The following is a 273,699-nucleotide window of genomic DNA, read 5'->3' as shown; positions in this document are numbered from 1 at the left end:
TTTATGAAAAGCCTTTCTAAAATTTGTGTCACATTCCTTTGCTTAATAAAACATGAAAACTGACATGAGATTTTTGTCAGACTTTTGGAAAGAAAATGCATTACTCTATTGTGTGTAGATATGTCCCTGTGTATTGTTTGCATGGTCTCTCTGGTGCCTTCCATAGTCTTTATCTAATGATTATTGAATTTCTCACCCGTCTGCACTCAAAGGACAGTGCATAACTTAAAATAGGTTAAGTCAGCCATTGTATAAATAGTTAAATTGCATTTTTGGAGCTTGTAGTTATAAAAGAAATTGGTAAGATTCTCTTTTTTAAAAAAATCTACCAGCACTTAGCACTTAATATTATTGGTGGAATGACTCGATAAAGTAAATAATGAAAGCATTTGCATATTTTCCATATTTAAGTCATCCTTCCAAGCCTCCATTCAGATTATCTTTTGTGGGATCCCTGGGTGGCGCAGCGGTTTGGCGCCTGCCTTTGGCCCAGGGCGCGATCCTGGAGACCCAGGATCGAATCCCACATCGGGCTCCTGGTGCATGGAGCCTGCTTCTCCCTCTGCCTGTGTCTCTGCCTCTCTCTCTCTCTGTCTGTGACTTAAATAAATAATAAATAAAATATAAAAAAAAAAAAAATAAAAATAAATATAAAACAGATTATCTTTTGTGTATAAAATGCTGAATTGGACAGCATCAAATTGGACAGCATATCTGTAATAAGGAACTTCTAGCCAATGTGAAATATGTAGTAAATTCCTCATTATTTCTTATAGAGCATGTGTTTCAGTATATTCAATGGTTTTTTTTTTTTTAAATGCTTGTTAATGAATTTTCTGCCAGTTGGGCCTATCTGATTTTTTTTTTTTTTGAAAATAAACAATAACCTATGAGAGATACTAGCTTAGCCTGGTGATTATTAACCCTGAACTCTGGAACCAGATTTTCCTAGAATTGAATTTCAATTAATTATAATTGGCACAGTTTTGTATTAGTTGATCTTGTAATGTAGACCATATATAGTACAGCAGAATGAATTAAGATTTAATCACGGGAAGAGATATGAGTGGCTATATATTCCAACAGCCCTTCACTAACATTCCCAAATATTCTAATATATTGCAACATCACTAACTTCACAAATAAGGCCTTTGAGTTTGCTAAGACTCCTTGAAATATGATTGTGTATTTTGGAGCTGGGTAGTATATAAAGGCTTGTTAGGTCTCATTTGATGCTACCTTCCATGATAATAATAATGATTATTATGACTGATACTTGAGTTTTCAAAGTGTATTCCAGGCACAGTGCTAAATAGATAACAACAGTGATCTCATTTAATCCTCAGAAACTCCAGGGATGCCTGGGTGGCTCAGCAGTTGGTCTCTGCCTTCAGCCCAGGGCATGATCCTGGAAACCGGGGGTCGAGTCCCACATTGGGCTCCCTGTATGGAGCCTGCTTCTCTCTCTGCCTATGTCTCTGCCCCTCTCTCTCTCTCTGTGTCTCATGAATAAATACATAAAAAAATCTCTTTAAAAAATTCCTCAAGAAATCTGGAGGTGGGTACGATTATTTTCCTTTCCGAGGGTAAAGTAGCAGAGAATTAGAGACTAAAACTTATTCAAGATCACAACTGGAAAGTAGCAAAAGTCTGTTTGAGTCAAAGAGGATGCCCTGAACTACTAGGACTATTCAGAACAGATCTCATAGTGCAGTATAAATCTTGGTCAGAGAAAAAGTTGAAGTACATAAATGCAACCTAGCCATTAGGAGAACCCTCAAAATTCAAGAAGCACATAACAAATCCTCCTTGCTGTGCCTTGCTGTGTCTCCTCTTTTACTTCAGAACGACTGCTCAATAAGCAAGTCATAATACAAAGACGCTTCATGAAAAGAGGGGCATAATCGTCTATGTATCCGATTTTAAATCTTTGCCATGAATTTAATTCCTGTTTCCTGTGGACTCTGATTTGCTTTTTTTATAAGAACACTAAATCTGAGAGCAAACAGAATGATGATCATGCACAAAGTCTGTAAGATAAAAACAGGCACACCATCTTCAGCTTTTTCCTTTTTGTTCCTTCCTTTTTCCTTTTTCTTCATCTTTTATTACCTTCCAAACATCGTGCTTTTAGTTTCAATTATAATTGAAAACATAAACTAGATTTTTGTGCCATACTCTATATTTTATATGTGCAAATTATTTCATTTTTTCATAATTTTTAATATGTGCAAAGTAATTTTTTTCATTTTTCTCATAATTCTATTTTATTACATATTATAGACAATGTTAGAAACTGTTAATTTAGATCAAATTGTAACAGAGAAAAAGGATCAGAGGAACAAAGAGGGATTTCTGAAACTGTGGAAAGGATGGAGATGGCTAGATCACCTGACAAGTTCCAGATTCTCATCAAAGGATTTTTTGTAATTGTCTAAAAGAATATCTCATATAAAAGGCAAGCCAGAAAAGCTTTATACTTTTAATAATTTTGATTATGTGGCAGTAGATATCATTAGCTTATTCTGTATATCTCGGTAAAGCAATATTTATTTTCATGCTCAGAAAATGTCCTCAAACTTTTTGCTCTCGGTGCACCTGGGTGGCTCAGTGGTTGACTGTCTGCCTCTGGCTCAGGTTGTGATCCTGGGGTCCTGGGATGAAATCCCACATGACGCTCCCTATAGAGAGCCTACTTCTCCCTCTGTCTGTGTCTCTGCCTCTCTCTGTGTGCCTCTCATGAACAAATAAATAAAATCTTAAAAAAAGAAAAAAAAAACATTTTTTGCTCCCTACTTTAGCACCCTATATGTTAAATCTTCTAAAATAATTTCCAAAACTTCATGATGTTCAGAGGTAGTTGTAGAAAACTTATGGAAATAGCAAATCTTATGGCCTTTGGCCTTTCAGAACTGGAAAGTTTGCCATACTGGATTCTTATACTGCCCTATATTGAGTCTCAGTGATAGCAGCCAAGATTTTAAAGGAGAGGAAGATGGTCCTACGTGCTATCAAACATAAGGCTGTGTCCATGACCACTTCCTTTGCCACCCATTTTGCAGGTGTTACTTATTGTGGCCTTTCTATATTTAGCCTGTAATATTTTTATAATATATTGCAATTACAGCACCATAATTATTTTGACCTAAATACATTGCAAGCTCCACGTAATACCAACCATTTTAATATAACAGCACTAGGTGAATGTGGTCATGTTCACCATATCTGCTTTATACTTTTATAGGTGCTAATCTTCATATCTTTTTCTTATCACTCTTCTATTGCACTTCTCAGGTCCATTGAACATAATTCTAAAAGATGAAAACTTTCTGACCTATATTATTACATCACCCTGGTACCATGGTCCATGTGCTTCCCAAAGTAAACATGAATTATCTTGCGTAGTCGCCTTGCATTTATTGGGAGGGTTAAAGAAGATATCCAGAATCCATGATTTTTATTTTTATTTTTTTTAGAATTATACCCTCTGCCATTTAACATAAAGAACTAATTGTACTGTTTTTAAAAAAGAAATAAGGGACTTGCCTTGGCAGATTGGTATAAGCAATTATGTGTGACTCATTTCATGTGGTTATCTTGGGACTGTAGTGCTTCAAAAGTCACTTTCTCAGTTATATTTACCAATTCCCTCTTCCTTCATACCATCAATAATCTTCTACCAGACCTTCCTAAAACTATTTGGTTAAATTCATCCCTACCATTAAAACATACCTAGAGTTCAGATATCTGTTTTAACCCTAATTGAGTAGAAATTTTTACAAGATATGGATAGAATAAAATGGTTTTCTAAGTTTATGCTTTTACATGACCTCTGTTTCAAACAAGATGACTGATAAAATACAGAAGGAAAAAACACACCAATTAGACATAGAGGAATTAACAAGGCAAATATCCTCCTGAACTAGAAATAGAACTGAAATGCAAAGCAGGGAGCCAAGCTGGGGCCAAGGGTTATGACGGACACAGATAATGGTCTTGGGACTAAAGGTCAATGAAGCAGACAGACCCCAGGGTAACCTCCGAATCATGTTAAATGTGGCTAACAGTATAGGTACAGAACTGTAGTTAGTTGTGCATTTGTGATTTTATCACTCTTGTTTGTTTGTTGATTCTCACCTCCTGGCATCATGCTTCCTATAATTCCTGCCCTTTAAACTTTGTCTCACTTCTAGCCAAAGAATATGGCAAAAATAAAGAGATTTTTTGTTGTTGTTGTTAAGGCTCCATATCTGGTGATGAGTTAATCAAAAGGGAGATTATCCTGGGTAGGTATGACTTTAAAGGTATCAGATGAAAGCCCTTAACACAGAAACTGCCCCCTCCCCCAACCCAAGGGGAAAGACTCTCCTTGCAGGCTTGACAAAATAAGCAGCCATGTTGGGGAAGTCTTCATGGCAAACAACTATGGGCAGTTTCAAACCAAAAGCCCTCAAAAAGTTGAGGTCCTCAGTCATATAGCTGCAGAGAAATGAATTCTTCCAACAACTGAATGAGTTTTAGAGTATATTCTTGCCCAGTCAGAAGGCAGCCTAGCCAACACCTTGATTGTAGCCTTGAGAAACCTCTGGCCTCAGAACCTAACCAACTCATGCTCAGATTCCTTACCCACAAAACACTGAGATAATAAATGTGTTGTTTTAACCTACTGAGTTGTGGTAATGTGTTATACAGCAATAGGTAACTAATTCAGTACTCTGTACAGGAAGAGGATAAAGCCAGGTTCACTTCTTGAAACCAGGGGCTGGGCCGAAACTCCCACGCGTGTGAACAGAATCTGAATAAAAAGATTGGAAACCTGACTATCTAGAAAAAAGTAGCTATACAGATATTTGAAAACTCATAACTAGGAATTAAATCAAGTTGCCAGCTAACCCTTTCATATCCCCAATATCTGCCAGTAGCCCTTTCATATCCCCAATATCTACCTACCCACTGCAGGAGCTTTAAAATGCTGTTATTAGACTTCGTTCTGGATTGGTAGCGCAGGAGTGCCAGGTGAAGGCAGTTATAGACACTGAACCTGATTAGGCAGGAGAGGCAGACCAACAGAAAAAAATCTCTCCAGGTAAAATAAAGTGTATACTAAAATGCAAAGACACATGAAGGACCCTAATGTTAGGAAAAGGAAACAAAAACCATAAGCCTGAATTCTTTGTAAATAAAATTAATCTTATGGAATTATTTGACAAAGGCTTTAAAATAACACTTAATGAAGGAATAAATCTATTAAAAGTCAAAATAAAAAAATTCCTTTGAATTAGTAAAGCAAAAACCTATCTCAAGAAAAGTTTAAACATGAAGAAAATGGAAGTCTTAAAAATTCATTCTATGGAATAAATCCTACATATTTGTGAAGAGAAATTAGTAAATCTGAGAAATTACCTCGGGATGGAGGAGAGAAGTATGCATACACACAGGCAAGTTAAGAGACTTGGAAAATACATTAATTCAATGATACATGTAATGAGTTTCAGAAGAGAAGAAAGGAAGGAATATCAAAAGAAATAAGAATCAATAACTAAGAATTTTCAGAATTGAAGAAAGACTAGATCCTCAAATCTTAATCCTTAACTCATGTCAGGTTATTAGTAGACAGAGCAAATAGCACCTACCAGAAGAGACAATGTAATCAATGACTGAACCATGAGGAGATTTTGTAAAATTTTAAATTCTCAGGTCCCACCCTAGATCTACCAAATTAGAAACAAATACAAAAATATATATTTTAGAAAATCCCCAGTCTTCCTCCCCTAAACTCATAATTCCAGTCGAATTATGAAGAAAACATCAGCTAACCTCCAGTAGAGGACATTCTACAAAATGCCTGGCCACTATTTCTCAAAACTATGAAAGTCATGAAAGATAAAGTCTAAAAATCTATGACAGCAGAGAGGAGCCTAAGGAGACAGAATGACCAAATGTGATATATCCTGGATGGGATTCTGGAACAGAAAAAAAAAATTTAATAAAAAGTCAGAAACCCGAAAAAAGTATGGACTGTAGTTAGTAATTGTGTATCAATATTGGTTCATTAATTATTAACAAATGCACCATATTAATATTATATGTTAATAAGGGGAAGTGGATGTGGGGCCTCTCTGTACTATATTATCAAGGTTTCTATAAATCTAAAACTATTGAAAAAAATTTTTAATTATTAAAAATAACAGTTTCCGATTTTATTTTCATCATCAGCCAGATTTCAGAATTATTTGTTTCACTCCCTCATGTTATAGATGAGAAAACTGAGGCACTTTGATTATAAGCATTTGTGTAGTTGTGGTAATTTTTAGAGATAAGAGAAAGAATTTATTAAATTATGACTGTTGTAAATTGTAAATACACATTTCTTTCAAGTATCTTAGAATTAGGGGCTCACTCTGTTGAGCTTGAGCGTCACACTCTTGGTTTCAGATTGGGTCTTGATCTCAGGGTCCTGGGATGGAGCCCCCCTGGTCAGCTGCACACTCAGGGCCAAGTCCACTTGGGATTCTCTCTCTCTCTCCCTCCCTGTCTGCTTCTCCCCTGCTTGGTTTGTAGGCATTCTCTCTCTCTCATAAACTAATAAATACATACATAAATACATAAATTCTAAAAATTTTAGAATTAACTCTGATTTGGATTCTGTACTTAGAACAATAGCAAAATAATTGTAGCTTAATTACAACAAATGTTTATTTTTAAGACCCTTGAAATGGTAATGAGAAATGGAGTGGATTGCAAAGTCAGCCTGCATAAATATTAGATAGTATTAAAATTTGGGACACCTGGGTGACTCAGCAGTTAAGTGTCTGCCTTTGGTTCAGGGCGGGCGTAATCCTGGAGTCCCAGGATTGAGTCCCACCTCGGGCTCCCTGCAGGGAGCCTGCTTCTTCCTCTGCCTGTGTCTCTGCTTCTCTATGTCTATCATGAATAAATAAATAAAATCTTTAAAAATATATATAGTATTAAAATTTATTGCTGAAATATTTTTTCTGCACCGTGTCAGCACTAACATAGTGTATTTAAAGGTAACGAGAGGTTTGCATTCCTCAAAGAGTAGGAAATTCTTTCTTGCCTCCTTTCTCTTTAATGCTCACCCCTCAAGATTTCCTTAAAGCATTCTACCTTTCTTCACGTCCACTTCCTGGTAGTTTCATAGAAGAAAATCCGCTCCACACAAAACGATTACAATCTCCCTCAGCATGTGTAATCAGCATAGTGTGTGGTCAGAGCTGACTTTGCTGTTTGCTTGGTCAGCTAAAAGTCTCCGTCTATATGAATGGCCTCACTGAAGCAACCTTGGAAGCCACTTCCTAGGTGTGTGTAAACTGACATATATCACACAACTTATGAATGCCTCATTTCTCAACTTGCAAAGTGTCAATAAAACAACTACTTTCCAGAGTTGTAAAGACTAAATGAGGTAATATGTAAGAGAACTTCCTAGAGTTTCTGATACTTTATAAGTCCCCAGATGACATCTTTGGGAATACTTTACACTTTCTAAGGAAGCCCTAGCTATAGACTACTTGAGGGGAAAATGTATTCACTTCTCATTTATCTTCAGCAGTCAAATCAGTTTCTCCTAGACTGGCTAAGCCTTAACGCAGTGACCGTGGATGTAGCCAACTCTGAGGCTAGTACTGGCCTTGTAAGTTGTTGCTCCTGAAGTTCTAACGGTTACCTTTCCTCAATACATTAAGCATGGTGGGAGTGAATAGAGTTCAACAACTGCTTTTCCTTACAACTAAATTTGACTACTATTTCTGGGAAACAGCTTCCTTGTATACACTAATGAAGACTCCGGTATCAAAGTAGAATGAAAGAATAATATGATGCTGCAGGACTGCAGTTAGCTAATATGTAGCATCATTACCTCACTGTGTTAATGTCAGGTTCTGGAAATTCTCAATAAGCTGGCCTTCTGAAACATTCAGAGCCATTCCCTATATTTCCCTACAATGGTATTTTCAAAAGACACGTGTTTCAAGATAAGGCATTTTTCAAACTGCTGATTGTCAATTAAACATGTATCATCAAACTTCCACACTGTGTTATAGAATATCAAGTTGGTTCATATGCTTAGAAATCCATACATACTGAATTTTTGTGACATGTTGAGAGAGAAGTCTTGGTGAGGAGGCCCCTAAAGTTTTCACAAGCATAGTAGTTACAAAATATTTAGCTATATTCATTCATTACTTATAAAGATCTATTGAATATATTCTCTTTTAATACAAAAATGATAAAATATTTGTCTTTGCCCTCTAGCTCATAGCTTACTGAGGCAATTGAGAAGAGAAATAGGGATAGACAGAGGACCAAATCATTGCTATAGAGGAAGAAAAAAACGAGTAGAACTAACAGAGTAATGGGGGAACAGAGTCTAAAAAACATCTGAGAAGACTCTTGAGAAAATGACATTTGAGCAGAATTGCATAGCTAGTTTATTTTCAAGCTAATCATAGCTATCATTAGAATTTAATCTCCATGAGAAGAGAGACTGGCTTTTTACACAGTTATATCTTCAGGGTCTAGAACACTACCTGGTTCAAGGTATACTAAATATCTTATGTTAAATGAATAAATGAATGGCTGCTTAGCATCAGAAGCCCCTGAGTGGAAATATTTGCTCCCTAGACAGCTGAACCATATCTAATATCTGTGACAACTCCTGACACCATTGATTTTCACATAATTTCAAATACAGCTAGAGTCAAGCCAATTAAATATGTGACCTCAGTCTTGGATTTCAAATTTCCAGGGAGAGCAAGAAGAACTTTAGGAAATAGAAAGGATCTGATAATAAGAACAAATAACTTCGAAAAAATAGTCTGAAGTTAAGAAAGAGGAAAATAGGCCTTCGTCCACTAAAATTCCCTCGTAAACATGCATTTACATGGTCTGCTGGGGCTGGACCAAAATTCAACAAAAGATATATGATATGATAAAAACTTACATAAAACAACTTCTCGGATCAGTTGAACAGAAACAGAATGAAGAAAAGAGGAAAGTGATTGCAGATGTTCAGTTATCCCCTTTGAGATACAGCCTAAACTGACTACATCCATTGTAAAATCATCACTCCAGCAAAACCAAACAGTCTCCAAGCAATGGACATGTGCTGTGTAGGAGAAATTATATTATAAATATAGAGAGTTATGGAACATACTCTTCCCCATTTCCATTTTTTAAAAAATCCTAACCATCATGAAATTTAAACTCCATTGTAAAGCATTCCTGAAACCCTCTCTCCTTTCATGTACCAATAACTCTTTAGTCAGATTATTACCTTGACAATATGGTCTATAATTATTTATATACATGTCAAATTCCTATTAGAATGTGCACATAAACTATATCTTTTCATTCTTTTTTTTTAAGATTTTATTTATTTATTCATGAGAGACACAGAGAGAGAGACAGAGACATAGGCAGAGGGAGAAGCAGGCTCCCCAGGAGGAGCCTGATGTGGGTCTCAATCCTGGATCTCTGGATCACACCCTGAGCCAAAGGCAGATGCTCAACCACTGAACCACCCAGGCATCCCTCTTTTCGTTCTTATATCTGACCCCATACCTTCTAACTTCTCCTTACATACAAATAAACATAAACCTTTGGTGAGTGCTGAAAGAAGACTATAACCTGCTATATTACAGCTGGCCCTTAAACTAGGAGCACCAATACCCCAGTTATGAATAGCCTACTGTGGAATGGAAGCCTTACCTATAACACAAACAGTCAATTTAACACACATGTATTATATACTATATTCTTACAATATACAGGGTAATCTAGAGAAAAAATATTAAGAAAATCATAAGAGAAAATACATTTAAAGTACTATACTATGCTTATGGAAAAGATCCTCATAAGCAGACCTACGCAGTTCAAACCTATGTTGTTCCAGGGTCAATAGTACTTGAAATTTTCTAAAATAAAGAGAAGCCCAGAGAACAATACTAATACAGGATTTATGGATGGCAATGCAAGATATAAAAAGCAACTATGGAAAATAAACAGAAAATGAATCAAAAAGTTGTGACATAAAAAGCATAATATTAAGAATACTTACTGATACTCATTGACATATATTTTATTAAAATTAAGGAATTTATGTAAGATATTTTCTGTTTCTGAAAGCTCTAGAATCAATAGCATTTACATGTAATCAAAATGCCTTTTAATGATCATCCAAGAGCTGCTCTTTAACCCTTGTATCAGTTAAAATGCTTTCATCTAGAAACTGCATTACCCATCCAGAATGGCCTAAACAATACAATCTTCATCTCATAATGAGAAGCCTAGAGGTTGGTGGTCCCAGTTTGGTGCAGTGACTCAATGGTGCCATTAGGATTGGGGCTCTTTCGATCTTTCTGGTTTCATGATTACAATATGGATGCCATAGCTATACATCCAAGCAAGAAGCTGACACAAACAAAGGCTTTCTTCTTGAGTATTCCTCTTTTATAAGGAATATCTTTCTTAGAAGACATTTCTCAGCAGACTTCCCTTACTTTTAATTGGCCAAGACCAATTACTGACAAAAGGAGAGATGTTGCTATCACATGCTTATATGAGTTAAAAATCACCCAGTAGGAGTAGTGCATCACTGCTTTAGCAAAATGAGGATTGTGTTTACAAAGACTGAAGATCAATAATGCTTGGAAAGGAAACCACTAGTATCTGTAACAACACACAAGATAGTCTCTATAATCTTTGTGTCATACCAGAAATCTGCTAGCTTTGGTTTTTATTAATTTACTTTATTAATTAATAGCAAATACTTGAAAATTCTTTATTACATTAGTATTTAGTTTCAAATGATCTTTTCAAAACTTGGGTGAAGTGGCAGTAAGAGCTATGTTAATTTACAGGATCTGTAAATAACTGTAAATAGGAGAGAGAATCATTATATTGTAATTTACAACACCTAATCAAGTACATAATTTAAAAGAGATCACTTTAACAAAAATATCAGAACTAAGACATAAAAATGAATTTCTTACAAACTACTTTGCTTGGAGAACTGTGTACATTTCTAAAGTAGCCAATGGCCAAAAAAAGATAGAACTAATCTTGCAGACTTGCTATTAGGTCCTGTGACACAATTCTTAGGAGTATTTTCAATTATGAGAAATCTTTGTCTTTTGCGAATAAATTTGTTTTTTTTTTGTTTTTTGTTTTTTTTTTTAATATTTTATTTATATATTCATGAGAGACACAGAGAAAGAGAAAGAGGCAGAGACACAGGCAGAGGGAGAAGCAGGCTCCATGCAGGGAGCCCGATGTGGGACTCGATCCCGAGACTCCAGGATCACGCCCTGGGCTGAAGGCAGACGCTCAACCGCTGAGCCACCCAGGCGTCCCGCGAATAAATTTGTTTGTTGGAAATAAATGCCATTCTGAGCCAAGCCTGGTAAATTGAATCAAGTCAAGATGGGTATAGCCATGTCTTGGTCAAAAAGTAATATGACTAAGAAACATCTGATGAGTTTAATGTGGCCTGTTAACATGCTCTAGAAACAATTCCAAATGGGAAATTCCTAACTTTAAGAAATGGGAAGATTTGAAGTGCATCCAAAAACATAATAAAAGGACATTTTTTAGGTAGTTACTTTTGAAAATATTTTTAAAATCTGTGTATACACAGTAATCTTGAAATTAAACCAATTTTAGTAATATTAATTTCAAACATATGGTTCAATATAAAATATATATTCTTGAAAATATATCTTAGAAGTAAGATTCTCAATTACTAAAGACATTATTTTATGTGCTTAGGACATGGTTGGCATGACTCCTATTGGATCACTGAGTGATTCAGTCAATCTCAAATAAATAATAAATTGAAGAATATTTGTTTGGAAATGGCAATTTTTTAATTATAATTTTATGATTATTATCTAGTCGTAAATGTAGATTCCTATTTCATGGAGAATTTAGAAACAGCTTATAGACAAGTAGCCTACTTAAGTATATCATAGTAGAACCTTTCTTTTCTTTTAAGATTTTATTTATTTATTCATGAGCAACACAGAATGAGAGACAGAGGCAGAGACAAAGGCAGAGGGAGAAGCAGGCTCCATGCAGGAACCCAGATGCGTGACTCAATCCCAGGACTCCAGGATCATGCCCTGAGCCAAAGGCAAACGCTCAACCGCTGAGCCACCCAGGCGTCCAGAACCTTTATTTTCTACTCTGCCTACTACTGTCATAATCAAAGATGTATTCCTGAGAGAGAAGCTTCTTAATATAGAACAATTGCCCAGGCTTTTAGAAATAATACAGATTACATGGATGCAGGATCACAAATCTGACTATGGATTTAGTCTATAATATTGGTCGCAACAACTAAAACATTACAAAATAAGTAATTAAGGTAGTTGGCACAGCCCTACCAATTTGAGTGCTTTGCAATCCCCTATAGATAACTTAATTACTAAGTTAAGCAATTGGAAAACCACTAAGTGAATTAGAACTTTAGGTAGCTAATTATGTCTGACCAGTACTATTTATAGAAATTACCCTGAAGTAGCAGCATTGTAGTTTTACCTGACAGAATGGTTGGGTTTAATTTTTTTTTTTAATATTTTATTTATTTATGACAGATACAGAGAGAGAGAGGCAGAGACACAGGCAGAGGGAGAAGCAGGCTCCATGCACCGGGAGCCCGACGTGGGACTCGATCCCAGGTCTCCAGGATCACGCCCTGGGCCAAAGGCAGGCGCCAAACCGCTGCGCCACCCAGGGATCCCGGTTGGGTTTAATTTTAACAGCACCTGTAAGAAGGGAAATCAGTTCACTAAGAGAGGGATAAATCAGTATACCTGAGAGTGCCTTCTAGATGCAGCTACTCCTATCTCTAACTCAGTACGTGATCAGAACAGACAAATACAAAATAGGAAAAGATGATCAGGTGTTTTGAAAATATAACTGACATTGTACTGGTGTCAATTTTGTTTTCCTTTAACCTGATGCATTTCCTTACTTTGTTTCCCCAAAAGAATTATTTAAGCTTTTCTATTTGCATAAGCATACAACACACACACACACACACACACACACACACTACAACATCCCCTCTGGGTATCTCAGAATGATGTCTTTTTTTTAAGATTTTATTTATTTATTTGAGAGAGAGAACTATCTGGGGAAGAGGCAGATGGGGAGGGAGAGAATCTGCAGCAGATTCTGAGCTGAGTGCAGAACCCCAGAGCAGAGACTCAGGGCTCAATCCCAGGACCCTGAGGTCCTGACCAAGATTGGCCAGTTAACTGACTGAGCCACCCAAGTGCCTCAAAATGATGTATTTTTGTCACAAGGACCCTCAGTTCATGCCTTTCTTCAAATTGCTTCTCTTGATACACTATATAAATGCATAAAGAGCTGGAAACTGTACTGGATTGTGTATTCCCGAGGAATTCTGCTTTATGCTTACATTTTCCAAAGAGGATGCTTCACAAATACTTATTATTAGTTGATTTAATCTGGACTGAGAGACCAGTATCTTCTCTTAGCCACCTTCTCTATTTGTATGAGTTTGGAAAACTCACTTTTCTTTCTGAACCTTTTACCTCATTTGATTACTAAACATCTTATAGTTATTCTGCATATGCTGTGGTTAGTCCCATTTTGCATATGTATACTGTCTGCTGAAGATGAGCCATCAAGAATATGTTTTCCATTTATTCACCCCATGCTAGTTTCTGCTCAAAACATATATACACACATATGTAGACATTTATATTTCATAATCCTTTCCCTCTTGATAGAGAATATTGTAAAAATTATCTGTTGTCTTCTTAATAAACTTTAAGAATGCACAAAGTATAAAAGATTGTTATTTGTATATGAATGCATTTATTTAATGCTAATTAATTTAATGCTAATTTTACACAATATACCACTCCCCAGAGAACACCAGACAGCTTTGGAGTCATGCCCCCCTAATCATTTGTAGAATCCTAGGAGGTAGCTTGATTATAAATACCACATGCATTTTTAAAATTTTAATTCCACTATAGTTAACAGAGATGACTATAGCATATAGATAACTATTACATACAATATAGTGATTCAACACATCCATAAATTACCCAGCGCTTATCACAAGTACCCTTCTTAATTTTTTTTGAGATTTTATTTATTTATTCATGAGAGACACAGAGAGGGGTGGGGGTGGGGGGGCAGAGACACAGGCAGAGGGAGAAGCAGGCTCCATGCAGGGAGCCTGATGTGAGACTTGATCCTGGGACTCCAGGATCACGCCCCAGGCGGGAGGCAGATGCTAAACCGCTGAGCCACCCAGGGATCTCCACAAGTACCCTTCTTAATCTCTGTCACCTATTTCACCCATCCCCCCAGTTACCTCCCCTCTGGTAACCAGCAGCTTGTCTTGTTAAGAGTCTGTGTCTTGGTTTGTCTCTCTCTCTTCTTCCTTTGCTCACTTGTTTTGTTTCTTAAATTCCACATGTGAGTGGAATCATATGGTATTTACCTTTTCTGACTATTTTACTTAACATTATACTCTCCAGCTCCATATATGTTGTTTCAAATGGCAAGATTTCATTCATTTTTATGGCTGAATAAAATCCTATTATATACTCTATGTCAGAACACATATTTAGAAAAATATTTCTACAGCTGATGTCAGAGTCATTACTTCTTGTGTTCTCTTCTAGAATTTTTATGGTTTCAGGTCTTACATGTAGGTCTTTAATCCATTTTGGTTTTATTTTTATATATAGTATAAGAAAGTGATCTAGTTTCACTCTTTTGCATGTAGCTGTCCAGTTTTCCCAACACCATTTGTTGAAGAGAAATTTTCCTATTGGATATTCTTTCCTGCCTTGTCAAAGATTAATTGGCATATAATTGTGGGTTTATTTCCAGGTTTTCTATTCTGTTCCATTGACCTATGTGTCTACTTTTGTGTTAGTTCCATACTGTTTTGATTACTATAGCTTTGTAATATAATTCAAGTGATATGTCAAGTTTTTCTTTTCTTTATCTTTTCTTTTTTAAAGAAAATTTATTTATTTGAGAGATAACATGAGTGAGGAGGTAGAGACGGACAGAGGGAGAAGGATAAGCAGACTCCCCACTGAGCAAGGAGCCTGACTTGGGGTTTGATTCCAGACCCTGAGATCATGACCTGAGCTGAAGGCAATGCTTAACTGACTGAGCCAACCAGGCACCCCTGCTTTTCTTTTTCAAGATTACTTTGGCTATTTAGGGCCTTTTGTGGTTCCATACAAATTTTAATATTGTTTGTTCTAGTTCTGTGAAAAATGCTATTGGTATTTTGATAGAGAATGCATTAAATCTGTAGACCTGTAGGTTGCTTTAGGTAGTATGGACATTTTAACAATATTTGCCTTTCCAATCTGTGAGCATAGAATGTCTTTCAATTTATTTGTTTGTCTTCAATTTCTTTCATTGATGTTTTTTATTTTCCAGAGGATGGGTCTTCTACCTCTTTGATTAGATTTATTCCTAGGTATTGTATTATTTTGGTGCAATTTTAAATGGGATTTTTTTTTTTTAGTTTATCTTTATGCTGCTTCAGATTAGTGTATAGGAATGTAGCAGATTGTTGTACATTGATTTTGTATCCTGCAACTTTACTGAATTCATTAGTTCTAGTAGAGCTTTGGTGAAGTCTTTCAGATTTTGTATAGAGTATCATGTCATCTGCAAATAGTGAAAGTTTTACTTCTTCCTTACCAAGTTGGATGTCTTTCATTTCTTTTTGTTGTCTGATTGCTGTTCCAGTAGTTGAATAAAAGTGGTGAGAATGGACATCCTTGTCTTGTTTCCATACTTAGTGGGAAAGCTCTCAGTTTTTCTCCATTGAATATGATGTTCACTGGGTTTTTCATATATGGCCTTTGTTATGTAGAGGTACGTTCCCTCTAAACTCACTTTGTTGAGGGCTTTTATCATGAATGCATGTTGCACTTAAATGCTTTTTATTTCTATTGAAATGATCATATGGCTTTTATCCTTTCTCTTACTGATATGATCAATCACATTGATTGTGAATATTGAACCATCTTTGCATCCTGGAAATAAATTCCACTTGATCATGGTGAATGATTTTTTTTAATGTATCATTGGATTCTTTTTGCCAGTATTTTGTTGAGGATTTTTGCATCTATGTATATCAGATGGTCTACATATATTTTTTCTTCTTTTTTTTTTTTTGTGGTGATGGTGTCTTTATCTGGTTTTGGAATCAGGGAGATACTGGCATCATAGAATGGATTTGGATGTTTTCCTTCCTCTTCTGTTTTTTCGAATATTTTTCAAAGAATAGGTATTAACTCTTCTTTAAATGTTTGGTAGAATTCTGTAAAGCTATCTGCTCCTGGACTGTCATGTGGTAGTTTTTCTGATTCAATCTTCTTGCTGGTAATCAGTCTGTTCAAAGTTTCTATTTCTTCCTGCTTCAGTTTTGGTAGGTGCTATGTTTCTAGGAATTTATCCCTTTCTTCTGGGTTACTCAATTTGTTGGCATATAATTTTTCATAATATTATCTTACAATTGTTCGTATTTCTCTGGTGTTGGTTGTTAGATCTCCTCTTTCATTTGTGAATGTTTATTTGAGTCCTTTCTCTTTTTTACTGGATGAGTCTAGTTTGAGGTTTATAAATTTTTAAAAATCTTTTTAAAGAACCAGAACTTGGTTTTGTTGATCTGCTCTTTTTTTATTTATTTATTTATTTATTTAGTTTTGGTGGGTCTTTTGTTTTGTTTTGTTTTCATTTATTTGCTTTAGTTTCTGTATCCTTTATTTCTGTTCTGTCTTTATTGTTTCCTTCCTTCTTCTGGTTTTGGGTTTTGTTTGTTGTTCTTTTTCTAGCTCCTTTAGGTATAAGGTTAGGTTGTTTATTTGAGATTTTTCTTGCTTCTTGAGGTAGCAAGAAACTACTTGCTACCTTTTGATGCAGTTCTAGCACTGCCCACCGCATGTTAAATATATGTTAAACAAATGGGTATTTTATCAAAAGTAGTTAGTATTTAATTTTAGGCCAGTTGTTTGGGGGGAGGGTCCTGATGAAAATAAGATATCTTTAATATACAAATGGATGATAGTAATGAAACTTTTGAAATGATTTTATTTTATTTTAACTTATTCATGAAAAAGAGAGGGAAGCAGAGACAGAGGCAGAGGGAGAAGCAGGCTCTCTGTGGGTAGCCTGATGGAGGACTCGATCCCAGGACTCAGGATCACGACCTGAGTCAAAAGCAGATACTCAACTGCTAAACCACTCAGTCACCCCGAAAATTTTAAGATTATTGTTTGTTTATTTGGAAAATGAATTAATCAACTCAAATTAATTAATTAATTAATTAATTTGATTAAAATTAATCAAATTCATGAGTTACACAGAAACTCAGCAAGATCAAGGAGCTGTAAACTAACTCATGCACTGATTACTTTCCCTGATTTTAGGCCATGCCCCCAAACTCAAATGTCTATACATAACCAACTGTAGTTTTGCAGTAACAGGGTATTCATTGACTCTTAAGTCATATCTACCTTTCATAAGTACAGGTCTCCCAATCCACAGATTAAATACTTTCGAAAGCTTTATTCAGTATCACTACAGAATGGCTTAATTCCACTCTGTGAAAGGTGCTGTAACTGGGAGGAAATGAGAGCAGGATATTAATATCTGCTCTTAAACTCTTACCATTTATTGCTGTCTCTGGCACTCCATTCCAGGCAAGTTTTAATACTATAGACTGCAACTTTTGCTATACCCAGAAATCACTCAGGAAGCTTGTTAGAAACACACATTTCTGAACTCCACCTTCAGGTCTAGGGTGTGGCTCAATAATTTGCATTTTCAATTTGGTTGTGAATCTCTAATACAACAGAATCACTGCTTTGAAGGTTAGCTAGGTGCAGTGAAGTAAGAGTGAATCAGGACAGGTGTGATATGGAGTCAGGCTCTAAAACATAATGTAAATTAAATCCACATGGGTTCTGAAGGTATCTTGGAAAGATGATCATTGTCACTGAAGATGATCATCTGATCATTATTCTCCAAACTTGCCTGGTGATTGGAATCATCTGGAGACATTTGTAAAGCAGTTCATTCCTGGCTTTGTCTCCTAGAGCAGTGGTCCCCAACATCATCTGCCCCACAGAATCTCCTCGGGAATATTTAAAAATCCAGATATCCAGGCCATACCACAGACTGAATCAAAATCTCCAGGGCTCAACTGGGGCATAAGTTTGTTTTGTTTTGATTTTTTCTTGAGATACAATTAATACCTAACATTATATTAGTTTCTGGTACACAGCATGATTCAATACTTGTATATTGCAAAACTATCAGCACAGTAAGTCTAGTTAGTTAACATCCATTGCCACACATAATTACAAATTTTTTTCTTGTGATAAAAACTTTCAAGATTTGTTTGCTTAGCAACTTCCAAATATACAATGCATTGTTATTAACTATAGTCATTATACTATACCTCACAATACATCCCATGACATATTTACTTTGTAACTGGAAGTTTGTACTTTTGACCACCTTCACTCATATTGCCCACCACCTCCCACCTATCTCTGTCCCCCAAACCCTGACACCTCTGACAACCACCAGTCTGCTCTATGTTTTTTGTTTTGGGGAGTTGTTGTATTGTTTTATTTTTTAGATTCCACATATTTGTGAAAGCATACAGTATTTATCTTTTTCTGTCTGACTTATTTCACGGCCTTAAGTATTTTTTAAAGCTCCCCTGTGATTTCAGTATAAAATCAATGTTTGAGTGACTATGCTAGAGATTGATTCTGTTGGTGACCAAGAATCAGTTCTTTTAACAACAGCTCCAGGTAATTCTTATGAACACAAAGTTTGGAAGTTATTAAATTTTATATACAAGGAACTACTTAGAGTTATTTAATGAAAGAATTATCCACATTTGACTAACATAATATACAGTGAAAGAAATGGTTTCTCCTTATTTGGGATTGGTAATTCCTACATTTTTTTAGCTCAGACTGTGTACTTGTATCATTAACAACCACATTAAATATACACACACATATGCACATACATATACTGTAGATTTGTACTCTTATATTGTAAGGAGTAACATAGGTGACAAGTTATTACCTTAATAAGATTTACTGCTACTTTACTAGTGTAATGAAATATTACTTCCCTGATGGGTGATTTTTTAGGGTGTGGTGTTAAAATTGCTTTCCATGGTTTAAATCTACTCTTCATCTTCATCAAATCCTTCAAAAGACAAAGTGGAGTAACTTGTTCTCAAGAAGAAAAAGTTCCACCCTGTCTTTGAAAATGCATAACTGAGGGATCCCTGGGTGGCGCAGCGGTTTAGCGCCTGCCTTTGGCCCAGGGCGCGATCCTGGAGACCCGGGATCGAATCTCACGTCGGGCTCCCGGTGCATGGAGCCTGCTTCTCCTTCTGCCTATGTCTCTGCCTCTCTCTCTGTGTGTGTGACTATCATAAATAAATAAATAAATAAATAAATAAATAGAAAATGCATAACTGAAACACAATGTATGTTCTACTGAGTACAGCAGAACAGAGAAGTTACATCTTAAATGCCATCCAAGAGGGCAGAACATTACTTGGTAAAATATTTCAGTGATATCCTACGACATAGACACCAGCACAGCACTGTTGCTTGATTCTAGGAAATCTTAACTATGATTGAATCTTTATCATGTTCTATGATTACCTCAAAGAATCATAAGACCTTAAATCTGAACTGGACAACAGAAACCTGTCTCAGTCCAACTCTCATGTTTGAAAGAAAAGGAAACCAATGAACAAATAAATGCACTGATTTGCCTCAAGTCTCACGGGAAGTTAATACCTGATTTCCTGGGGCAGTCCGGGTGGCTCAGCAGTTTAGCGCTGCCTTCAGCCCAGGGAGTGATCCTGGAGACCTTGGATCGAGTCCCATGTCCGGCTTCCTGCATGGAGCCTGCTTCTCCCTCTGCCTGTGTCTGTCTGTCTCTCCCTCTCTCTCTGTGTGTCTCTCGTGAATAAATAAATAAAATAAAATAAAAATACCTGATTTCCTGCCTCTCAGGCCAGGATTCTTAAAGCCCCCATACTGCTTGTCTTCTCTTCCGACCCATTCATCTTTGGGCTACTCATTATTGAACACTAAACTGTAGTGTTCACCTATTAAAAAAAAAAAGAATCAAACGTAATACTGTGTTAAGTGGATGGAGTTTTGTTGTAAAGAAGAAGTTAGAAGTCTTTTGTGCCCTTCGAATAGCTTTTCTACGTTCCCGCTCCCTTGAGTCTTTTAGGGGTAAGAGCAGAGCCTGAGTCAGAAAGAAAAAGACATGAGCAACTTATTTAGCTATGTTCCAGCCTTTAATAAAGAAGGTTCATATAACACTATATGTTAACTACATTAGAATTAAAAAAATTTTAAATGATAAAACATCTCACTTTCTTTTTGACCCTGTTTCTTTGTTCCTGTTCATCTGGCTTCCGCCATAGCCTCTGTGATGTAAAATCTCATGGACAGAGTATGTGTTTGTGAGAATGTCCTTTTTTTTTAATCTAGCCAGGAATTTTCCAACTGGAATGTATTGTTTAATATCCTAGAGTTCTCTATGGGAAATTAAATTAATTTTAGTGCATTCTGTATCTTTTGGAGGACAACCTTTTATCCTAGTGCCAGAATTTGTGTTTGTGTTCATAGGTGTGTTCTCATGAATTGAAGGCCAAATAACAACACAGAATTACAGAATTCTATAGCAAGAAAAGTTTTACAGTAGTTCAAGCAAAGAAAAATAGAACAGTAAGTGATTTGTTGTAGAACACATGGTAGGACAGACTCCATGATAGATTATATTTTTGCTAAAATTGGATATTTTGTTGTTCAGATCCACTTCTTTGTGCAAAACAACTTAAAATAGTGTATTTGGTAGTGCCATACCTCTACCAGGAAATCTTACCTAAAATTTTCCTCTATCACATTATGCAATCTTGCAGAATTAATTCACCTATAAGTGAAGTAATAAAAAGGCCAGAAAGTAATTTTTATGTTCCCTCTTCCAGCAATCATTGGAAAAGATACTTTATTCCAACAGATTTCATAATCGTCTTGATACTTATCTTTAAATGAGTAAGAGTCCTATAAAGTTATCAAATGATATCTCATTAAATTATCACTTGTATATTGGTTGAGGTCAGTTTGAGTATGAGGTAATTATACAAACTAAGCAAATGATGATGGAATAAACCCTCCTGGTCAGAAGTTCAAGCTCTAGTTAGGATGTCTTTTTTTTTTTTTTTTTAAGAATTTATTTATTCATTCATGAGAGACACAGAGAGAGAGAGAGGCAGAGACACAAGGCAGAGGGAGAAGCAGGCTTCCATGCAGGGAGCCCGACGTGGGACTCGATCCCCGGACTCCAGGATCACAACCTGGGCGAAAGGCAGCGCTAAACTGCTGAGCCACCCGGGGTTGCCCGAGGTAGGATGTCTTGATCCAAATCCTATTTCTCTAGAGTCTGGATCATTTTACTAGACAAGTTACTAACCACCTGTCTCTTAATTTCCTGATATGTAAAATGATGATAATAACAATTTCTACCTCATGGGATTATTGTGCAGATTAAATTAGTGACACATGAAAAACACTTAGGATAGTGTTTGGTGCATACTAACTACTCAAAAAAATGTGGTTGTAGTAGTACTGAAGTTAAAGTATAGAAATATTTAAAACTGATTTCCCGTCTTTCTACCATTTCTACCATAAATCCAGCACTAGTGATTTAGGTTCGGTAAAATATCATTATCTGTCATGTCAAAAGTATCTGTATTTAATTTAAATTAAGGGGTAAGGAAAGTGCTGCCTTTGGAGTTATGCAAGCACGTTAGAGATGGTCAATATGCTTTAGGTTACGGAAGAAGCCTGAAGAGAACCATTAAGAAACAAATGTTCATGCTAGTTTGATTTGAATGAGACACATTCAAAAAGGTAGTTTGTTTTCATTCATTCATTTAATACATATTTAGTGAATATTAAATAAGGACTTAATGTTGGGAATTTTTTTTAAAGATTTTATTTGACAGAGAACAAAGGAGAGAGAGGGAAAATGAGCAGGGGGAGGGACAAAGGGAGAGGGAGAAGTAGACTCCTCACTGAGCCAGGAGCCCAATACAGGGCTCAACTCCATCCCAGGACCCAGATATCATGACCCAACCTGAAAGCTGATGCTTAACCAACTGAGCCACCCAGGCTCCCTTGCACTGGGATTTTATTTATTTATTTATTTTGCACTGGGATTTTAAAAACAAGAGTATTGCTTGTCTACTAACATATAAACTTATATAAACACATCCTTACATTTATCCCCAGTGTTTTGGGGACTCAAGAGGAAATGAGCTATGGGAGTGCCAGATAAGGCTCCTTGAAAAGGGTGATTTGTCATATTGGTCTTGTACGTTAGAAAGAATTTCTTTCCCATGTGAGACAAGAATGGGAAAAGTATATCAGGTATATCAGAAAAACAAGAAGGAGAGGGAGAGGGAGAGAGAGAGAGAGAGAGTGCTGTTATTTTTACTTATAAAGACCTCATTTCACCTTAATTACTCCTGAAAAGTCCCTGTCTCCACATACAGTCAAACTGGGGGGTTAGGCTTCAACATATGAGTGTAGAGGAGAGAACACAGTCTATAATAAATGGGTGAGACTTTGAAAGGAAGATAGACAGGAAGGGAAAACGATTAAAGGGATGTAAGAGAATAAAGAATAATAAAGTTGTCGCATTCTTTTGGTGTTTAACTTAGCCAAATTAGTGAGGAGGACTGAGCTGCAGCTTTAAGATTGTGAAATAAATTTAGCAGAGTTGCTATTTAATTATGAAATTATCTAGGCATTGTTTCTTAAATTTATCAGATTATAAGAATCAACTAGAATATTATTTTAAAATATAGATTTCTTTGGAGATTCTGTTTCTCTCAAAATGGGTTGGGATTCTAAAATTTTAAACAAGCCTCTTAAGATACATATCTTCCAGTTGTAAGAAACTAGAAAACAGGGAGTTAACTAGGAGCAAAAGGATTGGAAGATAATAGTGAGGACTCAGTATAAAGATAATCTAATCACATTGATTTTCATAAAGATTATTTATAGCCAAAGGACAAGTGCATTTGTTTGAATGTATCTTGATCTAAGGATTGGCAAAATGGTTGGGCTCAGGTGAAGGGCAAAGGGAATCTGAGGTGTTTATGAGTGTGCAGTTGAAATGTTGATCCATACATTACAGGCTGAATAGGGGTATAGGAGCGAAGCCAAGAAGGAAGAATAGGCTGGGTCAAGAAAGAAGGATTAAGGGGTTATTGTTCTGAAAAATAATGAGGGTTGTGTTCACTGGGAGACTTAAAAGAGCAGGAGGTTATATTAAAAGATTTCTGAGATCAAGTTTTCAGTAGTATAGTGGATTCTGAATTTGTGTAGACATGAATGCCATGGAAAATGGCAGAGCAGTTCTTTACTTCCTTCAAATCCATGATCAGTAATACTGTCAAGATGTTCTTTTTTAAATGAAAGCTGAATCATACTTCTCTGTGTCAAACACTTCCCTAACTCCCCACTGTCTAGGGTAATTCCAAAACCCTTACCATGGCACTTGAGATCCATTATTGCCTGCAAATATTACATACCATGAACAGCATGCTGCCTATATACATCCATGAAAATATTCATTCATGTTTTGCTTTTGATTATGTAGTTCCCTCTGAGAAGTCTTCATGGTAAAACAGTAAATCCATTTTTTAAAACTTCTTCACAAAGATTTTTGTAAAATATTCCTCCTTCCTATGCCCAACACACATTAGTTCATCTTTTCCTTCACTGTTCCATGTTTATACTATGCACATGATTTGTTGTTGATGTTAAGACTATAAGGTAAGGGTCAAGAACCAAATACCTATAGAGGGTGTACATTTTATATAAATGCCAGAAATAGGTAGGATGAAAGACAATGCATGCTCAGGTGCTGTGTTGTAACCAAGTATAACACCTACTAGTTAAACTGCCTTTAAAAACACTGCTGATATAACAAAAGAATCAAACAAAATACATCCAAGGCACATATCGTCCTCTTCTGCTATATGGGTCACAGCATAACTGAAACCAGAGGTCAGTGTTGAGGAGTGGCAAATATGAAAAGCAATTTAAATTTCAAGTGGAAGGCGATTATATGTATAAACAGTGTAATAACATGATTAATTCAGTATTTTAGGATAACAATACCTAGGTAATTTCCTGCTACATGTGCTCTTACCCAAAAAGGCTCAAAATAAACTAGTGACTCAGAATTATCGCCCAGCAAGGAGCTGATTCAAAGTTGATTCTTTGAATTTTGTTTAACTGGGGTGTGGTGATCTACAGCATCCAACTGTCATTATATTGGCTCTCCCTTCATATTGGCCTTTACAATGCTGATAGACCATGTGATTTTCTCCAAAGTTATAAACCTTTTTCAGTGATTTATTTATCAGTTTATAGACTGCTTGGAGTTATCTTTGAAGAGAGACTTTTAAGAGCTTGTCAATGGAAGCAGGTATTACAAGAGTCCTTTCAGCTATGTCAACAAAAGACAACTTTAATTATCTATATTTTTATCTCTACACAACCAAGATTTATCTCTTGAGCATTAGAGACACATATCTAATGTCCTCCTGGACATCTCTTAAATGACACCACTGGCATTTTAAATTTAATGTGCTCAAAAATGAACTTTGCATTTATTCCCCTCATCACCAAAAACAAAGACAAAACATTACTTTTCTTCATGATTCACTTAGCTACCCAATGCAGAACCAGAGTCATCTTGGAGAACTCCATTATTCTTCTGTTCCTTATCTAACCAAACACCAAGTCTTATCAATTTACCTTCCTAACTATTCCTCAAGTCCACCCCCAATGGCAGTTTCAGTTTGCTCAGGTAACTCACAGACTGATTTCTGCTCTTTTCCAATGTATTCTTTACACTGTCGTCAAAATAAGCTTTCTAAAATGCGAACTGTAGATTAAAGTACTTTCCCTATCTCTTCACTATTTTTATAATGAAGATATGAGCTCCTTAATTCGATCAAGAAAGTCTTGCTTAGTTTGATTCTTGACTACCAATCTGGAGTCTTTTCTACTGTTCCTTCCTTCACTCTCTAGACATTTTTTTTATTTGACAAAAAGTTGGGTAAACAAAACAGGCAATGGAAAGAGAGAACATTTTTCTAATCATAAATATAGAATTACACACTGTATTAAGTGCTAGGTAGGAAAAGTAGAGGACCCACTGAAACAATATTAGCAAGTGACATCATTTAGATTGGTTATCCAGAGACCTCAATCCTGACACTCCAACCATAGCTTTCCTGAAAAAAAGCTGTGTTCACACCTGTAAGACTCTTCCTCCTCCATTAGCTTACCACTACCTCCTGATTTAGGTCTTAGCTTATATGGTACTTCTTCGAAGAAGCCATCTCTGAGACCAGAGCCTGGGTCTTCTACTACTCTGTCCTCTGCAGTTTTCTTATCATTTGTATTATACTTGCTGTATGGCTTCCCTAGTTCAGTGATGCAGAGACTGTTTTTTTTTGTTTTTTTTTTTTTGTTTTTTTTGTTTTTTTTCACTTTAGATTCATAACTTCTAGCACCATGGCCCTTGGAGTGGGTCTTCAATAAACATTCCTTGGATCAACAAATAGAAGAAAATTAGTGCCACTGACAGAATCAAAGAAAGGTCTAGGGAACTAATGTTTGTGAAATGTTCTGCCCTTTACTACTGCCCCCAAAAGATTAAATCTTGTCACCTTTCCCTTGTCTAATTTACCAAAATATCAATCCCATTTGTATGAATTATTTGACATACGATGTTTGACAAGTGCAAGAGAGTAGAAGACCGCAAGTTGTGTAAATGGATACCTCTGAAGGAATTATTACTTGGGACTTATATCTCTATTGTAGATATAATCTTGTTCTGTCTTCAGCTCTTTTATCTACTGATAGCCATCTTCAGCCACACCCTATCCATAAGAGATGGGCAGTTTAAGTCCTTATCCGTTGTTTGATCTCACATTAACCAATCTGAAATGTGGCAATAAAAATCCACTACAAACCTGACATATTAGACAAGAAACACAGGTAACTCTGTGAAACATCATTTGTAAACTGTTGAGGCATAACTGAGACAGGTGGTAAAATTTAGAGTCTATATGATAAATGGACTAATGCGTGAGGTTGATTCTTTGAAAAATAAATGAAATTCATAATGTATTGACTTCATTTCTGAATCCAGGTGTGTCTTAAATAGGTCATTTAATGTAAATCATGTTACCTGTTGAGAACAGACTAAGCAAATTCATACAAATCAGCCAGTTTCCATGCACTTAACATCACTTCTTGGTTTACTGGGCTTGGTGGGCACTGGGCTGTGTGGTGATCTGTAGCCTTGACAATCTCCCAGACCATTGTGGAACAATGCTGTTGATGATCCTCACTCTTTTGGCCTTTCCTCCTGACCGAAAGATCCACCTCAGCTATATGATGAGGTTAGGAGGAATGACCTACCCATCCCATCTTGCCCTACTGCTCAATACATAGAAGACCTGTGATGGAGTTCACAGAGTTCTGATAATGCATGTAATTTCTTGCTAAGTAAAATGTGAGACAAAAAATGTAACAAGGTAGGGGCACCCAGGTAGCTCAGTTGGTTAAGCATCCAACTCTCATTTGTGGCTTGCCTCATGATCCAGGGTCGTGGGACTGAGCCCTGCATCTAGCTCCCAGCTCAGTTCAGAGTCTGCTTGAGTTTCTCTACCTCTTCCTTTGCCTCTCCCCCAACTCATGTTCTCTCTCTCTAAAATAAAACTTAAAAAAAAAAAATCTTTAAATAAAAAATGTGACAAGGTCAAGTTTAGCTTTGACAATGATCTGTTGAATTTTAAAATTCAAAGGTGTTATATAATACAAACTCTAACCGTTATATTAATTGCCTAAACAACTTATCTCTGTGTCTTTTTTCATGCTGTTTCCTAGAATGCCCTCAACATCATCATATTTAATATATCTAAATTCTACCCACCTTTCCTGCCTCAAATACCAACATGACCATGAAATCTCAGATTTGCCCAGCTAGAAGTGATCTCTCCCTGTATGATTAGAGCTTAACTGCTGACACTGAGTATATTCATCTGAGCTTTCCTATTGTGGAGGCCGAGAAAAATTAAGGCCATCCCACCTAAAGTTTAGCATTAGCACAAGTACAGCCATCTTAGGCCCCTGTGAATAAGAGCTGAACTTTATGGAAAAAAACTGCAGAATGTCCTCAATGTCCTCGGCAGGTAAGCCCATATCAGAAAGACAACAGAGCTCAGAATTGCCCTCCGGCAGAGAATCCCATATCAGAAAGACAACAGAGCCCACACCCATGGTAGAAAGTCCCATATTAGAATGAGAACAGAGCTCAATGCCCTTGAAAGCCCCACATCAGAATGTAAACGGAACTTGAGAAATTCTTCCACCCCTTCTGAAAATCCCCTAGACCAGCCTATAAAAAAAACAGTTGTAACCCACTTCGGGGTCCAAGTCCCTGCTCCACTGTGTCGGGTATACTTAGACCCAAGCTCGAGCTTGCTAATAAACCCTTGTGCGCTTGCATCGGTATCCGCTCCTTGGTGGTTTCTCGGATTCGCAATCTTGGGCACAACACTATGGGTTAAATTTCTTAAAGGCTTTGTACTTGGTAGGTGTTTACAAATATTTGTTGTTTGAATAAATATTAAGTTACATAATTTGGTAGAGTAGATGACCACAAGTTTTCTAGAACTTGAGTTAAATCTGTGCCTTTGGGAATGTCAGCATTCTCTCTAGCTTTCTGCTGCACTAAGGAGCTCATCTTCAAGCTTATAATTGAGAGTACTATACTTCTTTTACTCTACAGCTTTCCTCTTCTTCTTTCTCTTCACTCAAACTATTAAACAGTTCTATTTATTGAACTGGCTAAGTTTCTTCCTGCCTTGGATGATCTGTAATAGCTTTTCCCTGAGCCTGGAATTCTTTTCTCCCAGATTTTCTCTCTCTATAAGGCTGATGTTTCATCATTCAGGCCTTGATACCCCTCGCTCAGAGAAGCCTTACTCAACTGCCTAAGTTCAAGTAGCCCAGTCAATCATAGCACTGTATTTGATTTTATTTATAATACTTATTACTAAATGAATTTATATTGCTATTTATTTGTTTCTTAGGTTTTTTTTTTTCCTCCCTATAGACTGAAACACCTATGGGAGAAGAAATCTTGTTTGTTCTTCCTGCTATACAGCCAGCTCCAAGAAGAATGTTTGAAAATGCTCAATAAGTAACTGTTGAATGAATTAATGAATGAATGAATGAATTCCAAATAAAAGTGTTTTATATATACTTTTAATGAAAAGCATCAGGGCACCCAAAAGCACAAGGTTTTATTTGCTGAACTTCCACCAGGGAGGTGGCCTGGTTTAAATTCTCTACCTGGTAGGAATTTGAGTCATGACATCTGCAACACCTGATGAAGCATATTGGCAACTCCATAAAAAGAGGGTATGGCTTGGACAGTACATGTATTTCCCAGCACCTAGCACAGTTCATGACATTACATGGAACAAAGTAAGGGAAGGATTAAATATGTGTAGCTTGAATCTCAAACTGATTCTTTATCTTAGCACTTACCCAAATCTTCACAGTAATAGCTATCATTTCTGGAACAGCTACTCACTAGATAAGTACTTTATAAATTTTATCATATTAATTCCATTAAATAACCCTTTGAAAGGGAATGTCATTATCATTGTATTTTATTTTTTTTAAAGATTTATTTATTTATTTTAGAGAGAAAGGATGTGCATGAATGGGCGAGAGAGAATTTCAATTAGACTCCCTGCTTAGTGTGGAGCCTGACACGGGGCTTCGATTCCATGACTCTGAGATCATGACCTGAGCCAAAATCAAGAGTCTGACACAACTCACTGAGCTACCTAGGAGCCCCTGTCATTCCCAATTTAAAGATGAAGCAAGCAGAAAGTGATTATTTGGCATTGGATGTAGATCTAATTCCCAAATCCATAATTGTAATTTAATCAGTCACATTACCTGTTCTTATTAGACTAAAACAACTTTAAATGTACTTAACGGTCAGCTCATTTGAATACCATTGTTTCAAACTTTGCTAAATATTTACTCATTCTCCTCACAGCAAGTAACTAGTATGTAACATGAATCCATTCTTAATATCAAAACAAATCAAAAACGTTTTTGTTGTACACCTAACCTACTGTAAATTTTCTTGTAATTTAATATGTAAAATAACTATAGCTTTTGTGATTATAAAAAATAGACATAAAAAATAAAATACAGAAAATGTGGAGAAGAAAACAGCTTAAATTTTCATCTTAAATACTCATAAAATTTTACATAAATGGAATCAAATTATGTATGTTTTTTTTCTTTCACTTACACTTAATATTATGCCTCCATGATTACAAAAAAAAATAGGCACTGTCATTTATTATCTCCATTTAATGCATTGGAAAAAATAAATTAAAAAAAAACATGTAAAAGAGTAACAAATTATTTTAAAAATCTAATAGAGTGATGGGGTGTGGCTCAACTTGGTTGAGTGTCCCACTCATGGGTGGTGATATCAAGCCCCACATCAAGCTTCACACTCAGTGCAGAGTCTGCTTATGATGCTCTCCCTCTGCCCGTCACCCCACTTGTGAGAACTCTCTTTCTCTCTCAAATAAATAAATCTTAAAAATCTAACAGAGTGAAGCCTATTCTGACATCATTCTGAAGTAGTTTAACTAATCTAACACCATTAAAATTTAATTGGTTTAGGGTCACCTGGGTGGCTCAGCAATTGAGCATCTGCCTTCAGCTCGGGCATGATCTTGGAGTTCTGGGATTGAGTCCCACACCAGGCTCCATGCGTGGAGCCTGCTTCTCCCTCTTCCTGTGTCTCTGCCTCTATCTGTCACGAATAAATAAATAAAATATTTAAAAATAAATAAATAAATAAATAAATAAATAAAATCTTTTTAAAAATTTAATTGGTTTATTTGGTCAGGTTTGGTGTCATATACCTCTCTGTGGCATAAAATACACAAAACTCTTGCACATGGAGTCACATGCATATTTATTCAATACATTGCAAAGAATTGAAGCACAGTTTTGTTATTTTAGTTTTTATTTTTTGTATTTATTTGTGTTGTTTTTGTGATAATGCTCTTTCTTTTCTACTACTTTCCAATTTTTGACAATGACATTTTTCACCAATGATCAAAATATCAAAGGTACCAATGGTTCCTCTTTCCTTAATCCCAATGTCCTTTCTTTTCCATCTCATTTGCCACTGTCCAATGCTAAATCTTTAGAAGTCTGAACCTGGAATATTGCAATTCTTATATATATTTTACCCAATCCATCTCATACTGTATATTGTATCATTATCAGACAAATCTTTCTAAAATATGCAACTTTTATAGGATTAAACTTGAGTGTCTTCATCAGACATTCTGCAACTTGGGCTCAGCCTACTTTTCTCTACATGATGAGCTCTACATTCCATTCAGACTATGCAAATTTTCTTTGTTTAGTACTGCTTCTAGGAAAAATTTTCTCTATTCTAAGCCCTTAGTACCCTTTAACACTCAAATATCATCTTGCCCTGAAGGCGTCTCTAATTACCCCATCTAATCTATTTCTACTTTACATGGATATCTTCCATAGAATTCATTCATTCTGAAACTGTATTTATTGAATACCTACTATCAATAGTCTTCAGGGTACTGAGAATATATCAAGGAACAAAATGAACAAAATTCTCTGATTTTAGGAAATTTTGCTCTCCTGGATAGACAATAAATATACATAATATACAAAGAATTTGTGTAATATGGTATAATGTGATAAATGTTATTTTTAAAAAATAAGAGAAAAAGAGAGGGAATCAGGATTACCAGTGCTTTACCAATTTTTAACAAACTGGTAAGTCTTTCTTAGGGGTCAGCAAACTTTTTCTGTAGAGGGCCAAATAGTAAATATTTTAAACTTTGTGGACCATAAGGTCCCTACTGTAACTATTTAACTTCAGCCATTTTATTACAAAAGCAGCCTGTGTTTCAATAAAACTTTACTTATAAACATCAAAATTTTAATTTCATATAATTCTCATGTGTCATGGAGTATAAATTTTTTTTCGATTTATGTATTTTTCAACCAAAAATGTAAATTCCATTCTTACCTTGTAGACTGTGCAAATAGGGGCAGAGGCCAGATTTAGCCTGTGTTTTGTAGTTTGCCAATTCCTGTGTAGACCAGTGAAAGGCTAAAATTAGTAAAGACATGGGGAAGATAAGGGAATGAGCACACAGATATGTAGGAGCAGAGTACTCTAGGCAGAGGGAACAGTCATTGCAAAGTTTCTGAAAGGAGGGAATGCCTGATATATTTGAGGAACAAGCAGCAAGTAAGTTAAGGTGAGAGAGAGGGAGGTAGAGATGAGGGAGGAGAGGCAATATAGGTAAGATCGAATAGTAGGTCATTTAAGCACTTTGGTTTTTACTCTCAATGATAATTTGAGTCACTGGAAAACTTTGAGTAGAGAATGTGATTTATCTACAATCACAGATGACAACTATAGCTTCTTAGACCCAGAAGAAAGAAAGAAAGAAAGAAAGGAAGAAAGAAAGAAAGAAAGAAAGAAAGAAAGAAAGAAAGAAAGAAAGAAAGAAAGAAAGAAAAATATATATCTAGTTAAGCTGGTCACATAGGCTTAAACTCAGAGAGCCAACTTTAATTGAGGTAGTATGTTGGCAAAGATTCTGAGCCAGAAACATTCTATCAACAATTGGCAATTCCTGCTCAGATGTGCAGCTAATGGTGCCAGCACTTGTGGTTCTCATCTAGTCCAGCCTTCACATCTTCACCATAGGACACACTGAGCTTCCAACATTAGACATGACCTATTCAGCATTATTGTCTAAGTAATGGCAGGACTTCTGATTCCTAGACTAGTGAATCTTCATTTACTAATATTTTGGTCCTTCCCTGTGTCAGTTTTTACACTGAGGGCAATAATCCAAACATATCTCTCTTGGCAAAGCTGAAAAGATACTAAACTCAGAGGCTGTGTGGAGATAAGGATTACCATGTAAATTTTATTTCCTTATATCTACATATTTTTACAGTTTATAAAGCACTATTTACCTTCATTAAGCCTCAGGATGGCCCTATGAATCCTTCATAATCCCATAAAATCATCTGGGGCCCTAAGCATGGAAGAGCAGGCCCTCCAGGCATCTCCTAACCTGAACTACATTTGTGTGGGATTGCTGAGATTTCTTTCTTTTCTCTTTCTTATTTAAACAATTCCACTATAAAATTTGACTCAAAATATTACCAACTTACTAAATCATTGCTACTAAAATACTTCTTAGTTCATTTGGAGCAAAAGTAAGGAAGGACCAGAGGTTCTAAAATGTTTAAGCTTAAAACTGCCATTCTGCCATTCTTTCTGTGCATTGTGGGGGAAAAAGAGGAGGAGTTTGTGCTGAGCTACTGTGATGACTAATGAAATTTTTATTCTTTTCAATAAGAAGAGCTTTAACAATTAGGCTGTGTTAAAATGAAATGTTCATTTGTCCAAACTCTGATTCCTGGTCCATCAATACCTCTTTGTAAGAGGTACATCCCTAAAATATGCCTTTGTCTTGTATGGAATGCAACCAGAGGCGTTTAGTGCAAGGACTCTCAGTAAAGCAGCCTAAAGTGAACAATGGTGCTTCAGAAAAGCTAAAATTAAAATGTATATATATATATTTTTTTCCTGTACCATGTGATATTCACTACCTGACTAACTGATTATCTACAACAATAAGGAGTGAAACTTCATATTTTAATGTGATCATAGAGAAATGTTTAAAAATCTAAATTATATGGCAAACATATTTAACATTCTCATTATGAATGTAAGGACATCCGGAAACTACATTTTTGTTGTATATTTTTAAAGGAATTTCAGTTCAAAACTATCTGATAGCCCATGCTATCCTACAAATATTTTCAGTTTTATATTTTGATAAGAAGTGTTCACTTTCCTCCCTTATACTTCTAATGCAGCTGGAACCAGTTGCAATCTATTTGAATTACTTTCTTGTTCTTGTACTATTTCATCTCTTTCCTTTTTTTTTATTTCATCTCTTTCTACTAATATTTAACATTTAGGGAGAGCCAACAAAATGTATTAAATATGACCTTAGTCGCAGTGGGCTCACACTTCCAACATGGCAAGAAAGAACACTATATTATAAAGGATTCACACAGTGTAGAGAATGGAAACATGATAAAAATCTTGGAGATTTACCTCACCTATAAGTCGATTATGATTCTTTTCATAGCTTGAGATAATTCGAAAACGCCATCAATAGTGCCAAAGGAAGACATTTAATCAGAGATGGTATTTGTGCAAGTGAAAAGCTGTGGAGAGATTGTCAGGCTCATGGAGATGGAGGTAAGTGAGGCAGAAATGGGAGCAGTGAATAGTATTGATGGTTTTGTAAAGGATCCACAGCTCAACTCATTTCATCTTTCACTGTTATATAGTCAATCCATGGATCTACGAATGCCTGATCAATCTTTGGTCCCCATTCTACTATCTTTGTCTTCCAGCCCATCTTAGAATATCTAAAGGGATACTGGAATCACTGGGCCCCCTTTTTTTTTCTCATGGACAATGTTCATGTTCAGTTTTCCTGCTCCCAGAATGAGATCCCACTTTTTGTGCCTAGCTAACTTCTAACACATGTACACTTAAATTCAGTGAAAGTCACCTGTTCTGGAAAACTTCTCTGGTACCTGTAGTCTGAATTAAATACCCCTTATTTGAACTCTTATGGTATCTTGGATGCACTTCTGTTCTTACATGATTATATGTACTTTCAACATAAAGTCGTGTAATTTTTTTTTATTTTTCTGTGTTTCTCTTAATAGGTTATAAACTACTTCACACCAGAGAGTAATTTATTAAAATAATGTATTCAAATGTATATCACTAGTTCCAACCACAGTTCTTGGAGAAAAATAGGCACTCAATACATGCTTATTGAAATACTTGTTCTTTCTGAAGTACACAGGAGTGATTATATTGCTCATTCTATTTTTTGCCCTTTTTAGGTAATTGTTTACTGTTAGGATGTTAGGTGAAATAGAAATAAGAATCCAGGCACTATGTCTTTACAGAGTTTTAAAAAGTGATTTGGTATCATCATACAGTATGTGTTAGCAATATCATTCATAAGAGTTACAGCTAAAAAATTTGGCAGGTTAAAACTAGCCTGTCTTAGCAAAGTCTTTATAAAGTGTATGTAAAATATCATGCCAGGTACAGTTGACCTAAATAAGGAACATGTTTTATCTGTAGAGGTAATTTGCTTAGCGACATTGATAGAAAAAGTAGGGCCTACATATAATTTATATGGTCCTGAGATGCTTCTAGCATCCAAACCTGTCATTTCCTCCACCTACCTTGATGTTGAAATCAACATGCATTCTTTTAGGTTAATGTTGTGTCTATTAGGAGAGATAACACTGGAATGTTGGCAGTTCTCACTTGTTAATGCCACCAAGAACTCTTTGCAAGAATAGGAACAGAAGATAGGTTGTGCATTAAAAAGAAAAATCAACAAAACCACAAAATCTGAAGTTTGTTTCATTGCAGCACTAGCTAGAAAATATTTGAGAATTTAAGACACAGTCTCAGTTCTTTGGGAGCTTTACTTGGCCGACTATAAAATAAAGGGGTTGAAATTTTGAACTTTATAGCTCCAGGTTTCTAAGAGATACTTACCAGCTAAATGTTTATAATAATTGAAGGAATAAAGTGAAAAGTTCACACAAAAGCATTAGAGAATTTTTGGGTGGGATACTTCAATAGAGAACGAAGACAGCAAGGAGAAACATTTATGTTGGAATATGAGATATTGGGGGTTAGGGTTGGTGTCCACTGACTTCATACAGCTCACAACTTTGCACAATGCTGATACAAGAGAGAAAATGGAAAATTACAGAAAATTGAATGACCAGCACAACGGTGAAAAGCCCTAAGAGCAATTAGGATCTTGAAAGATTTCTGGAATAGTACGTCTGAACAAAGAATAACTCTAAAGGAAAGAAATGAAGGAAAAAAATGCTAATGTAGTTCAGATTTTATAAACATGTTACCTCAGCTGCCTGAGGTTTTAGCTTCATGAATCTATAACAAAGAGTTGATTTTACATTAAGTATAATAATAACAGGGCAGCCCGGGAGGCTCAGTGGTTTAACGCCACCTTCAGCCCAGGGTGTGATCCTGGAGACCTGGGATCGAGTCCCATGTCGGGCTCCCTGCATGGAGCCTGCTTCTCCCTCTGCCTGTGTCTCTGCCTCTCTCTCTCTCTCTCTCTCTCTGTGTGTGTGTGTCTCTCATGAATAAATAAATAAACTCTTTTTTAAAAAAGTATAATAATAACAATGATCAATAAATATTCTGTTGGTAGGCACTTGCTAAGTACCTTTTTTATCCTACCATTCATATTTTTTTTTAATTTTTATTTATTTATGATAGTCACAGAGAGAGAGAGAGAGAGAGAGAGAGGCAGAGACATAGGCAGAGGGAGAAGCAGGCTCCATGCACCGGGAGCCCAATGTGGGATTCAATCCCGGGTCTCCAGGATTGCGCCCTGGGCCAAAGGCCAGCGCTAAACCGCTGCGCCACCCAGGGATCCCCATTCATATTATTTTTATCAGTGTTTTACCGATGAGGAAACTGACACACAGAAAAGTGAAGTAACGTGCTCAAAATAAATGGGAAAGTGCACTTTGAGGCCAGGCACTGTGACTCCAAATCCAAGTGGAACTCTTATCTATTAAGTTCTACTACATTGATAAACATTATCTTTAAAAAGATCCAAAAGAGCTCTTTAAAATCTCAACAGTGTTTTTAAAAGTGATGGCCTTGGAATGATGTTAAGCATGTGGCAATTCACTTCATCCCCAAGGTGTCTTCCAGTTCCTGTTGCTGCAAATAAGCATCTCTCGTCCTAACATGTTGAGGGGAAAGCATCAGTGTTTGCTCTGATGACAGCTGTCATCTCCACCCATTTCCATCCATTAGGGCTACAGTGGTTCTCTTGATCTGCTTGAGATCCACAGCCTCAAAGCTCTTCCTGTTCCAGGAAGAGTGAACCAAACTAGGCCCAACTGGACAAACATGTTTCGCTCTGTAGAAAACCGGACACTACCTCAGATTGCCTCAAATATCCACCGCAACTTTTGTTAGTTTTGTAGCAATACATACTTGTTTTTCTTTTGACAAAGGATAGAAGATTAAAATATCAGGAGAAATACCAAATTATTATCAGAAATACCTAGGTATTATCAGAAATATCTCATTATTATTATCAGCTGAGAATAAAATTTCAAATAAAACATGTTTTTAAATTTACTCTTTCACCATGCCACAATTAAAATTCTATAATTTTATGCCTGTATATTTTTCGGTGCTTTCCTGTATATCATATTCACAAAATCACACAAAGAACTGAAACATTTTTTTAAAGATTTTATTTATTTATTTGAGAGAGTATGTGAGCAGGAGGAGGGGAGAAGCAGACTCCTTGCTGAGCAAGGAGCACATGCAGCTCAATCCTAGCACCCTAGGATCATGAGCTGAGCCAAAGGCACTCTGAGAGCTGAAACATTCTTACTCTTGGACAACTGTAGAAGTCTCCCAGTTCCTACTTCCATATCCATTTTGTTATGCCACACTTAAGTGGAATTTTGACAACACAAAAAGTTAAATAGTGACAGGAATTATCACATAGTCTTTGTTCGGCTACTCAAATCGTCAGATGTCAGTGTGGTATTTTAAAAAATATAGTATTCTCTCTGTCACCTGTCATCCATCACATCATTTCTTACAGTGAAATTAACTTCACACAACTTCAGGAATACCTTTTAGAAGCCATTCTTGAGAATTTTTCAGTTTAAATTTGGCTATAATCAGCTTTACATATGTCTTTGCATCACGTTACTATATATCTTATCTCACAAATTTCTATTTTACAGATAATGACCATATCTACTATTTAATATAAACCTTCCCTTAGGGGTGCCTGGGTGGCTCAGTTGATTAAGCGTCTGCCTTTGGTTCAGGTCGTGATCTCGGGGTCTTGGGATCAAGCCCTGCATTACACTCCCTGCTCTCCCCCCCTTTCTCCCTCTCCTTCTGTGTGCGCTCTCTCTCTCTCTCTCTCTTTCAAATAAATAAGTAGGATGAGAAAAAAAAAAAACAACAACTCCTAGTAATCTGGTGTCTACTTTCATTAAATACTTAAAAAATGACCTTTTCTTGGACAAGTCCCTGAACTTTTTTGTTATAGTTATTTGTTATTTGTTTCTCAACTTCATCTTAAAGGTGTAAAACACCTTTCCACTTTCTTCACAAGCAGGTATCTACTCATATTCTTCCCTGCCCAGAGTGGTGCCTGAATGTGCATCTTAGATTCAAGGACTTGCCTAAATACATGTCTTAATTATAAAGTCATAAATAGGCTACTGCTTTGGCCAACTTGGCCATTGACTATTTCAACATGACCCTAAATTGATATTCCCATAGACTTACCAGAAGAATTCTCTTAGGGAACAGGATCCTTTCCCTGATTAGTGCTTCAGGAGGATGTTTCAGAGATTAATGGAGTTCCTGTGTCCCTGCAACTTGCTTAAATTGAATAACATAGTGATGATATAAGATAGTAGGCACACCTTAAATAAGTCAATAACCCTCCCAACAGGGTCAAATGCACGCCTAGATGGAGTCAGAGTCTGTCCCTGTGGCTGGATTTAAGAGATTAGAGAAAGGACTCCTCCTCTGGGATGTTGTACTTCTGCCTAAAATCTAGCCTCTAAATTTAATTATTTTGAGCTAACCAAAAGATCTGTGTTCATCACAGTTGCCTTTAGAGTATATAGCAGTGAATGATACAGTCATCAAAATTAGCTATCTTTGTTTGCTACTCCTTTTATAATATAATAACCCAAAGTATCCTCCAACAAGTGACATAGTATAAGGGAGATAAATGAGAACTGAGATGAGAACATAGGATTTCTGGGGGTATAAAATATGATGGAAGAGAGAATGAGATAAATGAGAAATGAAAAAAATGCCATACCAATTTTTACTTTGAAACTTTGCCTAGGGCTATCTATGTTTCCTGGTGTTTCTAGAACACCTTGGAGCATAATCAAGATATGGGGGTTCTGAGCAGAACTTGAAAGTTGACCTTGCACACATGATGTGGGTCTCCAGTTAGGAAAATCCTGGATTTTCAGAAGCCATGCCAGAACAGAAACAACTTCCCTCTTTTCCCTTTGCCATAGATCTGATCCAAAGACACTGTACCATATTTTTTTCTAAATAGATTATTAAAATAAATATTTACTCTTTGAAAGCCAGTTGAGATACTGTGGGTTCTTACATACTTCACACAGCTTATATGTGTGGCCACAAATGCACCCAAATGAGTTGACAATAAGAGCATCACATAATGAAAGGAGGTTCAGCTTGAAGAAAGCTGGGCAACTTAATAAACAGTGACTTGCTACCTAGATGGTATCATAAATGTGAAAACCAAAATTGTACTTACAATACAAAGAAATAGATTCACAGTCTAGGAACTGTGTGAAATGTAACATTTCACTAGTGGTAGAGAATGACTACAGCTTCCTTGTGATTTGACAATGTATGACTTAGAAGGAGGACAGTGAATAATTTTCCTGTGGAAGGGTAGTTCACTAACTTTTATTTTTAATCTTCATTAACTTTCTGAAGTATAAGGGTAAGCATTGTTTCTAGTATTGTGTAATAAGATAGCTTAATTTGTCAATGAAGTAATGTTAGCAATTTTAGTGAGGTAAAGGATTATGGAAAAAAATATATAGTATGAGCTTGTGTGTTTGGTTTTTCCACATCTTTAAGCTACATATAAAAGGATAGAGTGGCTGATAGAGGTCTAATATACCCTTAGATAATCTCTGCTTCTACATAACTCTGGAAATTCTATGCAAGAGCATCCCTATCACTCTTCCAAGCTTACACATAGTTTTGCTCTAAGTTTAAAAGGGTTTCAGCTCACTATAGTGATATTTGAATCTCAGTTTGGTATTGCTTAAAAAGATATTCTTAGGGGCACCTGGGTGGCTCAGTTCATTAAGGTTCTGCCTTCCGCTCAGGTCATGATCTCTGGGTCCTGGGATCGAGCCCACCTGGGCTCCCTGCTTTCTCTCTCTCTCAAATAAATAAATAAAATCTAAAAAAAAAAAAAAAAAAAGAAAAGGTATTCTTATTCGCCCTGTGGAGGTGTGTGGTTATCACTCTCCCTGATTCTACTAACACTCTCCTCCACACATTTATCTTCTCTACCAACTAAATTTAAAATCAAATGAAATTTTTCTTCATAATTTTCCATTCAATATACTTATTAGTTTTCATCCTTTCTGCTTCACCTTTTAAGTGGAGCAAAAGCATCTGCTGTAGTTTACTTCGAACTACAAATTCAATAAAATGTGTTTTCCACAGTTGTAATAATTTAAATTTCTGAACTAAATTGTATCTGGGGAACAGAGAATTATAAAGCAATGAGTTGGGAGAAATAGGAAAACTGAAATGGTTTGTGAGTTCAAAGTATTTGCCTTGAAGCTATCACTGCACCTGACTGGATCCACACTCATGACAAAAGTAGTGATGGGTATCTGAGCAGTTAAACAACTTACTCATTCAGCTCTGCTCATAACTCAGCTGATTCCATTTTTAAACTTAAAGGAAATTTTTAATCATTTCTTAATAAATATTATTATTTTCCTTCCTCAGAAATCAGTTTTTTTCTTCAAAGAATACTATCACAGCTAAGGAAAAGATCAGTAAATTAATAAACAATAATTTTCAGTTTTTTAGTTTTTTCAAAAACTAATATTCAGTTTTTTCTTTCTAACATAAAGTTCAAGTTGGGTGGATTCCTCACATTCAGATATATGACAAAATGAATGCAAAATGCCAATATTTATAAATAGTATCAGAAACTATTGTCTTCTGGAATCAGTTCTGTCATAGGAACAAAGAATTAAAACCGTAATAGATCACTCAGGCAGAGTTACTCTTTCTCTCCTGCTCTAGCAGCCAGAGTGAACACATGACTGAATTATCACCGATGGAATGCAAGAAGAAAGGACCTGTCCTACCTCCAGGCCTTGCCTTATCACACTACCTGAGTGCACCTTTCGACTCTTCCTCTTTCCCTGGGGAAAACTGTGGTGGTAACCAGACTTCAATATGCAGATGAGGACAACACCTTGGAGGCTGGTAGAGCAGCTCCACTTGTCCTGGTCTCTGGGGTGAAATCAGGCAGTCAAGTCCAACTACCTTCCCTAGGCTTTCACGTGTTAAAGGAAAACTTAAAAAAAGGGAAAACTGCTCCCTGCAGTTTTAAAGGGAAACTGTAAAAGGGAAACTTCGATCTCTGTTTGCATTTTTGGACCTCTTTGCTATAGTCTTCACCATAAACTAAAACAAATGGAAACCTAATATAGATCCATTTGAGGTATTTTTTTCCTCTAAAGTAGGACATTTTATATTACTAGAAATGGGTATGACTCCAGCAATTAAAGTTGGGGAGGCTTATACTTTATGTACTTATTTATTAGTTTATGAAAAATGCTATTGGTAATAAACAAGTAAGATCCAGAATTAGAGATTAGGAAAAGACATTGTATCACTAAGAAAAAAATATTGTGTAGACAATATAGTTATTTAACTTGAGGACTTGGCTTCTTTAATGTAAAAATATATTAAAGTGATATACATAATAAGTACTATAACTGAATTGGATTTAATCAATGATATTTGAACTTTATAACGATGTTCTAAGAGTGAAACTTCTTTAAAATTGAAATATATATAGGACAAAAAAACTTTATTCTTAAATTCCCTAGGCCTTAACACCCTTCCTGCCTATTAAAACAATTGTTTTTAACTTAATTTTTGATAAACTGGGGGATCTTAGTTTTTCATCTATTATAGAACAGATTAATGAAAACATTAAAAAATATTTATAAAAATTATTGAATGCTCTGGAAACCAATGTCCATTAAATTATAGCCAGAGTTTATGAGAGGCTGAGGAGAGTTCTTGTCCACTAAGCAGGTAGGTGAGTGTTGAAAATTTGAAAAGCACAAAGTACTACTGCTACATGAGGCCAGAGAGCATTTCTTGGTGGAGCAAAACATGAGTGCAGCTAATAAGAACATCATGCTTTCTGCTCAAAGACTTAAAAAGCTTGAGAATGTCTGGGCCATGCCATCAGAGAGAGAACTCTCCTCAGAGAAAATGGACAGAGCCCTTATAGAGCAAAGAAGAGGTAGCTTGAAGGACAGAGAAGGCAAAGAAGGTGTAGCTTGAAGGAAAACTAACAAGGTCCTGATGGTCTCCCTGAGATGTGCCAGGCAGGAAATTCCCCTCTACAAGCATCTCTTTTAACTTCTTGAATCCTATCTACCCCTCAGCAACAACTTCTGAAAATAAATTATGTTACTGGAAATTATCCTTTGGCTAATACTTTTTTCTCTCAAATGTGCACTGACGTTAAAAATATATAAACCCCCTTTGGGGATGTCATAGTGGACATGCTATTCACTAGTCAGAATCCATTATCTCCTCTGTCCCTTTTCAAAGTGAATTTTATTATTATTTAAATAACTACATCTCAGCCATGTAGCTTAAGTGCTTCCTAGGAAGCTCCAAGAGTGGGCCTGGTAGTTCTAATGCTACTCACACTCCCATTTTAGTTTTTGGCTCAGAGACCAGCACTGGCAACATTGACAATATTGAGATGCTAACAGTAGGGAGTTTGTGGGAAAACTTCCTCTTCACTATTCTGGAAGAACTTCTGGAAGCTACTCTCTCTCTTACATTTGCTATGAACAAATATGCAAGTATCTTCCATTGTAACTGTTAGCCATTTTAGGATCCTGTAAGGGATTAATCTTTGAAGAAAGATGACAAGGAAGGTCACAGCAGAGACAGAAAGACCGTCTTAAAGTGCCAAATCAGGGCAGCCCCGGTGGTGCAGCGGTTTAGCGCCGCCTTCGGCCCGGGGTGTGATCCTGGAGACCCGGGATCGAGTCCCACGTCGGGCTCCCGGTGCATGGAGCCTGCTTCTCCCTCTGCCTGTGTCTCTGCCTCTCTCTCGCTCTCTCTGAATGAATAAATAAATAAATCTTTAAAAAAAAATAAAAATAAAGTGCCAAGTCAGCTAAGCTCAAAGCCTGCTTCTTTCAGTCTTCAATTCCATTAACCAATACCTTTTGCTACCATATAAACAAGCTTCCTTTAAAAAAAAAAATTATTTATTTGAGACAGAGAGAAAGAGCGTGTGCATGCAAGTAGGGGGAGGGGCAGAAAGAGAGGGAGAGAATCTCTAGCAGACTCCCCACTCAACCCTGAGCCCAAGGTGGGCCTCGATCCCAGGACCCTGAGATCATGACCTGAGCCAAAACCAAGAGTCAAACACTTAACTGACTGAGCCACGCAGGCACTCCAGCTTCATCTTTTTAAAGATTACTCCAAAATCATTGTAGGTAATATATATAGTCAAAATACTTTGGTAAGCCTGGCTGAGGTGTGCAATATGTGACCAGCAAACATTTCCAATCTAGGATACATAAAAAATGTTTTTGCAGTTGAGTCAATGTTTATTGGTTGGACTCACCAACATTGTGAACTCATTTTTCTTTAATTTTATAAAGTGACACCTGAATTTAAAAAAAACACCTACTCTTATTATTATTGTTTATCTACCTGTTGTTTTCCAGCATTCTACAGCTAGACTTCACTTCTTTTAGATAACATCTCTTCTTGGTTATAGTGATTCAAATTTATTCAAATAATACTGCCGTTCAGGGTTAGTGTATTATTTAAATTATATTACCTTGACAGCACTGCAGTACTGCATGATTTAGTCTTGGTGTGCCTGTGTTAACATTCATATAGAGAATGACTTAGCAGTCACTAATATCTGATAACACTCTGGATGTCATCCAATACCCACAATTTGTAGTAAGCACTGCCCTGGATAACATAAATTTGCTCTAGAAATTAAGGTAGAAATTAAGAATCTACCAGATTCTTAGGAGTATTCTTATTTTCTTTTTACTTTTCATATCATGTAACAACAATGCCAAAAAAATTCTAAATTAGCTAATAATGCTTTAATTCTTATCTCAATCTTTGGCTATGTCCACTGGAGGCAATTGTTTCACTGGACAGCATTCAGGTACTATATATTTAAGAAAGTTTGGAAATCAACATAATCTCAGTACTCACTGAAGATATTTTACTTGTTCATTTTTTGTTCATATGTCTATATTCACAAATAAAGCCTTACTCATAGTCAAATACTTGAAAAATATACAATTTTGTACCCTGATGATTTCAACCAACATGTATGGTATGATCTTGCCTAACTTGAGGAAGAATACAAACTGTTAATAATAATCACTTCTGCAGAAGTGTCATTGGATGTTTGATGATGGAAAAGTCATTTACTTTACAATTTAGATGATAATTTTATAAATTAATGGATTATGTTTACTTTCCTATTTTGTATTTTTCTGTATTATTCTAATAAAAAAAAGTAAGATAAAGCACAATAAGCTGCTAATGGTCCTACCAAGGTAAAAGAAAACAGAACTAAAGAAAATATATTCTCTATTTTGGTATAAGACCTTCATATATATGTTTTAAGTGTCTATAAAATATTTGAGGGATTGAATGTATTATAGTTAATATGTTCTTAGTTGATGAACCTATAAACTGCTTAAATTTTTTTCACTATTATACTTAGCACTATATTGAAGATGTTTTTACATAAAGCATTTATCTTATTTAGGATAAGTTTGAAGTATAAATTGCCAAAAGAAAATTGTTGTATTTGAAAAATTGTATGTCACTTATAACAAGGTTCCAAATTAATTTCCAAAATCATTGAATTGGTTTATGTTGCCACCAGCAATACAGTATTTTTGGAACATTTGCAAAAAAAGAAAGAAAAAAGAGGGTAGGAATAAACATTTATATCTCTTTGCCTCCTGCTCTTACAGCTACTTTTCATATTTCTTTGCTTGTTCATCGAATTGTTCATTTAACAAATATCAAATGAGTGTCAATTATATGCCATGTACTACTGATATTCACTGGTGAGAAAAAGAACAGAGATCATCCTTCTTAATTTCTTACCATAATCCTAGGAAGAAAATATTTTTATCCCCAGGTTTAAAGACAAGAGAAAAGAAGCTCAGACAGGCTAAAAATTTACTAAAGATTACACATCAATAGAAAGATCCAGAGATCAAGAATTCAAACTGGCAGACAACAAAGCCTATATTACTTTTAGTCTACCTTACCAGCTTTGAGTATTATTACCCTAGGAGTTTCTATTATTTTTGCCAATTTAATAAGCAAAGTTAATATCTTATTATGTTTATTTTCAGTTTTTTTATATCGAACACAGTTGATAATTTTTTCCTGATTGCTAATTGTATTTCTTCACATGACAAATGTTTGTTCATGTACTTTAGTCATTTGTAACTAGCTGGTGGTTTTGATGATTTTCTAACTAACTTGTAGACTATGTAGAGATCAAGATATAGAAAAAGTATTAGGTTCTTTGTAATATTTATAGTAAAGTTATGTTTTATTATTTGCTTTTAAACTTTGGTTAAAAATTCAGATTGATTCAACACATTACATTTTACCTTTATATTTATTGATGTGAAAAAATGGAGGTTATTAAAATAATAAGACAAGTAGCAATCTTATAAGGTGTGAGGAAGTTTCTTCTGTGCTGAACATTCTTGTTTTTACTGTATAATGGTAGAATCATTTTGTGATTCATGTAATAAGCCAAAGGATTATTGATAAAGAAATCTTGATTGATCATTGTTTGGAATGTAAACTAGCTTTTTATTAGAGCATTTTAATTTAAAATTACTGTTTTGATGGAATGTTTTAGAGCTATCTTAATTCAACATTTAGAAAATATAATCAAGGGCAGCTGGATGGCGCAGTCGGTTAAGTGACCGACTCTTGGTTTTGGCTCAGGTCATGATACCAGGGTCCAGAGATTAAACTGCGTTGGGCTCAGTGCTCAGTGCAGAGTTTGCTAAAGATTGTCTCTCCCTCTGTCCTGCCCATTTGCATGCTCTCTCTCTTTCTCTATCTAAATAAATAAATAAATAAATAAATAAATAAATAAATAATAAATAAATAAATAAATAAGAAACTATAATCCTTGCCCATATTTTCTGTTAATATTTTGCTTTTATCATCACTGATTAAATGTACAGTGACCCAATAAAGCTATTATATGACTCCACATGTTTTATTATCATTTAGTTGATCATAGTTATAATTTAGTCAATAGAGCTGTTTAAATTTAGTCAATAGAGCTTTGTTTACTCCTCTCAATGAGTCATATTTCCTTCATATATTTATTAATATACTTTATAAGATCACATTCACCATAATTCATATCTCTGATTAATTGCCTGAAGGTCTTTTTTTTTTAAGATTTTATTTATTTATTCATGAGAGACACAGAGAGAGAGGCAAAGACACAGGCAGAGAGAGAAGCAGGCTCCATGCAGGGAGCCCCACGTGGGACTCCATCCCGGGTCTCCAGGACCAGGCCCTGGGCCTAAGGCAGGCACTAAACCGCTGAGCCATCCAGGGATCCCTCGGTCTTTTGATGTAATATTTAAATCTGTTCTTGGAAGGATTTTCTAGAAATTAGCTTAATATTAGTTTCCAGTTTATATAAAGCACTGCAAGTACAAATAAATAAAATATTATGTAAGCTGTGTTAATGATGGTAATTTCAATGACTTTTGATATACGACATAAATAGATATGGAAATTTAAGGACTATTTTTTGTTACTGCTGCTATATACTGAACACTATATACTAAACACTAAATGCTATGCACTGGCTCAGTACTTTTCCTTTTTTAAAATATAGTTTTCACAACTCTATCATGTACCATGATAGGTCTAAATGCTAAAAATCAAGTTCTCCAAACAGTGGATTCCATCCCTGTAAGCAAGATAAAGAAAAAGTGACATTACAATTTCCGCATGTTGAGAGAAAAATCGCAACAGGGAAAATTGGTTATTTGAAATGAATGCTTAAAAGCATTGGGCCAATGAATCTTTTTCCACAGAAGACATATCTACTACTGCTAGACTGGGTAACTCAAGTCATCAGACTAGGGATCATTTGGACAGTTCTTGGATGTGAATGACTAATATTTCCCTTCATGACCTTGTCCTTCTATAATGCCATGACTTACAACCAACTGTCCTTTGATAGGTATTCTGTATCTTTAAATTTGTTAATCTTTCAACAGAATGTAACAAGCCTGAGGAAGAGTTTGTCTCTTTGACATTAAATTATATATTCCCATTTTATGTTGACTTACATAGAGAAATCTTGTTTCCACAGTGAATGGGTAAGGGAGGTAGCTTGAGATAGGCCCCAAGGCTATCTAAACTACCAGGTGCTACCAATAGCATAATAGGATTCATAAATATTTTGTTACAATGAATAAACAAGTGAATCTGGAAATAAATGGGCTTCTACTTTGATGTCCTGAAAATTTCTTCATTGTTTTATATATTGAAGAAAAATGAAATGTAAATCAATTCTTTGTAAAATTCCTTTTGGATACATTTTATTATCAATGTCAAATAAAATATTGATATCCCAAGACCTATCTGTTACTTTCTTTGTATAGGAGAATTTATTTTTGCATCTTGAATAAGAGTCTTCTGTGTTTTAATATAGTGAGGTCCCTTTGATTTCATTTAGGAAATGCTTAGTACATATTTTTTGGCTTTATCTCTTGCTTGAATAAATGACAATAAAACAGAATTTACAATTGTTAAACTCTGGCAGAGCAAAATTCCTATTCACATTTAACTACCCTGTCATAAATTTCAATATTCCAAATTCCTCAGTTTTTGTGCCCAGTCATTCTACAAATACCACCACCACCACCACCACATTTATAGTTTTCAGAGTCTTCTGCAACTATCAAGAGTGAGAAAAACAAACAATGCAATTATTCAGTTTTGATGGTGATTTTGTCTCTTGTTAACATGGTAAGTAGGAAGAAATAGAATGAGATGAGTAGAAATAATATACCTCTAGATGGCAGAAATGGGCGATTACACCCTACAGTGAATTTTCATCAGTTTAACCTTACTGATAACCCCTATAACCACATTTAGTTGTGATTTTGCTTGCTGAGAAAAAGGGCATTTAACTGGTTTTAGATCGTTGGTTGTCTGGAAAAGAAGAGGAGGAGGTAAAGAGCTCAAAAGAAGAAGTTGGAGAGGTCAGAAAGGCTGAGGGACAGTCACAAAACAAACTGGGAGATTCATCTAACTTGCCAAGTTAGCAGCTCTTACACTCTGAAAATGAATGGGAGCCTTCTAGAGAGGTCTGAAAATCAGCTAGTTTGGATGCTTACCTCTGTTTCTTTCTCTAACTAGTCCAATCGCCATCTAATTTTTATTCATCCTTTGTCAGAAGAGGGAAGGAGAAAAAAGCACAGAGAAGAGGAAGATAAACTTATGTCCCCACCAACTCACATCCTCCTTTTAGAGTCAGCAACATGTAATTTCCTGGTATTTCCCTACTAATAAAACTTACTCCTTCTGAATACCAAGCATTGTCTATGATGCTTCTACCACTGCCCCTGAGCAAGTGGGTTTCTTAACTTAGTAGGCTTTTGACAACATGCCATCACTATGATGCATATTTGGCTAGTTTTTCCTTTCATTGGAGTAGCTTTGCTACCAAACATATTCTCACTTGATTCCCTGTAAATGCATTGAAACACAGTTGGTTAGAAGATAGGTAAACTTAGAATTTGAGTAGGCCAGTAGCAATACTTTTTTTATGTAAGATGGCTATGAAATCACTATTTATGTTTGTTCATTTTGCTTAGCTGGACAGGTTTTATATTTTATTACTCTATAATTTATTCATTATCACATATATATCCTATCCTATTATATATGTGTATTATATTATATATACATTTGATTTATATTGCCTTTTCAAGATGTAAATACATCTACATTTTCCCGTCAATTAATGAATAAACAATTTGTTATCATAGGCTACATATGCCCACAGGAAACATTTGAGAAATGTTTAAAAAATGAGAAATCCAGTCTACTAGAAAGTTGCAATGTCATTCAGAAGACAATGAAAATTAACTTGAATGAAGATTAGAGTCAGAAATAAGAGTCAGTGACAGTATATTTAAATTTGTGTTTGGCCAATTGTCTTCTAAGTTTCATTCTTTACTGTACTTTTCCCACACCTACCTTTCCTTCTTTCTTTCTTTCTTTCTTTCTTTCTTTCTTTCTTTCTTTCTTTCTTTCTTCTTTCTTTTTCTTCTTTTCTTTCATTCTTTTTAAGATTTATTTATTTGAAAGAGAGAGAGAGAGCAGGGGAGGAGCAAAGGAGGAAGGAGAGAGAGAGGGAATCCCCAGCAGACTCTCCAAGGAGCGTGGAGCTAACCTAGGGCTTGATCTCACAACCCTGAGATCATGACCTGAGCTAAAATCCAGAGTCAGACGCTTAACTAATTGAGCCATCCAGGCATCCTCCACACACCATTATTTCTTAATCAAGGTAAAGCAACTAAAACATTTAAGCTCACTCAACTGTTCATAGTTGTATAGACATTAGTAATATGAATTCATAAAATACAATCAAAATAAAGTAACCTGGGCAGCCTGGGTGGCTCAGCGGTTTAGCGCTGCCTTCAGCCCAGAGTGTGATCCTGGAGACTCGGGATCGAGTCCCACATCTGGCTCCCTGCATGGAGCCTGCTTCTCCCTCTGCCTCTCTTTCTCTCTCTCTCTCTCTCCCTCTCATGAATAAATAAATAAAATCTTTTTAAAAATAAAATAAAGTAAACTTTTAAAAAAAATAACTGCTTTTAAAGTAAATTTGACCCTGTTGCTAATATATAACTTGTCAGGTGATATTTTACTGTGATCTAGATTTTCTAGTAGAAAGGGACTACCCAAAGACATGGATTGGAGTAAAGGTCAAAACATTTTCTCCTTTTCTCCTTAACACACTTATCCTCTCAATCTTCCCACACATCTCTTTAAGTGCCATCTGGTGTTTTTCAATGAGTGTGTTGGAAATTTTATTAATAAAGATTTTGTGTTCTTTGATAAGTTTCTCAAGTAAACTAAGTCATAATTTGTAAGTCCAGCTGCCTTGGAATGATTGAAGCCCTGTAAATTAGTGTCATTTTTTTTTAAAGATTTTATTTATTTATTCATGAGAGACACACAGAGAGAGAGAAGCAGGCTCCATGCAAGGAGCCCGGTGCGGGACTTGACCCTGATCTCCAGGATCACGCCCTGGGCTAAAGGCAGATGCTTGACCGCTGAGCCACCCAGGCATCCCAATTAGTGTCAGATTTAACAATCACTTACATATTTAACCAACAATCAAACTAAAATGTATGCAAAATGAAATGAGCATTATTAATATTAAACAATAATAACACAATCTTACTTTCCCCCAGGAGAGTGACCTTACTATTACTTATGATGCTAAATGAAGATAAAGTTAGATATTGCACCTTGAAAGCCTTTGCTATGAGATCATATAAAGTTGTTTTTTTCTTCTGACATAATTTTCTTCCTTTTCATTTACTATTGTATAACTCAAATAAGCAGGCATTTACTATATTTTTAGAATGTGTTTTAGTTGGGGAGGGTAGGACAGAAAGAAGACTAAGAAATCATGCTAATCTAGAGGTGATGGTAATATAACTAATGCCTTTATCACAAGCCCCATATAATGACTCTTCCTTCACATAAGCATCAAGTACTCCTTTTCTTCTACTCTCTGTGTCAGTCTCCTTAGTCTTTCTCTACTCTTAAGTACAATTATTTCAATATTCCCCCTATTCCCATGAGCCTATCTGGGTATGGTACAGAAGTTTCTAAACTTCACTTGGAAAATACTATTTAGAATTCCTTTTTTTGTTGTTGTTTCTGTACTCAGAAAGACTGGCTATTCTTCTACATCTGTGTTTTACATACTAATACTCAATCCGCATCTACTGGACAGCAATAAATAATTAAGAGAAAGGGGTGCCCGGGTGGCTCAGTTGGTTAGGCCTCCGACTCTTGATTTTGGCTGAGATCACCACCCACCCCCCCTTAGCCTGCTCCAGGGCTCTGCACATAGCAGGGAGTCAGCTTGAGATTCTCTCTCTGCCCCTCCTCCCTTCTACTCATGCTCACTCTTTCTCTCTTTCTACAATAAATAAATGAATCTTTAAAAAAAATAATGAAGAAAAGGAAGTTGAAAGTGGCAAGCTGGAAAGCATGAAACTAAAAAGCTATTGATTTAAGTTACATTTAAGGCTGCAATCATTCCACCTGATGAAAATTTTGAATAAAAATGAGATGGCAGGGAGGGAAGCAGATTAATAGAGTTTGATGAGTAGTGGGAAGCCAGAAGTGTGATTAGGGAATAAGTAAATTCAAAATGATAATTTTAAAATAAGGAATAAGTGAACCTAGTTAGAATATGGCTACAAGCAAATACAGTTAGCCCTTGAACGATACAGGTTGAACTGTACAGGTCCATTTTATGTGAGTGTTTTTCAATACATTTGTTGGAAATTTTTTTTTTTTGAGATTTGTGACAATTTGAAAAAACTTGCAAATGAAGTGTATAGTCTAGAAATACCAAAAAATTTTAAGAAAAATTAGAGATTATTGTAAGAATGCAATATATAATACAATAACATTAAAAATATATGTATTAATTGACTGTTTATGTTAATTGACTTCCCACAGGAAGGCTTCCAGTCAACAGTAGGCTATTAGTAGTTAAGTATTTGGAGAATCAAAAGTTATACATGGTGGTACCTGGGTTCCCCAGTTGGTTAAGCATCTGCCTTCAGCTCAGGTCATGATCCCAGGGTTCTGTGATCAAGCCTGCCTCAGGCTCTATGCTCAGCGAGGAGTCTGCTTCTCCCTCTCCATCTGTGCCACCTACCCCCTCCCTGCTCACTCTCACTCTTGTTCTATCTCAAATAATTAAATACAATATTTAAAAAACAAATAAACAGAAAAGTTATACATGGATTTTGACTACAAGGATCCATACCCCAACCTTGCATTGTTCAATGGTCAACTACTGACATATAAAGATATGAAAAGATGACTAACACCATAATATTCAGGAAGATAATTTTTAAAACAAAGAGATGCAACTATACAACCACCAAAATGGCAAAAATTAAAAAGACTGATGATACCAAATTCTGGTCTGACTGTGAAGCAATAGGAATTCTTTTACAGTGCTGATGAAATTATAAATTGGTACAAGCATTTTGGAAAATGGAGTACCAGTACCTATTAATGCCAGCCATTCCCCTTACAGGTATATGCTAAAATACCTATTCATGCACATGTGCACCGAAAGATACATATGGTCATGTATACAGCTATCTTTCTATATAAGTAGAAATAGGAAACAATCCAAATGTCCATCAACAGAAAAAACATATAAAAATTATACTATAGGTAATAGTTACTAAAATGAAAAGAATAAATGAAGTGAAATAAAAGAATAAATCTCATGAAATGAAGAAGTCATAACTGAGAGAGGGCCTACTGGGAGCTTCCAATGTTTTTGTAATGTTCTACTTCTTGATCATGGTGATAGCTACACAGATACTTTCTTTGTGGTAATTTGAGTTATACATGTGTATTATATTTGTGTATATACACATACACTTTTTATATGTATATTATACTTCATTAATGAAAATTTTATATGTGTATTATACTTCATTATATGTGTATTATACTTCATTAATGAAAATTTGCATCTTATATGTGTATTATACTTCATTAATGAAAATTTTCAAAAATGAAAGAAAAGGAAATGAAGAAATAAATTGATGCCAAAAACATTTCTGCCAATTTTTGTAAATAAATTATGGTAAAATGAAACAATGAATAGTAGTAAAATAAATAACTGGAAATAAAAAACTGAAATTGTCATTATTTGCACATTTTGTGATTTTCTGCATAGAAAAACCCAAAATAATCTATTAATAAATTCTAGAGATAATAACATTTAACAAAATTGCTGAGTAGCAAAATAAACATTTGATTTAGATATTTGACTTTAAGTAAATGTCACAGTATGCCAAGGTTTCTTTACAATGCATTTAATAGTTGCTCAAATATATATTGAACAAATAGATGAACCATATTATTGATAAAGTAGAGGACACTAATTTTTTTAAAGATTTCATTTATTTATTTGAGAGAGAGAGCATGAGACAGAGAGAGAGAGAGAGCATGAGCAGGGGGGAGATGGAGAAGTTCCATGCTGAACAGGGAGTCCAATACAGGACTCAGTCTCAGGACCCTGAGATCATGACCTGAGCCCAAGGCAGATGCTTAACCAACTGAGCCACCCAGGCATCCCAACTAATTTCTGAGCTAAAATTTCTAAATTTCTTTAATTTCTAAACTAGAAAAGCATGTATTCAATTGCTTAATGATCATATCAAGTTACTAAAGTTTTTAAACATGTTACTAGGACACAGCAGTGAATTTGACTATTCAAGACTGAAACATGGTTCATCAAGGGCCTGTTTCCACTCACTCTGATTCTCACTCATTGGAAACCTGACAATTTTAAAATGGCTTTAATAGCCTGGCATCCTAGTTGAGGTCTTGCATGTTTTTAAGTATTTCCTTGACAAGATGAAACAAAGTCTAGTGAAAAGCAATAGTGGAGTATAATGGATTCACAGTGCACCCTCCTTTGTGCAGTGTTTGCATTGAGGTTGATGAACCACTTCTGAAAGCATTTTCTCTTTTATCCAAATTCTTTTTTAGCTTGCAATATTATTCCCATAATAGCTAGCCATTTTTAATGGGTAATGATTATATTCTTTTAGCTTTTCTGTACCAAGCCAAATATGCAGATAACTCAGTTGCCTGAATGCAAACTCTGGTAGCTAATTATTTCTGTTAGAGAAAGAATTACTTTTGTCCCATATAGTAACTACTTAGTTACAACAATATCCTAGAGTCCTTTCAGTCCTTCCACTGTTACAGGGAGCTAAAACTCTGCCTATAGAAATAGGGGTAGGGCAGCCCAGGTGGCTCAGTGGTTTAGCTTCTGCCTTCGGCCCAGGGTGTGATCCTGGAGGCCTGGGATCGAGTCCCATGTTGGGCTCCCTGCATGGAGCCTGCTTCTTCCTCTGCCTGTGTCTCTGCCTCTGTGTGTGTGTGTGTGTGTGTGTGTGTGTGTGTGTCTCATGAATAAGTAAATAAAATCTTAAAAAAAAAATAGGGGTAAACAATCCAAAAGAGTGGATCAGAAGAATCTCCTTTCCTCTACTGAAAAACATTTATCTTAATTTGTAGTTCTTGTCATATTTGAAAAGTTGTATGTCACAAAGGAAGGGGTCTCTGGCATAATCCTGTTCCACTGATCCCAGGTCAGTAATTTTCATACTAGTTATATATCTGAAGGTGACCTTTCTTGATCCACCTTCATTGAGTCCATAGTTTAGAACACAGAGGGCTGATTATGTAACAAATATGGTGTCTCCTGTTGTGAATTAATAATTTGACTCCTCACTTTTACCAGTTTTCTGGGGGGGAAAAGCAAATTGGCTTTGAAACCTGGCAAACAGAAGAACCAATGATTTAATTCTTCTTATTAATGATAGAATAACATGATCTTGTATTAGACAGGTCCATCTAAATCTCCATGCTTCATTTACTCTCAGGCAAATCTGCTGATTCAAGTAAGACTTTAGAAAGTTTGCTGCATTGTGAAAGTCAGTGATGGCTTTTTCAGGCATGGAGAAGAAACAGGGAACCAGGAGCTTATATGCAGAATCAAAATCTAATTTGAGTTATTAATTTGCTCAGAAAGATACAATGAAGACATTGATAACCAATTTAGAGAAAATCTGTTCAGAGCTTGTATGACTCAAAAGCTATCAAAATCAAACATAACATATACAAAAGAAGTTTGTCTCCTCAGTATTTTACTGGACTCTCATGTGAAGTATCTACTGTCTTTCAACAGTACAAAACCTGAATTCTTATTTTCATTTACACATTCCATCAATGTTTAACCACTAGGGGCCAACATCTAGAAGTCACCACTATTATAATTTTGTATTTATTTTCTGAAAAAAATTATTCAATATAAATACTTGATAAAATAAAATCAGAAAACACAGACAAAAAATACAAATAATTCACCTTAAACATTTTCGATGCAAGAGAACCACAATTTAGTGTGTTTTCATTCTGTGTTGGGGATAAAGGATGGGGCACTTCTCTGGGAATAGCGGAAAGCAACCTCTGCACCAACTTCTGGTGTCACCAGTGCAGCTGTCTACAGTGGTGATTTTGGCCAACTCTCTTGTCACTATCTGCACTGCTGATTTACTTCATACTATGACTTCTCAATTCTCAAAATATTAATCACAATACATATTTTCATCTGCTAAAATACAATTATTTTCTTTGTCCATGAAGGATATATGGTTGTAAATTACATTTTTAACAATGTTTTTCCTTAATACATGATGAGCAACTAGCTAACTTTTATTCATTCATCACTCATTAAAGTGTTTACCAAGTGTCTATATATGCAGACTTTGTTCTAATTTCCAAGGCTACAGAAGTAAACAAAACAGACAGGTGTCTCAGGATTGTAACTCTATTCAAATGTATGAAAATTCTTCTGGCTATTAATATCCAAATAAAACTGAGAGTGATCTGCGTTTATTCCTTTGGGTCTAAATACTCCTCACTTTAAAATATTTGTCATTTAAATATTTAATTTAGGAAGTAGGTCTCCTTTTCATTATTGTGTGAATTCTCTTTCAATGTATTTTTTTTCAAGAAAAAGAAATTTTCTTAAATTATATATTTGATTATTGTTTCTATTTCCAGTTTTCTGACTTGATTCTTCTTCAGAAATACTTATAAATCATAAGACATAGTTCTCATTTCTTTTTCTCACAGCTACCATCATCTCTTTGATAGTTTTCATGTTTTGTACTACTTAACGTTTTTCCTGAATTCTGGAACGGTTTATCACATTTGTTGTTTCTCTTCTATGAATTATTAATTTTCCTCTTTTTTATATTGAATATAGATTTTAATTACTCTCATTAAAATTACATATTTATCTACTCTACAATTTTGCTTTACCAAATAGAGTCCCTTTGAATCTCATATAACCGTCTTCTATATATATATATAACCTATTCCTCTTTTATAGAGAAGATGCTTTTTAAAAAAAATTGCCAAACAGTTTCTAAAAATTCATCTTAGTTTCTCTGAAGTCATTTAGCAAGTCTGCATTGCTTCAGTGTTGTATGCTATTCCCTTTATCTTGCTCTAAAAAAATTGTTTTAAGTCAAAACATTTTGGTTGTTTTCTCATTTTTAGACCTGGTATTTTCTAATAGAATCATGAGTTGTTATTGAACTTCCCTACTTTCTTCTGATTAGAAGCATGTCAAATCACCTTTTATGATCTAAATCGGATGAAAGAATAGACTATAACCTATGATTGCCCTAAGGCAGAAAAATCATTTGGCATCATTTCAAATTAATAATATGTAAATACTTCTTTCATGTGAATTTAATAAGATGATTGGTACCTTAAAAGAGGTTTTATAAATCAAAACCATAATACTAATAAGAAATATTATAACCATTTCCACTTTGGTAGATGAAGAATTACACATTTCCATGTTACAACTAGAATTCTCTGCAAAGCCCTAACTACACTGTTACTACTGCTTTCTTGTTATGCTCCTCATAGACTGGCATACTTTGTAATTGTTAGTCGTAATTGTGTCACTGACCTTACTATCTTATCCAACTCTAATTGGTGGTAGAGAGTGTTAATCTGGAGAGACCTTGCTATATTCTACTGCTTGTTCTGTGTAGAGCCAGAGGAAATATGTGAAAAGCCATTAAAATGCAGAAAGTGCTCTCAACTTCTTTCTCTGGCTCCTAGCACACAATGTACCCATTTTATTTGAAGACAGTTTCTCGCCAATCAATATAGTTAGTCTACTCTAACTTGCCAGCTTATTTTTTAGACTTCACCTACTCCACTTTTTTCACTATTAATCTTCCTTGAGAATCTCATTCCTTAGAAAAACTGTGATCTCTCAACTTCTCAACCATGCTTATGACTAGAGAAGCAACAATTGGGGATTGGGAAGAAAAGAGAGGGGTATCTATGTCAAAGAAAAAAATATTCAATGACATTTGTTAAGAGGGTAAAGCAGACTCTATTTAGGACCATTGCAATAGGTATAGGAAATATTGCAGCGGTGTTTTACAGTGGAAGAGACAAAGTGGGCTCAACTCCAAAAGTACCATGGGCCAGTGGGAATTTATAACCAAGTTGCAGGGTGGGAGTCAGTGGATGGAAAATTATTAACAGGGAAACATCATGGGAAAGGGGAACTCTATCTAAACCTACTTAGCAGAATTCTTGCTGAAAACAGGCCAGGGTGATGAGACATCACCTGGATAATGATGGAAGATGAAGAACCTGGTCACATATTAAGAGTGATATCAAGGGTAAGGGGTGCTGATTAAAATGACTTAGTAGGATTCTGCTAAAATTAGATTTTACAAGGAAGTGTACCGAAGGGCCTAGGAGAAAGTTCAGAAACCTGACTAAAGTTTGGACAAGCAAAGACTCTGTCACCTATATGTTTATGCAATATAGTTTTTAAAATCTTATTTTATTATTTTATTATATAATATTACTATAGGGAATTTTAAAATATCCCCACTACCCAGAGAATACTACTGTTAAGATTTTGGTTATCCTCTCCACATCCACATAAAGAAGTGTGATAAATGAAATATTTTAATTTTTAAAGCATTTTAATAATTTATAATGAAATTTTTTCTTCATGCATTAATTAGAACAGTTTTTTCTCATAATTGCTTTAAAACCTGCATAGTATTATATTTTATGAATGTGGCAATTTATTTGATCAAGTGCCTTTTTTGGAGTGTTTAGTTTGCTTCTGAATTTCCACTTTACACATAATTCTGTGAGCATTATTTTTAGAGTTACATATGTATTCCTTTAGGATAATTTCCTAAATGTATACAAAATTAAAAAGCTCTAGATAAATACTACCAAACTGCAATTTTTTTTAAGACTGCAACATTGCTCTTACTAGCAATACTTTTAATATATTTATTTCTCAATGTCTTCATCAACTTTAGGCTTCATGTATTATAATTCTTTAAATCTTTGCCAATCTAATAGCATTCCCCCTCAAAAAAATTTGACTATTGCTTTAATTTATATTTGTCTTATTAGTTGAAAGGGTAAAACATTTCAACATTCTTGACTTTTTGTATGCTTTTCATTCTAAGAAAAGAGAAGTCAGAGAGCAGAGTCCTGAATAAAGTCCTGAGTCCTCAATGAGGTAAAAACTAAATGCTCTGTGGAGATTTGTCATGAAGAGTTCTAAACAACCCTATGCCCATTTATATTGACTCTAGAAATAATAAATAAATGGTTAGGAAATATCTCAGAGCATCCTGGTAAATTCCTCTTTAAGCTGACATATCCACAAATCTTTCTTCTCCCACTTCTGTGAGGCTGTTCCTTTACTCTGGAGAGACCTGCCTAACAACTTTGCCTGTCAAAGTTCTGTCCAGTGTTTAAGGTTTGTCTTCTATGTTACCTCGCTTATGAAACAGGTAATTCTAAATGGATGAGATCATTTTTCCCTCAATACTCAGAATATACAATTTGTGCTTACCAAGCGTTAGGCACTCTACTATGTACTAAAGGTATAAAGATTTAAAAATGTAGTATTTTTCTTCAAGGAACTCATAAACTGGGGATCAGAAAGAAATACAATTTTTCTTGGGGCATCTGGGTGGTTCAGTTGGTTAAGCATCTGACTTGATTTGGCTCAGGTCATGATCTCAGGTTCATTAGATGGTTCCCTGAATTGGGCTTCATGCTCAGCAGGGAGTCAGCTTGAGATTCACTCTCTCCCTCTCCTGCTGCCCCTCCCCTGCCTCTCTTTTAAATAAATAAATAAATCTTTAAAAAAAAAAGGAAATATAATTTTCCTCAGCTTTCTTTCTAGTCCTATATAAGGAATCATTAAAAATCACATCAATTTCCCTGGTATTTGAACTTTGTTAACATGCTCTCACAAATGTTATCAAAATGGAGCAACAATTCTGTAGAGTTAGATAGTGTTATTCTTTAATCTTGCTTCCTACATAGATGAAAACTTGAAGATCAGAAAAGATAAATGTCTAAGTGAGAATAGATCTCAGGTGCTCTTCTTCTTAGATCATGTGTTCTCTAATAAGGTGTGGGAGAGCCAAAAATTTTCCTTGAACCTCTTAGGGTCCTTGACTGGGTCTGAAAATCAAACTGATAAAGAAAGATTAACAGGAGAAAGCAGACAAATTCATTCAATATAAATTTTATGTGACATGGAAGTTCTGATAAGGAAATGAAGACCCAAAGTAATAGCTAAACCTAAGTGTTTTTATGCTAGGAGTGATGAAAAGTGCACAGCCATGGAAAGATATGATAAGACAAAGAGTATGAGCTAAGTGTAGTAAGCTGGGGGGAAACTTAGCAAGGCCTGATTATTCAGATTCTTCTTGGCATCCCCCTGTCTTGGAGATAAGATGGCTCCTTTCCACTGGGTAGAAAGAGAGCAAATCTCACATAAGGAGAGCAATTCTCTTACATTGCTTGCTAGGTAAAAGAACCTGTGAGGGGCACTTGGGTAGCTCAGTGGTTGAGCTTCTGCCTTCAGCTCAGGGCGTGATCCTGGGGTCCCGGGATCGAGTCCCACATTGGGCTCCCTATGAGAAGCCTGCTTCTCCTTCTGGCTATGTCTCTGCCTCTCTCTCTGTGTCTCCCATGAGTAAGTAAATAAAATCTTTAAAAATAAATAAATAAATAAATAAATAAATAAATAAATAAATAAATAAACAAACCCCGTGAATGTGAGAGAGATCTTCCTGCTTCTGTCTTTTTCTCAAATTCATTCTGCTTAAAATATTCAATATGCCAAGGTGTCATATTTTAGGGTAGCAAGTCCTGAACTTCATTAAACAATATCTATATTTAAAATAAACTTGGTATATTATAATGCAAAACCTCTAATGTGTACTCAAACTTACTTCTGTACTATATTTTCCAATATGTGATCTAAAAAGTGGTTCAAATAAAGTTCAAAAGAAAGCGATTTTATGGAACAAATACAACAATCTTATGAGTTAAAGTTACTAGATACTCAAGAAATATTAGTTTCATTTCATTATATCTTGCTTTGTTTTATTTATTTATTTATTTATTTATTTATTTATTTATTTATTTATGATAGTCACACAGAGAGAGAGAGAGAGAGAGAGAGGCAGAGACATAGGCAGAGGGAGAAGCAGGCTCCATGCACCGGGAGCCCGACGTGGGATTCGATACTGGGTCTCGAGGATCGCGCCCTGGGCCAAAGGCAGGCGCTAAACCTCTGCGCCACCCAGGGATCCCTCTTGCTTTGTTTTAATTCAAATTGTAAAGAAGAAAACCATGCAACCTCACTCTTAGTCATTGTGGTTGCAGTGATGAAGGAGGCATTGAAACAAGATTAGAAGTTTTTTATGGCAGGCCCTGAAATAGTTTGGAGGTATAGGATAGTTATTAAGGATCAACACCTACAAAGAAAAGGAAGGAAACAGGATGGGATCTCCAAGCAGGACTGGGCTTCATCAACCTGGCAGGAACCTCTCCTCACCTCATTAACAAATGCATTAGGGCAAATAATTTAAATCGAATTATAAGGCAAATACTGAGAAGCTAGAAGAAAAGGATGACCCCACTCCATGCTATCTGCAAGAGATACATTTTACCTATAAAAACACAGATAAAAAGGCTGGAAAAAGATACTCCAATGTAAACACTATTCATAAAGATGATGGTATAGACATATTAACATCAAAAAGAGTAGGCTGCAGAACCCAGAGTGACATCAAAGATAAAGTAAGGTATTTCATAATGATAAAATTGCCATCTAATTAGAAAGAGAACTATTACACCATTCCTTTAAACACACGAAACAAAAATGACAGAAATAAAAGGAGAACTATACAAGCCCATTCATTAACTTAGGTGGACATTTCAACACTCTTCTTTCAGTAATAGAATAAACAAATCCTGAGTAAGGAGATAAATTTGATCAACATTAGCAATCAATTTGATCTAATTAACATTTATAGAAGAATACACAACAAATGCAGAACGTGCATGGGTTTTGGCTTATACGTGGAATGTTCACTAAGATAGACAATAACTTGACCAATAAAATAAATCTAAAAAGATTTCAAAAGATTGGAATCTTAGAGAGTATATTCCCATACTCCCCCTCAAGGAATTAAATGAAAAATCAGCAGCAAGAAAATTTCTGGGAATACATCAAATATTTAGAAATTTTACAACATACTATTAGATAGCTCAAGGATCAACCAATAAGTCATAAGGAAAATTAGAAAATAATTCTGATTGAAAACAAAAATATAGTGCAACAAATTTTGTGGAGTATAGTGAAAGAAATGTTTAAAGGGAAAGTTATAGTTTTAAATGCTTATGAGGTAGAAAATTTAAAAAGTCAATGAAGACAGAGTGATGTCTGCAAACATGGCAGAGAAGGTGATTCCATGGGCCTGTCCCTCCACAAGAGGCACCGAGAAATTGAGCAAAAATTGCCAGAATCAGCTGGAAGAACTCTGAGAGATAGTCAAAGGACTCATAGCAACAAAGTAAATGTTCATCAAGAAAGGGAAGTTTTAAAATGGTAGGAAAGCTTTGTGGCATTTTTCCTTGACTCTGTTCAACTCTTTCCACAGCTTGATAGCTGTCTTGAAGATGGCAGCTCACATTTCCTGTTTGGGACCCTTACCGTTGGTTCCATAGTGATAAGAGCAGAATTTATTGCCAAAGAACAGGTTGTTCCTGCTGCCTTAGCCTACCTGAAGGATGACACAAAACACTTGACTTGTTTCACCTAACCTGGAATTCTCTCAAGGCAGAGAAGTGTCTTCAGAGAAGGCTCAAAAAATACATTGTAGTGTAAATGAAAAATGTACCACTGCTGTATGGAGCAAAAAGTTATAGCTGAGTCAAACTATAGATACACCTGGGAGAAAAAGGTGGGAAGAGAACTTCTTTGGGTAATTAAGGCACCCAAAAATACATACAGGAAATTTAGAAAGCCATGCACAGGTCCAGGGTAAGATGCATGCTCAGAAGAGATCTAAGAAGACCCTAAGCTTTTACCTCTGACTGATGTTTATGCTTAGCAGAAGCAAGAAATGAAGGCTAAGGCAGAGTTATAAATGGGCCAGAGAATCTTTGAAAGAGTGCTACAACATAGAGCCAATTTACAGGGACTAGGAGAGGTTGTTTGCCTGTTTGCTTGCTTGCTTTCCTTTTTTTCTTTTTCCCTTCCCTGCTCTTCCCTTCCTTCCTTCTTTCCTTTCTTTCCCTTCTCCCCCTCCCCCTCCCCTTCCTCCTTCTCCCCTTCCTTCTTCTTTTTGTTCTTCTTCTGGGGCTGGAGATCCAGACATTCAAGGAAATTACTATCAAAACACTAGCTGACTAAAAGCTTAAGGAACAGAAACTTCAGAGACCAAAGGGGACCCCCCCAAAAAAATCATTTACCAAACAAAATAAAACTAGTTGACACAATTAGTTCAGAAAATTCACTAAGTAAACAACTACAACCCATAGTAAGCAATAAAAATAAACGCTGAGGAGGATGAAAAATATGACTTTCTGATTTACATTATAATACTCAAACATTCAGCTTTTAACAATAAAAAAATTGTGAAGCATGCATAAAGACAAGGAAATATGAACCATCCATAGAAGAAATTAACAGAAACTGTCACTGAGGAAGCACAGAATTAAAATTACTAGAAAATACTTTAAATCAAAAGTCTTTTTCTAAAAAAATGATTTATTTATTTATTTTGAGAGAGAGAGAAGGGGAAAGAGGGAGAGAACAAGCCAGAGGGGCAGAGGGAGAGGGAGAGAGAATCTCAAGAGACTCTGTGCTGTGTGGAGCCCAACACGGGGCTTGATTTCACCCTGAGATCCAGACCTGAGCCCAAACCAAGAGTCTGATGCTTAACCAACTGTATCACCCAGACACTCCTAAATCAATAGTCTTAAAGATGCTCAAATTGCTGAAAGAAGCTGTAAGATAAATGAAACCAGGAGAATGACTGAACAAAAAAGAATATTAATAAAGATAGAAATTATAAACTGAATCAAATTATGGAGCTTACAGTACAATAACTAAAATAAAAATTGATCAATAGTAGATTTGAACATGAAGAGGAAAAGAAAAAACCAGTGAACTTAAAAATAGGCCAACTAAAATGATCTAATCTGAGGAATAAAAGAAAAGAGAATGGGAAAAAAATGCAGAGTCTAAGAGAACTGTGTGGCATCAAGCTTACCAACATACACATAATGCAGAGCCAGAGAAGAGGAGATAGAGAAAAGATCGGAAAGAGTATTTGAAGAAATAATGGCTGAAAAGTTCTCAAATTTGATAAAAGAAATGAATATACACATCCAAGAAGCTCAGCAAACTCTAAGACAGATAAATGCAGAGATCTACACTGAGATAAATTATAAACAAAGTGTCAAAGACCAAGATGAAAAAAAAATTGAAACCAGCAGGAGAAACAACTCATCATAAATAAGGAATTCTTTATAAGATTAACAGATAAATGAAACAGACTAGAAAAGTAGCAAAGAGAGCCAATAAAACCAACAGTTGGGTTTTCTAAAAGAGATCAACAAAATTAACAAAATCTAAGCTACATTTACTAATAAAAAAAGAGAGAGGATTCAAATTCTTAAAATCCAGAAATGAGGGGCACTTGGGTGGCTCAGTTGGTTAAGCATCTGCCTTCAGATCAGGTCAGAACCAGGGTCCTAGGATTCAACCCAGCATCAGGCTCCCTGCTCAGCGGGGAGGAGCCTGCTTCTCCCTCTCCCTCTGCTGTGCCCCTTGCTTGTGCCCTCTCTCTGTAGGTCCAATAAATAAATAAAATCTTAACAACAACAACAAAAAGAATGGCTAGTGTAATCTTTTTCAGAAAATAGATATGGAGATAGCATATTCCAACTCTTTTTAAAACAATGATGGCATAACCCTAATACTAAAATGTGACACAGATCCTAGAAGAAAAATTATAGACCAACTTGGCCACCTGTAAAATGAAGAGGCTGAAGTTTCACACCTGTTTGCATATGTGGGGGAGGTATTTAAATTCAAGTTAGTTACCGTTAAATATAGTGTATTTATTATACATCTGTTTGCTTTTGATAGATATTTTAAGGACTGAGGTGTTATGAATCATTCTCCTCTAATGTGAAATATTTTTTCACCAAATATCACAGGAGTGATCAATACCTGCAGTAGGTATTCTAATAGATGAGATGAGGAAAAACTTAGAAACTTAAATGCAAGTTTCTTTCTGTTGACCAGACATTACTAACATTATGTTAGAGTAGCAAGAATTCTAGGGGCATCCATTGTTGTAACTCAAACCACAGGCAGAGAACTTAAGGATTGCAATATACACTATAGCATTAATGTCTCAATAGCTTAATAGATGCTTCTTCATTCAGTGGATGCTAAAAAACAAGGTGTGCCTTGACAAGTATTCCCATAATTGAGCTCCATACATTTTAAACCCAGACGAGGCTGAGATAAGAACAGGAGTCAGATACCCAGGATATCACACCACTAAATCTTATTAGCAGAGTTCTAAAATGGAAAAATACATTTACTTAATATAGTACCTGTTATTGTCTGGTTAGTGACTTTTCTCCTTGACGAATACTTTTAAGAGTCCATTTAAAAAATTCCTACATTAAGATAAACCTAATGTCAGCAATTTTCCCCATGAAGTTATAAAAATTTGTTTTTTCTTAATGACATCTTATTAATTTTTATTACACATTTGAGTATATTTGATGAATAAAGGGGGAGTTGAGTTAATGTTTATGACTCTCATGAAGATTGCTAATATTTCTTCATTGAGTCAGCACTTAGTTAAATCCTAATTATTTTTTACTTTAAACCATTCCTTTCAGGGCACACACGCCAGTGTTCTTTATTATCTCCATTTATGAAATACATTTATAAAAATCTTTATAACATGTTTATATTTTCTTCATCCTTAACATAATGTCAGTTTTGTTAAATTAGCTAGAAATATTTCAGTCCTTTGTGATATATTTTATTTTCATATGTGGCCAAAGCAAGATATCTATTTGGAATGTCATCAAATTGCTGCTGGATTGAGAAACAAATATCTGTATCTACACTGATCTGCCCTTGAAGTCATTGGCCAGCATGAGTAAGGTGAGTCACAGACCCAAAGCACTCTAGTGAGTTTATTAAAAAATTCATACTGTATTAAAAACACACTGTAACACCTTGCCCAGATAGTGATAATAGGAGTTGACTCCTTTATAGCTAATAGATGAAATGAATATCTGCCTTGGTGTTATCCATGTAAATAATATTATTTTTTTCTTTTTCTTTCTTTCTTTCTTCTTTTTTTCTTTCTTTCTTTCTTTCTTTCTTTCTTTCTTTCTTTCTTTCTTTCTTTCTTTCTTTCAAGAGAACAGTGAAGAGGGGCAGAAGGAGAGGGAGAGAGAATCTTAAGCAGTCTCCACGCCCAGTGCAGAGCCTGATGAGGTACTTGATCTTATGACCATAAAATCGTGGTCTAAGCTGAAATCAAGAGTTGGATGCTTAACTGATGGAGTCACCCAGGTGTCCTATATAATTTTTTCTTGCATCCTGTTGACATATGAAGAAATCATTATACAATAGGCCAGTCTGCTCTTGCCACAATCCTTATTGCCACATAGCATTACTTAAGTATATGAAATCACAGTACAATAAGACAACAAATTCATAAGCTCACTTAAAATGTTTTTATGTTTACTCATCTTATGTTCATGTCCTTATGCTTTTTTACTGGTACATATCAGGCATGTCTCACATTCTCCATACACACTTCTAATTTTTTTTTTATAGCTCTGTGTATTAATTAATGACTGGTAACACATGCAAATATGCATGCATAAAATATAATGTACTATATTGTCATTTCTACATACCACTAAAAATTTTTTCCTAGTTTTATTCTTGTTTCAGTTTAAGCTGGAGATATTATACTTAGATATTCTGGGTCCCCAGTCAGGCAGTTAACTGTTTCAAATTATCCCTTTTCTCTGTCATCCCTCCTCTCAGCAAAGATTTCTCTGTCACCCGTCCCTTCAGCTGGTTGCTTGCTACACCCTTCCAAAAACATTACTTTATCATGCTGTCTTCTGCAACTTCTCCCAAACCTTCTTTATTCTCACATTCTTTTTTTTTTTTTAAATCTTATTTATCTTAGAGAGAGAAAGAGAGAGGGAGAGAGATAGCAACAGAGAACAGGAGCGAAGAGGAGAGGGAAAAGCAGGCTCCCCGCTGAGCAGGGTGCCCAACGTGGGGCTCCATCCCAGGACCCTTGGGATCATGACCTGAGCTGAAGGCAGACACTTAACCAACTGAGCCACCCAGGGACCTATTCTCTCCTTAATTCTTTTTTAGTGCTTTTTTTTTTTTTTTAATTTTATTTATTTACTCATGAGAGACACAGAGAGAGAAAGAAAGAGGCAGAGACACAGCCAGAGGGAGAAGCAGGCTCCATGCAGGGAGCCTGATGTAGGACTTGATCTCTGGTCTCTAGGATCACGCCCTGGGCTGAAGGCGGCACTAAACCGCTGAGCCACCCAGGCTGCCCTCACCTTAATTCTTAACCTCAGAATTGACCTGTTCCTTTTCCATTCCAACCCCAAGAAAGCCAAAGGGAATCTTGTTATTTATTTTTTTTTAAGATTTTATTTATTCATGAGAGACACACAGAGACATAGGCAGAAGGAGAAACAGGCTCCCTCAGGCAAACCCCAGGCAGAATTAATCCCAGGACCCCAGGATCACTACTAGAGACAAAAGCACTCAACCACTGAGCCACCTAGGTGCCCTGAGAATCTTGTTCTTAAAAAGAATCTAGATCAGGGGTCATTAAACCAGGGTCCATGGGTCAAATCCAAACTGTAGCCTGTTTTTGTATTGCACACGAGTTAGGAATGGTTTTTACATTTTTAAATAGGTGGGAAAAATCTGACGAAAATAATTCATGACATACGAAAATTGTATGAAATTCAAATTTCAATGTCCATAATCAAAGTTTTATTGGAATACAGTCATGCCCGTTCGTACATTTTGCTTATGGCTGCCTTTGCACTACAACAGCAGAGTTGAGAAGTTGCAACAGAAACCAAATGGCCTGCAAAGGCCAGAAATACTACTATTTTAGAAGAAGTTTGCCAACACCTGATCTAGATCAAATGCATGAGTGTTTCAAAAATGAGAAAAATTGTTCACAGAAATTAAAGGATTTTCTCAAGGTCATAAGAATTTATTGCTGAGCAAGGGCAGGGATTTTGATTCCTTCATTCATGATTGACTCTCTCCTCATTGTATCATATACAACTCTCATTTAAAATATATAAATAAGCTTGTTACTGAAAAACAAGGGAAAATACAACTTCTGAGATCTCTTGCATTTCCAAAATAAGTTAGTCACATAAGACACTATGTAGGATATCAACGTTTACATGACTACTGAAAGAAACAAGGATTTTCATAAATGAATAATTAATTTGGTAGCAAAAATTACATATACCGTCACTAATCAGTGTTATTTCTGGTCAAGCAGAGTTGCATTAATAATCTACTCTATAGTACTGCATTTCACACATTTTTATATAAACATCTACTCTTAGAAGAAAATGAGAACAATTATCTGGGATAATGTATTATCTTGCTTTGAAATGAAGAAAAGAAATAAGTTCTGCTTCTGAGATGTTTCCCACATGCTCTACCCTTAGTAAGATAAATAACTATTTGACTAAATAGCAGCTGCCTATCTACCCCTGGCCGAGGAGTTGATTAATAATTACCATTAGTAGTTAAAACTTTAGAACCATTCAACAGCCTTTTGATATCCTTCCCCTAATTAGCAATCTCCTTTTTCTGTCTTTGCAGGAGAGTGACTGGTGGGTCTCCTACATGCATCTACAGACCTGTGGGGACTGAGACATTAAGAGCAGGGATTGCACTAATTTTATTTCTTCTTTTCTGGACCAAGGAAAAAGAGATTTCTGTAATTATCTAACTGTGAACCCAACTTCTCTTTCTCCTTTGGTGAAAACACTGCCCCTACTACATTTAAGAAAGGGAAAGGAGTCATCTGTCCTCCTTTTCAGAGGCCATCTACACTGGCAGCTGCATCTCCTACCAGTTAGCTCTCCTCTGGGTCTCTGATCACTGTGCTCCTGGGTACCAGCTTCTTGGAAGCAGTGATGTTATTGCTGCTTTGGCTTCAGTGGAGAGTATATAGGAGAGACAACACTACTGCCTACTATCTGTCTCCTGGATTCTCCACAATACCACTAAGCCAAGCTGTGATTGCGACCTGAAGGTACAGTCCTAAGTGAAAAGATTAGGATATGGTAAGCGGTTTAGTGCCACCTTCAGCCCAGGGTGTGGTCCTGGAGACCCGGAATCAGTCCCACGTCGGGTTCCCTGCATGGAATGGAGCCTGCTTCTCCCTCTGCCTCTCTCTCTCTCTCTCTCTCTCTCTCTCATGAATAAATAAATAAATAAAATCTTAAAAAAAAAACTATATACTAAATATGACTATTGCCAGATTCCAAGAGAAAAGCTAACTACAGCATGATGTTTCCACTTGTGGATGCAAGCCAATCCATAGCCTTGTTCCCATCATAAGCTCACTCTGTTCTGCTTTATCAGACTTTCAGAGAATAAATTTTCTTATCATTTTAGGAAAATAACTACCATTATCCATACGAATGATATCTACCTTGGGCCTTTCTTTTTCTTTTCTTCATTAGAGAAGTACATAGGATTAAATGAAAATAAAACAACATTAGCTAGGGCTTTGGCAAGATACCTGATGTCGAATTGCCAAAAGTATTATCAGACCCTCTGTTAATAAGGACAAACTGAGTTTATTCACTTTAGTAAGGGAAACAGTCTTACTAGTATCTCAGGAAGAGGACATTTATAAGGTTTGGGGTCTAGCTTTGAATGGTTCAAGGCAAGGAAATGATTAAGATTGGGCAATCTTTATGAGACAACAATTTAGGATTGGTGGACACAGGGAGCTGGGGTTTTGAAGTGGTAAGTAAAGAATTGTTTTATAAATTATCTCTTGACTCAGGCCAGCAGGATGTTATCTCTAATAAAATTATTTGTGAAAATTTCTTGAAGCCAATAGTAAAATTATTTATTGGTTTAGTTTTCTCATTTCCCGAGCAAAGTACTCCCTCTCAAATAAAACAGCTAAGTCATATTGACAGACATGGTTTAAGTTCTCACTAGGATAAATTGTCTCTAGTACTTCATAGTAGCAGAAAAGGCCAGGTATGGCATTGACAGCACTGATTTTTGGGCTTGTGGTATTTCCAACAGTGTAAGCAAACATATGCACACAAACATATACATCTCTCTATCATAAGCATTAATTTTCAGAGATAATACAGCCATGATACTCAGAAAGTAAGAGAAATATCTTTCTCTTAGAGAATTTCCCTAACCACAAGGAAGATAGAAATTTACATTATTGCCTAGATGAGTTTAATTATCTACTTTAGATCAGCAGTCCAAGAGATTTCTTGGTTCATACCACAACTAGTAGAGGCATCTGGTTGTCAAAAAACAGAAACATCTCCTACTTAACACTCCTAGTAAGAATTTTGAAATTATAATTTTACTTTCTAATGGAACAGGCCAAATTTATTAATATTTAAATATTTGTCAATCAAGATGAGAGTAAATCATATAAGCTTTTATTAACTCTAAAATAAAGCCAAAGACTAAGTATGGCAGCTCCAGAGACACAATTATTTACAGATTATTTACTTTTTTTCTTATCATCTGTAAAATGACTTCAGCTGGGCTTAAAATGATCTTTAACTTTTATTTATTTATTTTTAAAGATTTTATTTATTTATTTGGAGAGAGAGAGAGAGAGAGAGCGAGAGCACACAAGCAGGCAGAGTGGCAGGCAAAGGGAGAGGGAGAAGCAGGCTCCCCACTGAGCAGAGAGCCCATCTCTGGGCTTGATCCCAGGATTCTGGGATCATGACCTGAACCGAAGGCAGATGCCCAACCGGCTGAGCCACCCAGACACCCCAGATCTTTAACTCTTAGAATTTATTGAAGAAAGAAATACTTAAACTAAATTTAATCAAATTGATACTGATCATTGCATATAATTTTAATTTCAGTAAAAAGAGAATGTTAAAACTTCAGAGTGATTTTAACAAGCAAAGCTGTTAATTCAGATTTATGTACCTAGAAGTTGTGCACTTATTATTTTCTTAATAGATAGGCACTAGGGTAGACACAGGGTTTTCTAAAAATGGGATGAGGGCAGCCCGGGTGGCTCAGTGGTTTGGCGCCACCTTTAGCCCAGGGCGTGATCCTGGAGACCCAGGACGAGTCCCACATCAGGCTCCCTGCATGGAGCCTGCTTCTCCCTCTGCCTGTGTCTCTACCTCTCTCTCTCTCTGTCTCTCATGAATAAATAAATAAAATCTTTTAAAAAATAAAAATAAAAACGAGATAAACAGTATAGTTACTTTTTTTCAGTAGCTTTCAGCCAATTAGTGAGATGCACAAACTCTGGCAGTACGATGTAATAACCAAATCATGCTTGTGTAAACATGTCTTGAGAAGCTCTACATCCATTCTATATTGGGTTTGGATAAAGTAGAGCCAGGTCATATGACAATAGTAGATTTGACCACTTATTATATGTCAAAAACATAAGAAAATGTAAATTAGTTGTATTTTATAATGGTTATTTTTAAATTTTGCTTTTATTTGGCTGTGCAAGGGGATCCCTGGGTGGCGCAGCGGTTTGGCGCCTGCCTTTGGCCCAGGGCGCGATCTTGGAGACCCGGGATCAAATCCCACATTGGGCTCTCAGTGCATGGAGCCTGCTTCTCCCTCTGCCTGTGTCTCTGCCTCTCTCTCTCTCTGTGACTATCATAAATAAATAAAAATTAAAAAAATAAAAAATAAAAAAAAATAAAAAATAAAAAAAAACCTCCTCCCACCAAAATATTTGGCTGTGCAAGAAAAATCTCGTGGAAAAAAAATCCCTTTTCTCTTATGTTTATGTATTAGTTTATTCCCACATAGCAACATAACAAAAGAAACTATCCCTTTAGGGTTTTTCTCCTGCAATTCTAGGACTGTTTGACCTTGCAGTTCACAAAGTAAATAACTCAACTATAACTTGTTAAAGTTAATTCGCTACGCTTTAATGCCTCTTGAAAGGCATTGCCTGGCTTTCTCATACTTCAGTAGTCCGGCTAAACAATACAGAGATATATTAGGATAAGCATATCTGGCTCACCTACTTTGGTGTTATTCCTTTATTCTTTTCATAATTTCTTCAAATTGGACTCTTTTTGCCTTTTTCCTTTAATTTAAACCAATAAATTTTCTTCAAAGCATTGCTTTTGCTGCACCCCATGATTTTGTTTGAGTGTTTTATTCAGTTCTTGCTATTCGCTATTTTCTAAAATGATAGAATTAGTCAATGTGTTATTTGCAAGTGTTTCTAAATTTCTACATGTTCAGAAAATTTTAATTTATTCAGTCATTAAATGCTATTTTTATTGCCTTTTCAGTCAACGTAGTCTACATGTTATATATTCATTGAAATTTTTCAAAGCTGATTTTATGAGCTTTTTGTTCAGGTATACAATTAAAAAAATTCATGTATGCTTGAGAAGGACATGAATTCTTTCAATGCTAGATGAAAATTTTGATATATATTCATTAGGTCAAGCTTTTTACTGTGTGGTTTTGTTAGGCTATTCTGTGTCTTTGATAATGTCATGTCTACTTAATCTATCAATAATTGAGAGGTATATGAAATTCTCCAATATGAAAATAGATTTGTAATGGTTTCCTCTTTCCTTCTATGTTCTGAGACTATTTAATTAGATGCATATCTGTTTGGTGATATTATATCACATTGGCAGAGTGACCATTTTCTGTTAATGTAGTAACTGTAGTAGCCCTCTCTCATGGTCCTTTCTGTCTTAAAGTCTTTGGTCTGATATTACTGTAGCCATATCTGCTTTTTCAGGATAATTTGTTTGACACATTTTCCACTTTTTAATGAGAACCTTATTGTGACTTTCTGCCCATGCTCCTCCACCATGCATTATATGTGTGTTTTGGTGGCAGTCACTGTAGTTTGTAACTTCTGACCAAGAAAAGCTACAGATGAATTTGAGGAAGAAAAGTATTCATCATCTAGATATCCCAGACTTTATGATAGATGCAGTGACTGGGAACAAGGTGGGATTCTATCTTTGGGGGGAGGGGTGTTCTCTGTGTAAAAGGAAAAGAAAAACAGATATATGAGGACCAGAAGAGATCAGGAAGAGAGAACACCGGGTATTTAAACATATTTTCTTTCACCCTCTGGCATAAAAATTCACCGTATTTCAATCTCCCCTTTAGTTAAAGGGCTACAGAAATGAATTCAGAACAATGGAAATGTGAACAGGCAGGATGTGAACCACTGCAAACTACTCTAAAATCTCCCGTGGTATCCTTCATGCTTTCTGTCTTCTCTTGCTTGCTGCCACACCTAGAAGAGTCAGTGGAGAATTCCACACAACTGAATGGAGCCTGGACCCAGAATAAACTGTATGGAGCACGATTTTCCTCCTGCTCCATTGCTCATTTCTCCTCATACCACTCCCTCCACTCTCTTAAGACCTACTTTGGATTTTTATGTGAGCAAGCAATAAATTTTTATTATTTTAGGCCACTGAGATTTGGACTTCGTTTTGACTGGCCTCAATGCAGCCTGATACCCTGCATATAGCTGCATTAATTTTCCCAATTATTGATCACTGCTTTTTTTTTTAACTGGCAAGTTTACATAAATAACATGTATTTTGATTTTTGATACATTTATATTGGTTTTTATCAATCTTTGTAATTTAATTTGTCTCACTTTTTATGTTTCTTTTTCAACTTTTACTGCTTTATTTGTATTAAAAATCTTAATTTTCTCTCTGAAAATATAAGAACATTCTCCACATCCTTTGTTCTCTCACTTCCCAGTGCTCGTGGTTGTCCAGAATTTTGTTTTTGTGTTCTTAGGGCTTTACTTTTTCTTTTCTTTAGGTCTTAATTTTTTTTTTATTATGAACTTTATCTAGTTATTTAGTCAATTTAATCAACCTATTTCTCAGAGCATTCCTGGGACTTTCTTCTCTTTTTTGGGGAGGTACTTTTTCCAAAAGCGTTTTAATGGGGATTTTTGTGAGGCAAGGCTTCTTAGTCCTTGTATACTTAAGGTTTTGACCAATGTTGTCACTTTCAAATGACAGTTTTACCAGATGTAAATTCGAGATTGAAAGTTTCTTTCAGTACTCTAAAAATATTACTCCATTGTTTTCTTTGTTTCTTATGATATGACATCTACTTCTTTTATATATTATCTGCTCTTCTCTTACAGAGATTTTTAGAATTTTTTAATATTTTAAATTTTCACTATATCTAAATATGGCTTTTCTTTATACTTTCTTTTGGTATACAACAGTATTTTTTTTTTATCTGAGATCTTTTGTTCTGAGAAATTTCTTTTCACTCTTTTAAAAAATATTTTATCTTCTCTACTTTTACTTACTTCCTCCTATCCATGATCCCTATTAAATGGATATTGATTTTTTTTTATAGGGTCCATATTTGTTAACATTTCTTTATCCTGTCTACTTTCTTCTAGAAGAATTATTCAATCTGATCTCCTAGTTTTCTTATTTATTCTTTGTCTACATCCATTCTATTTTTTAAATATTGCATTCTTTATTTTTAATATCTAATATTGCTTATCCAACATTTTTCACATCTAATATTTCTACTTGATTTTCTTAGTACATATTCTTATTTCATATCATTATCTTCCTTTATCTCTTGAGTGTTGGTTATGCCTCTTTTAAATTCTGTGTATTTAAAAACACCTGTTTCTGTTGTTATCTGTAAAAAGTTATTTTATTTAATTTTTTTAAGATTTATTTACTTGAGAGATGGTGAGAGTATGAATGGGAGAGGGACAGAGACAGAGGGAGAGAATCTCCAACAGACTCCCCACTGAGCAAAGAGTCTTACATGTGGTTCAGCTACATGACCCTGAGATCACGACCTGAGCTGAAACCAAGAGTCAGACACTTAACCAAGTGAGCCACACATACGCCCCTATTTTATTTTTTTATATACTCCTTAAACATCTCTTTGTTTTAAATGGTCAATTAATATTCCCCTGGGTATATTGGCTACTCTATCCAGCAATGCATGTTTGGAAAATATGAAATACCTAAATCTATTACAATACAGATAGGGTGAGGAGGAGGTGGAGGAAAGACTTAGGGTGAAGAGCCCAGACACCAGGAAACACAGCTGATCCATCTTCACCACCAACTCTGGGACAAGAGCCTTTACTGTCAGCTTTTCCCTGGGAAAAGCAGCACTAACAGAGGCATTCTCTTAATTGTGATACAGCACCACTTGGTAGTTGAATGGAGAGAGGTGGGACAGTTCATGAATGCTCTGGCCTCATAACTTTTCATTGCCACTTCTCCCAACCACTGGGTCTGGATCACTTGTCAGATTATACCCCTAAGAAATCCTGGACCAAATGATTGAGCCTCCGGCTCTAATTCCTGAGATGAGAAGTAAACATTTTTAACTGCCAAGGTACCATGAGGACAGTGATAGTGGCAGGCATGGTGAATAGTCGAAGCTGAAAGTCAATTGCCTTTTTCCTAAATTATCTTCCCATTACCAGCTAGAGCCTCCTTCTTTTGGGGGCCACAGTTCCTATCATCCCTTCCACATATCATTTTTAAGTAGCACACTTCAATAGTAACTTACAGTTTTTTTCTTTATTTCATAGGTTTCTGAGAATCTTTCTATTCTGATAAGGTTGATCTTGAGGAAGACAGCAATTACCTCATGTTAATGAGAATCCTGATAAGATCCAACTAACAAAAATTTTACCATATGCTTCCACTCTATCATTCTACAGTAATGCATAAACCTCTTTTTCAAAATAATGGAAAACAAGGCTTTCCAAACTAGATCAGTACTGGTCAATAACTATTCAGCGCATATTATTAGTTAGTAATGGTCTTATAGCTGGATTAAATGGTTTTTTAAATAGCTTGCTTTCTCTGATGAGGTTGAAAGTCAGGTAAAAATGGGAGGCCCAATCATCAATATGGCGATGTTTGTTTACCTGTAACAGATATCTATCCCTAGCTGTAAGAACTAGTTTCTTGGAGTACCTGGGTGGCTCAGAGGTTGAGCATCTGTCTTTGGCTCAGATCGTGATCCCAGGGTCCTGGGATTGAGTCCCGCATCAGGATCACCACAGGGAGCCTGCTTCTTCCTCTACCTATGTCTCTGCCTCTCTCTCTCTGTTCTCTCATGAATACATAAATAAATCTTTAAAAAAGAGAGAGAGAGAACTAGTTTCTTTACTCTATCACATGCAGTTACTCCTACTTTATCAATATAAGCTTCCTGAAAATGGAGTCATGAAACATGGCTAGTTTCATGATGTTAAAGTGAATCTCATCATTGCATTAATTCCTACGTTGGACAGAGAGATATAAAACCTGAAGAAAAACTGGCTGTTAAAATATTAAAAGCAGGTGGACATGAAGTATAATTTCAGGACAAGTGATTTAATGTGGATAGATGGGAAATAAGTGACTGATGAACTAACTCCTGGCTTTAATGATTTTTATTGCTTCTTTTGTACAAAGGTTTCAGGTTAAATGTTAAACTGTTAACTTGTCAAACACAGATTTTTCTTATTTTCATAACTAGTGTGTAGCTGCCAACAAGATAATCTAAGCACACTCAGTTTAGAGTGTTTAAGCTCTAAATTTTCTCTTCAGTCACACTGTCTCAATTAAATTAGCAATATCGGGACACCTGGGTGGCTCAGCAGTTGAGCATCTGCCTTTGGCTCAGGGCGTGATACAGGAGTTCCAGGGTCCCACATCGGGCTTCCTGCATGGAGCCTGCTTCTCCCTCTGCTTATGTCTCTTTCTCTCTCTGTGTCTTTCATGAATAAATAAATAAAATCTTTAAAAAGTAAATCAGCAATATCATTCTTTGAAAATAAAATAAAAACTATTGTTAAATAAAATACATTATTACTATGGATCACAATTTAAAAGATAACAAAACAACTAGTACAGATAACCACACACTCTCACAAATGGTATTTAAAATTTAATACAGGGTAAGTTTGCTGAATACAGGATCATTGTGTAGAGATATTGCTAGATTTTTCTTTCCTTCTTCCCCACTTGGATAAGGAAGCAGTGTACCTAGTGAAAAAAAACAAAACAAAACAAAACACACTTTCCTGGTTTCCTTACAAGTGTCCATTATAACAAATTTCTGGGTAGAAATATAAGCTGAATTCATACTATGTGACTTCAGGGAAAGCTGTTGAATTAGCCAATTCTCTTGGCCTAATTCTTGTGTCCGTTTCACTCTGCTGTTCTCCCATTCGTATGTATAGAACACAGAAGCATGCTTGGGATACAAAAGTCATTTTCAGATGACAAAGATAAACACCATCAATTAAGGTTAACTGGAAAGAAATATACAAAGACCCTGGATTTCTATGGACATCTCTAGGCCACCTTATCAGCTCTAGTCCTGCTCTTCTCTGGATTTTTTGTCATATTAGAAATCATTTTATTATTAGTTTAAGCCATTCTCTGGGTGTAGTTTCTATTATTCTCAACTGAACTTAATCCTTATAGATACCAATACCAATACCAATAGAGTTTATAAGCCATTTTTTTTCAGTCTTTCATACCATTTTATTTTCTCCCTTCAACCATAATAATATGATATCCAAATTTTGTCCTAATTGGAGGGTCGGTAAACACAGGCTCATCTGGCCCACTTACAGGCAAGGCAAATGCTGCTTCTTGAAATCGTCCCACCATGGAACCTCTGGTCATCCAACCCAAGTCGCCCCCTTGCCTGGCTTTATCTTCACTATACTGTGTGGCCACTTCATTGAATCTCATTCCAGACTTTAACTTTTCCATGGCTTCCATGATTTTCCCATGTTTTTCACACAGAATGTGTCTAACCTTTATTGTATTACCACCCCCTTTGGGACCCTGGGCCTTCTTGTCAGAACTGTCACTCCCGGAGGCGGCTCCCCCTGTCCCCCCTTTCCTGGAACCGCTCTTTCCCTTGGGCGGCATCTCCGAAAACTGCGACCGAACCCTCAATGGCTTCCTTTGCCGCACCTATAAGCCATTTTAAAAAGCACAACAATTAAACTCAAATTCTTTAGTTAGTAGTATAAGATACTTGGGTTGTATTTTCTAATTGGTTTGTATGGTGTTTTTTGGTTTTGTTTTAATTTCAGTATAATTAATATATGGTACTAAATTAATTTCAGGTGTCCAATTTGAAGGCCGACTGCCTCAATTAAGCACATTGACTCTGGAATCAATGTTGAACTTAACCTCTTGTATTTTCTACTTAAAGCTTTGCGACTTTGTCAGGATACCTACCCTCCATGGACCTCAGTTCTTTCTTCTATAAAATTAGTAAATATCATAGGCCTCTTATGAGGATAATAGTATTATATGTAACACAATTCCTGGCATATAGTAAGTGCTAAATTCATGCTTATTATCATTATTATCATCATCCAGAAATTATTGATTTTAGGTGGACTTATACAAATAAATAATTGATTTGATTTGTACCATTGATACAACATACAGAGTATTGTAGCTATTCAAGTAGATCTCTTAATTTTTTCCTACAACATCGTAAACTTGTTGAAGGCCAGAAGTATATCTCATATATTTTGGCATTTTCTAAAATTGTGCTAATATTGTAGCCACCGGCTATATGGGACTACTGGGCACTTGAAATGTGGCTACCAAGAATCAATATGCACTGTAAATATAAAATAAACATAGACTTAGCACCAAAAGAAAAATGTAAAATATTTTATTAGTGATTTTTATATTGATTACATCTCAAATGATTATTTGAAATATGCTTAATCAAATATACTTAAAAGTAATTTTTTTCTTTTTACTTTTTCAATCCAGCTAATAGAAAACTTAAAATTATATGTGGCTTACATAATATTTCTATTAATATAATTGCTTAAGTAGGCAGGCAACATATTCTTAAGGAATATTTAAATTGTAAATGACTAGTTTCTGTCTCCTTCCCCCCCCCTCCCCACCACTGCACTATAAACTCCTTGAAACAGAAATTATTCACTATTGAATTCCAAGAGCTTCATTACAAGGCCTGGCATATGGTAGTTCCAAGTAAACTCTTGATGGGAAGAGTGAGAAATGAATAAATAACACCTGAACTTGGCCCTCCTGTTCATAAAAATACAAAGGGGATCAAGTACCTTGTCTTTATTATAGGAACTATAACCATGTTTGGCATGCATTAAGTTATTTAGTCCTTCCAATAACTTCAAAAGATAAATCTTATTTCCTTTTTTTCTAAAAGAAAAACTTGAGGGTCACAGAAGTAAAATAATTGGTATAATGTAGCAAAAGTTGGTTTGGTTATGCTCATATTAGAATCAAAATATACTTGACTGCAAATCTCATTCTCTTTATTTCTCCGATCATTGCCTCCCACAAATGTAATTTATCATCCAAGGACTCCAATCTTTAACAAGTAAACTGAACACTGGATACATTTTTGTTTAAAAATGCCTGACCATGCTTGATTGCATATTGCATGAATTCTGCATACTGATCTGTGGTCTGGTTTGGAAAGCAAGAAAATCAACGTGCTATTTTAAAAGGGGATACTGTCATCAGGGATAAGAAGGCTAGATAAAAAGGATGCATTAGATAGTTGGTACATGAGGTAGGCCTGTTCAGAAGAGAGGGACTAATATTACAAGTACCTATTTCATACGGAGAAAAAATATAAATAAGGACTCCAAGTAGTAGCATCAAAAAAAGATCACCAAGACAGATAAAGGTAAAGAAAAGAGAAACTACTTAATCACAACCTACTGTGAGTCAGGCTCTTTGGTAGGTTCTTTTATGTGTTTTATTTAGACCTAATTACAAGTTTTTGGTTGATAAGTATTAGCACTTCCACTTAAACTGTTAGAAAACTAAGTCTCAAAGATATGAGGTGACTTGCTCAAGGTGGCAATGATTGGCAGAACCAAAGTCAGAGCTAAGATCAGTCACCGTACAGTACAGGCTTTAACCTGTCTACTTCAAAGTCTGACTTCAAAGATGGAGACTTGATTTGTAAAGCAGAAAATCAAATGGAGTAACAAATGATAACATATACAAGAAATGGTTCTGACGGATGAGAGTAAAGAGCAGCATGCAGCTGTTATAGAAATGGGCTATAATAAATATTCAATATTCAATAAATATTTTAAAATATTTTTTCCTCATTTTGCTAATGTGTAATGATTTTTAAGTCCTTAGAGTTGTATTTTTTCTTTTTTTTAAGAATTGTATTTTTTATTTCATTTTTATTTTAATCATTATTTATATTTTTTGTCTGTTAGGTTTTGTTATTATTTCCCTTCTGATTTCTTGTACTAAACATAAGATTTATTCTTTTTCTTTTTCCTCATTGATAAAAAAGCAGTTTAGGGCCATTAATTTACCTCTAACTAGAGCTTTGATCAGATTATTATTTGGATATACAACATTTTAATTGTGTTTTTCATAGTTTGTAATTTTTATAACTTTCTCTTTGATCAAATAGCTAAATAAGTTTTTCTTTCTTTCTTCCTTCCCTTTTTTTTTTTTTTTTTTTTGAGGTGGCAAGTAGTTGATCACTCTAGATTACTGCCTAGAGAGAATTTCCACACCATAGAAGAGACAATTTAAAAGCTGGGGGAGACTTCTAGCAATATCTCTAAGTTGGAGAGGAAGCCCAGAGTCTAGGAGGAGTGGAGGCAAGAAGTCTAGAATTCACCCAGGAGACAGGAGAATAGTGGCAGAGAGAGTGCTACAGATACCTGCTGAGGAATGCTGTAAGTCTTCAGGTCAGTTCTGATAAATGCCTGGGTCTAAAGATCTCAAATTAGATGAACCAAATGAACTATCCTGTGAGTACTAGTCAATCTCTTTCCCCCAACCACCCCTGTACTTGCTTAATGAATTCCAATGTTGGGGAAATAGTGTGTTACTATTAGAGAGATGGATGCTATTCATGGGCTCAAGAACATGGACTCCCCTTTATCAAGGTTAATATGACTACAGTCTGGGCTAAGTGCTCAGCCTGCCAACTACTGAGAGGTTTGAATATCACCATTCCCGCGGCGGGGGGCGGGGGGGCGGGGACCAGCTAGACCTCTGGTGGCAGATTGATGTTATTGGATCTTTTCTAATACAGAAGGGATATAAAATTGGCTTTAGATATAGGCATGGATTCTGGCTTTAATAGGCAATCTCTATCCATAGACTTTCTGCCAGCAACACCATCTGTGGATTTACAGAAAGCCTCATCCATTTGCCATGGTATCTCAACAACATCAGATAATAGCTAAGCTAACCTTTTATAGCAAAATGTAGCAATGGGCTCATATCCATGGAATTTGATAGACTTACTTTATTTCCTATTACCTAGTATTAACCTACTGGATTTGATAGAATGGCCTGCTTATGTTCAGTAATTTTACCAGTTGGGAGACAGGAAAATGGAAAGAGCAAGGAGGGCTCTATTAAACATATGTGGAGGAATATTCCCTATAAAGTCGGGATGCATTCCTACAGGATGCAATATAGGGCTGAAATTAGCAACCGGTATCTAAGTGTCATTTCCTTCTTCAGAATGCTTGAATCTGGGCTGTAGGAATATTGATAAAAATAAGTCACAAAAGGATAAATAATTTTCCCAAGGACATGCAGGAATTAAGTTGAAGCATGAGGATATGAACCAAAACTGTCTAAAATCCAGTCTCTTAACTCATTTTGTAAAAATATATTTAGTTATTCATCTATATTTATTAGTATTTATTTATATAAAAACCTATTTAACTTGTTTCAAAGGTAATCAATTATTTTTATAAAGAAACGTCCTTGTTTTTGATTAGCTGGTCAATAGTTATTTGTTCTAATTTGGCTTTAAAAATTAACGTGGCTAATTTCTAATTTGTCACGAATTAGAAATACATCTGTATAGACAAACAGCTATTTTACTTTTAGTGATACTGTGAATATGCAAAGGAAAGTGGAACCCTGACCAACTATTGCTTTTAGACCTATTTATCTGTAACTACTCTTTTTTAGAGTAGTTAAGATCTATTTGCTGAAATGTTAAGATTTTAGTAATTATTCAATTGACACATTTTACTGATGATGACTTTTTTAACAAGGGTATGTCTGACATGAAACAACCATTTATTGGACTTTGAAATTATCAAACATGTACACCAAAGTGATGGTTTGATTGTAACTAAATTAATGAATTTAAGTACCAAGAGAAAATTGATTATAGATCAACCATTTTTATTTATAGGCTATTTTTCTTAAATATTCCCTTCTGTAAGTGAAAATGTAACTGTAGTTACCTTTTTTGTAAAACAAAGTCAGCATGTTCTTTTTTTTTTCAAAGATTTATTTTTAGAGAGAGAGAGAGAGGGAGGGAGCAATCGCACAGGAGGAGGGGCAGAGGGAGAGAATCTTTGAAGCAGATTCCCCACTGAGCAATTAGCATGATGTGGGGCTCCATCGCACAACCTATGACCTGAGCTGAAACCAAGAGTCAGATGCTTAACCAGCTGAACCATCCAGGTACCCCCAAAGTCAGCGTGTTCTTAAATTTACAGCTTGTCACCTAGAACAACGCTAAGCATATAGTAGATGCTTAATATTTTTAAGTAAATAAATACATGAATAGTTCAGATTTTTTATAATGATTCTCACTATTTTCATATTTCCATAAAAATGCCTGAGGGTTGTTAACCAAAACTGGGCACTTACTTTTCAGTAGAACATTTATTATTAAGACTCATTCAGAAAGACAGCTGCTTAATTATTGTTGGCTCAATTTTTTTTAATATTACCTAAGGGCAAAAAATAGCAATATCCCAAACTAAAATATTCTTATTACCAGATCTCTTTTAAGCCAAAATTATCTCTAATTCATGTTTAGTCAAAACTCAGATACTGAAGTAAAGTGTGTGTTTCTTTTACTTCTTCAGTTTTCAAGATGTTATCAACCCACCTATAATGATGTTTTATAAGAAAGCTCTTATATGCAATATAGCCGGCATGTACTCCTCTTCTATCATCTCTAAAAAAAAATGACAGAAACAGAATTTGAAGATATCTTTTGTTTAAGAGGTTGTATCATTGGTTGTTTGCCACACATTACCTTAATATCATCATATATTTTTGAGTATAAGCATTGGTTTGGTTCCTTTGGAATCTAAAATCCAGTGAAAACAAGTTCTTATGGTGTGCAATAAATTTTGCACAGGAAAATGGAAAAAAAGCATTAATGAAAATATATTTAAGTCCAGAGTATTAATCATTTGGGGAAGTACATAAAGAAGTCCTAGGATGTATTAAACATAATAATATCTTCTTTGTCATTCATCACAGTATTTCTAAATATGTCAAAACAAGCAAAAAAATGACAAAATTAAAATACTAATTTTAAAGTGGTAGTGAAGTAGCAATTTCAGTATGTCCTAGTAAACATTTCCCTTTCCAATTATTAAAAATAACTTAATCCAGGTGATATTTACATCATTTATGGAACTGGAGTGTTTAGAAAATTATTCACTCTATAACCTTAAAAAGAATTACATAACAAAGAAAAACCGCAGATATTGCAGAGTTTTAAAAGTATCCTTGTACTTTTCTTTACATGTTTAGTAACTTTTGTTTTGATTTAGCAGTATTGATGTAAAGTGCATGAAACAAGCAGCTAATACTATAGAAGGATATCAGGTAAGTCATTTGAGCTTGTTATTAATTATTAATTGTCTTCTGATCCTTAAACTAGATACCTAAACTGAATAGACCACTATCAGCAAGGGATGCAAATTATATCAATACTGTAGGTGCCCAAACACAAATGGATTGCTAAATATTTTATTGCTGTCCTAAGTGTCACTAAAGAATTCTACATAATTTTCCTTATACTCTAAAAGAAAGTGTCAAAATATTTGTCTTCTTCCAAGTAATCAGAACTTATTATCTCAAAATGAATATTATTTTCTTGAGAGCTCATCTTAGAAGCTTAACCAGAGATTGTATTTTATGTATTTTCTTCTTTCAGATCAGCAATGGGAGAACTATATCATTATATTTTTATAATTTTGATAAAAAATCAATAATCCTCCCCTCAACCTCCTTAAACTCTTCATTTTATATTTAAGGCAAACTGAACAACTTTTTCTTATAAACACCCAGCATCCTCATACCTTTTATACTTGCCTACATTCTTGCTACAATGTTTTCTCTTTATGTCTATGTTGCCTGACAAATTCTATCCCCTCTGGCTCAGATTTTACTCTGTGAAGCCTACTCTGATCTACATAGATAGAAATGACATCTCAGTTTTTTGAATCCTCATGATGCTTTTGGCACTATTTTTATGATGTGAGTCTCATTCTGTTCTATAATGTGGTTAGCATTTGAGAACTCTAAATCACCTTAATAAACTAAAGAACAAATTGGAAATGAAACCCTACTGTAAAATAGAAATATTCCACTTAGGAGAAAACACAAGAATAAATATAGTATATATAATAAATAATTATGGGACAGAGGAGATGAAGAGAAAATAGCTGGGATGACACCTCTGGTTGTGACTTGTTAATCTTTTAAGTAAAGATGATAACAAAGAAACACCCATTTTGTGAAACTGGTCAAAGGTATGAAGTTGCAGTTATGAGATAGGTAAGTCCTGGTAATATATAGCACAGTGACCATAATTAATAATATTGTATTATATATTTGAAAGTCAAAAAATAGATCTTCAACATTCTCATCACAAAAAAAACAAGATTTGTAACTGTGTGGTGATGGATATCAACTAGACTTATTGTGGTGATCATTTCACAATATATATAAATGTTGAATCATGTACTGCTGAAACTAATATATATCAATACATCTCAATAAAAAATTATAGAGTTGAGACCTTTGAAGGGTAAAAGAAGGAAGGTAACAGGAAATTTTTTTAAGGTGTCAAGGGTATTGTGCATTGGTCATTATACTCTACTGGAAAATGCCAAATTTTCCTGATAATTGAAGCTTTCAGACTGTGTTATCATTTATCAGTGGTGGGAATTCTTGGTTCCTTCTTCTATAGAAATACTTAGTAAGCATAGAATTGTACTTTTTCTGAACATTTAAATGAATTCTGCCTGAAGGAAGAAGAATGACCCTACCCTATAAGGTACAAACTTAGTCACTGCAGCCACAATCAAATTTGTTCTTTATTTTATTGATCCTTTCCATGCTGAGTCTCAGACCCAATATTATTGAACCTGAAAAGTACAATAAAATCGTATATAATTTGAAAGCTAGGAAAATATGGTGTCAATTTAGTTGCTTGGTTAGCTAAAGTTTAAGTAGAAAATCTTCATTATAAGAGGTTAGGTCACCTTTTATGGTTGTTGAAACTTTTTCTAAAACTTACTGGAGCAATTTATATTTCACAGAATATAGCACTTGGATATAGTCTCATGTTCACTGAAGCTTCAGGAACTTGCAGTGCATCAAGTTTAATTCTAAATTTAAAGGCCTGTATTTTTAGATATTGTGTACTTGGTATGATTCTATTTAAATAATGGGACTAGATATTTTGTGTTCCATATTATGGAACATCAATCTTATTACTATTCCATCTTTGCTTTAGGCCACACATACTCTTCTATAAAAATCCATATTTAAAGTGAGAATTGCTACAGATCACTGAATGGTGTCTTCAGTGTTACCATTCAAGTTGGATATACTGCCCATAAGTTGGAATTTCTGGGGATACCATTGCCCTGTTTGACTCAGGATGAGTGTATGCAGTGGGTGTAAATCTGCTGATGGGCTCAACTTCTCTCACTCATCTGACCTGAGGAGACACTGAGTCAACAGAATAGAATTCCAATAGCTTCCCTACTGCAAAGCTCACGCCCTTCAGAGTGACACCTTTGTCCTCTAGGGCTTATTCAACTGCTTTAGGAAAGTGATAGCCTGAGCAGTAAAAATAGAACAGTGTCCAATCTGTAGAGAAAAAGAAAATTAGATTTAACCTAAGACAGTGCAGCACATTTTTAAAATTCTTTATTTTATATCCTGGTGTATTTGTATAAAATTAAACCTTCTTTGGAACATAATCATTTTATGGCAATATTTTGATTATGATATCTGATTCTTCTCAACACTCATTCTCACAAAATTACAAAAGGTTTAAGGCTTAAAAATTTCTCTTATCTCTGTATTTGCAATGTACAACAGGAAATGAGGTGGGAAAAATGTAGAACTCTTCTGAATTGGCTGCAAATCTAGCTTTTACCATTGATTCATTGGTAATTGTCCTGAAAAACTCCAAAGATAGGAATCAAGGAGTCTAATTAAATGAACACAGTGCGACCTTGCCTCAGACAAGTATACTAACATATGCTTACACAAGTGGCATGTAGTTTGTGTTTGAAAATTATACTTGAAACAAGGCTGTTTCAAAGCAGTTTGGGACTATAGTCTATTTCAATCTTTTGATTTTACCTGTAAGTCAATGAAAGAAAATGATTTTATAAGGTTACTACTAAGTAATTAGCATTTTCTAAGTAATTAGAAAATGAAAAGTGAATGATTTGTGAAGGAATACAGTAACTACATATAAATTATGTTTTCAGGAAATTTGATTAAGCATATAAAAAAAAAACCAATAAAACAGAAAAGTTTGTGCCACAATGATGGGTGTTAAGGACAGACACACCTCTCCTTTGCCAAAGGAAGAGATAAGCATAATTATACATGCTAAGAAAGAATCTAACAGATAAAAGATAATTAATGCAGCAAAATGACTTTGGAGAGGAGGAGATACATTGGATCCAAATTACTGGCCACTTTTTTTTTTTTTTTCTAAAAGGGAAAATAAGATATTAAAGAGTAGAGACTTGACCCTCAAGTGTAAAGCAGAGTTGCCAAATAACAGACAGCCTGATCAAGAAGGAATAAGAGGAGGGTTATTGGAAGATTGGCTTGGTACCTGTGAGAGCTGGAAGATGGAAGTAAAAAATGGAAGAAGCAGCTGAGCAGGGATGCTTATTTTTTATTTGTATTGAAAGGCCAGCTGAAATTACAGAGCATGCACTCTGGAGACCAACAATTGTGTAGTTGTGATATTTTCTCTAGCATTGCTCCGCAACAATATGAAGAGAGCTGATGAGGTGAGACGAAGACTGATGGTTTAGACATCAGCAAGTCAACAGAGAAGATATGCATGGGGCAAAGGATTCATAAGAACCTCAGAGAAAGTACAGGAAGTTAAGAATCACAAAATCTCTAAAGTATAAAGAAGCAGACCACTGGAAAGGTAGGGGGACCAAACCATCAATTCAGTCAAAGATCAAGGATACTTAGAAGGAGACTCAGAAAGGAAAGAGCGTTCCATAAATGAAGGGTCTGTGGGATGTTAAAATTCCTGGATTGGGAAACTTCCAGGGGGTAACTTCCAGTGTGCTGCCTTGGGAGTGTCTACTGAACCACAATAGTGATGAAAGTGAGTGGATTTGAAGATCAAATAATGTGACTAGAGGGGTAGGAACTCTGCTTACATATGGAAATCTTTCAGAAATGGAGAAAAAGGAGATGTAAAGAAGAATGTCAGCTGTGGGCCAAACCCCTCAATAAATATAGAGAAGGACACATTTGCCAGAAAAGTAACAGAAAGGAATCAGTTTAGAGGATGGCAAATTTGGATACCATAAACTATAAAGGGTGAAGGGGTTTTTCTTGCATGAGTGTAGGAGAATAATGATCTAGAACTGGTGAAGTGAAACTAGAAGAATGCTGAAATTGCTTTAGGAATTTGGGATGTAGGTGAATAAACAAGCTTGTTTTTGAAGGACTACAATGAAGTCAGTATTTGGAGGTCAGCCAGGTTTCAGTTGAGGGGTAGAGGAGAAATGTATAGAGAACGTGTCATATGCTTCCATTTGGAATATTACAATATGTGCTTCAAGTTCCAAAGAAAGCCATTTTAAAAGCTTTCTGGTACCCTTTCAAGGTGATTTCTTAAGGACAGGAAGTACAAGTGAACATGCTTATCTCTATAGCTTGTGCCTAAGTAGGCATCTGTACACTATAAACTCCTTCAGTTAAGAGACTGGTGTTGTTCTTTTATTCTCAGCGTCTAGTGCACAGCTTAGCAAATAGCAGGCTCTTAATAAATACTTGTGCATGTCATATTGTAGGTGATCCGCACATACTTGTGGGATGACCATAATATCCAACACATAGTATGATGCCTTGTCAAGTTTGCTTGTTTCCTTTAAGGAATATCAGAGTGAAATAAAAAAGCCCAAAGTGAAGTTTCCCAGCTCACTTATCCATAAAACTTGATTTTTTTCTCTTTAAATAATTAAATTACTATGAAATAGGGTATCCCCATCCACCTCCAATTTTATTTTTTATTTTATTTTTTATTTTTAAAAACATTTTATTTATTTATTCATGAGAGACATAGAGAGGCAGAGACACAACCAGAGGGAGAAGCAGGCTCTATGCAGGGAGCCCGACATTGAACTCGATCCCGGGTCTCCAGGATCAAGCCCTGGGCTGCATGCAGGCGGCACTAAACCGCTGAGCCATCCTTCCACTTCCAATTTTAAATGGATAGCCATCTTATAAGAAATTTCCATTTCTTTTTATATTATGAGATAATTCATGGATTTTTACTTCAGTGGAAAAAAAAAACATCCAATCAGAGAACTGTCCTTTGGGGGGAGGGGTGGGAGTCTTATTTAAGTAGATACCTGTCATCAGTCTCACAGTGGACACTTGTATTTATCTCCTATACTTATAGCTATTTTGTACTTTAATGCTGACAGCTGACATAATTCAAAGTTAAGTCTAACTCTATTGGAACAGTTAACTTTTATTTATTTATTTTAAAAATATTTTATTTATTTATTCATGAGAGACACAAGAGGCAGAGATACAGGCAGAGAGAGAAGCAGGCTCCCTCTGGGGAGCCTGATGCAGGACTCGATCCCCGGACCCTGGGATCACAACCTCAGCCAAAGGCAGATGCTCAACCACTGAGCCACTCAGGTGTCCCTCAACAGTAAACTTTTTAAAACTTCTTTAAATAGCCTCAAAAAATCTAAAAGTCAATGTCGTTATCAGTGAAAGTCCTAACAGATTCCTCAGTTGTATGTAAGGCATTTTGCAGTTGATGATTTCATGTGCTTAGAATAATGCAGCAAAATTTAGTTATTGGATATTTTCCTCATAACTAAGCTATAAAAAAGCTATTGCATATTTCCCCATAACTGAGCTATAAAAGTATTCTCCAATTTTCTGTAACACATGTAAATATTTAACTTCACAAAGTGTATCAATGTCATTTTTTATTCAATTTATTTAAACTTGTTTATTAAATTTAAATGACAACAACAAAATGGTTCATTTATTTTTTTCTACCCCCAACCCCTGCCTCTGGAAACCACCAACCTGTATCAATGAGCTTAGTTTAGTTTTATTTATTTTTTTGTTTGTTTTTTAAAGATTCTACATATAAGAGAGATCACATGGTATTTGTCTGTATCCTACTTATTTTACATAGTGTAATGCCCTTGAGGTCCATCCATGTCATAAATGGCAAGGTTTCATTCTTTTTATGGCTGAATAATATCCTATTGTGTGTGTGTATATATATATATATTTATATATTTACACTTTCTATATTTTCTTCTAAGAGCCTCAGGGTTTAAAACTATGGTTTTAGTTTCTTATGTTCAAGTCTTTAATCCATTTTAAGTTATTTTTTGTGTATAAGATAGTACTCTAGCTTCATTCTTTGCATGTGGTTGTCCAGTTTTCCCAACAGCATTTATTGAAGAGATTGTCTTCCTCCATTACACATTCACACTTCCTTCCCATAAATTAATTAATCGTACATGTCTAGGTTTAATTCTGGGCTCTTTATCCTGTTCCATTGATTTATGTGTTTATTTTCATGAAAATACTATACTGTTTTCATTACTACAGTTTTGTAATATAGTTTTAAATCAAAGAGTATGTGCTTCCTGCTTTGTTCTTTCTCAATATTGCTTCAGCTATTTGGAATCTCTCATGGTTTCATGGTTCCATTCAATTTTAGGATTTTTCCTCTGTTTCTGTGAAAAATGCCCTTGATAGGGATTGCCCTGAATCTTTATATTGCTTTGGGAAAAATGGACATTTTAAAAATATTAATTCTTCCAATCTATAAGCACATTATTTCTTTCCATTTATTTGTGTCTTCACAAATACAGGAATGTCTTGTGGTTTTCAAATACAGGTCTTTTACCTTCTCAGTTAAATTTATTCCTAGGTATTTTTCCCCCTTTTTGGTGCAGTTATAGATGGGATTTTCTTCTTAATTTCTTTGATAGCTTATTAGTGCCTAGAATGCAACTGATTTTTATGTATTGATTTTGTATCCCGCAACTTTACTGAATCCATTTATTAGTTCTAATAGATGGAGTCTTTAGGGTTTCTATATGTAATATGTCATCTGCAAATAGTGACAGTTTCACTTCTTCCTTTCCAGTTTGGCTATCTTTTACTTCTTTTCCTTGCTCAATTACTCTGGCTAGGACTTCTAGCACTATGTTCATTGAAAGAGGTAAAAGTGAGCATCCTTGTCATATCCCTGATCTTAGGAGGAAAAACTTTTAGCTTTTTACCATTGAATATGGTGTTAGCTGTAAGCTTGTCATACATGGCCTTTATTATGTTGTATGTTCCCTCTATACTTGTTTTGTTAAGATTTTTTTTTATCACAAATGGATGTTAAATTTTGTCAAATGACTTTTCTGCATCTATTGAAGTGATACGATTTTTGTCCTTCATTTTATTTATTTTTTAAGATTTTATTTATTTATTAATGAGAGACACAGAGAGAGACAGAGAGGCAGAGACACAGGCAGAGGGAGAAGCAGGCTCCATGCAGGGAGCCCAATGTGGGACTCGATCCCAGGTCTCCAGGATCACACTCTGGGCCGAAGGCAGGCACTAAACCGCTGAGCCATCCAGGGATCCCTGTCCTTCATTTTAATTTGGTATTTCACATTGTGTGATTTGTGGATATTGAGCTGTTTTTGCATTTTTGGAATAAATCCCATTTAATCATATTGTATAATCCTTTTAATGTATTTTTAAATTCAGTTTGCTAATATTTTGTTGAAGATATTTGTAGCAATGTTTATCAGGGATATTGGCCTGTAATTTTCTTTTATCTGCTTTGGTATTAGGATAATGCTGGCCTTGTTAACGAAGTTTGGGGAAGCTCACTCCTCTTCCATGTTTTGGAAATGTTTGACATAGTTTGGCATTAATTCTTCTTCAAATGTTTCTTGGAATTCACCAGTTAAGCACTCTGGTCCTGGACTCTGTTGGGAAGTTTTTGATTACTAATAAAGAAATAGAATCCGTTTTCAAACTGTTCAGATTTTTTATTTCATCTTGATTCAGTCTTGATAGGTTGTATGTTTCTAGGAATGTATCCATTTCTTCCAGGTGTCCAATTTGTTACCATATAATTGTTCATAGCAGTCTCATGATTGTTGTTCATGCTTCTGTAGTATCAATTGTAACATTTCTTTCATTTCTGACTTTATTTGAGCCCTCCCTTTTTTTCTTGGTAATTCTAGTTAAAGGTTTGCCAATTTTGCTTATCTTTTCAAAGAACCAGCTCTTAGTTTCACTGATCTTTTCTAATGTCTTTTAAGTCTCTGTTTCATTTATTTTTGCTCTAATCTTTGTTGTTTCCTTCCTTCTAACTTGAGCTTCATTTGTTTTTCTTTTCCTAGTTCCTTAAGGTATAAAAATAGGCTAAGACATTTCTTGTTTCTTGAGATAGGTATTTGTCACTGTGAACTCTCTTAGAACTGCTTTTGCTGCATTCCATAAATCTTGGTAAGTTACCTTTCCATTTTCATTCATCTCAAGGTATCTTTTACTTCCTCTTGATTTCTCATTTGATCCATTAGTTTAATTTCTTTTGTAGATATTAGCTCTATTAATATAAATGTCTTCTTCCTTAGGCTTATATTTTGAATTTAAGTATTAATTTTCAAATATTTATAGAGTGTCTCCAATACACAAAGCAGTGTGCTAGATTTCTACTAGGACATAAATTGATTTCAGATATAAAATGTTCATGTGACACGCCATTTGTTTATAAAACTGTAGGGGCCCATACAGAATACTTCAATAATATATATATTTTTAATTACCACAAACAATTCTTAGAACTATATGTAAAGAAAAAAAATCATTTCTTTTGAGTACCGACAAAGTTTGTTCTTGACAAATTTGTTCTTTTGGATTTCTCTGTTCTCTTATTTAACTAAAGTGTGTTCAATTATGCTATTGTATTCACTTGAACTTGGCAGGATGCATTATGCAAATAAGTGCCTGCTTCTTATGTATCAGCAAGTGAGGTCTCCAAAATGTCTCTGTTAAATTGCTGCTTAAAGTTAACCCCAGCCAAACAAGAGAGCACACTAACTCTTACTGCAAGAGAGAGGGTCAAGGAGTGTTTTGTATTCTTTCATACAAAGTTCCCATTATAAATGTGACAGAATTAATGTTTTAACTATACCACGATAAAACACTAAGAGCTTGAATCTCTGGTTTCCAACAAAAAGCTTCTTAAACAAATCCACTGACCTCACTGAGATTAACTATGGAGAAGGCATTCATTGCCACTGATACATGAAGTCATGAATGCTTAAAGACAGTTTTAAGTAACCAAGAAGTTAACTAATACATCTCCAGAACATACTTTATAGATACAACTGTTATACAATGTAATATAATTAGTGGAAGAAATACATACTATGGATTAGGACAGAGGTGAATTCAAATGAACATTTTCTTTTGGTAACTGCAGTGCCTCACTTGGAAATTGCATACAGTGTTACACCTGTTCTAGAGAGTTTTGTGCAAGTTTCCTTTTTAGATCCTATATTTGTTTTGAGTATCTATTGATTCAGAATTAATTTGGTAAAGATAATTTTTATAGTAGGCAAAATGACATCCTATTAAAGATGACCAGACCTAATCCCTAGAACCTGTGAATATGCTAAATTACATGGAAAAGGGGAATGAAAGTTGCCAATCAACAATCTTTAAATAAGGAGATTATTTTGGATTACCCATGTAGATCCAATGTAAACATAAGGATTCTTAAAAGTGGAAGAAGGCAAAAGAAGAGAGTCAAAGAAAGAAATTTGATAATGGAAGCAAGGTCAGAAAGATGTAACATGAGGCAGACTTGACTTGATGGCTGGATTTGAAGGAGAAGGGGTCCAGGAGTGAAAAAAATGCTAGTAACCTCTGGCAAACTAGAAAATGCAAGGAAACAAATTGTCCCCTAGAATAACCAGAAGGGAACGCAGCTCTGCTGACAACTTGATTTTAGCCCAGTGAGATCTGTGTCAGATGTTTGACCTGCAGAACCATAAGATAATAAATTTGTTTTGTTTCAAGTCCTTGTGTTTTTGGTAATTTATTACAGTAGTGATAAGAAATGAATATACTGCTAGATTTTTATATTGTTTTAAAACTAAGAAAGCTAGCACTGCTGGTGAGAACTGTATAGCTCTTCTTTATAGGCTGGGTTTATAAATTAAATTTTAGAAAATTATATTTTAATAATTGTTGAAATTGTTTAAAATATCTGTATTTGAAGTTTTGCTTCATGTACTTTATACATTCACTCGTATTATAGCACTATCTGCAGTACATTTGTAACTTATGCAGCTTGATAGAGGTTTAAATGTAAACCAGATATGAATAGAATATTATATGTCAATTAAATCTCAATAAAGATAAAAAAGAAAAATAGATAAACCCCTTGTTTAATATATATAAAGAATGGAGTAAAGGTCACTGTACTAAACTTTATGAGGCCTGTGAAACTTAAAATGGACACTCAGTTACTGAGACAGAAGCTAGGGGTGTGTTCTGTTAAGTTTAAGCTAATATCAGTTTTAACAGCCTACTCTGATTTATAGCCTGAAAGATTTACAATAAAATATTATAATCAAGGTTATAATTACTATAATTGTTCTCTTTGGTTATTATTTCGCAAGGGTATGCATTGTCGAGCACTCTGCAAGCTATCAAATGCTTTTTATTTATAAGACAATACTTTAATTTTAACCTACAAAAAAAAAAAGAAAATATTGAACACAAATGTTCATACCATATAATGTCAGGATCATAAGGAGAATATGGTACTAGCACAAGAAGTGTGTAGAATGTGAAAACCAAATAGTCTGCTGTCTGCTTTGGCAGATAAAGTGAAGCCTGGATGAGCTAGTTAAATGCAGAGGAAAATTTCACCTTTGTAGGCTTTAACGTGGGCAGAAGAGGGGAGACTGAAAATAAGTTGATAGGTAGGTAGGAGGTCCACACTGGATCCAGATTCAAAGGGCTAAACACAGCAAATCTAAGCAGTACTCATCAGATTTATCTTATGAAATAACTGCATTACAGTGCTTTGAGAGAATTGAGGTTTCCATTTTCTAGTGAAATCATTTCTTTTTAATGTCCTCATGATTTTTTTCTTTCTTTCTTTTTTTTTTTAATTTAAGTTCTAGTTAGTTAACATACAGTGCAATATTGGTTTCAGGCATAGAATTCAGTGATTCATCACTTACATACAACACCCATGACTGACATACAACACTCATCATAACAAGTGCCCTCCTTTATACCCATCACTCATCTAGCCCATCCCTCACCCGCCAGCCTCCATCAATCCCAATTTGTTCTCTGTCATTAAGAGTCTCTTATGGCTTGTTTCTCTCTCTCCTTTTTTCTGTTAAACCATTCTTTATAAAGTTATTTGAATTGAATTGTGTTCAACTTATTCATTTTTTGCTCAGTTAGGTGAAGGGTGGCAGAATATGCCCCAGAATATGGGTCTTTGGTATAGGGATTACTTTGATCTGGTTACTTGAAAAAAGCAGATACAGAAGAAATCTCTGAAAATGGGAGAAGTTACCCTTTTGTAAGGGAAATTTACATTTAAGAAAAATTTCCATTTGTAAGATGTCTCTGTCTGCACCAAAAAGAGAAAGATGACTAAATCATAGGAAACTTTTATCAAGGAATAAGGCATCTGACTTAAATCTACATAATCACCTTACCCTCTATTGTACTTTATCTTTTGCTTTTGCTGGTAACTTCCCTTAAATGACTTCCCCTTGCCTCTTCCTCCAATATTTTTTCTTTTGTCTTTAGCTGAAGGTTGTATTTAAACGATGGTTTGAACCACTTCAGAGAGTTTACTCATTTTTCCTGGTTTTCTCCCATGTGTGCATGAGGTATATATGTTAATAATCTTGTTTGTTTTTCCCTTTTTAATCTGTCTTTTATTATGGGCTGGAGGGGGGATACCTCAGCCATACAATCCAGAAGGATAGGGGAAACTTATTTTTCCTCCCCTACACAGGCTAACTGAATCATTACCATGACATTTATCATTAGTATGTTCATGTATTTACATGTCAAAATTTCTGAAAATGGGGCAGCCCCGGTGGCGCAGCGGTTTAGTGCCTCCTGCAGCCCAGGGCATGATCCTGGAGACCTGGGATCGAGTCCCACGTCAGGCTCTCTGGGTGGTGCCTGCTTCTTCCTCTCCTCTGCCTGTGTCTCTGCCTCACTCTCTCTCTCTCTCTCTCTCTCTGTCTCTATGAATAAATAAAATAAAATCTTTAAAAAAAATTTTCTGAAAATGTAGCCAGGTTGATTTTGGTGACAATTTAATCTATGTGTATGTAACAATGCTATTATCAATTGTAACCTTTTGCTTCATTTCTTAACATTGCTACCAGAATATAATAATATTTTTATTTATGTGAATCCAGGAGTTTTAATTGGATATTGTGAGCATGCAAACTTACCCAGTTATAAACATTGCATTGCTTATGGACCCAACTGTCATTCTCCATTATGTGCACAAAGCCTGTAAATAGCAGTAATAATCAATTAGTTATTACTGTACTATTCAAAAAATTATTTATACAATGTGGTATAGGAAATTTCTGTCCTCAATTACATCCTAGTGGAGAAGTCAGACAAAGTCAGACAAAAAAAAAAAAAAAACAAGATAAACAAAAATATAATGGCAAATGCTGCAGAGAAAAGTAGAGCAGTGAGGGAGAATAAAGAATATAGAAGATGGGCTTAAGGAATATTACTAGCTTAGATGGTGTGATGAGTCAAGGTTTTCTTGAGCAGGCAACTCAAAAGTAGAATGTGAATAAAACAAGGGAGCTGACTATGTGGATATTTCAGTGAAGGGCACTGTGAGCAGAAAGAATATTGAGAGAGGAAGGAAGGAAGGAAGGAAGATGGAAGGAAGGAAGGAAAGAAAGAAAGAAGGAGAGAAGGAAGGTGTGTATGTGTGTGTGTGTGAGAGAGAGAGGGTAAGAAAGAGAGAGAAAAGGAAAGGAAGAAGTCCAGTCATGTCATCCAACACCAAAAATCAATAATGACTTATTGTTTCACTTGTGGTAAATGCCAAAGTCTTTAGAGTAACCTACAAGACCTCATTTGCCTTTCCCCTCCTTTCCATTTTACCTCTTCTACTATATCACTCTGCTCAGCTTATGGTGTGTTGGAGTCAAAAGAAGAAACAAAGACAATAGTTGTTAGGAGGTTTTTGGAATAATTCAGGTGAGAAATGTGCGGTTAAATTGAAACTGCCAAGAGAATTATGTCTGTAGAGATGCATGTAGCCTATAGTTATTGGAAAAAAATACCAGATGTTTGGCTTGAGATATGAAAATATAGTGCACGGGAACAAGAAATCAAATAGCCTGCACAGTTGTTACGGTCACAAGGCATATGGTCTCTGTTTTTGCTAACAAAGATAGCATCACTGACACACATTGCTGGGATATTTTGCAAATGCAAACCAGAGAAGGGAATGACTACCCAACCACAATCTTGAAGCCAGACAGACCAGTGCCAGAAAGACAATCAATCTTGAAGTTTAGTCAATCCTTAATCAATCACAAGAACCCACAACACTGAACCCTTTACTCTTGATTTTTACCCTTAAAAATTCTCACTCATAAGCCATCAGGGAGTTTAGGACTTTGAACATTAACTCCCCTTTCTCCTGGGTGGTACCACACTAATAAATAGCCTATCTTTCTTTCTTTGCTATCAAAATTCAGCATCAGTCTTTTATTGGTTTGCTGTTCACTGGGCAGATGAATTCTCCTTTTTTTGATAGTGGTAGAGAGAAGAACAGTAGAGAGAAGTAGGTGACTTATGGATATATTTGATGGTATAGTCAACAGAATTTGCCTCAGATTTGGGGTGAAAGGGATAGAGAGGACTCAAAGTGAGTACCAAGCTTGTTGGCGTTTACAGCTACGAGTATGGAGTTACCATATATTGTGATGGGGCAAAATATAGGAAGAACAGGTTTTAGGGGAAATATTAGGAACTAAGTGTGAAATGTGGCAAGTTTGAGGTGCTTATTGAACAGTCAAATGAGATGTCAAATAAGCAGATGACCTGAAATTCAGGGGAAGAGGTTGAAGGTGGAGATATTAATCTGGAGTCATCAGAATATAGATAGTATTTTAAGCCATGAAACTGGATGAAATCACAAAGAGGATGAAGGACAACAGGGTAAAGAGGCTCCAACATTAAGATGTTTGACAGAAAAGGAGAAAACAGCAAAAGGACTAAGAAGGCAAAAGCAAGTGAACATGGTTACTGGCAGCCAAGTGAAGCAAGTGTTAATGGAAGCAGAGGTCTAATTATGTCAGTTCCTACTGACAGGTCAAGAAAGTTGAGCATTGAGAATGCTATAGGATTTAGAAATGTGGAAGTTAAAGGAAACCAGAATATATCACCCTACAATGTGCCAATTTGGCATAAGGATTATTTTGAGCTGAAGGTAATGGAAAAGTAGACAGAAGAAAAGCTCCCTGTCCTCCCCTTGTTTGCCTAAAAACAGAACATACATTTTCAGAGATGTTCCTCCTTCCTTCTCTACCAGGAAGAAGAAAAGCCAGTCACTCTAGACCACCTTAGACCCCTATTGGCCTTGAGTCTGCACCAAAAGAAATCTACATAACAAACTTTACTAACCAGCCATTATCTACTAGTTTCCCATATATTTACCTCACCATACTTTGGGGCTCTTGGAAGCCTAAAACTATTTCGTCCTGTAATTCCTCCAGAAATTTACTATCTTTGTTGAAGCTGCTATGTAAGCCTGAATTCTAAACCACCTCTTTGAGTTACTCATATCTGTGTACTCCTATGTGTTTCATGCATGATACATATGTTGGGAAATATTTCTGTTGTTAATCTGTCTTTTTTTACAGAACCTCACCTGAGAACTATGATGGGTATACAAAAGGTTATCATTACCTCACTAAGAATAGTCCTGATGTGTCAGTGGGTAAAAAAAAAATAAAATAAAATAAAAATCAATAGAGCGCATTCAAGAGAGAATAGGAGATGCAGTAAGAAGAAAAATCTTTCCAAGGAGCTTTACTCTAGTTATTAGGAGAGAGGTGGTACAGGAGCTGGGAGATAGAGGAAGACAAAAGATAGTTTTGGGGAATCTTCTTGTTTTTCTTTTAGGATGGGAGAGATACAATATGTTTGCATGCTGATGGTATAATGCATCAGTAAAAAAATGCAGGACGAATTCTTTCTTAAAAACAAGAAAGAAGTTCAAGTTTAGGAACACTGATACAGGTATGTAGGTAGATATTATGGGGGAGACTGTCAATCTCTTTTCGATTGCTTCAGTTTTCCTCACTGAAGTTGTTATTCATCTAGGATAATGCACAAGTAAAAGGGCAAGTAAAATATAGATCTAACACTCAGTAACAATAAAACCCTTCCTAATGGGTTCACTTCACTTAATTCTGTATCTACCCTGACAGTTATTTCTAATGATTCCAGTGGGTTTTGAGCAGCAAAGGGGATTCATTTGTCAGGATGTTATCTAAATACGATTTGTACATTCAGCTATTAGTGCAGAAAAAGAACCTAGAGCTTCTTACAAAAGAAAAAAAAAAAGAAGAAAGAAACCCTAGATTCTTTGCCTTTATAAGATAGAGCATGCATCAGCACAACTTCTCCTCTGGAGTGTAGCTACCCCACTAAGATGCTAATTAAGTGCTTGTCAGGGAGACTTATTTGCCCTTCCTCTCTCTTATCTGGTTTTCCCTGCATTTGAATTCTAGTCTTTGGCTGCAGAATTTCAACTCATTACAGAAATATTCCTGGAAAAACACAAAAATCTCTGATAGTTGTAAACAGTGCTTAGGTTCTCATTTGGTAGAAATCCCTTCCTAAAGCACTATCAAAATTTGAATGGAGTGAATTCAGTGATTGATTTCAAACCAAGCAGTAATCCTATAGCATAAATGTTGGTATGAAGACTTCAGACCTCTCTAATTATTACAAAAAAAATGTATAAATTCTGAGTTTTGTTCATTTTTATGGGTGATAGTGAAAGGCTAGTTGTTATGACCTCAATTATAATTACTAAATTTTAGGAATTATAGTGGGTAGCTCAAAATGGGGGAAAAGGGGAACAGCAAGTTTAACAGATGGAAAACTTTAGATTTGAACCTCTTTTTATAAAAACTAATTAATCAATCTTAATGGATAGAATAAGTGGTCACTTATATGGTTACTCCTAAACTAATTTTCTAAGTGGCACTTTTCGTTTATAAGTTTATAGAAAATATACCCATATATTAATGCTTTTATTAGTTTTTTTTCCCCTTAATGCACACATACTGTGGTTTGGAGAATAATCTATAAGAGGAAACCCTGAGAAATAGAAGCTAACTTGAGATAGGTATACATTAAAACCAAAATTAGACACAAATAATGCAGTTATTTGTGAGTTATATACATAACTCAGTATAAACGGAGTTATATACATGTATGGTTTATCAAGAGACAACTAAATCTGAAAAGAAGTACACAATTTCATGTATTCATATGCAAAGTGCTCTATAATAAAGAATTCTATTTTTTTCTAATTTTTATACAATATTAATAAATAATGCTACTAGGATTTTACCTAAAGTATACTATTTTAGGTTTTTGGCCCCAAATGGAAGTACATTGTAGTCTAAGGTGATTTTAAAATGATGATCTTTCTTGAAGTAAAAACCTTGGAAAATTATACTTTTTACTATCCAGCTAATGTTAAAGAAAAAATATATATTCTAAATCAGTAAAATCTTAGTTAAAAATCACATGAACCAATAAGATTTTGTGGTTGTTTTTGTTTTAATTTCAGATTTTTCAGTAACTTATCTTGCAATTTGAAAAATTAAGATGTGATGGCTAGATATGTAATAGTGTGATTGGTAGGTATATATAGCAGAAGTATCTCAATATGTTAAAGCATTTTAAATACTGCCTACTATGACTGCCCCATAAAGTATTCTTTCGGGACAATAGTTGGGTACAAATGACCAATGCTGTAGTAAGCAAAGAAAAACTATTTTTGCAAAATTCGTAAAATAAGCATTTATCCTGTTTGATTATAAACACTTAGTTCCAGAAAGTTTACTTATAAGTTTGATTTTTTTCCAGGGTGCCTGGGTGGCACAGATGGTTAAGCATCAGACTCTTGGTTTCTGCTCAGGCACAATGTCATGGTCATGAGATCAAGCCCCAAGTCTGGCTCCATGTTCAGTGAGGAGTCTGCTTGAGATTCTCACTCCCTCTGCCCCTCTTGCTCATGTTCTCTCTCTCTCTCTCTCTGTCTCAAATAAATAAGTAAATAAATAAATAAATAAATAAATAAATAAATAAATAAATATTTTTAAAAAGAAGAAAAGAAGTTTGACCCTTTCTTATAATCAACAAATTTATACCCTGTGGATCTGTGAATATTGTTCTAGGGAATAATGGTATCGATTCTCCTAGAAATTTTGTTCATGCAACAAAGATGGGTGGCTATATTTTGTTAAATTCACTGTGGGAGAGGAAGCTAATGAGAGACAAGTATGTAGACAGAAGAGAAACACGAAAATGAGAAAGAACCTGAAGACACTTAAGTTCTTCATTACAGTTCAACATAGAAGCCCACACTGATTCCTGTCTTGAGTTGCATTAGAGATGCTTATAAAAGTTACTCTCTATATTTAAAACAATTCATGTTGATTTTGTCACATACAACCAAAAGTATCCTAACAAAAACTTGATGATAAATTATGTTCAGTGCTGTGGATAAACTCAAGGATTATTCCCACGTGCTGACTTGAGTAGACTGAAAGGCCATTCGTTTATATTTTTGGTGAGAAAAAATAAAGGACTTGCTAAACAATAGAATGCTGTAAACAACTCCTATGGAACATTATACATATGTATATGTACATATACACACCCACACAAAGTCATTTTTCATTATTCATGGATTTCATATTTGTAGTTTAGCTTGCTCACTAAAATTTGTTTCTAATACTAAATTTAATACTCATGGCAGTTTCTCACATATTCAGGGAGATGCACAGAGCAGCAAAAAAATTTGGGATGCCCAAAAAGCATGTTCCCAGCTGAGTCAAACAAAGATGGTCTTCCTATTTCATAAGTGTTCATCTCACAGTCTGCATTGTGCCATGTTTTTTACATTTGTGTGCCTTTTGTTGGTAATTCTGCTGTTGAAAGTGTCCTAAGTAAAATGGTAAAGTGCTATGCAGCATTTATTTGTATGTATAAGAAGGCTAAAATGTTCTTAGGACAAAATATATGTTTTAGATAAGTTTCACAAAGATATGAGTTGAAAGTGTTATTGTGCATGAGTTCAAAGTCATTTAATCAAAAATATACATTAAAGGAAATGTCTTTAAACAGAAACACACATAAAACAAGTTTATGTATTGATTAGTTGATAAATGTTGTGACCAGAAGTTTGCAGGAACCTAACCTTTTATTTCCCATAGGAACAATGGTTTGCTAATTCAATATTTGTACATTTTAAAACATAACTACTTTGAATAATGAGAATGAGCTGTGCATATGCTCCATTTCATAGTATAAGTGAACTATTGAATGAAAACCATGTAGATTACCAATTAAATAAGAATCATGAAAATCATAATTGTTTTAAATTATATTTTCAAATTTCCTAAATCAGAGTTTCCCTCTTGAAGATATAGATCACTTTTGAATTAACAAGTTCTACTTTCATGCCAGGGTTCATGTTATTTTCCCTGAAGTTCAAATATTTATCACTTGAATCACAGGAAAAATATTTTAGAGTATCAGAATAACAAGAGTATCAGATATAAATTTAATTTTTAGATCTGTTTTTTGTTTTATCTAATATATTTTAAAAAGATTATCTGTTTTTAAGCAATCACTATTTTTCATCACTGCCAAATCAAAATATCTGTCATTACATCAGTTGTCCCACGATCACATTCTTCCTTTTTCCTCAATGATGTCATTGTCAGTGCTGAGGACTGGTACACTACTGGCTTATAGTTCCTGACTCCTCTCAATTCCAATCACTTTTATCTCTGGTCTACTAGAGATCTCCATTGGCAGAACCACATTCTATATCATAAGAGCTGAAACTTCAAACTCACATATCATATTCCCTAGCCACAATTCTTCTTTGCACTTGATGTCTTCATATTTCTTTGGTCTTGGTCCTTCCCTACATTATCTAAAACATTTTGCCCATCATATCAATCTCTTAACACTGCCCTCAGTTCATGTGCCACTAGTCCATCACCACATCTGCAGTGAATATTCCAATACTTACTTTAGTTCTCAAAAGGCCATTTTCTCTAGTTTCTTATCTGACATATCTTCATGTTCTATTTGTCTCCATTTGGCTTTCTTCCTCTACAATTCCTTTAAGAGCTGGTGTTACCTAAGGTTCAATCTTGGATGCCTTAGCTTCTCACTCTTAGCTTGCTATGTGTGACCATATTTTTTGCATGGGTACAAATACTACTTTTATCCTCATTATTCCCAAACTGAATATATTCACCCAGATTGCTCTCCTGAGCTGTCTGTGCATCTAGAGGCACTACTGCATAGTTACCCTTGGGTATCTTAAGGGTGCTTAAAATACAACCTGTGTAGGTCTTAATTCATCATCCACTTTTCAAAGTCTATCTCCCCAGGCTGTGACCTTCACATGTCCTTTTCATGTCTTCAGACCTTCACAGGTCTCCCCTTTTCGTAGGGGAGACAAACAGATTAGGGAGTTGAAGCACTTCTCCCAAATCCGGTAACATTCTGGTGAAGTCTTCTACCAAGCTAGGTAGGCTCTTGTTATGGGAAAGCCTCTGCACTTTTTTCAGAATGGTTGCTTTTCCCATTTTGTTGGCCAAACACAGGGTTTTTTTGTTTTTGTTTTTGATTTTTGGTCTCTACCAGGTGGGGGTCCTAGAGTTTAAACTCACTATGAGACTATTCCCGGGAGTTTTTAACTCTTAAGCTACCCCACACTTAGCCCTAGGCAATGCACTGAATTATCATTTAATGTTCCTACCCATTACTGGCTCCAGCAGCTTCTACTTCAGATAAGCTGATCTGTATTCCCTGAATTTGCATGTCTTTAGGGCAGTGGTTTTTCCTCTGACTTCAATTCTCTGGGAGAGCTAATGTTGTTAATTTATAGTGTGTTCAGCTTTTCTTTTCTTTTTTTTTTAATTGTGAGGAATATCCTGATGATTTACAAGTAGTTCACCTGTCAAAAGGGAAACCAGAACTTCCTTTGATAAAGAGCTCCATTTGGGGGGGTTAGAGTTACAATGTAATATTTTTGATTCACTCATTACAAATTATAAACACTTCCCCCACTTCGTACTTTTATGTTATCTAATCATACTGTACATAAGTCATATTTCTTAACAAGAAAACTGTCTTTTAACATGCCATTACTAGCTTTTATCAAACCAAAAGCTTATTCATAAATAACTATCAATTTTATAAAATCTGTTAAATATAACATTGGTACGGGAGACTTTGGTTCTTGTCTCACAGAGTCGAGTCGAAGAATGAATCTCAGGCGGACACAGGAGAGTGAGTAAAGAAGTGTACTAAGTAAAGATACAGAGAAAGCTCTCAGAAATGAGAGGGGTCCTGACAGGGTTGCCACTGAGGGCTTGTAGGGTTGGTCTTTTATTGGAAGCCAAACAGGGATCCTAAATACTTCTAACATTATCTATTGACATCAACATTGAGTAAGGACTATTGATAACATCTTAAATGGCTTACTTCTTTGGGGTCTGGTTATTCTTTGTTGCTCACAGATGACTGTCATAAGAAAGACACCCTTCCCGCCCACACCTAGGGCAGGGTAGTCTGGTTTGCTCCCTTATCTCTGGTTTTCTTACACCTCAGAATTTTTTGGATTTTGTGAGCCTGCTTTTGTGGCCCCCTTACCTAGCCCTGCCTGGCCCCATTTTCCCTAACTTGATATGATACACAATTTATTGAAAACTGATATTATTTGTGCTGTAACTTGCTAGAGAAAACTACACAAAGGACTCTGCTTTTCATACTGAATCTAAGGACAGAACTTCAATACTCCAAGGTACTTAGAAGGAGATAACTTAAGGTTAACATCCTAGAGACAAAAGTAATACTTAGGAATTGAATTACCGAGCTTAATTACCAAAAAGACCTCATAATCCTTCTAGAGATGGAATCTGTAGATTTTGTCTTCTGGTCAGGAAAAAAATAATAATAAAGGAAACTCAGTTTATGGTTACTCAGAATCCACATTAAGTATCTGAATGTTGTTTGTGATGAAGAATAAGAACCTTTATTTGGCAAAATGTGTGGGATACCTGAGCTGCTTCAAAAACCCCCTTCTAAGGAGAGAGCAATAGCCACCCCAAGGGAAATCTGGAGGCTCCCAGCCGATTGTCTACTATTGTCCACAGTAGAGAACTATGCTGGATACATTTTGTTTCACCCTGAAGTGCCTATTTCCTTCTATACACTTTGGGTATTTTAGGAAATGGATAAATACCTGTGCTATGCAGGATGCATAATTTCATAAAATGATAAGTTTGAAACTCATTTTTAACGGTTGTTGTAAGTTTTTTTTATGGAACCACTGAATACCAAAAATGGCCTTTTATTGCATTAAGAGGCAAATGGTTAATATTATTTCACAAATTTCAAGTGTGAGTTGTGGCATTTGTCTTCAAATAACAAGAAGAAAATGCGTACATATATATAAGCTGAGCTTACCTCTCAGATTGTTGTGAAAAGCATAGGCAATAGATAGAAACAAAAATAGCCTATGTTGCTGTTTTGCATGAGTAAGTTAAAAATATACATAGGACAAATGTAAGCAAGAAGATGTGTGTATTTTGCTCTCTGCTAGCCGTCCCTGTGATTTTGGGCTTGTGTGAAAAATGGCTTTGTCTCTATTTTCATAAGAACTTCTAAGAACCTTATTGTATTAGGAACCAAATTTCAGCAGAAATTTTGAACCTTATCACATGGATCATCTGCTGAATAGCCTTCCCTTTATATGAGAGAATTCTGGGCCCAAGATGAATAGTTTTTTAAAACCACATTAAATTTTTGTTGGAAATTTTTATTGTTTGAATTTTATTTTAAAGAGTCTTCTCATATATTTAATTGCTCTTGATTTTCTTTTAATTGATGTTGGTAGCTTCATTTTTGAGGCCTTAGATTTTAATGGTTGCTCTCAGTTGCTTATTGTTGATTATTAAAAATCATTTTTTAAAGATTTTATTTATTCATGAGAGACACAGGCAGAGGGAGAAGCAGGCGCCATGCAAGGAGCCTGACACAGGACCTAAACCTGGGAATCCAGGATCATGCCCTTAGCCAAAAGGCAGGCGCTCAACCGCTGAGCCACTCAGGCATTCCCAAAATCATTCTTTTATATCACCCATCATCAAGGAAATATAACTCAAAACCACAATGATATACCACCTCACACCTGTCAGAATGGCTAAAGTCAGCAACACAGGAAACAAGAGATGTGGAGGATGCAGAGAAAGAGGAGCCCTCTTACACTGTTGGTGAGAATGTAAACTGGTGTGGCCATCCTGGAAATGGTATGGAGGCTCCTCAAAAGTTAAAAATAGAAGTACCCTACAATTTAGTAATTGCACAACTAGGTATTTACCCAAAGGATATAAAACTACAGATTCAAAGGGGTACATGCACCCTGATGTTTATAGTAGCATTATCAACAATAGCCAACTATAGAAAGATCCCAAGTATCCATTGACTGATGAATAGATAAAGAGGAGGTGGTGTATATATAAGTTGGAATATTACTTAGCCATCAAAAAGAAAGAAACCTTGCCATTTGCAGTGACACGAATAGAACTAGATTGTTTTATGCTAAGTGAACTAAGCAGTCAGAGAAAGACAAATACCATATTATTTCACTCATATGTGGAATTTAGGGGGAAAAAACATGAACATGTGGGAAGGGGAGAAAAAGAGACTTAATGGAGAACAGATTGAGGGTTGATGGAGGGAGGTGGGTGGGGGAATGGGCTAAATGTGTGATGGGTATTAAGGAAGGCACTTTTATGATTAGCACTACTGTTATCTGTAAGTGATGAATCACTAAATTCTATTCCTGAAATGAATATTACACTATATGTCAGTTAACTAGAATTTAAATAAAGATCTTATTTAAAATAACAAATTTTTCCTCCAAATTTATTTTTAAATGTCTTCAATGTGGTACAGATATATTTATAGTATATATTTAAACAGAGGCTAAGGGACACCTGGGTGGCTTAGTGGTTGAGCATCTGCCTTTGGCTCAGGTGTGATCCTGGGATCCTGGGATTGTGTCCTGCACCAGGCTCCCCACAGGGAGCCTGCTTCTCCCTTTGCCTATGTCTCTGCCTGTCTCTGTGTGTCTGTCATGAATAAATAAATGAAATCTTTTTAAAAAATAAAATAAAAAATAAACAAAGACTGAGTTAAAAAGTTACTTAAGTGTGGGGGAAGGGAAGTGACATTTGATTGAAAATTATATACCAATACTGGCCAAATTTATTAATATAATTTACTCATTTAATGTAAGATTGCCTAAAGAGTACTTCTAGAAAATGCAGAAGTAGGAGCAGTGCAGAGCACATAATACAAATATTCCACAGGTTTCATCTTATACTGTTAGTCTCACATTGCCAAAACAGTGCAAGGTTTCTTCATATTTTTGAGGATATGTATTTCTCACAGTCATTATTGCTAAATATTCCTAAGATTTTCCTTACAATTCTTTGTTCACCTACTGATTTTTGGGTAATCCCAAGAATAATTTAAATGGAATCAAAACGAGGTTATCTGGCATCTAACACAGTACATTCTTCAGACACCCACATTAGAGAGCATTCATAACATTGCCTAAGTAAATGGCTGAGATTTATAAAATAGTGTATATTACCACAAAATAAATTGTATACTTCACAAAATCTACTTTCCAGCATATACTGATTTTTATCATAGTCTAGGAAGACTTAATTTGAAAAAAATTTGTCAAGCTCAAAGTTTAAAAAAAGTTTTTAATATATTTTCCTTGGTGAAGATGAAAAGGGCATTGCACCCTACACTAAATTCCAACCAAGAAAAAAAATTTGCAGTTTGACAGATATTCCATTATTTTTATGGAACTATGTGCATCACATTAGAAGAAATTCTTTTTGATTAAAATTATTCAGAAACAGGAACCATTTTAAAGCTACAGCTTCCATGTTTATAGTTTTCTTAATCCTCACCTTATTGAGATTATAAAATTTAAATGGGATTATTAAAACTGAAAACGTCTATGAGGTCTCATTCCTCAGTTTAAAATTCTCACTGAAAAAAAAAATAAAATAAAAAAAATAAAATAAAATTCTCACTGAACTTCCTTCATCCTGGTCTCCTGAAATAACTCCAATGGATACAATGTCTCTATCACAATATCATATATCTTGAGCTAAAAGAAAAAATAAATTCTCTCTCCACCAACATTTCTCACATTCAGGCCAGAGAACCTGAAGGCCGACATGGACTCTCCCTCCCTCAACCTCTTCATTTAATTGCTTAGCTTCTTTTTTCTAAATCTTATAATATACAATTTCTAGCAGATTATTTTATTTATAAACAATTCCATGTTTTAATGCATTTTTAACATAAATTCTATTATTTCTTTGCTTAAATTATATGATTTACAAAATTCAGTGTCTCCCCTAGCATTTAACATAAAAATAAGTAACATAGTATTCAACTACTTATTTTCTATGATTAAGATGACCAACTTCAAACGTATCTTTTTCAGATATTGGTTTCTATTTATACAAGTAGACCTTAAGAAAATAGTTTAAAACAAAGGTTTTAGGGGATTTTAACATTTTAAATAATTATTAAAATATTTAATTGTATCTAAACAAACTCCAAGTGTGGAGGCCAAGAAAAATTAAGGCCATCCCACCTAAAGTTTAGCATTAGCACAACTACAGCCATCTTAGGCCCCTGTGAATAAGAGCTGAACTTTACGGGAGAAACTGCAGAATGTCCTCGGCAGAAAATCCCATATCAGAAAGACAACAGAGCCCACGCCCATGGTAGAAAGTCCCATATTAGAATGAGAACAGAGCTCAATGACCTTAAGGCCCATATCAAAATGTAAACAGAACTTGAGAAATTCCTCCATCCCTTCTGAAAATCCCCTAGACCTATAAAAAAACCCAGCTGTAACCCACTTCCGGGTCCAAGTCCCTGCTCTGCTGTGTCGGGTATACTTGGACCCAAGCTCCAGCTTGCTAATAAACCCTCCTGCACTTGCATGGTGTCAGCTCCTTGGTGGTTTCTCGGATTCGCAATCTTGGGCACAACTCAAGCAAAGGAACGCTTCTTTTATGGAATATAAATGTTTGTATGAAATTGGAAGAGGATAATGATTCTTTGATTACTGTATCTTTGATAAGTATCTGACTGTCCTCAGCACATTTATTCTTTAAATATTTTACTTTTTCTGATATAAGGCATTACATAGAGATTTGAGGAATAGAAAATAAATTATGATAGCAATAATAACATCTTAAAAATTGGAAGAAATATATATTGTGCTACAGGTACATAACACTATTTTCAAATATGTATACCCACTTCTTTTAGGCAAGTTGATAACTATTGTTCTTGATTAGAAACTGGTTTGTCATCAGTCCATAGAAAAGAATAAATTATGTAATTTAAATTCATAAAACCATTAATCTATGAGTAACTAAATATCAGAACATGAGATCCAAAAGGGAACTCTGTTAATAAAAATATCTATAATTTAAAAATCTTCTAGATATTCTACATACACTTTCCTTGTTTAATACAACCAAATTAGGTAATTATATTTGAGTATCCCTTTGCACTTAAGAGAACACTGCAAACAGAAAATTAATTTGTCCAAGGACACACTGAGCTTGTAAGGAGCCAGGCAGGAACATAATCAATTATTCTAAGTCTTGTACTTTCCTTTACCTAAGATATCTTACCCTCTAAAATTTTATAGACAAAATCATTCAACTACATTCATATAAATAATTTTAATACATGTCCTGCATGCTTACTAAATGTTAGAAAGAAAAAAATTTACTCTGTACAGATTAAATACATTTTTGAAAATATTCAAACATTTGCCCATTTCTTAGCTATTTTGTCACCATCTTCCAGACTTCTGAAGACTAGTCTAGGGTTTCTTTTCCAGATAAATAGGCAAAGATAAAAGAAAAAAACAAACACCCCACCTATTTAGGTTAAAGTAACAGTGAGAACCGACACCTCTGTCTCCTCACTTCACCCACCTCATTAAAAAGTTCAGGTTTAAGTAATTTAAGTAACCTCAACTCAAAATTTAGTTAAGTATCAATTGTCTATGCACCTTGCCAGGAATAGTATAGATCAACCAATTTCCAAAAAAGGCTGTTAGAAGGTAAATATTGGAAGGCCTGATATTGGGAAAAGACCTTTGAGAGAAGAGAAGGTTATAGGTAAAACAGAAGGCAAAAGAAGTCAAGGACAACTGTTGACTTTCCATTGCAACTAGTATTTTCGAAATTGAAACATCTGAGGAATTTTGGTAGTAGGTAAGTTTATTAGACTCTACTTTTAGCAAATCTATGAATTAGGGAGTCTTAATCATTTTATGACAGGAGAGTTTTAAATGGGCAGTCTTGTTTTTAGCAAGTCAATTTATAAAAGTTATGTAGAGTCATATAGATATATTTTGAGCATTAGCAGAAAGAAGATGAACTAGGAGTAAAGTTCTTTTAAAACTGCTTAATCTGGCTCTGTAATCTTCTAGTTTGATTGTTTCACAACCCCAATTTTCTCATCTGAAAAATTTAGTCACTTGTGTCACTAAAATGACACAAGTTTATGCATCTACTGAAGACAGTGATTATGTTAATACAAATATGAGGACTGACAATATGATTGGCCACCCCCAATGGCTGGGCCTACATTGTAAATCTAAACCTAAGTCAGTCTGCTCTTCTGGAGAACATCAAGTAAACCTAACACCAATCAACAATCCTCCAGCTCAGCTTTAGCTAACTTACTTTACCCTAGAAAAAAGGACCTCTAGCCTCATTAAAAAAAAAAAAAAAAAAAAAAAAAAAAAAAAAAAATTCCTTGAACTTCTAGCCAATCATGCCCTGTTTCTGCATGCCTCTATAATACTCTATCTTACCCAAATTCCCTCTAAAAGAGCCCACCACTGTTTGTGAAGCACTGCATTTCCCTAATACATGGATTGTTTTCCCTTGAAGAAAGGATATCAGGTCTTTACTAATTTTTTTAGTTTTGTCATTTGGCAGTTTACAGGGATGTTGGTTAAGTGTCTGCCTTTGGCTCAGGTCATGATCTCAGGGTCCTGGGATTGAGCCTCCCTCAGGCTCCACTCTCAGCTGGGAGTCTACTTTGTCCCTTTGTCCCTCTGCCCCTCTTCCCACGTGTTCTCTCTCTCTTGCAAATAAGTAACATTTAAAACAATTATAGAATTAGCTTAAAACAGTATCTTTAAAATGTTCTAATAGACAAGGACACTGTCTTAAAGAGGATTTATATCCTGTGTTCTTGGGGATCACAAAGCTGATTCCTGAGCAATAATACAGCATTGTAAACACCCCCAAAGCTACATGAAAGCTACAGTGTACTAAGTCTTTTCAAAAACATTCCTAAGAAGAATAATGTAAATTATATGCAGCTTTCTCAGATCTCAAGAATAATTATTGGAAACTGTTTTTAATACTTGTAGAATGCCTCTAGATCAGATATCAGAGTAATTTTTTTTCAAATAACTTATAAATCCATGGAGTCAATTTATGCTTGCAATTTTATAAAATGAACTCAATTTGGTTTAAACACTAAACAGGGGTGCCTGGGTGGCTCAGTCAGTTCAGCATCTGACTCTTTATTTTGGCTCACATCATGATCTCAGGGTCTTGGGATCAAGTCCCATGTCAGGCTCTGCACTCAGCAGAGAGTTGCTTGAGTATTCTCTCTCCTTATCCCTCTGTGCCCCAGCCCCCACTTCTGGCCTGTTTTCATTCTCTTTCAAATAAATAGATTAAAAAAAAAAAAAAAACACTAAACAGTTAACCTGCCTTAAGTATACTATAGTATGCTTACAAGTTATTACAATATATAAGCATTATTCACAAAGAAGAAAACAAAAGGAAAATAAAATTTAAAAAAGGTAGTGATGTGTGGTTAGTGATGAAGCAGTAGAGATAAAGAAGTCAAAATGATAGAGGCTATAACTCAAAAGAAAAAAAATGCAATAATCCCCCAAATATGAGGAAATAAATATAAAAATCATAGCATGATTTTTTTCTCCTTAAGAGTGTACTTTTAAGGTCTAAAATCGTGACCTAAGGTTTCACTTTAAAAAGGCAGAAAAAAATAAATCTGAAATAATGAAATTTTTATTGTAAAACAAGAACTCAAAGCAAAGAAAACAGAATTCAGGGAAGAAATGTTTTGGTAGCAGGAGGAGATGAAATGCATGCTTTTGGGGCTTAAAAAAGAAGAAGAAAATAATAAAATCACATAAATGAAGGCACATATCAGGAACAACACAAAGGAGAGAAGACACCACTAAACACATTAAGAGTCAACTGATTAGAACTCAAAAATAGAAAAATTACATAAAGTTAAAAGTTATAGAGAAAAAATAGTATATTATGGAAGACAAATTAATATTTATAATTCAGTATCAACCCCAAAATAATGAAACAAAGGTAATTCTATATGAGAAAGTGTATTTATACAATTACTGATATTTGATATCATTCTTTTCATGATTTAAGGTAGCAAACATTTTCTTCAAATATTTATCTGAGCCTATTTTTAAGTAACTTTAAATGAGAGTTCAGATAAAAGAAATACCTATACACACATTTATAGGTATGCATTTATATGTTTATATGTACACATGAGAAAATTTTATGTGTTTTTACAAACTTTGTGTGTTTTCTTTCACAAGAAAGACTGTGGGAGAAGAAAATTGATGTAGGGAAAAGGAAATAGATTTTGACACTATTCATAGATTCAATTCAATAAAATGGAGGATTAAGTGTAAAAACTTATAATGGCTATCCACCATAACAGAAATGCAATACACATTGAAGTGGTCTATGTAATGAAATATACAAAAACAAAACAGTACAAAACAAGAAAGCATAAATAAAATATGACAGAACTAAGAACAAACATACCTTTTATATCAGTACCAAAATACACAAAACTCCCCAATTGTCTTAGGTTTCCTTAGGCAGGGACAGAAATACAGTTGATTTATTAGAAGACAGTGTCTCAGATAAGAGGAATGAAGGAAGCAGGAGAGTGGTAAGGATAAAAACTAACCAAATATGTGGTTGCAACAAAGAATAATTTCAGCTGGATTCCACAGGGAAATTCCACAGGGAAATTTCTCAAACATAAGCAACAATTAAATTAGTTCCCCTTTGAGGCAAAGGGGCAAGCCTTTAATACCCTATGTCAGTCATTGGCTGAGGTCGGCCTCCGCATGGGGAAGTAGGGATGGGAGGCTTGATGAGTGAATTGGCTTTAGTTGAGTACAATTCTCTAGAGAAGGAGGCAGCTAGGAAGTGTTATTAGCCCACAGTCAAGGCACAAGGAGGATGGGTGTGCCTGCTAGTAAAGGGTATCTAAGTAGAGTATCAATAACCTCCACCACAGGCTATCCTTTGTACCACCCAGACTTGTTTGCTTCTTATGTTAAATATATTCCTTTTAAGCACAGGTTTTAACTGCTTGGTCATAATTTCTAGGGATATCTACAAGAACAGGTTAGTCAACGAAACTATAGGACCAACAGCTGCATCTAGTTCTAAGGCTATCACTGATAATGATCATCTCCAATCTCTACCATCCATGCTACATGGTGGTCACAAAACCTGGTAACATAAGGATTTTGTTTCTCCTTTATGGATTGAATCACCTTATTTATATCTTTGGTATGTTAAAAGAGCAAATCTTTTCTTTTAATGAAAATCAGAGAAGCAACACAGTACATGTACAGGGATTGATGAAAATTTTACATTGTTAACAAGTGAAAACTCACAGAGCATAACATATAATACTCAACATACCACATATTATAAATAAATTATTTATATTTGCCATGATTCCATACTTTATGGTCATGCCTATAGAATTCTCCTACCCTTTGCCTGGGAGGTCTGCTAGTTTGGGTCATGAAAAGCAGCAGACAATGCCACCCCAAAATATGCTGCTTTGGTATAAAGATTATTTTGAGCTGTTTTTTTAAGAAACTGGAAATACAGGAGAAGCTCTGAAAACAGAATAGAAGTTACCTATTTGTGAGGGAAATCTACATTTATAAAGGAAATTGACATTAAACGGAGGCCTATACCCAAAGAAGAACAATTACTAGAGATAACTTTTTAATTTTTGTTTATCAAATACTTCCTCTACTCTATCATGAGTTGTCTTCCTCTCTTTGAAGGCTAGAGCTCCATCCGTTTTCTTAGCTTAGGATGGTATTTAAGTCTCAATTATCTGGCTGCCTTCTGAATATTATATCTTTGTGGGGCTCCTGTAGGTATGCATGTAATTTTTTTCTCCCCATTATTCTGTGGGGAGGTATATTCAACCAAGAACCTGAAAGAGTGCGGGAAAATTACTTGTCCTTCTCTACAATGACTTGGCTGATGGGTTGAGCTGAGTCTCACCCCAAAAGGTTCTGAGTTTCTGATTTCAATGCCCTTACCTGGATATAGTTGCTGTATTTGTCCACTTACGGTTACAACTGAACATGGGAATATTCAAGTGGATAATGTGAATTCCAAATATATTCCTCTGCCTTACTGCTTCATGATGATCAAGTTCAATTAGCCCTGTCAGAATAGCGCTTTCCTTTCCTGCCCACTGGTCTAATATAAGGACTCTAAAATGACTTTAGTTATGTTTCTTGGTGGAGGCAGTCCCCAGAACCATAGAATTACAGAACCTAAAATTCTGGAATACCAAGCAAAAATTGTGAGTAACATGACAGGGCCATTTCTGCTTTCATCCCTGTTTTTCAGAACTAATATGTTCTACTACTTGAGATAATACCATGTAATTGTCATGGGCTTAAGGCAGTTACCAAATAGTGAAAGAAAGTGCACCATCCAGACAGGATGTTATCTCCAAGTTGGCATCTCAGCTACATTTTTAGAAAGGTGTTCCATTACCCTGTAAGTCTGGCAGGTTATGGGTAGGTATGATAAGTGACAGAACCAGCACATGGTATAAACAGTATGTAGTAGAACTAGGATACTATGTTTATGGTGCACTGCCATGACTCTTTTGCTTAAAAGCTAATCCTTTGGTCAGAGGCAATGTTATGCTAGATCCCCTCATGGTAGATTAGATATCCCCTGAGTACTTAGAGAGTAAAACTGGCTGAAGAATTGGAGAGAAGAAAGAAAAATCTATATCTGAAATATAAGACAATTCCAGCCAGTATGAATTGATGCTCTCTCTAGAATTGAAGAATATGAGGTAATCAACTTCCCACTTAGTGTCTAGTAGATCTCCCTGAGGAATTGTGGTATACTGGGGGTTCAGCATTGGCATATTTAGCTGATAGGTCAGACATTCAGCAGCAGAAACAGCTAGATCAGCTTGAGTGGGAGGAAGAGATAAGGGTGAGAGGGACCCCATCATGTTGGCATAGCCTCTCTGCTGCTGTGTTTATTTCATTCATGAGCCCAAGATTGGGCCAGGATGGCTGAGTCACAGGAGAGCTGGCATTATAGGTGAAGACATCCTATTTGGTTATTTAGTACCTCTTTGGATGTCCTTTGATTGGCATCCACAGGTTTGTCCCAATTCCCACAGTACCGTTACACATGCCTCTTCCTCAAATATTCTTATATTTGATCTTCCAATCTTGCTCATCCCAGGACTCTGACCTACTAATTAAGACATTCCCAGTACTCATATGTCTATGTAAATTCTTACATTGTGTCCCCTCTATCTGCACACAAATGAGAATACTGGAAGCACTATCCAAAACTGTACCCAGGGAGGATTTTACCTGGAGTGTATTTCATGTACCCTCCAAAAAGTCCCTATAGTAGCAGTGGTGTCATAGTGCAATTTTCTTCTTGACCTACATGACAAGTCATTCAATTTGTGCACCAACTTGAGATTTTTCTCCCCAAGAAACTAGTCATAAGAAACTCCCATGAGACCATAGATTAATTATGCCAAGTGAGAGGTATGGATGCATTGATGTAATAGAGCTATGTGTCATGAGGGACTTGGCTGTGTATTCACTCAGCAAACCTTGGACGTTCTTGAACCTGATCACAGAGGTACTACTTCCATTTTACTCTGAGATGATGCTGAGCCTGTTTGATTTGGGGGATCTAATAGTGACTCATATCAATGAGACTCATATCATTGAGACTCATATTTCTTGCTCATAATTAGATATTCTGGCCACATAGTTATTTATTTAATGTCTGATGGTCAGACACTCTGTTTCTACTAGGATCTAACATAATGCTAAAAAAACTACTGGGTTGCAGATGGCATGATCTTGCCCCAAACACAAATGATCTGCACTAGAACTTTCAATATTAGAACTCAAAATGGTAACTTTACCATAGATACCTTTTGTATCATGGAGTCTGCTGGGTCAAATGGTCAAAGAGGAACGTTTCCTAAACTACAACTTGGAACTGCTGAGACACTTTCTTGCTCTGGGACCCAATCAAAGTTAGCTTTATCAGAGTTCCCAGTTTTAGAATATGCTTCTTCCAAAATCCAAGGAGGCCTACAAACCATTGTACATGTTTTTTCTTAGTACTAGAAGTTACAAAGTTGTGGTAACTTGGCCATTATTTTGAAGAGGTGTCAACCTACCACAGATCATAGTTTCTTAAACCTTTATCAATGTAGGCCTAGTCTAACTTCAGAACTTTTTATGTTCTATTATTCTACTTTTCCTCTTTTTTCCACATTGAACTTCAGCTGGTTAGTTCTGTCTAATTTCAGCATAATCAGCATTGCTTTAAGCAACTGACATCTGGCTAACCTTCCTAGATCCTTCATAGGATCTCAATATACCTTGTACTTTCCTTCACAGCACTTGTCACTTTCAAATTTACAGTTCTTTCTGTGGCTAATGTTTCTCTGATCCCTCACATCATTAGTTCCTTTTTGCTTCCTAATTGTTCAAAATACACTCTGGATAATGACTGGGGAAGAAACTCTACATGGAGTCTGGGGAGAGGGAGACTAAGTAAGAATGATTCTTACCATCTTTGTGTTTCCATAGTCACATATTCTAATGAATATCTTTTGTCATAATGAAAGTCCTGGATTCCAGACTGGTTTACCCTGTGCAAGTTTGCCTAAGACAACACAATTTTTAAAAAATAAAAAAAGAAATATAAAAAATATAATTAAAAAATCCTGATATGTTATAAACTATGGTAAAGTAAAATAAATAAATAAAACCCTAAAAGCAAAATGCTGGCAAATTATTTGACAGGTAGGCTCTTCATATCTGAGAGAATGGAAATTAGACGTCCTTTCAGCATCACCTTGGATGTAGGGGCCTAAAAATGAAACTAGTCATTGGCGTTATATTGCCATCATGTGGTCTTAAGAGAGGAATCATTTTTTTTTTTTTTTTTTTTTTTATTGGTGTTCAATTTACTAACATACAGAATAACCCCCAGTGCCCGTCACCCATTCACTCCCACCCCCCGCCCTCCTCCCCTTCCAACACCCCTAGTTCGTTTCCCAGAGTTAGCAGTCTTTACGTTCTGTCTCCCTTTCTGATATTTCCCACACATTTCTTCCCCCTTCCCTTATATTCCCTTTCACTATTATTTATATTCCCCAAATGAATGAGAACATATAATGTTTGTCCTTCTCCGAGAGAGGAATCATTTTTAAATACAGATATCTAATATAGAAAAGTATGTGGTATTTATTGAAAAGATGACATTAGATTTGGACATAGAAACATAGTTCTTTGATTAGAGATATCACCTCTGAAAATATAATTAATCCATTTTACCCAAAACTTGCTCTGTTCTATGACTTTTAGTATGAGAAAAACTGTTTAGTTTTTGTTCCCCAGACAGAAGAAAAAAATAACAATATATTTTAAAAACTAAAATAAGCTATGATGCATGAGAATTAAATAGTAAGTAAAGCAAAATGGAAAAAGATATAAATTATACTAAAAGAGAAAAAGTAACATTTATATTAGAAGCAGTTTTCCCATGAAGCTAATGAAGAGCAAGCTTAGGGACTGAATTCTCAAATCCCTCTTCTTAGTTTTGCATTGGTAATTTAAAGTTTTCTTTTAAAGACAACCTCCTACATTCAATAAGATTTAGGCTCCATAAAACCTGGATCTGTCCTTTTCTTGTGTCATTGGATTCCTATTTATATGGTAAAGTCAACACATGAGACTCTGCTTTAGATGCTAGGATCCAAGATAAACACAATCTTGCACTCCAAGAAATCCCATCATCAACAAATCTTCCCAATGGTCACAATTTAGGCAATTAATATAAGGTAATATATATCACTCTTTAAAAACTCAGAATTTAGATGAAAATAAAAAATGATTTTAGATTATAATGCATGAGGGATTAGGAAATATTATCTTTTATAAACTTCCTATAATGTCTATAAACTTTCTAAACTTTGTAGAAATGATAAGAAATGATGACCTGAGTCACAAAGCCCACCCAGAGCAGAGAATGCCTAACTTCCTTCAGCAGGTCAGAAAACCCATATATAGAGATAACTTTATTATAGCTGAATATTTGAAAAGACTTGAACTTAAAATCATTTTAATATGCTAAAAGATAAATGTTCTGCCCTCTTGAAATTATGTCTTACCTGACAAGTGTACTAAATGTTGGAATTATAATTTAAGTTTTCCCCATTCCACAACCTTCTATAAGTATCTATCCTTTTAATGGCTGAGTACATTTTTGTACTATGAGGAGTTTAACGCTTGTCCAAACTACTGAAGATATGTGGGTGCAGGTCATGGGGATTTTATTCATTAATTATTATTTTTAAATTCTTGCTCTCAGGCCTCAATTCTCAACTCCACTATCCTATTGCTTTTTGTGACTTCTGAACTCTTTCTATAGCATGTTACTTCCAAAGATGTTTGAATTTAATTTCTCCTTTATTTACCAAGGGACCACCAACATAATCTTGTATAAAATGGACTTTTACTAATGGTTTGGGGCAAAAGGGCAAGAGGGTATAATACAGTACAGAATTTAAAACATCTTAATAATGTGTATCAGCTTTCTCAAAACCACTTTGGTAGTCTCAACACAGTTAATTTCTCAATGGCCATCTTTTTCAATGAACCCAGTCTATTACCACATTGGTGGGGTATATTCGCTATAATGAACCTTTGCCAAATCCTTTATCCAGAGTCTTTGCTTTCCCTAAAACTTTTTCTACTTGTCAACTGATAGCTACCAAAAGTTCTTTTTCTTTATTAAGTGATAAAATTTACTTTAGTTCAAATTCCTTTTTCTAGATTATATGAAAATACTCAGCCTAACCCTCATCAGGAAATCTCTGAAATATCTTCAAGAAATCTCAGGATTTTGCAAAGCTAAGTTTGAAAATTAAAAATTCAAAGATTTTCTTCATTGTGGAACAAAAATGCCTTTTTCATGCATTGCAGTTCTGTCCTTTTAAGACAACTTACATCTCACCATCTGTATCACTGTGTTCATTCCTATTAAATCAATGTATACTTATTAAATTATTGTGAAAACTTAAACATAATTTGAGTTAAAGTGCAAATACTGTGTTTGTTGTATGTACTATATTCAAATCTACTCATACTCATATCATTGAGACTCAATGAGTTTTTGTTGATTTATTCATACCATGTTTTAATAATTTCTAATTTGGCTTCATTTTATGAATGAAGCCAAAACTTTCTCCTCTATAGTTTTAGTTAACTTCCAAGGTAGGTTAGAGAACCTCAATTTTATTTTCAAGACATTTGTGTATACTTGCCTATAATCAATTACATCACTTCCTTACAGGTGCAATAAGACTTTTAGAGCTTCCTCAATCAGTGTTTCTAGGTCTTTTAGGAATTTTTGGAAAATTTTCAACTACCATATTTTCAAACATGGCTTGTGTATCATTCTCTGCTCTCCTTCTAAGAGTCTAAACAGACTTTAGATCTTTTCACCATAATTCACATATTTCTTATACTCTTTTCATCGTTTTTCCCCTCTTTGTTCTTCAAAGTAGATACTTTCTACTGAGCTGTGTTTCAGTTGAAAGACTGAATGAATCCTTTGTTCCAATGGGTCTAATCTGCTCTTAAACCCAAATATTGACTCCTTAATTTAGTTCTTGCAATTTTTAGTCACAGGTTCCAGAAATCTATAGAAATATTCAAACTTTTCCACTATTTTTGAATATATTAATATTAATCATAGTCACTTTTTATTTTATTGTTTTATTTATTTATTTTAAAAATCAGTTATTTTGAACTCTCTGTTTGAAAATCTAATATCTGTTGGATTTGTTTCTATAGCTAAATATTTTTTCTATTGGTTTTGGTCATTTTATCCTGGATTTTAGTATGATTGATCATTTTATTAGACACTAGGCATTGTGAAATCTGTGTTTCCTACAGTTCTGTTTCCCCTAAGGGTAATCCCTGCTGGTTTTCTTTTTCTTTTCTTTTCTTTTTTTTTAAGATTTTATTTATTTATTCATGTGAGACACAGATAGAGAGAGAGAAGCAAAGACACAGACAGAGGAGAAGCAGGCTCCACGCAAGAAGTCTGATGTGGAACTCGATCCCAGGACTCCAGGATCACACCCTGGACCGAAAGCAGGTGCTAAACCACTGAGCCACCCAGGGATCCCCTCTGCTGGTTTTCAAAGTCAGACATAATGAGTGCTCATCTTTCTGGTGCAGGATCTGAGAGTTGGGATGCCTGGTGTGGTGAACAAATCTCTTGCTCCTTAGGAAAAAGCTCTGGTTTTTAAAAATTTGTTTGAGATCCTTCTTGATTGTGGGTTACTGCACCAGGGATATGGTTTTTGGTTAGAGCATGTCTCCGCCCCTCCTATTCATCTTAGTATAGTCCTTCTATCTTTTGTTGCAGAGAAGGTGTTCATCTAGTTCTCAGTTCTTTTGGAAGGGAACTGTTCTGTATGTAGATGTATATTTGTTGTGTACACAGGAGGAGGTGAGTTCAGCACCTTCCTATGCCATCATCTTGAACCCTCCATAGATGTTAGACATTGTAGATTAAGAAATATAGGAAGATGTTATTTTCCTTCTAAGAGGGTTACTCTTTCTTCTGACAGGCAGCAAGCAAGCAAATCACCATCATCTTGCTGAATGTTCTTTTGGGTATTTTTACAGGCTATTCTATTTTAGGCTTTTGGGGATCCCCAAGACAAGGTTACGATGTTGGTCTTCTTGACAGGACTTGAACTCCAACCTCTTTCTCTCTTCACTGAATGGCTGCTAAAATGTTGGCTCAGCTCTTTAACCTCTGGCTGTTGTCTTCTGGTGGGATTACTACAGTTATACCCTGGGCTTGCAGGTTTAGAGTTGTAGTTAGGAGGAGGTTGCAAACAAATTCAGAACCTCATTTCCCAAGTAGTTTCCTCCTCTTTGGGATTCTGTGCCTCAATTCTCAATTTCTTTGGATGCTTCAAACTACAGTATTTGTCTCCATAGAAAAAAGGTAAGATTGTTATCACTTGCTATAATTCTACACCAAATAGGGTTTGGGCATCCCAATGAAGTTTTTGCAGATTAGCTCTAAAAAGGTGAAAATTCAAGTGTAAACAAGTTCAGGTGATAACTAATAATTGCATTTCATACTAATATAAAATGAAACACTCTTCAGAAGAAGATAATAGTCTAAAGACTTAACACATGTTATCCAAAATCTGCAGCATGCAATTAAATATTACAAAATATTCAAAGAAATGAGAAAGTGCTACCCATAGTCAAGGTGAAAAGCAGTCATCAGAAATTCTGCAGTGCCCCAAATGTTGGATTTAGCTGAAGAAGCTTTAAAGTAGCTATTACAAATATAATCAACTAATGAAATAAAAGTGTGTTCAAGGAATTAAAAGGAAATATGATATCAATGAGTGAATAGAGAACCAATGCAGAGAAATGGAAACTATAAAAAATTATAAATTCTAAAACTGAAAAGTGTATCCAACTTCTTCTCAGAAACCAGGCAAGCAAGAAAAGAATGTATTGAAATATTTAGTGTTAAGAAAAAAAAAAAAATCCTACAAATTTAGAGTTCTGTACCCTGCAAAATTATTCATCAAAAGTGAAGGAAAATTAAAGACATTTTCAGACAAATAAAAATTTGAGGATATTTGGGGCACCTGGGTGGCATAATTAAATGAGCATCCAACTCTTGTTTTTGACTCAGGTTATGATCTCATGGGTTGTGGGATCCAGCTCCATACTCAGGGGGGAGTCTGCTTGAAGATTCTTTCTCTTTCCCTTTCCCCCTCCTCCTACTCTCTCTCTCTCAAATAAATAAATAAATTATATTTATTTATTTAGAGTCAAAATAAGTGATGCAAAAATTATAGAATCGCAAAAAAGAAATAAATGAATCTATTATCATGGTTGGCAGTTTCCATGCCTTTCTATCAGGAAGGGACAGATCCAGCAGGCAGAAAATCAATAAGGACATGGTTGAATTTAACATCACCATTAATTAACCGGATATAATTGACATCTATAGATCACTTCATCCAGTAATACTAGAATACACATTCTTCTTAAGCTCACCTGGAGCATTCACCAAAATAGCCTGCATTTTGAGCCATAAAACACATCTTATCAAATTTAAAAGAATAGAGATCATAGAATGTCTGCTCTCATACCACATGGAATTAAATTAGTAATCAACATGATAACTGGAAAAAAATCAAAATATTGGAGAATTAACAACAAATTTTTATTTTTTTATTTAAAAATTCTTTTTATTTTTTATTTTACTTGCAGTATAGTTAACAGGTATACAATATAATGATTGAACAATTATATACATTACTCAGTGCTTATCATACTATACTATTAAAGTATACTAAAGAGTACTAAAAAGTATACTATTAATCAACTATTACACCCATCCCCCCAACTCCTCTCTAGCAACCACCATCTTGGTCTATTTTTGTGTCAGTGCCATACTGTTTTGATTACTATAGCTTTGCAGTATATTTTGAAATCTGGTATTATGATAGCTACAGCTTTGTTCTTCTTTTTTTCAAGATTGCTTTGGCAATCCAAGGTCTTTTGTTGTTCCATACAAATTTTAGAATTATTTGTTCTAGTTCTGTGAAAAATGTTCTTGGTATTTTGATAGGAATAACACTAAGTCTATAGATTGGTTTGGGTAGTATGAACCTTTTAATAATATTGGTTCTTCTAGTCCATAAGTTTGGAATATTTTTCATTTGTTCGTGTGATCGTCAATTTCTTTCATCAATATTTAATAGTTTTCAGAGTACAGGCCTTTTACTTCATTGTTTTTTTTTTTTTTTTTCTTTTAAAGGTGTTTTTTTTTAATGTATTATTATTATTTTTGTTTTGGTCACACGTCTTGATATTTATCCAAAGGAGCTGGAAACTATGTTCACATAAAAACATACACATGGATATTTGTAGCAGATTTAATCATAATTGTGAAAACTTGTAAGTAATCAAGATGTCCTTCTGTTCATGAATGGATAAACTGTGGTATATCCAAACAGTGAATTATTATTCAATACTACAAAGGAATTAGTTGTCAAGTCTTAAAAAGACATGGAGGAAACCTAAAAATATATTACTAAATAAAAGAAGCCCACCTGAGAATGCTACATACTGTATGATTTCAACTATATGACATTCTAAAAAGGCAAAATTATAGAGACAGTAAAAAGATCAGTTGTTAAGGTTTAGGGAGAAGGGAGCAATGAATAGTTGAAGTACAGAGGAATCTGTTCTGTATAACACTATAATGGTAGAAACACGTTATACATTTTTCCAAACCAACAGAATATATAACTCACCAAACTTACTCTTACATTTCATTAAGGAGAAAAGGGTCACATGGCCACTATTATCTGAAAGCTATTGCTTGGAAATAAAGATTTTAGCAGATCATTTTGCCAATTTCTCTAAAAATCGAAGTTATTCAGTTTCATATCTTTTCTTTGGCCACTACCTACAGATGTTTTTCTTTTGGAAAATTGCCATTTTATCTCGGTTTGCAAACTTAGTGCTATAACGTGGTTCAAGTGTCTGTTCTGCTAGTCATTTCCTTTTCTTCATACCAAATTTTGGTTATTTTTGCCTTCTTTCTCTTATTCCTTGAATAATTTTCCTAGTAGTTTACCTATTTTAATTGTTTTTTTTTAAAGAATTGATGTTAAAAAGTAATATATTTTTCATGCTTTATAATTCAACACAAAAGTTTATTAGAGGCTAATGGTGAATTTGCTGCCTCCACCTGTAACTTCAATTTATTAATTGTAATTTTAATTATAAATCTATTGTTAGCAATTGTTAAGATAGCAATGGTTAATATTTATGTTAAGTTTTAAGTAAATTTTGAATATTATTAAATAATATTAAATTATGTATGTTATTCAGAGTAAACTGATAGTTATTGGGAATGAAGTAAATTTTTAGATTTCTATACATGTTGTTTCTCCTCCAACTCCTTTTAATTTTTATTTCTTCTCAGCATTGCTATTAATTTTTATAGAAGTTAAGAAATCAAAGGAGAAGATAAAAAGATCATAATCAAGCTATTGGGTTTGATATTACCCAAAGGGTAATAGTAGGAATACTACAGACAGAAATTAATAATGTATATTAATAATATACATCGGTTTTGACCTGTGAGGATACTACTAAAACTAGAGGTTGTATCTCAATGTTCACTCATCTTTAGAAAGAAAATTTATGAGTTTAACCCCCAACTCCATGTCCAAATACATGTTATATCACTTACTTTCAGTGGATGGAGTTTTAACACAAATAATGTCAAAATTGACCAGTTTCACAATTGAGTATTTTATCATGTATCATAAGCCTTACAAAATAAATATGAGTGTTCAAGAGCAGCATTAATTAAATAAAAAGTCTCTGTGTGTATGTGTGTGTGTGAGAGACAGAGAGAGACAAAGACAGAGACAGAGAGACAAAGAAAAATTTATGTTAAGTGTGTAATAATACATGGCCTTGTTTTTTTTTTTTTTTTCCTTTTCTGATAACAGAGATTGTGTTGATAATAAAAGAAAGGTGGTAGGTAGGTAGGTATGTAGATAGATAGGTAAACTCAGGTGTTCTGAAAAGTTGAAACTATTAAATGACATGCAGTCTTAAGTCTAATGTATGATACAAAGTCATCAATACCTATAGGCACAAATATTATCAAATCTTCATTTAGAACAGACGAAACCTTATATCCCCCTTCTTCAGGCCCAGGACACCTAAAAAGGAATATACAGTTAAAAGTATTAGGTTATCCATGGAGATATCTAAAATGTTTCTTTCATTTCTCTCTTCCACAACAGAGGCTTTAGGCTTTACCTTAGGAGTGGAGTGAATGCCTCCCAAGGTTATCCTGAATAGTACTTTTAAAAATCTAACACTTGAATTGAACATAATAGGTTTAACACCTTAGACACTCCAGGGGGCAGAAATCTTTGCCTTTCTAAGTAAGAGCTATCTTCTGTCAGCCCACAGAAACGTTATAGAAAATAGAAAGTGTCAATAGAAATGTCATCTAAAACCAGAGCTTGTAAGCTGCAAACTATTCTGTAAATTGTTTTTGACACCTGGCTATCACCTGTTATACATTGGTGCTATCTACAAATGTCCCCTATTTATAATAAATGTTCTAAGCAGTCCACATTATCCTTGCAGGTACTTCATATTTTACATTCAATTTGTAATACTATTCTCAGATGGTCTACACTAAATTGAGCCAGATAATAACTGATCACCTGGAATAAATGCTATTGGGAGTTTCCTCAGATGGTTCTAATTTTCTTATGTTACAAGTTCAAAATTTTTATGAGACTCCTAAGATGGGTCCCATGATAAAATAAGTTTGGAAAATGATCTATTAGCTAGCTCTCTCTTTAAAATAAAATAATAAAGTCTCTGAATAGTAAAAGAAGTAGAAAAAAAATATTTGATGATGTTATTCCAAACATTTAACCAAAAATTCCCTCTTATGTTACACACTTCAAATTAAACATGTTAACATCTTGCACCACTGATTTTTAGTAGACACATTTTGGGAAATAACTTTATGTTGCTGTGCAAATTTGTATTACACATATGTTTTAAAGGCTCTAAAATTGGTTTTAGAAGCTGTTTTAAATGATTTTATCTGTTTCAATAGAAACAGAAAGCTGCATAGGCCATTCAATAGCCCTAGGTACAATGGCACTCAAACAGGGAGCACAGCCCATGGTTATTTGGTCTGCAGAGCAAAAGTGGTAGCCTCACCTGACCAGAGCATTCACTTCACACTATGGCCTAAGTCTCTAAGCAGTGAGCTATATAGTCCCTGCTCAGCGCCAGGAAAGGAAACAATTCATAGCCCCATCTGCTACCCATCTTCTTACCAACCAATAATTTATTTAAATGTAAATGGATTAAATTCTCTAATTAAAAACATAGAAAGGCTGAATTGATCAAAAATAATATCTAACAATATACTGCCTACAAGAGAGTAATTTTAGCTTTAAAATTAAAGACTGAGAATAAAGCAATGGAAAAAGACATTTCAATCAAATGGTAATCAAAAAAGGCAGAAGTAGTTTATATATATATAAATATATATATTATATTTATAATAATATAATATATTATATAAATATAATATATATATAATATATATTGTTACATGTAACACTGCATACTGTTTTAAATAGGAGACAACTCAGGACTTATTATTCATAGGAGACTGGCCTGAGAAAACTGGAGGACAAGTTCTTACAACACTTTAAATATTTCACTCCACTCTCCTCTTGCTCCTATTTTTTTTTTTTCCTCCTGGCTTCTTTCAAGATTTTTGTTGTTTTGTATATATATATATATATATAATATAATATAATATAATATAATATATTTATATATATAAATAAATATACATATAAATATATATATTATATTATATATATAAATATTATATATTTATATATATATATCAGACAAAATAGACTTTTAAAATGGTAAAAAGGGACAAAGCCCTTATATAATGATAAAGGGATGAATATATCCAGAAGATAGAAAAATTGGAAATATTTATGCACCCAACATTGAGGCACCTAACTATAGAAAGCAAAAGCTAACAAAGCTACAAGGAGAAATAAATAGTAATACAATAATAGTTAAAGACTATCTCTCAAAATGGATAAATCATGCAGAGAATCAATAAATGGTGGACTTGAACAACACTATAGGCCAAATAGACCTAACAGATATATACAGAACGATGTATTCAATAACAGTAGAATGCACATTCTTCTTAAGTGCACATGGAATGTTTCCTAGGCTAGACCATATGTTAGACCACAAAACAAGTCTTAGCAAATTCAGGAAGATTGTAATCATATCAAGTATCTTCTTTAACCACATGGCATGAAATTAGAAACCAATAATGAGGAAAATTAGAAAATTCATGAACACAAAAATTAAACAACACTCTTCCTGAACAATCAATGGACCAAAAAAATAAATTAGAAATGAAATAAAAAGTTTTTTAAGGCAAATGAAAATGGAAACACAACATCCCAGAACTTGTGGAATGCAGCAAAAGCTATTTTAAGATAGAAATTAATAGCAATAAATACATCAGGAAACAAGAAAGACGAAATATAAACAAACTATCTGTGCTTTAAGGAATTAAAAAAAGAAAAACAAACTGAGCCCAGAGTTAGCAGACAAAAGTAATAATAAAAATTAGAGCAGAAATGAATGAAATAGAGACGAGGGAAACAATAGAAATGATTAACCAAATTAAGAATTAGTTCTCTGAAAAGCTGAAGTAAATTACCAAGTTGTTAGCTAGACTAGCCAAAATAAAAAAGAGAGAGGACTCAAATCAACAAAATTGTAAGTGATAAAGGACACATTACAATGGTTACCACAGAAATTCAAAGAATCATAAAATAACTCTATGAACAACTACCAACTAACAGGTTGAACAGTTAGCAGAAATGGAAAAATTCTCAGAAACATATAACTTACCAAGACTGAATCAGGAGAGAAAATACTAACAAACCAAATTCGGAAGCAAAACTGATCACTTTGGATGTAAGTATGATTTAACATATGCAAAGGAACAGAATAAATGTTGAAAACAATAATGACTGAAAAATTTCCAAAACTAATGACACCAAACCACAGATTCAGGACACTTAGCAAACACTAAGCAATGTAAATACCAAAAAATCTTTACCGGGGAATATCATATTCACACTGTACAAAACACAAAACAACAAAAATCTTGAAAGAAGCCAGGAGGAAAAAAAAAAAAATAGGAGCAAGGAGAGAGTGGAGTGAAATATTTAAAGTGTTGTAAGAACTTGTCCTCCAGTTTTCTCAGGCCAGTCTCCTGTGAATAATAAGTCCTGAGTTGTCTCCTATTTAAAACAGTATGCAGTGCTACATGTAACAAATAACTTGGCTGGATATAAAAGCCTTGGTTCTTCTCTCTTCTCTTAAATATCCTGGAGATGTTACTTCACTGTGGACTAACACTGAATGTTGCTGGGGAGAAGTATAATGCCAACCTGATTTATTTTCCTTATAAGTGACTTATTTTCATCCAATGGTCCAAAAATTTCTTCCTTTAACCAAAGTCTAATGATTTTACTATAATAAATTTCACTGTTAAGAATTCTGAATAAATATTCCTGGGTACATGTTGTGCCTTTTTAATTTATAGTTAAAATTGTCCTTTAATTCAGGGAAGTTTTCTTGAATTATGGTTTTAAATATTTGTTCAATTTTAATTTTTATTTATATTTTCCATGATTTTGTTTGTATTCTTCCTAATATAATGTGATCATCACTTACTGTTGCCTGGTCATCTTTTACCAGACTTGTACTTCTGATTTGATGACTTCCTTCATAGTCAGTTTATTAAAAGATCATCAAATTTAGTTTGCAAAGTTATGTTCTAGAATTCAAGGGTTTTGTAACTATTTTTAAAACTTATCTGTTGAAAAGTTATGCCATACTTGCTTGCTCTTTCCTTCTTTCTTTTCTATCTTTCTTTGTTTCTTTCTTTTTTCTTAGAATAACTTGTTAGAATTTTAAGATAATATAGCTGGGTATATGTTAAATTTGGTCATAATACTATTAACTAACTCTATTATCATATTCCTGGACTGCTTACCTTGTATGCAGCACTGCTTCCCTAATTCCTGTGGCCATATAAGATTTGGTCACCAAGAATATATATCACTTTTCTCTAATGAAGAAAAATAAGGTGTCTTTGACATCATAGCACCATATATCTCACTAAAAATAGACTGAATTTACAATATTCTGCTCTTTCACTGGCATTTTGAAGAAAGGAGGTGTCTCATTTTCAAACTGGATCCATGGACAAGTTAATTGAGATTCTCAGCCAGGTGATTTATGCAAACTCTAATATATGTATAAATATACATATATAATATATAATACATAACATATATAACATGTATAACATATATATGTATAACATGTTATATATGTTATATATAATATGTTTATATTTAGGAATTGGGTTTGTTATTTTCCTTATATTCACAAGGGAGTCCAAGAACAACAACAACAAAAAGTTAAGGGTCATTTGCATGGAAGAAAGAGTACGAAAATAAGACCTAAGGCAATCACAGTTTGTGACATTTACTAGCTGTGTCAGCATATCACTTACTACTTCTAAGGAATCAATGATTTTAAAGTTTTTGTACTTTGAAAATCCTGTGATTCTAAGGCTAGAAACTTTTCTCAAATGCTGGCACTGTCAACAAATCTATAAGAGCAATGCACAGATATCCCTTCCTTGTTATCTTCATTATGTGGTGCAATAATTCAATTTTGCTTTAGTCAGAATTGTGGCCAGCTGAGTATAAAGCTTTAAAATACTTTTAGTCTTAGACCTAAAAGACATTGAAGATCTAACAGAGTGCACAAATTCTAGTTCTTGAAGCCACTATTTTTTAGGACATTTAGATTGAGCTTTCAAGGTCAGAGTTAAAAGAGAACACTTAATTTAGAAGGAAAGCTGCTGTGGACAGCAATATAAAGTTCACACAGAAAAAGATTAGTCATTTTTCTCTAGTTATTTTCATGCTCAGGTTAGAAGTTAAGGTAGTAAGAAATCACTCAAAGGAAATTTCTAACAACCATTCGTTCCTCAACTCCACTCCCTTCACAGCTTATTAAAGAAAAAACAAAACAAAAACAAATTTGGTATAAGACATTTGAATCTATGAAAAAGTCTATATTTTCTAGGCAACAATATAATATGACTTGAATGATAAAAGAAGACTATCATTTAAAGTAGTGGTATTTGAAGTGGATTCCTTATAACTCTACCTCAGTAGTCACTTATTCTAGCAAATGAGTATCAAAATAAATGAGACTTAAAGACCTTTTTTAAATTAGAATTTTCTTTTTAATCTATTATGATCTCTTATAAGGTTTTGGATGAAAAAAGTTTCAGCACTAAACTAGTTGAATAAATATGTGTTTGAAAATGATAACTATAAGGCAAAATGAGGTTAGGAAGACTCTGGTGGAGTTCTCCATTGAGGAAGTGCTACTCTTTTACTGTACATGGGAATTGCAGATAAAAAAGTCAGTCCAGAACATGACCTTCATTTTCCAAATGGTAGAGGGAAAGGTACTACAGAGACTCTCTTAACCTCCAAATAACTTAATCTAACATTAATCGACAATATAAAATATACTGACTTAAATGCATTTAGCTAGGAGGCTAATCTCTGCTATGCTATGCTCTATAGCTTTTATCAGTTCAATTATACATTCACCAAAATTAGCTGCACTTTTCCCAAGACCCATTATATCATTGTAATTGTCATTGTAATTATGTAATTTAACTAAATATTGCATAATCAAGTGAGTGAGTAGTTTATAATAGAAGACAGCTGTATGTATCTATGAATGTTTTTGAGATTTTCAATAATAATGAGTTTCTTAAAAATTGCTGCTCAATTAAAATGGGCAAGGCACCTCTAAAAGTCTGGAAAGTTTATAAAATATAAGTATTTCTGGAGAAGGTGGGGAAGATGGTGGAGTAGAGGATCCTGAGCTTATCTTGTCTCATGGACACACTGAGGAAACATCTACATCTATGCAACTAACTCTAAAAATGGCCTGAAGATCAGCAGAACAGATCTTCCACAGCTAGTCATAGAGAGATGGCAAAATCAACAAGGGTAAGAGGGGAAAAATGCAGTCAAGAACCAAATTCCCAGGACAACTAAAACACAAATGGGAGGGAAATCACAAGCATAGGGGAGTGAGGGGATTAAATCCCATATCAGGCAGCTCCAGCTCTGGAGACTCACACTGGGAAGACAAGTCCTTATAACACTTGACTTTGAAAATCAGTGAGGTTTAACTCCAAGAGAGCTAGAGGGTTATAGGAAACTAAGTCCCAGGCCTTAAAGAATCAGCAAGCTAATGAGGCACAAGGCACAGCACAGAAGCAGCAGTTTGAAAAGTGCCTGAATCATACACGAAGTGGATTTACTGACCAAGAATATGTGCTAGAAGGGCAGGGATCTGCAAGAGATTTCACTGGGAATAAAAGTGTGTGGCTTTGCCTTTTTTTTTTTTTTTTTTTTTTTAAGACTGCCCGCAAACCAAATAGGTGGGTCCATGCAGGAGCCAGTGCTAACATTGTCCATCTACCTTGTTGGCACTGTAATCTACAAACTATAAATTGAAGATTACATTAGCAAATAGAAAGCTATATCATGCTCAGGGATCAGAAGAACTAATATTTTTAAAATGCCCATACTACTCAAAGCAAACTACAGATTCAGTGCAATCCTTATCAAACTACCAATAGCATTTTTCACAGAACTAGAACAAAGAATCCTAAAATGTATATGGAACCATAAAAGATTCCATACAGCCAAAACAATCTTGGGAAAAAAGAACAAAGCTGTAAGTATCACAATCCCAGATTTCAAGATATACAACAAAGCTATAGTAATCAAAACAGTGTGGTACTGGCAGAAAAATAGACACATAGATTAATGCAACAGGACTGAGAGCCCAGAAATGAGCCCACACCTATATGGTCATTTAATCTATGACAATGGAGGCAAGAATATACGATGGGAAAAAAGACAGTCTTCAATAAATGGTGTTGAAAAAATAAAATAGCTATATGCAAAACAGTGAAACTGGACTACTTGCATACACCAGCCACAAAAATAAATTCAAAATGGATTAAATACCTAAATATGAGACCTGAAACCATAAAATTCCTACAATAAAATAGAGGTAGTAATCTCTTGGACATAAGTTTAGCAGTGTATTTATGAATATGTCTCCTTGAGCAATGGAAACAGAAGCAAAAATAGACTATTGGAACTATACCAACATATGTAAAAAAAGACTTTGCATAGCAAAGAAACCAGCAGCAAGACAAAAAGACAACCTAGTTAATGGGAGAAGAAATATAAAGAACTTATACAAACCAAAACGAAACCCCCCCAAAAAAATCTGATTAAAAAATGAACAGGGAAAGGGCAGGGCAAGATGACGGAAGAGTAGGGTCCCCAAGTCACCTGTCCCCACCAAATTACCTAGAGAACCTTCAAATCATCCTGAAAATCTACGAATTCGGCCTGAGATTTAAAGAGAGACCAGCTGGAACGCTACAGTGAGAAGAGTTCGCGCTTCTATCCAGGTAGGAAGACGGGGAAAAAGAAATAAAGACACAAAAGGCCTCCAAGGGGGAGGGGCCCGCGAGGAGCCGGGCTGAGGCCGGGGCGAGTGTCCCCAGGACAGGAGAGCCCCGTCCCGGAGGAGCAGGAGCTGCACCGACCTTCCCGGGGGAAAGGGGCTCGCGGGGAGGTGGAGCAGGACCCAGGAGGGCGGGGACGCCCTCGGGCTCCCGGGGACACTAACAGGCACCTGCGCCCCGGGAGAGTGCGCCGAGCTCCCTAAGGGCTGCAGCGCGCACGGGGGACCCGGAGCAGCTCGGGGGGGCTCGGGGGCGGCTCCGCGGAGGGGGCTGCGGGGCGGGAGCGGCTCGGGGTAGGGGGCTCGGCAGAGGAAGAGGCTCCATGCGGAGGGGGCTGCGCGGCCAGGAGCGGGATTCCAACAGCGCGGGCCGGGAGCACAGGGCGCCGGGACACAGCCCAGGATCCGGCCTCCCCCGGGACAGGCAGAGGCCGGGAGGGCCCAGGACAGCGAGGACGCTCCTGCCCCAGCTGAGCAGATCAGCGGCCCCGCCCCGGAGCCTCCAGGCCCTGCAGCCCGAGAGCTCCGGAGCTACTGCGGGGGCTGACTCCAGGGCTCCAGAGCTGGCCCCGCCACTGCGGTTGTTCCTCCTGGGGCCTCACGGGGTGAACAACCCCCACTGAGCCTCACAGTGGCCTCACTGGATAAGCAGGTTAAACACCTTTCACATGGACCTGCACCAGACAGGGGGCTGAGCAGCTACCCCAAGGGCTAACACCTGAAAATCAGCACAGCAGGCCCCTCCCCCAGAAGACCAGCTAGACCCACAGGGGAAAAACAAATTATTGACCAAGCAGCACTGGAAAGTTCCAGGGGAAGTCGAGGGACTTACAGTATACAGAATCAGAGGATACTCCCTCTTGTTTTTTTTGTTTGTTCGTTTTTTGATTTCTGTTTGCTTCCCTCCCCTTTTTTCTTTTTTTTTCTTTTCTTCTCTTTTTTTCCCTTTTTTTCCTCTTCTTTTTATTCCTTTTTTCATTTTTTCTTTTTCTTTCCTTCTTTCTCTTCTCTCTTTTCCTCCTTTTCCCAATACAACTTGTTTTTGGACACTCTGCACTGAGCAAAATGACTAGAAGGAAAACCTCACCTCAAAAGAAAGAGTCAGAAACAGTCCTCTCTGCCACAGAGTTACAAAATCTGGATTACAATTCAATGTCAGAAAGCCAATTCAGAAGCACTATTATAAAGCTACTGGTGGCTCTAGAAAAAAGCATAAAGGACTCAAGAGACTTCAGGACTGCAGAATTTAGATCCAATCAGGCAGAAATTAAAAATCAATTGAATGAGATGCAATCCAAACTAGAAGTCCTAACCACAAGGATTAACGAGGTGGAAGAACGAGTGAGTGACATAGAAGACAAGTTGATGCAAAGAGGGAATCTGAGGAAAATAGAGACAAACAATTAAAAGATCATGAGGATAGATTAAGGGAAATAAGTGACAGCCTGAGGAAGAAAAATCTACCTTTAATTGGGTTTCCCGAGGGCGCCGAAATGGACAGAGGGCCAGAATATGTATTTGAACAAATCATACCTGAAAACTTTCCTAATCTGGGAAGGGAAATAGGCATTCAGATCCAGGATTAGAGAGATCCCCCCCTAAAATCAATAAAAACCGTTCAACACCTCGACATCTAATAGTGAAACTTGCAAATTCCAAAGATAAAGAGAAGATCCTTAAAGCAGCAAAAGACAAGAAATCCCTAACTTATGTGGGGAGGAATATCACATTAACAGCAGACCTCTCCACAGAGACCTGGCAGGCCAGAAAGGGCTGGCAGGATATATTCAGGGTCCTAAATGAGAAAAACATGCAGCCAAGAATACTTTATCCAGCAAGGCTCTCATTCAGAATAGAAGGAGAGATAAAGAGCTTCCAAGACAGGCAGCAACTGAAAGAATATGTGACCTCCAAACCAGCTCTGCAAGAAATTTTAAGGGGGACTCTTAAAATTCCCCTTTAAGAAGTCCAATGGAACAATCCACAAAGACAGGGACTGAATAGGTATCATGATGACACTAAACTCATATCTCTCAATAGTAACTCTGAACGTGAACGGGCTTAATGACCCCATCAAAAGGCGCAGGGTTTCAGACTAGATAAAAAAGCAGGACCCATCTATTTGCTGTCTACAAGAGACTCATTTTAGATGTAAGGACACCTACAGCCTGAAAATAAAAGGTTGGAGAACCATTTACAATTCAAATGGTCCTCAAAAGAAACCTAGGGTAGTCATTCTTATATCAGATTAACTAAAATTTATCCCAAATACTGTAGTGAGAGATGAAGAGGGACACTATATCACACTTAAAGAATCTATCCAACAAGAGGACTTAACAATCATCAATATATATGCCCCGAATGTGGGAGCTGCCAAATATATCAGTCAATTAATAACCAAAGTTAAGATATACTTAGATAATAATACACTTATACTTGGTGACTTCAATCTAGCTCTTTCTACACTCGATAGGTCTTCTAAGCACAACATCTCCAAAGAAATGAGAGCGTTAAATGATACACTGGACCAGATGGATTTCACAGATATCTACAGAACTTTATGTCCAAATGCAAATGAATACACATTCTTCTCAAGTGCACATGGAACTTTCTCCAGAATAGACCACATACTGGGTCACAAATTGGGTCTGAACTGATACCAAAAGATTCGGATCGTCCCCTGCATATTCTCAGACCATAATGCCTTGAAATTAGAACTAAATCACAACAAGAAGTTTGGAAGGACCTCAAACACGTGGAGGTTAAGGACCATCCTGCTAAAAGATGAAAGGGTCAACCAGGAAATTAAGGAAGAATTAAAAAGATTCATGGAAACTAATGAGAATGAAGATACAACCATTCAAAATCTTTGGGATACGGCAAAAGCAGTCCTAAGGGGGAAATACATCGCAATACAAGCATCCATCCAAAAACTGGAAATAACTCAAATACAAAAGCTAACCTTACACCTAAAGGAGCTAGAGAAAAAACAGCAAATGGATCCTACACCCAGCAGAAGAGAGTTAATAAAGATTCGAGCAGAACTCAAATGAAATTGAGACCAGAACAACTGTGGAACAGATCAACAAAACCAGGAGTTGGTTCTTTGAAAGAATTAATAAGATAGATAAACCATTAGCCAGCCTTATTAAAAAGAAGAGAGAGAAGACTCAAATTAATAAAATCATGAATGAGAAAGGAGAGATCACTACCAACACCAAGGAAATACAAATGATTTTAAAAACATATTATGAACAGCTATATGCCAATAAATTAGGCAATCTAGAAGAAATGGACACATTTCTGGAAAACCACATACTACCAAACTGGAACTGGAAGAAATAGAAAACCTGAACAGGTCAATAACCAGGGAGGAAATTGAAGCAGTCATCAAAAACCTCCCAAGACACAAAAGTCCAGGGCCAGATGGCTTCCCTGGGTCATTCTATCAAACTTTTAAAGAAGAAACCATATCTATTCTACTAAAGTTGTTTGGAAAGATAGAAAGAGATGGAGTACTTCCAAACTTGTTCTATGAGGCCAGCATCACCTTAATTCCAAAACCAGACAAAGACCCCACCAAAAAGGAGAATTATAGACCAATATCCCTGATGAACATGGATGCAAAAATTCTCAACAAGATACTAGCCAATAGGATACAACAGTACATTAAGAAGATTATTCACCATAACCAAGTAGGATTTATCCCCGGGATGCAAGGCCTGGTTCAACACTCATAAAACAATCAATGTGATTCATCATATCAGCAAGAAAAAAAGCAAGAACCATACAATCCTCTCATTAGATGCAGAGAAAGCATTTGACAAAATACAGCATCCATTCCTGAGCAAAACTCTTCACAGTGTAGGGATAGAGGGAACATTCCTCAACATCTTAAAAGCCATCTACGAAAAGCCCACAGCAAATGTCATTCTCAATGGGGAAGCACTGGGAGCCTTTCCCCTAAGATCAGGAACAAGACAGGGATGTCCACTCTCACCACTGCTATTCAACATAGTACTGGAAGTCCTAGCCTCAGCAATCAGACAACAAAAAGACATAAAAGGCATTCAAATTGGCAAAGAAGTCAAACTCTCCCTCTTCACCGATGACATGATACTCTATAGAAAACCCAAAAGCCTCCACCCCAAGATTGCTAGAACTCATACAGCAATTTGGCAGCGTGACAGGATACAAAATCAATGCCCAGAAGTCAGTGGCATTTCTATACACTAACAATGAGACTGAAGAAAGAGAAATTAAGGAGTCAGTCCCATTTACAATTGCCCCCCAAAGCATAAGATACCTAGGAATAAACCTAACCAAAGAGGTAAAGGATTTATACTCTAAAAACTATAGAACACTTCTGAAAGATATGAGGAAGACACAAAGAGATGGAAAAACATTCCATGCTCATGGATTGAGAGAATTAATATTGTGAAAATGTCAATGTTACCCGGGGCAATTTACACGTTTAATGCAATCCCTATCAAAATACCATGGACTTTCTTCAAGAGTTAGAACAAATTATTTTAAGATTTGTGTGGAATCAGAGGAGACCCCGAATAGCCAGGGGAATTTTAAAAAAGAAAACCATATCTGGGGGCATCACAATGCCAGATTTCAGGTTGTACTACAAAGCTGTGGTCATCAAGACAGTGTGGTACTGGCACAAAAACAGACACATAGTTCAATGGAACAGAATAGAGAATCCAGAAGTGGACCCTCAACTTTATGGTCCACTAATATTTGACAAAGGAGGAAAGACTATCCACTGGAAGAAAGACAGTCTCTTCAATAAATGGTGCTGGGAAAATTGGACATCCACATGCAGAAGAATGAAACTAGACCCCTCTCTTTCACCATACACAAAGATAAACTCAAAATGGATGAAAGATCTAAATGTGAGACAAGATTCCATCAAAATCCTAGAGGAGAACACAGGCAACACCCTTTTTGAACTCGGCCACAGTAACTTCTTGCAAGATACATCCACGAAGGCAAAAGAAACAAAAGCAAAAATGAACTATTGGGACTTCATCAAGATAAGAAGCTTTTGCACAGCAAAGGATACAGTCAACAAAACTCAAAGACAACCTACAGAACGGGAGAAGATATTTGCAAATGACATATCAGATAAAGGGCTAGTTTCCAAGATCTATAAAGAACTTATTAAACTCAACAGCAAAGAAACAAACAATCCAATCATGAATTGGACAAAAGACATGAACAGAAATCTCACAGAGGAAGACATAGACATGGCCAACATGCACATGAGAAAATGCTCCGTATCACTTGCCATCAGGGAAATACAAATCAAAACCACAGTGAGATACCACCTCACACCAGTGAGAATGGGGGAAAATTAACCAGTGAGAATGGGGAAAAACAACAAATGTTGGAGAGGATGTGGAGAAAAGGGAAGCGTCTTACACTGTTGGTGGGAATGTGAACTGGTGCAGCCACTCTGGAAAACTGTGTGGAGGTTCCTCAAAGAGTTAAAAATAGACCTGCCCTACGACCCAGCAATTGCACTGCTGGGGATTTACCCCAAAGATACAGATGCAATGAAACGCCGGGACACCTGCACCCCGATGTTTCTAGCAGCAATGGCCACCATAGCCAAACTGTGTTAGGAGCTTCAGTGTCCATCGAAAGATGAATGGATAAAGAAGATGTGGTTTATGTATACAATGGAATATTACTAAGCCATTAGAAATGACAAATACCCACCATTTGCTTCGACATGGATGGAAGTGTAGGGTATTATGCTGAGTGAAATAAGTCAGTCGGAGAAAGACAAAAATTTTATGGTCTCATTCATTTGGGGAATATAAAAAATAGTGAAAGGGAATAAAGGGGAAAAGAGAAAAAATAAGTGGGAAATATCAGAAAGGGAGACAGAACATGAAAGACTCCTAACTCTGGGAAACGAACTAGGGGTGGTGGAAGGGGAGGTGGGTGCGGGGTGGGGGTGACTGGATGGCGGGCACTGAGGGGGGCACTTGACGGGATGAGCACTGGGTGTTATTCTGTATGTTGACAAATTGAACACCAATAAAAAATAAATTTATTTAAAAAAATGGACAGGGGACCTAAATAGACATTTTTCCAAAGGAGACATACAGATGGTTAACAGGTACATGAAAAGATGCTCAGCGTCTCTAGTCATCAAAGGAATGCAAATCAAAACACAACGAGATATCACCTCATACCTACAGAATGGCTAAAATAAAAAACAAGTGTTGACAAGGATGTGAAGAAAAGGAACCCTTGTGCATTGTTGGTAGGAATGTAAATTAGTACAAACACTGGAAAAAAGTAAGGAGGTTCCTCAAAAATTAAAAAAGAAACACTATATGATCCAATAATTCCACTACTGGTATTTACCAAAGAAAATGAAGACACCAATTTGACAAGATCTATACACACCTACATTTATTGCAGCTTTATTTGCAATAGCCAAGATATGGAAGCTACTCAAGTATCCACCAATAGATGAATGGATAAACAAGATGGGGTATATATATATGCAATGGAATAGTACTCATCCATATAAAAGAATTAAATCTTACCATTTGCAACAACAATTTAGATGGACCTAAAGTGCATCAGGCTAAGTGAAATAAATCAAACAGAGAAAAATAAATATCATATGATTTCATTTATATGTGGAATCTAAAAAACAAAACAAACAGGACAGATTTTTTTTTAAGATTCATTTATTTATTCATGAGAGACACAGAGAGAGGCAGAGACACAGTCAGAGGGAGAAGCAAGCTCCCTGCAGAGAGCCTGATATGGCACTCGATACTGGGTCCCAGGATCATGCCCTAAGTGGAAGGCAGACTCAACCGCTGAGCCACGCAGATGCCCTGGACAAACAGACTCTTAAATGAGAACAAATGAGTGGCTGCCAGAGGGGAGATACGTGGGGAAATGGGTAAAATAAATGGAAGGGATTAAGAGGTACAAGTTTATAGTTCTATAATAAGTCATGGAAATGAAAAATGCAGCTTGGGGCATATAGTCAATATATCAATAAATATATATTAATATTTAATATTTTAATTTTAATGAATATTAAAGTTATTGTCGTGATGACTGCACCTATTGTGGTGAGCACTGAGTAATGTATGGAATTGTTCAAACATTATGGTATATCTGCAATTAATACAACATTGTATGTCCACTATAATTAAAAAATGGAATTGTAACTGACCTCAATTTTGGATGTGTTTGCCAAGTCACACAGATAAATCAATAGAATGGAAGCCTGAAGGCTGTAAACATTGTCCTATCATTAAGATATGAAGATACAGAATCAACCTCTAGGAATCCAGGTTATACCATAAAAACCAAAATAAGAAAAATTGAGCAGATTAGCCAGTTCAAGTCATTCAGCCTTTGTTATTGACCACCCCATTTCTTTTAAGGGCTCATAAACAGAGTAGACATACAGGGGGGATTGATGCCATCCATGGGCCCAATAGCATGGGCTCCCTCTCATCAAGGCTGATCCTTGTACCACCACTGCTGAATGTCCGATCTACCAGAAACAGAGATCAACACCGATCCCTCAAAATTGTATCATACCTCAAGGCAACCTTAGTCAGTTGACGGCAAGTTAATTATAAACCAGAACCCTTCTATTCTGGAAAGGCAAAGATTCATACAAAATTTAACACATATTCTGTATACGAATTTGCCTCCCCTGCTTAGTTTCTCAGCCAGCACTATTTCTCTAAGGGCTCTCAAAATTTTATTCACCAGCAAGAGATCCTGTAAAACATTGCTGTCAACAAAGAGGCCCACATTACAACAGATATGTACCACGGGTCCCACTGATTTTACCATAAACCACACCCTCTAGAAGTTACCAAACTCTTGAAGGTATAGTGGAGGCATCAGTTTAGAGATGGTTTATTTTAATAATGGAGCTGTAATCTTCAGAATGAGGTATATACATTTTAAAAGATGGCTGCTATGGTGCTATATTCCCAATTGATGAAGACATGGGTTCAGAATTGTGTTATAACATACCACAGATGCAGCAGCTTCAAACAACAGAGTTATCTTGCAGTTTCTGTGGCCAAGCATCTGGGCACAGCTCAGCTGGATCCCTTGCCTACAGTTTCACAAGGCTCCAGCTAAGGCATCCAGTCTGCATCTTCATTTAGAGGCTTGGCCAAGGAAGAATCAGTTTCAGACCTACTATATTAGCTTCCTAAAGCTGCTGTAACAAAAAATACAAACCAAGTAGCTTAAAACAACAGAAACAGTTTCATCATTCTAGATGCTGTAAGTCTGAAATCAAGTTGTCAGCAGAGCCATACTCCCTCTGAACCTATAGAAAAAATCTTCCTTGCCTGTTCTACCTTCTGGTGTTTGCTGGCAATCTTTGGCCTTCCTTGGTTTTTAGATGCATCAGTCCAATTTCTACCTGTGTCCTCACATGCTGTATTCTCCCTGTGTGTCTTTCTTCTTATCTTGCAAGAAAAACAGACATATTGAATTAAGGGCCTACCATACTCCAGTATTACCTTATCTTAACTAATTATAAAGAGAATGATTCCATTTCTAAATGACATCATATTCTGAGGCACTGGGAGTTGGAATTTTATTGTATACCTTTTAGAAGACACCATTTAACCAGTAACACTCCTTCAGGTTGTTAGCAGAATTCATTCTCTTGTGGATGTAGGATTCAGGTCCATAGCTTCTTGCTGTCAGCTGTCTGTCACAGTTCCTAGAGGCTGCTCACAGTTTCTTGACACTTGGGCTTTTTTCAAATGACTGCTTATTTCATCAAGCCATCAAGGAGAAGTTCTCTAGTATAATTATGGAAGTGATATCTGTACTGGGTTGTCTGGAACTTAAAGGAGGAGGGGTCCTTTGTCTTGATGGCTTACCTCTTCCCCAAAGGTGGAGCTTGAGCATCTCAAGTCCCATGGACTTGCGTTTAACACTTTTCTACCACACAATAAGGCACAAGCTTGATGCTTAGTCACCACTTCTGTCAAGCTATTTGGCTTCAAAAATTTGCTGTGTTCTCAGCTTCTCTTCCACCAAAGTTAATTGCATTATGTGAGAAATTTAAGAAGGCATCCAAGTTAATTTTTTTCCCTGACTTCGACTCGTAGATCCTGGCAATAGTTCTTTGAACTATACTGGTTTTCTGGTCAAGTTCCATGGTCTCTTCTGCATTGTGCACATTTTTTATAAACTTCCCTTATTTAATCCAAATTTTTTAAAAATTCAAAATCTCTAAGCCCTCTCCCAGAATGAGTGATAAAAACTTGGCATGTGTCCTTACTGCCTTCTATTCTTCCAAAAACCTACTTGAAAACTAGTAACAAATCATGCACCAAGATTGACACATCCTGGACTTTCAACTCATACACAACTTTAAGAGAAATGTCTTGAAAACTCTCTAAAATCTGAAGGGTAGCAGAATATGTCACCCCAGTATATGGCTATCAGACACCAGGACATGTCACTCCAAAATATTATGCTTTTATTATTTTGAACTGTAGGCACCTGAAGAATAGCGGATGGAGGGAGAAGTTTTCCTTGAATTCCCCTTATCTGCCTAAAGGCAGATCCTCAGATCCTTCAAAAGGAATTTAATTGTCATAAATTTCTTCCCTGGCTATTTCAACAATCAACGAATACTGACCCTTATCACAGGAGGGAGGATTAGAAGTCAACATAACCCCCAAACTTTGTCACAAACCATCATACCTCCCATTGATTCTTCTAAGGGCTCATTTATCTTTCTAAAGTTCATTTATTCTCCCTTATGAGGCACCCTTTCGTTTCCCCATTGAGACGGTATTTAAACCTCATTACAAAGCTACCACTTTGAATTACTCATTTCCCCTGGGTATCTCCGATGTATACATGAGGCAGACATGTTATTAAGCTTCTGTTTGTTTTTTTCTCCTGTCAATCTGTCTTTTATTACAGAGGTCTCAGTGAAGAACTCAGAGGGTAAAGGGAAAATAATTTCTTTTCCCCACAACCTATGTTTTGTTCCTTAATTTTCAGGCTTAAAACATTTGCCTAATACGTTTTTCATGGTTCAAAATAATCATCCCCAGACTTTTGCCTCTCTTTGAAAACTCAAAAGCACTTTGGATTTCAGTACCTAGGATAACAAAGAACACAGAGTTTTCAAACTAATTTATGGTTGTTTTTTTCAAGTGATATTCCTAGGGCATGAAGTGGTGGCCTTCTAATCACATTTGCTTTGGCCCATCTCTGCCATAACACTCATGGATATGCTTCTTATTTTTAACAAAAGCAATTTAGCCATAAGTATTTTTTAAGATTTTATTTATTTATTTAAGAGAGAGCAAGAGAGACACAGAGAGAGCATGAGTGGGGAGAAGGGCAGATGGAGAGGGAGAAACAGACTCCTCACCAAGAAAGGAGCCCAACACAGGGCTTGATCTCAGGACTCTAGGATCATGACCTGAGCCAAAGGCAGATGCTTAACTGACTGAGCCACCCAGGTGCCTCAAGCTTTAGGAATTTTTAAGAATCCTTGCCAAACAACTTGGACTTCCAAAACACTATATAGGTGACATGTCTTATAGGAGGTTTTGGAAGGAAACCAAAGTAAACTCCCGGCATAGCATACTCCTGGTTCTCTGGTTAAAGAATAATGGTATTCTTTTAGAATAATAGATATTTTTATTTAGATATAGATTTAGATTTACACATACACTGTGTTCAACTGTCTTGGATAGTAGCATATGCTTCCCTGCCACGTGTCATTCTAGTATTTTGCATCTACTGAAGAAAGTATAAAATTAAGGTCCATAATCACAGGATCAAATCAGCTAGGAAATAGACATATATAGATAGGCCTTTACTTTGCACTAGCATCCACAAAGGGGTAGAAATATGGAAGGGGTATTCTGTTCTATTAAATTCTATCCAAAACATATACAGTTTTAATTTTAAATGCTTGGAACATCTCATATGATCACCCACTGACTGTTGCCAATTGCTTTTATCCCAGACTCTTTCCCACAATTCCTTCCTCATTTAATCTTTGCTTCTTCTCATTAGATCTTATACTTGGTTTGTGTTTTGTAATGCTGATTAGTAATCTCTGTCTAGTTATGTTGTTGAAAAGGGTCCAAAGTGTGTGTGTGTGTGTGTGTGTGTGTGAGTGTGTGTGTAAGGGGGATTTGGATGGCAATGAGGGGAACCATTACACCCTGTGGTAGAACTGGGAAATTGGGTAAAGTCTCATGGTGGTCAACCTATTTTTCAGGGTCTCTCTCTCTCTCTCTCTCTCTCTCTCTATATATATATATATATATAAGGTGTTAATATCTTTTACCCTGGTAAGATTAAATCCTGCATGAATATTTTCTTATGTATTTATACTAAGATAATGATTCCACATTGTGTTATAGTAAGAAAAGCCATTCTCTGTATCCTACCTAGCCTTGTTTAGATGTAATCTTTCACATCACAGTGACCATTGCCTGTTGAAATGATGAAAGTGCATCCTTGATCTGGCAATTAAGAACATCTTTTCTTTGGTGACTCTATCACAACAGTGGATGACAAACTCCAGCTTACTCCCTCTATTTCTCATCAGGTGAGTCCATCTTTGGTTTCCAGGAGATTGATCTCCTTGAAGGTTGTAGGACAGATTTGTTGTAAATACAAAAAGTCATATATATGAATAGATTCTGAGTAGAGTTTAGCATTATATGCAAATCTAATGTATATCAAAATTCCTCAGGTATAGTTATTTGATAGAATGAGTATTCTATGATCTTTAGTAATTAGTTATTAATCCATTTTTATCTCATAACATTCTTACCAAAACAATGTGTCAATTTAGAAACTTATCTAGAATTGTCTTATAAGAATAGGACAGAGAGGTACATTTTAAAATCAGAGAAGAATCACATGGAACATTTGACCAAGAAGTTAGATATAGAATGGAGTGACATGATAAGTATGCCTGGCAGGCCCTCAGACCAGAGGCACAGGGGTCCAGGTTGGATGAGGATTATGGCAAATAAGAGAGAAGAGAGTTTTCCAAAAGGAAAGTGAATGGAACTGATGAAAAATAGCTCTTCTTTTGCAACTTTGCTTAGAACTTGTTTTTGTGGAGTCAATCACAGAGCACAAATGGAAATAATGAAAGAAGGGAAAATCTATATTTATGGTTAGCTTATTTTTTCTCCCCATGCCTGCCATGGTAAATGTTGGTGTTTATTATGGACTGGATATTCATATCCCTCCAACATTTGTATGCCGAAATCCCAAACCCCAATGCAATAGTATTAGAAGGTGAGGTCTTTGGGCAAAAAAAGATGAGGCCTTTGGGAGGTGTTTAGATCATGAGGGCCTAGCCCTCATAAGTGGGATTACTGTTTTTATAAAAGACCTCCAGGGAGGCCTCTCCTTGTTTTCCCCCAGCCTTGTGATTGATGACACAGTGAGAAGATGGCCACCTATGAGCTAGGAAGTGAGCTCTCACCAGACACTAGTGAAACTGCTAGTACCTTGACTTTGGACTTCAGAGCCTCCAGAATCTTAGAAATAACTATTTGTTGTTTAAGCTAGTATGTTATAGCAGCTTGAATGGACTATGATAGTGTCCAATATTAGAAAGTATTAGAATATTACATAAGACCAGAAACTTTATTTTGATTATTGCTATCTTGTCTGCACTTATGGTAGTGCTTGGGACTTAGACATTATTCAGTAAATACTTGATGAATGTGTGAAAATGAATGAACGAGGGAATGCATTATATATCATTAACAATTTCATATATGTGAAGAAAGGAAAATACTTCTAACACAGGTTCTCTACATAAAAGGTTCATCTAAAAATAAAAAGATACACTATTAGGTAATACTTCAAGATCACACTAATAAATTAACCATTAGTTATTGAAAGTAAAAGCTATAGATTATTATTTTGTATTTCTGTATTCTTAAGATTTTTTAGACAAGGTTCTCCCAACGTTACAGATTAGGCACTCCCATCATATTTTGAACATTCACCCTAGTATATATTCCCAAATTTAGTTTCACACTGTAGCCAGTTGCAACTGTACTCATGTATTGTCATATTGTGAAACATACAGAAAATCAGAAACACAAAAATAGATGACAAAGACAAAATATACAAAATATACTATTTCAAATAACTTTTATTTGCTTATAATGATAATTCTTCCTCTCAGTAAAAGTATGATTAATAAGAATATAGCTCTGTGAGAATGATGTGATTAAACATGGTATATTTAATTAAATCATCATTAATTTTATTTCCTTGTGTCTAAAAAAGGGCTAATTTTGGAAGTATAAGGTCAGTCATTTTTTTTTAGGTTAGTCATTTTCTTACTGCTTTTCTCTTTATACTTGCATTATCAAAATTATATACAAACAATTTTATTAAAGGGACTTTTTATGCCACTCATCTAATTTTTTAGGATTAGTACAGTTGACAGAATATGTTTCTATAAATACATTTAATGGGGCACAAAGGTTTTAATACTTAGCAAATTTCTTTAAAAGACCAAAAAGTAAGGATAATAGCTTCAAAATATCAGGATGCCCTGGATTGTAGGACTTATGCAAGGATATGACCTGCAGAGTATAAAGAGTATAAAAGATTAATTTCATTCTCATTTTAGAAAAAAAATATAAATAGAAGTTCTAATATTTTCTCCACTACAGTCAAAGTTGTTTGTACCTGGTGACCATTGTTCTACTATGCTATACTATAAATATTTCTCCTTTTATCCTTGTATTTCTATTATGGCATATTTTATTATTAATATGTTTTATAATTAATGCTAAAAAGCATGTAGTTCCTTCACACCAAATTACTGGAACATAAATCTTCAGAATGTGAATCTCAGGAAATAACTTCAGAAATGTGTGTACAAATTAATCTTGTGAGGATTCAGGCAAATTTAATTCTGTCATTATAAGAGGTACATATTATGACTGAAAGAATCATAAAATTAACACCAATAGGTGAACACAAAATGTACTGAAGTATTGAACTATTGAAAATAAGGATCTAAAATTAAAGTCTTTTTTTCAGGCAAATGAAAGTCCTTTATTTAAGTAAGTAAAATATAAAACTGCAAGTCATTTTTTGCCTTTTTCTACTGCTTCAAATGGTAAACATCTACAGGTCTTCATAGTTTCTCCTGTAGTTTGGCTAGTGATAGTTATATAAACCTGTGTTTAAAACTAGGTCTAGGGGCAGCCTGGGTGGCTCAGCGGTTTAGCACCTGCCTCTGGCTCAGGGTATGATCCTGGAGACCCAGGATCAAGTCCCACGTTGGGCTCCCTGCATGGAGCCTGTTTCTCCCTCTGCCTGTGTCTCTGCCTCTCTCTGTCTCTCATGAATAAATAAATAAAATCTTAAAAAAAAAGGTCTATTATTTAAGGCAACATAATTTGGGGAACATTTTTTAACCTCTCTAGACCTCAATTTCCTTGTCAATAGAACAGGAATACGAAAGAAAAGATATTAATAACATCTATGAACTAAGATAATATAAATAAATTATCTGGCACAATGCCTGAACTCCAATTGCCTTCTCTCCTTGAAGGTTTTGATGCCATCTGTGCCTGTCGTGGGCCTATTTGCCTTAAGATTCATTTCTTGTCATTTTCTTGCTCTGCTCTGTGTGCCAGAAGGCTGACTCTGCAGGCTGTCTTTCCCAGGCTCCTTGAATCAGCCGGTTTCTAGTAAGGTCTAGTTAATGGAAGGTCCTAGCAGAGGATTGGAAGGTGACAACAAGGAAGATGCACACTTTTCTGTGCCTCAGGCTGAGTGTCTAGAAGCTCCCACAGCTCATGCAATGGCTCAGTGCCCACTGGATAGGCTGCTGTGCTGTGGCTCCAACTTCAGTTGTGGGACTTTACTCCTGGACTCTGGTAACTCATTCCCTATCATCCCTCTGATCTGGGGTTGATAGTAGCTTTCTGCAGCTGTTCCTCAGAGTTGTCTCCTATCTTTCTTTTAGCATCTTTGCTCTTTTATCATTTGTGTAACAAAATGCTTATGCTGAAAGTTCTTCTTTCTTAAAATCTCAAATGCTTTCTGCTTTCACGTTAGACCTAGTATTAGTTTTCTGTTACTATGGACCAAATTATTCAAATCTAACAGCTTAAAAGAACATTTATTATTTCATAGTTACAGGTAAATTCCACATGGGCTCAACCTGATTTCCTGTTTAGGGTCTCACAAGGCTGAAATCAGATGCCTGCTGAGGCAGTACTGGATGCTCTAGGGAAGAATCTGCTTCCAAATTTATTCACATTGTTAGCAGAATTCAGTTACTCAGTTACAGGTCTTCATTTCCTTGCCTTCTGTCAGCCGGGGACTGCTCTCAGTCTCTGCTTCTCACACTACCCAGCCTCTGCTTCTCAGCAATGCAGAGCATTTATTCCTCACATCCAATCCTTCCCATGTTTTGAGAATCTCTGATAGCCTATTTTGATCACAGCAGGGGAAAATTGTCCTCCTTTAAAAAAGGGTCATGTGATTAAGTTATGCCCACCTGGATGATCTCTTTTATTTTATTTTTTAAGTTTTTAATAAAGATTTTATTTATGAGAGACACACACACACAGAGAGAGAGAGAGAGAGAGAGAGAGGCAGAGACACAGGCAGAGGGAGAAGCAGGATCCATGCAGGGAGCCTGACATGGGACTTGATCCCAGGACTCTGGGATCACGCCCTGAGCCAGAGGCCAATGCTCAACCGCTGAACCACCCAGGTGTCCCTATTTTTTTAATTTTTTAAAAAATATTTATTTATTTATTTATTTATTTATTTATTTATTTATTTATTTATGAGAGAGAGAAAGAGAGAGTGTGAGTGGAGGAAGGGGCAGAGGGAGATGGAGAGATGCAGACTCCCCACTGAGGGTGGAGCCTACATGGGGCTCCAGCTCATGACCCTGGGATCACCCTGAGCTGAAATCAAGAGTCAGATGCTCAACCAACTTAGACACCCAGGAGCCCCTCGATAATCTCTATTTTTAACGTCAACTGATTTGAAACATTAATTGCACTGCAAAACTTCTTTTGCTTTCTAAGGTGATTTAATCATGTGAGCAATACAAGGGGAGAAGGTCATCATAGAATTCTTCCTCCCACAGACCTTAAGGCATCTATTACTCTGGCACTTGCCAGGTTTGTGTTCTTGAGCTAATCCTTTAAACTCCAAGGGTCTTAGATTCTTTATGTATAAAATATTTATAAATAAGAGAGATAATCTGATTTCTAATTTTCTAGTTCTGTAATGCTATCATTCTATGACCAGAGACTACATTATTTGGGCCAGTAGAAGACTAGTATGGGGTTTTGCTCTCTTCTCTTGTGCAGTCCTCCTTTCATTGGGGGAACATTTTGACTACATTTTTTTTTTTTTTTTTTTGACTACATTTTGAAAAGGGGAAATTGTGTTTTATTAGAAAGGTTTCTTAAGTATAAGTATATTAGAGATATTTATATCCAAACTGTATTAACTTCAGTATTTAGGAGTGAATTGGTACTTCTAGAGCTGCCCCAGGTTCTGGTTTGAATCAGTAAGCCTCTATGTCAATGTCCAGGGTAATGCCTTGATTTTTTGATGTGAGGGTGAGCTGAAGACTATGAAGGGACAGTCTGAGAAAGGTAGTCAGAGGAAAGCTCAGTCTCAGATGACAGTGCCAGCCCTGGGAGTTCTCAGGCATGCCACATAACATCTCTGAAATTCAGTTGTATCATTGGTAGAATGAAGGACTTAGAGTAGGGGCCTCTTAGCATCCTTTAGGTTTTAACATTGAATTGTCCTCCTCCATCTTAAACAAACCCTTGACTATGTTTAATTAAAGACCATATTATATAAGGTCTATTAAATTCTCAGAAAGAAAGCTGAATACTTTAAGCAGTATCATTTAGAAAATTATCTTCATTAAATTATTTTAGTTATAGTGTTTAGAAAATTATCTTCATTAAATGATTTTAGTTATAGTGTTTGGATGCTATGATTCATCACTTTTTTTCACAGATCTAGTCTTTCTAGATTTTTAAAAATGTATACTAACACACCATCATATGGTAATCATGTAATGCCCTCTTCTGGCTAAAGACCAAAGCACCACCTTTCTTCCTATTAACAGCATTACCCGGAAATTTACATGTTCTTAGTTCTTTTCTACACATTTACTTTACAGTGTATGTTTCAACAATTTTAAATCTATTTATTACTTATCAATTCTAAAATCAGAATGTTTTATTGCTGATATAAGCATTCACCTGCCTAATTTAGTTTAACAAACAGGCAGCTTTTTTTCTTTTTTTAAATCTTGGAGTATAATCTTATCTAGTTGGGATATTTTTACGGATAAAATTAATCACATCTTATTACATCTTAAAATTAATCCACATATTACATTACATCTGTAAGGAACAAAGTGACAGGTAAGTTCAAAACAGCTTGGTATTGTTATAATTGATTTTTTCAAAGTATTTGAGTTTTTGACTCTACGTGTATGTGGGAACTAGCTAAATAACTTGTGTTGCTCACTATTTGAGACAAACTATACCATGATACTATTTTGCCATCAATGTTCTTACAGTTTTCACCATCTTGAACAGTGATTATCAGTGATTATCAGCCTATTATTAGGACCATGTCAGAATCACTTGGAGGTATGGTGGAAAGACTAAATTTTTTTGTCTAATAATGAAATGTGAAATATTCTTCAAATGTTGTGGGACATTTTAATAGCCTCATATTAGGGGTTACTATTCATCACCCAAATTTGGACATTTTTGAGGGTGAAGAATCATTATTAACAATCATATCAGGATATCAGTTTAAATTAGGGCTTTTGTAGGCAAAGCAGCAATTGATCATGATATTTATATTACAAAAAGATATCAACTGGAATAATAGAAACCTGAGAATTATTCCTAAAATTCTGTTTTATTTCTATTTTCAATGGTGTTTCTCATCTTTCACTTAAAAATTCTGTTCATAGCAAGTAAAAATTGTGTTAAACTTTATATTCTCCTTTGAAGACAGATGGCTTAGTTTCAAATCCTGCCAAATTACTTAATTTTTCTATGTCTCAGTTTTCTTATATGGTAGTTGGGAATAACAATAGTATATACCCTATAGAATTTTAACAGGTTTTTTTTGTTTTGTTTTGTTTGTTTTTTTAGAGAGAGAGGGTGGGAGTGTGTGCTTGCATGCATGTGGGTGGGGAGGGGCAGAAGGAGAGGGAGAAAGAATCATAAGAAGGGTCCACATTCAACATGGAGCCTGGCACAGGGCTTGATCGCACCTGATGACCTGAGTCAAAATCCAGAGTTGGGCATTCAATCCACTGAACCATCCAGGTGCCTCTGTAACAGTTAATGAGTAAATATGTGATATCTGAATCCTAGTAAACCCTATTATTAAAAACAAAATTAGTAATTTCTGTAAGCAAATGATAATATATTCAAACTTTTATACAGTATGAGGTTGGTTGTACATTTATTTCAGGAAACCACTTGTGGTAAGCAGCCTCTAAGATCGTCACCAGTGATCCCTGCCTCCTGGTGTTCAGGCTGTAGTGTAACTCTCTCCCCTTGAATGTGGGCTGGACCTAGCAACTCATTTCCAATGAGGAAAAAAAAAAAAAAGGTGATAGGATTTCACTTCCGAGATTAAGTCACAAAAAGACTGACTTCCTTTTTGCTCTTTTTCCTTACTCTTTCTCCTCTCTTGAACCCATTGCTCAAAGAGAGAAACAAGATGCTGTGAGAGTCATATGGAGAGACCCATGTGGTAAGGAACTGTCACTGGCCAAAAGTCAGTGAGGATGTGAGGCAAACAATATCCTTTTCCAGTGGCAAATAATAATTTAAAGATACTCAAAGAATCAAACTGTAAATAGTAGGAAAATGTGATTCTTTAGTTTCTATAATTTAGTTTCAAAAATTTTTAAATAATCCATTTCTGTTAATAAAAATATTATAATTTCCAAATTAAAAATGTCTGTGGGTCTTTAAAACAGAGATATTTAGTTATAAATAGAGCCTTCATAGAAAATTAAGTATGGAAATGAAACTGAGAGTTTCATGTCAATTTTACCACTTGATGGAGCCATAATGCCAGAGAACACTTCAAAAACTGTCACGCTTACATGGAAGCAATCTTTATGAGAAATATGGATAAAATGTATAATTCTAAGTATTTTTAAAAATAATTTATTTATTTATTTATTCATGAGAGATGCAGAGAGAGAGGCAGAGACAGAAGCAGGCTTCCTGTGAGGAGCCTGATGTCAGATTTGATCCCAGGACCTCAGGATCATGACCTGAGCCAAAGGCAGATGCTCAACCACTGAGCCACTCAGATGCCCCTAATTCTATGTATTGATTGGGATCATTCTAGCAATTATTTTTCACTCTTACTAAGCAATTTCTATAACATGTCAAAGAGAAAACTGTATATAATAATCCCGAACAGTTAGTGGAGGATAATTTGCTAATTTTTATTTTTAATCTAGAAAATGTAAGAAAGGGTATTCCTTGGAAAATACTTACAGATTTGTACTGGAAAAGATATAATGTAATAAAATTAAAAGATTAAATCTTCTAAGAATCAATAGTTTGATATTATGAGAAGGAAATGTGAACCTTCTTGAAGAGCAAGGCCTATGAAAGATTCTTGAGTCAAGCATTAATAGAGGAAAACTGATTTTCTTTCAAAAAGAAAGAAGACTCAAATGGTAGAAGTGTTGGTCACAGGCAAACATAAAAGACTCATAAGTCTCTATTTCTTATTAGAGCTATTATATTTGGTAAACACAGATCTGCAATCCCTTACGTGAAAACTTTTCAGCGAACTGTGTTTTAGAATTCAAAATTTTTCATATTTTAAAAAAGAAATGTGATATTTATATCATATAGTACATAACATTTTCAGCAATGTCTGGGGTAGTGCTCCTTAAATAAATATGTTGCCTCGGGGTAGTTTCTATAAGAATCAGACTTTGAGACAGAGGTTCAGGGAAGGATATTATTTGGATATGCTCTTGGGACCAAAGCCTGGTGAAGAGAGTTGAAGTAGGTGGGATTGGGTGGAGGGGAATATCAATTCAGTTCCAATAAGGGCTTCAGGCAACCACATGGGAAGTTCTTGACTTGGTACAGTTCTTTAGGGTTGTCTCAAACTGGAGTGAGGAGGATGAGTCTTCGGATCTCCTACATCAATCAATCACTGGATAGAGTCTGCTGCTGAAAAAAAGGATCATTTTAGGTGCTGCTGTCTTCTTGTGACCCAAAAGGGCTGACATTTGGAGGTCTTTTTCTGGCAAACCTCCTAGGAGCTGAGAGAATAAATCCTTCATTCCAGTGGTATTGCCCAGACCACCCTCACCAAGGTTTCTGAGCCCTATGTCACTAAGCCCTTCTCAGTAAAAGGTTACTGAATTCTTCACTAACCACCAAAACTTGGTACCCAAATGATTATCTGAGTATTAAAAATATCGTTCCCTGTCCCCTTCATATTACTTCTACTGGTGAAAAGTGTCAATTCCCTTACCAATATGCTACGACTTGCATTCCGGTCACTTGCAAGAGAAGCAAGTAGCTTCTAGGTAGCAATCTTTAGCTTATGGAGTTCACCCAGACTCTTGCTGTGTGTCTTGGTGGAAAGGTTCCCTTTTTGAGAGAACACCCAGAATGACAGGGATGAGAAGCACAGATTTGCAAAGTGAGTCACTGAGAGTGATAATAAGTGGATGAATCCTGCTTCTACATTTTGGTTCCTGGATCTACATATTCTCGTTACTGGGGACACAGCATCACACAAACGTCTTTGAATTAAAGGGACACTGTGTCCTGGAGAAAGTGGTATCATTATAAAGTATCTCCTGTAAACTAGCACTTTGCCTTTAGCAGGCTATTTCATTGCTCTATCTGGCCAGCATCTTCCAAATGATATGATATATAATATGACTAGTGGGCCACGTTCTATGTATGGATCAGCTACACACCCCTTGTTCTAACAAATGGGTCCTTTGATTTGATCCAATATTAGAGATCATGTTGTATAGACTCTGGGACAGTGGTGCTGACTAGGGTTCCATCCATAGGAAACATAACCCCATAACCATAATTTGTATTTATTCTTATAAAAATGAATTATTATCTTTATTATCTCTTCAAGGTGGAAGGGGTTCAATGTATTCAGCTGACCCACCAAGTAGCTACTTGGTATCATATAAAAGGCTTAGCTACAGACTCTGTTGCTGACAGGCTGGACATTCTATGGCTTTGGCAAGTAGCAGTCCATGCATAACCTTTATCTTTGTATCATGGATACTTGTTTTATGTATCTATTTTGTCAACATGGGGATGGTTCATGATTGGAGGCTGGCTTATGTTAATAAGCCAATTCAGTTTTGTTTTTCAGGATGCTTATTGACTCTTCCATGTTGTGCAATTTCTCGTGCCCATTATAGTGTGATATGAAGATCTCTTCAGTGTGTGACCATTTTAATATGTCCCTCTACATGCCTCTAACCAGAGCTCTTTGAAATTGATCTTTCATTTTATTTCTCTTTCCAGACCCCTGATCAGTCAAGCCATTTATCAGTGACCATTATTCCATACATACACTAAGCTTGGGCCATCTTTCTGTCTACATAAATGGATGTACATCTACATAGATGACCAGGTCATTATCTGAATCTCTACTTAATGGGATGATTTTCCATTACCACTATCTTTTTTTTGTGTGTGTTGTTTTCTTTCTTTTTTTAAAATTTTGTACTTAAATTCAATTTAGTTAACATATAGTGTATTATTAGTTTCAGGGGTAGAATTTAGTGATTCATCAGTTGCATATAACACTCACTCCTCATTACATCAAGTGCCCTCCTTAATGTCCATTACCCAATTACCTCAACTCCCCACCTGTCTCCCCTCTAGCAACCCTCAGTTTTCTTCCTGTAATTAAGAATCTCTTATGGTTTGCTTCCCTCTCTGTTCTTATCATATTTTACTTTTCCTTCTTTTCCTCTATGTTCATCCGTTCTGTTTCTTGAATTCCATGTATGAGTGAAATCATATGGTTTCTGTCTTTGACTGACTTATTTTGTTTAGCATAATACCCTCTCGTTCCATCCACATCATTGCAAATGGCAAGATTTCATTCTTTTTGATGGCTGAGTAATATTCCATTATATATTCCATTCTATAACATTCCATTATATATATTCCATCCTATCTATCTATCATCTATCTATCTATCTATCTATCATCTATCTATCTATCTATTTATCATCTATCTATCATCACCTCTTCATCCATTTGTCTGTTGATGGATATCGGGCTCTTTCCATATTTGGGCTATTGTGGACATTGTTGCTATAAATGTCAGGGTGCATGTACTCTTTTGAATCACTATTTTTGTATCCTTTGGATAAATGCCTAGCAGTTCAATTGCTGAGTCATAGGGTAGTTCTATTTTTAACTTTCTGAGGAACCTCTATACTGTCTTCCAGAGTGGCTGTGCCAGTTTCATTCCCACCAACAATGTAAGAAGGTTCCCCTTTCTCTGCATCCTTGCCAACTTCCATTGTTTCCTGAGTTGTTAATTTTAGACATTCTGATCAGTATGAGGTGTTATCTCATTGTAGTTTTTATTTGTATTTTCCTGATGCTGAGTAATGTTGAGCAATTTTTCATGTGTCTGTTAGCCATTTGTATATCTTCTTTAGAGGAACGTTTTTTGGGTGTTGAGTTTGATAGGTTCTTTATAGATATGTCATTTTGCCTTTAGCAGGCTAAGGCAAAATGATATGTCATTTTGATATGTCATTTATAAATAATCTTGTCCCATTTTATAGGCTGCATGTTAGTTTTGTTGATTGTTTCCTTTGCTGTGCAAAAATTTTTATCCTGATGAAGTCCTAATAGTTCATTTTTGTTTTTGTTTCCTTGCCGTTGGAGATGTCTCTAGCATGAAGCTGCTGTAGCTGAGGTCAAAGAGATTGCTGCCTATGTTCTCCCCTAGGATTTTGATGGATTCCTGCCTCACAGGTCTTTCATACATTTTGAATTTATTTTTGTGTCTGGTGTAAGAAAATGGTCCAATTTCATTCTTCAGCATGTGGCTATCCAGTTTTCATAACACCATCTGTTGAAGAGACTGTCTTCTTTTCCATTGGATATTCTTTCTTGCTTTGCTGAAGATTAGTTTATCGTGGAGTCGAGGGCCCATTTCTGGGTTCTCTATTGTGTTCCATTGATCTATGTTCTGTTTTTGTGTAAGTACCATACTGTTGTGATGATTGCAGATTTGTTATACAGCCTGAAGTCCGGAATTGTAATGTCTCCAGTTTTGGTTTGCTTTTTCAATACCACTTTGTCTATTCGGGGGTCTTTTCTGATTCCACACAAATTTTAGAATTGTTTGTTTCAGCTCTGTGAAAAATGCTGGTGGTCTTTCAATAGGTATTGCATTGCATGTGTAGATTGCTTTGTGTAGCATAGACATTTTGACAATATTTGTCCTTCATGGAATGTTTTTCTGTTTCTTTGTGTCTTCCTCAATTTCTTTCTGTGCCTGTTACTGGGAATGCAAATTGGTGCAGTCATAATACAAAACAGTATGGAAGTTCCTCAAAAACTTAAAAATAGAACAACCATATGGTCCAGCAATACCACTTCTGGATATTTATCCAAAAGAAATGAAAACAGTAACTCAAAAAGATACATGCACTCCCATAGTCATTGCAGCACTATTTATAATAGCCAACACATAGAAGCAACCTATATGTCCACTGATGGATGAATGCATAAAGAAAATGTGATACACACACACACATACTTTTCATCCATATGGACAAAAATTCACTTATAAAAAAGAATGAAATCTTGCCACTTGCAAAGCATGGGTGGACCTTGAGGGAATTATGCTACATGACATAAGTCAGACAGAGAAAGACATATAACATAAAAATCTCATTTATATATGGAAACTAAAAACACACACACAAACAAGAACCTATACTCATAGATACAGAAAACTATTTGCTGGGTGCCAGAGGTCGAGAGTAGAGGAGGTAAAATGGATGAATGGATGAAGGGGGCCAAAAGATACAAACTTCCAACTATAAAATAAATATGTTATTGGATATAATGTGCAGTATGGTGACTGGAGTTAATAATAAATCTATTGTATATTGAGAAGTTGCTGAGAGAGTAGATTTCAAATTTCTCATTACAAGGAAAAAAATTGTAATGATGTATGGTGATGATGTTAACTACATTTATGGTGGTGATCATTTTACAGTATATACAAATATTAAATAATTACATTGTGCATCTGAAAATAATATGTTATATATTGATTTTATCTCAATTAAAAGCACATGATTAAAATTATAAATGTCTTTATGTCAGTTCAAGTACATTTCTATTGCCAAATGAGTTTGCAAAATGCAAAATAACTTGAATTTCAGAGATCTTTGTATTCTTGGAATTTTGGATAAAGTTTTATTAGAGAAATCCCTCTATGGGATTCCTATGACAACCTTTCATAAACAGGGTATCATATTCCTATATCCAGAGACAGTAAGGTATCAGTGCTTTTTGTTCTCCACAGTTCGTGCCCATTCTCATATGTCTAACAATATGTCTCTACCCCAGACCTCCTTAAACTTCCCTCCAGATCTTTCTCCTTCCAGGCCCCTAATCAGCCATTGCCCATGATCCCACATATACTAAGCTTTAGTTTAGATATAGTACTGGGTGACTGGAAACATGGGCAGGGACAGAAGCAGATTGGATACAGAAGCAGATTGATATCCGGGTCATACCTATGACCCGGATCAACATGAGACAGGAGGATTAAAACAATCATAGTAGGAAGTTGGAAGGCTGAGAAAATCGTCTTTTCCTAGTGACTACTAGCTGACAGCACTGATATTGGTTAATTAATGAAACAGAACAAAACGTGAGTGGTTATTTCAAAATGCTAATCAAAGATATAGTAGAAAAAAATTCTAAGAACTCTTAGTGTTTATTTTGTAGATTGTTGCTGTCTCTCTCTCTCTCTTTATAAAAAGATTTTATTCACTTATTCATGAGAGCCACAGGGAACAGAGACACAGGCAGAGGGAGAAGCAGGCTCCCTGCGGGGAACCTGATGCAAGACTCCATCCCAGGACTCCAGGATCATGACCTGAGATGAAGGCAGATGCTCAACCACTGGGCTACCCAGATGCCCCTAGATTGTTGTTATCTTAAACTCAATTTACTTGAAATCAAACAAACAAACTTTGAGACTCAAAGGTATAGCATGTGTTGTCTATATTTCTAGCACTGGTACATTTTTCTTAGTCTCAAACTTTAATCATTTGTGACTTGCATCTCTTTAGATCCTATATTTAACTAATCCTTATAATTTTTTTCCCTTAAAAAGGCATCTGACATTTATTCATTGTGCTTTGTCTCTATCTCTGGCTTCTGACTTCAGACCCTTATTTCATTTTTTGATTATGAATTAATGTCCTAACTGAGCTTTCCTTGTCTAAACAAGCCTGCCTACCACTGGCAGATTAGGTTTCCTGAAAATCTATTTCAATAGTTCATTTTGGCCCCAAATTATTAAAAAACATAAATAAAAAGCTGTTTGTCAAATATCCTTAAGCAAGTTTAAAAAGAAAGTCCCCAACTGGGATCCCTGGGTGGCGCAGCGGTTTGGCGCCTGCCTTTGGCCCAGGGTGCGATCCTGGAGACCCGGGATCGAATCCCACGTCGGGCTCCTGGTGCATGGAGCCTGCTTCTCCCTCTGCCCATGTCTCTGCCTCTCTCTGTGTGTGTGTGTGTGACTATTATAAAAAAAAAAAAAAAAAGTCTCCAACTGAGCAAGTTTGTTTGCAACATGCTTGAGCGATTACTTTTTAAACTGGTTAAGGGATATTTGCAACTTATAAGTAAGAGACTCCAAAGAAAAATAAGAAAATGTCAGAGGTGGTAATTCACAAATGAAGAAATAGAAACAGACAATGCACATGAAAAAAAAAGTTAAGTTGATAATAATGGAAATGTGAATTAGAATATAGCTCATTACCTTTCTTTGCTACCCAGAGAGGGGTCCATATGATATTCTGGGTTCCTATAATAAATTAAAGGGAAATTTTCACATTGTCTGGAGCCTTTGATGTCCCACAAATGAAGGAGGAGGGTGTTCTCAAGTCTCTTGCAGCAGGACTCCACTTAGATGGAACCAGACTTGACTTCCAAATGGAACAGCACATCTACAAAGGAAAAGAGATAGCATCTATATCATAACCTAAAGAGTACCTGGATGATTCTTCTGGAGGCTTGTCCCATTGAAAATGCAGCTGATATCAGTGCTGTATCCTCCAGGAATACTGGCTGGTGAGATGCACTGAAGTTTGCTATGCCAGTGGAGTCACTCCTATTGCTGGCCACTCCACTCCTAGAACCTTCACCAACCAGATCCAGGCAGCCTTTTGGGAGCTGTAACTTGTAGTTATTGATCTTGGGGCTCACTGGTAGCCTCTCACAGAGGTGTGTTGTGTTAATCTGCCTACCATTGTTCTCTGTAACACTGACTTTGTTCTGCACTATGTGGACATTGCCATCCCATGCAACAACAAGGGAACTCATTCTGCGGATCTGATATGGTAAATACTGTCCCAGGGAGCTCTGCATGTGTGTGGCACCATCTCCCTTGAACATCCATCCAGATCACGTATAACCTCTACTCACAGATGTCCTGAGAGAGTAAAAAGGAAGAACAGGGTGCTGCTGAAAAGACTGTGACCAAGAAGGAATTTCTGGGTGACTGGGCTGCTCCAGTTCCCTAGATTTACCAACTCAACCTGACATCTCAGACTAGCCTGAACCTGTGCAGGTTCCCTTTGTGCCTATCCAGTAGTTCCCTACTGAAGATTAGAGTGCTCAGCCTATCATGGAAGATGGGTTTGCAAGTCTCACTGCTCAGGCCACTGAGTAGGTAGGAATAGCCACTGAGATTTTAAGCTCTTCTTCCTGACTTTTAGCCAGAAAATGGAAATATGGTTAATGGAAAATAGTTTCTTAAAAAAGAAAATTCAGCTCAACACTAACTAGTTTTCATGTTGGTCAAGATCACAAAGAATGATAATATCCATTAATAGTTAAGGAGTAGAAAAATAGATCCCTCATGAACACTGCTGAATTGAATGTAAATTAATGCAAATTTTCTAAAGTTTCCATAATATGTTCTTAAAATTGAAAAATATATATGATCTTTTATCTAGGATTTACACGTTTAGCAATTTATCCTAAGAAATGATTATGCACTTGCCCAAGGTTTATCTATAAAAATACTTGTCTCAAAAACATTTATGCCTGGGATCCCTGGGTGGCGCAGCGGTTTAGTGCCTGCCTTTGGCCCAGGGCGCGATCCTGGAGCCCCGGGATCGAATCCCACGTCGGGCTCCCGGTGCATGGAGCCTGCTTCTCCCTCTGCCTCTCTCTCTCTCTCTGTGTGTGTGTGTGTGTGTGACTATCATAAATAAATAAAAATTAAAAAAAAACATTTATGCCTGAAAAATGAAATATGAGAGAAAAATAAACAAATGGGATAGTTAAAAAAGTTGTGTAATTGCCATATGGTAAAATACTTTATGCAAATCATCAAAATGATGTAATAGAGTACATTGTAGGGAAATATATTCAAGGTAGAGTGTTAGGTAACAAAAACAAATCAATAAACAATATGTACAGTATGAAATCACTTTTAAAGAAAATAAATACACATAAAAAAAGAAATCTCAAAATACATAGCCCAAGATGCTAATAGGGTTTTCTGTAGTGATTTTTCTTTTTTTTTTTTTTTTTTTAAGATTTTTTTATTTATTTGAGAGAGAGAGAGAGAAAGAGAGTAGGAGAGCACCAGCAGGAGGGACAGAGGAAGAGGGAGAGAGAATCTCAAGCAGACTCCAGGCTGAGCATGGAGCCTGTTTTGGGGGCTCCATATCACAACCCTGAGATCATAACCTGAGCTGGACGTTCAACTGATTGCCTCACCCGGGCAACCTGGTCTTTCTTTTTAAATTAAAAATATATATCTTCCAGAATATGGATCATTTTATATAAAACGAATGAGTTTTTTTTTTTAATTTTTTTTTAAATTTTTATTTATTTATGATAGTCACAGAGAGAGAGAGAGAGGCAGAGACACAGGCAGAGGGAGAAGCAGGCTCCATGCACCGGGAGCCCGACGTGGGATTCGATCCCGGGTCTCCAGGATGGCGCCCTGGGCCAAAGGCAGGCGCCAAACCGCTGCGCCACCCAGGGATCCCAAAACGAATGAGTTTTTAATTGTAAAAATAAATGACTACTATTTGCAAGCTAAAGAGAACACTTGAGGACCATGGTCCCTATAGATCCCATTCTCCTGTCATTTCTCCTTACTTCCCTTCCCTCCCACATAACCAACACAGGTCACTGAATTAACACAACCCATTTAGTCTGGAGGCTCTCACAGGCCAGACAGATATCCTGGCTTTGTAATAATTCTTCAGTATTTGTGTCTGTGGCCTTCTTCAACATTCAGCTTAAAGAATGTCAACTAGATAAGCCAAATGCCAAATCTATCTAGAAAATTAATAGGGTGACAGATTTTGAAGTTAGATTTCCTTCATATTCGATTGAAGCAGTTTTATTTAAAGATACTATGCTACTGTTCAAATGAAGCCTTTTAATAAATATCTTCTCCAGCCAGTTTATCTTTAATTAAACTTAAGAAACAGATAAAAATCTGTATTTCATCTTCCAAAAAGATAAAAGAATAATCAGTAGCTTCCACTTCTTGTTTCAAGTTGTGGTTATCACTAAATTATATTACCTTGGTTAAAATATATATTTTAAAAATCTCAAACATGCACATAAGTAACAAACCTATTAACATATACCCATAAACACAAACATGACAATATATAAGCATCATATAAGACAAGGATGGCTTTTCTAAGTGGTTTAATCATGGATGGCAGCAGGTGTCATAAGAAAAAAAGTTCCCAGAGTACGATCAATCTTCATTTTTAGCACAGGACAACCTTTCATTTCATGGTGTAAATTTCACAATATTAAAAGACAACAATCTAGTTTACCTGATTAAAATAAGAGGGAAAGGACAATGTTTATGGGAAGCAACAACGTATGACAAAGGAGCCTGGGGCCATGCACTGACCAGTTGATGGGGACCCACTTACAAAGCCCTACCCACAAGGCACAAGGATAAGTTATCAAATATTTAACTATGTAGATATATCAAGAATTTACATGGAACTTTTAAAATGTGCAATCCCTTGCCTGTGTTTAAGATACCCTAATGATAACCAATTTGGAGTAGTAATGGTCCTGCCAAATGAGGTGTAAGATTGTTTCCAAATTCAATAAAACAGCAGTCTTCTGTGTCTTGACTTCAGGTGACCACTGAATGACAAAATGTTTCCCTCTTTTGGTGCAGTTTCTCAGCCTCCTGTTGCTTCTGCTGTTCAGAATATTTTAACATGAGGGTCAGTTGTTTGCTGCCAACCACGGATTCTGATATACCCAATGTCCCATTTTTTGCTTCAAGTTTCAAATGATCTTCAAGGATTTTATTCATCAGCCTCGGCTTTAAGCAGAATCTTTGAAGCTTCTGATTTCTCCTGCTTTGACATCATAAAACTGGGGCTTAAAGACTGTCTGCTGGTTCTCCCTGAGTAGTTCTTGCTGCTTTTTCCTCCTGGTGGAGAAGCCTGTGCTGTTTCCTGACCTCTTCAACCCAGTCTTTTTCATCATCTGAATTCTTAGAACTTTCTGTATCACTCAGTTTTTCTTTTAGTTCTTCCTTCTCTCTTTTTTTCTTCATAAAGCATTTGTTGCTCTAGAGTCTTCTTCCTTCTTCACTAACTTTTTAAACAACTGGAGTCAAAAGCTTAAATTCTTTACTTTCTTTGTCTACTTTGAAGTCAGTGTTCTCAAACAACTCTAAACCAATCATTGGTGAGAATATTAGAAAGACTCTTGATTTTCTTTTTTTCTTTTTTTTTTTTCTTTTTCTTTTCTTTTTTTCTGTAGATTTTTGCTTCTCTTCCTGTTCCTCAATTAATTTAAGTGCCAGATCTTTGTTAACTTCTGGCAATCCTTTAATTGGACTCTGTGCACATGATCTATCTTCTATCAGATCTTATTTTTCCTATATTCTTCATAACAAATAGCTTTACTATCAGTTTCACCTGTGATGAAGTCTTACATCCATGAAAAATCCATGCATATATGCCTGGTGAAAATGAGATGTATGAGTCCTAGATTTTCAAGGCCTGTCTTGGTGACAAATTTGCAATTCTCATAAACTGTGCTTTCTGGATTCTCTTGTAATTCTTCTGTCAAATTACCTAAGAAGGAATACCACCTTAAAGCAGAACTTAAAACTAAATTACTAGCTTATTTTAAGAGGATATAACTCAGGAATTACCAGATGAAAGAAATGCACAAGTCACAGGAGGGGAAAAGGGTTCAGAGCTTCCATGCCCTCTCCTAGCACACCACTTCCTGAATATCCACATGTTCACCAACCCAGAAGCTCCAAGGATAACGTATTTTTGTGATCCAAAGCATGAAACATGGATGTCATATATAAAAGTAAACTTATGGGGACAGGGAAGCAACTTATCTTAAATTGGAATTGGATAGTCTGGGACATATGATTGGTTTAGAAGCATCTTCAGAAAGTGGTGAAAAAATTGCTTTTCATTTATGTTCATTACCACTGCCAGGCTTTCAAAGATAATGAGAAAAATTAGGGTAAGCAATTCTTAAGAATTTGAGCATTTCATGACAAAAAAAATCAATAATAATGTATCTTTTTAAAGAAACAAATATATCTACATTTTCAAAATGAAATCATAGGACTGAAAAAGTGATGTGACTTTTTAAAATGCATACCATATGCTAGGTACCTTCTTCTATATCAGCTTCTTAAAGTACATATCCACTCCATAGTATATATATAGAAAAGAGTTTAGTCTAGCTAGTTTAGTAGAATTACTAAGGGGAATTAAATATCTCCTAGAATCCCTAGGAGAGCTGGAAGAGAACCAGACTCAGATGCTGCACTGACAGGAATGGTACAGAAAGGAAAAATGCCCAAATAGGACTTATAAATGAAAATTATTCTGAGGATTTCAAAAAGCATAAAGGAAAGTATTAATAATAGCATCATTAGAAACTAAAAGTACCTAGAAAAAATATTGAATAGCTTTTCTCAACTTTCACATGATTGAACTTCATCTAATTTCATGGCCGTTTTAGGTATCTAAAAGCAATATGTGTCCTTCACACCTGCTGACATTAATTCTAGTTCTAATGATGATTAAGCAAGTGTTACAAATTGCAAGACAGTCAGCAAAGTGATCAGTGGTGGATTGTATTATTTGCTTACAATTATTTTTCTCCTCCCTACCCTTGTCATGCTTCGCTATCAGCAGGGAATATATCCTCTTGCCCCACTGACATTGGTTTAGCCATATGACTTGCTTTGGTCAATGGAGTGAGTGTGAGCAGATGTGGCATACACTTGTTCGAGCAGAAGCTTTAAGTACCTTGCCTCAGTTGACTTTGTTCCTGAACAGCATCCACTGCCATCAGAACATCATGTCACAGTTGGTGCGTCCTCCTTCAAAAGGAATCCAGCAGTGAGAGGACTCATGGACCTGGGCTGAAATCAGTGGAGCCCAGTAGAGAAAAGCCTTCAAGCTATACCCACAACAATAGAAAATCTGTATTGTGGAAAGTGGCTGCAATTTTGTTGCCACCATTTGCAAAAGTTGGCTAATAAACTTCTCAAGTGGAGTCAGATTTAGAGATTACTAAATTTAAAAGGAAAATCCCTAAGATTAAATTAAGGCTGAATTAATTTTGCTTCCAGATGCCATCCCTAGTAATTTGTTTCTCCTGGCAGAAATATCTTTTAGCAAAAGAAATATATTCCACAGGGGCCTCAATCTCTTAAGAGAATGTGTAGTGGGTATTTTACTTTTTATATAATATATGAACATCTTTTGAGAATTTCCTAAATTGTATGTTATAATTTTTTCAATCATAATCAATTTCAGATACAAATAAAAATAAAATTGAATGTAGAATTCAGAAGTATTGATAATTATTATGAACTTGCTTTAAAACAATGTCTGTGAATATAACATTATTATTGTTGGGTATATTCAAATATAAGGCAAATGATTTTTTTCTCCTAAAATATTAATCCTCAGATAACAAGATATAGTTACTTTATATCCAGGTCTTACAAAGTCTTACTTATTGCTGGTTTTCTCTCAGTTTACTAAATTTGACTAATCAAGTTCTGTTTAGGAAAAAAAATACATTAGTCTGAAACCACAGATGTCAGTAGTAGTATTAAGTGATTGATTGATTAATTGATGAAAAAGCAAGAAAAATTTTTGATACAGATTTCTTCATTAATCTAGTAAACATAGCTTCATAATTGCAAGTGTTTGGTTGTAAATAAGCCTTTTAAAATTTACCTAAAAAGCAGAGCAGAAAGTTGTTTGTTCTGGGGAGATCATGAATGCATATACATAGAACAATATATAAAAAAAATGTACTCATGTTTTGTGGTTGTACACTTTTAGGATAAATTTTCCAGTGAGAGAATCATATGCAGATCTAAAATGTGTTTTGTCTAAAAATAAAAATGGACCAATAAAATGATGTGCTTTCGACAAATTCAGTATGCAACTCTAATGATGATGAGACTATTTTAGAAGATACATACAGAAAGCTTGACTAAAATAATTTCAAGAAATGTGAAAAAGCACATTTCTATATTAATAAGGTAATTATATAACTTGTGATTTTGAATATATTTCATAACTTATTTATAAATTAAATATTAAAAGTTGATATTTAACAGTTTTATATACATAATTAAATGTTAATTTTTTAGAATTAATTTTAAAAAACTCTGAATCTTCTTGCGAATTGAATATAGGGGTTAACTCATAGTAGGAATGTATGGTACCTGATTTCATTCTGACCCATTTCCCCTTAATATTGACTAATTACTATTAATTAATGTCTCATTAGGATCAATTCACTTATTTATTAATCAATTAACAAGTCTAGAATGCAATTTGCAAAAAAAGATGTCCATCTCTCCTAACACCAGAAGCCTACAGATTCAATGGAAAGGCAGAGGTCTTATTTAATGATTCTAACTTATGCGATTATGTTTTTTCTTTTGATTACTGAAGAAGTAGTCAGAATTCAAGAGCCAAAGGATAAGCTGTCACTTCAGGCTCAAATCAAGCCTTTGCTAATTAGAACATTGCTGAGCCCAATTAGACAGCTAATGATTTGACTACTGTCATTGGTAAAAAGGGACAAACTAAATTGGTTTCCTGCAACCACATTTTAAGATGAATTTTTATCAAATCCGTAAAGGCACATTATTTGAAAAATGGGAACAAGAAAAGGAAGACTACATAATTCCTTTTTGGGATCTTTTTCCCATGGTTCTAAAGTTCCAAAATTAGAGGTGGACTTTTAGTAATAGTTGAGGACACACAAATAGAAAGTACTTTCCTATTGATTTGCGAGTGGATTGATATGAGCCCATGTGGGTTAATCCTTCCAAAATAATAGTTAATGGAACTGTCAAAGTTATATCAGAAACTTACATACCCAAGAATATGGGTATGTACTTTCCAGAAAAACATGGATGAAATAAGATAATCCAATGGTTTTCTTGGAACCTACCTGAAAAAATTTAACTTTGAGCCCTTCAGGTTAGCTTGGTCCCGTATTTTAATTTAAGGGGTTAATCTTTTTAAAGAAGTACTTGTGGTTTTGGACAACGTGATCTAAAAATATTCTAAAAATTAAATATTATATAAATTTGATTGGCTCCTACTCTCACCTCTTTTCCTGTGCTACCAATTTCCATTCCAGACAAATCATCTCCAGCTAATAATCCCTTGTTTTTCATATCTGTGGGAGATGTATCATACATGCCTGATGACTATGCTCTAGAGTTTTGCCTTTTGAAGTGTAGTCTGTGGCCAAGTTCACAGAAGAGTGGCCTACAAATGCAGTCACAGGCTGCACTCAGACCTGCATTTTGAAGATGATTGGTTTGCACTTTTAAAGTTTGAGAAACGTACCTTTTGGTATTTCTTTGTTGTTACTCTTAAGAACAATAGTTCGCTGTTCAAGCTGCATATTAGAATCACCTGGGAAACTTTCAAAATCCCCAGCCCTTTGGTCAGCTCTTATACTTGACTATATCAGAATCCCAAGGTGGTTTAAGCATGGGTATATTTTAAAGATCCCCAGATGATCCAAATGTGTGGTCAAGGTTGAAATTCTTTAGTGTGAATCAGAATCACATGGTAGGATTCTCAAAACGTATTTTGACCTCCAAATGCATAGCATTTCTGATTCAGTAGTATACTATAGGTGGGATCTAAGATGTATCTTGAACAAGTTCCTAATCACTGGTGCTTGCTTACTTAGTGGCCATGCTATGAGAAATACAAATGTAAAGGATGTGACTCAAAGGTAGAAATTTCAAAAAAAAGGAAAAAGTTTCCAGCCTATCTCCTGCTATCATCTTATAAATAAATTGATGAACTCAATATCTATGTCCCATCTGACACCCTGAACTTCTTTTTTCTGAAACCCATATTACTACCATCCTCCAGAAATCGAATCACAGAACCACAACATGGACTTTCACTTTTAAAAGGTCAAACTTCACACTGGGTAGTTATATTTGAGTACAACACAACCACACTTGCCAATGTGCTTCTTTTTCTGGATTTTTCATATAACTAAATGATATCATCATTTATCTCAGCTATCTAAATCTATCAGGCATCAGAGTCATTTTTTATTATTTTTTCTCTTTTACCTTATGTCCAATATGGCAACAAGTTCTACTGATCATTTTCCTGTAATATCTTTAATTATATCTCCTCCTTATTCCTTTAACCATGAGCAATCAGCTTAGTCTCTCTTTGCAGATGATTGTAATCTCTCCCTAGCCTCATCCAGGCAAGCATTGACTGAATTCCTAAAATATAAACTGCTCTACACATACAAATCTTGTTCTCATAATCAAGAAGTGCCAATAGTTCTCCATTACACAGTCCAAAATAAATATGGCATTCAGAAGAATACTCCTACAATATCTTCTCCTTTAATCCCTTTCCAGTCTGTCTCCCACAGCTTTTCTTCATAAGCCTGCTGAATTACCCATTGAATCTCTAATGATTCCACAAACATGCTATTTATTTTCATTCATATATATGCATACACACATATATATAACTAGAGTAAATAATATAGAATATAAACTATACTATACTATACTATACTATACTATATTGCATCTATATGCAACTAGAATATAGAATCTATATTCTATGTAGTTCTATATATTTTTGTAATATATAAGTAGAAACCTTCTGCTCACTGTTTCTTTAAAATCCAACTCAGTCTTCAAGATTCAGATCTCTTATTGCCTCAAATACAAAGTCTTGTTCAGCTCTTAAATAGAATTAATAACTCATCCCATTTTATATTTTTCTACTGTTAGTTTTACATCAATATGTCTTCTTCACTCATAATAGTATCCCTTACAGCATTTGTCAGTATCTGACTCTCAACAAAAATTGAATTGTTATTATAGAAGTGACAGAATTGTCAAATAGTAATTCCCTGTCCTTCAAGAGTGTTACTATACCCCACTTCAAGCATATACAAAAAAGGCAGAATCAGGCAAAATTCACTCTCCAATGTAGGTGGGTAATTCTTTTCTGTTAGGAGTTTATGTAGATTAGAAATCCTGAATAATATACTACCAATATCAGTTACTATAATATTGCTATAAAAGGCACCAATTGGGATTCTGAAGCCATATTTTGACCCATTTCTATTATGAGAAAAAAATTGGATAGGAAAAAAGAGAAAACTTCTCATCAGGTAAAAGCTATATTCCTGTGATTCCTGAAAATAATTTTTAAAAGTGATCATCTTTTTTTTTTTTTTTGTCAGTTTCAAACATAGCTCTTTCATATACATTCTCCATGTCAGGTAATTAGTGACAAGATTAAGATGTAGCTAGTAGTCTGCTTCTTGACACACCACAATAGTTTACAGCCAATATCTGCTTTCCATTTCAATTATGTGTTTAATTTAGAGCATGCTGAGAGAATGACAAGTGACAGCATAAGTTTGTTACATTACTGAAGTTCAGAACTGAAGGATTCAACTACAGTAAGTAAAACCAATTTGATAGAAATATATTAAACTAGCAAAAATGTACAAATTGCTAATAACAATTTAGTAATTTAATTAAGTAAATGTTTACTAATTACTAAATAGTAATTTAACAGACAAACATATTTCACGAAAAATAAGTGAATCTACTTTTTAAAAGGGTCATTTGTTGTATACCACAATTAAAGGTCAGCATGAGTCACAGTAAGAAACATTTTAACTAGTTCAGGAGCTACTTAGCTAATATTGTGATATAATCACATAAATTAATTTAGAAACAACCAAATTATGCAGAATTTAGGTTATAAGAATATTGTGTGTGTGTGTATCCTCATCAAGTTTATTATATCCTTCCTTGCCTTAATAAAGATAATATATTAATTGTAATTAAGCCTTTACTTGATGACTCAGGGCAATTATTTTACATCAGTGTGGAACCATTTCTTCTCTTCCTTCCCATCTTTGACGTAATCCTATGTGTAAAGCATATCTTCCTTTTTTTTTTAATATTTATTTATTTATTTATTTATTTATTTATTTATTTATTTATTTATTTATTCATGAGAGACACAGAAAGAGAGAGAGGCAGAGACACAGGCAGAGGGAGAAGCAGGCTCCATGCAGGGAGCCCAAAGTGGGACTTGATCCTGGATACCGGGATCATGATGTGAGCCAAAGGTAGGTGCCCAAACGCTGAGCCAGCCAGACATCGCTATATCTTGCTTTTTTAACAAAAATTCTGCCAGATGTCTATGTTGTTGTAATTGCTACTATGTCATTTTCTCTTAAGACCTTCTGACTTTGTTTCTTTGTCATCCCATCCATGGCTTTTTTTCCACTCTCCAGTTGTAAATCTGAATGGATTTTGAGATTTATTAGATTTCAAAAAAACCAAGCCATAGAACTATCAGAAAAATATTATCAAATACAGAGATTTGGGTTTTTTTTTTTCTTTCTTCTTTCTTTCTTCTTTCTTTCTTTTCTTTCTTTCTTCTTTCTTTCTTTCTTTCTTTCTTTCTTTCTTTCTTTCTTTCTTTCTTTCTTTCTTTCTTTCTTTCTTTTTTTTCATTTTCACTTGAGAAATTAGTAGGAGGAGAGAACCAAGTGAAAGAATTGGATCTATCCCAAAGCTAGTCAGTCATTCTGGAGTTAGAATCACAAAGGGACTCTGATTTGGCCTAAAAAAGCCATCATGGGCTATTAAAGTATCTTGGATATAAGGAAACAAATGTGACCTTGTGGGTGACTGGGACCTGAGAGTTGCCTATATTGGGAAGAAAACAGACTTTAGAGCCTAAGACAAGCCCTGACTTTAGGGGTGAAAGTTTAAAGGAGCCACTCTGAGAGGATGAGATGAATATTGCACTCCAGATGGAAATGAGACTAACAAGACAGCCAGCCCATGCAGGATCTTTTAGAGGTTATAAAGCTTTTTCTTGAACATCAGCATCCAGTCTTAAGTTTCCTGTCCATCCTCATACCATTATTCTAGATTAAAATTCCCTCTGGTTATTCACTGAATCTGTAACCTGTTATTCTTGATGGAGTTATGAGAAATTATGAGAGAAGTTAGTAAAGAGAAGTGAGACTTTCCTTATATGACAATCACAACACAATAATAGGAGGATCATGGCATTGGTGTTTTGGGAGGTAATTACAATAGTGAGTAGTGGCCCCAGGCAGTGTTGAGAGTGGCAAGGAACAGAAAGTTGTGTGGAGAAGCAATTACTACTTGGTTTGACTCAAGAAATATGTGAAATATACCTTTCTTTTTTCTTTCTTTCTTTTTTTATTTTTGCCAACTATAACATAGAAAGATGACCCTTAATAGAAGAGGTCACAAATTATAATTTCAACTATAATAAATAGACTTTATGACTACTATTATTTTGTTTACTTAAAGCTTTACTGATTTGCTCAAGATTACTTCTGAAGTCTGAGGCTGTTGTAAAGCTCCTTATTTTATTTTATTTTTTTAGTGATCAATTTAAGCACCAATACAATCCTATAGCTTTGTCAAAGCTAAACAAAAAAACAAAAATCTAGGGTATTCTAGAAAGAAGGTGTCTGCTGCTTGAGATTTACAAAGTTAATAACCACACACACACACACACAGATCACACACACACACAAGGACTTCATAAAGAATATGCAGTTTGCTATAAGTCACTTCCCTATTTTTATAATACTCACATTTAGAAATTTTGCTGGTCTAAATTAGACCAGCTGGTCTAAATTAGAAGTATATATTATGCTCTTCCCAAGCATATTGTTGTAATAAATATTTATTTAATAAGATTAAAATATTTATTTATTCACGAGAGACACACAGAGAGAGACAGAGACATAGGCAGAGGGAGAAGCAGGCTCCATGCAGGAAGTCTGATGTGGGACTTGATCCCAGGACTCCAGGATCATGCCCTGAGCCAAAGGCAGATGCTCAACCACTAAGCCACCCAGGCGTCCCAATGTAATAAATATTTAAATGTCTAAGGTGGGTTACAGTATATTAGAGGTACATTTTAACATCATATCATTTCTCTCTGGGAGCTTTTACAATCTATTAGGAAAGTACAGTTTAGGTACTATTAATCATTAACTAGAATAAATTGAAGGACCATACTGAAATTGCAACACAAAGATTATTCTCAACTAGGAATTAGAAACAAAGTCAGGCTTTGAAATTCTTGGTATCTTTGAGGATGTTTCCCTTTCGAACCCAACTTCAAAATAGAGCTTTGCTGTTTTACTGTCTAATATAGTGTCCACTAATCATATGTGGTATTCAAATATATTTAAATTAATTATAATTTAAAAAATTAAAATGTTCCTTAGTCATACTAACCATGTATTTCGAATGCTCAACAGGTGCATTTGGGTAGTGGCTATCATACTGGACAGTGCAGATTTAGAACATTTCCAACATCTCAGGATATTCTGTTGAATAGTGCAGGTGTATAATATGATATTCTTTTTTTTCCATTCTTCCTTTTCTTCTAGATTTCCCACATACACATTAAAATGTAGCCATTATTATAGCATTTGTGAATGGCATATCCCAATATTCTGGCTAGCTAAGATGGAAAACAATTTAGTAATACAAACACATTTCCCCCCCATTTTGTTTCTTGTACTTAAGGTTAATAAAATTTAAATGCCTTCAGAGTCCATTCAGTCCTCATGTACAGCTAGGTTATGACCATGCCCCTGAGAAAAGGAAATTGTCTATTCTTTGCATATGCTGGTATATCTTTCGTGGATTCACAGAATCCTAGGGAATGATAATATACTATTTGGGAAATACACAGTTATAACAGAAGTATATTCACATCCCTTTCTAGGGAACAGGAGAACTTAGAAGTCTATACTCATGGAAGCATCAAATATTACATGAATTAGAGATCCTTGTATTAATTTCAGGCCTCTCCTGTGAATTCCCAATGGATATCAAATTTAAATAGCTTGCATCCTCTTCCCATGTTACCATTAGGACAAATGTAAGGTCTTTGTTGGTATTATTTCCTTTTTCTTCCCCAGGTAATTGCATTTTGAAAATGTAATCAAGATTGGAAATTACCTTCAATCATAGATGTGATTTAGTTAAGTAGGAATACATAGTGCAACTAAGTAAGAAATACCCTATTTGAAGATGAAAAATCTATTACTGGTTTGAGGCATTATCATTAATGTAACAGATGGTGGATGTACAATTTCTAGTTTGAGCTCCACCCTAGTATAGCCACAGGGCTGTTGAGATTTTTTTAGGGTCCTAGAGTAAATAAAACATGACCAAGATTTTGCAAGATTCTAGGAAGCTGTTGAAAAAGAGAAATGCACCAGAGGTTTTGCTGTGGATTAGTTGTGCCTAGAATACTCAGCAATTAGGATTTCTGACAAGATTGGAAAACAATGCCATCTCATAGTCACTAATTTGGATTATCAATATGTCTTGGAGGCAGTGGACAAGTTATTGAACTATTTAATGATCATGTGTCCCTGATACAGTCCTTGGCCCCCATATGTGTTTCTTCTTTAGTCATCTTATGTTACCTTAACTATTTTCAGAGGGTGGTTGACCCAAATACCAAAATTTCAATGTCATATAAAGAACATAGGATTGCCATTGAATAAAAATGTCATGTTGCACTCACCTTGAATACCACATGCAGTTAAGATTTGATGTATGGTTAATACCGTTTGTATGAATGAGTTCCTTGTTTGTGGTCAAGAACATACAAGGAAACCATCCATACAAGCCACAGTTGCTGCTCTTGCTGATAGATTTTTGAGGAGAAAAAAAAAAAAAAAGATAGTTTAGGGAAGCTACCTCAGGCAAATCTGTGGGAGAAACTCTGCAAATTACCTCTCTCTTAGAAGACTGCCTAACGTACTCACATCACTTCATGGCAATGCTGAGATGTTACCGAGTAGAACTTTACTTGGCAAAAGAAACTTTTTTTGTTATAGAAAATCTTCTGAGAAGATAAAATGATCAGCATGATAAACTTGTAGAAATTATTTTAACTAAATTGTTCTTGTACAAAGACCTTGAACATATCATATCATCTAAACCATGGGAGCACTGAGATTATGAACATAAAGGTGGAAAATTAGTTGGAAAACTAGTTTGCAGTAGGAGCATATTATTTATTCTGTAGTCCAGAATAGGGAGGCTCAGTGGCATGACAGAAGGAGTGACCAAAGTTGCTGTAGGATTGCTCCATATATATCATATCTGTGATTTGGCAGGCCCAAAGACCTGGTAAGCTAGCTGGGGGAATCAAAGAATATTGATGAACAAATTGTCTTGATCCTCTATGACAACTTCACCACATGCTAGTATTAGTAAACACTTGAATGACTTAAGCCTAACAATAAAAACAAGAAAGACTTATTTATTGGGAAAAAAGCAGGCTCATCCCTATATACCATATATCGTATACATAAGGCCATCCTGTGTACCATATATTTAAACATGTAAAAGTTACACATTAGAAAAAAAACATTAATTCAAATATTCCCCTCTAGATAAATTTATCTTCTCAATTAAAAATTAAAAATATATAAAATTATTGTCTTGTTATTGAAATTTGGCACAAAAAAACCAAGTAAATCTGTTATTGCTCACTTTTTGATGTCTAATTAATGAAATAGCAATGTTTGAGTAATAAATGAAATGGTAATAATTTATAAATGATTTTATATTTATCCCATAAAATTTATTTCTTTTCTTACACATAGCAAAATCACTATTTTGTAATAATCAAGATATTCATGTAACACTTTTGCCCCTCTGGTAGGCAGAATTCCAAGATGGCCACCCAAAATTGCTAGCCCCCCTACCAGTTATTGCATTCAAACAAACACTAATCTAGGTTTTTCTGGGAAGGGATTTATGCAAATGTAATTAAGATCCCAAATCAACTTACCTTAAAATAGAAGGATTATTTGTGGTGGGCCTGACCTATTCACATAACCCCTTTAATAGCTGAGAGCTGGTCAAAGAGGAAGTCAGAAAGGCTCAAAACATGAAAAATTTATTGCATCACTGCCAATTTCTAGATGGATGAAGCCACATGATGAGGACTGCAGGCTGCCTCTGGAGCTGAGAGCAGCCCTCAGCTGACCACCAACAAGGAGATGGGCACTTCAGTCCAATAGCTCCCCCTCCAAAAGAATGAACTTGGAAGCACTTTTCCCAAGTCTCCAGATGAGAACTCAGTCGACCAACATCTTGTTATCAGCCTGTGATACTCAGAGAACTCAGCCACGTTTTTGTTGGACTTCTACACAACTAAGTGTTAACACATGAATGTTGTTTGAAGCCACTAAATTTGTGGCAATTTGTTGTAGAAGACTAACACATCTTCATTAAGATACTATATTGATGACATTTTTAGAACAATGCGATTGAATGTCACTTTGTTTTTTAAATCTCGGTTTAACATTTTGTCATAAAGAAATTAGAAGATCTAGTGTAGTTTATTTGTATACTTGGCTTTAATCACTGATAGCTAATAAAGAGATCTCACAAAGAGGAGCACCTAGGTGGTTCAGTGGTTGATCATCTGCTTTTGGCTCAGGTCGTGATCCTGGGGTCCTGGGATGGAGTTCTGCATGGGGCTTCCCACGGGGAGCCAGCTTCTCCCTCTGCCTATGTCTCTGCCTCTCTGTGTGTCTCTCATGAATAAATAAAAAATTAAAATCTGAAAAAAAAATATATCTCACAAAAATATCTTGGCTGAACTTATTAAATAATTGTACTTAGTTTTTACTCCTATCCATTCATTATACAAAAGGTTTTTGCTGAGGGACGCCTGGGTGGCTCAGCAGTAGAGCATCTACCTTCGGCCCAGGGTGTGATCCCGGGATCCAGAGTCAAGTCCCACATCGGGCTCCCTGCATGGGCCTACTTCTCCCTCTGCCTGTGTCTTTGCCTCTCTCTCTCTCTCTCTCTCTCCCTGTCTCTCATGAATAAATAAATAAAAAGTCTTTAAAAAAGAAAAAAGTTTTTGCTGAAATTCAGGTAGCAAATTTTGTATTTCCTAATATTAGTTATCCTCGAAACTAATCAGAGGATATATTTTTGTATTTGTAATAAATCTGTTCAAAACTAACTAAACCTCTTCATTTATAAGATTTTCAAACAGCTTAGAAAATTCTCTTGCCAAGTCTTTTACATTTTCAAAATCTGTGACATTTTCAGCAGCAAAAATCATATAATATGAAGTATACCCTAATATTTATTTATTTATTTATTTACCCTAATATTTAATATCCACTTGCTATCTCTGTACTTTTGCTTGAAAAACATTTGCTTCCTCAGCTCTTTGTTTAAATTCACCTTCATTTTCAAGGGAAAGATTAGGTTGTTTTGTTTTTAATTGAAAGTAACTTCTTAGAGTATACCATTGATAGCCAGTGGTTATCGCAGACAAAAAAAAAAAAAAAAAAGAAAGAGAAAATAAACAGAAAGAAATTTGGAAATCATCATTTTTGTAAAATAAATCTGTTTGTCTCATCTTTAAGTCCTTTGCCATGAACTAGCCAGCAAACTTCTATAAATACTGAAGTTTTTCCTGATCATCTACATCTTACTCTAAATATTACACTATCTTACCCTTTAAGGAAATGATCCTTTTTACTGGGAACATGTAAACTGTAATGTGTCTCAAAATGATGAAGGCAAATGCACAAAAAATAAAATCCCTTGGTTATATTAATAGTTTTTTCAATAAATTGTGCTTGGCTTACTATATAACCCCATGAAGAAAGATAAAGTGTGAACATATATAAAAATTAATTCCAAATAGGTATAAATCTGAAAAGAAGACCATAAATATTTTAGGTGATAACATGAGAGAGTATCTTCACCATCATAAGAGTAGGCAAAAATTTATTAAACAGATATACACAAAAAAACCTAACTATAATAGAAAAGATTGATAAATTGGACTTGACTAATATTAAGAACTTCTGTTTACTTAAAGATGCCAGTAAAAAAGTGAAAATTCAAGCCACAGAGTGGCAGAAGGTATTTGTAGTATATTTATCTGAAAAATATGAGGACCGACAAAGGCCTTATATCAAGAATATATAAGAAATGGTTAAAAAATAAGAAAAAATAGATCATCGAAATAGCAAAAGACCTGAAAGATGTTTTGGAAAAAATGGTTTCCAAATGGCCAATACATATATAAAGAAATGATCAATCTCATTGGAAATCAAAGAAATGAAAGTTAAAATCATAGTTATATATTACTATATACCCATCAAAATGGCTAAAATGAAAGAAAATAATAATGATTTTTAGTAAGAATATGAAGCAACTGTAACACTCATGATCTGCTGGCAGGAGTGCAAGCTGGAATAAACATGCCCTGTTACCCAGTAATCCCACCTCTAGATATACATTTGCCAGAAATGTGCATATATTCACCAAAAGACACTTAGAAAAGTGTTTAGAACAGCATTATTTCTAAAAAAATACCAAATAGAAATTTCATAAATTTCCATTAATATTACAATAAATGAATAAATTACAATAAATTAAAGCAAATGACATATTGACCTAATGGAGTAATACACAGTCACTAAAATGGGCAAAGTCTTTAGAATGACATGGAAGAAATCTTACAAACATAACGTTGAGCAAAAAAAATTAGACACAAATAAATATGGGCTTCATGATTCCATGTATATAAAGTTCAAAAGTAGGCAAAACTAAGCTATGGTAATTAAAGTCAGAAAAGTGTTTACTTTTAGGGGAGGGGAAAGATGAATAAGAAGGCACTCACAGAGGTTTCTGAGCTGTTGGTGATATTCCATCAGCAATCTGGGTATGTTCACTTTGTAAAAATTCACCAAGCTGTATAATGATTTGTGTACTTTACATATAATTCAACAAAGAGTTACTTTAAAAAAAAGGGGGGGGGGAGAAGAAAAATACCACCACTGTTATCTTCTATTATTCCCTCAATACTAAACATGGCAGAAAAATTAATGTTTTCCAAGTTTCTAACTGACTTACAAATTAAACTTTTAGAACAAAGTCAATTTGTAAATTAGGGATTTCTTATGTAACTGCATTGTGGAAAATGTAAAAAACAAAAACATGTATTTTCTATTTAAACATATTTAAAATGTGTTTAACATTTTTAAATGTAATATATTTTTAAAATATCAAAAATAAAATAAAATAAAATATCACAGGAATGGCATAGGAAGGAATCGTCTTCTGAGGTAAGGCAAATAATTATCTTTAATCTAGGATGGAGATGACTAACAAAGTCAGGAATAGAATAGTAAATTAAAATTGAGAATTTTTCCCAATCCAAGAATAATATAAGGTCAACATAGGATTATGTATAAATAAATCTCCATTATTATACTTGGAGACTAGTTTTAGATTCAATGAAATATCACAATGAATGAAAAACATCCTTTTAAAAATAGAATCTAGAGATCAAACCAGGCAAATAACATCGTTCCTTCTGATTATTTTATTTTACATAACTTAGCAGGATTTCTTGACATTTAAAATTTCAACAATTTCATTGAAAATAATTAAATGCAGCTGTTGAGAGCAAATATTTTGACATCAGACCTTTATTCAAATCTCAATTCTACTACTTTCCAGTGGTTGACTTTTGAAAAATTCTTTGACCTTGCTGGGTGTCAGTCTCCTCATATCTGAAATGGATGTAAGGACATATCTCTCTTATGGACATTGTGAGGATTAAATGAGATAACCCATTTAAAGCATTTGGCACAGTACATGAAATATCCTAAGTGTTTAATAGATTGTATTCTCTGTAAATATTTATATTTAGTGTAGGGTTTAATGTTGTCATTTGCTTTCATTTGTGGAAAGGAAACATGAAAGGTTAACCTTGGATCATGTTTTCTCTTTGCTGATATTTAAATTATCATATTCAGCTGCAGGGAAATAAGAATCCTTCCTACAAGCACAATGAAAATCATGATTTCATTAAAAAAAAAGTAGAAGTGGATGTTTTATTCCACTAAACAGAAATTGCTATAAAACCAAGGATAAGCTTCAATTGGGTCTTCCATGTAGATGACATAGCTGATAAAAATGCACCTTGGAGAAAATGGCTTTACCGTATTTCACCTAGTTATGAGGTGATAGCTCGAATGGAACCATTGATGTGTGTCTTTGCTTTTGTTGCTTTCTGAGAAAGATGTAAAACCTACATCTTAAAATCTGCACTATTTATAGATTTCAAATAAAAAATTGAAGGGAAAGGGATAGCATTTGTGCTTGAGCTCAGCTTGTGAATGGGAATTGAGGAAAAATAAAGTGAAAAGGGCAGAGATCAGATATAGGGACAACCCTGTTCTGTAGAATTAAAAAGCCAGATGAGAATTGGTAGAGAATAAGTCTAGGTTTTCAAACAGTGCCAAGAAAGATGGTTTTAACTTCAAAAATAATGAGTGTTTTCTCAGGATTGGGGGGGTTTATTTCATTTCTGAGTATCCCTGTATGTCTATTGTCCCTCTGGGCCACTCAGCTCTCCCTGCCAGATAGTTTTTTAAGATTTATTTATTTATTTATGAGACAGACATACAGAGGCAGAGACATAGGCAGACAGAGTAGCAGGCTTCATGCAGGAAGCCTAAGGTGGGACTCGATCCCAGGACCCCAGCATCACACCCTGGGCTGAAGGCAGGTGCTCAACTGCTGAGCCACCCAGGCATTCCTCCCTGCCAGATATTAATACATTTCCTCTCCTTCTTCCAAGCATCTTCTGGTCACTGACACCACTCAACACCAACCTCTCCATGCTCTTTACTTTCATTTGAATCAGTGGGAAAGTTCATGGTCTCCTGATACTCATTGGAAAATAAAACAATTCCATGGATTACTTTGTTTTGATTTTCAAAATTAGAAGGATTAAAGGGCTACTGAGGTAAAGTAAGCAATAGAAAAGAATGAAAACAGAGTCTTTGTTGACCTGCGATGACAGGATATAATATGCAGAGAATGATTTCTTTATCCTTATACAAGCCATCTGTGGTTGCAAGGAGAAGCCTTTTCAAATGTGCTAAAAGAAGTTTCTTCCTTTTTCTTGCATGATGTCATTGAAGCCAATATGTTTGTTTCAAGTATACTTTTTAATGACATCAACCCAAGAAGAATAATTTCTTATAATCAAATTAACACTACATCATCTCTTTCTTAAAATAGTTAAGAACCACTTAAAATGCCTGGATTGGTGACTGAGTACTGGAAAGTTTGCTGAGTTTATCATTATACTTACAACAAAATAATCATTATGGCAGCAAATGGAATAGTACATACCCGTTTTCTCTTCTGTCCCTACTCATCCTCCTTTTTATTTTTCACAAATTATTAGCAAAGACCAGCATTTTCCTTAATTTGAAGCCAACTCTTCAAGTTCAGTTATCCTGAAAATTTTTGACAGTATTATTATTTTCCAACCAGTTATGTTCCATGCATCATACTTCTATCATATGCCATCTGTAGATTTCAGACTACATTTGCACCCAGATGTTTATACATGAAAATGATTCTCTGTCTTACATGGTGCAACTACAAAATACCATTTCCATCCAGAATGAGTCTAGTGATGCTACTCCATCAGAAAAGTGAATTCAGAGTGTGCTACAAGTTAGCAAAAATGTCTCAAATATCAAGACAGAATAATGAAATAATTATAGGAAACCACAGAGCATTCTTTTTTTTTTTTTAATTTATGATAGTCACAGAGAGAGAGAGAGAGAGAGAGAGAGAGAGGCAGAGACATAGGCAGAGGGAGAAGCAGGCTCCATGCACCGGGAGCCCGACGTGGGATTCGATCCCGGGTCTCCAGTATCGCACCCTGGGCCAAAGGCAGGCGCCAAACAGCTGCACCACCCAGGGATCCCCACAGAGCATTCTTGTTCCCAATTGAAATCTTATTTAGCTCTGCTTAGGTCAGCTCCTGATGCAGGTAAGATGGAATGGATATAGACATTTCTTTTGTAATTGTAACTTTTAGACATTTTTCAACAGCATTTTCTTGTAAGTCTCAAAAGAAATTATGAAATGTATCTACTAGATATAGAAATACATGTTCACTCCTGCCCTATAAATAATGGGGTACTCATAGCCTTTATGAAACAACAAAATTTCACTGGATTATTCAAATGATTGTGTCCATTTAATTCAATAGATGTCCATGTTTACATCCAGTAGCATACACCGGTATTTACGTAAAGTAAGCTCTAAAATGAGTCATTATGTATAACATGTTTGGATGCTTGCTTCAGAGGATGAGATACATATTTTGTCCAGATGTATGGACTTGTTCCCAATTAGTTCTAACTTGCATTCTAAATCTTTTTCTGCAAGTAAATTATGGGGGGTCTAAAGTGAACATATATATTCCAGCAAGAATGAGAGACATACTAACAATTACTTATATTAGTGTTTGTAGGTAAATAAGTATTGGCAATTGCATTGGACAATTTAGGAGAAAATACTCATATCAGAAAACAGGGATGTCTCTCTTCTATCTGCTTGATTTCAGTTGTTACTAGAGAAGCAGGGCTTGCATATAATATTAACAGGCAATTTATGGCATTTGTTCTACATGTTAAAAGTTTTTAAACCCTCATTCTTAATCCATTTAAAACTATTTTCTAGCCCTATCTCCATAAAGAATGCTTCATTTAGAAAAGATCATGTTTCCATGCTCTTGGAGCCTTCTGACATACTTGATTATTTGTGCAGAGAGCCAGAAACTTGATATTTCTTTCTTAAATTTCTCTTCCTTTTCAGTAGCAAAGAAATCTCTGATATATCTGCATAATTATTTTACCATGTTTCTTTTAAGGAAAAATTAGTATCTCTCTTATACAAATATTACTCAATAGAATTTTGCACAGGCTATCATCATGGTTCTAACACTAGGTTCTTTCAATTTTAAAAGAAAAATATTTTCCTTTAATTGACCTCAGTTGGATTACTTTGCTGAGCTAACTCTCTTGACTTTGTGAAAATATTCAGGTAAAATCTTATACATGTTCCAAGAAAGGGAAATGATTTCTGACATGGTGATTTAATTTGGTTTGTACATTGGCACCCAAGGCAGCATATTCATTGAAGTAAACTCTCTATATAAGCAAGTAATAGGATTTTTTCCTTTTTTAAAATCTTCTTAATTAGATATTCTTAAATTTTATAATCTTTGGAGGTTAATTTTTATATTTTTGATGAAAATTTCTCTTACAGGCCATGGGTATATTTTCATAGAGAAAACTTACACATTATTTTTTCTTTTGCCTTCCCAAATAGACATCAATCACTTGACAATGTCTTCTCCATTATTGCTATTTAATTCCTAATCTATACCTCATTTTCTACTCAATATTTCCTCTTGGGTATTTAATAAGCATCTGAAACTTGGTAAGCTCAAATCTGAACTCTGATTCATGATTCTAACTCAACAGTCCAATCTTCCTTCTCTGGCTCAGTGAAAGACTACTTCTTTCTTCCAGTTTTAAAAACAACAACAACAAACCCTCAGACTCATCCTTGACTCTCTCACATCCCATATTTAATCTATTAGCATATCTTGTTAGCTCATCCTTCAAAATCTATTCTATATCTTATCACTTACCACCTCCAGTGTTACAACTACCCTCTATGAACAAATCATCATCTTCTCTCCTGTGAACTGTTGCAAGTCTCCTTGCCTTACTTTCATCTTTGTGCAATTATAGTTTATTTTCAACACAGCACTTATAGCAATTCTCCCAAGAAGTGGTAGATCACTTCACTCTCCCATGCAAAATCATCCAATGCTTACCATCTCATGTCTCATACAGAGTAAAGGCGAAGGTCTCTGCAAAGGCCTACACATTCCTCCTGGATCTGCCCACTCTTCCCCACTGCTCTAATTCACCTTCTATACTGTTCCCTCACCAAATCCAGCCACACTGAACTTCTCATTGTTTCTCTAACAGGCCAAGTATGCTGTCTTAGGATCTTTGTGCTTTCTCTTCCCCTCTGTCTATAATACCCTACCCCAAATATCCACTGTCTCGCTTCATCATTTCCTTTGATCTATTCTCAAATATCACCTTATCAGAGGGATCTTCCCTGATTGCCCTATATAAAATACTACTCCATCACCATCATCAATCTCTAACCATTTATTTGCCTCATTTTTCTGTGGATTGCACTTCTTATGTCTGGCATGTTATGTATTTCTTAATATTTGGTTTTGGTTTGTCAACCTCAAAACTGACTGTAAACTCCACAAAAAATGGACTTTGTCTTGTTCACTTTGTGTAGTGATTGGCATATGGTGGACTCTCAACAAGTATTAATTAAAAGGATGTATGAATGAACTTCACAGTGCTCTGTATTATATGATCCTGGACATTATAACATGTGTTTGGGGTTGAAATAGTCATGAGAGAATATGCCATCACAAGCAAAATATATCATTGCCTGGAATAAGACTTTTCTTACTTGGGTAAGCAATATAAAAAGCTCACTTTTTGTACTATAAGGATTTCAAACCACTGGAAAGCTTTAATTCCTAAACATAGAAGTCTATTCCATTTATTACATCTATTACCTACATGATTATAAAATAATATTGGAATTTGACATGTTAAAGAATAGGCACCATGTAAACATAATTATTTTTAGCCAGAATAGTCTAACTGGGTCCATAATTATTCATTTACATATGAGATTTTTTTTTTTTGTTCCACCTACAAAATGATTTGTCAATATCTGGCAATATTTAACACTGTACTTTGTTCTTACTGGTATTGTATGATCTGTTCCAAAGTTAGAAACAAACATATTTATCATGTATTTGAGAGTCTAAAGTTGCTTGAAGTAGTGACAGGAATATTTTTTACATTACTGGGTTCTTCCTAATTTTTCAGACTAGGAAAAGTTTTCTGCCCTTAAGTCTCCCTTAGATCATCAAATACCAACAAGTTTTATTCCTCTGGCTCAGCTATGCGTCAGTTCACCAAAGGATTAATGACTATTTTTAAAAATGGTGTTTTGAGATCAGTCTAGGATGGAGAAAATATTTTACTAAACCTTCTCTGCTTTTGTAAATGGTTAGGAGCCACCAGAGAACATGTTCCTTGGAGGCAAGACATTTAACTCACATCAGCAAGCCATTTGGGATAAATTTTAAACAAGTCAGGAGCTTGACCCAAAAATTACATTTTGTAGGTGAAGAACAAGCTGTTTTCAGTTAACAAATGGTGTTTTGAGACCAGATTAGAACTTGGAATAAAATAAGGAAGCGATTGTGGCTAGTTATGATAGTTAAACTTGGTTGTAGAAGCTGAAGGAAGATGTGATGAAAGGTGAGCCAACTGAACATTTCAGTTTTTGTGAGAAGCCATGTGAAATGAAGAAAAGAACAAAAGCTTTGGAGACAGACAAGGAATTATATATCAAACCTTGAACAGTTAGCAGCTTAGCACCTTTGTTATCTTGGACAAGCCACATTTTACCACAACTATATTACTGTTACTGCTGCTATTATTACTACTAACTATACCTTAAATAACTTGCTCAATTCAAAGAGAAAGAAATTAACTTCTCTAAGTCTCTAATTTATTTTAGTATTTATTTTATTTTATTTAACTCTACCTTTTATGTTGTTGTAAGAGTTAGAGTTAATGTCTATAAAAATGTTGGTTGGCATTTAGTAGACCTTTAAAAATTGGGTACTCTTCTGTTAATAGTGGGTATTAGAACACTTATGGATAGATCTTAAATCTGAACTTACTAAATTAGCCAGAATTTAATTGTAATAGTGGCAGAAAGCAAGACTATTTTTCCTCATAATCTTAAAACTTTCTGAAATCCAAGGAGCTCACTTGGAATTTAAAGCTATTTTTTTTATTATAATCAGTTTCCAAAAGACTATCAAATAGGACCATATGTACATACTTGATTCTCAATATATATTTGCGGAATAGAATTTTTTTTCTAAACATAAGCCAGTTGTTTTAAAAAGATTTATTTATTTATGACAGACAGAGAGAGAGAAAGAGAGAGAGAGAGACAGAGAGAGGCAGAGACACAGGCAGAGGGAGAAGCAGGCTCCATGCAGGGAGTCCGAAGGCAGCTGCTAAACCACTGAGCCACCCAGGGATCCCCTTTAGTTTTTGTTTTCAGCAACTGCCTTACATGTGCTGTGTTGAACAGTCACAGTCATTCCACCCATGGTTGACAGGTTAATCATTGAACATCTCTAGGGAACATATTTACCTTGAAGTCCTCTTCCATAACTTTATCTCAATCCACATGCACAGTTTATTTTCAATAATTTTCTATTATTAAACAATCACTGTTATTTTCCTATTCAACCCATCCTGGGAGATTAAACTTTCACAGTTAGAAGCAAGGTTTAGAAGTGTGTGTGTGAGGGAAGGGTTGCTCTAGTTTCCCAATCTCTACTCCACACTCTTCCTGGTGTGTGCTTTCTAGAAAAGTTAGAGTTGGGTTAGAGGGGTAGGAAGGCAGTCTCCTTGTTTGACTGCCCATGACAAAACTATGGTCCTCCCTTTAATTGGTGCAAACTTCTGAAATTGCTCATAGTCTGTGGGCTTGATGTTGACCTGCTCACACCTATAGGTAAAAATCTCACTTCTATGCAGCTCATGGGGGCATTGGTGTCTCTCACAAAATTAAGCCACACATAGTTTCATCCTTCCAGCAGCCTCATACTTCATTCCTCTGAAAAGTACATACCTTTGACCCGCACTCCCATAATCCCCTATATAACTATGGCTCTATGTATTATCTATCTCTTGGTGAATTCTTAGACTACAGACACCTGTGGGATCAGACACTGAAATGTCACTGCTTTTCTCTTTCTTCTCTCAGCCTGGAAATTCCATCAAAGCCTCATCTGTAGTGTTTTCACCCATGCTTTTGTAGCACAAAGAAGCAGGAAGTCTGATGGCTAAGTAGATATCCAACCAGAAAACAAAATGTAGGTCTCTCATTTCACAGGTACCCCTAACTGTTTATAAGGGATCTTCTTTGGGCCTCTCACATTGGTTTTCAGAAGAAAAAAACATGCCACCTATTCAAAGGGAGATGAACAGATGAAATGGCTTATTTTTTTAAATAAAATATTCTATGATTTTCCTCTCTTAAGCTTCATTTTGTATCAGTAAGAAATGATGTTGATAATAGTATCAGAAAGGAGGTGAGGGGTCCCTGGGTGGCGCAGCGGTTTGGCGCCTGCCTTTGGCCCGGGGCACGATCCTGGAGACCCCGGATCGAATCCCGCTTCGGGCTCCCGGTGCATGGAGCTTGCTTCTCCCTCTGCCTGTGTCTCTGCCTCTCTCTCTTTCTCTCTGTGTGACTATCATAAATAAATAAAAATTAAAAAAAATATTTTTAAAAAAAGAAAGGAGGTGACCTTAACAGCTGGAGATTCTCTGAACTTAAAACATAAATTCCTGAGTTGTTCATCTTACTCATTAATTCTGATGCATATTCTATTACCCTAGATGGATTTTTACATGTTTTATATTCACAATTCAGTATGCTTTAAAAGAAAAAGAATATATGGTTTTGTAGTTAAATTGGACCTGGATTTCAATCTCTACTATTAGCTGCATTAATTTAGGGCAAGTTTATTAATCACCTTGAGCTTCAATTTGCCCAGTTATAAGATGTAAATAATAACTTCCTCCTACATTATTAAAATAATTTGACAACATATGATTATATATGTATGATTATATATATATAATATACATAAACATTTTTTAGAGAAAGAGAGAGATCAGGGTGAAAGGGACAAAGGGAGAGAGAGAATCTCAAGCCGACTCAACACACAGTGCAGAGCTTAACATGGGGCTCAACTTCATGACCCTGAGATCATGACCCCAGCCAAAATCAAGAGTCAGCCACTTAGCCTACTGAGCCACTCATGCACCCCAACTATGTATATCTTATATAAATAATTTGATATTGTATATTTTACAATGTATATTGTATATGTATCATAATTTGATAATGTATATTTTATATAAATAACTCAGGAATATGTATGACAAAAAAGAAATATTTAAGAAAGTTATTTTCTCCATTTAAACGTAAGAAAACCAATTCTTTGTAGAGATTACAAAACGCTGTCAAGATCATTGAAAGTAGCAGAGACAGTATTTGAACTCAGATCTGTTTAGTGCTAAAACTTATGTATTTTCTACCACCACATGTCACCACTGTATTTGAAATTTAGTAGGAAAAATTAACCAGTTGGCTTATTTTCCTTATGTACAAAAGCAACTTCTACTTAAAAGTATTTTTTTATTTCTAAGAAAGATTTAGATTATTGTTTAAAGATTTATTCATTTATTTTAGAGAGAGAGAGAGCATGCACACAGGAGTAGGGGAGGGGCAGTGGGAGAGGGAGAGAGAATCTCAAGCTGACCATGGAGCCCATCGAGAGGCTTATCCCAGAACCCTGAGATCATGACCTGAGCCAAAACCAAGAGTCTGCTGCTCAGCCGAGTCACCCAGGCACCTTAGGATATTGTTTAAATATACAGTGCTAGCCCAAATTAGAAGTGGTGAGAAAAATACAGCAAAAGAAAAACAAGAATCAATGTAAAATGAAGTTAGCAATAAGGCAAATTCATAAAATAAATGCTGTGAAGGCCTATTTACTTGATAATAGTGGGTCTGCTGACAAAACTATCAGAGAAAATCATAATTAATTACACAACTCAGAATCCAAAAGATAAAAAATAAATAAATAAATATCTATTGTTTAAGGGACACATAACACTGGTCCACTCCTTAGATCAAAAAGTACTTTCCTCAAGACTATTTAGAGGATGTTGAGCTAAGGATTGCAATATCTCTAAGTGCATCCTTACAGCAATAAACAGAATACCTCAATACAGGCTGACTTGTATGTACCAAATGGAAATTATATGGAGCCAAAAATATTCACTTACAGCTCTGATAAATTAGCAGTATATTTTAAAGTTCCTTGAGTAGGGAAGGATCCTTGGCTAGAATTCCTGGATCAACCTTAGGTCTTAGGAGAGTTCAGGACTCCCTGAAATTATGTGCAATACTTAAATGTGAATACGTACATATAATATGTGTTCAAACTGTTTTCATCAGCAAATTAAAGCAAAACAAAACCAACAAAAAGAGCAAAAACTTCATAAAAATCCTTTGTGCCAAAGCATTGGATGTATATTCTCTGGGATATTCTATGAAGTCTCTTTTTCATTTCACTATAGATATTGTGTAGCACTGATTTTAAGATTAAGGACTCTGGAATATACTTACAGAACAACTCTTTTTATATTGCAAATTAAATGCAGACACTTTGTGGCATCTATGGAAAATATTCAGGTTTTTGTCTTGTAGAGGCTACTCTTTTATATCTCTAAATTTTGAATAGCAAAAGCTTTAAAACTTGTTTATATGTTTATATAAAAATATATAGTTTTTAATAGAGATTATCATTCTGCTTATTTCTTCCATTGTTTCAGCCCAAACTCATTTAGAGATACCAATTAATTTATTGCATGAATCAAATTTCAGTTTTCATCTACAATATAGAAGATACACAGGATTAGATTAAAAAAACTCAGCAAGACATTTTCAGCCTACTTCTTAAAATTGTATAATGCTATTCCTTTCTAAATAACCTAGGATAATTAAATACTTTTTAAATCTAATAGCTTCTGCAATGAAATTAGCTCTCAGAAATATCAGAATCAGTTTTAAAGTGTCTTAAAGTCAGGGTGCTTCCATTGATTATTTTCTTTTTTGCTTTATCGAATGTAAAATGTTATTTAAATTCACTTTAGTTTTTTTCTTAAGATTTTTTTTTTTATTATTCATTTATGACAGACCTAGAGAGAGAGAGAGAGACACAGGCAGAGGGAGAAACAGGCTCCATGCCAGGAGCCCGACGTGGGACTCCATCCCGGGACTCCAGGATCGCACCCTGGGCCAAGGGCAGGTGCCAAACCGCTGAGCCACCCAGGGATCCCCAAAGATTTTATTTATTTATTCATGAGAGACACACAGAGACAGACAGAGACATAAGGCAGAGTGAGAAGCAGGCTCCCTGCGGGGAGCCGGATGTGAAACTCAATCCCAGGACTCTGGGATCATGCTCTAAGCTGAAAGCAGATGATCAACTGCTGAGCCACCCAGGCATTCCAATTCACTTTAGTTTTAAGGAGTAATCAGGGATACCAGGGTGGTTCAGCTGTTTATCATCTGCTTTTGGCCCAAGGAGTGATTCTGGAGACCCAGGGTGAGTCCCACATTGGGCTCCCTGCATGGAGCCTGCTTCTCCCTCTGTCTGTGTCTCTGCCTCTCTCTGTGTGTCTCTCATGAATAAATAAATAAAATCTTTAAAAAAAAAATAAGGAGTAATCAGTTATCATAATCTTCTCTGTGGAAAAATACATCAAAAGCCATAAAAATCTTGAAAAAAATTAATGGATTCATACATTTCATCAATGGGAGACATATAACTCAATAATAATAGTGTAAAGATAAGGAGAATTAAAATTTTATTGACCAAATTATTACCAATTATAGGAGTGGTGGACTATTTCTGGTATGCCATTGTAAAGTGAAACAACCTTTAATGTCAAATTAGATAATATTGGTTACCAAGCTGCTTCCATGTGACCTAATTATAAAATTCACTCCAATTGGCAATTATCACACATTCAGGAATATCTCCCAGGCATCTTGTTGATAGAAATTATGCAATTATATAATACTAGAAGTTGGCCTTTTATTATTTAATTGTATCATCATCCGTTGGAGATGAGAAAGTTGAAAATAATATGAGTATTGGATTAACATAAGATTTGATCTCTGTCTTCCTAATAATTACTTGTCACATGACTATTAGAATGGTATTTCATTTCCTTGACTCTCTGTTTTCTTTTTTTTCCTAAAGATTCTATTTACTTATTCATTCATGAGAGACACAGAGAGAGAAGCAGAGGCATAGGCAGAGGTAGAAGCAGGCTCCCCGTGGGGAGCCCGATGTGGGACTCGAACCCAGGACCCCCAGACAATGACCTGGAGAGAAGGCAGACGATCAACCACTGAGCCACCCATATGTTCCATCTGTTTTCTTGAGAAGTGTTATAAGGATCAAAAGAGATGATATGTATACAAGTACTTTATAAGTGATGAAATTATTGTTTTATGAATCATGGAATGCTATATATCCTTGCATAATTTGCAATATACCCACCACTTAGAGACTCTATTATATGCACCCTAAAAGACTTAGAAAGACAGCAATGGAGTTTGTGTGTTGCCCATCAATGTTAATCCCACTCCCAGCAATTATATTCACCACTCTAGAATGATTTGGGAGGAAACATTCTAACAATACAAAAAAGAAGTGGAGAATCTTTATCCTACCTTAGGAGTTAGCCAAAGAAGAATTAAAAATTATCTTATCCAAGGTGCCTGAGTGGCTGTCAATTAAGCATCCAAGACTTGGTCTCAGTTCCGGTCTTAATCTCAGGGTCATGAATGCAAGCCCCACATTGGGCTTCAACTTGGGCTCCACAAAAATTTATCTTATCCTATTGTCTCTCCAGATTCTGGAAAGCCTAGAACCTACTTTCCCCAAGATTCCTTTGCAGCAGGGCACTAGTTTAGGTTCCACCATTGAGAGATGCCTCACAATATTTGGAAGGTGAAAGAGTCAGAGCCATTTTATTCTGGCAGCAGTAAACCAGTATGTGGGCAAAAGATAAACATGATGCTTTTCAAGCAGCTTCAGGTGTTCTGTGAATCTCCTGCATCAATGGTGCCCCAACTGATAGATTTGCAGTGGTGTCCTAAAACCGATCCTTTCCTTTGTCATTGCCTGCAACTTCTATATTTCCTGAAAGTTAGGGATACCTTCTTAACCTTTGTTTTTCTAGCTTTTTAAATGCTTTTGTATGCACGCAATTTATTATATTAAAGTTCTTCTTCTTTACAAAAGCCTGACTGATATGGTATGTCACTTTGCTGAGATATCCCACTGTTCCAGTCTGGGGTGATGTGGTGTAGAATTATGAATCCTAGAAGTGTCACAGACACTTCTTCTTTCCACTTGGAAGTCAAGTGTAGCAAAGAATGCTGTATGATCATCAAAACCTATTTCCTATTTCTCCCTAGAGATATAAGATATTTTATGTACCCTCTAACTTAAGGATATCACATATCCATGTGACTGAATTCTGGTGACTGCAATATATACTGAAGTGTTTGTGTTGCTTCTGAGCAAAGTCATAAGTAAGTATGCCTCCCTTGTTCTTTTCCACTTGACTATAAAAAGCTCCAAGGATTTAGAAGAGAGTGGAACCACAAAATTTGGAGGTGTCTGGGTCCTGAACTGGCAATATAGAAGGCAGCTCAACCAAATATACCTTAGATGATGACGTGGGCAGGAAGTTAATTTTAATTGTGTAAAGCTTCTAAGAATTCAAAAATTATCTATTGCAGCAGCTAACTAAATTATTTGCCTTGGGATTAAGCTGACACAAAGAAGAGGTAAAGATGGAGAAACAACTAGGTCTCTGATGATACCTTTGAATTGTTGAATCAAACAACCCCTGTAACTTAAATTATCCTGAATCTTTCAGTATCAGGAATGAATAAATCCCCATTACTCTTTAAATAGTATGAGTTGGACTTTCTGGTACTTTTAGCTGAAAGCTAATTTCATGAACAATAAGACCAAAACCAATTCAGTAAACAAAAGGTACAAGACTAACTCAAGCCACAAAGAGCAAGGCAAAGAAATATATTGAACAGAACTAGAATGCAAAATGAGCAAGGTTCTAGCAATAAAGCAAAATAGCCAATTTGACACTCAACTGTCAAGCTAGGAATCCATGGATCTGAGCCTGTAGCTAGAGGTTAAGTAGCCTCAGGTACAGAGGAGGCTATACCTGAATTGTGTAAATAGGAAGCCAGCTTCCCATTACAACAGAAATATGTATCAGAGACTGGCTGGCCTGATGCTAATAGAAGTCTACTTCAAGTAATTGATAGCAATAGAATATCTTTTTTAAAGTCTATTCCATTCTAGCAATGGACTAACCTATAGATTCCTACCAGTCCACTCTCTTTATCTTTTCTACTTACCCTTTATATATCCTTTCTAGTATCACTGATTGTGAATATTTCACCCTCTCTGAGAGTCTTTACAAATTTTCTGACATATTTTACTTTTTCATTAGTATAATCTGTAATTTAGTATACAAGTCCTTAACATTGTGTACTATATATCTCTGATTCGCTATCATTTTGGCCTCTGATAATATTACTTATGAGAAACTATCCCCTTGTAATACATTCTTTTGATTATTAAATGTAATGCCAATGCTATAGAAGTATCTTTCATTAACAATAAAAACACCTTGATTATTTCAGGCAATCTCTAAAGATAATGCTTTTTGTGTATTCAAGAAGAAATTAGTCAACAGTAATGAAGATCATTGTATCAATAAAGAACATAACTTACCTGAGATAATTAGATCACATTCTAAATCCTATTTTTAAAACCTAATAGAATCGGCTTAACCTCTCCTTGGGTCTGTTTTATCTGTAAATTATGATGAATTTTAGGGTTCATAAGTTTTTACAAATTGTGTTATCTGTGATTTTAATAGCTCAGCATGTCTTTATATTTGCAGCTGCAAGTGATCAAGATCATATCATTCTACTGTGGTGCTACGGAAAAACTGGAAAGTATCCAAATGTAAACTTTTCCACAGTTAATCATGAATAGAATGAGGTTCTAAAATTACTTCCAAGTCAGAAAAATACTTGAAGCTCAATAAAGTAGAATTTCACACACAATCATCTGAATTTGTTGAATGTAAGTGGAGAAATAGAAATAGCACAGATGACCTGTACGTAAATGAAAAACTGAATTTTGAGGATTTATCAATGCATTGTTTTGTTTTGGGACCTCTAGTAAATTAGTAGATATTAGGTGCACTCTCTCCCTTCAGGCAACTTAAAACTCAATAGTTTTATTAGAGATTTAGTGGTCCTGTTGGGGGGAAAAACACACTATATAATCAAGTGAAAAATTACACCAAGCATAAAATAAAATGAATTGCTTTAGACATAACACAAACTCTCTAGGAACCCGAAGAGCTCATTTCCCTTATAATAATTATTTATTTTTCTAAAATAAAATGAATTGCTTTAGACACAACACAAACTCTCTAGGAACCTAAAGAGCTCATTTCCCTTATAATAATTATTTATTTTTCTGTATCTGCAGAATCTGGACACCATGAATCTAGTAAGTTATCATGAGTCAGATAATCATTCTACCTATTACCCATGAAGAGATTAACTAACCAGAAGAAAAATTTTAACATATTGAAATGATTAGATGATGATAAACAAGAGTTTTCCAAATCCTATTATGAAACAGACTATTGTCTAAGGAACCTTAATATTACTTTTGTAAATAATGGCAAAGAATATTCTGTTTTTTAGATTGTGGACTAAAATCTCAGATGACGTCTAAATAAATTTTCACCGGAAGAACAATGTTTTCTAGTGTACTACATTGGAGTTAATCAACTTGAAAGCAGCTTGGTTAAAAGTTGTTAAAATAAAGGTTTGGGGTGGAGGATATCTTAAAAAAAAATTCTTAAGAGAACAGTCCATTATCTATTTCAACCAAATACAGGAAAATACCATTTATTCTTTTTTTATTATTGAATTTCTAGCTAAAGATTTGAAAAACTAAAGTAAATATATTTAGAACACTATCCAAATAGCCTAAAAGAATGGAATTTTGACAGGAAAAAAATGGTCCTTAAGCTAAATAAAAGCTTGATCTATGTTGGTTCTTGAGTTTGTATCTTGTTTCTAGCAAATACTAACAGCAGAAAGCATTGTAAATTTCACTTCATAAAATTGATTTTATTATTGAATTTCCAATTTTCCCATACATAAATGGAGAAGTTAGAGATTTAAGAAAGAAACTACAAAAAAAATAAGGATCTACTGAGATTTGAAAATATTAATATATTAGATTACTGAGTCCACAGTTCTTTAATGACATAGAGTATTTCTCATGTTTCATAAGACCTCTATTATATCCACTATTTTCATAAGACAATGATCTGCTTGTGAACACTATCTGGTCTAAGGAGTAAAAAGTGATTATAAAGGTATTTTTACAAAAGTGGAGGAAAAATTCTGTTTTCTTAAGGGAAAGGCTGTTGAGAACTTGGTTAAAATGAAATTATGGTATCTCTTTTCCCACTTTGAAGGAGAATATTTATTTTCCTGTACCTTGAGCTGAAGAAACAGCAAACCTGAGTATTTTTTCTTTAGAAGGAAATAATAATTATCCTTATTTCTACTCTTGTTCTATTCTATCCTTTGAAGGAAGGTACAGTGGACTGAATACTTGTGTCTCTCCAAAATTCTTATGTTGAAATTCTTATCCCAATATAATGATATTTGGAAATTGAGCTTTTGGGAGGTAACTAGGCTATAAAGGTAGAGTCCTAATGAATGGGATTAGAGCCCTTATAAAAGAAAGTCAAACAGCTGGTTCTTTCTCTGCCATATGAGGATACACAAAATTGTCAGTTTGTAACTCAGAAGAGAGCCATCACCTAGCACTGTCACTCTGATCTCAGACTTCAAACTTTCAGAACCATGAAAAATAAATTTCTCTTATGTATAAGCCACCAGTTTATGAGTTTTGTGATAACAGCTTGAGCTGACTAAGGCAAAAGAGTATCCAGAGCTGGCCTGGTACTCACATTGAGGCCATGATGTTCTGTTGAACATAATCCCACAGATGACCAATATCTGACAAGGCTACTCTGTGATCATAGTGGAGCAAGACAAAGCAAAACCAGTTCATAATCATGTTTGAGCACAGATACATACTGGGTCACTGTGAAAACCCAAAAATGACCATATACCTCCCTCTCCCAGCTAACATGAGTAACTGTGACTTTTTGAATGTTAAAGCAATTGCAGCTTTAGCATCACTCTCTAGCTTGTGACATAAAATTCATTAAGATATCCAATCAATCATAGAATTACTCATTCTTCCTGACAGTGTCTTGGAGGCCCCCCTCCCCAATCACCTACCACAAGCCCAAATATTATAAAAATCTCTTCCTATTACTTTCCTACTGAGGTACCCCATGGTTCCTGTGGTATGTTTCCTGTGCTGTAGCAAACATTAATAAGCCTAGGTTTGACTACAGTTCTGTTCCTGGTGGTCTTTGACTAATGGGCATTAAGCTTATGTCATTATTCTCAATAATGACGCATATTTCACTTTTTAGGACAATATAGTCTGATTAACTACATACAACTAAAAGGTTTGAAATCCAGTTTCTACATGCAGATTCAAGAAGTCCAAATCACAAAGGCTGTAATTATGTGGTTTACTTTTCCATTTGGCATTAGTATATATCTGGTCCATTATATATAAACTGTTCTTTGAGACACTAATAGGCAGCCTCCTCTCTGAGCATTAGACAATAATTTTTTTTTAAAAAATTAAGAGATATATTTTGGATTTGCATCAATTAATAAGTAAGACATGGCTGCAAAATAGTGGAAAATAACCAAAGAATGCCTCACTGTGTTATTTTAAAATATGCATATACTCAAGCACAAGTACTACTTTAGGATATTTTACATATTCAACTGGGGTCCATAGCCTGAAGATAAACAAATTCAACTATTCACATTATGTTGCAAATCTTTAATAAAATCTGATTAACATTAAGCAAGTTAGCAACAAAGAATTCAAGTGATGTCTTCACACCATTTGTGATAGTATTAACTATAAACAATATAAGAAGCTCAAATCCTGTCCTGCCAATTACTCATGATCAATTCCTCTGGTTTCCAAATAATTATGCACAAAGAACATGAGCTGCACAGGGATCTATGGATCTATGGAACTAATGTTCTTAGGATCATACTTTGGAAAATTCTAGGCAAATTATAGTTACAAGATTAAAAAATCTTTTATACCAAAAGGTCCAGCAATAATTTATTTCCATCTTTTTCTGGGCTCTCATAATGTTCTACACTATAAATAGCAACACGGCCTTGAGACATGCCTTTATATACTTTATAATGTGAAGAGTGGATTCTGGAGTCTTTCTTTGTTTCTCTGTTCACAATGTGTATATTATGTTTGCTAGAGCTGTTGTAACAGATTACCACAGATTGGGCGACTTAAACAAAAGTAATTTATTTCTCATAGTTCTAGAAGTTAGAAGTCCGAGATCAAGGTGTAGGCAGGTTAATTTCTTTTGAGGTCTCTGTCCTTGGCTTGCAGATGGTCAACTTCTCCCCATGTCCTTGTATGGTCTTCCCTCTATGTGTATGCCCCTGGTGTCTCTCTGTCCAAATTTCCTCTCTTATAAAGACATCCATCAGATTCCATTAGGGCCTACCTATATGACCTCATTTAATTTTAATTACCTCTTTAAAGACCTTAATTCCAAATACAGTCATATTTTTACATACAGGGAGTTAGGATTTTAACATATGAATTTGGGGGGGTGGGTTGCACATTCATCCTATAAAAATGTGTAATGTACTCTCTCTCCAAGCCCACCCCCCGGCTACTTTTACATTTTCTCCTCATCACTAGTTTTCAGAAATTTGTATGATGGACTTTGGTGTGGTTTTCTTTGTGTTGTATCTTTTTTGGGCTTTATTATACTTCATGGATGTGTGGATTTATGATTTTATTATTAAAGTCAGACTATTTTTGGCCATTTTTCTCAAATATATTTTAGGTCTTCCCTTTACTTCTGGGAGTTTAGTTACACTTATTTTAGGCTTTTGTATCTTTGTGAATTGTCTGAGTATTTTGTCCCTTTTTCTAGTGTTTATTTAGCCTTTTTGGCATCAATTTTCTAAAGTTCATCTGTTAATAATATTGGTCATTTTCTATGGTGTATATTGCATGTATTTCTTCCCAGTTTATCATTTTTCTTTTGAATTTGTTTGTTATTTGGAGTTGAGGGGCATGAATAATTTTTTTAAGGTGGTTGAATTTACCTATCTTTTCTTTTTTTGCTTCCGATTTTGAATAATGCAAAGATGTTATATCCAGAATATAAAGGAATTTGCGTGTTTTCTTCCAGTACTTCTTTTTTTTTTTTTTTTTAATTTTTATTTATTTATGATAGTCACAGAGAGAGAGAGAGGCGCAGAGACACAGGCAGAGGGAGAAGCAGGCTCCATGCACCGGGAGCCCGACGTGGGATTCGATCCCGGGTCTCCAGGATCACGCCCTGGGCCAAAGGCAGGCGCCAAACCTCTGCGCCACCCAGGGATCCCTCTTCCAGTACTTCTATATTATTTTTTAACATTTAGTTTTCTAGTTTATTTGGAGTTCATGTTTTAAACATTGTGAAGTACAGTTTTAAGTTTAAATTTTTTCCCCACTAAATATCATTTGTCCCAAGTACTTTAAAAAATTATTTGAGAGAGAGAGAACACAAGCAGAGGGAGCAGCAGAGGGAGAGGCAGGCTCCCCACTAAGCAGGGAGCCTGTGGGGCTCGATCCCAGGACCCATAGGATCATGACCTGAGCTGACGGCAGGTGCCCAACTGACTGAGCCACCCAGACAGCTCTGTCCCAACCATTTTCTGCCATGCATCGAGTACCTTATTTATCATATACTAAATTTCCATGTGGATGTGTGTCTGTTTCTAACTTTGCTATTCTTTCCCTTTGATCTCCTGTTTATTAATGGGTCAGTATCACACTATTTTAAGTATGGAAAATTTGTAGTACATTTCAATAACTATGAAATAAATCACTTGCAATTGGTCTTCTGCTTCATGATTTTACAAACAAATATTGTATTTTTATTATTCTATATCAACTTTAGAATCAACTTGCCTAGGTCTAGAAAAAAATAACTTGGCTGATTTTTATTGAGATTACACTAAATTTATAAATTATCTAAAGCAGATAATTATGCATGACATCTTTATAATTTTGAATTAGAACAACAGATTTTTTTTCATTTGATGAAGCCTACTTCTGTGTTTTTCACGAGTGTTTTAAAGTTTTGTTCGTATAGGTTTTATACATTTCTTAGGTTTATTCATAAGTAATTTATCTTTTATTATGTAGCTTTTGTAAATTTGGATTTCTTTTCCATTATATCTTCTCAATATTTTTGTGTATTCATAGACTATTGATTTTGTATGTTAACTTCTTTTTCTGCTACTTTATGTACTTTGTTTATTGTCTGAGTTCATAGTTTATCAGTAGGTATTGTGAGGTACAACTTGAATGAGTGACTTGGCATCTGAGAAGCACAGAAAACATAGTGTTAGTAGACACTGGAATTTATATGACTTCTTTTGGATCCAGTACTCGATGGCATGTCTAGAATCCTAAAATAGTAGCTAAGATGGACATCATTTGTGAAAGCATGGTGGGCTGAATTATAAATGTAAGGCAGTTACTATGCCTCTCCATTCCAAAATTTCAGGTATTCTCTGCTTATAAGAAGAGAACTTTCTAAAGGTATCCATATTGTTTTGCCTTGCCAGGGCCATTGCCTTTGTAGAGACCCATGAGTCCTCAAGAAACTACCAAATTATTATGAATATTCATTTATATTCATCTCAATTTTCAAGGGATAGGGGCAGCCTGGACAGAGCCTTCTTCTAGAAATACAAATAACTTTGAGGAAGATGCAGGTAATACATATAAACATGATTTGATGAGCAATGAGTCAACCATAGTCAGCCAAGACATAAGTAGGAATGCTTCCAGGATGATGCTTCATAACATCTACCCTTCACTTCAAGGTCCAATCTGGAATAAAGGGGGGCAAAACAATATGGAGACATATATCTATGTGCAGTACAGTTGTGTTGTTCCAGGCATCTCTCTACCCTCTGACTGCTGGGTCACTAACCTTGGATGGCTATCCTCAGGGCATGTAAAGTATTAGGGAGGAATTCCAGCTCACATGTCAGTGAGTGGTGCTTCATTTTGGCTGGTACAATAGCATCTATTTCCACTGTTCTATTCCCCCATTATTCTGTAGGTAGAATAGTACTGAATACTATTCATTATACATGTAACATATATCTTACCAATATGGATTCAGTGATGATTATTGGTAGATTAATTCTTGGTGTAAAAGATAAAAAAAATAGCAAAGGAAAACTAAATAGGATGACACCAAAGTCAAGGCTACTACAATACCTTTTGTTCTATTATCTATTTTTGGTTTTGGATGCTTCCTCCTACCAAATGGTAGAAATGGGAAGGTGGGATGTAGGGATAGGAAAAAAGAGAAGGTAGAAAAAGACCAGACCAATGACTAAACCTTGGAACATAACTAACTATTCACCACCTCTATCACCCAGTTTCATTTCTTAAAAAACATTAATGAATAAATTAAATGAATGAATGAATGAATGAATGAAAAAGGAGGTAAACATACAGGTTATAGATATAAAGCAAAGCTGATGTGTTTTTGCAAGTAAATAAGACACTAATGGAATAATCTCATCTTTATATTCTTCTGAACAGTCTTTTTTTTTGTAAAAGAAAATTAACTTTAGTATAATAGTATTTAAGCCTAGCATTTACTATTTGAAAATTTTTTTATTTGAGTATAGTTAACGCATAATGTTATACTAGTTGCAAGTGTACAACGTAGTGGTTCAACTTCTATATACATTATGCTATGCTCACCACAAGTCTAACTACTATCTGTCACCATACAACCTTATTACAATATCACTGACTACATTCCTTATGCTATGCCTTTTATTTCCATGACTTATTTATTTCAGAACTGGAAGACTGTATCTTATACTCCTTTTCACCCATTTTGTCCTTCTCCTCCCACTCTTTCCCTCTGACAACCATCAATTTATTCTCTGTATTTATAGGTCTGATTATGTTTTTTGTGTGATTGTTTATTCATTTTTGTTTTTTAGATTCCACATGAGTGAAATCATATGGTATTTGTCTTTCTGAGTCTGACTTACTTCACTTAGCATAATACACTCTTATTTATCTGAGAAACAGAAGAGCCCATGATGCTAAGCTCTTTAAATCATGTTTAACTCTCAGATGATTATGTTTAAAGAAAATACACAATTTATTGTAAAACTGTAATTCAAACTTAATGCCCTTCATTTTCCAACACACACTCTTTTGAAAATGAGTAACAGCTCAAGAATTTCAGAAACATGATTCTTCATGAATCTAAGTCAGGAAGTCTCTGCAAATATGCGTGCGGTTTTGATATATTTATGTCTATTACAAATGCAGCCTAAATCAGATATTTCCTGATTACATTGTATTTGCTTAACTTAGCTTGATTTTTATGCTTGTTACACAAACATATTTTAAAATTAGCGCTTTATAAAACTCCAAAATGCAATTTTAATTATTTGGCTATGTGTGGTTTTGTACAAATTCCAGTAAATTTTCTGCCTAAGTCCTATGAATAAACATCAACTTAAGAATGAAACATATTCCAACACATCATGCTACAAAACAATTTCTTTTAGTGATTAAAGAGCATACTAGCCCTGAAAAAAATGTTGTCACAATATTGTGCAGTGTGACCTTCCTCCAAGGCCAGTCAGAAACAGCTGGCCAGTCTGATTCCCAGTATAAGCATTCTATTAAGGCAATATAAATTCTACTTAGATTGTACTCAATACTTGGCAAGATGTGAAAGAAGACACTCAGTAATCAAGATATATTAATATTTTAATAAATTCAATAACTGGATTTCAATAAATTCATCAAAATTTTATATGAAGACAAGATCCAACTGCACTTGCAAGACCCTATCTCACTCAACTCACCCTACTCCAAATTCTTGTTTCAATACAACTTTATTTATAGAAGTAGATAGATAACCCATAAATCATAGCTTGTCATCTTGTTTTTCTTTTAATATTACTTATGTTGATAAATGTGTGTTTTGATGCTCCCTTAAATAATACATCTGAGATGCGTGCCCCACTCACCTCACCCTATAAGTAAGTATATACCTGACTCTGGGGTATATGTCAAGTCCTATTAAACTGTACTCTTTAAATATCTGCAATTGGTGTAACATAAACTATATCTCAATGAAGCTGTTAAAAATAAAAAATTCTTCAGTTGTGAAGCTGTAGATACTCTTATTTACTTTCAGTTCCATTCACTAAATATTCACAAGGCATAGATTTTACTGGCTTGTATTTGAGGAGAATTTATCTCTTTTATTTCCAGGTTCTTTTCTGTATAGATGTAGATTATGGTAGAGTACAAAAAAGGGAATTATAATTATCTTTTGACAATGTAGTTATGTACTAGTTGGAATTTGGTTTACTTGTGAGTTCTAGAAAAATAACAGCAGTTTAAGCAAAGTAAAGTTTATTTCCTTCTCTCCTCTCTTTCTGAGCTACAACCTTCATTTTGTTGGCTTACGTGGGTGACCTCTGAGCTCCTGCAGCAAAATAGGAAAAAATAAAGGGGACAAAGGAGACATTCCAGATGTCTCTTTAGGAAGGTTTCTGGAAGCTACCATAATATACTTCTGCTTTCATCCTTCCACAGATTGTAGTCACATGGACACATAATTTAGCTATAAGGAACCCCAGAAATTATTCTGGGTGGCCATTGTATATGTAAACATCTTATCTTTATGCATTTGGGAGTTATCTTTCTCCTCTCCAAAATAAGGGGCTTTACTTCATGACCTTGAGATTTTCCCGAAATTTAATATTCTGTATTAATTCAATCAGAAACAAAAGTGAATCTAATTTCGGGGACATTGGGAATGATAGTAAGTTATAGATGACTGAAAATGGGCTCTCCACTTAGTGCATTAATACACAAAGCAGTACATTTTAAAAAGTAGTTATACTAAATGATTAAAATATCTTTTAAAGTCCATATTTATATATTCTAAACTGGATATAAAACTGGGGGAGCTATTTTAATAATACCTGTCACTTACATTTGAAAACATGTTTAATTTCTCCCATGAATAAAGAGAAACTTTTCTGCCTTTCTCTATTTTTCAAAAAGATTATTTATCTATCTATCTATCTATCTATCTATCTATCTATCTATCTATTTGTTTATTTCAGAGAGAGAGAAAGAGAGAGCAACATGGGTAGGAGGAGGGGGCAGAGGGAGAAACAGACTCCCCTGAGGGTCTTTATCCCGGGCTCCATCCTGGGCTTGATTCTGGGCTTGATCCTGGGCTCCATCTCAGGACCCTGGGATCATGATCAGAGTCGAAGGCATACGCTTAACCAATGGAGCCACCCAGGCACCCCTGTACTTTCTCTCTTGATTAAAAACTATTTTAAGCTAACTAAAATGTCATGTTCAATCTGATATTTTTTGTCTTTTGGGGAAGGTTTAGTAACAATGACTAATTTGTGCAAATGTCATATTGAAAGACAACAACCAATATATAAAGATATAACTAGAAGATTTTAGAATCATCTAACCTGAAGTAGCTGAAAAGAAAGCATAGAAATGAAGATATTAATGTATTTTAAATAGCTGTAAAGATCTGTGACCAATGAAATTTAATAAAGGGCAGGGAAATTTAGTAGTGTTGAGACACTTGGAAATTGGACATACTTGGATTAGAGTTTATGTTGCATGCAAATGTTTAAAACTTCATATTTTCCTAATGCCTCAGCATCTTCACAAACAGGCTGTGAAAACCCCACCTAGGTGACCAGGTGCACCAGTGTGGTAAGGTTGGTCTCTGCCACAAGAGGGGGGTCTTACACACCCCTGACTGCGATATAGTGACATTCAAATGCATCAATGAAGTCCCCTCAACTCTTTGCTAGTATATTCCACTCCGAACCCCAATAAGAGTTTTTGTCCACAGATCCTCATTCTCTCTCATTTTCTCACTGGCTTCACTGAGCCCACTCCCATGGCACTCCTCCTGTGTGGCCTTCTGCATGGCATGCAGGTAACTTTCTCTTCTAGGACCCCAAGTATAACAAATCTCTTTCATTTTCATATGCCTCTCCATGGTGTTATTCCATGTCCACACCAGACTGATCATCAAAAACAGTCCACTTTAAGTAGCATAATTATTCCTTATAACACAGAGTCCTTGATCTGGCTGTTACTAGCTGTGAGATCTGGAGCAAGTGAGTTACCTCTTTGAGCTTCAGTTTTGTCATCTAAAACATAAGGTTGACAGTATAACCTAAATAATAAGGTAATAATGCTGCTCTAATATCATCATGCACATAAAGTGATTAAATTGAAGCCTGGCACAAGGGTGTTACTTAATTAATGTAGTTGTTATTATTGCAAAAATAGGAGAACTGAGAGAGAGAGAGAGAGAGAGAGAGACAGAGACAGAGAGAGACAGAGAGAAGAGCAAGAAAGGCAAGCTGGCTTTTGATGAGGAAATATGGCAATATTTATGCTCAGGAGCAACGGCATTTGTGAAGAGCATAACGTGCTGGAATCATAAACAAATGACTTTAGGAAAAGCCATGAGTCCTAAACACTGGCATAATAATAATGGTAAGGAACATTCGTAGGTGGCAGCACTCCTGTGTAAATTCACCACACTCAGCCTTTGTCCCATATGCCTCAAGCCCAGAAGCCTTTGAGAAACATGAAAACTCTCATGATTTGTGGGTTTTAACCAGGAAGCACTTCAACTATCTTATTATGGAAATCACAAGGTCAAAATGTTTCCCAACCACACTTTCTCACACACTTAGTCCTTATATCTGCAGCATGGCACCAGGGAGTATGATGTCTGTGGGTTTTATCTGGGTACTGGATGACCACAAGTCCAGCATGCCATGAAATACCTATGTTGCCTGGCTTCACAGAAAGAAAATACACAATTCTTAGTCAGTGTGAAACAGTTTGAGGATACATTCAAGAGAATAAAGAAAGGGTAAAATATATCCATTGGCTATTTTTGCAGTGCAATATATAATAAATCTCCATTACTCTGTATTTTTAAAAATGGAAATATACAGTATAATGCAACAAGGAACCAGAATAGACTAAGGATAAAGGGCACAGTTTCTGGAGTGGATTAAATTAATGAATGTATTATTAAGTCCTTAACAAAATGCCAGAATAAATTAGGTACTCATAAGTCTACTCTTAGTTTAAAATACCCAGAATGGTCAATTTAAAGTCTCAGCTATAGCAGACTGGTCTCTGATGTTGTAGGAAAACATCACCAAAATATCATCAACAGTATGTGCAGTGTTGTATTTATGATACTTTCTTATGAACATTCGCTGAATTATAAAATTCCATTTCTTTTCTTTTTTTAACTTTAAAATCAATGGAACCCAGGAGAGGAGAACAAAGAAAAAGAATATTAATTAGTGAGGTCTTAGTGAGCATCATAGTAAGAGGGTATCATGCTGGTCTTTCTAGTATACTGTAGAAACTTAGCCAGTCATGTCCACAGTCTTAGAGCCATAGATACTACATTTCTCAGTCAGGATGAATCAGTCCAATCTATCAGGTCTGTAATGATTCCTAGTTTTAGTAAGAAGACCAAAGTTTTGATACATGAACAGTTCAGAATTTCCAAAATTCCCTGTGAGGGCTCCCTGATAACAGTTGAATTTAAGGTGGCCCAATTATATATATATTTTACAGTTAACAAATACCTAAGGAAATGACAATTATTATTAAGTCTTCCTGAAGAATTATGCTGTGGCAAACTGATGTTTTGTTTTGTTTTGTTTTGTTTTGTTTTAATTTGACTGTTTCTAAGTTCAAAGTAATGGTGATATACTACTTAGTTTGATACTCCTCTCACACAATATACATCATAAAAATGAGAATGTAAGAACTATGATGTGTTATCCAAAAGTCCAAGCTGATAAAGAAGTAAAGGCACAGAGACTCCAAAATCTGATCTTCTGTTTGTATGTTACTTCTTTCTTATGTATTCATACATTATTGTATGTTATTTTTGAAAACAATTATTATATTTAGTAAAAATTCCAAAGTGTGTTTAAAGAAGTTATTTTTAAAATATTTGAAAGCATATTAAAAACCTAGGCTTCATATTAAATAATCAGAGATTTTTACATAAATTTATCAATACCACTTCCTTACTGGCCTGGTATTGTTCACCTCTTTTGCTACTTTCCATATTCATTGGCTAAAGCAATATAAAGTCAACATGTTTACAGTAAGCCCTCTCATTCTCACACAAACATAGTGCCTATGAAATCAATATGAAACCTTTTTTTCTTATGATAGAGTGATTTATCTGTTGCCTTAATTTTAATAAGAACAAGAAGCTAGAAAAGGCAGGGAAACTTACCCTATGCTAGAGTTTTCAAAAAGGAATCTCTCCTGCCAACATCTTGATTGTAGCCCAGTGAAATCCATGTTGGATTTCAAATGATGAATAATATATTTGTGTTGCTTTCAGTCACTAATTTAATCATAATTTATTATAATAGCAATAGATATCTAAGTAACAGCAAATATAAGCAATATATATAATATACAGATAAATCTATGGTAAAAATAATAGAAATAATATACATATATACTATATATGTATATGTGTTATATGTATATTAAATAATAGCTCATCTTGCTAAAGGGAGGAAGGCATACAAATATGAAACAGTTAGAAGGTAATAGAAATTATTGTGCAACCAAGTGCTATCTTGTGTGATTCAGAGAAAATATAAGACTTCAGAGAAAGATGTGTTTGAATATAATATGAGCCCATGGAACCAGATAAAGCTCCTCCTTGAGGAGATAATTGTGAGAAAGATGTGAGGAAGATTTCCTTGATAATATTAACCATGAAGAATAGCTGAAATTGGGCAGCCCCGGTGGCTCAGCGGTTTAGCACGGCCTGCAGCCCAGGGTGTGATCCTGGAGACCCGGGATTGAGTCCCCCCATGGGGCTCCCTGCATAGAGCCTACTTCTCCCTCTGCCGGTGTGTCTGCCTCTCTCTCTCTCTCTCTCTCTGTGTGTTTCTCACTCATAAAAATAATATATATATATATATATATTTTTTTTTATGAATAGTTGGAATTAAAAGAAAGTTTGGAATTCTCATCTGTATAATTTTTTCAGATCACAAATGAAGAGTAGTTTGTTTTTTCTCAGAACAGACAACTTGCTTTCATTGATAGTGAGGCCCTGAAGAACTGAGATAGAATTTGAGACCTTATTCAGAGTCAGCAGGAAATGGTGCCATGATCAATTAGAGGTGTGTGTTAGGAAAAGAGTAAAGCTTTTCATGCTTAGTTTGGATAATACCACAGCTGATATTCAGCTAATATGTACCAGTTGGCAAAATATGGAATGATATTAAACTATATAAACTATTCAGGCTCATAAAAAGTAGTTCCCTAGGGGATCCCTGGGTGGCGCGCAGCGGTTTAGCGCCTGCCTTTGGCCTGGGGCGCGATCCTGGACACCCAGGATCGAATCCCACGTCGGGCTCCCGGTGCATGGAGCCTGCTTCTCCCTTTGCCTGTGTCTCTGCCTCTCTCTCTCTCTCTCTCTCTGTGTGACTATCATAAATAAATTAAAAAAAAAAAAAAAAAAAAAAGAAAAAGTAGTTCCCTAATTCCCCAAATACCTCACTATTGCTTTGGTTAATCGGCTTCAATCCTAGGACCCTGAATCATTCCTAATCCACCAACTATGGAACTAATGTGTGCAGTAGTCATACTAGCTGCTTTATTGAATACAGGTAGGGTGATGATTTTTCAAGGTCTGCTTGAATCCTATGCTTATGTAATATCTAGAACAAATGGAATATATGTACTTGGTTAAAAGAATACACTAATTTATGTTTACAGATATAATTTATTTGGAATCACATGGAAAAGCAGCTGTATTAAAATTTACTTCTTGGGACGCTTGGGTGGCTCAGCAGTTGAGCATCCGCCTTTGGCTCAGGGCGTGATCCTGGAGTTCTGGGAATACCGGGATTGAGTCCCACATTGGGCTCCCTGCATGGAGCCTGCTTCTTCCTCTGCCTAGGTCTCTGCCTCTCTGTGTCTCTCATGAATAAATAAATAAAATCTTTAAAATAAATAAATAAATAAATTTTACTTCTCAGAAAATTTTCTTTCACAATCATGAAAAAGGCTGTTGGTATAAACACTTCATAAGATGCTTAGCAATGATCTCACAACAGTAGCAGGAGTTGGCAGATGTATGCCATTGAGCTTTCTCAGGCCAAATAGTACAGTTTCTTGGCATACTTTGAAAAAATTCTAAAAATGGCATTTTCCATGTACAAAGCAATGAGAATGGAATGTCTTTTCTTTTACCACCATATATAGAAGGAATCTGGAGTTTCTTACAAACATGTAAGTTTTGTTGCGGTAGCTAGACACAATACCAACATATGGTAGATAGAGAAACAGACATTTAGAATTATCTTAGGTAAGAGAATTAAAAAATGAAAAACATTTCCTTTAGCAGTCATGCTGGGAGAATGTGTGACTGTATTTCAGTCATGACCATATAAAAACAATTAATTAAGGAAATGGCACCATATTCAGGTACAGCTGCTGTTCTCATCTATACTTTTATCTGTGAGGTCATGGTTGACTTGTTGAACTAGCCAAAACTTGACATTTTCTGTAGAAAGCAAGCAGGTTGCCAGAAGTCTACTTCATTTTGTAAGAATGATTCCATCTATGTCTCCCAAGTCTATGCAAAATTAAATATTTCATATATTTACCCCAGTCTTCATCCAGATTATCTACTCTACCTGAAGTCTTTGAGCAGACTGGGCAATGAGCCAGTTGAAAATGTCTAGGACCTATCATACAAAACTTGTTCACTTTTGAGGAAACATTCAGCAAAATATCAAAAGTGAGAATGATCCAGAATTTTATTATTCAATTATACCCTGCCATTAATGATATGTAAATTGCATTGTTATTAAATCTAGACCTAAATTCTCTTACATTTTTTATCAAAGTACTTTTGGGCTTGGAAACATGTTAAACTTTAATTATGAATCAGAAATGAACATTTGTATATATATAAAATTTATATGCATAGTTGCAAACTTTATAGTATCAATCATAGTTTGACTTGTATATGCCTATTTTCTTATGAGACTGGGCTTCTTATGGATAAAACTATGGCTTATCCACTTTTATTTACAAAAAACATACAGTTTTTCTTGGAAGAAGATAGTAAGCACTTAAGGATTGAGTTCAGTTGAATTGGATTTCATATTCAAAGTTTTAGGAGACATATATTTTAGAGATAACATTCTGCTTGGATGATGCCTGCATCATGCAGGGCAGTATAGTTGAGGAAAACAATATTTTTTTAATAGATTTTTAAAAAAGTTTTTATTTATTTATTCATGAAAGACAGAGAGACAGAGAGAGAGGCAGAGACATAGGCAGAGGGAGAAGCAGGCTCCAGGCAGGAAGTCCGATGTGGGACTTGATCCTGGGACTCAAGGATCAAAGGCAGATGCTTAGCAGCTGAGCCACCCAGGCATCCCGAGGACAACAATCTTGAACTAATTTTTTCTGAAGAATTTAGACAAACCAAAATGCTTTTTCAGAGATATTGCTGTTGTTTTTCATCTTTTGTTACCATAATACTCAAAATCTTAAGTAAGAAGAAAATACTTATATTTTCTTTTCAGCACTTACAATTATCCAATTATCCACCCCCCCCCCCGCACAGAATAGTATTAAAGAATTGGATTTGAGCCTAGTATTTATTGAGAATTAGTATCTGACTTCAACCTAACTTCTCAAGACTTAAAATTGCACTGAATTTTTAAGAGGGAAAATTGGTCTACATAATGTGTAGTATTTCTTGAAGTCTAAAGTTCTATTTTCCAACATGTCATTTGTGTTTACGAAGTCCAGTAAGATTTGGGAAACTGAAGTTAAGCAAGCCCTTCAATTCTCTTCTCAGTTTAAGAAAAAAAATTATATTTAAGTATTGTCAGTATTTACCATTAAACTTTCCCATGCAATAGGTATAAGTAGGCATTAAGATTCCTCTTCCTTGACCTGGGATATAGTATTCAAATATTTGGGCTCTGATTTCTTTATAGGCAAAAGAAAAAAAAATCCCTTTTCCTCAATGGCAAATGGTAGAATAGAGATAGCAAGAGATTTGAACAAGCTCATTGAATCAATGGTAGAAACAGGATTAAATCAGTTCTGAGTCCAAGTTCTTTATTTAACTTATATATGACTTATTTTCATAATGCATTACTTCCTATGTTCTTTATCTTCATTTTTTCCATTTAGACTCCTTGACTCCTTTATATTTCTATTTCTTTTAAATTTTCCATTCATTCATTCCCTTGAGAAAAATCATAGGAGCAACTCTAATTATTTTCTCTTTTTAACAGTAAATGTAACAGTAAAAGCATTAAGTAAATACACAGTTGATGCTATATTTAATAGTATGCAGTAAAGTTTACATTTTAAAGGACCTTGAGCTAAATGAAAATGCATAAATTCTTTTCCTTCTACCAACTGTAAACTTCTACTTGAGATGATTTAATCAGGGTTGTGTTGAGACTTTTTAAAAGTGATTGAATACTAATTACTAATCTGCTCTCCAATTAAACATAATCTTTTAAGGTGGAATTCAAGCTGAGTGCTTAAATTAGTGACACTCAAGTTTTAGCAGTGGCCACATTTAATGAAAGAAGAAACTTATTGAAATAACAAAAGACTGAAGATATGAAGGGAGAGAAAGAAGTAGGATTAAGGAGGTTAAGAAACAGTATGACATAACTCTAATACATCTTTGCTTTTTAGGTTCTTGTTAATTTTTTCTGGATCCCTATAATCTCAGAGAGTTCTCAAATTTTAAAGAATCAGAATCCCCGGGAAGTGTTATTAAAACTTAAACTAGGTCCCACTCCTAGAGTTTCTGATTCAATAGATCTGGAATAAGATTCAATGAGTCTACATTTCTAACTGGTTCCCAGGAGGTGTTGATGCTGTTAGCCAGGAGACTGTACTTCTGAGAACTGGTTGTTATAGGTTGGATAGTGATTTCTATCCTTTTTTTTAAACATCACATTGTTTCTATTTTTATTTAATTTAAATATAATTAATATATAGTGTATTATTAGTTTCAGAAGTAGAATTTAGTGATTCATCAGTTGCATATAACACCCACTGCTCATTACATCAAGTGCGCTCCTTAATACCCATCCAGTTACCCCATTTCCTCATGAACCTTCCCTCTAGTAACCCTCAGTTTGTATAGTTAAGAGTTTCTTATGGTTTGCCTCCCTCTCAGTTTTCATCTTATTTTATTTTTCCATCTCTTCCCCTATGTTCATCTGTTTTTTTTTTTTAAAGATTTTATTTATTTATTCATAGACACAGGGAGAGAGGCAGAGACACAGGCAGAAGGAGAAACAGACTCTAAGCAGGGACCCCGACGTGGGACTCAATCCCAGGTCTCCAGGATCACACCCCAGGCTGCAGGCGGTGCCAAACCGCTGCACCACCGGGGCTGCCCTGTTCGTCTGTTTTGTATCTTAAATTCTACATAGGAGTGAAATCATATGGCATTTGTCTTTCTCTGACTGACTTATTTTGCTTAGCATAATACCCTCCAGTTTCACCCACACTGTTGCAGATGGTAAGATTTCATATTTTTTGATGGCTGAGTAATATTCCATTATATATCCATTCGATTATAGATGGATATCTCAACTCTTTCCATATTTTGGCTATTATGAACACTGCTACTCTGAACATTGGGGTGCGTGTGGCCCTACCTGACTATCTAATGTCTGACTATCAAGAAGAAATTGCAAGGTAAAAAGGTAAAAAAGATAAAAAATACAATTGAAAAGAGAACACATGTTAGAACTAGATTTGTATATTGCAGTTATATTGGAATTATCACACCAGAAATTTAAAACAACTGTGATTACTATGCTAGGGACTCTAATGGATAAAATAGACAGCTTGAAAGAACAGATAGGCAATGTAAGCAGAAAGATGGAAATTTTAAGAAAGAACCAAAAACAATCTTAGAGATCAAAAACACTAATGCAAATGAAGAATGCCTTTGATTGGCTTATTAGCAGACTGGGCATGGTTGAGGAGAGAATCTCTGACCTTGAGAAGTCCATAGAAATATCCAAAGCAGAAAAGAAAAAGAAAAAAAAAATGCAACAGAATATCCAAGAACTATGAACCAATACAAAAAGTGTAACATATTTTTAAAGGGAATACCAGAAGTAGAAGAGAAGAAATATTTAAAGCAATAATGGCTGAGATTTTCCCCCAAATTATCACACACCAAGTCACAGGTCCAGAAAACCAAGCAGGATAAATACCAGACAAGCAAAGAAAAACTACAAGTAGCAAGATCATAATCAAATGGTGGAGGATAACAGACTTAAAAAAATTGTGAAAGAGCCAGAGGGAAAAAACATCTCACTTATAGAGTAACAAAGAATTACATCCAACTTCTCCTCAGAAACCATGAAAGCAAGGAATGAAATATTTAAAATGTTGAGAGAAAAAGAAAAAATACCAATTAGAATTCTGTACCCTGTAGAACTATCCTTCAAAAGTGAAGGTGAAATAAAGATTTCTCAAAATTGATAAATCATTTTTGCCAATAGACCTGCCTTGCAAGAAATTTTAAAAGAAGTATTGCACAGAGAAGAAAGGTAGTATAAGTCAAAAACTCAGATTTATGTAAACAAACACTGGAGAAAGAATAAATGAAGCACAATGCCCTCAAGGTCCATCCATGTTCCAGCAAATGGCAAGATTTAATTCCTTTTATGCCTGAATAATATTCAATTTTGTATATAAACATACAAACAACATTTTCTTTATCCATTCATCCATCAGTGGACACTTAGGTTGTTTCTATATCTTGGCTATTATAAATAAGGCTGTAAAATTGTGGAATGCATATGTATTTTTGAATTAGTATTTTTTTTTCTTGAATAAATACCCAGAAGTGGAATTGCTGGATTGTATGGTAATTTTATTTTTAATTCTTTGAGGTACAACCACTTACATTCCCCCAAACAATGTGTAAGTATTCCCTTTTCTCCACATCCTTGCCAATGCTTTTTATTTCTTCTCTTTTTGATAATAGTCATTCTAATAGGTGTGAGGTGATGTTTTCTTGTGATTTTGATTCGCATTCCCTTGATAATTACTGCTATTGAACATCTGTTGATGTGTCTGTTGTCCAACTGTATATCTTCTTTAGAAAAATATTCAGATTCTCTGCTAATTTTTAAATCAGATTTTTTTTTTTTGCTATTGAATTATAAGAGTTCTTTCTATGTTTTGGGCACAAGCTTTTTATAGATATATGATATATAAATATTTCCTCCCATTCAGTAGGTTGCTTTTTCATTTTGATGATGGTTTCTTTTATTTGCACAGTTTGATGCAGTCCCACTCATTTATTTGTACTTTTGATGCCTTTGCTGTTGCACCAAGACCAAAGTCAAAAAGTTAATGCTTATGTCTTCTTATTTTATTTTTAAAAATATTTTATTTATTCATTTGAGAGAGAAAGAGAATATGAGTGGAGGGGAAGAAGGAAAGGGAGAAGCTTCTGTGGGCTCATAATTTACATCTTGTTTTATAACTTGCTTCCCCCCCACTGTTTTTTTTTTTTTTTTTAAGATTTGATTTATTTATTTGAGAAAGATAGGAAGCAAGAGACAGAGCACAAGCAGGGTGGGGGAGAAACAGACTTTCCACTGAGCCGGGAGCCTCACGTGGAACTTGATCCTAGGACCCAGAGATCATGACCTGAGCCAAAGGCAGACACTTAACTAACTGAGCCCCCCAGGAATCCTTGCTTATATTTTTATCTAGAAATGTTATTGTTTTTTGTCTTATATTCAAGACTTTAATCCATTTTGAGTTAATTTTTGTGTATAATGTAAAATAATGGCCCAATTCCATTCTTTTGCATGTGTTTGTCCAGTTTTCCCAACATCATTTATGAAGGGACTGTCCTTTCCCCATTGTAAAATCTTTGTTGTAAATTAATTAACCATATATATGTGGGTTTGCTTCTGGGATCTCTATTCTTTTCCAGTGATCTATGTGTCTATTTTTATGTCAATACCAAACTCTTTTAATTTCTATAACTTTATAATATAGTTTGAAATCAGGGTTATTTTGTTATTACAAGTTACTCTATCTGTGAAGTAGCTTAGCTTAGTATTATTTGAAAGTGGACTTGGGTTAATTGTAAATATATTTTGCAAGCTCTAGGGCAATCACTTGAAAATGTAAAAAAAAAAAAAAGTAAAACTTCTACGATAAAAAAAAGGAAAGCAAATAAAATCATAAGGTGCCCTATTAAAACCACAAAAGGCAGAAAAAAATGTAGAAGACAAAATTGAAGGAAAATGGAAATGAATAGAAAATATTAAAAATACAGTAATCCAAGTACACCAATAATCACTCTAAACGTCAGTGGTATAAATATATCAATAAAAAGACAAAGACTTTAAGTGTCCCTTAAAAGTGTTAAGATTTTAAGAGTGTTTTAAGGTGTTTAAAAGACAAGACCCAACTATATGTTGTCTATAGAAAACACACTTTAAATAAATACATAAATATTAAAAGTAAAGGGATGGAGAAAGATATACCATGCTAATACTAACCCAAAGAAAACCTGAGTAGCTATGTTAATTTCAGGCAGAGAAGACTTCAGAGCAAGATATGTTATCAGGGATAAAGAGGAATAAACATAATGAAGAATAAACATAAATAAATAATAAAGAGGAATAAACATAAATATGTATGCAAGTAACAACAGAGCATTAAAATACATGGGGCAAAAACTGATAGAATTGCAGGGAGAAATAAATAAATCTATTATTATAGCTGGAGACTTCAACACCCCTCTATCAGAAAATCAAGAAGCAGAAAAATCAAGAGGACATAGTTGAACTTAATAGCACCATGAGTCAACTGAGTACAATGTACCTCTATCAACTACTTCATCCAACAACAGCAATGTTAAATCTTCTCAAGCTCACATAGAACACTCACCAAGACAGACTACATTGTGGCCATAAAACATATCTTAAGAAACTTCAAAAGAACAGAAATTATACAACGTCTGCCCTCAGACTACAATGAAATTAAACTAGAAGTCAATAACAGAAAGACAACTGGAAAATCCCAAAACATTTGATGATTAAACAACACATTTGAAATCACACACGGCTCAAATATGAATTCACAAAATAAATTTAAAGATACTTTGAACTAAGTTAAAATGAAAATACAAACTTACCAAATTTTGTGGAATGTAGTGAACACAGTGATTACAGAAAAACTTATAGCATTGAATACATTAGAAAAGAAAAAAAAATCTAAAATCAATAATTGAAGTTTCCACCTTAGGAAACTAGAAAAAGAAGAGCAAATTAAATCCAAAGTAAGCATAAGAAAAGATATAATAAAAATTAGAGCAGAAATAAATGAAATTTAAATAGAGAGTGAGTGGAAAAAAATCAATTTTGAAAAAGCTGATATTTAGAAAAGACCAATAAGATCAATAATCCTCTAGCCAAGCCAAGGAAAAAAAGAGAGAAAATACATCATATATCCTCACAGATTTGCAAATTTAAAAAACCAGGTAACACTACAAACCTATTAAAATGGTCAAAATCCAAAACAATGACAATTCTAAGTGCTGACAAGCATGTAGATGCGCAAATACTCTCATTTGTTGCTGGTTGGAATGCAAAATGGTAAAACTACTTTGTAAGAAAGTTTGGCAGTTTCTTACAAAACTGAACATACTCTTTCTACTTTATGGTCCAGCAATTACATGCCTTGGTATTTATCAAAATGAATTGAAAACTTATGTCCACACAAGAATCTGCACATGAATCTTTATAAGCAGTTTTATTCATAATTGCCAAAACTTGGAAGAAACCAAGATGCCCTTCAGTAAGTGAATAGATAATTAAACTGTAGTACATGCAGAAAATGAAATATTCTTTAGTGCTAAAAAGAAATGAGCTATCAAACATTTAAAAAAAAACATGGGGGAACTTAAATGTATAATTGCTAAGTGAAAGAAATCAATTTGAACGATCTATCTTCTATATGACTCCAACTATGACACTCTGGAAAAGGCAAAACTATGGGCACAATAAAAGGATCAGTAGTTACAAGGGGTTAGTGGAGAAGGGGGGATGAATAGGGCAGGGCACAAATTTTAGGCAGTGGAATTATTCTCTGTGATACTGTAATGGTAGATATATGCCATCACATATTTGTTAAAACCCAAAGAGTGTACAACACCAAGAGTGAATCTTATAACCATGGACTTTTTGTAATAATGTTTTGTCAATGTAGGTTCATGAACTATAACAAATATATTATTCTGGTGTAGAATTTTGATAGTAGGAGAGGCTACAGGTATGTAAGGCATGGGATAGATATGTGGGCAAACTCTTCCGTTCAATTTTGCTGCCTGATACCACTCTAAAAATATATTTTTAAAAGTTATTCAATTAAAAACTCCCAAGTTATATATATTATATATACATTAGATATATATAGTATGTTATATACAATATAATATGTTATATATCATATACCACACACATATTATATATAGTATAAATATTATAAGCAATAAATCTATGCAGTATAGGTTATGAATAGGAATAGAGAAGGAATACTTAAAAATTAAAATATTTATTTTTATTACACTTAATTGATCTAAAAAATAACTAGTATAGCCTATGGATAGATAAAATGAATGAAGCATTGTCATAAGGGATGAGAGAAATGAATTGTAAATACTCTAAGTTGTCTTCACTACATGTGTAGTGGTACCATATTATTTGAAAGTGAATTTAGATTACATAAAAATATATTTTTTAAATTCTAGGACAGATTTTTTAAGAAGTGTAACTGACACATTATAAGAGAAGATAAAATAGAATCATGTGAAAAATGTTTATTTAAAACTAGAGAAGGCAGAAAAGGGAAAAATAATAATAAATTCCAAGAATTGAAAACAGTTACAAACATGGTAGATGTTAATTCTATTGTATCCTATTGTATCATACCTACTTTAAATGTAGAATGATCAGGGATGCCTGGGTGGTTCAGCAGTTGAGTGTCTGTCTGTCTTTGACTCCGGGCATGATCCCAGGGTCCTGGGATTGAGTCTCACACCGGGCTTCTCACAGAGAGCTTGCTTCTCCCTCTGCCGATGTCTTTGCCTCTCTCTGTGTGTGTCTCTCAAGAATAAATAATAAAATTTAAAAAAAATGTAAAATGATCTATACATACCAATTAAAAGAGGTTCTCAGAGTGGATATAAAAATAACACCCAAGAATATGTTGTCTACAGTAACCTCACTTTAAATATAAAGATTCATATAGGATAAAATAAAAGATACAGATAGAATAAGAGGTATTATGCCATTCTAAAATTAATCGAAAGAAAAAGTAACTATATAACTTTAGACAAAGTAGATTTCAGAATAAGGAATATTATCAGGCATGAAAAGGACATTGCAGGGGTGTCTGGGTGGCTCATGTCATGATTCCAGGGTCCAAAGATAGAGCCCTGAATCAGCTCTGTGGAGCAGGGAGCTTGCTTCTCCCTCTTCCTCTGCCTGCTGCTCCCCCTGCTTGTGCTCTCCTTCTTTGTCAAATAAATAAATCTTTTTTTTTTTTTTAAAGGACATTGCATTATGATAAGGGGTCAATTCTCCAAGAAAACATAACAAGCCTAATAATGCATTCATCTAACAAAAAAGCATGAAAATAAAGGAGATAAAAACTGATGGAACTTCAAGGAAAGCAAAAAAATCACTATTAAAGTTAGAAACTTCAACACTTCTCTTTCAGTTATTGATAAAGTAGGCAGAAAAAACACTAAGAATATAGATTATGACAGCACTATGAATCAAGTTGAACTCACATTTCTAGAACACTCCATTGAGCAGCAGAACACATTCTTCTCAACTTAAAGGGTATATTCAACAAAATAGATTGCAGTCTAGGTTATAACACATATCAAAACTGTTGTGCCCAAGATTGCAAATCCGAGAAACCACCAAGGAGCCGACACCGATGCAAGGGCACAACGGTTTATTAGCAAGCTGGAGCTTGGGTCCAAGTATACCCCACACAGTGGAGCACGGACTTGGACCCCGAAGTGGGTTACAGCTGGGTTTTTTATGGGCTGGTCTAGGGGATATTCAGAAGAGGTGGAGGAATTTCTCAAGTTCTGTTTACATTCTGATATGGGGCTTTCAAGGGCATTGAGCTCTGTTCTCATTCTAATATGGTATTTTCTGCCACTGGCTTGGGCTCTGTTGTTTTTCTGATGGGATTCTCTGCCAAGGACATTCTGCAGTTTTTCAGCTCTTATTCACAGGGGCCTAAGATGCTGTACTTGTGCTAATGCTAAACTTGAGGTGGGATAATATTTCTCAGCCTCCACAAAAACAAATTTAAAAGAATAGAAATCATAAATAGTACATTACCTATCAGAACAAGATGAAATTAAGCTGAATATCAATAAGAGAAAGACAGTAGGAAAATCTCCCAACATTTGGAAATTAAATAGCACCTTTTAAAATAACCCATGGATCAAAGTAGAAAGTTTAAGAGAAGTTTTAAAATATTTTGAAATAAAAGAAAATGAAAATATACCTTATCAAAACCTGTGCTATGCAGCAGTAGCAGTGATTGGAGGGAAATTTATAGCATTAAATGCAAAAGATAAGAGATAAGAGAAATCTCTTTAGATAAGAAGAGAAATCTTTAATCAGTAACTGAAGCTCACACATTAGGAAATTAGAGAAAGAAAAGTAGAAATCAATGAAATTGAAAAGAGGAAATCAACAAGTAACAAAGCTGGCTATTGAAAAGAGTCATAAATTCATGAACTCCAGCCAGTTTGTATAAGAAAAAGAGAAAATATACAATTTACCAATATTGGAAATAAAGGAAGAGTGATCACTATTTATCCCATGGACATTAAAAGAATAATAAAGGAATGCTATGAGAAACTATGTTCACAAATTTGAAAACATAAATGAAATAGACCATTCCGTAGAAGACACAAAACTGCCAAAACTCACACAAGAATATCTATCAAAAAATTTAGTAAATTATTAATAACCTTCCAAAAATAAAGCACCAGGTGATTTCACTTATATATGGAATTTAACAATGTTGAACTCCTAGAAGTAGAGAATAGAATGGTAGCTGCCAATGGATGAGAGGTTGAGGAAAATGGAGAAACGTTGGTGAAAGGATACAAAGTTTCAGTTATTCAGTATGGATAAGTTCTGAAGATCTAATATTCAGTATGGTGGCTATAGGTAACAAAATTGTATTGTATACTTAATAAATTTTGCTAAGAGTAGATCTTAAGTGTTCTTACCACAAAGAAAAATAGTAACTGTGTGAAGTGATAAATATGTTCATTAGTTTGATTATGGTAATCATTTCACAATGTGTAGATATATCAAAACATCAGGTTTGCACACCTTAAATATATAGAATTTTTAGTATTTTTATTTGTTAATTATACCTTAATTAAAAAATAAGATCAAGTATCAGGCCCAAATCGGGCCCCTGGTGAATTCTACTAAACATTAAAAAAAGAAATGATAGAAATTGTCTATAGTTTTTTCCAAAACATAGAGATAGAATATTTCCTACCTCATTGTAGGAGGTCATATTAGTCTGTAACAAAATCCAGATCAAGATATTGCAAAAAACAAAAACAAACAGAAAAACAACTACAGATCAACATCTCTCATAAGCATAAATTTAAAAAATCTCCAACAATTTAACAAATTGAATCCAACAGTATAAAAAATATAACACCATGACCTCATGGGATTTATTCCAGGTGTACTGGAATGCTTCAATATTTTAAAAATCAATCAATGTAATCTACCATATCAACTTGTTTTAGAGGAAAAAACATAATCATATTAATTTATGCAGAAAAAAACTATTTGGCAAATTCCAACATTCATTCATGATAAAAACTCTTGTAAGATTTCTACTCAAAATACACAAAGCCTCTTAAAATTCAATGATAAGAAACAAACAACTCAATTAAAAATTGGGCAAAAGATCTGACTAGAGACCTTATAAAAAATACTCAGATGACAAGCATGTGGGGAAACGTTAAATATCATATGTCACTAGAGAAATGCACATTAAAATGGTAATGGGATACATCATATACCATTACACACTTATAGAATGGCTTCAAAAGAAAAGATGATACCAATTTCTGGCTAGGACACAGAGCAAGAGAAACTTTCATTCACTGCTGGTGGGGAAAATGGTATGGTCACTTTGGAAGATAGTTTGGCAGCTTCTTATAAAGCTAAACATAGTCTTAACATATGATCCAAAATCACACTTCTAAATATTTACCCTACCGATTTGAAAACTTAACATCTACAAACAACCTGAACATGAACGTTACTAATCACCAAAAACTGGAAGCAAACAAGATGCTCCTCAATAGGTTAATGGATGAGCAAACTATGATATATCCACACAATGGAATCCCATTCTGCAATAAAAAGGAGTGAGCTACTGACTCATAAAAAGACATGAATAAACTTCAAATGGTTATTGCTAAATGAAAGGTTTAGTCTGAAAAATGCTACAGAATTTACAATTCCATTTGTCATCCTGGAAAAGCAAAAAACTAATGGAATTTGTAAGATTAAAAGCAAAAGGAACTTCGCATAAGTAGTGAACTCTAGTTGATAAAGTAGTTTCCTACAGGATTATGCATTAACAGATCTGACACCACTATACATGTGTACCTTTGATGTGATGTGGTAACACTGAAACTACATTAACAGTCTTCTCAAAAACCTAGACCATCAACCTAATCACAGGAAGAACATCAGACAAATCTCAACAGAAAAAAATTCTACAAAATACTTCCCTACTCCTCAAAACTGTCAATTCCCCCCACCCCAAGCAAACAAACAACTGTCACTGTCATAAAAAACAAGGAAAATCTGGGAAAGTGTCACAGCCAAGAGGAGCCCGAGAGATGTGATGACTAAATATAATATGGTATCCTATGTAGGCTGTTGGAATATAAAAAAAATCATTAGGTAAGAATTAAGGAAATCTAATTAAAATATAAGCCTTAATTAATATTTGTGTATCCATTGGTTCCTTAAATATGACTAATATATATAATAATGTAAGATGTTACTAACCAAGGTAATAGTGATATTCTCTTCACAACATTTTTTATTCAAATATATTCTAGATATGTTTATTAAAAATTTTAATTTATAGATAAAACAACTTGAATTGTAGATATATACATCTGTAAGAGATCTTATGCATCAACTACTTCAACTTCCTCTTTTTACAACACAGAAAATTGACCCCCCAGAGGGCATGATTAAATCAAGACCAGACAAGTCTAGAATCTTTGTCCCTACTACTGAACTTTGCCATTATGCCCTCCCCACTGAGAAGTTTAAGTTTCTTCAAAATTGAAAATGCAAATCTCATTAATATTAATAAATATCTAAGATGTTTATAACATTTTATAAGTCCTTTTAACATAACGTTAATTTGAATTCTTCCTAAAGTATGTTTTGTCAAGTGTGATTGTTGGGTTCAAAGAAAGCTATTAGTGCTTAAAAATCATGAACTTAGTATTACTCATAAAGGACTATTTATTCAGAGTAATGGTGATATAAGTCATGCTGCCTCTGAGTCAGTCTTCTCCAGGAATACCTACAAAACAAGCCTAAATTTCAAAAAAGACTTTTAGCTAAAGAAAAGATGTGAGTTCTCAAAAAATATCCTATGCTTTCTTACCTGTTAGAGAAATAAATATCCTAGGGAATTGTAGCCCAGAGTTATATGAATTCCTTGTAGTAATATATTAAGTCATTGGCATAATTCCTTGTTAGTTCATCTAGATTACATTTCTAAATTCTGTGTGTTATAATCATACTAAAATCACTGAAATATGATTCTATGACATAAAATAAAATTGATTATATTAGAACCCAAGAAATAAAAGGGATTCTTATTGAGGGTTTCACAGGAAAACAGTGCACATGTTTTCTCTCCTTTTAATACTTTTTAAAAATGTGTACTTTGACTTCTCCATTAAGTATTTGAAAAATTTTGTTCCCAGAAACAAAAGTAATGAAATGGCATGATACGTAAGCCCCACAGAAATAGTAAATCTATTTTACTAGGTTAGCCAGTAGGTAGAACATTCAATATCACTCAATTATTTTCATCCATCTGTTCAATATATGGGAAAGTGACCTTCCTAATCATCCTTTTCTCCATGAAAAGAAACAATGAAGAGAAAAATTCAGCAGCTCTCATAAGGATAAATAATAAAAAAGGTAGATTATTGTTTAGCCTCATGAACAGTTCTTCACAAAAGGTTTCTATAATTTAAATCTAAATATGAAAGAGTACTACGAGGCAAACAATTGCAAAACAAAAACAAAAATGTTAGTTTCAAAAGCCTTAAAAGAGAAAATTACTTTGTAGGCCTGTTTCAGCTTCTGTTTTTCTTACCATGGTTTTATAATATAGACTCTACAGGCTTACATCTGGTATAAAGATCTTATAAGAAAACCTAGATCCATTATGTTCACTTCTTTGGTAACAAAACTATATTTCTAGCTGACTTAGATGAATAGTCATTTTAACATCTTTAAACAAACAAAAATTTAAGAGTTAAACTTCAGAGTTCTAAATCTTCAATATTTTTTCTGGCTCTTTATGATATCAATAAAATGCTGTTCTTTTTTTCCCCCATGAGTGGTCTTTCTATTAACATTATTCATTGATTTGCTTGCTTCTTCTCACTATCTCCTAGAAGTCTTGATTATTCTATCATCTTTTAGGTTATTTTACTAATACCAAACCAATTATTATTTTCTCCTTTTAACTTTTCTTCATGGCTTAATCTAGCCACCATTTCCTTTTGTAGACTTCATTCCTTTTTTCATACTTCTTTCCCTTCTTTAATTTTCCAAATCATCTTTCAACTCCATGGAGTTCATATCACACATTCAGTTTAAGGATTTAAAATAACATACAATATACTAAATTTTATTTTCACTTTACTCAACTTAATTTTTTAAGCTGCATAGGCCAATTCTAGCAAAAAGTGTGAAAATCTAGTTCATTATAATTTCATGAGTGAGAAAATGGCTTTAATAAACTGAGACCATATTGGAAAGGAGATGCCCTAAAAACGACATGCACTGCTTCTTCCATATCATACTGATGGGCTGATTGACAACGCTGAGTACTCTTGAAATTGCCAGCTTGTTAGATAATTAAATTAAATGAATATAGCACATGGTTAGGCTGGCCAGAAAAGATTGATAGAGATATTAAATTGTTTTCTCTTTTCTTTAAAAGCTGAAGTAAATTAGCAACTAAAAATACAACATAGACTTTTCCTTCCTCCTATTATTCCCTAAAGTAAAGTTTCCAAAAACTAGAACATGGCTCACTAGTTTGCTATTATTTAAAGCCAAATACAATCATGCATATGTTCTGCAATGATGTGTATGCATATATGCACATGTGCACACATAATATGATACAACTAGTTTAGGTAAAATAAAGTCTCACAAAATCTTCTTCTGAAATGCAATACTAAATACTCTATTAGTTTTATTTAGCTTGTTATTTAAAAAAAAAATTTTTTTTTTTTAAGTACCCTCCATGCCCGGTATGGAGACCCATGCATGGGTCTTGAACTTAAAACCCTGAAATCAAGAACTGAACTGAGATCAAGAGACAGAAGTTTAACCAACTGAGCCACCCAGGCATTCTTTAATCTACTAAAGAAAGAATTCAAATATAAAATTAATTACTTTTATCACAAACATGTATTGACTATTTTGTACTTCTACATTATTAATTATTTTTCTGGGGATACAAGGATGAAGGAAGAAATTGTCAATTTAAGAAACTTAAAATGTAGTTGAGTACAAGAGTTGATTGGGCTTGAATTAATTAATTATGAGATGGAGAATAAGTGGCTAAGAGGAATTATGAGGAGATTCTGGCAGCTTGGACAGAAGAGTTTGTGTGCATGTGTGTGTGTATGTGTATATGTTGAAAATCTGGGGAAAGTTTTTAGTTGAACCTTGAAAGTTCACTAAAATTAGAACATGTGAAAATGGTAACATAAAGACATTTCCTGCAGTTAATAGAGCATGGAAGAATGGATGCAAAAAATACATATATGAAGCATATTAAGGAATTGAAATTTGCCAAGCAGGTTGAAATTAAATGGAAGAGTAGAAAGTAGAGTTGGGAAGGCAAATTTGGGTCAGATGATTTAGGAGTTTGAATTTGTAAGCAAAGAGACTAAGCACTCTTCTGTGGGCAATGGGAAGTTGGTAATGCTTTTAGGATAAAGGAGTAACCTAATCACAGTCAGCATCAGGACTACAACTTTGATAGCAAATAGTAAGAATGGTAGGGAAGACAAGACACTGAGTATACATTACTTTTTTTTTTTTTTTTCAACTGGCAGTGAAAGAAAGATAAGAGGGCAGAGATTTGGTTAGAGAACCAGGGAAAGATTTTATCATCTTTCATTTGGGCTGGAAGACATATAAGGTCACTATTGCCCCAAATGGTTATAAGTTGAAACGTAGCACCATTAGCTGTAAGAAGGAAAGATTTAGGAGAAGATACCATGAAGCAGAGTTAATAATTCTCTCATAAATGAACGACACATGAATGCAAGATTCTCCAAGATGGAAGAGTGGAAAAGAGTAGATTGAGAGTGTTTCAATGTTGGTGGCAGTAGCTCTGAATTCTCCCACTGCTCTTGAGTGAGTCTCTGGGATGGATGTGAGGGCTGAGAATGACCTAAAAACCACTTTAATTCTCTTCAGAATTCTGAGGGCCAGCAGTCTTTAGAGAACTTCCTCATGTCACTGTCATGTGTTAAGAACAGATTAGGAATGACAAAGTATAGTATCTTGGTCAGAGAAAATGTGATATCTGTACCCTGGAAATTCTGAGTCTTGAAGCCTAAGTGTTACTGGAAAGCTGAATCTTCTCCAGCTGAACTCTCTCTACCAGAGACTTTAAAAGTTAGCTGAGGAGATACCATAGTGGAAAATGGAGTGAGCATCTGAAGACTATGACTGGATCTCAGATATCACAGCAGAATGAATGAGATGTGTGCTATACTAGACTTTCTGGTTTCTGCTGACTTCTGTCCCTCTTTAAAGACCACTACCTCTCTCTGTGGTAGTCACATTTCCAAAGGAAAAGACATAATTCGTTGAAATGGAATTTAAGTGTAAAGATTATTGAAATGTAGAATCTGAGAAGGAAAAGACCTATGTAACATTTTTTAAAACATGTAATCTGATATAATGTAATCCACAAAACAGTGAATTATTCTGTAAACAGATAACAGGCCTGTGGAAATACAGACAGAGCATTTAAATGTGGCTCAGCAGACAAAGGAACAAGTGATACCTGCTGAGGAAGTCACTAAGGGTTGTATTAAATGGTCAATGTGAGCCAATTTCTGTGATGTTTTGTCAATATCCCACAGAGTACTGAGATGAGGCTTGATGGAAATGAGCATTTTGACACATACATCCTACAGAGTTTACAGTTTACTATTATAAACACAAAGGATAAATTCTGAGCAAATCTCATCAGGAGACATGAAGCTGGATGGTATTCCTTGAACCCGTCTTCTGTAATCTCCTCAGTTCTTCAAGAGAACTATGTTTAGATTGGAAGTGATATTATTCAACCGGTACCAGATGAGGTCCTGCCCTAATATAGTTTTATTTATATATAATCCCAAATTAGGTTTATCAAATAAACCTAATGACTCTAACAATATCACCTTGAAACATTAGTGTACTTACACATAAGTAGCAAATATTGCCTTTAGCAAGTCATGTCGCCTAGCTTCTTAGTTCTGGGTTCAGTTTTCTTATAGCATCACTCATGGCCTCTTCATACATTTTCCATAAATAATATAATAATATCACACACAAAGGACCTCAGATTGCAACTATATGACAGTGACCAAATGGCGAGCAACTGAAATCAGTTCAAAGCTAGTTGGAGCTGAGCACTGTGGGTCTGGTTAAGGTAAGCTATAAGGCTGGCAATATGCAAGTTTAAGTTCTTGCCTTCCTTCCTTATTTGTCTTCTGTTACTTACTGCAAATTCAGTGTGTCTTGTCCTTACAAATTCAAATACCTAAGAAATAACTTGAGTCATTCAAAATGAATATCCCCAAATAACTGAACTTTTCCTCTACTCCCCATCTTTCCTACATAACCTCCCAACAACTTACTTCTTTTGAAGAACATGGAAATCATTTATACTATTTTAATCTCATCATTATTGCTACCTGCTAATTTTCAGCAAACTCTTCCCCTTCTGTAATGATTTTAAGTACTTAGTACAGTGGGTGTGAATTTAAATACATAAGATTACATATGTAAAAGCATAATATTTTTTATTTCTCTAAAACTGAATTTAATTTTTATTTTTAAATCTTCTTGCCATCTGAAACCACAAAATGTATCCATGTCACCATAAGAGAATAATGAATTCTCAGGTGAGGTCAGCCACAGAATTGACCAGACTGAGTAGACACTCCCTCCCTGCTGATCAGTAGAAAAGGAAAACATCAACCCAGGGAAAAGGAGAGGGAGGAGCAAGATGTCAATTTTTTTAATGAGTTGAAACCTAATTTAATCTGAAAATGACTAGTGTTCGTATTTTTTTCTCATAAAATGATTGCCTCTAGTGGTCAATTTTACAGCAAGACCTAAAAGATGGGATTCAGGAAACAATGCGAAGTCCATCCCTCATCCCACAATAAGAATACACTTTACAATTTATTGTGACCATCTTTTAACTTCATTTCCTGGACTTGTGTTCTTTGGAGATATACATACTGTCCGAAGGATCTCATTTAACCACTCACTGATATTGGTGACATTCAAAATCAAATCAATAAGGTTATCTCTCTCTCCTGTCTTTTTCTCTCACACTATTTTAGTCCCTCAGCTGATCATAAAAGAATAAAGGGCTCCATCTTCTCTCTGCTTTCTGGTCGCTTATAAATTGAATCCTACCCTCTCTTCACTACTCTTCCCCAAATCTTTCATAATAATTGAAATTATATTATCTTTAATATAGAATATAGGGTCTAGGAAGGCAGTCATTTTTTTCTGTTTTACTCACTGTTCACAGTGTGGAAAAGTGGCTATTATTTAATAATGAATGTGTGTATTCCCCCACTGGATTAGAAGTCCCATGTGGCATAAATGCATGAGTACTGCACACTTTCCTCTTCATTTTGGAGACTTATACAGTAAGTCTTTCTAACTCCTTACTGTTTGGGCCCCACTTACGTTTCCTTCCATTAACTGCTTTGCACATACTAGACATTCCAGTCTGTTGGCAATGCCCCAACTCCCTTGACACATGCCATGGTTTTCTCTTATTGAATTTTCTCTCCACTAATCTTCTATTTAAAACCCAATCAATCCATTAAGATCTTGATCAAATTGGGCTCTAGGTCAATACAAGTAAAGTCCTGTAATCAAATACAAATCCATCTAATGTTTAATTCACCTAACAAAGTATTTGAAAAATTCATTTTGTTAAAATATAAAACACTTCCTATGTAATCAGTTAATTTCACCCTTTGAGAGTTTTTGTATGTGTTTGTATTTTGTGTACTTTTGAATATTTCAAAATTTCTTATTCAATTTGTTTAAAGCAGTCTTGATTCTACATTGTTTTATTTTTAAATTTAATCTGTTATATTGATAAACTGTGGACTTTTTACTCATTTTGGATATTTTCAAACATTTTCATAAATTATTAAGCAAGATCTAAATTGATATTGTATATAAGTACTAATAGGACTTTTACTTCATTCCAGTCTTATCAAATTATCTCTTTTCTGTAGTCCTGACTAATCTAAATGACTTTTGTGCAATAATAATTTTCATTTACATTTAATGAATAATAATAATAAAAGCATTTTGAATAATAACACATAACAGTTAAAGTAGATAATTCAGAATATTTCAGTGAAATAGTGTAAGTTACATTTAACAGATATTTTTAGTTGACTATAAAAATATAGATATAGAAACATACACACTTACTATACATTTAGTATATACTAAAATACTATAATATTTAATATTTACATATATCTAGCATAATATATATCACAGATAAAATTTAGAAAATAAAAGTAAAATGAATAATAATAAATATAAACACACCAACCATGAAAATCACTCATAACTTTTGGTTATTTTCTTTCAGTTATTTTCCTGTGCACAGGGTGTTTTTCTCAACATAATTTAAATCAGTCTCTCTCTATATATATACATAGTTGTGCATCATGCTTTTTACTTAAACTTATACTATTTGTTTTGCACCTTTTTAAAATGATTTCCTTCAACATAAATTTTAGTGGCAGTGTCATAATTGAATACCTATAAAAACTCCTAATGAGTATATCAATCAAGATTTTTATCAAACAAGGCTGAAAAATTGGCAAACTTTCCATCTTTCACAAAGCTAGTTCTTTACTTTAATTAGATTTCCTTCTTACCTTTAGAGGTGTTTAGGCCTCTGTTTATCTAAAGTGCAATTCTATGTTACAGAATTTTTTGAATTCATCCATAAAATAATCTATCCATTAATCAGATTTTAAAAATCACGTTAGCAGAAATGAAATTTAAATAAATGTACTGGGTGCACTGAGGCGCTTGGTGGAGTGAACATATCAGTCATGTGCATGGATTATGGCAGTCGATAGAAAAATGCCTGGAAGATGCACAGGTAACAGTACAGTCTGGGGTCACAGGTTGCATGATATAAGGAGTTCTTTTTTTTTAAGATTTATTTATTTATTTATTTATTTATTTATGATAGACATAGAGAGAGAGAAAGAGGCAGAGACACAGGCAGAGGGAGAAGCAGGCTCCATGCCGGGAGCCTGAGGTGGGACTCGATCCCGGGACTCCAGGATTGCGCCCTGGGCCAAAGGCAGGCGCTAAACCGCTGAGCCACCCAGTGATCCCCTATATAAGGAGTTCTTGACATCAGACACTTGAAGTTAAAGTAATAATGATATAGCCAAATAACACCAATAATCATTACACACAATTCCAAAAGAAATTTGGAAATTCATGACCAAGTAAACAATGCATGTGGTGTTTAAGGAAGAAGAATGGTTAACTCAGGATGCTCTTGGGTTCCATGTTAACTCCAATGAAAGGGGAAAAAAAATGACATGCAATAAGCCAGAGAAGATATATTTATTCCACTATATAGACCAGTTTAGATAAAGACAAATTTGTGGGCCTTTAGTTTGAAATGTTCTTTATAGGCTCATATCTTGAATAATGTTTAGTTTTATTTGTCCAAGAATCTTTCCTACTTTATTTAGAAATAGGGTAATAATAGTTAGCACTCATAAACTTACAAAGTCTCAGAGAACCCAAGACGATGCCAACCATAACACATTCTTCTACCAGTTCACACCTGGATCTAATATTTAGTTCCAGTGTTTGCCTGTACGTGCTTTATTTATGTTAGATACTTGTGGTGCTTTTTCCCCCTTACAGTTTTCAAAGAGGCATTGCAAAGAGGTTAAGAAGGTAAACAATACACAATTGTTTTAATGAAAAATCTCTGCCAGACCACAGCCCTTAGTAAAACTACAACCTTTAATTTTTGCCAGACTAAAGGTTCCCACTAGTCAATATTTAAGCTAGGAGGTCCTTGTTAGTCAATAGTTAAGCAGTCCTAATATTTTAAAAACCAATTAAATCTTCACAACCTACTTTTTATTCCAGTTGCCATATTTAAGGAAATGTATTTGGTTAGGAAATAGAAAACTATCATATAATGAAGAGTTCTTAAGAAACTGAAGACAATCTCCTACAAACCACAGTGTTATATTTTTGCCTAAATCCAAAGAAAGACCTAAAATTCCCCCTACTTAAGCATGAGGCATTCATCAACAGTGCTAAGTAAGGAACATATATATTTTTGTTTTGGCTTTAGTTTTTGTAGGTATTAGTGGAGCCTGTTTTTATAAGAAGATGATTGCTTCTTGGATTTTCAACATTTGTGGGAGAGTGTACAAAAGGCCATAGAAATAGTATAGCAGGACTAAAACAGTCCAGGCCAGTTTTTTTTCTCTTTCTTACAAAAAATTATCAGAAAGACGTACTATTCTCACAAGTTAAACCATAGACAAGATAGTAAGAAATGCATAATTAGAAGACAGATATAGCTAGGTTCAAATTAAGACTATGAATTGAATATAGCCTGGAAAAGATCATAAGTTCTTCCTAGACAAAAAAGAGAAACCAGGATAAGGTCCACATATGTATGGATACATATGGATACGTGAATATGATGAAAGATACACTTCAGCGAAAGGAGAAAATATTCAATAAATTATGTGGAGAGAAATAGTTAACCAGAAGGAAAAATAAATTTAATCTCAACCTCAAAACAAATATAAAAACTTGTTCTAGATAGATCAAAAGCTTAAATATAAAACCTTTTAGAAGAAAATATAAGAAAAAAATGCCTTTGTTGTTTACTTCACATTTGGATTATTTTCCAATAGAAAACAAAAAAACAGCTACTAAAATTTTAATAAATATGCTTATGTTAAAATGAAAACTTCTATTTAATAAACAATAACTTTAATAACTCCTATTCAATAAATAAATTCCTCCCCACCCCTCTCCTAAAAAATAAAAGAAAAAGAAATTACAAGCTACAAACTCAGGTCAGGCATTTGTAATACATATAACTGACCAATGATTCATAAACCAGAATTTATAAAGAAAATGTCCAAATAAGTGTTTAAAAAAGACAAAAATCTACTAAAAGAATGAGTAAAATATGTGAATAGACATATCATAGAAAAAAAACCCAATGATTAAAAAAAATATACAAAATTATATTCAATTTTCATAATCATGGAAAAGTAAATTAATACTGAAATGATTTATGTGTACTAGACTAGAAAAAAATTATTTTGACAATACTGAGCTTTGGGAAATTTGTAGATGGCCAGGACCTCTGATACACTGAGGTAGTAATGTAAAATGATACAACTACTTTGGAAAACAAGATTTATCTGGTGATGAATATTCACATATCTTGTAACCCATCAATTCAACTCCTTGCTAGAGAAATTCCTGCAAATGTGTTATCAAAAGACAAATATATACACACAAAAAAGGTCTTAGTGTCATTGCTCATTATAGTAAAATATTGGAATCAACACTAGCATCCATGAACAGGAAAATAAGTGATATAATGTGATATGTTCACAGAGCTGAATATCGCACAACAACTAAGAACTAACTGGAGCCACGTGCAATAGAATGAATGAATCTTAGACACAAGTTTTGAATAGAAAAAGTAAATCATGAAAACTACATATATAGTATGATATCATTTTAACGAAGCTAAAACATAGGCAAAAACTAAATGATATATTGTTAAGAGACACATATATGTGTGATGAAACAAAAAGGTAAAAAGAATAAACAGGAACATCAAGATACTAGTTGGGGTAGACGGAGATATAGGAGGATATGATAGTGGAGAAGCCATTTACATGTATGTAACAGGTAGTCTTTATCAAAAATCATAAAATAAATTTAAAAATTGACCAAACAATCATTATAGACTAATCAGGAACAGATTCTAGGCCCTTGTACAATGGGACCTTGTTTGAAGTGATAAAGTTTCTTAGAACTTCTGAGGTATAATTTTCTTCACACAGAGCATCACCTTTGGCAATCCATGATGGGCTTCCCACACAATGACCAAGGAAGGCATGAAAGCTTACCATGGTTGGTGAACCTGAATGTTAGAACCAGAATCCTCTGCAGTAGTTACTTAATTTAGCATAATCTGGGTCCTTTTCTTATTTGATGGATAGCCTAAACTGTGTAATTTTACAGGATGATATACTAATTTTCCCAACCACTTTCTTACTGAATTTATAATAGTGAATTTGGTTATAAACTGGTATTTTTTTATTTAGATGTACTGCATCCAAATATTTTACAATAGCTAGCTTTATTTTATGTCATTTATAATATATTTCCAATTAATTGAAGTGTAATAATTACTTTTATTTTTTTATTAGAAATCACAGGCCAATTATAATTAGGAAGCTAAATCAATTCCAAACTTACCAAATTAATTAAATAAATCAGTGTTACTTGTCTTTGTTTCTCATCTTTATCTGGGAATTCCTATGCATAACTGCATAATGTCACATTTTTAGCACAGTTTATCTTTATTTCCTGTTTTTATTTTATTTTTTCTGAGCACACTCCACTAAGGATCCATAAGAATTTTATTTTTGGTATTTTCCTCTAGATTCTATTAAAAATCTTTGAATGTATCTTCTTAGTTTTAATTTATGCTTTCTTAGCCAGGCTGGGTTTGATTCCCAATAATCTCAGTCCTCAATGATTCTTTTCTTGCATATAGTATATACTTTTTCTCCTAAAGATACAGAAGGATGTGTTGCATGTAGCCAAGAATAACAGCAAGAAGAAAGATTTACATGCCCACACACTTTAGGTAAGAGAGAGGAATAGGTCCTAAGCTAATGGTGAGATTACAAAGTTTTCCCATATAACTGAAGGCTGAGTTCAGCCCCTTTACAGGTCAAGAATTCACTGGAAGACCTGAGGTAAATTCCTCAGTTGAAGTGAGAACAGCAAGAGTTCAATAGGCTTGTGTCCTGCTTTGGGCTGTTAGTGGGAAGATAAATGAGCAGAGCAGTAACTTGCAGAGTATACAGCTCTATAAAATGGTTGACTGGTTTGCTCAAGAAGGGGGTACAAAATAGTAAGTGGATGGATTTTTAGAACTTCGTTTCTTTGGGTTCATCCCTTAAGAGACATCTATCACAAGCAAAATGATTTTTTAACCCCATTTGTGATCAGAGACAACAAAGAATAGTAAATATAAGAACAGGAGCAAATTAGCAGAGTTGGTGCATCTGGTATGGTAACTGACTGTGAGAAACTGTGATGATGGGACTTCAGAAAACCTCAGTATCTTTCATTTCTTTGGTTGACTTTTGTTGCCTTTTTCCAAATCACAGAGTAAAAAAGTAAGTCCTAAGTACTATAACACAAGATACTTATGTAATATGTTACACCCTTTTGGCCTGACTCATTAGATTCAAGTTTAAATGCCCTTCCTTTGTGTTTCCACAATACCCTATAGGTCTGCCATTGTAGTGCTTATCCATATGCACAATGAGAACATCCATTTGACAGTGTCTTCCATCAGAATGTGAACTCCATGAAGCTAACAATCATATCTCTTTTGCTTACCACGGTATCTTTAATGAAGTTCTTGGAACAAGGTAGTTCGTTAGTAAATATTTTTGCATGAATGGGGGAAAGCATTCTAAATTCTACTTAAACATAGCATGGTGACATTAATCATAATTTGTTCCTAAATTATAGGTTATATAGTTTTCTAAACTATCTTACATTCAGCTTATCCAGTACTCACAAATTATACGGTGCATCATTCTAGGGATGCCTCACACATCAAAGTTTAAATAAGATGCCCTTATATTTATGCATTATCAGCCAGAGTGGCCACACATGGCAGCCCTGATAAATGCTGACCTACAGTACCACTGAAGATCATAATGGAAGAACTAGATTACAGGGTTTAAGAGCACAGGAAACCCATGGGGAATCTTAATCTTAATCATATACCATACTAACATTTTAAAACATAGTAATGTTTTAAAAATAGTTATTTGTATTAGATGCAGTTTAGGGTTTTATTTTTTTGTTTTTTGTTTTTGTAGTGATTTTAGAAACAAATCTTCATATAAGATGTGACTCTGTCATAATTAAGATCCATAAAAATACATGAATTTTAAAAATGTTTTCCCTCTACTCATTTAAATTATACCAATCATTGTAGATAATACTTGATCCTATTCATTTATGGAGATTTTATTCCTGGATCCAACTACAAATACAGTTCCTTCTTCTTCAATAATTTTATCTTAAAGATTTATTTATTTATTTATTTATTTATTTATTTATTTATTTATGAGAAACACAGACTGAGAGAGAGAGAGGCAGAGACAGAGGCAGAGGGAGAAGCAGGCTCCTTGGAGGGAGCCCGACGTGGGACTCGATTCCAGACTCTGGGATCCGGACCTGGGCCGAAGGCAGGCGCGCAACTGCTGAGTCACCCACGCATCCCTGAAATCATTTTAATACATTTTGTTTAGATAACTCTTTGACAAGACATCCTAACATAAGAATGAGTTATTATTTTACACATGCATGTTCTCATTCTTAAAGTTTGGTGTAATGCACATCTCTTGCATCTTCCCAAACACCCAACTATGTGAATTATGTAGAAGGGGCATTGACTACTTAATCTGAGTTTTTATTAGGCAACTGGCAAAATCTATGTAAGTTAGCTTGTGCAAAATTATTATAGTCTTTTGATCCATATAAAAGGAAAGTTTCTAAGAAGGGACCTGCTTACAGGATGACTGGATCCAAAGATTCCATCATTATTGCCTAGAAACTTTTCTTTCTGTCCAGTTCTCATCTCTGCTTTTGTTTTTATTCTTAATTTACTCAATATGATGGCCAAATGGCTTTCATAAACTCTCATTTCCACTCTGTTTTTAAAAATGCACATAAGATTCATACCTGCATTTCAACCACTGTTAATCTTTGCAATTTTAATGCAAATTTCATGTGCTTAGCATATTGCAGTAAAGAATCCCTTTAAAGTGCTTGGTATTGCAGTGAAACAGAATGTTGTATTTGTGATAGAATCTACGCTTTAGAAATATCCTAACTACACATTGTTCTCCACATTAGAGCAGAATGTTTCTCTTTTTTCAAAGCAATACAGTAAATAAAACTCATTTCATCACATTCAAGTTATGTGATGGCAGAGAATAATTCACTCACTTTCCTACCTGAGATCAATACGCACCTTTGTTTTTGTGCTTGGAAAAATTTATATGATGTTTGTTTAAAATGGAATGTTTCTATGTGTTGCATTTTCCTGGAAACATGGATTCCTGAGCTAATTAGGATGGAAAGTCATAATATCAGCAACCATAAAACAGAACTCCTTTTTTGCTTATGTATAATCTTATGAAATTTTTACAGTTATAGTTTAGGTTATTATTTCTGTAATTTAGTTATTTATGTAAAGCAGAGGCTTATTGCTCAAGAATTAGTATTTGTTTTCCTGTTCCTGCTTCTCTTTGGAGAATTCTCTCAGGGATGAAGACAGAAAGTATAGTCCTAGATGGCACATGTTGCATTTATACTGACACTGAAGCACAGAAAACATGCCCAGAACTTGCCATCCTATTAAGTGCCCAGACAGCAGACATAAATCAGACAACAACACATATTTTCCAGCTATTATCTGCTTAGGTAGTACCAGGCATACTTCAATATGCCACACAATGTAGAGCTGTCTTAGGTCTTCCCAGTGAATGGATCAGAACAAAGATGGCATGATGGGCAAACAAGTAATATCTCAAAATGAGGAAGGTAACAACACAGCCAAACTAGGATGAAAGGGGGTTTGGTCTAAGTAGAAAGTGTAACAAGGCAGCCCAGGTGCCATTTCTCCCCAAATACTTTCAACAGTTCTTAGAGATCAAGAGCATGTCTGAAAGGTGGGTATTTGTGTTACCTCTCTGATTTGAGAAGCAGTGCATTTATCAAATCTCTGTTTCAAATTATGCTGCACCATTCCAGGAAGGCATCATTATTCCCCTCCTCTTGTATTCTCTTCTGTTAATATCCAGAATCCTACAATTCATCGGTACAGAAGACTCTCTGTGGCAGATGAGACCCTGAATACAGAGAACAATCTTCTGGCTTTTTAAGATTGTCAGACCTCATGCAATTTCCATGGCTCTGAGATCCTTCAGAGGTTGCATGATCTTGGGCATAGGGAGAAAATTTTGGAAAGTAATGAATTTCTACCTTAAAGTGCTAATAAAGTTTTGTAGGTTCTTCCAATCTCTTCACCCCAAAAGCCTTTTAAATACCCAGAAATTTCTTATATTGAGGTATGTTCCCTCTAAACCTTCTTTTTGAGGGTTTTTATTATGAATGGATGCTGTATTTTGTCAAATGCTTTTTCTGTATCTATTAAGAGGATCATTTGGTTCTCATCCTTTCTTTGATTAATGTGGTGTATCACGTTGATTGATTTGTGAATACTGAACCACCCTGGCAACCCAGGAACAAATCTCACTTGATCATGATGAATGATTTTTTAATGTATTGTTGGATTTATTTTGCTACTATTTTATTGAGAATTTTTGCATTCATGTTCATCAGGGATACTGGCCTGTAGTTCTTTTTTTAGTTGTGTCTTTATCAGGTTTTGGTGTTAGGGTAATGCTGGCTGGCCTCATGGAATGAGTTTGGAAAAGTTTTCCTTCCTTTTCTATTTTTTTGAAAAGTTTGAAGAACAGGTATTAGTTCTTTTTTTAATGTTTGGTAGAACTTGGTTGTAAAGCCATCTGGCTCCGGACTTTTCTTTGTTGGGAGTTTTTTGATTATGGATTCAATTTCTTTGCTGGTTAATGGTCTATTCAATGGGAACATGTGTGTTTTTTTTTTTTTTCACATTTCAGTTTCAGTAGTTTATATATTTCTTGGAATTCATCCATTTCTTCCAAGTTTTCAAATTTGTTGAAAGACTCCACCAAAAAATTGCTAGAACTGATGCACAAATTCAGTAAAGTTATGGATATAAAATCAACGCACAGAAATCTGTTGCATTTCTATACACTAATAATGAAGTAACAGAAAGACAACTTAAGGAATCAGTCCGTCCCATTTACGGTTGCATCAAAAATAATAAGACACCTAGGAATAAACCTAACCAAAGAGATGAAAGATCCATACTCTGAAAACTATAAAACACTGATAAAAGTAATTGAAGATTCACAAATGGAAAGACATTCCATGCTCATAGATTGGAAGAGCAAGGATTGTCAAAATATCTATAATACCCAAAGTAATCTACACGTTTAATAAAATCCCTATCAAAATACTAACAGCATTTTTCACAAAGCTAGAATAAACAATACAAAATTTGTATGAACCATAAAAGACTACAAATAGTCAAGGTTTTTCAAACCTTGAAAAAGAAAAGCAAAGCTGGAGGTATCACAATTCCAGATTTCAAGTTATCTTACAAAGCTGTAGTGATCAAAACAGTATGGTACCAGCACAAAAATAGGCACATAGATCAATAGAACATAACTGAAAACCCAGAAATGAACTCACAAGTATATGTTCAATTAATCTTCAACAAAGCAAGAAAGAATATCCAATGGAAAAAGACAATCTCTTTAACAAAGTGTCAGGAAAACTGCACAGAAACATGCAAAAGAATAAAACTAGCCCACTTTATTACACCATACACAAAAATAGATTCAAAATGGATGAAAGACCTAAATGTGAGGCAGAAAACTGTGAAAATCCTAGATGAGAACACAGGCAGCAACCTCTTTGGTATCACCCAGAGCAACTTCTTCCTAGTTATGTCTCCTAAGGCAAGGGGAATAAAAGCAATAATAAACAGTGGGACTTCATCAACAGTGGGGCACCTGGGTGGCTCAGCTGGTTAAGTGTCTGCCTTCAGCTCAGGTCATGATCCTATGGTCCTGGGATCAAGCCCCATGTTCCCCATGTCATGCTCCCTGCTCAGCAGGGAGTCTGCTTCTCCCTTTCCCTCTGCTCCTTCTGCTCCTCTGTTCCTCCCCCTGCTCTGCTCACTCTCTGTATATAAAATAATTTTTTTTTAAATAATGAACTTATATAATTCAACACCCCAAAAATGAATAATCCAATTAAAAATACACTGAAGACATGAATAGACATTTTTCCAAAGAAAACATACAGATGGCCAGCAGACACATGAAAAGATTCTCAACATCACTCATCATCAGGTAAATACAAATCAAACTACAATGAGATATCACCTCACACCTGTCAGAATGGCTAAAATCAACAACACAAGAAACAACAGGTATTAGAGAGGATGTGGAGAAAGAGGAACCCTCTTACACTGTTGGTGAGATTGCAAACTGGTGCAGCCACTCTGGAAAACTGTATGGAGCCTCCTCAAAAAGTTAAAAATAGAATTACCCTATATTCCAGCAATTGTACTACTAAGCATTTACCTAAAGAATACAAAAATACTAAATCCAAAGGATATATGCACCCTAGTGTTTATAGCAGCACTATCTACAATAGCCAAATTATGGAAATAGTCCAAATGTTCATTGACTGATGAATGGAAAAAGAAGATGTGGTACATATACAATGGAATATTACTCATCCATAAAAAAGAATGAAACCTTGCCATTTACAACAACATGGATAGAGCCACAGAGTATTATGCTAAGCAAAATAAGTCAGATAAAAACAAATACCGTATGGTTTTTCTCATATGTGGATTTTAAGAAACAAAACAAATGACAAATGAAGGAAAAAGAGAAAGAGTCGCAAACCAAGAAACAGACTCTTAACTATAGAGAACAAATTGATGGTTACCAGAGGGGAGGTGGGTGGGAAGATGAGTTAAAATAGATGATGAGGTTTAAGGAATGCCAAGCACCAGCAGTTGTGATGAGCACCAGATATTGTATTGACGTGTTACTAGATTATATACCTGAAAGTAATATTACACTATATGTTAACTAATTGGAATTTAAATAAAAGTTTTAATAATATCAAATTTACATCTATAGGAAGTCACTTTATCAAAATTATATAATGCCAAAATATGTTTGTCAACAATATTATGATAAATTATTAACGAACAGAATCTTTATGAGTAGAATTTGTCCATTAAAATGTCAATATAAAAATGCAATTAAAAAAACCAAAACTATTTCTGTGCCTCTAGTTACAAAGAACAAATTTAAAGAAAATGTGAATTCTATTGACTCTGCCACTAACTTAAGAAATGTGCTTCAACTGAAAAACAGGTGTTGGCTAGGTCTTATGAAATCTTTTCTTTGTCAGGGATTGCTAATGACAAGGAAATTCTACAATTTGGGATAAGGAAAACAATGATGGGGAAAAAAAAAAGGATACTAGGAAGACAGATCAAATTCCTTCTAGTCTAGAGAACTACAATATATGAGGGATCCAAACTTATGAATTTCCATAGCATTTTATCTGAACTTCTTTGATGAAGCTTTTAACTGAGTACATTGTATCATAATTATTATGAACAAATCTTACCTTCTAAACTGAATTACACTACCATTGATTTGAATCACTCCAGTTCTTATCAAGCACTTATTATAAAGAAGAATAAAACAAGAGTTCCTGATCCAGGATTAGTGTGGTACTCCATTTCAGTGGGTAGAAAGGCAGTGTTGGAAATATTCATAAATGTCACACAAACTCAGAGACAGCTAACCCTGTCTGATTAATAAAGATTTACGAATGAGGTTAACTCCAACAAGTTTTAGCAAGGTGAAGAAGGACATAGAGGCAGAGTAGGTATCCTTGTAATGGGAAACAATGTAAGTAAAAGTAGGATGATAAATATTCTTTTAGAGAGGTGTTGAGGAATCTCACAGTATTAGGCAAGAGTAATAGATAAAGGTAGAGGTAGATAGGAACCAGACACTGGAGTAGAATTATATGAAATTCTTATAAGTGATTCCATATTGCTTTATCTATGCTAGCACTGGGAATGTGTATTTGGATTCTCCCCCCTAATTTAGTAGTTCTCTACATTACCAGAACTCCATCTCTCCATAAAAAACACAAAAGCGGGACACCTTTATGCTCCTTCCCCACTACAGGACATTTGATGTGGGATTGAAAGCTTGTTTTCAGTCTCACAATCCCTTTCACTATTTCTCTCAGGGAGACTAGGGATGCTTATGAGAATGGAATTTGACTTGGTCTCCTTTCTATACTAGAATTCTTTGGGTAGGTATGCCCAATATATCTATTGTTTTGTATATACTACCCATTGTGTCTCACACATATAGTATACATTGAGTAAATATTAATAGAATAGAAAACAAAAAGACCAATCAATCAATCTTGCCTGGTGCATACTAAAGCACTCACTAAATATGTTTTAAATAATTAAGTATATAATATATATATAATATATATATAATATATAATATATATATAATATATATAATAATGTTTTAAATAATTAAGTATATACAAAATTAATGCCATTAAAAATATAAATTATCTTGAGATTAAACTGCTGGAAAAGGATGAGACCAGTATATGAACAGAAATTATTAAATTCTAAGTAACATGTTTGAGATCAGTGGTCTGAAAATTAATAAAAGGAAGACAATAAAGTCCAATAAAATGTATAAGGAAATGGAAACATAGGTTGTATCTTAAAGGATAGGTAAGCGGGGATTTTTAATCACTCTATATATCATACAGATAAGTGGTGTGCTTAGGGTAAGGTAAGTTAGAACACTTTTTTTTTTAAAGGTTTTATTTATTTATTCATGAGAGACAGAGAGAGAGAGAGAGAGAGAGGTGCAGAGACACAGGCAGAGAGAGAAGCAGGCTCCACGCTGGGAGCCTGACATGGGACTCAATCCCCGGTCTCCAGGATCATGCCCTGGGCTGAAGGCTGTGCTAAACCGCTGAGTCACCCAGGCTGCCCAAGTGAGAACACTTTTATGAAAAATGTCCAGGAACAAAATATACAGAGAATTTATTTGAGGATCTCAAGTTATCTGCCTCATGTTCTCTATCTTTAATAGAGAAATCACCAATTTGGGTAGATTTACTCTATTCCACCATTCTCCATGGCCATGGATTCAAAAGCCTGGAAATTGCATAGCTTTTTCCCTGCCACAAACCTGCTAATAGTGTCATCAATTACTTTTACCCAGGGCAAAAACACAGTAACTGTTCTATGGTTCAGCTGAGATTGATAATATGCCTCACAGATCTGGAGATAAAGACTTTAGATCAATGATTTATAGATGTAGATTAATGTGCATTTTTTCCAGTATCCACAATAATGCATTCATTATGCAGTTAGTCTTTTTCTGTGAACCGTGGGAAGATATATTAGACAATACATCAGACTGAGCAGAGCAACAAGCCTTTTGCTAAACATGAAATCATGATCCAATTTCTGCAATAAAAAAGTGATTCAGAGGTTCTCTGCAGCATTCCATACTCGGAGAGCTAGGTGAATGAAAGATTATATATAATAGAATCAAACAGTGAAGGATTACTCATAACCATAGGTTTGTGGAGAATAATGGAACATCTTTAAGCATAGTAGTTAGATTAAAACAACAATCCAAAAAGAATCAAAAGACTAGACTTGAACAACAGGCATGAACTCGAAGATACAGTTCATTAGAAGGTCTGTAAAACCAAATCCCTATTTCTACTGTCAGTAGAAATAATGAGGGAAAAACATACACCATTTTAGAACTATCTATCTATCTATCTATCTATCTATCTATCTATCTATCTTCTATCATCAATCATCTATCTGTTATTTTTCTCCCCATCATTTACAATTCTAAATTATTACTTTCTGATACTGGTTTACTTCTAAAAGATGCTAGCTTACATAATTCCTAGAGTAAAAATTTTTGCTGTGATGTTAAAAATTGCCCTATTGGTTCTATTTATTTTATAATCACTCTAGGTTTTAGGAAAAAAATAACAATGCAGATTATTTGATTATACTTCAAACCGGTATAGCTATGCTTTTCCACATTTTACTGAACAATAATATACATATAGAAAGTGCATATTTCATAAACTACTCATAGCCATATAATGAACTTGGACAGAAATCACAAAATGGTCTAAAGTATTCTTTAATAAGTATGTCTTAATTATTCAAAGGATCAAAACATCCACTCTTCTATATCATTTATGATAGTAAAATCTATATAAGACTCATAAGACTATTTTTTTTTAATATTAATTTTTATTTATTTGTGATAGTCACAGAGAGAGAGAGAGAATGAGGCAGAAACATAGGCAGAGGGAGAAGCAGGCTCCATGTACCGGGAGCCCGACGTGGGATTCGATCCCGGGTCTCCAGGATCGCGCCCTGGGCCAAAGGCAGGCACCAAACCGCTGCGCCACCCAGGGATCCCCGACTCATAAGACTATTGAAAATACATTGAACTTTCAGAATATTCTGTCTCATAACTGCCTTCATTAAATTTATTATTCTTTGAAGTTGCTACAACAAAATAAGTGAAATGTCTCCTTGTTGTTAAACTAGAAAAATAACATAGAACTATATCCCCAATTGTGTTACTTATGTATTTCTGCGTAAACTTTTTTACTATGGGGATCCCTGGTGGCTCAGCAGTTGAGCGCCTGCCTTCGGCCCAGGGCATGATCCTGGAGTCCCAGGATCGGGTCCCACATCAGGCTCCCTGCATGGAGCCTGCTTCTCCCTCTGCCTGTGTCTCTGCCTCTCTTTCTCGCTCTCTGTCTCTCATGAATAAATAGATAAAATCTTAATTTTTTTTTACTATGAACTCTGCAGCTAAAAATGATACAAATCTATTATTTTACAGATCTGTCAAGAATATAGGCATGGGTTAGCTTGGTCCCTGCAAATCTGCAGTGTAAGTGTCAGATGTGACTGGGATTCATCGGGGGTCATCTGGGAAAAAAAAACCTACTTTCAAGCTTCTAGTTACTGGCAGCTTTCAGTTTTTTGTGGACTGCCAGACTAAGGGCCTAATTTTTTTTTTGTTGGTTCTCAATCTAAGGCTGTCCTTAGCTCTTTGCTGTCTGTTCCTGTTTTATGGCATTTTACAACATGGTAATTTGTATCATCAAAGCCAGAGAAGAAAGTCTCTTAGCAAGATGGTCATTTTAATCTCATGAAACATAACAATGTGCATCCTATCACTTTTGACATATTCTGTTGGTTAGAAGCAAATTGCAGTGTTTTTAATCCAGATAAATTAAAACTTAAACAAAAAGGCCCACGATCAAATCCCTCAAATATGCTTACTGATATACTTGGGATAGACTAAATCACACTATGATAATGAACAGTTGCCAAAATATCAGTGACTTAAAACCAAAGTGTTTATTTTTTACTTATATCAAATGTTTCTTACAGGTCAATTAGGAATATAATCAGAGTTAAGATCTGTTCAACAGGGGATCCCTGGGTGGCGCACCGGTTTAGTGCCTGCCTTTGGCCCAGGGCACCATCCTGGAGACCCTGGATCGAATCCCAAGTTGGGCTCCCAGTCCATGGAGCCTGCTTCTCCCTCTGCCTATGTCTCTACCTCTCTCTCTCTCTCTCTCTTTCTGTGACTATCATAAAAAAAAAAAAAAAGATCTGTTCAATAGCACATGTCTATATGCATCTGTCCAATTTTCAGAAATATAGATATGAAAAATAATCCTTCAAATAAGTTATTTCTGAATAACTTTACTGAAAAATAAATCCCGTACAAATATTAAACTTCACTTTAAAGTGAAAAATTTAAATTTTTCAAATTAGTCGACTTAACAAATGATTTTGAGGAACTTGCCTATTGAATAGAATAGTCATCTACATCATAAACAATAATCTTTTGGTAACCAAAATTAAGTAAGTCATGAAAATTTCCTGAAATCTTTAACAAAGATAGACATGGGATAAATTAATTAATTTTTAAAGAAAAATAAACATGATAAAGAAATGAAGAATTACTAAGATGATTTATACTTCTTCCTGCTGATGTATGCAATAGGGTGTACTAGATAGCTATCCCAGCTTTCTTTCAACATGAAAAGCATGATTATATAACTTCAAAATATATTGTGATTAGAATGGGCTTCTAGAAATAAATGGTGCTTTCCTTACATAAAAAGATGATGACTGTTTCTGTCCAAGATGAAAAAATTATGCTATCAAATAGTCATTTGTTTGAATAACATCTTCATTTTATTAAGTGACTGATTCTCTTTAGGCATACTACTAATAGAATTTCCTAGCAGTGGACAGAATTGTAAGAAACAATTATAAAATTTGACAGAATGTCTGCCTTATATAAATCTGTTCAGGCAATGATTGAAAACAGAACTTAATGCAGTTATCTGGTCAGATTGATTATTTAAACTTTTGAAACTATGACTGCAGGCAGCCCAGGTGGCTCAGTGGTTTAGCGCCGCCTTCAGTCCAGGGCGTGATACTGGAGTCCCATGTCCGGCTCCCTACATGGAGCCTGCTTCTCCTCTGCTGGTCTCTGCCTCTCTCTCTGTGTCTCTCATGAATAAATAAATCAAATCTTAAAAAAAAAAAAAAAAAAAAAAAACTATGACTGATGCCACAAATTTTTAAGAAGTGCCAACAGAATCAAAGCTATAGAGTTGTGACTTACAGGAACTGCCTATATAAAACTTAATGTTTCTGAAATCATTTAGGTTCCGAATTTCTCTTTTCAGAACTTACTTTAAAATAGTAATAGAATTTATGATTAACTACCAAGTGTTAATGTTCCTGCTTTATTAATTAGTGATGACATCATTTTTGTCTTGGCCAAAGTAATTGAAGTTTACAACCTAAACCTCACCACAACACTATGTGATGACCATGGTTAAAGACTCGGCAATTTTATACAAAATGTGTAAATTAGATAAAACAAACAAAAGAAAGGGTAAAGCCATTCTTCCTTTGGAAGAATACCAAAGGGAGTCACTGAACTCTGCGGAGAAATTAGAAGTCATTTCAAGGAAGCTAATCTGGTAAAGAGGATAATGAGGAGTGTCCATAATGTGGCATAATTAAATGGGAAACTTGTAAAGGTAAATGAAGCTTCCATGAGAATGTAAAGTGGTGGTTCTCACAATAAGATGATGCAACACCAACTGCTACATCCTTAGGAACTGTGTCTAGGGCTCAAGTGTGTTTACAGTGGTTCCCTTCCAATTCTATGCATTACTATGTGAAGACCATCAATGCAGTGACCAAGGTCAGTGGTCCATCCACATCCATGTGCTTGAAAGTAAGGACTGTTTCTTGAATCTTAGACCAGTAATCCCCAGTAAGAGAAAGGAGTCATATTCCCTATCAGACAATGATCACCATATATAGGGCATGGGGCATTTCTTCAGGTCAAATGCCAGAACAAAAGCATTCTTTCTTCCTTCCCCTTCCCCTCCCCTTATATGGAGATGGTGAACAAAAGGGTAATGACCTACTGTAATACTAAGAAAATGTGAAATTTCATATTAAGGACTCAGTTTAGAATATCCTGAAGTTGCACTCCGAGCTTATATGGTGACCAAGTTAGACATACCTAATGGATAGAGAATAAAGTATAAAATATTGTACTTTAATCCTAGCTCTTATTATCTCTGGATAATAATAAGGACAAAAATGTTGGGAATGTATATTTGATCTTTAGAGAAAAAATTTCCATTTTCTTTCCCCAGTAAACTGAAACCCTCCTTAACATAAGACAATGTTTAGGCAAATGAATTTTTAAGTATTTTTTTTTTTTTGCAGTGCTTCATATATGCTATGGTCTGTTTTTATAGTGGTTTATTGAATGTGATAAGTGAAAATAATCCATAACACAGTTTGTCTAACAGAACTATCTTACCAACAATTATAAATCATGTGTAACCACTTGGAACATAACACACTATATTCTGAGAGAAATATAACTGTACAGCACATTATGCTTTCTGATTATATTTACAGAAAACCAATAGCACCTGGAGCATGAAATAAAGTAAAGTCCCTTAGTATTTTCTATTGCAACACTTGAAAAGCAGAAACACAAATTGCAATGCTCAGTTATTTGATATTGATGCTAGGCTCCCTACAAAATTTCAATGACCTGTAGAATTAATAATGAAAATTAATGGCCTATTATAGTTCAAAATAGACTTTTTGCTCAAATAAAGAGTTAAATTTTTCCACAATATCTGCTTGGATAGTTAAGAAGAGCATTTCTCTCATTTGACTTTGCTGATCATAGCACTACGCTGACTGATCTACTATACATTCATGCTATTTTCAATTGGGTTCTCAAAACTGCTTGACAATTATATTATTCATTTCTAGATGATAAATTAGTCCATTCCCTATAAGTCAAACTCCAAATCTTCTCTCATCTTCTCAGATCCTCTTGCCTAACTTTCTCATACACTCTAGATCATCAGGTTATCTTTGCTTTCTTGTTTATTGAAGACATTTTAAAAAAGTATACTCTTTAATCTGCATCCACTATTTCATTCCCCATCCATCTCTCCTCTGGTAACCATCAGTTAAGAGTCTATAGTTAAGAGTCTGTTTCTTGGTATATATATCTCTCTCTCTTTTTTTCTTTGTTCATTTGTTTCTTGAAGACATTAATGCTATTAGGCTGAAGCTCTCACTTTACTTATTATTTTTTATTTATTCATTAGGTATTCTTTGCTTGTATCTCAAAGAAAGGAGTGATCTATTTTTCCAATGAATTCTTATGCCTTTTTTTCCCCACTGACATGGTACTTATTATATGCTTATTGCATTCCAATGATTATATATGGTTACATCTTCTTTCATATTTTAGACTTCTTGTGTATAGAAGCCATACTAATATAAATGAGTATCTTCCACAGAGCCAAGCCTTTTACACTAATAATTCTCAATTAATATTTGCTAAATAAATATATTTAGGAAGAAATAACAATTCCCTAGCTTCCATCTCCTTAATCTTTGTTTCAAAATAAAAACAATGTAAAAGTATTCCATATACTGCAATTTTTAAATTTTTTTAAATTTAAAATCAATTAATTAAAATATAGTATATTATTAGTTTCAGAGTTAGAGTTTAGTGATTCATCAGTTGTATGTAATACCCACTATTCATTACATCAAGTACCTTCCTTAATCCCATCATTCACTTACCCCATCCTCCCACCCATCTCCCCTCCAGCAACCCTCAGTTTGTTTCCTATAGTTAAGACTTTCTCATGATTTCTTTCCCTCTCTGATTTCATCTTACTTTATTTTCCCTCCTTCCCCTATTTTCCTCTGTTTGTTTTCTTAAATGCCACATATGAGTGAAATCATATAGTAATTGTCTTTCTCTGACTGACTTATTTCACTTAGCATAATACCCTCGAGTTCCATCCACACTGTTGCAAATGGTAAAATTTCACATTTTTGATGTCTGAATGTGTATATATATATATATACTATATACTATATATCTATGTGTGTATATATATATACATAGATAGATGATAGATAGATAGATATACACACACACACACATAAATACCACGTCATTTTTTTAAAAAAAGATTTTATTTATTCATGAGAGACACACAGAGAGAGAGGCAGACATAAGGCAAAGGGAGAAGCAGGCCCCGGGTCCCCAGAATCATGCCCTGGGCTGAAGGCAGAGCTAAACCGCTGAGCCACCTGGGCTGCCCTCACCTTTCCTTTTTTTTTTTTTTTTTTTTTAATTTATGATAGTCACAGAGAGAGAGAGAGAGGCAGAGACACAGGCAGAGGGAGAAGCAGGCTCCATGCACTGGGAGCCCGACGTGGGACTCGATCCCGGGTCTCCAGGATCGCGCCCTGGGCCAAAGGCAGGTGCCAAACCGCTGTGCCACCCAGGGATCCCACCTCACCTCTTCTTTATTCATTCAGCTGTCAGTGTCCATCTGGGCTCTTTCAATAGTTTAGCTATTGTGGGCATTGTTGCTATAAACATTGGGGTGCACATGCCCCTTGGAATCACTATATTTATATCCTAATACCTAATACCTAACTACCTAGTAGTGCAATTGCTGAGTCATAGGTTCTATTTTTAACTTCTTGAGGAACCTTCATATTGTCTTCCACGGTGGCTGTATCAATTTGCATTCCCATCAACAGTGTAAGAGGGCTCCACTTTCGCTGCATCCTTGCCAACATCTATTGTTTCCTGACTTCTTAATTTTAGCCATTCTGGCAGGTATTAAGGTGGTATCTCATTGTGGTTTTGATTTGTATTTTCCTGATGCCAAGTGATGTTGAGTGTTTTTTTGTGCGTCTGTTGGCCATTTGCATGTCTTCTTTATAGAAATGTCTGCTCATGTCTCTGACCATTTCTTGACTTGATTTTTTCGTTTTTTTTTGGGGGGGGTGTTGAGTTTGATATTTTTATAGATTTGGATACTAGACCTTTATCTGATAAGACATTTGCAAATATCTACTCTCATTCTGTAGGTTGTCTTTTAATTTTGTGGACTATTTCCTTTGCTGTGCAAACCTCTTTGTCTTGATGAAGTCCCAATAGTTCATTTTTGTTGTTTTTGTTTCCCTTGCCTTTGAAAACATGTTTAGCAAGAAGTTGCTGTGGCCAAGGTCAAAGAAGTTGTAGTCTGTGTTCTTTTCTATGATTTTGATGGATTCCTGCCTCACATTTAGATCTTCTGTACATTTTGAATTTATTTTTGTGTATGATGTTAAGAAAATGGTCCAATTTCATTCTTCTGCATGCAGCTATCCAGTTTCCCTAATACAATCTGTTGAAAAGATTGTCTTCTTTTCCATTGTATATTCTTGCCTACTTTGTCGAAAATCAGTTGACCATGTAGTTTTGGGCTCATTTCTGGGTTCTCTATTCTGTACCATTGATCTATGTCTCTGTTTTTGTGTAAGTACCATACTGTCTTAATGATTACAGTTTTGTAATACAACTTAAAGTCTGGAATTGTGATGCCACCTGCTTTGGTTTATTTTTTCCAATATTCCTTCGGCTATTTGAGGTTTTTCCAGTGCCATACAAATTTTAGGATTATTTGTTCCAGCTCTGTGAAAAATGTTGATGGTACTTTGATAAGCATTGCTTTGAATGTGTAGATTGCTTTGTGTATCATAGACATTTTAACAATATTTGTTCTTCCCATCCATGAGCACGGAATGTTTTTCCATTTCTTTGTGTCTTTCTCAATTTCTTTCATATGTGCTCTATAGTTTTCAGAGTACAAATCCTTTACTTCTTTGATTAGGTTTAGGTATGTTATGGTTTTTGGTGCATTTGTAAACGGGATTGATTCTTTGATTTCTCTTCCTTTTGTCTCATTGTTAGTATATAGAAATGCAACTGACTTCTGTGCATTGATTTTATATCTGCCACTTTGCTGAATTCCTTTAAGTTCTAGCGGTTTCTGGGTGGAGTCTTTTGGGTTTTCAACACAGAGTATCATGCCATCTGCAAAGAGTGAAAGTTTTACTTCTTTGCTGATCTGGATGCCTTTTATTTCTTTTCATTGTCTGATTGCTGAGGCTAGGCCTTCCAGTACTATGTTGAACACAGTGCCGAGAGTGGACATCCCTCTCATGTTCCTGACCTTAGGGGAAAGTTCTCAGTTTTTCACTGTTGAAAGTGATATTCACTATGTGTTTTCACATATGGCTTTTAGGATATTGAGGTATGTTTCCTCTCTCTCTACACTGCAGAGTTTTAATCAAGAAAGGATGCTATACTTTGTCAAATGCTTTTTCTGCATCTACTGAGAGGATCATATGGTTCTTGTTCTTTTATTAATGTGGTGTATCACATTGATTGATTTGCAGATGTTGAGCCACCCTTGCAGCCCAGGAATAAATTCCACTTGGTCATGGTGAATAATCCTCTTAATGTACTGTTGGATCCTATTAACTAGAATCTTGGTGAAAAGTTCTGCATCCATGTACATTAGGGATATTGGTCTGTAATTCTCCTTTTTGGTGGGGTCTTTGTCTGGTTTGGGGATCAAGGTAATGCTGGCCTCATAGAAAGTGTTTGGAAGTTTTTCTTCCATTTCTATTTTTTGAAACCGCTTGTTTGGCAGAGGGCAGCCTCCGTGGCACAGCGGTTTAGCGCCACCTGCCACCTAGGGCATGATCCTGGAAACCCTGGATGGAGTCCCATGTCAGGCTCTCTGCATGGAGCCTGCTTCTCCCTCTGCCTGTGTCTCTGTCTCTCTCTGTCTCTCTGTGTCTCTATGAATAAATAAATAAAATTAAAAAAAAAAGAGTTCTTTAAAAAAATAATAAAATAAATGTTTGGCAGAATTCTGCTAGGAGGCTATCTGGTCCTGGACTATTGTCTTTTTTGAATTTTTGATTACTGTTTCAGTCTCATTGCTGGTTATATGTCAGTTCAGGTTTTCCATTTCTTCCTGTTTCAGTTTTGGTAGTTTATGTTTCTAGGAATGCATCCTTTTCTTCCAGATTACCTAATTTGTTGGCATATAGGTGCTCCTAATATGCTCTTATAATTCTTTGCGTTTCTTTGGTTGTGATCTCTCCCTCTTTCATTTATGAGTTTATTTATTTGGGTCCTTTCTCTTTTCTTTTTGATAAATCTAGTTAGGTTTTTATTGATCTTATTAATTCTTTCAAAGAACCAGCTCCTAGTTTTGTAGATATGTTCTACTGTTCTTTTGATTTCTATTTCATTGATTTCTACTCTAATCTTTATTATTTCTTTTCTCCTGCTGGGTTTAGGCTTTATTTGCTATTCTTTCTCCAGCTGCTTTAGGTGTAAGGTTAGATTGTGTATTTGAGACTTTTCTTGTTTCTTGAGAAAGGCCTGTATTGCTATATACTTCCCTCTTCTGACCACCTTTGCTGCATCCCAAAGGTTCTGAATTGTTGTGTTTTCATTTTCATTTGTTTCCACAATTTTTAAAACTTATTCTTTAATTTCCTGGTTGACTCATTCATTCCTATTAGGATGCTCTTTCCTTCCATGTATTAATATTCCTTCCAAATTTTCTCTTGTGATTGAGTTCAAATTTTAAAGCATTGTGGTCTGAAAATATGCGGGAAATAATCCCAGTCTTTTGGTACTTGTTGAGACCTGATTTATGACCTAGACTGTGTAATTTATTTTCAAATTCAAAAGCAAATAAAAGAAAAAAAAAGAAACAAAAGTTACCTTGTGTAATAAAACATTTGAGGAGGAGATTTTAATATAAATGGATAAAGATTAATGATTCCAATATCTATTAATTGATATATATTTTTTAGTTATCTTAGTAGGTATAGCCTCATTCTTTAAGCCTGTTGCTAAAGTATGCTTTTGGTGTCATTCATGATGTTAAAATATGTTTTGTAAAGAGTTTTGTGATCAAGAGATTATGTTAAATAGTATGATCTCCTCTAGAAGATTCATACTGTATAGTAAGCTATTAAAAGATCTAAGGAGTCCTATAACAGAAATACTCATTAAACCCAGCATTTCTAGAGATCAAGAATTCTATTTTGTCAACTTCTATTAATATCTCATTTAATGAATCAAAGATTGAGAAATTCCACCTTCAAGGAACTTGGAGAGACTGGTATGGCTTTATTTGGTTATGGAATCTTTTAAAAATCCCCTGGAATCTATTTTATGTCATTAATTAATTAATGTATTCAGAGACATTATTAAGCACCATCTATGTATCAACCTTTCAAATAGACACTGTGAATACACGCAAACAAAATGGAGACAGCCCCCTCACTCAGGATTTTTACCTTAAGTAGGATATAATAATTCTTTCTAAATATCTGAAGAAATAGGAGAATTTATGAGGCAAAGTAAGCTATGGGAGGCAGAACATTCTTCATGAAGAAAATAAAATATTTAAAAGCCATTTGGTGGGAGGGACCATATTCAAGTCCACTATAATTAGAGGCAGACAGCATGTGAGGAAGGGCATGGTGAAGATAGGGCTGGAGCAGAACGTAGAGACAAAGCCGTATATGGCATTATAGGTAAAGTTTAAAAAGTAATTTTAAATCTAAAAACTAATGAGAAAAACCATTTGATTATCATCACCAGAAGTGTAATATATGTTTTAAAAAGAAAAAAAATAAAAGAAAATTTCAGCTACCATGACGACAATTTAGATAGGAACAAAAGGGGATATGGGCAGATCAGTTACAAGGTTAATTTAGTGGTTCAGGCAAGAAATAATTATATCTTGGTGCAATAGACTGAATCATGTTCCCCTAAAATTCATGTTTGACAACCTAACATCTCCATGTGACTATATGGGAAATAGGGCCTTTAAGGAAGTAATTAATCAAGTGATGTCATACGAGTGGAGTCCTGACCCAAGAGAACCAGTGCCCTTATAAAAGAAGAGACACCAAATATCTACCTCCTTCAGCCATGAGAAAGTATCTGTCTGTAAGCCAGCAAGAGAGCTCATAAAAAATTAAACTCTGTTGGAACTTTGATTTTGGACTTTCTAGCTTCCAGAACTGTGAGAAAATAAATTTCTGCTGTTTAGGCCACCCAGTCTATGTTATTTCATCTTGGTAGTTCAAGTACCAAAACTTGAATACTGGCCTTTATTTCTTATTGTATTATTGTATACAATATTTGTTTGCTGTTTCCCCACATTTCCATGTTTTCTCATATCTGGAGGCCTTTGCTCATATGGTTCTTCTCCTTTAAACATCTATTACTCCCCCAAGTTTTATTTCATTGGATAATTTCTACTCAATCATTTTTCATTACAGTGATCAAGCATCAGATCCTCTAATATCCCTCATGTACATTTCTCTAGGTACTTATCACTTGCCATTTTAACTGTCTGTTATTTCATCTCTTTTCCCTATAACAATAGAAAAATATTGTGATGTTTTAGAGAAAATGATTAAGAAAATTTTTGAAGAATTGATAAGTAGGAGGTACCCAGGAAAAGAAAGGTAGTAATGATTTTTCTATCATTTCTGTATCCACAGTAAGTTCTATAATATAATACTTAGTACATGATAGATACCAATAGATATTTGTTGACTGAATTAGTGAGCAGATGAGTAAAACACACATTTGTATTTTATAATAATTATCCAGGCTGTCTATTATGCACTTATATTAATTCACTGGTGCCCTTGTGATTAATATTATTTTCCCCCATAGCTTTATTGAGATATAATCGACATAAATACTATGTAAGTTTATGGCATACAATGTGATAATTATATATATATAAAGTGAAATGACTACCACAATAAAATTAGTTAACACATTCATCACTTCATATAGTTATTACCATTCTTCCATGTGTGGTAAGAACTTTTAAGATCTACTCACTAACTTTCAAGTAAATAATGCAGTATTATTAACTATAGTCAACATGCTATACATTAGAACTTCAGAACTTATTCATCTTTTTATTGTTTATCCAAAAATAAATGGATAAAATGGATAAAAACATTTGTAGCTGTTTTTAACAGTTAAAACACAGTTGTTTTTAAACATTTAAACATTCGCTTTTTAACATTTAAACCACAGTTGAAAGTGATTTATGCACCATCATTACCATATTAGAAAATCTTTTTTTTTTTAAAAGTCAGAATGAGGGCATTATTTTTTTAAAGATTTATTTATTTATTATTCATGAGAGGCACACAGACAAAAGCAGAAACATAGGCAGAGAGAGTAGCAGGCTCCATGTAGGAGCCTGATGTGGGACTTAATCCTGGATCCCAGGATCATGCCCTGAGTCAAAGGTAGACACTCAACCACTAAGCCACCCAGGCATCCCCATATTAGAAAATCTGACTTGAAGTATATAATTGCTTTTACTGGTAAGTTTACATAGTCTATGTTTTTATGACGTTAATTATCATTCTTTCATTTTAGCTTGAAGAATACCCTTGAGTATTTCTTTTAAGGCATATCTGGTGGTGATAAACTCTCTCTTTGTTTGTTTTTGAGAAAGTTTTTATCTCTCCTTCATTTCTGAAAGAGGTTTTTCCAGGTATAGTATTGTTGTTTGACAGGTTTTTTTTTTTTTTCCTTTTTCTTTTAACATTTTGAATATATTGTACCTCTCTTCTGACTGGATAATTTCAAATGATCTGTTTTTTAAGTTCACTGATTATTCTGCTTGGTTGAGTTTGCTTTTGAATCTCTCTATGGAGTTCTTCAGTTCAATAGTATGATTCAGTTCTAGGATTTCTGCTTAGTGTTTTGATAGATTCTATTTCTGTTTTGAATTTCTCATTTTGCTCATGCATTATTTTCCTAATTTTGTTTAGCTGCCAACTGTGTGTCTTTTAGTTCACTGAATTACTTTTAGAATGTTATCTTGAATACTTTGTCAGATAGTCCATAGATCTCCATTTCTTTTGTCAGTTATTTGAGCTTATTAGTTTTCTTTGGTGGTGTCGTGTTTACCTGATTCTTCTTAATGCTTATATACTTGCATTAGCAGATGCTAATTTCATTGGAGAAAGCAGTCTCCTCTTCCAGATTTGACAGGGTCACTTTGGAAGGGAAGACCTTCACTAGTCAGTTCAGCTGAGGGTTCTAGATGGATCAGCTGGTAGTATCTGCAGGAAAGCAGGGTGTGCTATTTGGGTCTCTAGCTGACAAATTCACACACAGTCCATCTCTAAGGTGGGGTAGAGTGTAATTCAGCTGGCTGGCTGAGTTAACAGTAGTAATATTGCTTCGTGTATGAATGTGTATCTATGTACACACAAATGTGTGTATACAAATGTTGGTATACTCTGCTGGTGAAGGTATAACTTAGAGTACCTTTTCTTGAAGGCAAAGTTATCTATTTTACTGGACACTTCTACCTCATTGAAATTCCTCTCCTTATGCTATTGGTGGGGATGTAAACTGGTGTAGCCACTATGGAACAGTGTATGGAGGTCCCTCAAAAAGTTAAAAACAAAACTATCCTATGACCCAGCAAATGCACTACTAGGTATTTATCCAGAAGATACAAACATAGTGATTCCAAGAGACACATGCACCCCAATGTTAATAGCAGCAATGTCCACAATAGCCAAAATATAAAAAGAGCCCAGATGTCCACTGACAGTTGAATGGAATATTAGTCATCAAAAAGAATGAAATCTTGCCATTTGCAAAGATATGGATGGTACTGGAGGGTATTATTATAATCAAAATAAGTCAGTCAGAGAAAAACAAATGCCATATGATTTCACTAACGTGGAATTTAAGCAACAAAATGGGGCACCTGTGTGGCTCAATGAGTTAAGTGTCTGCCCTTTGCTGAAGTCATGATCCCAGGGTACTGGGATCGAGTCCCACACTGAGCTCCCTGCTCAGTGAGGAGTCTGCTACTCCCTCTCCATCTGCCCCTCTTCCCGACTCATGCACTCTTTCTCACACACACTCTCTCTCAAATAGATAAATCAAATCTTTTTAAAAAAAACATATGGGAGGGAGAGGAAAAATAAAATAAGATGAAATCAGAGAGGGAGGCAAACCATAAGAAATTCTTAACTATAGGAAACAAACTGAGGGTTGCTGGACAGGAGGTGGGTGGGGGCATGGAATACTTGTGTGATGGGTACATCATTACTTGATATAATGAGCAGTGGGTGTTATATGCAACTGATGAATCATAAATTCTATCCAAAACTAATAATACAGTATATGTTAACTAAATTGGATTTAAATTTTGAAAAAGAGAGAGAAAGAAATTCTTCTTAGTCTCACCTCTCACTAATACTGTTACCTGGGTTATTAATGTAAAATCACGACTCCTCACCTCAGGCCTTCCTGCCTCTCTCTTGTTTCAGGATACAGGACCTCCTTGATACTCTGGTGTGGGTTTTCAATTAGAACCTTCTCAAAGCAACCTGCAAGAGGCAGTTCATGTCTAAGGGGCCATTCTGACAATGGAGAAAGGAGGCAATTTATTCCCTGAACAAAAAGCACTGAGAATAATTTCCTACAGTTCTTCATAAGGTTCCAGAGACTCTAGCACTAGTGCCTGAAGCAGTGGCCATTCAATAACACACTGTTGTTTTAGCTTTGCCTTCTTCCTTGTTTTACTACCTTGTACTTATTCTCCTACTTTCTGAGATTACATTTCCAAATTAAATTATTGTACCCACCCTTTGCCTCATTCAAGAAAATCTAACCTAAGAAACAGTAATATATAAAAATGTAAGCATACATATAAGAAAAATATAAGGGTGTATATCTCTTACCCCTGCAATTCCTTTTCTGGAATTTCTTCAAAGGTGAAAAAGAAGGAATGAGGCAGACACAAAAAAATCTATATTCAACTATAAAACATACTCCTTAAATGTTCAATTTTCAGATTGCTAAAGTCTTAACTTTTGCATTAAAGATTGTCTATTGGGTCAATATAGCTCTTTCTTTTAGAAAGTCCTCAGTTTGTTTATATCATTAGGAATTGTATAACCAAGTTTTGACATTGCTATTAAACAGATGTCTAAATACCATGAAGATATGGCTGAAGGCCATGGTCTGTGATTCTTTTAATGAGAGCTAGAACTTTAAGTAAATTTGTACTCTGTCTTTGTTTATGGGCATGTGTTAGTTTCACAAGAAAAAAAAGTAAAATAAGTCTTTCCAATTTATGATGAATTTAAGGTTCTGTGGAAAGTACCCAGATCCTATGAACAGAATATAGGTTTATGTAGTAATTTTATCATTGTTTTATAATTTCTCAAAATTAAAATATAGTACAACAAATATTTTCACAAGCTAGAATTGATTTACATTAATATTTATCTTTAGAAAATAAAATGAGGTATTACTGGGAATTATTTTTTTTATTTAATACAAGAAACATGGGTAAAGAAAGTTGATGCTTAATTATTCTTTAGGATATCACAAGAATACCAAGAATGCTTTTAAACCTTAAAAATCTGAAATAAGATCACTGTTACATTAGCAAACTGTTTCTCCAGACACTTGCAATATAAAGAAATAGAATGAAGAGATATAGGAATAAAGATTTTTAGGTAATTTATCTAGAATAATCAATTTTAAAGCTTCTTACAGTCAGCTATCCACCCAGCTGACCAGGTATTTTGTAAAATGAGGATAATAAAATGTTTCTGTAAGTTTCAGTGAAATTCAAATTTTTGTGAATTTTTTTATGTGTTCTTTGTCCCTATTTATTTTCTTCATTATGGGTAAGGTTGAATATTTTAAATAATTTTTAATAATAACATTGTTATTTTGTCAACTGTCTTTTATGTATTGCATAATTTTTTCATTGGGTCTTATTTTCTTTTTGGCTTTTAAGAGTTAATTTTATACTAAGAAAAGTAACTAATTTCAAAATATAATTTTAAAAATTTGGTTTTTCATTAAGTGAATTAATTGCATCTTGGAGGACATGCTCGTTTTATATTTGTATAGGTCAACTTCTTAACTTTTTGAAAATTATATATCAATACTTCTTTCTTGTCAATTGAGTGACAAATATTTTTTCTAATTTTTATTTTTTTTAACTTTTTAAGGATTTCTTTACATAATTTTAAATATTTTATATAATTTGCTGATTATTTCTTATCTTTTTGAACTTGGGATTTAAAGACATGCTTACAAATTATTCTGTTTCCTGGAAAAACTATTGAAAATAAAACTAGAATTTTACTCGCATAGGCTGGGAAGATGGCAAAGTAGGAGGACCCTAAGCTCAAAGTCAGAGGACCCTAAGTTCACCTCATCCCATGAATACAACTAAATAATACCCACACAAATGTAAATAACCCAGAAAATGACCTGAAGACTAGTAGAACAAACACTACTAACTCAAATTAAAGATAGAGAAGAGGACACATAGTGGAGGATAGAAAGCACAGAGACAGCAATAGGGACCTAAACAGACCTCGGGTCATCTGCAGAAAGAAAGGATCCAAAGATGTGGAGAAGGGAGAAAAATAGAACTTCATACCAGGGATCCCATGAAGGGAAGATGAATACCCACAACATTTGGTTTTGAAGACTAGAGGGGTTGAATTTCATTAAGTTCTTATAACCAGTGGTACATAAAGCTTGGAAGTTTAAAAGTCTGTGGGACCCATTCTAGGAGAGCCTGAAGAGTGAAAGGAAATTAAGTCTTTGCCTTTAAGGACATAGCAAAACAAACAGCCAGTGGAGATACAGCATAGGGGCAATAGTTTGAAAATGCCTAGGGCATACAGAGTTAAAATTGTTTACTAAACTCAGAGCTTACTTAGGGGGGCAGGCTTCATAGAGGGAACAAAGGAGCTGGCATGCTTCATTTCCCTCCCCTGACCCCCAGAATGAGCACAGGGCCATCTGCAGGAATTAGCACAGGAGACATTCACTACTCAACTTGCTTAAACCAAGCTCCTCTCCTCCATGGTTTGGTGGTTCCACCCTTGCCAGTCATACTTGCCTCTGTCCCAGCACTGAAAGTTCCTTCTCAGAAGACCAATGCAAACTTGTCAAAACCACATCTTCCAAACAGGGCACTATATGGGACCTCAGTTCCAGTGGCAGTGGGGTCCCTTCCACAGAAGACTGGTGTGCACCTTGTTAAATTGCATGCCCAGCCCACATATGCTTTGTTGATCTGCCCCAGTCATTTAGTCCTGGGACTGTTGCAGTGGCAGGTTTCATGCTGCAAGAGATCAGTAGTCACCCTATTAAAACTATGTACTTTGCCCCCTCCAATACATTCTTGGCTGGAGGCCATTCAAACCAGGGCCATAAGCCTGGCAGTGTACTAGCAGTCCTAACAGGAGCCAGAACCACTCCAAAGTGACTCTTGCTCTAGGGGGAGGGGATGATAACCACACTATAGCAGTCAGATGGTGGTAGCCCAAGCAGTGGGCTGGGGGCAGACAGTTTACCTAATTGCCAGGCCCACCCAAGAACAAAAAATTCTCAAGGGATAACACAGGGAAAGTGCCTGCAGTTTGATGCAATTGCATCTCTAGCGAATGCCTGGTCTGACTCAATTCAAGCCCAATGTGGCCCCAGACTGGCCCAGTAACACCACAGGGACCAAACACTGCAAATAATAGGAAAAGAGTGCCACTGTAGATGACTGGATGGAAGGAAACGGTGGCCAAGACACAGTAGCAGGGGGGACACAACACAGATAGAAGACATCCTAAAAGTGCCAGGTTCTGGTAAGCAGGGAACAGTGCAGTGCATTGTACAACAGGACATTTTCTTCATAAGGCCATTACCCTCGAGAATGGGAGACATAATTGACTCCCCTAAGAGAGAAAAAGACATAGAGTTAAACAAAATAAGGAGACAGAGGGATATGTGCCAAATGAAAGAATAGCACAGACCCATGTGAAATGGATATAAGCAATATACTTGATAGAGAATTTAAAGAAATGATCATAAAGATACACATTGGACTTGAGAAAACAGTGGAAGACATTACTGAGATCCTTAACAAAGATAAACAAAAAAGAATCAGAGATGAAGAATACAATAAATGAAATTTAAAATTTACTAGATGGAATAAATAGCACGTTAGACGAAGCTGACGAATGATGTAGCAACCTAGAGGACAGAGTAATGGAAGACAATCAAGCTGTGCAGGTGAAAGAAAAAAATATGCAAAATGAGAATAGACCTAGGGAACTCAATGACTAAGAGTAATAACGTTATAGGGATCCTAGAAGAAGAGAGAGAAAAGGGGGTAGAATATTTATTTGAAGAAATAATAGCTGAAAACTTCCCTAATCTGTATAAGGAAACAGATATCCAGATCCAGGAGACACACAAATCACCCAAGAAAATAAACCCAAGAAAGTCAACACCAAGACATAGTAATTAAAATGGCAAAAGTATTTATAAAGAGAGAATTTTAAAGCAAGAAGAAAAAAAGACAGTTACATACAAGGGAAATGCCTTAAGGCCATCAGTAGATTTCTCAGCTGAAATTTTGCAGGCCAGAAAATGGAATGGTGTGATATATAAAAATTGCAGAAAGAGGAAAAAAAAAACTATAACTAAGAATACTCTATCCACAAGGTTATCATTCAGAATAGGAGAGATAAAGAGTTTTCTAGACAAACAAAAGCTAACATATTTAAGACCACTAAACCAGCTGATACCAAAATTCTCACTTTCTTGTTTCATATAAAGGCAAAAGCTAGATTCAGTACTATTCTATTACAACTTATTTTTAGCCTAATACATTTTTATATAACCATCTCCTTTCTTCATTATATGGCATTGATTTTTTTATTCATGTTCTAATAATTCCTTTGTATCACTTTTAATTTTTAATTAATTTGTTTCCATTTTATAGCATATTTTTAATTTATTTCAAACTATATAGGATATTAGTAATAAAAAAGTAAACTTCTAAGTTAAAAAACAGATGAAATTATAATTATGGAGTATATATTTGGGATTGCTGGGTATTTTTCTTTCTTTCCTTTTCCATACTAATTAATATTCCATTTGATTATTAAAATTTGAGAGCTACTCAGTTTAACTGTAATTATTCCCTTATCCCCCAAATTATACCTTTTTAAGAGACTCATGGGAGAACCTAGTTGCATTCCCATGATATTAACCAAAAGTGAAGCAACTCCAAGCAGGACAGACCACCATCTCCTCACTTCCCATATGTGAGGTTCTGAATAAAGAGAGTGAGTATATTATCGTAGTGAATGTATGGAAATACGATCATTATTATGAAGAAAAAAGTCACCCACAAACAAAAAGTTTGTTTGAATATGATAATATTCTTCCTACTGTTTAAAGGTAGTGGATGCAGTCAGTATTCATAATTTTAAAATATGATTTTTCTATTTAATATTATGTTTTTTAACATAATATTGAACTGTCAACCTAAGCAAAGTTATCCACTAAAATAAAAGAGAATTAGGGATAGTACCAAAGGTTTAATCTAAAAATTATGTAGTCCATCAAATGAGTTAGGATATAACTCAATTTCATTCTCTTTCATGAACTTTTTTTGTCCTTTAAGCTTATAGCACTTACACAATCTCTTTTTATAAAATCCTACACTGCTTTATTATATCTCATGAAATAGATTATTATTTCATATTTGGTATGAATTCAAAATTATATCACATCTATTTTATAAGCTTCAGTACAGCAGGGCTCTTCTTGGTAGCCTGAAACATGCCTAATATAATGATATACTTCTTGCTATAATTATCTCTATGCCCCCATCTCACTCAGACATTCATTAATGGATACACCAGACTGTTCAGGCCCTCACAGTTGTTGTTCCACTCTGATTGCTAATTAAGCAAGTGCTGGCTTTTAACAAGGCTTCCCTCACTTCCATTTCCTTTCCTATTCTCTTTCCAGATATTAAGATTTTTCTCTCAGAATAAACCATTTATTTGTGTGACAGGCTTACAAAAAATGTCATTTTTATCTTGTTTCTACACTGACCTCCAAATTTACAATATTGTAATATATAATTGCAATGATAAATGAGTAGACATAAAAAGCTATTGTCTCATTTTTCTTCTACAGCTGCAAAGATTCTCACTGTGTATCTTTTCTTTGGGACTTGAGTATTTTAAAAAGTCTAGAAAGTATTTTTTCCAATAAGTTTTTTCAGAGATGCAAATCTCTCTGTTTTATATTTTGATTTGTAAGTACTACATGCGTTTAAATTTTTAGATACCATTTTCCTTTCTCTTAAATGTTTTCCCCTCCAAACTCACATAAACACAGTACTTCTGGAAATATCTATTGAACAGCTAATCAGATTAATGATCAGCAAGAAGTTTTATAAGATAGGAAAAGGACATAAGAAATGTGGCAGCATTAAAAAATACATCCATCTAAAGAGCTTTTAATATAGATTTATGTATTATGTAGAGTCTACCGAAGCCACATAAGTTATTAGGATATGGTGGAAATTTTAATATTTAAATTTATGCAAACTAATAATATTTGTGCATCTTTATTTCCATATATATATATATATATATATATATCACCATTCCTTAAGCATCCATAAATAAATATATAGGGTGAAGGTGAGCAAGATTAAATCATATAAAGCCAGCAAAATTTACAGATCATTGAAAGGTGATAAAGGAACTGAAATAAAATCTTGAATTAAATTAGTATTTTTCTAAAAGATATTATAGATTTACAAATATACTATGAACTAGAAGTAAAAAATTGGTGACCACAGGAAAAATCCATTGCACAAATTTCTTTCAATTGTCTTGATACCTGGGCAGTCATCATAGTTTCATAAATTAAAGAAAAATTATTTGTTAACATTTAAATATGTGTGAATTTTCATAAAATCTAGATTTTTAGACTCTTGAAAAATCAAATTTCTGACAACATTGGCCTTGAGTTCCTAAAGGTAATGATCAGCTGGAACTATTTTGTTTTCATAGTTTTATGGCATTTTAGGGTAGTCTTCCTATTGCTTCTGCTGGACTAAGGACATCAGTGGTCTAATTTTTTTGTAGATAGTTTTTTAAATGAAAAACTGGTATCCATATTCTGTCAAAAATAAGAAAATGGAAAGATGAACAGCAAGGGCTATGTATTTCAAAGTAAAGTAGGAGTGAGGAAGGGGAAAAACATATGGTGGAAGCAAAGACTATTTCTACATGTTTAATATTAAGAGTAAAAGAAGGTTTTGTAAAAAGACTAGTGTTGTCTGCTCTACTCATTTGTTCATTCCATTTAAGATTATAAACTTTATTTTAAAAACTTATCTGTTCCTGTTTCCCTATCAAATTAGAAATAATAAACAAAATATCCTAGCACTGCCAAATATAAATTCCACTTGATTGCTATTTCTTCTCCAACCCTACTTCTCTTTCACCACTTATGTTAAAAATATTACCAAGTGTTTAACTCCATGACAGTCATTTTCAATCCTGGCTGCATACTAGAATCACCTGGGGCACTTTAAAAATACCACTACTATACATCCACCCCTAGAGGTTCTTATTTAATACTTGTCAAATGTGTCTTTGCATCAGTGTTTTTTAAAAAAATCTCCCTATATGATTCTAAAGGGCATCCACAGTTAAGATCACTGCTATATGGATTTTGCTGCCTATTGAACAATAGGGTATATACACCTTACGCTCTCTCTTCTCTACACATTTCATGAGTGGATCTAGTCATTTAACCTATTTCTAATATATTTCTTTATAAAATGCTATAGGAGATATCACCAGGCCAGTTCTTCCAGAAGCCAACCTAAGGCAAGGATTACAGTGAGAGGACATATTACAAGCCTCCAGGAGTCATCACAAAGGCTGTGAGGAGAGCAGAATAAGGAAGAGAGACAAACTAAGCACAGGTAAATTTTCAGGAAAAATTCCAGACAGCCTGATACCATGAGGAACTCTGGGGTATAACTATATGTCAAAGCGGATCACACTGGGAAGCAAAGAAGCCTGGCTTTTATACTCTTGGACCAGTCAATGACTATGGGACACTGGGGGATGGGGGTGTTCTAAGAACTCTCAGGTATCCAGCAACTTCTCCGAGTGAAAAGGCTCCATTGCAATCCTCCAAAAGTTACAGGTAAGAGGCATTACCAGGAAGATACCCAGAAGGTGGGGGATAAATGCACAGAGAGAATAAGAGACGCCAGGAGGCACCTCTGTGGGACACCTTGCAAAAGCATTTATTATAGCCTAAAGAAGAGAAAGTGCAAGATGGTGGTGGAGGATACAGTGGTGTTGAACTAGATCTCTAAGATATTTTCTAGCTTAAAAAAATAAAGCTATAAAACACTATCTGAAATAAGCCCTTTGGATCTTTATTTTCTAACTAATAAATATTTAAAGATTCTACTTTCTTTCTGCTTCAATAATCTTTTGATTCCTATTTTGGTAACTGCTTGAAGTTTGACAAGTGTACTAATTAACACCTAAAACCTAATTCTTTCAAAGAGGGTGAAGGAAACACCTTAGAGCATTAAATACTGAAAGCAAACATTCTTCACCATGGCACTTGTTCACTCTTAACAGTCAGAATGCTATGTTACTTGTAATCAAAATTGGAGCCATGTAAAACAGCCAAAGATTTACATAAGTGAGCATGAATGTAAAAGATATATTTTTATATTTACCAAATATTTATTTAAATAATTATGGGTGCATCAAAATAATGAATGCATTAAGCAAGAGGCATCTATTTACAGTTTAGTTTCTGTCATCTGTTTTACTATGAAATCCCATGAAGGGCTATGTAAAACTTATGTTCAAATGATTTAGGCTTAAAGCTATTACATTTCCTTACTTGCAGAGAGCACCTTTTTCCAGGCAGTTTGAATCCTTTTGCCATGGAAACTCTAATAAATGAAACACAACATTTTCACCAAAAATGAAAAATGGTAAGTAATTTACCCTGAAAAGTATAGCAATAATCACAAAGATAATATTTTCAAGCATATTAACTTTGACTTGCAGAGAGAATATCTTGGAGAAGCACCAGTGTTATAGAAATTCATGATACAGCCTCAACATTCAGCCACAGAAAATCAGTCTAGGAATTCTGACCAAGTTTTCTGACCACACTGTGCAGCTTACTTAACTCTTTCAAAAATATGTCACTTTTAGCTATTGTCAGCAAATTGCTAAAATACCTATACTAAATAAATAGGGCAGGACTAGGACATAGTCAAAATGTAAATTTCTTGACAATCATTTCTTTAAATTAATAATTAAGTGAAAAAAATTAACAAGATATAAAAAGAATGAATGTGTGTATGTATGTGTGTTAGGGGAAGAAGGATAAGTAATATTAAGTATATATTTACCTACTTTATATCATATATATCATATAAATTATCTCATATAATACTCAAATAGCCCTAATAGACACACGAAGCATAATTACAGGATAGGACACTAAGAGTTACACACGCAAAAGTATTTACCCCAGGTGACACAGCTATTTAACTCTGAAGTTGGGACTGAAATCTGTCCACTTCAGTATTTATACTCTTTCCCACCTCATCTAGCAAGAAAAAGAAGATATGTGATACAAAAATATATGAACATATAGATATATGAAACTTTCTGCCTTTTCTGAGATAAAAATCTACCTTTACAAATTCTGGTTTAGATTTAGGTGAATGGGTCAATCCTGATGATCCTTCTTATCTTTTGAAAATTTTTACTTTTTACATTGCAATGAAGAAAGTCATTCTTGGAATTTCTCTGAAGAGGCATCAGAAAATGCATAAGAAAAATAAAGAATAGTTGCCAGCTGACCTTGTCCTCCAACTGTGTTCTGAGAGCAAGAATGGAATGGATTCCTGCCAGCTTCCTGACATCTGAATTTCTTTATGCCTGGATAATGAATTCTGAAAACAACCCACACTTTCTTTGTTACTCATATTTTGTTTCAAAAGGAAACATAAAAAGGAATAGAAAAACATTGTTTCCTTGATATTTTTTCTGGAATTTGGCAGTACTGACAGAAGCATTTGTTTCCTAACAAAAACAGACACAATCTCAGGTATTCAGTGTTTTGAAATGACAACTGAAGGTAAGAACAGAATTGTTAATCAGGATTCCAGGAGCAAAGACTGTCAGTAAAGAGAGTGATTTTGATGTGGAAGACAGGATTTGAGTTAATGTAGACATTCTTTCATCTGATATCTTCATTTGTTTTTGATGAAGAAATTCAGTTACTTTCATCTTGTTCTAGAAGTGTATTTTCTTCATTCGATCTCATTGAAGTAAACAGGTTTCTGTGTGGAACACGGTGATACCTATTACAAGTACTTGCCAGGATCCAGGACTTCTCCTAGCACTGAGGATCTTAAGAGTTGGGGGCCAAAATTTTAGAAAAGTGGTCAGGGACAGCTTCACTGAGAAAGTGACTTTTTAATAAAGAAAATGCAGGGCAGGGATCCCTGGGTGGCGCAGTGGTTTAGCGCCTGCCTTTGGCCCAGGGCGCGATCCTGGAGACCCGGGATCGAATCCCACGTCAGGCTCCCGGTGCATGGAGCCTGCTTCTCCCTCTGCCTGTGTCTCTGCCTCTCTCTCTCTCTCTCTCTCTCTCTCTCTGTGACTATCATAAATAAATAAAAATTAAAAAAAAAAAAAAAAAAAAGAAAATGCAGGGCAGCCTGGGTGGCTCAGCGGTTTTGTACCACCTTCAGCCCAGGGCATGATCCTGGAGACCCAGGATTGAGTCCCACGTCAGGTTCCCTGCATGGAGCCTGCTTCTCCCTCTGTCTGTGTCTCTGACTCTCTCTGTGTGTCTTTTATGAATAAATAAATAAAATATTTTTAAAAAAGAAAGAAAGTGCAAATGTATTAGGAAGAGGGAATTTTAGGTACCGTGATAGCAAGTATAAATGGAACTTTGTAAAGCAGCCTAGCAGATGAGATTATTAGTAGTGCCACTAGAAGGAAATGAAGTTATACTAGTAAGATGACAATAAGTTATATATTCTACTAAACTACAAATACAAATATCGTAGGGAAGTTACCTTTGTTACAAGTAGGTTAAATTTTTAAAAACAGCTTTAAAAAAGAAAGAAAAGGAAGAAAAAATTTTTGGAAGGCCATCCGAGTATTTCTTTTCTTTCTTTCTTTTTTTTTTTTAATTGAAGTTCGATTTGCCAACATATAGTGTAACACCCAGTGCTTATCCTGTCAAGTGCCCCCCTCAGTGCCAGTCACCCAGTCACCCCATCCCCCCGCCCACGTCCCCTTCCACTGCCCCTTGTTCATTTCCCAGAGTTAGGAGTCTCTCATGGTTTGTCTCCCTCTCTAATTTTTCCCACTCATTTCCCCTCCTTTCCCTTATAATCCCTTTCACTATTTCTTATATTCCCCATATGAGTGAAACCATATAATGATTGTCCTTCTCCGATTGACTTACTTCACTCAGCATAATACCCTCCAGTTCTAACCATGGCGAAGGGGCCATGACAAAAGCCAATCTGGAAACTAGAACAAACTAAACAGTGATGTGGAATATTAATTATGGAAGGAAAATTATCATTTAAACAAATTGTCACCTAACACAATCTCTTTTCTGTCTAGTTGCTTTCAACAGCAATGTACTATGCAGCCTCACCTAAGGCTGTATGGCTTCCTTCTCCATCTTTACTTCTCTGAGCTGTGACCTCCCAGCTCCTTGTATAATGGAACAAGGATTGCATTTAGAATCATAATACCTGGATCTCACTCTCATTTCCCCTTCTCACTAGTGCATCTTAGGCTGCTTCCCTGTCTTAGACCTTTTTATTCACTAACCACATTTCCTTTCAGTTATATTTTATGACTTTAGTAAATATATGGGGACCTATTGATTGTATTCTACTTGGAATTACCCCTTTATGATGAGATCACTCAAGAAGAAATTTTAGAAAAAATAAAAGAAGAATTAAAAATATTATCTTGGTGAAAACCTATGTTTAGAGGGAGAAGAAAGAGGTTAAGAGGATGGAGAAGAATCAGAAGAATAAAAAATAATCACAGAAAATAATAGAAGATACAGCCAGAAAAAAGAGCTGGAGATCAATAGTGTCTTCTGAACATATACAAACATCTTTCACTCAGAAATAACCATTAAAATTGGTGATAAGATTATTTGAAACCAATGATGAAAAACAGGTTTTAGGAGGGAACAAAGATGGGGTGCTCAAAGTGGAAGAGCCAAACTGCACAAGTTTTATTATGAATGGGTGATGACTGTATAAATAAATACTCATCACTTTTTTGAAAATTTGGTTTAATTTCTTTAAATTAATTGTAATTCTGATCATAATCCTTCTGACAAACTCTGTTTCTTTCAAACATGAGTACAGTCTAATGCCAACAAGTATATTTCATGGACAGATGCCATGCACAATTAATAAATCCAGACAAAGCTATTGTGTGATCCCTATGATCCCTAAGATTGTCTTCCAAAAAATTTTGGCTGTGGACAAATTCCTAACAAAAAGCAGATGTTCCCTCATTGAAACTTTCTGTACCTTTGAAAAGTAATCAAGGAGATTAGTTTAAATAGCGTCTTCCCTGCTGTACTCACTCTGGTGGTCATTTCATTATATGATCAGGATACAGGCACTCTGTTATTACTCTCCAAGATATCATTATTTTTAAATATGAGGAATTGAAAGATAGTAAGCTTTTTATTTCCTCTGAAATCCCGCAGCTCCATGTGACCAGAAGCTTCGGGGTATTTGGTTATTTATTTGAGAGGAATAATAAATAAAAAAGGCTTTTTAAATAACTGGGTATCTGAGCTCTAAAATTAACTGGATACAAGATTCAAGGTTAATCAATGCAATGGAATAGATAATTTTCCACCTTTTCTTTCTCAAACTAAATACACTTACTGATTCATTCAAGCCAGGAATGGTTATGAGATTCAATTTTTTCCTCCTGAAATGTATTATAATTTTTAACAACACCATTTACCATTAAGGTCTCTCTGGATCCTGATCAGACCAGATTCATTATTTTTCCCACTCATATATAAAGATGTAGATTTGGGCTTGGACAAAAAAGAAAAAAAGCTCTATAGGTTTTTAATTTTAAATGGCAGGTTTAGAAAAATTGTTTTGGCCAAAAACTGTTTAAATAAAAATCATGGAATCTAATAGTTTCCTTGTCATTTCCTAATCCTTTCTGCTCCATGTCGTCCTCCGGCTGGATGGAGTCATAATATTTTTAGAATTGTGAGAGAATTTAACCACTCCGTTGAACATTTTTTATTTTTTACAAAACCGTTTGAGAAATAGACGTTATGAATATTGTTCCTTGAAAATGCATATGCAGACACAAAAATAACATTTGCATATAATTTGGGAGTTCCGTGAATTGAGATTCAGGAATAAGAACCCTTGATCTAATCCAACCCTGCAATTCCATAAACATATAAAATCACTGGAAGGGTGCTTTTTTTCAGATAACCAAACTTATATGCAACATGATGGAAATTCGAAGATCTGTGTTCAAATAATTTATTCAATAGTCTTTCTACAAAGCCACCTTGATTCTCTGTGAACACGTTCTATACAAAAGTATACATGTCCGACAGGTAGCCCTTGGGCCACGGCCCGCACGGCGGGGGGGGCGTCCGCGCTCCTCTTTCAGGCGTGGGCAAGTCATGTCTCCTCCTGCAGTTCACGGACAAGCGGTTCCAGCCGGTGCACGACCTCACCATAGGTGTGGAGTTTGGGGCCCGTATGGTCAACATTGATGGAAAACAAATCAAACTGCAAATCTGGGACACGGCTGGGCAAGAATCCTTCCGTTCTATCACCCGTTCCTACTACAGGGGAGCAGCTGGAGCACTGCTAGTACATGACATCACAAGGCGTGAAACCTTCAACCACCTGACCTCCTGGTTAGAGGATGCCCGGCAACACTCCAGCTCCAACATGGTTATCATGCTGATTGGGAATAAGAGTGACTTAGAATCCTGTAGGGATGTGAAGAGAGAAGGAGAGGCCTTTGCCCGGGAGCATGGACTTATCTTCATGGAAACTTCAGCCAAAACAGCCTGCAATGTTGAAGAGGCCTTCATTAACACAGCCAAAGAAATATATAGGAAGATCCAGCAGGGTTTATTTGATGTCCACAATGAGGCGAATGGCATCAAGATTGGTCCTCAGCAGTGTATTTCAACATCAGTAGGACCCAGTGCCTCCCAGCGGAGCTCTAATGAAATAGGGTCCAACTCTGGCTGCTGCTGAGTATCTGGCCTGGACTCTTTTTGTCCTTCCTGGAACAACTTCAGATCAATAGGCTTAAAGAAAGAGGTCTTAACTTGCTTTGGCTGAGAAAAGCCTCTTTTCACGGTGCGATGTTTTGCCTTTCCACATAAAGACCAGGGAAGAATTTGGGCCCTACTGACCTGTCCTCCTTCAGGGACGTGAGCATTCCCTATAGATTAGGGCTCTTCTCATCCTCCTATTTTAATTTCTAGAATGTTAGGATCAAACTTGATTGTCATGGTAGCTCAAAAATAAATTCTTTTATAAGCATATACAATTCGCTCCCCACTAAGAATTGGTAATGAGGGCCTAGGACATTCTACTTGAGCACTTGATTTTACTGGGATCTGGCTGGCCTTTGGGATGGTGGATCCTGAATCTAGGAGTTTCATGGATTGTTTTCACTTGCCACTTTGCAAGTGTTCTTGCAGAAGGCAGTTTCTTCTCTTAAACTGTTCAAGGATGCTGAATACTTCTCTACCATTTCATTGCTAGTTTCTCTGTCTCCGAGTAACTAAAACTTTTGAGAGCAGTGGAGTTACTCCTGGACATGTGCCACTTACCATCATTACTTAAAGAAAACCTCTTTCCCTGTTTGCTTTAGGGACCAGACCGAACACTGCAGTGTCTTTCACCAAATTAACCCCCTACTGTTTCACCATACTTCTCAACGAGACCTATTTAGACTTTCTACTTTAATCAAGCTAATCTGCTTCCTGGACATATTTACTTACACTTCTATGCTTTTGCACATGCCCTACTCTCTGCTAACATTATACTCAGTCCCCAAGTTTTTCCTTCAGAAAGCCTTCTTTGACCTACAGACTTCTAGATAAGTATTGACCCAGTACCCCTTAGGCTTTCATATGTTGTTTATTCAGATGTGTATTTATTTATATTTATGTTACTTTGTAAATTTGTTTTGTGTGTGGAATCTGTTTCCCATATAGGTTGTAAGCTCCTTGAGAGTAGGAACCATGTTATCCCTTTACTTTTGTAAACCACTCCATTGTTCTTCACTGCGCCTAGTGCTACTTGCCTAGTGCTACTCGTTATGTGATCATTGGACTTGACTGACATAAAGACTTGTAACAGGTTTATTGTAGACTGCAAACAAAAGGCCTTAGAGTCATCTCTTTGTAACTCTTTGTCTCTTCCATCTGCTTACCCTGGATTCTGTATTGCTTTTCCTCTGTCACCCCTCTCCCTTCCCTGGCTCTTCGCCTCCATTCCGTGTAGCATACAGTAAGGCTGTCAGCTTCCATGCAAATAAGTGGGTACCTTTCCAACCATTTTTCTTTTCAATGGCATATAATACTATCCTAAGCAAATTTGCCTTTGCTTAACTCATCAGGCAGCCTTCTGGGTCAGATTTTGTATCTTTTGCCTTGATGTCCTGTTCTCTTCCACAGCATTGAGGTTTCATGAATTTTTCTAATTTTTTTTGTTGTTGATGAATTGTTTCACTATTAAATATATGCATGTATCCAAAAAAAAAAAAAAGTATACATGTCCAAGAAATTTTGGCTGTGCTGAAAGTAGAGTACACACTGAGAGAGGCACACAAAGAGGCTAATAGTGGCTTCTGGAGGCCCCGACATACCAGCTATGTGACCCTGGATTGAAGACTATCTGATATAAGTTTCATCTGCTCATGAGTGATATCTCTGAAACCTACCTTATGATGCTTTTGGAGAATTATACATAATACATGAAAAGAGGTTATCAATGTTCTTGGAATATAGTAGTAGTAAATAAATAATAAGTTAGCTAGTAGCAGTAGCAGAAGTATTACAGTGATTCGGCTATATAGAAGTTCAATTGCTAGGATATCGCCTTCAGGGGTCAATGGACTGATTAGGTTATATTAAACTTTGACTAACATAAGTCATTAACAAGCACTTTGACAGGAGCTCCACCTTTCAGTCCTAATATTTGTAGAGTTCTAAGTATGGTACTAAAAGCCTCTATGTTGGTTTGAGTGTCTAAAGTAAGCATACATAAATAAGCCAGTTTATTTCTTTTTAAGGCTTATAATTGCAATTCAAGAATTGGTCACCAGGTAAGCACTATTATGGCTTTGTGCTATAGTTTTTTGAACCATGTGTCTCAGTTTTTTTGTATATTTAGGTAAGTGAGAGTGACTGTAAGCTAATAACCTATGTTTTTACTATTTAAAAAATAGAAAAACATGAAGGTCAAACATTTTAAACAAATAGAAACTACTGCAAAATGTTATTATTCAAACTGGCTAGGAGCTAGGGCTGGGGTGAGCACTCTCATGTATGGTCAGGAGCTTCCATCATTTGAGTCACCAGGGCCAAAGGAGGGAGTACTTGGGCTTTCTTAGCAGTTTGTCGAGTACTAGGACAAAGAGAAAGAGATAGGTGGGCTTAAAAGTTGTCAGCAATTGGGGATCCCTGGGTGGCTCAGCAGTTTAGTGCCTGCTTCAGCCCATGGCATGAACCTGGAGTCCTGGGATGGAATACTGCATCAGGCTCCCTGCATGGAGCCTGCTTCTCCCTCTGTGTCTCTGCCTCTCTCTCTCTCTCTCTCTCTCCCTCTCTCTCTCTCAATCTCTCTCTCTGCGTCTCTCATGAATAAATAAATAAAATCTTAAAAAAAAAAAGTAGAGTGTGTCTTCATTATACTGTATGGTAAGGCATCAACATACTGAAATTAGCCATTACTGATGCTTAACCATTCTCAATTGATTATTCTAGCCCTATTTAGAGAAACCATGAATCTCATCTACTGGGTGCGAGGGCCTCCTTTGGAATAGCTTCAACTATTAGTGCCACATAAGACTACAATTTCACTGAAACTTAGGTTACTTACAGCACAATCTTCCCATTTATACCAGGCTCTGTTCTTGCAAATGCTTTAGCTACAGTTCTGCAAGAAGGAGAAATTCTGGAATCCCTGGGTGGCTCAGCGGTTTAGTGCCTGCCTTTGGTCCAGGGTGTGATCCCAGGATCAAGTCCTGCATCAGGCTCCCTGCATGGAACCTGCTTCTCCCTCTGCCTGTGCCTGTGCCTCTCTCTCTCTGTGTGTCTCTCATGAATAAATAAATAGAATCTTAAAAAAAAAACAAAAAGGATAAATTCCCTCATATAAAGTAGGGAAAAAATGAATAGCAAAAAATGATGGCTATGCTTGGCATATTTATTCATGACTACTGTTTTCTAACTACTAAAATACTTTGCTTACATTCCAAGGATTTAAAACTAAATATATATATAACTTCTCTACCAAATTATGTAGATTCATCCAAGTTTATCTGTACTTTTGAAAATATCAGATACATTTTCCTACGGACCATTTTTTTTTTCCTGCGGACCATTTTAAAATAGCATGTGTAGCTGTACACCAAACAAATGGCAACTGTGAATAACAGTGACAGAAAGTAGTTTCTTCCACTATTAGTACCATATTACCATATAGTATACAACATAAGTGCTTTAGAGGAGAGACAAATCTACTTGAGCTGACTGAATAAGGGAGATTGGAGAGAATATTTGGAGAAATTAACTGGAATGAGGAAGAGAGAATTTCAGATAGGAAGTAAAGCATAACATATGCATGGGTAGTTGTTAATATAAGACCACACTTTGAAAGCAATGTACAAATGTATGCCTATATTTTAAATATATCGGCACATGGGTCTAAGATTAAATAACAGAGGGAAAGTAGGTGATTGTTCCTTATATATTTAAGGAGCATGTTAATTCTTTACTTATAAAGAAATCCCTTTTTGAGGAAGTATTTAGATATCAGTGGAAATTACTTCATTTGCTCTGAGAAAAGATTTACAAAACATGAAACTACATGAGAAACTATAGAGATTTCATATGGGTCTTTGAGACTAAAGAAAGGCTATTAAATCTATATCATGGGATCCCTGGGTGGCGTAGCGGTTTGGCGCCTGCCTTTGGCCCAGGGCGCGATCCTGGAGACCCGGGATCGAATCCCACGTCAGGCTCCCGGTGCATGGAGCCTGCTTCTCCCTCTGCCTGTGTCTCTGCCTCTCTCTCTCTCTCTCTGTGACTATCATAAATGAATAAAAAAATTAAAAAAAAAATAAAATAAAATAAAAAAAATCTATATCATGAGTGGAAGGGAAAGGCTACCTGAGATTTAAGCAGACCCTGAGACAGTACATCTGATAGGAACCGTAAGAACTTAATACCATGTTGCTGATATGTGCTTAAGTTCAACATAGTAAATGATAAATGTTTTTTTAATAAATCAATAACTTTATTTATCTTGGGAATAAGTACAAAAGATACTGTAAAATATTGAACTAATGAAACCTTTTGCAGAGTATGGTTAGAGTCAGATTCAAGCCAAATCATTTTTTTTAATGGACCATATGTCTGTAGCTTGCCAGTCACCTTAATTAGGAGATAAACTACTCCCATTAGAAGGCTATATTATTCTTGAAAACAGTAAATTAATGTTATGATAAAAGTATTATTCTGAGAAAATGAATTGTAGGAACATGGAATTATTTGGGGTTTGTTCCAAATCTAGAAGGGCAGGCATTCTGTGTGTATCAGCATTCAGATAAGGTTGCTATTAAGCAAATTGAGGGCAGAAAGTTCTCTCCAACATGCTAAGTGGAACATATTATTACCAGAGGAAGCTCTTTTCTTTTGCTTTAGAATTACTCCTCAGTAGAGTTTACTATTTCCTGCAGTGTATAAACCATATATGTTCATCTTAGAAAATTTGAAATAAACTCCTCAAAAATATAATGAAGATGGAAACTCATACTCACTTAACTCTGAAGTAGTCACTATATACATGTAAAATTGTCAGAACCAAGGATGCCAGATCCCTATATGAAGTCTTCCCACCTACCTCCTCTCCAACAAAACTTCCAGCTTTGGTCTGTGATTTTTCACATATAATTCTCTGAGTCCAGGGGTCTCATCAATCACAACCTTTCTCACCAAGGAAGCTAAAAAATTTGAGAAGTATACATAGGAGCTATATAGGAACTAGAATGTAGTACTAGCTTTGTTTTCCAAATACAGGTTTTTGTTGTTGTTTTGTTTTGTTTTGTTTGCAAAACTAGCTTTGAGAACACCGCTTGATTCAAAAACCAAAATAAAACTTTCATTTATTAAAAAAAAACCTTATAGAAGTATGCCAAGAACTATTCTAAGAACGGGAGATAGAACAGTTAACTTACATTTTTATGGAGCTTTCATTCTAGTTGGGAAAACACACACAATGAAGAAATAATAAACTATATGGCATATCCAGGAATGTGTATAAGGAGTGCCAGTAAGAGGATTGCTATTTTAAATAGGGGGTCTGGAAAGGTCTCATGAAGAAGGGGACATCTGAGCAAGGATCTGAATGGTATATCTAATGGAATAGCATTCCATGTAGAGGGAAGAGGGAATGTAAAGGCCCTAAACCGACAGCATATCTAGTTTTTTACTTCTACCTTCCTGAACTGGATTGCTTTATCCGTAGCTTGAGAACCACTCTCGTGGAGCACAGAACAGCAATGATGATCCCCATCCCCCTCCAGTCCGCCACTCAGTCTTGCCTCATTCTAGAAAATACCCTATTGGAATAGAAGCAGAGAAAGGGAATGTTTATCTGTAATCTATATAACAGAGAAAAGCAGGATCAGGATTTGAGGCTACGCTGGAAGAATGTCATTTTCTCCAATCTCACCAAGTACAAGAAGACATTTCTCTTCCCATGGAAAGGATAAAAATGAGGAGATAGGAATCAGAAGTGACCTCAAACTGAAGAACTGAATTGATATCCTTTACCTCTGAGTGTGGGAATGAATAACCATCGTCCTTATATTTTTATATTATTTCACATTATATGACTTCTTCAGCTATTATAAAGGAACTGATACCTCTAAGTCAGCATGAGTAAAATTCTCTCTGTAATAACAGAATTGCTCCTAGTAAAATTCTCTCTGTAATAACAGAATTGCTCTTTTCCATGGTTATTATTGAACCATTTGGGTTATTTGATTGCACTGAATAAACATGTGAATAATTCTCTACACAAAGGATGAAATCTTGGCAAAAGTCTATGAGTTCTGTTCAAATGCCAATAGTTACATTTTTTTGTTACCCATATTTTTATGAGAAGAAATTATTTTTCACTTCCTGAGTTCACCTAAAAAGTAAGGGAAGGGGGTCAGAGCACTAACTCAGAACTCTCTGACTGCACAAAGAGTCAGATCTAAATAAATTATATCCTTAAAGTAAAACAGGAAAGAACTAATGTTGCTGGCTATACTTTCTCCTCCATTAGGAATCTGAGCAAGTCAAAGAGAAATAGACATAGATGGGATGAACAGCTGATCATGTATATGTCCATTCTGGTAATTTTCATAAAAAGGAAATTAGCATTCCAAAATACCAACCATGCAATCAACAAATACTGCAAGGAAACTCATAATTTGGCATTTCAAAATGCTTGAACTATTATAAAATCAATTTCTTGTACTAATCACCAGCTTTCATACAGATAACTCCAGTATAATTCTGAAATCAAAGATGGTAGATAGAAAATCGAACTTCTCGTTAAACTAATGTAGTTAATTAAATCTAGTCCTGTAGAACATTTTCTCTTGTAAAAAGCACTCAAAACCACCTCATTTTATGTGCCATTTCAGCTCTAGTTCTTAAGATGAATTTTTTTTTTCAATAAATAAAAGAATTCAAGCAATGTTGAAGCGTTCTGTGGACAACAAATTGTCAAATTAGCAAGAAGCCTTGTTCATTTTATTTTATGGAAAACAAATGATGTTGTCTTCCAAAAATTATACCCAAAGTATGCTTTCAGAAATCTTT

At 35.0% G+C, this 273,699-nt stretch overlaps 1 protein-coding gene and 1 pseudogene across 10 annotated transcripts; one reads left to right on the top strand and one right to left on the bottom strand.

Annotated features, from left to right (window-relative positions):
* Positions 1 to 76,358: 76,358 nt before the first annotated feature.
* Positions 76,359 to 215,494, bottom strand: LOC144303998 (peptidyl-prolyl cis-trans isomerase NIMA-interacting 4-like). 10 transcript variants are annotated; one of them, XM_077882435.1, is made up of 6 exons: positions 215,239 to 215,492; positions 214,380 to 214,549; positions 178,544 to 178,650; positions 157,487 to 157,673; positions 94,686 to 94,747; positions 76,359 to 76,824 (listed from the first exon to the last, which is right to left on the bottom strand). In XM_077882435.1, exons 5-6 carry the CDS (start codon positions 94,731 to 94,733, stop codon positions 76,384 to 76,386), a joined length of 489 nt encoding a protein of 162 aa, XP_077738561.1. In that variant the 5' UTR covers positions 94,734 to 94,747; positions 157,487 to 157,673; positions 178,544 to 178,650; positions 214,380 to 214,549; positions 215,239 to 215,492; the 3' UTR covers positions 76,359 to 76,383. The 10 variants fall into 10 exon arrangements, 7 of the variants coding, with proteins under 7 accessions (XP_077738561.1, XP_077738565.1, XP_077738560.1 ...); XM_077882439.1 differs by lacking the exon at positions 178,544 to 178,650 and adding an exon at positions 81,773 to 81,841 and having other exon boundaries at positions 215,239 to 215,491; XM_077882434.1 differs by lacking the exon at positions 178,544 to 178,650 and having other exon boundaries at positions 214,376 to 214,549.
* A 50,717-nt stretch (positions 215,495 to 266,211) lies between these two features.
* On the top strand, positions 266,212 to 268,247 carry LOC144303997 (ras-related protein Rab-2B pseudogene; annotated as a pseudogene).
* The last annotated feature ends 5,452 nt before the right edge of the window (positions 268,248 to 273,699 follow it).

Source organism: Canis aureus, chromosome 33, assembly GCF_053574225.1.
Source record: "Canis aureus isolate CA01 chromosome 33, VMU_Caureus_v.1.0, whole genome shotgun sequence".
In the NCBI taxonomy this organism is placed as follows: domain Eukaryota; kingdom Metazoa; phylum Chordata; class Mammalia; order Carnivora; family Canidae; genus Canis; species Canis aureus.
The sequence above is the reverse complement of the archived record's forward strand: the minus strand, read 5'-3'. Positions and strand labels throughout refer to the sequence as shown.

Excerpts from the sequence above, each read along its gene's own strand:
- LOC144303998 (XM_077882434.1), bottom strand. The coding sequence starts at position 94,733 with ATGGAGAATGACAGTTGGGTCCATAAGCAATGCAATGTTTATAACTGG. Across the intron at positions 76,825-94,685 it reads AATGCAATGTTTATAACTGG|GTGCGGCAAAGGAAGCCATT; the intron begins GTAAGTTTGCAT and ends AATGGCTTATAG.